The 279,984-nt window shown below is 49.4% G+C and overlaps 18 protein-coding genes across 18 annotated transcripts; all 18 read right to left on the reverse strand.

Moving 5' to 3' along the window:
• Positions 1–15,444: 15,444 nt before the first annotated feature.
• KRTAP29-1 (keratin associated like protein 29-1) lies at positions 15,445–16,503 on the reverse strand. Its single transcript, XM_047093524.1, has one exon. It carries the CDS (start codon positions 16,501–16,503, stop codon positions 15,445–15,447), a length of 1,059 nt encoding a protein of 352 aa, XP_046949480.1.
• Positions 16,504–21,108: 4,605 nt separating this feature from the next.
• LOC124522074 (keratin-associated protein 16-1) lies at positions 21,109–22,758 on the reverse strand. Its single transcript, XM_047093259.1, has one exon. The coding sequence runs from the start codon at positions 22,756–22,758 to the stop codon at positions 21,109–21,111; it is 1,650 nt and encodes a 549-aa protein (XP_046949215.1).
• A 5,914-nt stretch (positions 22,759–28,672) lies between these two features.
• On the reverse strand, positions 28,673–29,002 carry LOC124522130 (keratin-associated protein 17-1). Its single transcript, XM_047093372.1, has one exon. It carries the CDS (start codon positions 29,000–29,002, stop codon positions 28,673–28,675), a length of 330 nt encoding a protein of 109 aa, XP_046949328.1.
• Positions 29,003–57,025: 28,023 nt separating this feature from the next.
• On the reverse strand, positions 57,026–61,648 carry LOC124522158 (keratin, type I cuticular Ha3-I). Its single transcript, XM_047093416.1, has 7 exons — positions 61,301–61,648; positions 60,024–60,106; positions 59,318–59,474; positions 57,915–58,076; positions 57,695–57,820; positions 57,356–57,576; positions 57,026–57,143 (listed from the first exon to the last, which is right to left on the reverse strand). Exons 1-7 carry the CDS (start codon positions 61,646–61,648, stop codon positions 57,026–57,028), a joined length of 1,215 nt encoding a protein of 404 aa, XP_046949372.1.
• Positions 61,649–72,432: 10,784 nt separating this feature from the next.
• Positions 72,433–78,760, reverse strand: LOC124522148 (keratin, type I cuticular Ha3-II). The gene is made up of 7 exons (XM_047093394.1): positions 78,410–78,760; positions 76,381–76,463; positions 75,233–75,389; positions 73,896–74,057; positions 73,676–73,801; positions 73,333–73,553; positions 72,433–72,568 (listed from the first exon to the last, which is right to left on the reverse strand). The coding sequence occupies exons 1-7, from the start codon at positions 78,755–78,757 to the stop codon at positions 72,433–72,435; spliced, it is 1,233 nt and encodes a 410-aa protein (XP_046949350.1). The 5' UTR covers positions 78,758–78,760.
• Positions 78,761–86,237: 7,477 nt separating this feature from the next.
• On the reverse strand, positions 86,238–89,697 carry LOC124522149 (keratin, type I cuticular Ha4). The gene is made up of 7 exons (XM_047093395.1): positions 89,249–89,697; positions 89,065–89,147; positions 88,392–88,548; positions 87,352–87,513; positions 87,132–87,257; positions 86,787–87,007; positions 86,238–86,322 (listed from the first exon to the last, which is right to left on the reverse strand). The coding sequence occupies exons 1-7, from the start codon at positions 89,672–89,674 to the stop codon at positions 86,238–86,240; spliced, it is 1,260 nt and encodes a 419-aa protein (XP_046949351.1). The 5' UTR covers positions 89,675–89,697.
• Positions 89,698–99,028: 9,331 nt separating this feature from the next.
• LOC124522139 (keratin, type I cuticular Ha1) lies at positions 99,029–102,452 on the reverse strand. The gene is made up of 7 exons (XM_047093384.1): positions 102,102–102,452; positions 101,812–101,894; positions 101,306–101,462; positions 100,371–100,532; positions 100,151–100,276; positions 99,806–100,026; positions 99,029–99,161 (listed from the first exon to the last, which is right to left on the reverse strand). Exons 1-7 carry the CDS (start codon positions 102,447–102,449, stop codon positions 99,029–99,031), a joined length of 1,230 nt encoding a protein of 409 aa, XP_046949340.1. The 5' UTR covers positions 102,450–102,452.
• A 7,474-nt stretch (positions 102,453–109,926) lies between these two features.
• Positions 109,927–115,196, reverse strand: LOC124522147 (keratin, type I cuticular Ha8-like). The gene is made up of 7 exons (XM_047093393.1): positions 114,768–115,196; positions 113,257–113,339; positions 112,119–112,275; positions 111,614–111,775; positions 111,399–111,524; positions 110,816–111,036; positions 109,927–110,068 (listed from the first exon to the last, which is right to left on the reverse strand). Exons 1-7 carry the CDS (start codon positions 115,194–115,196, stop codon positions 109,927–109,929), a joined length of 1,320 nt encoding a protein of 439 aa, XP_046949349.1.
• An 8,477-nt stretch (positions 115,197–123,673) lies between these two features.
• On the reverse strand, positions 123,674–127,306 carry LOC124522146 (keratin, type I cuticular Ha8-like). The gene is made up of 7 exons (XM_047093392.1): positions 126,815–127,306; positions 126,540–126,622; positions 125,594–125,750; positions 125,047–125,208; positions 124,832–124,957; positions 124,164–124,384; positions 123,674–123,752 (listed from the first exon to the last, which is right to left on the reverse strand). The coding sequence occupies exons 1-7, from the start codon at positions 127,304–127,306 to the stop codon at positions 123,674–123,676; spliced, it is 1,320 nt and encodes a 439-aa protein (XP_046949348.1).
• A 10,514-nt stretch (positions 127,307–137,820) lies between these two features.
• LOC124522144 (keratin, type I cuticular Ha8-like) lies at positions 137,821–141,657 on the reverse strand. The gene is made up of 7 exons (XM_047093389.1): positions 141,166–141,657; positions 140,891–140,973; positions 139,953–140,109; positions 139,406–139,567; positions 139,191–139,316; positions 138,523–138,743; positions 137,821–137,953 (listed from the first exon to the last, which is right to left on the reverse strand). Exons 1-7 carry the CDS (start codon positions 141,655–141,657, stop codon positions 137,821–137,823), a joined length of 1,374 nt encoding a protein of 457 aa, XP_046949345.1.
• A 12,086-nt stretch (positions 141,658–153,743) lies between these two features.
• Positions 153,744–160,216, reverse strand: KRT32 (keratin 32). The gene is made up of 7 exons (XM_047093391.1): positions 159,749–160,216; positions 158,989–159,071; positions 158,654–158,810; positions 157,206–157,367; positions 156,999–157,124; positions 156,064–156,284; positions 153,744–153,873 (listed from the first exon to the last, which is right to left on the reverse strand). Exons 1-7 carry the CDS (start codon positions 160,214–160,216, stop codon positions 153,744–153,746), a joined length of 1,347 nt encoding a protein of 448 aa, XP_046949347.1.
• Positions 160,217–165,815: 5,599 nt separating this feature from the next.
• On the reverse strand, positions 165,816–169,387 carry KRT35 (keratin 35). The gene is made up of 7 exons (XM_047093383.1): positions 168,917–169,387; positions 167,987–168,069; positions 167,635–167,791; positions 167,339–167,500; positions 166,901–167,026; positions 166,253–166,473; positions 165,816–165,963 (listed from the first exon to the last, which is right to left on the reverse strand). The coding sequence occupies exons 1-7, from the start codon at positions 169,385–169,387 to the stop codon at positions 165,816–165,818; spliced, it is 1,368 nt and encodes a 455-aa protein (XP_046949339.1).
• Positions 169,388–176,009: 6,622 nt separating this feature from the next.
• Positions 176,010–179,583, reverse strand: KRT36 (keratin 36). Its single transcript, XM_047093382.1, has 7 exons — positions 179,125–179,583; positions 178,344–178,426; positions 177,923–178,079; positions 177,227–177,388; positions 176,990–177,115; positions 176,591–176,811; positions 176,010–176,205 (listed from the first exon to the last, which is right to left on the reverse strand). The coding sequence occupies exons 1-7, from the start codon at positions 179,581–179,583 to the stop codon at positions 176,010–176,012; spliced, it is 1,404 nt and encodes a 467-aa protein (XP_046949338.1).
• A 10,019-nt stretch (positions 179,584–189,602) lies between these two features.
• KRT13 (keratin 13) lies at positions 189,603–194,156 on the reverse strand. The gene is made up of 8 exons (XM_047093419.1): positions 193,674–194,156; positions 191,900–191,982; positions 191,569–191,725; positions 191,232–191,393; positions 191,018–191,143; positions 190,702–190,922; positions 190,022–190,047; positions 189,603–189,673 (listed from the first exon to the last, which is right to left on the reverse strand). The coding sequence occupies exons 1-8, from the start codon at positions 194,154–194,156 to the stop codon at positions 189,603–189,605; spliced, it is 1,329 nt and encodes a 442-aa protein (XP_046949375.1).
• Positions 194,157–202,380: 8,224 nt separating this feature from the next.
• Positions 202,381–206,410, reverse strand: KRT15 (keratin 15). The gene is made up of 8 exons (XM_047093425.1): positions 205,868–206,410; positions 204,904–204,986; positions 204,607–204,763; positions 203,964–204,125; positions 203,752–203,877; positions 203,337–203,557; positions 203,003–203,028; positions 202,381–202,472 (listed from the first exon to the last, which is right to left on the reverse strand). The coding sequence occupies exons 1-8, from the start codon at positions 206,408–206,410 to the stop codon at positions 202,381–202,383; spliced, it is 1,410 nt and encodes a 469-aa protein (XP_046949381.1).
• Positions 206,411–211,618: 5,208 nt separating this feature from the next.
• KRT19 (keratin 19) lies at positions 211,619–215,284 on the reverse strand. Its single transcript, XM_047093497.1, has 6 exons — positions 214,868–215,284; positions 213,083–213,165; positions 212,710–212,866; positions 212,244–212,405; positions 212,004–212,129; positions 211,619–211,873 (listed from the first exon to the last, which is right to left on the reverse strand). Exons 1-6 carry the CDS (start codon positions 215,282–215,284, stop codon positions 211,619–211,621), a joined length of 1,200 nt encoding a protein of 399 aa, XP_046949453.1.
• A 30,882-nt stretch (positions 215,285–246,166) lies between these two features.
• KRT9 (keratin 9) lies at positions 246,167–252,421 on the reverse strand. Its single transcript, XM_047093541.1, has 8 exons — positions 251,789–252,421; positions 250,372–250,454; positions 250,097–250,253; positions 249,661–249,822; positions 248,825–248,950; positions 248,476–248,699; positions 247,508–248,097; positions 246,167–246,414 (listed from the first exon to the last, which is right to left on the reverse strand). The coding sequence occupies exons 1-8, from the start codon at positions 252,419–252,421 to the stop codon at positions 246,395–246,397; spliced, it is 1,995 nt and encodes a 664-aa protein (XP_046949497.1). The 3' UTR covers positions 246,167–246,394.
• Positions 252,422–262,506: 10,085 nt separating this feature from the next.
• KRT14 (keratin 14) lies at positions 262,507–266,706 on the reverse strand. Its single transcript, XM_047093417.1, has 8 exons — positions 266,176–266,706; positions 264,890–264,972; positions 264,173–264,329; positions 263,845–264,006; positions 263,617–263,742; positions 263,305–263,525; positions 263,165–263,211; positions 262,507–262,604 (listed from the first exon to the last, which is right to left on the reverse strand). The coding sequence occupies exons 1-8, from the start codon at positions 266,704–266,706 to the stop codon at positions 262,507–262,509; spliced, it is 1,425 nt and encodes a 474-aa protein (XP_046949373.1).
• Between the last annotated feature and the right edge of the window lie 13,278 nt (positions 266,707–279,984).

The following is a 279,984-nucleotide window of genomic DNA, read 5'->3' on the forward strand; positions in this document are numbered from 1 at the left end:
TGGGGCTTAAGGAGTGCACTTGTCCTGATGAACAATAGGTGATGTCTGGAATTGTTGAATTGCTATATTGTATGCTTCAAATTAATATAACGCTGTATGTTAACTATGCTGGAATTATAATTACGTAAGGTTAGGTAAGGTAAGGTAAAGTAAAGTAGAGTAAAGTAAAGTAAAGTAAAGTAAAGTAAGTAAAATCAAGTCAGGAGGCCATAGAGGGGAGTTCTACCACTTTCCATCAATTGCAAACCCCATAAGGGAAGAGACATATCTTGCAAGTACCTTGCAAATCCATACTTTAGCTACTTTACTACCCCAGCAGGAGGAAGAAAGGTTTTCCTACCTCCCACAGCAAGAGTCCAGCCAATGAGAGACCATCACGGTTCAGCCAATGAAAAGCCACTGTACTTAAAGCTCCCAGTTTGCTCTAATGTTTGCCTTTTTGTTTACAACAGCCCTCCCAACTTCCCTCTTTCTTCTCAGGACTTGGCTATGGTTTTGCCCTAGCTTACTTGTCCCAAATTACAATTTTGCTATATCTGAATAGACTCATTTTTGCTGGTAAGATAACTGACAGTATTTTTTTAAGTTTATTTATGTATTTTGAGACAGACAGAGACAGCGCAAGTTGGGGAGGGGAAGAAAGAGGAGATAGAGAATCCCAAGAAGGTCCCACGTTGCTAGCATGGACCCCAACGCAGGGCTCGAACTCACAACCAGGGAGATCATGACCTGAGCCACAACCAAAAGTCAGAAGCTTAACCGACTGAACTTCCTCTGACAGTTTTATTTTTTTTTTAATTTTTTTTTTCAACGTTTATTTATTTTTGGGACAGAGAGAGACAGAGCATGAACAGGGGAGGGGCAGAGAGAGAGGGAGACACAGAATCGGAAACAGGCTCCAGGCTCCGAGCCATCAGCCCAGAGCCTGACGCGGGGCTCGAACTCACGGACCGCGAGATCGTGACCTGGCTGAAGTCGGACGCTTAACCGACTGCGCCACCCAGGCGCCCCTGACAGTTTTATTTTTAAGGTTAACGTGCCAAACTCACTGTGTGCCTATACTCTCTCCCCACCAGGCTGGGGAGAGAACATGGCCTATGAAGCCTTGAACATGAAAACAAATTGCTTGGTACTTTCACACATTGCCATGGAGTTACATCTAGATATTTATTTCAACAAACAAGAGTTACTTAGTATTTACTTTGTGTTAAGTGCTGTGTCAGGTCCTGGAACTACAGAAGTGAACAAGACATTCCAGGTCCTCACCCTCACTGTGCTTCTAATGGAATACAAACAGGAGATGAAATTTATACACCAGAAGTAGGATTGATGAGTCTTTGCCATGAAGGATATAGGAAGAATGGGTTGAGAGGTCTATACGTATGCAGGATTGTGTCTGGCCAACCCAGTCAGGAAGGGAAAGAGAAAAATTCCATATGGAACTCATGAATCAATTTACAATGTAGGACAGAAGGAGTGATATTGAAAGAAGAATTCAGGCACGACAGGAACTCCCCAACAATGTATATGCCAAAGACAATGAAAGATAGTTGGAATATATTAAGTAATTTTCCCAAAAGCCTACAGAACACTAATGATGTGAATACTCATCTACCTGATTTAAATCCTCATGGCTCAGCCTCTCCTGTCTTCTTCTGTAGTGGAGAAACTATGGATGAACATAGGAGAGATGCATAGATGGGTTCTCGTTATGTGGGCATGTGATAGCCTGCCTGGCCAGACACAGAAAATTGATGATGCCTTGAATATTCAGATCACAAAATGGCTAGGAAAAGGGATACAAGGAAAAGGGATGAAGGTACATCCAAATCTCTGGGGATTGCAAGAGGGATCTCAGTGTAACTAAAACAGAATAGAAAATGCTTAAGCATCCAGATAAACCACTCTGAACTTGATTTTTAACAAGAAGGAGGATCTGGTGGGCAAAGTTAATGATGATAAACGTGCTACAGAAGGACTATCTTAAAATATGTGATAACCAGTCAGGGAAATGTGTAGCTGACTGAAACTACATTCTACAGAGCAGAAAGATAATTGCCATGTTTAGAGGAAAAGGAACGTGATTTCCTGGCACAAGGCACTGAAATAGAGAGCAGAGCTAATAAGGGTGGGGAAGTGCTCAGAAATGCTATTCTGATTGTGCAGTCACAGATGCTTCCTATGCGGGAAAAGTGCAGAGAGCCAAAGTGAACATAACGTAAAATGTGGAGACACTCTCTAAAAGAACTTCCCAAGGATGGGATGGACCACCCTGGGTTTATGAATGTTTTATTACCAGACATTCAAGCATGGGAACTGACAACCACTTGGCAGCAAGTTTATCAGGATTCCTCCCATGCCGAAGATTCTTTGAGGTCCCTAAACACTCTCTGCCTTGCCCCATCATTATTTAATTGATTGCTCACTAACATGTTGTCCTTCTCTGAGGTCCACAATGCTTTAAAGAAAACACGCTCTGTGATAATAGGCATTCCTTTGGAGGCTGTTTTCCGAAAGGCATTCAGGGTAGAATTCGTAGCCTTGACAAAGTTAGCTATCAGGGACCTGCCTTGAGCCTTGCAGTCTCTAAGACCTGGACTTGTTTACATCCTATGAGTGAAGCCACCTCTTGGAGCAGACTCATGTTAGCAAAGCCCATAAAGCAAGGACGCCTATTTATGAACTTACAGAGAATTAACTGTAACAGGAATTTCTCAACCACCCCATGAGCAAGGAATCAGTACAGAAATTAAAGGAACTAAATGTCAGATGGCATTCGATGCCTCCATCAAATTTTTATAAAATTTTTACAATTTTTACAAAATTCACAGTCCCAGACGAACTCTCCATCTCCCTTTGAACAGTGCTTGGTGGCACACTGCCAGTGTTTGCTTCAGTGTTTGTCCTAACCCTTGAGTTTCCATGGTTCACCAACACCCTCAGTTAAGCTTCATATTTCTTACATCTTCAGTCAGATCTGAATCAGTTGCCCAGACTTTGAAGATATCCTTCTTTTAAAAAATTTTTTTAATGTTTATTTATTTTTGAGAGAGAGCAAGAGAGAGAGAGAGCACACAAGCAGGGGAGGAGCAGAGAGAGAGGGAGACACAGAATCCAAAGCAGGCTCCAGGCTCCGAGCAGTCAGCACAGAGCACAACACAAGGCTCAAACTCACGAACTGTGAGATCATGACCTGAGCCAAAGTCAGAGGCTTAACCAACTGAGCCACCCAGGTGCCCCAAAGATATCCTTCTTTTTAAGATGACTTCACGGGGCGCCTGGGTGGCGCAGTCGGTTAAGCGTCCGACTTCAGCCAGGTCACGATCTTGCGGTTCGCGAGTTCGAGCCCTGCGTCGGGCTCTGGGCTGATGGCTCGGAGCCTGGAGCCTGTTTCCGATTCTGTGTCTCCCTCTCTCTCTGCCCCTCCCCCGTTCATGCTCTGTCTCTCTCTGTCCCAAAAATAAATTAAAAAAAGTTGAAAAAAAAATTTAAAAAAAGATGACTTCACATAACAATGTAGATTCTGAGGCTCGGTGGTATGGCTTTGTAAGTCCTTGTTCATTCATCTTCATTTATATCACTGTATTGTGAGCATCCAAGATGACATTTCTGTTTTTGTTCACTTCTACCATAATATCTATTGGCTGTTTAAGATATGTCTAATTGTATTTCAGGATGACTTTGGATTTATCTGCCTTTCTCTTCTCTACCAATTGGGAAAAAAAGAATCCTCAGTGATGTACAGTTATCATTAAAATGTTGCATTGACTCTTATTTTTGTGTGTCTTTGTTCATTGGGTTATAATCTAGCATGACCAGCTTGCTATGAATGACACACCCATCGTATTCCTTCCTTCCCTTCTGTGAGTTACACCAGTGCTCACACTGTAGTTCATTTACTCTTCTTGCGATTTAGATAGAACATGAAAGCCAATCCCTAAGTGAGGCACTCTAGTGCAATGTAATACTGTTTAAGAAGGAACAGGGGTTTATTTCAGAAAAACAGTCTCAGTCTTTGCTCCGTTCAAAGGAGGGGAAAGCTTGGCTCTTTCATCACTGAAAACCTTCTCCTTGGGATCTCTCCCTAATGGGATCATGGTTCAGAAATTGTACTTTAGGATTTTTTATGTGTTATGTGCTTGAAATTACAAAGAATGTTAGATCTGAAGCCCAAACTCTGAAATAGGTTTAATTTAAGGAGAACAAGAGAACTTTTAGAAACAACAAGAAAGAAGCGATTTAAAAGCCAAATTTGTCACAAAAGAAATAGGAAATCTTACAGGCTTGGAGGTAACTTACATAGAAAATACAAGATTAAGAATCAGAAATAGGGGTGCCTGGGTGGCTCAGTCAGTTAAGCGTCCAACTTCGTCTCAGGTCGTGATCTCACGTTCTGTGAGTTTGAGCCCCACGTCCGGCTCTGTGCTGACAGCTCAGAGCCTGGAGCCTGCTTCCGATTCTGTGTCTCCCCCTCTCTCTGCCCCTCCCCTGCTCATGCTCTGTCTCTCTCTGTCTCAAAAATAAATAAAAACACTAAAAAAAAACCTTAAAAAAAGAATCAGAAATAAAATTAAATGATTCCCACTTCAATAAATATAAACATTAATCTACGAAAATGAAGGGTATTCTTCAAAGAGAAAATACAGATTATTAAGAATCGTTAGTTGAAATTGATCAGAGAAATATTCACAACATTTTAGGCTTTATGTCGCCCCAGCTCAGGTGGTTAGAATCTTTTGTAAATGATGACAAAATCTACCGTCCCAATGAGATTCCAGCTCAGTATTTTAATATTTCCTTAAAAGCCATTTCTTAGGGTCTCCTGGGTGGCTCAGTCTGTTAAGCATCTGACTCTTGACTTCAGGTCAGATCATTGTCTCGCAGTCGTGAGATTGAGCCCCACATTGGGCACTGGGGATGGAACCTGCTTGAGATTCTCTCTCCCTGTCTCTCTCTGCCCCTCTCCCATTTGAGCTAAATAAATAAATAAATAAATATTATAAGGACATTGACATTTAGAATGGATGAAAACAGTGACCAAAATAATAAAAGTAAATTAAAATAAAAATTAAAAAATAAAAGCCATATCTTCAAGGCTGATTGTTCAGGCCCTAGCAAGTGTAATTGCTCAACATTTCCACAAAACAATGTTTTCCTCAATTGCTTCACTATTCTTATTTCTGTTTTCCTTTCTCTTATCATAACTTTGAGCAGTCTTCCTAGCTATAGTTGGACTTTTCTGATTAATTTCCTAATCATCTCTACTTATCTTAAAAATTCCGACTGATATTAGCCCTGAGTAATTTATTTATTTGTTTATTTAAATTCCAGTGTAGTTAACATACAGTGTTATATTCATTTCAGGTGTACATTATAGTGATTCAACACTTCCATATCTCAGTGCTCATCAAGATAAGTGTACTCTTTTTTTAATTTTTTATGTTTTATTTATTTTCAAACATGAAATTTATTGTCAAATTAGTTTCCATACAACACCCAGTACTCATCCCAACAGGTGCTCTTAATCCCTTTCACCTATTTACCCATTTCCCCACCCACCTACCCTCTAGTAACCATCTGTTTGTTCTGTATAGTTAAGAGACTGTTTTTTGGTCTGTCTCTTTTTGAACTCTGAGTCCTTTATTTTTTATTTATTTAAATTCAAGTTAATTAGCATATGATGTAATGTTGGTTTCAGAAGTAGAACCCAGTGATTCATCACATACATAAAATACCCAGTGCTTATTCCAACAGGTGCCCTTCTTAATGCCCATCACCCATTTAGCTGAACCCCTTATGCACCTCCCCTCCAGCAACCCTCAGTTTGCTTTCTATATTTAAAAGTCTCATATGGTTTGCCTCCCTCTCTGTTTTCACCTTATGTTTCCTTCCCTTCACCTATGTTCATCTGTTGTGTTTCTTAAATTCCACATATGAATGAAATCATATGATATTTGTCTTTCTCTGACTGAATATAAATCTAAAAAGCCTAAATTGTACAGTGAGAACTCAATAGGAAAAGCCTGCAGGCTTCACTTGCCCTTTATTCCCTCTGTGTTAGCAGGGGTCGTGGCTCCTCCCCTGGCCAGAAAACCTTCAGGGCCTCTTTCTAAACCAAAGCATTCTTCATCCAAGATAAGGGCCTAATAAGAACTAAGCAAGTGGTGCTGGGAAAATTGGACAGCAGCATGCAGAAGAATGAACATGGACCACTTTTTTACACCATACACAAAAATAAACTCGAAATGGATGAAAGACCTAAATGTAAGACAGGAAGCCATCAAAATCCTTGAGGAGAAAGCAAGCAAAAACCTCTTTGATCTTGGCTACAGCAACTTCTTACTCAACAATCTCCAGAGGCAAGGGAAACAAAAGCAAAAATGAACTACTGGGACCTCATCAAAATAAGCTTCTGCACAACGAAGGAAACAGTAAGACTAAAAGGCAACCCACAGAATGGGAGAAGATATTTGCAAATGACATATCAGATAAAGGGTTAGTATCCAAAATCTATAAAGAGCTTATCAAACTCAACACCCCCAAAACAAATAATCCAGTGAAGAAATGGACAACAGACATGGATAGACACTTCTCCAAAGAAGACATCCAGTTGGCCAACCAACACATGAAAAAATGCTCAACATCACTCATCATCAGGGAAATACAAATCAAAACCACCATGAGATACCACCTTACACCTGTCAGAATGGCTAACATTAACAACTCAGGCAATGACAGATGTTGACGAGGATGTGGAGAAAGAGGAACTCTTTTGCACTGCTGGTGGGAATGCAAGCTGGTGCAGCCACTCTGGAAAACAGTATAGAGGTTCCTCAACAACTTAAAAATAGAATTACCCTATGACCCAGCAATTGTCCTACTAGGCATTTATCCCAGGGATACAGGTGTGCTATTTCAAAGGGACATATGCATCCCAATGTTTATAGCAGCACTATCAACAATAGCCAAAGTATGGAAAGAGCCCAAACGTCCATCGATGTATGACTGGATAAAGAAGATGTGGTGTATATATATACATATACATATACATGTATATATATATATATATACATGTATATATATATATATATGTATATGTATATGTATATATACACACACACATGTATATATATATGTATATATATACACACACATGTATATATATATGTATATATATACACACACATGTGTGTATATATATATACATATATATATGTATACACACACACACACACACACAATGGAGTATTACTTGGCAATCAAAAAGAATGAAATCTTGCCATTTGCAACTACGTAGATGGAACTGGAGGGTATTATGCTAAGTGAAATTAGTCAGAGAAAGACAAAAATCATATGACTTCACTCATATGAGGACTTTAAGAGACAAAACAGATGAACATAAGGGAAGGGAAACAAAAATAATATAAAAACTGGGAGGGGGACAAAACAGAAGAGACTCATAAATATGGAGAACAGAGGGTTACTGGAGGGGTTGTGGGAGGGGGGATGGGCTAAATGGGTAAAGGTCATTAAGGAGTCTACTCCTGAAATCATTGTTGCACTATATGCTAACTAATTTGGATGTAAATTTAAAAAAAAATTAAATTAAAAAAAAAACCTAAAACTAAACTCTTAAGCTTCATTCAGATTCTTGCTTGGAACAAAGATTAAGATGAAAAGGGATAAATTTCAGAAGATCCTCCACCTTCTTCAGGTTGATTCCAAACAAAGTCAACCCAGTTCTTCCAAAGCACTTCCCTGTAATTGTCCAATGGTGAGAAACATAGCAAAGCATAAATATACTTAATATATAAAATGAACAACTAAGTGAGACTTAAAAAAAGAGTATTTTCCCCCACACAAATAGTTGACTGTAAGAAGAAATAAGACTTCATTTAAGAGTCACTGGTAAAATTATAATTATGACACAGAAAGGAAGTCTTCTCAATATTACTTATGTACGCAAAGGATCACATTTGAACAGAATTGTGCGGAAAGAAAATTGCAAAGAGGAATTGATGGCCCCATATGGATGTAGACTGTATAGAGAAAATTTAGTTTCTTCAAATGAGTTCTAGTTTCTTAACCTTAGGACAATGTTACTTTTCAAATACCAACACAACTTCCAAGTGAGAACACCAAACCCTTATTGGTAATATTTGAAAATTTGAAAAATCACGGGGAATCTAAGGCATAAAGAGACTGGATGGGTATTAACATCAGAGACAATTTTCACCTAGTCTGAGTGCTGGGAATAAGAAACAGTCTCTCTCAGGAAGAATGAGCATTTGCAAAATATATGCCAGGATTTGAATACAAGAACTGTTTTAGCTTGCTGATCATTAAAATAACTTACAATGTCTGTGAAGACTTTAATAAACAATCTATCTCTCTGCTATTGCACAATTAGCTATTATACAGGACATTTATTGTTGGTTGCTGTTGTTTGTTATAGCATTTATAGGGTTTTCTGTATTTCAAATTATTGAGTCTTCATTCTGTTTAGTGCCTGAACTGCTGCTTTCTCTTTTCTTTAATCTGGCAAATATTAACTTCATTTATACAAACTTATTCTAAGAAAGGTATGCCTGGTGCATCCATGATAGTTGGACATCTTTGCATTGAGTGACTTCTTTCCCCCTCTTTTCCTGGTAGTTCAGTTCAATGGAGTTTATTCCTTTTCCCATGGTTTGAAATACTGTAAAAAAAAAAAAAGGCCACTATGTTTATTCCTCTGGTGAAATACATTATGAGGGAAATAACAGGATTTGATTTAAGAAAACACATCCTAGTCTTCCTTGCCCTTGCTGAAAAGTTGGGCTTTATGGTCATTAGTGATAGTTTGGGTTTAGCTAATGAGTGTCATTAGGAATTGTTTATGCATAAAATTCTCCATCCCCATCCTCCACCCCTACTGACTGTCATAATAATTGGTCAATTCTCCATCTCTAATACATCTTCCTTCCACACTTCTTTGTTGTGTTTATAATTTGTTTTCTATCCACTATGGTCATTTGATTTGTTTTCTTTGCAAGTAAGACATTTCCAAGTTTATCACCTAAAACTCTACTCATCTCGCATATCATTTTATGACCTAGATTATGTATAGTATGTCTTTCATAAGCCCTTATATTTAGAGGGTTTTTTACATTTTACAAAATTCTTTCACATCTATTCCCACACTACTCAGGCAAAAGCCCAAATTTTAAGACATTGGGCTAAGATTATGGACCGCATCCAGGGCTGCCTTAGAGTATAAGTAAGTGGCTCATCTAAAGAGCTGTTTGTTCATCTTATTTTGTTTGCAACAACTCTGGACTATTTATCATAAAATCTCTATCATTAAATATTTATCCAGCTCCAGCTAGATTCAAGACATTGCTAAGAGATTCTGAGAAATTGGATTCTTAGAGGAAACCTACTTCCAGATGTCACGGGACTACTGTTATGAGATCAACCCATTTATATGGGCAAACTGGTGAGATTAACAAAAATGGTCTTTTATTTTTCTTCCATCTTTCAAACAGGAAAAACAACCAACCATCTGTAAATGGAAAGAGAAACTCAAGATTAGGGCATAATAAACATAAATCAGTAGTCTGTTTTAGGAAGCAGGATGTGGGTGCGATGGGATATTAGGGGACCAGGGATTTCCATTTTTTGTTCATACATTATTTTCCCCCCAAGCATGAGATATTTTTATAGTAAAAAAAAAAACAATGAAGATTGTAATGTTTCCTTCTGAACCAAATGAGAAAACCTGAAACAATGACAGAGAGGGATTTTAATTCCTTCTCATCTGAATAAGGAGAGCTACAACCACCAAAAGAAGTTTGATTTGAAGTAAACTCCTCAGTGCGATTCTACTAATTTTTTTCCCATAATACATTAGTATCCACCCCTCACTAAATAATGAACTGTCTACATGTTCTTATCTGGCAAGGAAAATCCAGGCTTATAAAAAGGGTCAATTCTCCTTAACTTGTGCTGGGACCTGGGAATGAAATAAGATCTGAGCTCTGCCTCTGGAATGTGGCCCAAAGAATGTGAGATTACACTAGAAAGACTCTTATTTGCTATCTGTCTTTTCAGACAGGGGAATAATCAAATTGGAAAAATGACTAAACATTTATAAGGACAACTAGATTTTACAAGCACCAGCTTCTCTAGATAAATTCATGTCCCTGTGTGCTGTGCATATCATGGCCCAGAGCACTTAGAGACTGGAAGTAAAGCATATATTGGTATTTGAGGAGTCTTAGAGAACCAGCAATGCTGAATGTGTTGAGACAAGCAAATGCCATTCCATTTTCAGATTTCTGCAAATCTAACACCTATAAGTTTGATCTTGCCTCAGAAAAAGATCCTTTGTGAACCCCTAGAAAAAGACAGAACATAAGACCAGTTAAACCAAGTTGTGTCAAAGAGCTAGATTATTGACCAATGAAAATGAATAGAACATGAATCTGGATTTCAGCAGGATAATTGAAAAGGACTCTCAACTTATGAAAAGAGTGCAGAAGCATGGACTGATTTCAATGACAAATGCCAAGATATGCTCATTTCCAATGACAGCTTCTTTCTTCATATATTTATAATAATCACTTGACCTCAGATGCAAGCTGAGACTCTGGATAAGAGATGTACTAGAGAGGAAGTTGAGCAGACAGCTTGGGGCAGATCCACTGGATAGTATTTTCTGCAGATACTCAAAGCATGTGGAGTTTTCTAGGGAGGAGACACTATGGTTAACTCAGACTTAAGTTAAAGAGCCATATATCTGAAGTCAATATCAAATGTGAACCTGAAGAACTCTCTCTTCCATGCAATTGAGGTAAAGACATCAGCATTCCTGGGATAGGAATATGAACTTAGCAACAGGCATGCCAAGGCAAGGAGCAGGGGATATCAATATAGGGACCAAGAAATCATTTGAGGAGTTACAGAAGTATCCCCTACAGGAGGACAGATGCCCCTCACCTCACTTACTCATAAAATCCCAGAAAATTTTCTGGTCAGGGCTGAGATATCTAACTTAGAGAATAGTATTTGATGACCTCATCACACAGACATGATTCAGGGGAAATACAGACTATAGTCAAAAGAGCAGGATGATTTCTCTGGGCAGGTTAGAAAATAACTAGGCCTTGACTTAGGTTCTGATCATGCCCTTTTTAAAGGAATATTGGATAATTGAAAAGTGTTTTGAAGAGAGCAACTATCCTGGGAATGGAACTGGAATTCAAATCACATCATGAAGAATGGAGGTATCTGGTCATAATTATCCCAGAGAAAATATCTTTGGGAGATAGGAATGCCCCAGTGTAACTAATATGGAAATATCTGTCTGCAGAAGACATATCTTCTGTTGGCCTTGTAGAATCAAGGAACAAGACCAATCATGGGAGCTCTAAATATTAATTTAGGCAAAAATAAGTGAAAGCTCACTCTTGGAGCTGCCCAGAGAAGCAGTGTTTCCTTGGGAGATGGTCAAACAAACATAGATTCAAATAAAAGTAATAGGAAGGTCACAGAGTGATTGTGTAAATAAATGGCCAATTTATTGGCAAGATTCCTTAAGGTATAAGGATTTGATGAAGTCAATGATACTCAGGCGTCATTGTCCTGAATTTTGACCAAGGCACCAGTCAGATTAGAAAACCTACTCCTCACAGTGGCTTTGCCTCTAATGTCATTCTTCTCTTTCCTCCTTCAAAAAGTTTAGCTGTGGGGCGCCTGGGTGGCGCAGTCGGTTAAGCGTCCGACTTCAGCCAGGTCACGATCTCGCAGTCCGTGAGTTCGAGCCCCGCGTCAGGCTCTGGGCTGATGGCTCAGAGCCTGGAGCCTGCTTCCGATTCTGTGTCTCCCTCTCTCTCTGCCCCTCCCCCGTTCATGCTCTGTCTCTCTCTGTCCCAAAAATAAATAAACGTTAAAAAAAAAAAAAAAAAAAAAGTTTAGCTGCTTTGAAGTTCACGCCATCAGATTTACCACCATTACCCTACCTTTTGGATAAATTATATCTTTCCCTTTCATGAGGTCTGCAGATCTAGAACTGTACTTTGAAGCTGCACTAAAGGCATCATGCCTAAGGAGATTAGTCCACACTTGCGCCTGATTTCAGTGACGAGATTCTGGACTTTGAGCTTATGGTATAATAATATGAGATCTGGGAGGACCCTAGGAAGGAGTGAATGCATTTAGTACGTGAATCACTTGGGGGCTAAAAAGCAGAGTGCCGTAGGCAACCTTTAAGATGACTTCCAATTATCCCCACCTCCTGGTATTCATGCCTTTGTGTAATCCCTTTCACTTGAGTGTGGGCTGGATTTCCTGACTTGTCTCTAATGAATAGAGTACCATGAATGTGGTGGGATGTCATTTCCAAAATGAGGCTATAAAGGATGTGTGACTTTCGTACCATGTGCTCGTTGTCTCCCTCTTGGACCACTTGCTCTGGGAGACCCAGCTGTTAGGCCATGAGGACTATCAGCCAGTGTATGGAGAAGCCCATGTGGCAAGAAAATGATATCTCTGGCCAACAGCCACGTGAGTGAGCTTGGAAGTGTGTCCTTCCCTAGCCAAGCCCCATAAGGACTGCAGCCCCAGCCAACACCTCAGCAACTGCCTCATAAGAGAATCTGAGCTAGACATGCCTAGCTAAGCCACACCTGGATTTCTAAATCACAGAAGCAGTGAGATAATCAATGTTTGTTGTTCTCTGCCACTAACTTTTGGAGTCATTTGTTATGCAGCAATAACTACTATAATGAAACAGGTCATGTATCAAAATGCAATGAAACATTATTATTCTAAATTCTTAATAATTAGTCAATTTAATTCTTGATAAAAGTCATTCTTAAAAGCAATAGTGAAGGAGAAAAATAAATGGTGTGATTTTACATAGTATATGTAAATTTTTAAATTTGTCTAAACTCTAGGTATTGTCTAAATACTTCATAAATACTAGTCATTGTTTTATCTTTACATAAACAGTAACTCAAAGTGTACACAAGGTTGTATCTGAGTAGGGACAAATGTAAATGTTTTGGAGCTGGAGAAGGGTACAAAAAGGACTTCAACTTTTTCAAAAATGTCTTATTTCAATTGTGGGGTTTTTGGGGGGAAGATCCAAAGTAGATATAAGAAAATGTCTGAGTGGTGGTTGTCTGTAATATTTTTCTCAAGACTTCCCTGTATTTTGCTCCCTTATCTGGGACATAAATGAAAATAAAGATTTAGTTATAAGCATGTTCAGGCTCTGCAGAACATTGTTTATAATAAGAGGTTCAGATGTTTTATGGACAAGTTCTAGCAAACCTAAAAGGATCTAATAAATGCTCAGTTATTTAAACTGTTGCCAAGTATAGGAAGAGATACACCATTTCCCAAGACACCTTTTACACTTGAGGTGTTGAAAACGTGCAGTTTGCCTGTTGGCAGGTGGCCAGTGTAAAACACTTGCCAGTACAACAGAGAAATCCACAATTGGAAAGATAAAGAGAATAACACACATTTAGCTGGGTCAAAAACTATTGCAAAATGGAATTTGAAATTCCAGCTATGTCAAGAATTCTGGTATTAGTAAGCAAATTGTTTAAGGAGATGTAATTTCTTAAACTTACAGTGTAAGAAATATTGTTGACAGTTCTGTCCAGGACTGAGGTAAGATGCATCACGCTTTCCAGAGCCTCCTGCTTCTTCTGGCATCACTGAAATCTCCATGGAAGATGTGGGAGAGAGGATTTAAATGGGCTATCCATTAAAATGTTATTTCTAGAAGACATTCCATCTATGGTAATTCTTTTGCAGTATCAAGGTCCCTCTCTTCTTCCGGTTTTTAATTTCCTTTTTGGACTTCAGTTGCAAATAACTGAGTTAATTATATTCCTTATGGCACATTATCATTTTTTGTCCTTGCAAGGCCTCGGTCCTATTTTTTCTTTACATACTTATATACAAATTAATTTAACTCCTGTTCTCCTTATGCCCCATTATCTTCCTACAGGTAGCTATTTTATTCTGTTTGGAGTATATTCTCCACCAAAAAGCCTTCAAACTTCTTCCCCACTGTTGGCTCTCCTTGATCTCTAGCCTGCAGATCCATACTACAGATTTGGACATACCAGCCTCCAAAATCACGTGAGAAAATTCCTCTTATTACATCTCTTTATATCTATCCTACTGGTTCTGCTTCTCTGGAGAATCAGACCAAGAAATACCTCATGGAAGGAATCACTGCTTGCTGCCTACCCACCCTCCCAGTAGTGGACACAGATTCCTTTAAAATCTTTTAAAATCTGTATGATCACAGAAATGTCACAGTGAGCATCTTCACATGTGTTTCTTCACGGACTTGTGTAGGAATGTTTTGAGTTTCAGACCTAAATCATTTCACAGACCCAGAGCCTTTGATGAAAGGGGAAGCCAGATCCCCTCAGAGAAGGATTTTACATCATTGCCACAGATACACTCTGCAAACCTCCTTGTAATCTTTCTCCAAAAGAAAACCAGTCCAACCATTTTTCAAATGTTTAGATTTGATAATTACATATGAGGAATACTCACTCAGATGTTATCTTAGACTGTTATTAAAACTGTCTCTTAAAATGTCAAAGACATAAGCAAACAAACAACAAAAAATTTCTAATTTTACATTTTATTAAATTGGCCATTAGGTGAACGATCATTAAAACCAGTTTTAAGTGAATTAACCCTTAGCTATTCTCGTTGCCCCAAACCTATGTTTATTTTAGCCCGTGGCTTCCCTGGACCATTTCTGTCTTTGGCTTCCCAAGTCTGTTCACTGTGGGAAAACGAAGGCCACTCAACTCAAAAGAGCTTTTGGTGGTATAAAGGTTGGAAGCCAGGGGATTATTTGCCCTTTCTCCCTTCCAGATTGAGCATCTATAATTGCAGACACCAGCCACCCTTGCAAACCAAGGGGAACCACTAACTTAGAGGACCCAAGGTCATCGTGTTCAAATGTGACCTGAAGGAAATCTATGAAGAGGTGTACTGAAAGGAATGAAAGCATTCTGAGAGTTTTATTCATTATGCTCCACCACTCACATTTTTATTAGCAGTTGGCAGCAAAGGAGTCTTTTTAAAGACCTGGCTACATCAAAACAAAAGAGAGAGAGAGAGAGAGGGAGAGAGAAAAGAAATACTGGAGAGAAGGCTTTGCTGAGGTGAAATGAATTGACAACATGAGGAAATGTGAGCCATAGAGAGGACCATGCCTGCTGAAATGTCCTCCTTGGTAAAGAAGGATCTCTTAGTGGCTGAACAAGTCCCCTCATCAGCGCCTGGAGAGAATGTGGGGCTGGACTCAGAATGAAGTTAGCCCACAGATAGCATTTGTGCTCAGCAGGAAGAGGGCACCATAGGGTGGCTATGCACTTGTAGATAGTGGCAGACCTCAAAGGAGCTGTGAAGGGTGCTCCATCAGCGAGGTGCTGTCTTACAGACGTTGGACTCATGGTTGGGTTGGCAGGAAGTTGGCAAGCAGGTGCTGGCTTTGCAGACACTTGGGGCAGTTGGTTGGAGACCATTGCAGCCACCACCGGATGATTTGCCTAAACCTGTTACACAGCAAGCTGGTTGGCAGGAAGGGGGTGTGCAGCCACCTTGGTTGCAGGAAGTGGATCCATCCCAAGTTGGTTGGCTGGAAAGCACGGTGCCACAGGAAACTGGTTTACAAGGGTTCTTTACAGAACATGGGGGCTGGCAGTTAGCCACTGGCTGGCAGATGAAAGATATGGAAGGAGCTGGTTGGCAGCAAAGCGACCAGCAAGGGGATGATGCGTAGCATGTAGCATTGCAAGAACTGAACACACAAGTTGATGGCTGGCAGGGAACAGGCATGCAGGGAACCGATGGGCAAGTCTTGAAAATGTAGCAGATGGGTTGGTAATAAGTTAATTTGCAGGTCTGATCTTCACCATTGATGTGTTGACATGAACCTGGTTGACAGCAAGTTAGCTGACATGGACTGGCTGTACAGGTGATTGGTGGGCAAGAATTTTCAGCACAGGAATTTACCTCAGAGCAGGATGGCTGTTGGGACCTAGCGTCACAGGAGACCGATTGGCCACAAGCTGATCTGGACACAAGGATAGGTTCTTGGCAGGAGCTTTGCTGGTCGAGGATGGCTTCACAGCAATTTGCCTGACAACTGGTTGGTTCCAAGCAGGAGGGTTCCAAATAAGGAGACTGACCAGTTCCAGATTCATAGCAGGCTGTGCGGGAGCAAATGGGTTGGCAGGCAAAACCAACACAAGAAGTTGCCGGAAGGCAGGTAGGTTGGCAGCAAGCAGGTCCACAGCCACTTGGTGCACTGCTGGATGGCTGACAGTTTCCTTGGCAGGTGACCAGCTGCCAAGTTCTGCTCCGGCAGGAACTAGGCAAACAGATACCGTTTTGGAAACTGCCACCATTTGAGCACGTGAAGGTGGGCACAGCTGGAATGGCCGTGGTGGTTCCGGGGCAGCAGCTGTCCACCATGGTGCTGATGTGAAGCTCACTAGGGAGTTGCAAACTCAGTATACCTGGGTGTGAAAGATATCTCTTATAGGGGCTTTTATAGCTCTTCAGGGGTGTTGGTATGACTTAGAGCATCTTTCCTTGTTATTGTTTCTACTCATTTGTATACAAACATCTGATTAGTAGGCTTCGGGAGCCTGGAAGATATTGTCCCCAGTTTAAAAACTTGTCTGTTGAGTTGAGAGTTTTCTTTGCCGAGTTTGGATTCGTTGATGCTGCTCCTGCTCTGGAATGAGCTGTCTTTTTTACAGGTTGCTCTCCAGCCTCCCTGAAGTGGGCCTTTCCCTGTGCTAACCTCTCATCAGAAGGCCTCAGCCCAGCCAAAGCAACCTGCTCTTCCACCAGGAATGCAGTTCTGCACCATTTAGACAATCAGGAAATGAAGCCTTGACCCAATTGAAAGAGGGCGATGTCTGAGATGGTGAACCAGGCAGTACATCCCAAGGACACTTCAGTGTCTCCACCTCTTTCTAGAACCTTCCCATTTGGCTTTCCTGAAACCCAACTTTATTAGTAATACTAATACTAATACTAATACTAATACTAATGGCTTCCATTCCATTTATAGCATACTTACTATATACCAAGCCCTTGACTGCATTTTTCATTGAATCTTTGCAATGGTCCTCATTAGTAGCTGCAATTCTCACTGCTATCTTAGAGGTAGCAAAACTAACTCAGAGAGTTTAAATCCTATTTCTCCAAATTATACAAGTAATAAGAGGTTGAAACAAGATCCAAACCTAGTTGGGACTGACCCCCAAACCTCGGATTGTAATCACCTATTAGACCTCCTGACTTTGGAGTGGAGGAGAAAGACTGTGATATAGTGATTGAAGACTGACCTTAGTACAACAGTGCACTGGCTAGTGGGCAGGTGGCCAGGCCCCTTGCTGGGGACCATTTGCCCGTTAGTGACTAGAGTCATCAACTAGATTAAACTGGTATGAATACTTACCTCCACTTATCCATACACCCAAAGACATTCTTTTAATTTGGAAATTTTAATAACTGCAAAGTATTTTCCCAAGGATTAAATCAGCCTCTTCCAAGAGGGACTTATGAGGTGCTGGTTGTACTGATTCTTCCCGTCTTTTTCTAGATTTGTCAAGGCTCTGCATTACTGGCCAACTTCAGCAACCCACATCATTCCCTGTCCTGACCTGGTTCACACCAGAAATTCATGACAGAATAGAAAGATCATGGCCTTGGATCCCAATAGGGTAGAGTCTCATTTTTGGGCTCTGCTACTAACGCATTCCACAGGACAAGATGACTCATTACCCAAGGGTGCAAAGTACCAAGAGTTTACCAACTAACTGCATTGCTGTTGCTCAAGTTATTTTTACTCTTTTTTTTAGTCTATTTATTATTTATTTTGAGAGAGCAAGTGGGGGAGGGGAAGAGAGAGAGGGAGAGAGAAAATCCCAAGCAGGCTCCCCGCTATCAGCACAGAGCCTGACACAGGGCTCAAATTCATGAACCATGAGATCATGATCTGGGAAGTCCTCACCTTTGTCATTAAAATGCCTTTTTTTTAACCATTGCTTTTTGTGTTACAGCCCAGATTACTCCTTTTGCCATCCAACTCATCACTAATCATTTAGGCACCTTGCAAACTGCAAAGATCACTGCGCTGTTTTATTCCTGAAGGTCTACATCCCAAAGCTCTCCATCTGTCAGGAGAAATACTTCTGGTCTTACCAAATAGATCAGATAATGGGAACATGAATATATTTGAGAAGCCATGTCAACTTCGCTCTGAAAAAGGTACCAATGTCCTGTGCTCATTCATACCACTTTTATTGTTTTTAAAGTAATCGATTTTAACATCCATCTTTCTCTGATTCTGCTCTTGCCTTTTTTTCTCCTAAAGAAACTTCTCAATAGGTTGGTACAAGGTACAAACTTTCAGCTATAAGATGAATAAGGTCTGAGGATCTAATATATAATATAGTGACTCTAGTTAATAACACTGTATTACATAATCGAAATTTGCTAAGAGAACTTAAATGTTCTCACATCCCCAGAAATATAAGGTGATGGATGTGTTAGTTGATTAGATAGGAGGATTCTTTTCACAATATATGTGTGTATCAAATCATCACAATGTACACTTTAAATATCTTGCAATTTTGTCAGTTATACCTCAATAAAGATGAAAAAAAGGTATCTCTCAATAGGGAGACCTTTCACTTTGCTATGGCAAGGCACTAAAGACATCGAATGTATCACCAAGGGCTGTTGTGATCATAGCAAGAGACATGGTGATGTATAAAAAACACAAACTTTGGACTGAACCGTATGTTCTGTATGTTATTTGTATGTTACATGCATTTACGTTGTATGTTACTCTTGTATGTTACTTTCTAGCTGTGACTGTCCTGAATTTTGTGTTTAGCATTCCCTGTGAATATACATAAGGTATATATATGTGTATATACATATATACATATATGTGTATGTGTGGTGAGGTATACATATATGTGTAAGTGTGTATACATGTGCATATGTATACATGTGTGTATACTCATACATGTGTGTGTGTGTGTTGTTTTTCAGCTTTAAATATATATGTGGTCTGGAGGCTTGTTTGTATCAACTCTACACTGGTCAGGTTCACCCCTGTTTTACATATGGCCATTGTCTAGTTTTCATTGCAGCATAGTATTTATTGAGTGAATACACCACAGTGTTCTTGTCTCTGTTGATGGGCCCTTGGATTGTTTGTCACTCATATTCTTCATCTTGTAAAATAGAGACAAAAGCATCTTATTTCACAGAACTGCTATGATTTGCATGAAACACTGGGTCTGTGCTTGGGACAAAGATTTTAAAGCCCTGGCCAACTCCTCTCTTGACTCTGGAAGGAGGTGGAGATAAATCTCAATAGGCTGACGAGACAGTACCCTTGACAGCAACATGCAGGATAAGTTCCACCTTTGAGATTCTCCCTCTGCTGCTGTCTCACCCAGAAGTTCTCAAACAGGGATGATTTTTGCCCCTCATCCCCAGGGGTGTTTGCCAATGTCTGGAGACATTTTTGGTTGCCACACTCAGGGGATGCTACCAGCATTTAGTTGGTGAAGTCCAGAGATGCTGCTTAATATCTTACAATGTTAAAGAATGATGCCCACAAGGAAGAATTATTTAGCCCAAAATGTCAATAGCACTGAAGTTCAGAAACCCTGCTCTACCCCCTCTTGTGCTTAGGTTAGCCCAAGATGCACCTTGAGGACTAGACATAGCCCCTCATTCTGTGCCCTAAGAGACTACTCCGAAGAGACTCTGTCCTTAGGATTGTAAGAGGCTGTGTATGAAGTTTACACAAGGATTGTGCCTTACAGAGACTAGGAGAATATAAATAAAGCTCTTGCACAAAAGAAATCCAGTTGTCTTTCTTATTGTACATGTGACCTCCCACTTATTTTCATTCCACTGTGAACCCCAAAGTCAACTGGCTTGCTCCCCAGTTTCCCTATATCCAAGTCCATGCTCCTCCATTCATTGCTCTATACCAAGGTCAGAGGGACATTCCAAAACTAAGTGTTCTTCATGTCACTGCTCTATATCTGGCCCCCCCAGTGCCTTCATGTCAACCCTGCACCAAACGAAAATGCCTCTGTATAGATTACAAGGCCCAATGGGTTCAGGTCACTACTGTCTACTTAACTGACCTTAGAACTCACCATGCCTCTAAGCACACCTCTGCCCAAGCCTCAGTAACGAACAGTGTGCTCACAAGCCCCATTCGTGTATATGTTTCCTCTGCCTGGAAAGCTCTTCCTTTCTGATTTTGACCTGGTCCATTCTTATTTGTGCTGAAAGACCCAGCTTCAATTTCACATTCCCCAAGAATTCTTTCCTATCTCTCCCTGTACCCTGCTGAGTTCAGACTGCCCTGTGCTTGCCTCTGTCCCAGTACTTAGCACAACAGAACGTGGCAATTGTCTCTCTGCCTATCTGTCTCTCCCCATCCCCACTCCAACAGTGAGCTCCCTTAGAGCAAAGGCTGACTTCTCAGTCCTACAGCCTACCACAGTCCCCAGCCAACAGCTGTCTAATGAAGCGTGTTGGAAGGATGGATGGATGAGTGGATGAAGTTGCTGTCAAAATAAGTTAGCTGATGAGAATATGAATATTAACAACAGCACAATGAGAATAACATGCCACTTCAACTTAGCCACTTTATTGGACAGTGAAATATCTTTTTCTCATGGAAGATGTCCCCAAGGAACATGAGCACACCCAGCAAGGCAACACAGGCATGAGGACAGAAAAAAACCTAACGCTGGGGAAGAGACTCCAGATGACGTGGCGAAGCAGCTCTTCTCAGCTTGATGGCAGCAGCAGGCAGGAGCTCAGGATGATCCCCCTCTCAGTGCCCAGGGGGCCTGCATTTGGACCATTAGGATACTGAAATTTCTGGTGAGTTTTTTGAAGTGTAAGAAGAAGGTGAGTGATGGTGAAGAAAGATTCTAAGTCGTTGTGAGCTTTGGGGGGGGCAGCCGAGGTTTCTCTCCAGCTGGAGGTTTGCTTTGCAGGAATTGGTGGGCTGAGGCCAGATCAGTGGTCGGCAGGCTTGGTGGCAGTAGGCGGGGTGGCTTCAGCCTCACGGGTGGTTGGGCTGGTGGGTTTGGCCTCAGTGGGCTGGCAGGGACTGGAATCTGAGACCTCAGCCTTGCAGGTCGTTGAGTCAGTGCAATCTGGTTGGCTGGAAGTGGACTTTTTGCAATCTCGTTTACAGGAGTCAGCACAAGGCAGGCGGGAGCAGACCGGACGGTAAGACAGTGAAGTGACACAGGCTGGTCGGCGCAGGATGGAGTGGCATGGGCGGTAGCAGGCAGGGCGATAGGAGATGGATGTCACATATGGCTGCCTGTAAGTAATGTGTCCAGAGCAGATTGGGCGACAGATTGGACGACAGATTGGGCGGTAAGGAACCGAAGGAGAGCAAGGCTGTTTGCAGGAGCTGGGTATGTAGAAAGTCCTAGAGCAAGTTGGCTGGCAGATAGCAGATGCAGAAGACCCTGGGCGGCAGCAGAGAGGTTGGCAGGAGGTAGACGGGCAGGAAACGGGCTCACAGCAGACAGACCGACAGCGCTTGACTACGTAGCAAGTAGGTTGGCATGGACTAGGTGCACAGATACTTGCTGAGCAGGGGTTGGGTTCAGAGCAGATGGGTTGGCAGATGCTGGAGACACAACAAGAGGGCTCTTGGCAAGTGCTTGAGACACAAGGCGGCTCACAAGGGCTTGGGACACAGCAGACAGGGCGAAGGCACACAGGCTCACAGACCAGGGCCACACAGCGAGCTGGCTGGCAGTTGCTGGGCTCTGAGCAAGATGGCTCACAAGGACTGGAGTCACAGCAGATAGCCTGACAGCTATTAGCCACAGAGCAGACAGATGGACAGCAGCTAGGCGTGGGGCACACCGGCTGACAGACAGGCTCACAGACCACTGGTTGGCAGGAACTAGGCACAGTGCAGACAGCTGAACAGCAGCTGGGCTCACAGATGACTGGCTGGCAGCAGCTGGGCTCACAGATGATGGACTGGCAGGGAGTGGGTACACAGAGGACCGGCTGGCAGGAATGGGCCTCACAGCACACAGGCTGGGCACAGCTGCTCACAGGACAGGAAGGCTCACAAATGGTGGCCTCACAGCACACAGGCTGGGCACAGGCGGGCTCACAGATGGTGGCCTCATAGCACACAGGCTGGGCACAGCTACTCACAGAACAGGCGGGCTCACAGATGGTGGCCTCACAGCACACAGGCTGGGCACAGGCGGGCTCACAGATGGTGGCCTCACAGCACACAGGCTGGGCACAGCTACTCACAGAACAGGCGGGCTCACAGACGGTGGCCTCACAGCACACAGGCTGGGCACAGCTGCTCACAGGACAGGAAGGCTCACAAATGGTGGCCTCACAGCACACAGGCTGGGCACAGCTACTCACAACACAGGGGGGCTCACAGATGGTGGCCTCACAGCACACAGGCTGGGCACAGCTGCTCACAGAACAGGCGGGCTGACAGCACTGTGGGCCACAGCTAGATGACCCACAGCTATCTTGGCAGGTCACCAGTTGCCATGTCTGGCTCCGGCAGGAACTGGGCAAGCAGACAGGCCCTCCGCAGCTCACCTCACTGGAGCAGAGAGAGATGCCTGGCACAGATGGGCATTTCCTAGAACAGCAGTTTCCAGACATGGTGGTGGTGGCTCTGCTCCTTGTGAGTGCTGAGAGGGGTGCTGCCTGACTGGGACAGCTCTCCCAAGCCCTCACTTTTATACCAACTCAGTGGCATGTGCTGTTTGGAGACCCTGCGTCTTTTCCTCATTGTTGTTTGGGCCGGTTTTCAGAGGAACATCTTATTATGCCAAGGTTTGTTGATCTGGAAGTTGTTTATCTACCCATAAAGAAGCTGTTTGTTTATTGACTTGCTAAATTTGGAATCTTCGGCGCAACAGATCATCTTGGCATAAGCATCGTGGCCTTCAAACCGAATGATCTGTGTTTCTGAGTGGCAGGAACAGGGGAAGAAGAGAGGAACTTATAATTTATCCATCTTCTAGTCCTCTGTACCAAGCCGTGGGGAGAGGGGGAGCCATTAGGGATGTCCACATGAATAGGACCTACTCACTCCTTCCTACATATCTCATTCTCTGGTGGGCAGACAAGCATGCAGGCAAACTCATTGCAGTGCCATGGTAAGGTCAACAATAGACATACAGGGATTAGTAGAGGAGAGCAGTGGTGAGCTCTGTGGGAGAAGGGATGTCTGGGCTGGATTTTAAATGACTATGCTTTGCAGAAATGGTCTTATTTAAAACCATCAGCAATCCCCCAAGATAAGAACTTGTCTCTTCCCATTATAGGTAAAGAAAAGGAAAGGTGGTTGAAATTGGAAAGCTTAAGTCACTTGCTAAAGATCCCACTCAGCTTGCCCCCTAATCTAGGGATGCTCTCCTTCCTCCTCACCATTCTGTTTGGTCTGACCTTTCTCAAAAGACTGTCAAAGCTGCATGTCATAGGCTCAGCCAACTGTGCTGCCCTCCGTCCTGTTCTATGAACGGTCCTGTCCCAGACCACTGGCTCTACTTGTCCCCAGAAAGTACTTGATCTTGCCTCTATGCTTCTCCTCCCTGTTTTCCCCCCACCCACTTATACCTCAAGCATTCAGTGGCCCTCCAGAATCTCTCTTGCTTTTGGTGATTTAATAGCTCCTAAAAGAAAGACACTTCCAAAACCCAAAGGATAAAGAGGAAAGGCCAGAGATCTTTCGCAAAGACATTGTGAACAAAAGCAAAGAATACAGATGTTTTCTCAAAGTGTGTCAATGCTACTACCTGAGACAGACATGAGATGAGAAACAAACCCTAGGTTTCTTTTTTTAATGTTTATTTATGTATTTTGAGAGAGAGAGAGAACAAGCAGGGGAGGGGCAGACAGAGAGGGAGAGAAAAAGAATCCCAAGTAGGGCTCGATCTCATGAACCGTGAGATCATGACCTGAGCCAAAATCAAGAGTCGTATGCTTAACTGACTAAGCCACCAAGCACCCCAAGAATCCTAGGTTTCTAAACACCAAGGCCTGACATCCTTGTTTCAGTAAAGGCCCAGCTCCACAACGCATTTTCAACATCAATGCAAAACCCAGGCTCTCCTTTAGAAAAGCTGAACCATCATGCCATCCATTCATCATCTCTCCCTTCATTCATTAATTTATGCAATTACTCACTCAATTTCTCTTTTATTCATCCATTCGATTCAACCATCATCAGGCTCTGTGAGAGGGCTACAAAAAGAATGAGTTGCAATTCCTGCCTCAAGGAGTCCGAGTTTAGGAGAGAGACAGATCCATCCATAGCAATTATGGTACAGTAGACGTACAAGTGCTATGACAGATGGCTGCACTGGTCCTATGGGGGCACCCGGGAGAAACACCCACAAGATTTTTGGGAAATTAGACAAGGCTCATCAAAAGCATGATACATTTGGGGAGCAGTAAATTGTTCCACAGCCAGGATGGAAGGTTCAGGGGACAGGAAGGAACAACAATGGTACTAAAAGGGTTACTAGCACTCTACCATGAAAGCCCTTGTGGACCACGACAAGTAGTTGGATTTTATACTGACATGGGGGTATTTTAAACAAGGGAACAACTTGACCAAGTTTGCTCTTTGGAAAGGCATCTCTGGCTATGGCAAAGGTATTGGAGAAGGAGGGCAAGTCTGGAGCCCAGGAGACCATCAGCGTTCTGGAGCAGTTACTCAAAAGTTTCCTGGTGACAACCTGAACTGGGAAGTGCCATGGGACTGGAGCAATATGAGAGGTCTTATGGAGGTAGAATCTATAATAGAATCTAGTGGTTGAAAGTGGAAGATTAGGAACAAGAAGTGTCATCCTTGAGATGTAGCTCTCAGGCAATTGGAAAAGAAGACTTTTTGGACAACAGTCTTGCAGTGGGTAAGGCAGAGAAGGAGCCCCCAAGATCCTGATCTCCACCTTTCCAGTTTGTCTCTATGCATTTCGTCTTCCTCAGCCAAGCCAGCAATGCAATTCACATGGAGGTGGCCTTCCTCCCACAAGTCCCTCATAAACTCTCTCAGGTGAGAAACTTAATGTGGCATCACTTGTTATGCCATAATGTCCTCCCAAAGAATCCTTCCCTGCTAAGTGGAATTAGCAGATCTTTTAACAATCTACACATTTCTACTTTGTTCTTTTTTTTAAGTTTATTTATTTTTCAGAGAGAGAAAAAGAGAGAGCATGCATGAGCGGGGAGAGAGGAGGGGCAGACAGGGGGACAGAGGATCCAAAGCTGACTCTGTGCTGAGAGCAGAGAGCCTGACGCAGGGCTTGAACTCACAAACCATGACATCATGATCTGAGCCAAGTCAGAAGCTCAACTGACTGAGCCACCCAGGTGCCCCTCTACTTTATTCTTATAGCTTTCATCTCCCTTGACATTATATAAGTACCAAAGGGCAAGGATTTTGTGTATTCACTGATATATATCCAGCACCCAGAACAATGTTTGATACATAGGCAGTTTACAATTAATATTTATTGACAAATGAATGAGGACCTCTGCGGGCAGCTAAGAAAGGCAGCGATTTGTCAGTAATTCAAAGAAATCACTACCCTGCTCTCACCCATCCGGGAAGCCATATCAGAAGCAATAGAAGAATCAGATGCTCTGAATCACAGCTGCTCAATGCAGACCTATTGGCCTCTTGGCAATTTTGTACTGTTGGCACACTCATGCTCTGGCTGTGGTTTTGTCCTGGGAGTTAAAGAGTTAGTTCTTAGGAGGCCAATTCCAACCAGAGCAAAGAATGGCCTACATAGTAAGTCTGAAACTGAACCAGGGCAGACTCAAAGTTTGAAGTCTCTCCCAAGTAAGACACTAGTAGTATTGCTGGACTTTTAAACGAAACAAAAAAAATGAAAACACAATGAGCTACCACTCTATAGCTGCTAGAATGGCTAAAAATAAAAAAGATGTACCATATCAAGCGTTACCAAGGACGTGCCGCAACTGGAAATCTCAGACATGGCTGGTGGCAAAACAGTCACAAAACAGTTGGGTAGCTTTTTCATGAGGTTAAACATTGCCACACTATTTATCCAGCGATCCAACACCTAGGTATTTATCTAAAATAAGTGAAAACATATGTCCACAAGAAAATTTATACATGAATGTTCATAGCAGCTTTATTCATAATAGCCCAAAACTGGAGACAAGCCAAATTCCCATCAGTAGATGAATATTTTTTTCATGTCCTTTATTCATACAATGCAATACTATTTAACAAATAGGAATGAACTTTGATATCTGCAACAAGGATAAATATAAATAATGTTATTCTAAGTGGAAGAGGTCACACTGCATGATTTCATTTATATGAGATTCTAGAAGTGGCAAAAGGTTGATGGTTGCCTGAGTCTTGGGTCAGGGGTGGGGAGGATTTCCTGCAAATGAGGCACTGGGGAATTTGAGGGATGATAGAAAGTTCTATACCGTGAGTGCAGTGGTGGTTACTTGAGTATATACGATTGGCAAATCTCATCAAACTGTATACTATAATTAGGTGCACTTTATTATATATAAATTATACCTTTAAAAAGTTGGCTTATAAAAAAAATTAAGGTAAAAAAAGTAAAAATAACATCCCAGTTTTATTTGTAAATATGCTTAAAAGGAGTCTGGAAACATACATGTCAGTGATAAATGCTGAAGTTGAGAATCCAGGTGGCTATTATTGCTTCTTCAGATTTTTCTGCATTTTTTCGTATTTTTAGAGATCATTGCCATGCTTAATGGCATGTATCTTAAATACAGAGAACAAACTGGGGGCTGCTGGAGGGAAGGTGGGCGGGGGATGGGTTAAATGAGTGATGGGCATTAAGGAGGGTACTTTTTGGGATGAGCACTGGTGTTATATGTAAGAGGTGAATCACTGGGTTCCACTCCTGAACCCAAGACTACATTGTATGTTAACTAACTTGAATTTAAAAAAATATTTTTTCTTGTTTGTTGAATGAAACACTGCTTTGCAGGAATAAAAATAAATATTGTTCTTCCAAGGCAAGAACAGAATTAGCTTTATTCCACATGTAGCTTAAGATCACATTCAGCAAGAAGGGTGCCTGGGTGGCTCAGTCGGTTAAGCATTCGGTTAAGACTTCAGCTCAGGTCCATGATCTCACTGCTCGTGAGTTCGAGCCCTGCATCGGGCTCTGTGCTGACAGCTCAGAGCCTGGAGCCTGCTTCAGATCCTGTCTCCGTCTCTCTGCACCTCCCCTACTTGCACTCGCGCACGCTCTCTCTCTCTAAAATATAAAATAAAATGTAAAAATTTTTTAAAAAAGATCATGTTCAGCAAAAAGTTGAATCAACTATTTTTTAAATTTTAACCTTCCGACTGGACCCACACACACCTGGCTCAGGCCCCACCTGGCAGATGTACATTCACCCCTTGCATCCCTGGGACTCAAGCAGAAGAAGTACAGTTGGTCTCAGGACAGGAAAACCTAACCCAGAAGAGGCAGACTTGGCCGAAGCATTTTGGCTAGAAGAAAGAACTGGAATTCCCAGAACATCCATAGGCACCATGTTCACGAAGTTTTGCCACAGGACTCTCTTCCGTTCTGAATCAAGCTTGTTTCACCAAAGCCTCTTCCCCTGACTTTGCGAGAAAGTTCTGACCAAACCTGAAGCCTTCCTGCAGAACCATTCTAGGAGAGCCATAATGCTGAAGGAAGCCATGCCCCTTGCTCAAGAGTAAACCCTGGCCAACCTCAGCATTTACCCATTTACTGCATTTTAAAAATGCAAGTCCTGGCTGGGGCTGCCTCCCTAGAGCTAATGGACAAGTTCTCTAATGGTGAAGCCTAAGAATCTGTATTTTTAAAAGCCCCCCCCCCCAAGTGAAATCTCATGCAGCACATGGAAATTTTATTTTACACCTAGGGTTCTTGTTAAAAACACTGATCGGCAGGCCACTCCCCTGGGGATTCTGACTCTGCCTGTCTGGGGGTGGGGGAGAAGGCGGGGGAGCTCCAGAATCTCCATTTTAACTAGTCCCCAGGTGATTCTGATGCAAGTGGTCCACAAACCACATTTCAAAACCCTGACTGTGGATGCCAGAGTAAATTTTCCTGGCCCGGTGCCCAAGAGGGAGCCAAGGAAGAGGCGGGAGAACTAATTTGGTTACGCCAGCAAGCTCGAATTTATTAAGAAGTTAACAAAGAAATCTTTGCACCAAAAAGCAGCAGAAATCTGAGGAGAAGGGTCAGTCCCAAAGCCACCTTGAGTCAGAGGATGCCTTATAGTGACAAGACATGTGAGTCCACGAAAATAAAGCCATGGGGATTCACCCTGTGAGCTTCGGGATCACTTTGGATGGGAACCAGTTTCCGTCTCTCACCAGCATATGGCTCTTGTGCTCGGGGCCTTGAAACACCAGGGCAGGCGCTGGAGAACAAGCCCTCGTCTACCAATAACACGGAGGCAGGATGCTGTCTTGGATGCGGGGAAGGTCCCGGAGACGAGGGGTCCCCACCTGCAGCAGGTGCAGGCTTTGCTTGGGCCACCTCCGCGGAGAAGACATGGGGCTTCACTTCGTCTCGCAAACGGGCGTGGGCTGGCAGCAGACGGGGCCGCAGCACCCGGACGAGCCGCAGCAGCTGGACCCGCAGCAGCTGGACCCGCAGCCCCCGCAGCCCGAGCCGCAGCCGCTGCCGCAGCAGTCGCTCCCGCAGCAGCCGCTCCCGCAACCTCCGCAGCCCGAGCTCCCGCAGCCCGAGCCCCCGCAGCCGCAGCAGGACCCGCAGCAGCCGCAGCAGGACCCGCAGCAGCCGCAGCAGGCGGGCTGGCAGCAGCACACTTCACAGCAGTCTTGCTCTTGAGGGCAGCAGGTGAAGCAGTCCCCCGGGCAGCACCCCATGGTCCCGGCTGGTCAGGTGGCAGGTCAGGAGCGCGGCCGGAGTTCCCCACGTCTGACGGTGGCCAGCGGCCAGCAGCTTTTATAGCCCCTCACCGGAGGGTGTTGGCACAGGGGACAGGATGTTTCCTTTGTTATTATTTATGCCAGTTTCCATAAGAACGTCTCATTAGCTGCCTGTTTATTTTCCAGCCCTGAGTACCTCAACTCATAAAAAAGCCCCACTCGGGCCAACTGCTATTTGTCCAGAGGGTAAAAATGCCATCTTCGAAAAGACCTGTCATCATGGCCAAACACGGGCCAGCCGTCATTAGCCCAGGTCAGAGGGAGCCGCGGCCTCTGTCTCTGGAATGGGTCCTCCCCTTCCACGTCTCCTCGGGTGGCAAGCTGGCAGCCAACCCCGTTTCATCGTGGGTGCTCGTCCCGGAAAACCAGGCGGGCAAAAGCCGGGGGCCCTGCGCCTCCTGCTGCAGGCAGAGTGGCTGCTCTCGAGGTCCGGTCCTGTGGCTCCTCCCAGGAGGAAATGGTATCCTCGTGCGGGCCCATGTGAGCAAAGCAAACATTTGTGACTGTGTGTGGTATGTGGAGTGTGCCACACATTTGTTTGGGCTTGGTCAGTGAGCATCAGTCATGACTAATAACTGCCTTGTGCGATGGAAAGAGACTCATCATAAAACTGCAAGAGGTGGGAGCCACGTTCTCCCCGGGCCTCCAGGTGAACTGAGCACTCAGCCTCCTCTCTAAGTGGGCTGGAAGAGCAGTGATCAGAACGCTTTCCTTGATGGAAGGAGATGGGACGGGGGAGGGGAAGGAAGGGAAGAAGAAGGACGGAAGATCGTGGAATGTCCAAAACATCTCACTAAAATGGGAATGTTGTGCACTTCTTTTAAGAGCTCCAACTTCGTAGACCACCTGGCGGTGGGCGGGATTAGCATTACAAGACACCCAGAATACCATCGCAGGGCATAAAATGCCTTTGGAAAGACAGAGGATTCAGGTCCGCGTGTAAATTCCACGATGGGTCGAAATTCCTATCTCCGGGTTGGGTTTGGTACCTTGGAATGGTGATGGCAACCCTGGAGACTACAGGCTCGACCTTTGGAAGGCAGCACCCAGAGAAGGGGACTGAGTGGGAGGTGGGGATGAAGGTGGCAGTGGGTGTGGAGATCTGGGTCAAGAGACACAGCCCCTCATTTTAATTTGCCTTTTCTTTTTAGGTGGGCGTGGAGGTAAGGCAGCCTCCAAGACCAGCTAGATGGACTGAGAAGGGTGGAGCTAGATAATGGGTTGCTTGGATCTGATAGGATGCTCAGTACTTCACAGGATGTGGACATTTAGAACTGGGAGGGAGACATCATGTGGTCCAGGGTTTCTAAACCGTGATTTTATGTCAGAATTGCCTAGGGCGGAGGCTTTTGAAAAATGCAGACCTCCAACCTGGACCCCAGTCCTGTTAAATCAGAGTATGTGCTCATGGGAGCTTGAGAAGCTGTATATTTTAAAGCTTCCAGGTGACTCAAATTCTCAAATAGATTAGGAAACACTGACATAATTTAATGTCACCATGACCATCACCCTGAAGCACTTCTTTTCTACAGAAGCTGATACAAAGGCCCAGGAGAGGACACATTAATGATGGAGTGAGGCAGCCCAGATGTTCTGTTTCTTGGTCCAGCGTTCCTTCCAGCACTGCACATCCACAGATGGACACCTCTGGGTAAGTGTAATACAGTGAGGTCCAAGACAGACACGTCCTTTTCGTTCTTTTTTTAAATTTTTTTAATGTTTTTATTTACTTTTGAGACAGAGAAAGACAGAGCATGAGCAGGGGAGGGGCAGAGAGAGAGGGAGACACAGAATCCGAAGCAGGCTCCAGGCTCTGAGCTGTCAGCACAGAGCCCAATGCGGGGCTCGAACTCACAGACTGTGAGATCATGACCCGAGCTGAAGTCGGACGCTCAATCGACTGAGCCACCCAGGCGCCCCTCATTCTTTTTAATAATAGGCAATGCAGTCACACGAGAAGGACACCAAAGGGCAGGCAGTGCAAAGTCTCTCCTCTTTCTGTGTCCACCAGTCAGTTCTCTCGCCTCTCACCTGCCCTCCCCTCTGCTCCCAGCCTCACTTAACCCCTCCGCACCTGAATTTCCTCATCTATAAAATGGAAATTATGATAGTTATAGTGCCAATCTCATAGGCTGTTTTGAAGATTAACTGAGTTATATAAAGCTCTCAGAGCAGTGTATTGGCTACATATTGTTTGATAAACATTAGCTATTGTATTATTTATATACAAGAAAAACAGATGGATAGATATAGATATGTTTTTGTTCGTTATACATGATAGCAGGTGTAATAGTAGCATAGTATACACTCTGGTTTTAACTCTTTTTTTTCCCTCTTAACAAGATATCTTAGAGCTCATTCCATTTCAGTACATAAAAACATTCTTCATAGTGTTCTATTGTACTGATCATTTATTTAACCAATTCTCTATTGAAAGACATTTGTTTCTAATATTTCCAATATCTTGCATTATAAACTTTAATTTTAAATATTTTGCTATTATGTAACTGTGTACTTACGCATATCTTGCTATAGCCCTCCCATAAACTCTTGGAAGAGAAATTGCTGGATCCTTGAGTTTTTTCATTTGTAATTTTGATGGCTATTGCCAAATCACCCTTCATAAAGGTTTTACAACTTACACACCCATCAGTGTGTGAGAGGACCTACACAACGTGTAATCAAAGTTCATGATCTTGCCAATCTGATAGAAGAAAGATAGGCTCTGGCAATTGTAGTAACTTGCTTTTCTATTATCATGAAAGAAATTAAGCAACATTTCATATGCTTAAGTGCTTTGATTGATTGATAGGGCTGCTTTGTGAAACAGAAAACAAAAGCTTGGTCTGTATGATGATTTATAAATATTTTTTCCAGATTGTCATTAGCCTTTGATGCTATAGTTAAATAATAATAAAAACAATAATGTTTGCATTATGAATTTCATACCTGCTTATTGTGGAATTTCTGGAAAATACAAAAAATTAAAGCAAGAAAATCAAAATCATCCATAACCACACAACAAAGATAATCTGCTAATATTCTAGTTTCCCTTTTTAGCACTTTCTCTAAAGACTTGCATATAAATATTGATATGAATACAGGTAGTTATACAGACACATATTTATGTATAAGCATATATATATATCAGGTACAAATTTCTAAATCCATGTTCCAAGGTGTGTTAAGAATACATAACTACCTTTCTCTTAGACTGCTTAAACTATTTTCCAACTTCATTCCAACTGAGGGGGAAGAAGAGTCAGTTTTGTACAAACTCAGAAATCATTCAAAATTTCTGCCTCCCCATCCTTCATCTGGAAATGGCATCTGAGTTTTGTGGGGCTTGGACAGTATTGTAGCATTAAAGAGAGTATCATAGCATTAAAGAGAGTATCGTAGCGTTAAAGGATGCACCGTGGGCATCCACTGAAAAGTACATGGTTCTCTCTTATTCTCGGCCACCATACTTCTTCTGATGGCACAGGTGAGATATCTTCTTCCCTGTTCTCCCCAAATTCTACACCCTTCCACCCTCCATCCAGGAGGCCACAAGGCCCTCTCTGTCTGACCACCCACTATCCTCCAGCACAGAAGTCTACTTTGAATTGCATACGCAGAGCGTTGACTTGGCTCATTTACTCCACATTTCTATAGTAATAACCCTACCCTGGGGGCAGTGATTATAGAAACACCCCACTGATGCCCAAGTCATGAGAAAAGAGTGAAAAAAAAAGAGTGAAAGAAACTCCAGAATAAAGGTAAGACCAATGGATACTCTAGTGTTTCATGCTGACACCTGTTTTTACAAAATTGAAATCATACTGTAAAAACTGATTCGTACACTGACTTCAAGCTGTATTACAAAGCTGTAATCATCAAGACAGTATGGTACTGACACAAAAAACAGACACTCAGATCAATGGAACAGAATAGAGAACCCAGAAATGGACCCACAAACGTATGGCCAACTAATCTTTCACAAAGAAGGAAGGAATAAAGACAGTCTCTTTAGCAAGTGGTGCTGGGAAAACTGGATAGCAACATGCAGAAAAATGAACCTGGACCACTTTCTTACATCGTACACAAAAATAAACTCAAAATGGATGAAAGACCTAAATGTAAGACAAGAAGCCGTCAAAATCCTTGAGGAGAAAGCAGGCAAATACCTCTTTGATCTTGGCTACAGCGACTTCTTACTCAACACATCTCTGGAGGCAAGGGAAACAAAAGCAAAAATGAACTATTGGGACCTCATCAAAATAAAAAGCTTCTGCACAACGAAGAAAACAATAGGAAAAACTAAAAAGTAACTGATGGAATGGGAGAAGATATTTGCAAACGACATATCAGATAAAGGGTTAGTATCCAAAATCTATAAAGAGCTTATCAAACTCAACACCCAAAAAACAAATAATCCAGTGAAGAAATGGACAAAAGACATGAATAGGCACTTCTCCAAAGAAGACATTCAGATGGCCAACTGACACATGAAAAAATGCTCAACATCACTCATCATCAGGGAAATACAAATCAAAACCACCATGAGATACCACCTTACACCTGTCAGAATGGCTAACATTAACAACTCAGGCAACGACAGATGTTGACGAGGATGCGGAGAAAGAGGATCTCTTTTGCATTGTTGGTGGGAATGCAAGCTGGTGCAGCCACTCTGGAAACAGTATGGAGGTTCCGCAAAAAAATTAAAAATAGAACTACCCTACGACCCCACAATTGCACTACTAGGTATTTATCCAAGGGATACGGGTGTGCTGTTTTGAAGGGACATATGCAACCCAATGTTTATAGCAGCACTATCAACAATAGCCAAAGTAAGGAAAGAGCCCAAATGTCCATCAATGGATGAATGGATAAAGAAGATGTGGTGTATACACACACACACACACACACACACACACACACAATGGAGTATTACTTGGCAAGCAAAAAGAATGAAATCTTGCCATTTGCAACTACATGGATGGAACTGGAGGGTATTATGTTAAGCGAAAGTAGTCAGTCAGAGAAAGACAAATATCATGTGACTTCTTCATATGAGGACTTTAAGACACAGAACAGATGAACACAAGGGAAGGGAAGCAAAAATAATATAAAAACAGGGAGGGGGAAAAACATAAGAGAATCTTAAATATGGAGAACAAACAGAGGGTTACTGTAGGGGTTGTGGAGGGGGCATGGACTAAATGGATAAGAGGCATTAAGGAATCTACTCCTGAAATCATTGTTGCACTATACGCTAACTAACTTGGATGTAAATTTTTAAAAACAAAACACACGAAAAAAAACATTCTAAAAAAATTTGATTTATACACAAAATATTGTCCTTCGCCTGAGAAAATGTTCATAAAGATGTTGATTATTAAATAGTATGAAAGTCTGAGAAATTATGTTTCCATATTGCTGGATATCTGTTTCCAATTTTCCAAAGCAAAACACGGAACTGAGCTTCTTTGATGTGAGTCTTTATGCAACTTTCTTATTATCTCCCTAAAGTAAATCCCTAGAAATATAATTACTGAATCTTCAGCATGTTAATTATTTTAAGGCTATAAATAAATATTGAAAAATCATCCTCCAAAAAAATCATTCCCATTTTCATCCATTTCACAGATGCCTTCACCAATACCAATTTTTAAGGTTTTTTTTCAGTTTTATTTTATTTGGGGGAGGAGGGCAGAAAGATTGAGAGACTGAGAAAACCCAAGCTCAGTTTTGGCCTGAGCTGAATCAAGAGTTGGATCCTTAATCGACTGAGCCACCCAAGTGCCCCAATTTGTATTACTCTAAAATCTCTTTGTCAAGAGATTTGTTGTAATTGGTAGTCAGGTCATGGAATCTCATTGTAGTATTTATTTGTAGTGACTTCATTCTTAGTGCATTTGTTAAGATCTCTTTTTCTTCTTTTGGGAATTATATGTTCAAGCTACACATCTTATTTTAGGCTAAGTGCATTAACTTTCCTTTCTCACACTTCCTACAAAATTGTCTCAGGGTATCATTTTTTAATTGTGACTATGGATTTTTTATGCATTTAATTTTCTTTTTATATAGGCACATCTACCTGTATTTTCCTTCCTGCTCCTTTTGTGCTTTGAAACTTCTTCACCACTCCCAAACAAGACAACTATTTTTTTTCTTTTCTTTCTTTCTTTCTTTTTTTTTTAGTTTTTATAGTTGCATTTTTTACACTTACTGCTGTTATCCATCAGGAATTTATTTTGGTGTGTGGCAGATACTACTTTACAATAACGATGTGGTTTTCCTAATTGGGGTACTTGAGTGCCTATTAAACGAATGCTTGGTGTCCAAGAAAAAACAGGATGGGAACATAACAGCAGGTGTGAAAAACTATGGTGTGGTGTCTGTTTTGGCGGCCTCTTGTGTGCATTGGGTGATATTACACATGCAGTTTCTGGTGTTTCTTTTTGAGACAATCACAAGACAAGCTCTGATTCCGGTTTCACCAGAAGCAGCTCGACAAAAACTTGACTTCTGAGAAGCTTATTATATTTGCATGGCATTGATTTTAAATCATGTGTACAATTAACCACCTCTTGGCCAAGGGGGCACATTATCAGCCCCTCCCTTTGTGCCCAGGCACTGCACTAGGTACTTTATATGTGTTTATGTGGTTAATGTTCAAGATAACTACATACAATAAGTGTTATGATCCTTATTTTGTAGATGAGGAAATTAAGGCTCATGAAGATCAATTACTCTAACTAGAAGATGCAGAGCTTGGATTCAAACCCAGATGTGTCTGCTTCTGGAGCCTATTGCCCTTTATGTCAGGCTTTCTGGATGGAACCACAGAAAACGGCTTCTTTGTCTTAAGGTAAGTAAGCCTTATAGTAAGAATATCTTCTATGATTGTATGTTTCACAACCACAGAGGTCATAGCTGTTTTATTCACCAGTTTACCCCCAGTGGGTGCTGTAAGGTGGGCACTCAATAAATATTTGTTAAATAAATGAAAAACTAAAATCATGAATGAATGTGAGATGATCCCCTGTAATGCAGTACATTGAGAGGTGTCCACTATAAAAGAGTGGGGTCTCTGCTGCCATTCCTTACCCATCTTTCATTGTTATCAATCGCTGCTTCACTCAGTCTCAAGTCTGCAAGTATCACTGTCCAATAGAACTTTCTGTGATAACAAGAATGTTCTGTAATTGCTCTGTCCAATATGGAGTCGACTAGACACATATGACTATTAAGCACTTGAAATGTGACTAACGTGAAACTAATTTTTAAATTTTATTTCATGTTACTATCTTTATGTTGAAATAGCCACATATTGTGACTTCTCTATGGGGCAGGATACCTCCAGAGGTTCTGTTTCAGATGGTATGGCAGGCTAGGTTATTTGGGCTAACCTGCATTATGAAAACAACTGAATATGCTGTATTATTTTCTAATTGTTAGTCTTATTTTTTATGTTTATTTATTTTTGAGAGAGACAGACAGAGCGCAAGCGGGGTAGGGCAGAGAGAGAGGGAGACACAGAATCCGAAGCAGGCTCCAGGCTCTGAGCTGTCAGCACAGAGCCCAATGCAGAGCTCAAACTCATAAGCTGAGAGAACATGACAGGAGCAAAGTCAGACTGAGCCACTCAGGCACCCCTTGATCTTCTTAACAGCATCACTGAGCTGACATTACTTCTCTTCTGAGAGCATTTGCTGAATTTGACAAACTTGAATTGTAGTTTTCATGACCTTTCTGGGAGATAGAAACAGAAAATAAAGTCTAGGACCCAGCCAAGGTAGAGGCTCCCTTCCATAAACTGGGACCCTCAAGGGCCACACCTCTTGGTGACCCAGACATAAATTCAGCCTAGTCACCTCCCATCACCATGGCACTGTAAGGAAAGTTACCATTCACAACTGAATTATTCAAAAAAAACTTCTGGCCATGAATTGAAAGAGGCTTCTGACTGGTAGTGCCCCAGTGTACTGGCAGGAACAAATTCAAATCCTGTCTGGAAGAACACACCACTATCCTACCTCCACAAAGTCCCACAGATGATATTCTGAGGAAAGCAAGTGTGGCAATCATTAGTGCTATCACCAAATATTTCTGTCTCTCTCTCTCTCTTTCAGAAACATTGCAGGAATGCACTTCTCTATCCCCTTTGGAGTTAGGCATGGCCACGTGACTTGTTTTGGCTAATAACATATGAATAGAAGTGACACGTATCACACATCATTTCCACACCAAGGCTATATGAGCTGATGTATAATGTGCCACTTTTTCTTCACCCTCCCAAGAAGATTTCTGGAAGTCTGTCTAGAGTTGGAGCAACTGTCAGCCTGGACCCTTAAGTAAGTATGATGATTAGAGACTCCTAATGGCTATGTGGGACATAGAGCATGAGCAAGAAATAAACTCCTATTGTGATAAGATTTGGGAAATTGGGGAGTTGGTTGTTACTGCAGTAACCATAACTTAGCCTACCTTTACTGGTACAGTGAACAATTTGCAGTCGTGCATAACTAGGCACACAGGGAAACAAGACACCATGAGTGAGAATCAGCAGAAACAAGAGAGCATAAACAGACGACAATTCAGATCCTGGAATTATCAAACACAGGTTATAATAAAGTATGTTTCTGTCTTTAATGGAATAAAAGGCAAGCTGGAAAATATCTACAGGTGTGGGTAAATATAGCTGACAAGAGAAAGTCAGCCCTGTTTAACCACCCCCCTCCCTTAGAATTTCATGGATGCAGAAAAGTCAAGATGTAACCATCTGGTGCTTTCTTTTGGTTCCCACCACAAGTGAAGACAAACAAGAGGCCCAGAGAAAGTCTTTGTTTCAATCGCTACTGCTGCATAACAGAAAGCCCAAATCCAGTGAAATAAATCATTTTATATGTGATATAAAGAATGTTATTATGCTCATAGATTCTGTGGGCCAGGAATTCTGAAAAAGCAAAGTAGGATGGCTTGTCTCTGCTCTGTAATGTCTGGAACATCATCTGGAAAGACTCAAAGCCTGCCTGGGCATCCTCAAGGCAGCCCAGAAGAATGAGGTGGAAGTTGCATTGCCTTTTATGACCTATCCTCACAAGTCACTAGTGTCACTTACTCTACAGTCACAAACTTGCCCAGATTTGATGGGAGGGTCTACATCAATGGAAAACTAACACAACCATGATGTAGAAAGAGCGTGGGAATAAGAGATATTATTGCACAATCCTCTTTTCATACAGTCTTCTTCTTATCCTGGGTAATCCTTTCCCAGCATGTGGGATGTATATGGCCTACAGTCTTTGTCCTCTGCCTCTTTCCTCCCCTTTCTCCCCAACAACAAAACCAAGAGGTATCTGGCATCAGCCATTTCTTCAGGTTTACTAATAACCCTTTAATTGAACCATACCCTGCATGCTCACTGTATTTCTTGCCTCTCTCTCTCTCTCTCTTTCTCTCTCTGTCTCATTGCCCATTAACAAGAACCTAGGGGAATTATTTGAAGGAAGCTAGAGTAAGGGGGACAAGCCCTCTCAGTTGGTCATGAAGGCTAATTTAATTCAATATCTCTGATTTCACTGAAGTCAGGGAAGTATGAGGATCAGAAAAGATGATCCACGTTGAATGCACACTTGTCTCCTAGTTGAAGGAAAATCTTCCCAGGCCTGTATTTTATGTTTGGAGCATACATGCCACCACAAACTTTATTACCTGCCATCTTGGAACTCTCCCTCCATATATAGTCAGGGTTGTCCAGAGAAACAGAACCAATAGGATATATGTAGATAAATAAATATAGATATAGATTATAAGAAGAGATTCATTATAGAAATTGGCTCACATGATTATGGAGGATAGGAAGTCCCACTATCTGCCATCTGCAAACCAGAGAACCAGGAAAGCTGGTAGTATGATCCAGTCTGAGTCTAAAGGCCTGAGAACCATGAGCATTAGTATCCAGGGGCAGGACAGGATAGATGTCCCAGCTCAAACAAAAAAGAGCAAATTCACCCTCCGTCTGCTTTTTTTGTTCTCATCAGGGCTTCAATGGATTGGGTGATGCCTGCTCACGTTGGTGAGGGAAATCTTCTTTACTCAGTCTACTGATTCAAATGCTAACCTCTTCCAGAAACATCCTCACAGACACACCCAAAAATAATTTTTACCAGCTATCTGGGCATTCCATAGCCTCATCAAGTTGACACATACAATTAAACATCACACTTCACAATCCCCATTTTTCTTTCTACTTCTATTTTAAAATTTATGACAAAGGATGCCACTGGAAGACATTCTTAATTAAGATCAAGATTTGCATTTGAAAAAGAAAATTCCATTCTGAGCAGGAAAGTTTCCTAATACAATGAATCTGCAAGATAAGATATCTTAGAGAAACTTGCATACCTACATGTGGTCCTTCTTGATAACCATACGCTTATCTTATTGATGCTTTTGTGGTTGAGAGCATTTCCATATTTGTGTTTAGATAGGGTGCTTCCCAGTTCATCCTAGAGAGGGAAATACTCATATATAAATCTCAGCAGTGCTTCCAGGAGAACCCCCACGGAGATGAGTAGGCATTCAACATGGATCATCTTTTCTGATCTTCACACTTCCCTGACTTCAGTCAACTCTGAGGTATTGAGTTAAATACCTCAGATATTGCAGGCAAAGCTAAAGCAGTTAGATCTTTTATAAAAGGCCTTTGACTCACTTGTCCTCCTTTCTCCTTATCATAGGAAGTATGAAAATCACAAATGCCTTTACACAACTACTTTATTGCAAGGATCTGGATGAATGTCATTCCACCATTTGGTGGCTGTGGGTTGCCAGGACCAAACAAGAATGAATATCCTCCTGATTACTCAGCCTATCTTTAGCACCAGACATTTCCATCAGGTCAACAGCACCACCAGTAAGATTCCAGGGTCTAACACCTGGGATTACAACACCCATTGCTGGCTGAAATGAAGAGATTAGCTCGCTTTTCCACTCAGTTCCTTTGTATTTTGTTTTATACTTTGATAGCAACAAAATCCTTTAAGAAAAAAAAAATCTGGGCCAAAAAAAAAAGAGGATCATGGACAAGAAGGGGTCAAGATGGTGGAGCAGCATGGAAGTTCTCTGCTTCTCTCATCTCTGAAATGCAGCTAGATCAGCACCAAACCATTTTGCATACCTAGAAAGTTGATCTGAGGATTAAAACAACAATCTGCATAACTTGAGCCACAGAACTCAGCAGGTACACAGCACAGAGAGGTGAACTGGGGGAGAGAGAAGTCACAGAGGGTAAGGAGCTGTTTTTGAGGAGAGAGGACAGAGAAAGGGGGGAAGAGTACAGGAAAATTGCCCCCCCCCAAAGTAGCTGGAGAGAAAGAGAAAGAGTAAAAACACCCACAAGTGACTGAAGAAGAAAGGAAGAAAGGAGAAGGAAAAAGGTTTCAATACAATTTGGACCCTATAAACAGGGGAGAGCAATCTTGGAAATTCCACAGTTTGATACCTGGCAGTGCAGATTCATTGTATTAGGAAACTTTCCTGCTCAGAATGGAATTTTCTTTTTCAAATGCAAATCTTGATCTTAATTAAGAATGTCTTCCAGTGGCATCCTGGTGGGAAGAGCGAATCCCCAGGAGCAGGCAGCAAGGCCTGAGGAGTCCGTGGACCACACGGGGAGAAGCAGTTCCCCTAGTAGGAGGGCATTTGGTAGAGGCCATAAGGCCTCCCCACAGGCAAAGATCCCAGTGTACCCCAGAGAATAGCCATGTTTGCTGGCATTGGAACAAAGATGCCAGGGTGCAGTGAAACCTGTTGACAGTTGTGTGTTGTGATTTACCATAATCCCTGAACCTCTGTTGCCATGTGATTGCATGAACTTTTTCTGGGGCAAGCTGGCACCTAGCCATTGCTCCTAGACCCTCCTCCAGAGGGTCAGAGAAGGTCCAAGCTGCAGGGCCCTCAAAAGTGAGGAGTTTGGAAACACAGCCCCATGATAAAATTCAGGAGGTAGGTGCCACCCAGCAGGCTGACAGCTTGAACGTGGACAGTATAGAAGCGGGGAATGGACAGAAGCTGGAGACAAAGGAAGAGTACTTGATTGCTGGTTGGTGAGAGTGCAGTGTTCCTGTGCCAGAGACTGGGAAGCTAGGTGAAGCCATTTTCACCTTTCCCACACATGTACATAGATGCACATACACATATACATGCACACACATGTATGGAGCCAAGGAGAATGGAGCCATTACACCAAGCCTCTTTCAACCGCAACAACCAAGCCTTAGATGACTACCACAAGTATCTCCACCTGCTTAGTGTACCAACTATAAAGTCCTTCATAGTTTAACTTCTAGGGGAAATGGGATATAATTTCATTTGGATTTCATTCTGTTCTCTGGTCCATCTATCCAGTTTTTTTTTCTTTTCTTTTTTTATTCTTGGATACAGAAAGAGAAAAAAATTATTTTTATTTTCCATTTTTATAAAAAAATTATTTTTTACCATATTTTTTACTGTTTTTGTAAATATTTTATTCTATTTTACTTTCATCACTTCATTTTATTTTATTTTATTGTATTCATTTGTTTTAAGTTTTGAACAGTTTCTTACTTCTTTTCTTTTCTTTTCTTTCCCTTTTTTTCTCTGTTCTATCAACCTTCTTTCAACAACCAGACCAAAACACACTTAGAACCTAGCTTCCTGGGGCGCCTGGGTGGCGCAGTCGGTTAAGCGTCCGACTTCAGCCAGGTCACGATCTCGCGGTCCGTGAGTTCGAGCCCCGCGTCGGGCTCTGGGCTGATGGCTCAGAGCCTGGAGCCTGTTTCCGATTCTGTGTCTCCCTCTCTCTCTGCCCCTCCCCCGTTCATGCTCTGTCTCTCTCTGTCCCAAAAATAAAATAAAACGTTGAAAAAAAAATTTTAATAAAAAAAAAAAAAAGAACCTAGCTTCCTTTATTTGATTTTTTTTGTGTTGTTTTTAATTTTTTAATTTTAATTTTTAATTTTATTAATTCTTTTTCTTCCTCCAAAATGACAAAATGAAGAAATTCACTCCAAAAGAAAGAACAGGAATAAATGACAGACAGGAAATTAATCAACACAGATATAAGCAAGATGTCTGAAATAGAATTTAGAATCACAATAATAAGAATACTAGCTGGGGTTGAAAAAAGCATAGAATCCTTTTCTACGGAGATAAAAGAAGTAAAATGTAGTCAGGACAAAATTAAAAATGTTATAACTGAGATGCCACTGTAGCAAGGATGGATGAAACAGAGCAGTGAATCCGTGATATAGAAAACAAAATTATAAGGAATAATGAGGCAAAAAAAAAAAAGAGGGAAACTAAGGCACAATAACATGATATAAGAATTAGAGGGGCGCCTAGATGGCTCAGTTGGTTAAGTGTCCAACTTTGGCTCAGGTCATGATCTCACCATTTGTGATTTTGAGCCCCGCATTGGGCTCTGTGTTGATGACTCAGAGCCTGGAGCCTGCTTTGGATTCTGTGTCTCCCTCTCTCTCTACCCCCACCCCTCTCAAGTTCTGGTCTCTCTCAGAAATAAACATTAAAAAAAAGGAATTAGAGAACTCAGTGACTCATTATAAAGAACTAACTTCTTAATCATAGGAGTCCAGGAGATGAATAGAGAGATAAAGGGGCAGAAGGTTTATGAGAGCAAATCATAGCAGAAAACTTTCCTAACCTGGGGAAAGACACAGACATAAAAATCCAAGAAGCACAGAGAACTCCCATTAGATTCAACAAAAACCGACTATCAACAAGGCATATAATAGCCAAATTCACAAAATACACAGACAAGGAAAGAATTATGAGAACAGCAAGAGAAAAAAAAAGTCCTTAATTTATAAGGGAAGACAGATCAGGTTTGCTGCAGACCTGTCCACAGAAACATAGCAGGCCAGAAAGGAGTGCCAGGATATATTCAATGTGCTGAATCAAAAAAATATGCAGCCAAGAATTCTTTATCCAGCAAGGCTGTCATTCAAAATAGAAGACGAGGTATAAAATTTCCCAAACTAAAACTAAAGGAGTTCATGACCACTAAACCAGCCCTATAAGAAATTTTAAGAGGGACTTTCTGAGGGGAGAAAAATGAAACAAAACAAAAAACACCAAAAGCAACAAAGACTAGAAAGGACCAAAGAACACCACCAGAAACTCCAACTCTACAGGCAACACAATGGCAATAAATTCATATCTTTAAGTATTCACTCTAAATGTCAATGGACTAAATGCTCCAATCAAAAGACAGGGTAACAGAATGGATAAGAAAACAAGATCCAACTATATGCTGTTTACAAGAGACCCATTTTAGACCTAAAGACACCTTCAGATTGAAAGTAAGGGGATGGAGAACCATCTATTATGCTAATGGCTGCCAAAAGAAAGCTTATATAAGACAATCTATATTTTAAAATAAAGAATGTAACAAGAGATGAAGAAGGGCATTATATCATAATTAAGGGGTCTATCCACCAAGTAGATCAACAATTGTAAACATTTATGCCCCCAACGTGTAAAACCCAAATATACAAATCAATTAATAACAAACATAAAGAAACTCATTGATAATAATACCATAATAGTAGGAGACTTCAACACCCCACTAAACAGCAATGTACAGATCATCTAAGTAGAAAATCAACAAGGAAACAATGGCTTTGAATGACACACTGGACCAGATGGACTTAACAGATATATTCAGAACATTTCATCCTAAAGCAGCAGAATACACATTCTTCTCAAGTGCACATGGAACATTCTCCAAAATATATCACATACTAGGACACAAATAAGCCCTCAACAAGTACAAAAAGATCGAGATCATACGATGGTATGATGGTCTGTGGTATTTTCAGACCACAACACTATGAAACTTGAAACCAACCACAAGAAAAAATTTGGAAAGCAAATGAATACTTGGAGATTAAAGAACATCCTACTAAAGAATGAATGGGTTAACCAAGAAATTAAAGAGTAAATTAAAAAGTACATGGAAGTCAATGAAAATGATAACACCACAGCGCAAAACCTCTGGGATGCAGCAAGGTGGTCATAAGAAGGAAGTATATAGCAATCCAGGCCTTCCTAAAGAAGGAAGAAAGGTCTCAGATACACAACCTAACCTTACACCTTAAAGAACTGGAAAAAGAACAGCAAATAAAACCCCAAACCAGCAGAAGTTGGGGAATAATAAAGATTAGAGCAGATATCAATGCTATTGAAATGAAACAAAACAAAACAAAACAGTAAGAGTTCAATGAAACCAGGAGCTGATTCTTTGAAAGAATTAACAAAATTGATAAACCCCTAGCCAGTTTGATCAAAACAAAAAGGTAAAGACCCAAATAAATAAAATCAAGAATGAAAGAGGAGATATCACAAACAACACTGCAGAAATACAAACAACAATAAGAGAATATTATGAGCAATTATATGCCAATAAATTGGGCAATCTGGAAGAAATGTACAAATTCCTTGAAACATATAAACTACCAAAACTGAAACAGGAAGAAGTAGAAAATTTACACAAACCCATAACCAGTAAAGATACTGAATTAGTAATCAAAAATCTCCCAAAAAAAACAAGAGTCCAGGGCCAGATGGCTTTCCAGGGAAATTCCCAAACATTTAGACAAAAGTTAACACCTATTCTTTTGAAGCTGTTCCAAAGAATAGAAATGGAAGGAAAACTTCCAGACTCATTCTCTGAGGCTAGAATCACCTTGATTCCAAAACCAGACAAAGACCCCACTAAAAAGGAGAATTACAGACCAATTTCCCTGATGAAAATGGATGCAAAAATTCTCAACAAGACACTAGCAAACTGGATCCAACAATACATTAAAAGAATTATTCACCACGAGCAAGTGGGATTTATACCTGGGATGCAGTCCTGGTTCAATGTCCACAAATCAATCAACATGATACATCACATCAATAAAAGGACAAGAACCACATGATCCTCTCAATAGATGCAAAGAAAAGATTTGACAAAATACAGCATCCTTTCTTGATAAAAACACTCAAGAAATCAGGGATAAAAGAATCATACCTCAAGGTCATAAAAGCCATATACAAAAGATCCACCACTAATATCATCCTCAATGGAGAAAAACAGAGCTTTCCCCCTAAGGTCAAGAACACGACAGGGAAGTCCACTCTCACCACTATTATTCAACATAGTATTGGAAGCCCTAGCCTCAGCAATGGGACAATACAAAGAAATAAAGTCTTCCAAATCGGCAAGGAGGAAGTCAATTTTCACTCTTCACAGACAACATGATACCCTATATGGAAAACCCAAAAGATTCCACCAAAAAAATCGCTAGAACTGATCCATGAATTCAGTAAAGTTGCAAGATATAAAATCAATGCACAGAAATCGGTTGCATTTCTATACACCAATAATGAAGCAGCAGAAAGAGAAATCAAGGAACTGATCCCATTTACAATTGCACCCAAAACCATAAAATACCTAAGAATAAACCTAACCAAAGAGGTGGAAAATCTATACACTGAAAACTATAGAAAGCTTATGAAATAAATTTAAGAAGACAGAAAAAAAATGGAAAAATATTCCATGCTCCTGGATAGGAAGAACAAATATTGTTAAAATGTCAATACTACCCAAAGCAACCTACATATTCAATGCAATCCCTATCAAAATAACACCAGCGTTCTTCACAGAGGTAGAACAAATGATCCTAAAATTTGTATGGAACCAGAAAATATCCCAAATAGCCAAATCAATCCTGAAAAAGAAAACCAAAGCTGGAGGCATCACAATTCTGGACATCAAGCTGTATTACAAAGCTGTAACCATCAAGACAGTATGGTACTGGCACAAAAACAGACACTCAGATCAATGTAACAGAATAGAGAACCCAGAAATGGACCCACAAACGTATGGCCAACTAATCTTTGACAAACCAGAAAGAATACCCAAAGGAATAAAGACAGTCTCTTCAACAAATGGTGTTGGGAAAACTGGACAGCAACCTGCTGTCCAAGAATTAACCTGGGTCACTTTCTTACACCATACACAAAAATAAACTCAAAATGGATGAAAGACCTAAGTGTAAGACAGAAAGCCATCAAAATCCTTGAGGAGAAAGCAGGCAAAAGCCTCTTTGACGTCAGCCACAGCAACTTCTTACTCAACATGTCTTCAGAGGCAAGAGAAACAAAAGCAAAAATGAACTACTAGGACCTCATCAAGATAAAAAGCTTCTGCACAGCAAAGGAAACAATCAGCAAAACTAAAACGCAACTGACAGAATGGGAGAAGATATTTGCAAATGACATATCAGATAAAGGGTTAGTATCCAAAATCTATAAAAAACTTACCAAACTCAACACCCCAAAAACAAATATTCCAGCAAAGAAACGGCAAAAGACATGAATAGACACTTCTCCAAAGAAGATATCCAGATGGCTAACAGACAAATGAAAAAATGCTCAAAATCACTCATCATCAGAGAAATATAAATCAAAACCACCATGAGATACCACCTCACACCTGTCAGAATGGCTAAAATTAACAACTCAGGCAACGACAGATGTTGGTGAGGATGTGGAGAAAGAGGAACTCTTTTGCACTGCTGGTGGGAATGGAAAGTGGTATAGCCACTCTGGAAAACAGTATGGAGGTTCCTCAAAAAACTAAAAATAGAACCACCCTATGACCCAGCAATTGCACTACTAGGTATTTACCCAAAGGACACAGGTGTGCTGTTTCAAAGGGACACGTGCACCCCAATGTTTATAGCAATGCTATAGACAATAGCCAAAGTAAGGAAAGAGCCCAAATGTCCATTGATGGATGAATGGATAAAGAAGATGTGGTATATATATAAACAATGGAGTATTACTCAGCAATCAAATAGAATAAAATCTTGCCATTTGCAACAACATAGATGGAACTAGAGGGTATTATGCTAAGTGAAATTGGCCAGAGAAAGACAAATATATGATTTCAGTCATATGTGGAATTTAAGATAGAAAACAGATGAACATAAGGGAAGGGAAGCAAAAATAACATAAAAACAGGGAGGGGGACAGAACATAAGAGACTCTTAAATATAGAGAACAAACTGAGGGTTGATGGAGGGGTTGTGGGTGGGGGCATGGGCTAAATAGGCAAGGGGCATTAAGGAGGACACTTATTGGAATAAACACTGGGTGTTATATGTAGGGGATGAATCACTGGATTCTACTCCTGAAATCATTGTTGCACTATATGCTAACTAACTTGGATAAATTTTTTAAAAAAAGAATAGAGGGGCGCCTGGGTGGCTCAGTCGGTTAAGCGGCTGACTTCGGCTCAGGTCACGATCTCACGATCCGTGAGTTCGAGCCCCGCGTCGGGCTCTGTACTGACAGCTCAGAGCCTGGAGCACGTTTCAGATTCTGTGTCTCCCTCTCTCTCTGCCCCTCCCCTGTTCATGCTCTGTCTCTCTCTGTCTCAAAAATAATAAATAAACGTTAAAAAAAAAAAAGAATAGAGAAACTATATCGTAAAAGCCTATGCTTCTCTACTGAGGGTGAATAGAAGTTCTTTTTTTTTCCTATTTGCTGTGTTAAAAAATCAAGTAAACATAACATGAAAGATGACATAAAGAATTTGGGCTTTCAAGCCAGTCACATTCAGTCCCCTCTTCCCAGACACAAACACAATCATGAATTTAATAAATACACACTACTAGCATTTTGTGCATACATAAATGTCTATACAAGTCCAAGATTTTTTTAAATATAGGCATAAACATTGACTAGTATTTTTATTCATTCATTCATTCATTCATTCATTTTTACACACACACAGAGAGAGAGAGAGAGAGAGAGAGAGAGAGAGAGAGAGAGAGAGTGTGTGTGTGTGTGTGTGTGTGTGTGTGTGAGACCTGGGAAGGGACAGAGGGAGAGAGAGAGAATCTTAAGCAGGCTCCATGCTCAGCACAGAGCCCAACACGGGTTTGATCCCATGACCCTGGAATCATGACCCGAGCCGAAATCAAGAGTTGGGTGCTCAAACGACTGAGCCACCTAGGCGCCCCTTGACTAGTATTTTTAAATCAACTAATTTAATTGGATATGAGATTAGTATGAGTTTGAAAGAACCCGTTGATTCAACCAAGAGATCCACTTTTTCACCAGCTCTTCATTTATTGTCAGTCACAGCTTAATGAGAGAAAGAAAAAAAAAGATTCTTTAAACACACCCTGATTCTCTCAATTAAAATCTAAAACTTCTAGGATGTCTACCTTACTTTGTCACCTTTGAGCAGCTTTATGTCTAAGCAAGAGATGCCCACACCCTCTGTAGAGAGAAGAGGCACAGGGTCAAGACCAAAGCATTCAAGTCTTGGCTTGGCCACTGATTAGCCCTGTGACATGGGCTTGATGGTCACCTTTGGGGTCTCCGCTTAAGCACCTCCCAAAAGAACTGGTCAAATTCTTGGCACGAAGTCCACCATTGTGTGGTTGAAACACTTTAGCTCTTTACTTAATTTCTGTTTCGTGCTCAACTTAATTCAAAAGTCACACTCCATACCCCTGTTTTGTCACCATGAATTCCATGTCTAATCCTGTGAGTGTCATGGTTGTTTATATAGGGATGACACCCTGCCTTCAAAGCACATAGTGCCAGGGTTAGGAGAAAGGGAATTACTCCCTTCTCATTAGAAAATGGCAATCATGTGTCTCCATGCTTCCTGCTCTTCTCATAGTTACCCAAGGGCTTCTCCTCTCAATGAGCAAAAAGCACTTTTTGCTGTGTGGCATTGCTCAAGCAACCTCTCTGTGCTTCATTCTTTCATCTGCCCTAAATGAGTTATTAATTGCAGGCAGGCCAGTTATTATCTGTTGCACGTTGTCTCTTCCAGCACCTACACAAGCTCCTTCTACGGGGTAGCTGTCTGTGGGTAGTTCTGAGGGGACAAAGGAGTACTGAATCGCTCACTGGAGGAATTATCAAGAGGCCCAAGAAGCATCCTGGAAACATCCGGGAGGACATAACTGATTACGTGCTTCCTACATGTCTGCCATAAAAGGCACACAAGGATCACTTAAGAAATGTGAAAATTCTTTGACATCATTTAAACTATCTGACTTGAGAGCCAATCTAGTAGGGACAGTGACCCGGATGGAGTCTGAGGACCAGGCTCCAGGCAGGCTGTGTGGTTGCCCCCAAGGCTGCCATGTGTAGTCGTAAGAGTGGTGTCAGGTGAAAGAGCACCCAGTGGTGGGATCATATAGAAGCGAAAGAGCAACGTCTATGCCATTTGCCAAACCAGCCACCTGTGGGGTGTGTCCAGCCAGGAAGGAACCTTTCTCTAATTCACCAACAGCCCTTTTATCTTCCTGTTTGAAAACTCTGATTGCTATAATCCATGGAAATGTGAGTAGTTCACATGTCTTAACTACTTGTCTTCCTCCAAAAGAGCCATGTGCCACACACACACACACACACATACACAGATGCACACACAGAGATGCACACACATGCACACACATATGCAAATAAACACAGGCACACACGCACAGATGCATATGCACATGCAAATACACGCACAGATGCACACATGCACACATACTCACACGTGTGCGTGCACACACGTATGCACACACATACACACATGCACATATGCACATACACATACACACACATCTGAATTCATTTAACTCTGATTCTCAGCCCTCAAGCTCAGATTCCTTGGCGTCTTGCTCACATCAGCCAGTTTGCAACAGCCTTTGCCTTGAGGGAACTTGAAACCAGCTGCCTAATCTGGGTGCCAACACACATGCACGCACACACACACACATACACACACACTTCAGTGTGTCACTCTCCAAGCGTTAGCTCATCAGGGCCACCACTAACTTCATTTGTGCCACCATATGAAGCCACGTCATGTAGACACCAACATTTCCCTGCCACACTGAGCACATGTTTTAATTTCTTATAAATCTGTCTTTGCCCCAGAAGTTGTACATTTTCCCTGGTCTTCCTTAAATTTCTGATGCACGCTTGTCCCTATATGTGACAAAGTGAGAAACAAAGAGAATACTACCCGGAATGCCTGCATGGACTCCAATAAGAACCTGGCCAGGCCCGGGCCCACCTGCCTGGCACCTGCTCACTTAAAGGTGTCAGCACAAGTTTTGCGATAACAAGGGACAGGCCACATCACGATCCTATCTTCTTACCATTCTAGCAATTCTTGGAACTTTTGGCACTTCTCGCCTGATTTTCCTGTTTCGATGAGGAATGTGAGCAGTTGTTAGATATCGGTGACTCTTCTTTGAAGCAAAACAAAATGGAACAAAGCATTTGACTGTCACTGTCACCCACCACCCCCAGCTTTGAATGCTGTTTCACACTCAGCTGCCAAAGTGCTCCCGGGTGTTTTTGGGATGCTTCTTGGGCCTCTTGATAATTCCTCCTGTGAGTGACTCAGCACTCCCTTGTCTCTGCAGAGCCACCCACGGAAAGCAACCCTGTAAAAGGAGCGTGTGGAGGTGCTGGAAGAGATGGGGGTTACAATGTACATCCAGGAGGAGAAAGGGGACAGAGAGGCCTTGCAGGCCCACATCCCTTCTCCCACACCCCTCTCATCGCTCCCCCCAAGGCCTTCTATCACATTCCATTCCCTGTGGGTCGTCCTGTCATGTCAGTCCCTGGGGCCTGGCATTCCATGGGTCAACGAGGAAGATGAATACCTGGAATAACATAAGAGATTAATGCCCTTTCCAGAATGGAAAGTGGGTCCCGCTCTACCCCAGGGCCTTTTGGTGGAGCTCCCCAAGCTGGGAAAACAGGAGCCCAGGTTACATCTGTCAACAGCAGCAACAAAAGGGCCATGTAGGATGCTGAGTGGGATGGTTCACTGGGAGCAGACAATCTCAAAATTAGACTCTGAGAACTCAAGAGTCAGTCTTCAAGGTTCAAGGTCAAGGGGTCAATGGCAATAATACTAAGGCTTATGTGTGAACGGTGCTGTGCCATTTACAAAGTGCTTCCACACACAGAGACCATCACAACCCCCATGAGGCTGGCGGCCCAGACGTTCTCTCAAAGGAAAAGTCTAGAAGTTGGAGGAGTTGAAAATTTGTCCAAAGCCAGGACCCAAATATCCTGCCTCCAAAACAACCCATAATTCTTCTACTGTAACTGTCATTCAGCAGGTCACACTGTCATTAGCAGGTGAGACCCATCGCCCAGCCCCGCAGAGGGTGGAGCTGGGCTAGGTGGCGGTCCCCAGGTTTTGATGCTCTTACTTCCTTGCTTTGGGAGTGCTGCTTTCTGGGAAAGCCTGGCTCTGGAACTGTTGACCTCAGCAAAGTTGGACTGGCAACCCACGGGAGGAGAAACTGATCTTAAACCTGGGAGAGTCCACCCAGAATTGACTAGAAGGTAACTCTTAGTAAGAGCTCTCACTCTTTTTCTTTCTCTGCCTCTGTTGCCGCTGAAAGGCAATTTAAAAAGAGAGAGTTCCAGACCCATTTATTTCTTTCGTATCCTAAGCAAGCAGCAGACACCCATTTTTAATAATGCGACTTTCTACATTACTTTAATTGAGACCCGTACTGTACCATGCTAATCATTTTTAAAGTTGATAAGGCCATTATCTACTGATTCTTCTCTGCTGAAGTCAAGTAAAGAATGGGGTCCTCTACTAGAAAGGGGCAGAGGCTCTCAGAGGAGTCTGCTCCCCGGGGACAAGCACAGTAGCATGTGGCCAGAGTCTTTCAGAGGGACTTCTGGCATTTCTCTGCACAGCAGCACTAACGCAGGGGAGAGGCTGGCCCAGAGACACCCAGGTGGGAAGGCTGAGCAAGTGTTGAGGGCCCGTCTCCTCAGCTGCCCTCAGGTATGCACACCCTGAATCAAGGTTTTTGGTATTTTCCCCTGGAACTCACTGCCACACCTAAGTACGTGGTCTCTGAGTTTGGGATAAAAGCTCCAGTCCCACTCTGGCTCTTGCCTTGCCCCATGATTTTCATAGACTGATGTTCTGATCTCTATAACAGTTCTCGTTCCTGATATCTCTTCATTCCAACCACTGATTTACAAAAGTGGGAGGGGCACCTGGGTGGCTCAGTCAGGTAAGCATCTGACTTCGGCTCAAGTCATGGTCTCACGGCTCATGAGTTTGAGGCCTGCACTCCTCTGCCATCAGCACAGAGCCCACTTTGGGTCCTCTGTCCCCTACTCTCTCTCTCTCTGCCCGTCCCCTGCTGGCTCTTCCACACTCTCTCAAAAAAAAACATTAAAAAAAATAGAAAAGTGGAAATCAGGGGTGCCTGGGTGGCCCAGTCAGTTGGATGTCCAACTCTTGATTTCAGCTCAGGTCATGATCTCACAATTTATGAGTTCAAGCCCCGAGTTGGGCTCTGTGCTGACTGACAGTGTGGAGCCTGCTTGGAATTCTCTGCCCCCCTCTGTCTCTGCCCCTGTTCCACTTGTGCTCTCTCTCTCTCTCAAAAACAAATAAATAAACATTAAAAAAAATTTTAAGTAGAAATCTTGTTGGAAAACAAGAGAATACTCTTGACCTGAGCTGGGCCTTGGGTTCCCTCACTTGATTGTTGTTTGTGTTCTTTGCTAACATTGGAAAGTGGAGACACCACTGAATGTGGGACAGAAAGACAATGCCAACTGCATACAAATAAAAATGGATGGAATTGGAGCTCCAGGGCTCACTGAAATACAGCATAAACCAGCCACAATCCTCCACCATCTGAAGCACACTGCCATTTCGGGCGACTGAGCAGGGAAGGCACACTCCAGGGTAGACAGAGCTCCTGCCCACCTCACAAGACAATAGAGTAGTCCCAGGATTCCGGAGTGTGGAGGAGGGGACAGAAAGTGGAAGGTGAATCCCAGGCACTCCCCGCCCATCCAGCCTAGCAGATCTGGCCACTTCTCATGGCCACTGGATCCTCTACCCTCTGCTGTGCTCTCGTATTTTCTACCTACATATTGTGTGTGTATCTAAATATATAATAGGTTAGGGGCGCCTGGGTAGCTCAGTTGGTTAAGCATCCAACTCTTGGTTTCAGCTCAGGTCATGATCTCATGACTTGTAAGTTGGAGCCTTCCATCAGGCTCCACACTATCAGTGTGGGATTCTGCTATCTCTTGGGATTCTCTATCTCTCCCTCTCTCTCTGCCCCTCAGACTCATGCACACTTGCTATCTCTCTCTCTCTCTCTCTCTCTCTCAAAATAAACTTTTTTAAAGCAATTCTAAATAAATAAATATATGTAGAATAGATTAATATATTATTAGTTATATATTTATATTAACTATATTATATGTAATGTACATTAATATGTAATGATATAATATATAATGTATATATACATATATGCATACAGTTTATATATGTGGGTACATATACAGTGTGTATGCATGTATCTGGTATGTGCACATATGTATATAAGATAGATTTATAATACCTTAGTGCAATTTTCTCTTCAATTTTACCCCAGCTATTAGCTGGACTTCCCTTTTCTTCTCAGAGATATAGGCTTGGAACACCCCCAACACTTCCATGGCTTTTGAAAGTCTGAAGACCTCCCAAGAGTTTTTCTAATACTTAGGCACACTTTAAAAAAAAATCTCCCGGGGCGCCTGGGTGGCTCAGTCGGTTAAGCGTCCGACTTCAGCTCAGGTCACGATCTCGCAGTCCGTGAGTTCGAGCCCCGCGTCGGGCTCTGGGCTGATGGCTCAGAGCCTGGAGCCTGCTTCCGATTCTGTGTCTCCCTCTCTCTCTGCCCCTCCCCCGTTCATGCTGTGTCTCTCTCTGTCTCAAAAATAAATAAACGTTAAAAAAATAAAAAAAAAATCTCCTTTGGAATCATAACGTACAAACAAAAACCACAAGTCTCTTCAGCATCCAGCATGATGAATCTTCACCTGCTACTTTCTATGCACTGTGCAGTTTCTGCCTGGGACCAAAAGCATTCCTCGAGCACTACCTGAGATCACCTCTTCCTGTCTGCACCCCAAGAGCAGCCACTCTGTGACTCACAATAGCCCAGATTACTTCTACGAGGCACAGGCCCGTGTGCTTCTGTGTACTCACTCCACCCATCCTCAAGATCATCCTGTGAAAACACACTATTATCGCTGCCCCCTTAAAGATGAGGAAACTGGGGAACTTCGTGTTGATGTTATTTGCAAGGTCAAACTGCTAGTAAAGAGCAGAGCAGGGATCCAACCCACAAACTCTAGTTTCAGAGTCACTTTCTTCAACTTAATATTGTGGCCATTGGATCAACAGTTCAAACCAATGGAGTCAGATGTACCAGAGAATAACCACTTGCCTCTACATAGCACTTTGCAGATGGTTTTGCACTTACTTTGAGTTCACATTTTCTAAATTGCATCTGGGAGTGCTGGGAGGAGGCATGAAGCTTGGAGAAGGGGAGGGACTTGCCCAAGGGCCAGAGCTGGTAAAGAGCAGAGTCAGATTTGAGTACAGTATGGACTAGGAACCATTACTGATTTCTCCTTGTCACAAAGGACAGGAAGAACCTGGGGCCAGAAGAGTCATGGGAGCTACAGTGAGTGGTGCCAAGCTCAGGTGAAGTCTCAGCTTTTCCATGCCTTTCAGGCCCTTTGGGGAAGCCTGGGGTCTTGACTGCAGCCTTACTGAGGGGCAGAACAACTACCTGGGACCCGCAGCCCCCGTAGGGAAAGGAGACAATTAGGGGGAAGAATGAAGCCCAGAGGCTCTCTGTGAATCTGGGACTCCAGTGGGGTGACTTATAGGCACTTGCTGTGTCCTGACAGCCCAGAACAACCTTGGGAGAGGGGGCCATGGTGCTTCAGACCCACGATTTCACACAAGGTGGATATCTTAGGTGAACTGATATGTCAAGAAAGGTATACGTGCGTAAATGTCAGGCTGTTCTCTCACTTCAAAAAGGAAGAGTCTTTTTGATGGAAACAAAATGGTCTTAGTTTCAACTCCTTAGTCACACATGAGGCATCCCAAAGAGTTTCCACCTACAACTTTAGGTGGGGTTGAAGTGACATCTCTGTCTGTACAGAGCACAGGGGGTCTGGGAGGTTCAGGGCTCACTACTTGGTGGGTTTCACAATATTTCATCTTACACTCCTACCAGAAAAATGCTGAGCACACACCTATAATGTGTTTACTTATCCTTATATATTATTTTTATGGATTTTATCATATGTAAATATGCCACAAAATATTATGTGTGTTACAAAACTTACACTGTATGCTACTAATGAAAATTTTTTTCAAGTTTATTTATTTCGGGGGGGAATGAGGGACAGAGAGAGGAAGAGAGACAATCCCAAGCAGGCTCCGCACTGTCAGCACAGAGCCCAATGTGGGGCTCAATCTCATGAACCGTGAAATTATGACCTGAGCTGAAATCAAGAGTTGGATTGAGCCACCCAGGCCCCCCTTAACAAAAACTTTTAAAGGAATATGTAATCTGTGATAAAACTTTTGCAATTATATTTGTTGTGATTATTAAATGGGTATAACATTTGCCCTCTTCCAAAATACCATGATTTAATAATATGAAAAATAATATTAACATTAATAATACTTTGGTGGGGCACCTGGGTGGCTCAGTCGGTTGGGTGTCTGACTTTGGCTCACGTCGTGATCTCACTGTTTGTGAGTTCGAGCCCCATGTCGGGCTCTGTGCTGATAGTTCAGAGCCTGGAGCCTGCTTTGGACTCTGGGTCTCCCTCTCTATCTGCCCTTCCCCACTTAGGCTCTCTCTCTCAAAAATAAATAAACATTAAATAATAATAATAACAATACTTTGGTGAAAGGAATGTAATTAAATAAGTCTTTTTTTTTTTTCAAGTAGGCTTCATGCCCAGTCATGGAGCCCAAAATGGGCTTAACCAACTGAGCCACCAAGTGCCTCTGAAAATAAGTCTTTTTATAACATTGTGGTTTGATAATCTATAATAAGCTGACTTGATATTCTGAACCTAAGTACAATGTATTTCTGCATTTTTTAATAGTTATTATAAAATCTATAGGTACAAAAATCACCATAACTTGATTTGGATGGCTATAAAGAAAACCTCTCTAATACACAAAGATAGAAATCGAGAAGATAATTGTTGGCTGATTATATTTTCTCCAGTCTTTTTCTAGGTTCAGTATTTTCATGTTGCCAAGAGGTATGGGCTTCCTCTCGAGATTCACTTCCTCCTGATGATGTACCATTTCTGTGGTATTCCCTCTGAAGAGCTAGACAGAAAATGTTTGTAGATACCGTCATGTGGATTCGCCAGTTTTTCCCCTATCACCTTCTGCCCATACCCGAAATTCACATCAATAGGTGGGTGATGTCTGGAGACTTTTCCTTTGAAGGAAGTCACATGACCCCTTCATCTGATGAGAGAACACCAGTCACTTTTTATTGATACAAGACACCCAACTGGTGAATGAATGAACAAAAAAGGACAATTATTAGGTTTGTGCCAGAATAAGAGTTTATTAGGAAGTTGATAAGGGACCCGTACTGTAGTATCTCCAAAGACCAAAAGAGTGACAAGGAAGATTTTTTTCCAATTATGTTCAGTTTTGTAGCCTGCCCATCAGCTCCATCATTCTTTCATGTAATTATTTTGAAATCACATTTAGGTAAGTATTTGTTCAAGCATAACTTGTTACACGAGTGCGTCATCGTGATAATAGATATTGCACGATTCTGTTGTAGATTTCTCTATGTGCTCAGAAGACGGAACGAACTGGTACAGACTTTGCCGTCTAAAGGATCAAGCCAGGCAAATCAGTAGAAGGTAGAGTTGACACTTAGAAGCTGGTGCTGGTAGAAATTTTTCCTTTGTCCAAATTGTGGTCACCATAGGAGATGCTTGCATGAAGTAGAGTTGACATGTGACTTTGAAACCCTTCTCCTCCTGCTGGCACCGGGGCTTCTAACGCACAAAGGTGTTGCAAGGCCCGCACCGAGCACGTTGGACACAAGGATTGGTGACGCAAGGCCCAATGGGTTTGTCACATGCATTGGTTGTGGCACATGGGTTGCAGGGGAGCCTGGAGAGAGAAGATCATGGGGGCAAATTAGAGGGAAATGAGCTGAAGACATAGGAAGATATTAAATGCACTCTGTGTAAGAATATAGCACTTCCTCACACTGCCTCCAACCAAAAGCTTGAAATTATAAATTTGTCTCCATCAGGATGATTTCTCATCCCCACGGCAACCTCATGCACCCCCAAGGGAAATAGTACTAGCTTCCCACTCACTTGCAATCCTCGCTCTCCAGCAGGCCCCGGTACGTGTTGATCTCGCACTCCAGCCGGGCCTTGACGTCCAGCAGCACCTGGTATTCCTGGTTCTGCCGCTCCAGGTCACAGCGGATCTCGGCCAGCTGGGACTCCACGTTGGTGATCATGCACTGCACCTGGCCCAGCTGGGAGCTGTAGCGCGCCTCGGTCTCCGTCAGCGTGTTCTCCAGGGAGTCCCTCTGTGAGGGGAACATACGGAATGTCACAGAGCCGCTTCTCAGGGGGCGACTCCGTGGGATTCCAGAGAAGTCACGGGCTTCACCAGGTGAGGAGAGGGTGAACCCGAGCGACACCCACCAGGTTGTGCTGGGCCTGCAGCTCGATCTCCAGGGCGTTGACCGTGCGTCTCAGCTCGATGATCTCCGCCTGGCAGGACTGCAGCTGCTCCGCACTGGACACCACCTGCTTGTTCAGCTCCTCGGTCTGAAACAGCACAGGGGACGAGACAGGGTGAGACCCTGCCTCAAGGGCCGCGAGGGGCCGAGGGGCCCGGGCGGCCGCGTGCTGAGATGCCCACCTGGGTGGTGAACCATTCCTCCACGTCCCTGCGGTTGGTCTCCACCAGGGCCTCATATTGGCTCCTGGTCTCGTTGAGCACGCGGTTCAGGTCCACGGTGGGGGCCGCGTCCACCTCCACGTTGAGGCGGTCTCCGATCTGGCAGCGCAGGGTGTTGACTTCCTAAAAGAGGAAGGGGAAGATGGAAAGAATCACAAAGGGTTCTGGTGCTCTCTTCTAAGAGAGCAGGTCAGCTTGTGATCATTCTTCAGCTTTCAGCAGCTCTGTGCCACCAGATCCTCTCATAACTGGGTTCTGTAATCAGTACCTAATCCGTGTATTCCACTTGGCAAAGTATTTCACCCCTAGGACCACTTTCCACCCCCATATTCGGGCTACGCCTCCTCATTTAGAGCAGCGATTCAGCCTCCAAGCGGAGATATGAGAGACCACCATGTACACTGTGGACCCCAAGCACCCAGTTCAGTGTTTTTGCTCATACACCACACAGCTTCTTAGGTTTGATTCTTAACCATGGCTAATAAAAAGGATAGAGTCCTACTAAAGAGGAAATAAAGAGTGCTTACTTCAAAATCTCCCATCTGGGATGGAATAGACCTAACTGGTGGTTTGGTGATTCTATCAACCTAGATTCTGCTGAAGGAAATAAGTATCCATTCATTTCCCTGCTATCTCTTCATAAAGCCAATATAACTTGGTACTTGGGCTTAGGTGGTTATCAAGCTTGAGTTGAGGGCCATCTCTACCACTTACTATATGGCTTCTAGAAGCTTCTAGGAGTCTCAAGCTCTCCATCTACAAAATGAGAACTACCTCTGGAGTTCTAAAACACTTAGCACAATGTTTGGCACACAATAAGCTCTTGATTACTATTAACCATCGCTATTTACATTGTTCTGGTATTTAAGGTTTGCACGAAATGTCTGTCTCCTTTATCACGCAACTGACCAAGAAGTGACAGTAAGCATTTTGCTCAGCATTTTCTCCAGACAGCACTGACTAGCAGAGAAAGCTGGAGGAGAAGGAGGAGAGGTGGTTTTGTTTCCAGCTGAGCCCTCTCTGCTGGGTGGCCATCCTGGCCTCTGCAGGTGCTTAATGGGGAACTGGGATACAAGATCTCTGCATCCCCGCAGAGCGGAGGAGGCTGGGAGCGGAGGAAGCCGTGGGCACTGCCTGGTTGTTGGTCTTTCCTCATTACTGGGCTTGCCAACTTCCTTCACTCTCACCCCCGCCTCTGGCAGAAACATCCTACTCTCATGTCACAGGTTTTCAATTGCTCATTCTCTACAAATCCTTTTGTTTGGAAGACAGATTCCTCAGCACGTAGAGCCTCTCCCACACCCCACAGCAGTTGGAAACAGGCTTTGGCGAGTTTCAGCCTGTTGCTCTTTGGGGAACCTCACCTGCTCGTGGTTCTGCTTGAGGCTCAGCAGCTCCTCCTTCAGGGACTCCACCCGGGCCTCCAGGTCAGACTTGCACAGGGTCAGCTCGTCCAGGATCCTGCGCAGGCCGTTGATGTCCGACTCCACCAGCTGCCGCAAGCCCAGCTCCGTCTCGTACCTGTGGTACAGGGGCATCAGGGACCCGCCAGACGGGAATAGGCCTGGCCCTGACTCTGGTTTCGTTCAGTCTGTCAGACAACTGGAAGTTTGGGGCTTATGGTTTCTACAGGCTTGTCTCTCATTCAGGTTTTTAACACTGAGCAGTAGCTCCTAGAGGAAAATGCTCTGGGAATCGGTTTTTGGTTTTGTTTTTTGTTTTTTGGGTTTTTTTTGGATAAATAAAGAGCCAGTAGACTTAGGCAATAAAAGTTGATACACTGTGAAATTTCCGAAATTAATTCACCTCTCACATTCTCCTGATTGCATTCTGTGCAGAGCAGAGCAATGGCGGGAGACGGAGGGATGCCTGACTTCTCTCCTAGACTGGAGGGATGTCACCTTACAGAGAAGCTGGAGGAGGGGTCTGCATCTAGAGATGAGAGCTCTGAGCTCTGCTGAGCAGTGGCTCTGTGGATCCTGGGGGAAACGTCTAGGGAAAAGCTTTGTCAGTGTTGAGGACCGGCTAAGGGGCAAGAGGAGAGAGGGGACACCCCACTCGTCCACTCACTTGGTCCTGAAGTCATCTGAGGCCAGCTTGGCATTGTCAATCTGCACCACCAGCCTGGCGTTCTCTGCCTTGCTGCACAAGATCTAGAAGACCCAAAACAATCTAGGATAAGCTTGGTTATTTCTAACCAACAGCAATTCCTGCTGATGCACTTACATGGAAGGGACAGAATGAGAAATCACACTGGATCTTATATAAGATCATTAAATGCTGTCCACGCACAATAGGTGCTCAGTAAATATTTGACAAATCAAATTTGAAAAAAGAATACTGAAATCTGCGAGAAAAGTATCAGTAGCTAAGTAATCTTTTTCTTTCCTAGTAAGCAATACTGAGAGGCTGATAATAATAATAACTAACATTTTTTTGAGATACATATAGAGAGAGAGATAGCATGAGTCGGGGAGGGACAGAGAGAGGGGGACAGAGGATCTGAAGCAGGCTCAGTGCTGACAGCAGAGAGCCCTGTGTGAGGCTTGAACTCACAAGCCATGAGATCATGACCTGAGCCAAAGTCGGACACTCGACTGACTGAGCCACCTAGGTGCCCTTAACATTTACTTTTAAAAACCCATCATAAATCTGGCATTGTTCTAGGAACCGAAGATACAAAAATGAGTCAACACTGGATCCACCCTCAAGAAACGTCCAGTCGGCTGGGGAAAATGAATGCGTAACTGGCCACTGGAGGCACTGGGTCAGGGAAGCAGCCATGCCCTCCCAGCCATCCTGGCTGGCTTTGCACGATTTCCTCCTAGGAGGTTTCTACCCTTTCTGACTTTAGCTAACCATTTTATGCCCTCACTGAACACGGAACACCAGGAGAAGTCCAGAAGCATCCAGGTCAGGAAAATAATTCGGGTAATTAAGTACCCAGAAGAGGACAGGAGCAAGAAGTCAGAGTAGTCAAAAGTCCAGATGAGGGAGAGAGAAAATGGTCCAATTCTTACAAAAGGTTCTGCTTCCTCAGCTTCCTTCTTGGGTTCGGTGCTTTTCTTTTACCTCAGGGTAATAAATCTGGAGCTTGGCAAATGCACAGAAGCATTTGGAGGCGGCTTTAATTACAGCTTATTTATGCAAAGTGCTGCTACCTTCACATAGACTTGCACTATGCAAATATTGAGGCCTAACAGTCCTGAGCCTCGTATAAAATGGGCCCTCAAGAAAACAAAATGGAAAAGCCGGACATAACTGAGAACCTGTATTGTTTCTTAATCAGACCGCAGATTCCCTCCCTACCATTCCGGCTGGAGGCCATGTGGTGCCCACCCCCTCACCTTCTGCTGGAGCTCCTCGATGGTCCGGAAGTAGGACTGGTAGCTGGGGCACACGAAGGGCACCTGCTGCTGGCACCACTCCCGGATCCTGGTCTCCAGCTCCGCGTTCTCCCGCTCCAGCTGGCGCACCTTCTCCAGGTAGCTGGCCAGGCGGTCGTTCAGGAACTGCATGGTCTCCTTCTCGCTGCCATTGAAGGAGCCCTCGCAGAACCAGCCGCAGTTGCCCACGTTGGCGGGGATGTTGCAGGCCCCGGGCAGGGTACAGGTGTGGCAGCTGGGGGGCACGCAGGGCCGGGAGCAGCAGGTGGAGCGGCAGCTCAGGTTGGGAAGGCAGCAGTTGTAAGGCATGGTGCAGGAAGGAGGGAGCGAGATGCCTGGCTGAACACGGAGTTCAAGTTCTCCAAGCCACAGAGCTATGGGTCTCCTGCCCCTGGGGAGCATTTATACCCCTTCCACAGAGGGTGTGGACATGGAAGGCCTCCCTTTTTTTCTTACTCATTTGGTGATTGTCAAAAGCCCTTCCCCCCTGGTTTGTTATGTTTCCTCAGAAGAGTCCCTCACCTCGTAAAAGACTTTACTTGGGCTTCTCGCTAAGTCAGGACTCCTCTGCCATGCTGTGCATCAATGAAGTATGAGCTTCATAGAGTGGCTTCAAAGAGCTGGGCTCATGAATGCCCTGGGCTTCATTAGTGGGGTGGGGCAGGTCCGGGGACACTATTGCTGCTTTGCCTCCTGGCTTGATGGCCCGGACTCCTTGGCGAGCCCCCAGCTCTTCTTGCTAAGATGCGAAAGCACAGTTCTTGCCCGTGTATCTTTTGCCAGGTCAAATTTCCAAATGCCAAATGCCAAATTCATGGTTCTCAGAGAGAGGAATAGATCCCTTCTGGAATACTTAAAATAGCCTGGCTCCCAGGGCTCTGTTTCTTGATATGGCAGAAATGTCCATGATAATATAAATCAACCAAATAACAGATAGTCACCAGGATAACAGTGTGTCCGGGGCACTGTAAGGAATGGAAGGTTGGCCCAGAGCTGACAGAAGGAGCTCACACTTGTTGAGCACCTGTACAGGCTCACCTTGGTGCTAAGCCCTTTTCACAAACATGATCTCATTCATGCCTCACCATGACCCTACAAGGTACATGATATTATTCCCATTTTACAGGTGGGTAAATGGAGGCATAGAGGGTAGGAGGTAATGTGTTGTGAAGCCAGGATTCCAACACAGAGAACAGTGATCTCTGTTCATCACCCCATGCTGCTTAAATACAAATGAACTATCTCCTTCCCTAACTTTTTCAGACAGATAATTTCTTCCTCCTCTGTGAGGTCTCATCTCACTTTAAGCATGGCAGTGCACAACTTCTGTGCTCATCTATCTCTGTATCTGAGTTCCCTGAAGGCAGCAGCAGAGTCTAATTCTCTGAATCCTCAGCTTTAAGTGCGTGGTACTCAGTAGACACTCAATGGATGTGCGTTGAGTGGATGAGGAATGAATGTGGAATCATAATCTAAGGCAGGAGATGGTAAGTGATAAGTGAGAGATTGAGGAAATGGGCAAGAGGGCACTGCCAGGATGGGAAGTTCACAGGAGCATATATGTGCTGGGGCGCAAGGCTTCTGAGACGCAGAGGAGAAATATGGGCCCTGCAGGTGGAAGAATGGCGTGCACACACAGCGGGCAGGTGTGACACACACAGTCAATGAGACTAGTGGCTGGGAGGGAAGAGGTGTGTAGGGAGGTTGTAGAAAATAAAGCTGTATGGGGAGGTCGAGGCCATATGGTAGAAGTTCTCTATGGCAAAGCTAAAGAGCTTAGACTGTCCTGGAGGGAGATGTTTTAGGAAATATTTAGCAAACATTTATCTGTTTTAGCAAAATGAAGGTAAGGCTGGAGGCAGAGGGGCCAGTAAGGAGGCGACCGAGTAATCCAGGCCAGCGGTGAGGTGGGGCTTCATTTAGGTGTCTGCACAGGAAGCATAAAAGAAGAAATGGTGTTAAGGATCATTCTCAAAGAAGACATTTTTTTTTAACCAGCAATCATTTAGAAAGGTGAGATGTGGGAGAGGATAAAGAATGAACCCAAAATTTGGCAAGCGAAATATTTGAGAGGAACACAGACTGTTTTGCTCATCAAGGATGAGCTAGCCCACTTCCTTTAGCAGACATTTAACTGAGCCCTTCATGTGCCAGGAACCGAGCAGGCACGGTGAGCGAGAGAGGCAAGCCTACAGTCTGGTGGAGGATGCACACCAGCTGGGTGCAGGATACATCTGTGACAGGGCAAGCCCCAGCGGCTCTAGGAACGAGCAAGAGGACCTTACCAGACTGAGTGGGGGGTCTAGTAAGGCTTTTTGGTGCAAGTGCACATTGTATTCAGGCATGCTTCCCATTTTTCACACAAAAGCTTATATAGGAAATGATCACACTTTGTGGCTCACTGGGGCAGTGACTGGGCTGCCTTGGCCAGCCACTCCAAGGATTCAGAGCATGAGTACCATGGACCCTCCAATCCATTCACCTCAGTAAGGTTAGGCGGTTCTGCAACAGAGGAACCGAGAGAAGCTCAGTAAGCACCATGTAAGTCAGGGAGTGATAGATGAGGGTGGAGGAGAAGTAAACTCTGTCCATCATCTCATGTTGTTTAGATATAAATGACCTAGCTCTTTCCCTAACTTCTGACAGATTATTTCTTCCTCCTCTGTGAGTTCTCGTCTCACCTTGAGCACATGGCATTGTCATGACCTACATTCTTCCCTCTCTCTCTCTCTCTCTCTACTTGAGTTCCCTGAAGGCATGGAAAGACTTTCATATGAAGGACCTTGTATACCTCCTTGAGGAGCTTAGGCTTCCTCAGGAGGTCAATGGGAAGCCATTGAAGGTTCTAAGGAGAGCAGTGATATAGTTTCATTCTTGATCAGCTATACTGGAAGGAATGGTGGAATCTGTACAGGAAAATGTTCATCAGGTCCTTGGAGTAACAAAGCTAGAATTCATGGCGGGTATGAGCCTAGTGAAGATGTGAAAGCTGGAGAAATGAACCAAGAGAGAATGTACGAAGAGAAGAGCAACAAGGGCTTAAGGACCAAACTTTGGGGATTCCCCAACCTAAGAGCAGGAGAAGGAAAAAGAGTCATAAAGAAATGGAGAAATGGCTAGAGAAAATGAAGAGAGCCAGTTCATGGCATCAGAGAAGGTTAGGGAGGAGAGCTTCAAAGTGGAGGTGAAGGTCAAAAGTGTCAAGTGTGGCAAAGGGACCCTATAAGATCAGAATCATGGAAAGGATCTTGGATACATTGGCCAACAAGTTGCCAGGACCTTTCCATGGTCACATGAGTGTGTTTACTGTAAACAGTACCTGTGTTCTTGAAGTACCTCCACACTGAACTTTAGGCAATCAAGATTTTAAATAACCCAGAGGTGAGATGTCCATTGTTTAAAGAAGTCCTGCCACAGTCCGTTTGTACACCTGATTATAAAGATTGTGAGCTTTGGTCTTACCAATACAAACTTTCTACAATAATTAGAGTGTGCTTTAAGTAGTTTAAAGATGTCAAGCTTGTTTGGATTTGATGATTCATAATAGTTGATGATTTAGGAACATCTACCCAAGAAGCACAAGCAATCAGAAATGCTCATGAATGTAACACAATTTCTGGGGGTTTTTTTCAAGGCATAAGATGAGACTTATTTGGCATCTTAAAGAGAAGCTATGAGGAAAGAATTCAGTTGTGTGCCTCGGTGAAGAGAAAGGCTCCTTACTGCTGTTCTAGCGGAAGACAGCAGAACTCAGGGACATGCTCACAGCAAGAGTCCACGATTCAGCTATAGCTGCAGATCCAAAACCAGGCTGCTTTGCATTTGGCTTTTCTGATCCTCCCTTCCACTTCCTAATGTAAATCCCAAAAGCCAAAATTGTCAGAGAGGGAGAAAATCTTGGAAAAAGAGTGATATCAGAGATCATCATGATCATCTTCTCCAAGCCTCTCATTCTATAAATGAGGAAACTGAGGCTCAGAATGGAGAAATGGCTTACTTAGGATCATATAATTAGAAGCCAAATCTGCTAATCCCCATGGATTCCCAGCCCCCATCAGCAGACTGCAGAAATGTTGAATAATTTCACAACCAATATGATCTGTCAACTACTTAGGGGCAGATATCAAAGACAAGAAAAAAACCCAGAAAAAACACACTTGTTACCCATAGATATGCCATGTTGAAGAAGAATAAAGGGTGAATATGGAAATGATACAATTCAGTGATATTAAGGTTCCTTATTGCCATCCTGATTTCAATCATTATTTCTAAATTGATGATACAATTTTGTTTCAATAGTTTGGAACAACTTAGATATAATTATATCCCATTGGTTGAAACAACTTAGAACCACAAATAGTGACCCTACTCAAGAGCAGTATAGTTACCGAAAATAACACACAGTCATAACAAAATTAATGTACGTGATTTTAACAATGGGGACAACTGAGAGATAAAAAGAACCACACTATAATGATGACACTGGATGCTTTAAATGGTAGGGTTATGAATGCTTCCCCCGCCCTTCTCTGTACTTTTTTGTTCTCTCCAAATTTTTTGAAAACATACCTATTCCTCCTACACAAGCAAAAGGAATAAAATTTACATGAAAAAATCCAAAAGGAAATTCTTGTAAGTGTTCTAAATAAGTAAAGAGTTGTAAAAAAGACCCAAGTAAGTCTCCTATTCCAATATAATCACTCAATTACACTTGAGCTTGTTGTTCCGGAAATAAAAGTTTTGTCAAGATTTTCGCTGTCACCCTTGTGATAACTGCTGACTTTGCCAATTCTGAAGGGGAGCTATTAGGAAGTGAGGAAAGGACACCAAGCTTCCTATGGGATCAAACAATCTGTAGTTCAAAAGTGACTGAGGTGTGGGTATGAGCTTCAGGCAAAGAGAATGCCAAAAGGAACAACCCCTGGAAAAATGTTCTGCCAATTTACTGCCAGTCCATAGTCCAAGATCATGTATTAGAATCACCTCACACTGAGCCACACTCTAAGAATGGACTTCCCACACAAATAAAGGATTGTAAAATTTCTCTTCTGGAAATCATGTCTGAGTCAGATAAAGCCTAGAATCTTAGAATGTTGGAGCCACCAAGGGCTCAAGTGGTCATCTCACCCAACTATGTTACAAATGGGAAAACGTTAACCCCAAAGAGGAAGTGATTTGCTTAAGGTCATACAGAGAGTTTGTGAAGAGGCTAGGTTGAAAAACAGTGAATTAGAAATGAGGGACAGGGGACAAGACCTTCAGTCTATATGAGAGAGTTGGAGCTCAGACAACAGGAAAAACCTGTATCTCTCAAGGGACTGTACCCTTAGTGAAAACGTGATCTAGGAAAAGAAAAAGAAAAAGAAAAAGAAAAAGAGAAAGAAAAAAGTATGCTCATTGTCACAGAAAGATTAAAAAAAAAAAAAGCTGAACTTTTATTTGGTCTCTAAATTTAAAACATTATGTAAAAGAAGCCAGTCCAAAAACACCACAGATTTTACGATTCTATCCACATGCAATGCCTAAGCTAGGTGACCCTATAGACACCATTGTGGTTGCCTAATTTGAGGCAGGGTGTCCTAGGGAATGACTTCTGGGTAGTGGGTACACGGTATCTATTTGAGGTAATGAAATGTTCTAAAATTGTAATAATGGCTATACAACTCTATGACTACAATGAAAAGCACTGAATTGTAAACTTCATACAGGGGAATTTTGTGGCATATGAATTATATTTTACATAATGTGAATTATACTTCAATAAAGCTATCTTTTAAAAAGGAATTCAGACGTGGAAAATCGAATAAGACAGAAGTAATACACAAACAACACAATGGCTGAGAATGTTCCACTGGTTCTGAAAAGCATGAATCAATTCAAGAAGCACATCAATCCTAATTAGGAAAACAAAACCAGACCCACCCCTAGACAAAATATAGTGAAGCCACACAACACTTCAAGACAAAGAAGCAATCTTAGAAACAAACAGAGGGGGAAATAAATAAAAGGATTACCAACATGGAACCACACTTAGATGGGTAATATGCTTTTTAGCATTAGCAACAAAATGCGAAAGACAATGGTATGATAATCTTGAAAAGACCAGAGGAAAATAGCCACCCTTCTGGAACTCTACACTGAACTACACTATTGTTCAGGAGGGACCACTAAGAAGAGACATTTTCAGACAGAAACTGGGAGAACTTATCACAGGTACTGTAGGAACTACCAAAGAATGCATTTCAGAAAACAAGAAATTAAAACCAGAAAGGAGGAAGAAAGTGAAAAAAGGATTGGAAGCAAACAACCCAGTAAACATACAGGAAAATCTAAAAATAATAGTAACAATGACCAAATTTTTGAGTGCAAAAACAAGGCAGAACTAGGGGCATCCGGCTGGCTCAGTCGGTTAAGCGTCCGACTTCAGCTCAGATCATGATCTCACAGTTCATGAGTCCAAGCCCCTCATTGGGCTCTGGGCTGACAGCTCGGAGCCTGGAGCCTGCTTCATATTCTGTGTCTCCCTCTCTCTCTGTCCCTCCCCCGCTCACGCTCTGTCTCTCTCTCTCTGTCTCAAAAATAAATAAACATTAAAAAAATTTTTTTAGGGGCGCCTGGGTGGCGCAGTCGGTTAAACATCCGACTTCAGCCAGGTCACGATCTCACGGTCTGTGAGTTCGAGCCCCGCGTCGGGCTCTGGGCTGATGGCTCAGAGCCTGGAGCCTGTTTCCGATTCTGTGTCTCCCTCTCTCTCTGCCCCTCCCCCGTTCATGCTCTGTCTCTCTCTGTCCCCCAAAAAATAAATAAACATTGGAAAAAAAAATTTTTTTAAAAAGGCAGAACTTAAAAAATAAAGAACATAAATCAAAACTTCTTTGCACCTTGTTTTATATGCAAGAAGAGAGAGATTAGTTAAAATTAGCACTATGTCTACACATTTAAAAATTAATAAGCATCAACAAAGAAAACAAGATCAAGCTGATAGATCTCAGGAAAGGGGAAAACAATAAGCTAAGAAAGAAATCACAATTGATAGCAAGCACAAAATAAGATTTTAAAAATAAATCCAAGTGTGTCAGTAGTAAAATTCAATGCAATAGAATAAACCCTATTTTTCTGTCAGACGTTCAGTGCCCTGACCACCCTACCTGAAAGGCTTCTTCCCCCATCCTTCTCTGTCCCCTTGACACTGTCCCCAGTGTCTTAGTCCATCCAGGCTGCTATTGCAGGTTACCAAAGACTGGGCAGCTTATAAACAATAGAAATCTATCTGTCACAGTCGAGAGTCTGGGAAGCCCAAGATCAAGGCTCCTGCACACTCAGTGTTCAGTGAGGGCCCGCTTCCTGGTTCATAGACAGCAGTATTCTCATAGCAGGAGAGGTGAGGGAGCCCTCTGGGGTCTCTGTTTATAAGGGCTCCAACCCCACTCATGAGGCTCTATCCTCAGGACTAATCAGTTCCTAAAGGCCCCCACTTCCCAATACTGTCACAATGGGAGCTAGGATTTCAACATGAGGATTGGGGGGCACAGTCTACAGCACCCAGCTTTGTTTTGCTTCTTAGCACTTACCACTTGACATAGTCATGTTTGCCTGACTCTTTTTACTGCCTGTCTCCCCACCTGAATGTAAGTTCCTTGAGAGCAGGTCTTAGTTTCTTTCACTCCCCTGTCCTGACACCCAGGACAGTTTTAGGTCATCGTGGGCATTCCATGATTATTGAGTTGAATTTATTGAGTTGATAAGAAACCCAAACGGCCAATCAAAAGATTCTTTAAAGGTTTAATTTCACTAAGAATAAGAAAACTACAAGCTATAACAACACGATGCCATCATACCCACATTTATTGGCAGTATTTGTATCTGTTGGCACTGCACAAATTTGCGAGTGAAAACAGATTGCTGGGTGTACAATTTGATGCTTTTATATACATACACATACATTGTGGAAGGATCACCACAATCCAGCTAAATGACGTATTCATCACCTCTGCTGGGTCACCTTCGGGTGTGTGTGTGTTTGGGGGGTTGCAGGTGCACGCATGCATGCTGGGAAGATTTAATTTAGGATGTTTCTTCTTAGAAAATTCCCAAAAATACAATACAGTATTATTAACTATCCTCACCACACTGTACATTAGAGCTCTAAGACGTACTCATCCCGTATAACTGAAACTTTGTACACTTTGACCAACAGCTCTCCATTTCCATCACACCCCTGGTCCCTGGCAACCACCTTTCTACTCTCTGTTTTTATGAGTTCAGCTTCTTTAGATTTCACATGTAAGAGAGAGAATGCATAAATGAATGCAACATTGTGTGTCAGCTATACTCAAATAGACAAAGGTTTTTTTTTTTTAATTTTTTAAAAAATGTTAACAAAAAATAGGCCAGGCAGTATTTGACTTTCTGTCTGGCTTATTTCACTTAGCATAATGTCCTCCAAGTTTATCCACTTTGTCACAAATGACAAGATTGCCTTCTTTTTTCCCCTTCTATTGTGTGTGTGTGTGTGTGTGTGTGTGTGTGTGTAATCTGTATATATATTACAGTTATCTGTGTCTACAGACATTTGTTTCCACTTATGGCTTTTGTGAGCAATGCTGTATTGAACATGGGGGTGCGGTTATCGCTTTGAGACAGTGATTTCATTTCCTTTGGATGTATACCCAAAACGTTTTTACAAAGTTGTAAAACAAAACAAACAAAGAAAAAATAAACAAAACAAAACAAAACAAAACAGATTGCTGGGCCCTACCCCCGGAGTTTTGGAGTTAGTAAGTCTGGGGTAGGACTGAAGAATTTGCATTTCTGACAGCTTCCCAGGTTCCCAGGACCACACTTTGAGAACCACGGCTCTGGAGAACGACTCACACAGGTACATAGAGAGATGTTGACAAGGATGTTCTTGCAACACTGTTTATAATGATTAAAGAAAGGAAGAAACACCCTAACTGTCCTTTAGCAGTGGAATAAGTAAATAAAAACATGATCTGTTTCATTATGAAATACTACAAAGAAGTTAAATTATAAGAATGTGTATTAACACAGATAAATCTCAGACACGTAATGTTGAATGGAGAAAATTGATGGCAAGCTTTATACCACTTGTATTTTCTAATTTAAACTGCTAATTCATACACACACACACACACACACACACACACTGTACATGGATACCCTATGTATAATTTTTAGAAATGTTTAAATTGGAGAATAATATATCACCAAATTTAGAATGGAATTTACCTTCAGGGGGACAGAGGAAGAGAAGAATGGGTAACGGATCAGTTCGAGGTCGACTTGTAACCTTTTTTTCCCAAAAACTAAACCAAACAAACAAAACACACACATAGCAATGGTGTAAATACAGCACAAGGTTACATCTATCAAATCTTCGTTGTGGATTTATAGGTGTCTTATTGTTTTTTTGTATTTTCAGATGTTTGAAATACTTCATAATTAGCATTTAAAATAAGAAATAGCAGCAGTGCCTTGTTTCACCAGGTGGCAAGTCACAGCTCACCGGCAGGGGACTTCAGCGCATGTGTCTTGCCCCACATATGAGGTGAGTAGCACTGAAACCCACCCAGACAGCTCAGAAATCAATCTGGCTTTGTCCTGGGACAGAGTGATTTCCTTGAACTCCTTTCTCTTCTTCACCAAAGAAATCACTGTGGCAGAGACCAAGATTCAGGACAGCCTCCCCCAGACCTAGTCCTCCCATTGACAGCCTTGACTAACATAGAGACAACGTTTTGTTTGATGCTTTACACACTGAGCGGTAAGAGAAAGTGTATTTACTGTGCTGAAACATTGGAGCTCTCACTCGCAAGGCAGAGGACTGGGTGTCTGGGAGGCACCTGTCCCTGATAAAGGCAGCTGCTGGTACCCATGGGTGAATGGTGGTCCCAGCACGTACGGAGAACTGATTGCATAGAGTGCAGAAGTGTATTCATAGCACACATGCAGGTGGCTTCTGGGAAGGAAGGATGAGAGGCTGAAGTACACCAGCTGGATCTGGGACATTCTGAGCACAGCGTGGAGGGTCACTCTGTCATTGTCCAGGGCCACGCCTGAGGTCTGGATAAGGGAGCTCCAGCAGCACCAGCGAAATCAACGACACCGGAGCAGACACTAAGGAAGCTAAGTGTGTTAAGACAAGAGTTTATGACCAACACTGGAGCAGCCATCATCCTAGCAGCAGGACATAGCGTCAGCTGCATCTCAAAGAGAGATTACATAACTAGCACTTTAGCTCAAGATGGGACAGTTGGCTTGCATGGACTCAGCACGCACAACTGTGGGAACCATCAACCGTGGCCGGACATCAGGAGGCACCAGCAGGAGCAGGGCACCAGCATAACTGTCACTTCTGGGCTCCTTACTGGGTGCAGAAGAAAGAAAATGAGTTGTGTAGTTCCTGGTACTTGCTCAGTGTCCAATAAATGTTAGCTCCTGTCCTTCTTCTTGCAGGCACTTAGAAAAGAAAAAGGGGAACTTGCTAGAAATGTTACCCACTGTGCATTATTGAGTCAGGTCCCATAGTGAATATACACCATATTCAGGTGAATCCTGTTGACTTAGTGGTCCTACTGGTTTCCAGCTGGCCCAAGCGGACGCTGGGCTCACTGCACCTAATGAATGTTAATTAATGGTGATGAAGCCCTTTGGGGAGAGGATTAATGACACAGTCCTCCTGTGCTTTCAAGTGGTTTTATAAGAAGCACGTACACACAGAGTGAACACTTTGGAAAGAATGAATACAAATGAGAACCATCACTGCTTTGCAAGAGGAAAGTTTATTAGATTTACAAAGGGATTCGGGGAACTGCAAGGAAGGTCAAAGCAACAGAGAGAACCACAACACACGTCGTATGACACCTTCACAGCCCAGACCTGGCAGACCATCAGGTCACAGCATAACTTCAAGAGAGCAGCCTTGAATGATGAGGGTCAGGTGGGCTGGGCTCAGTGCCGGGCCACACCTGGGCGCTTGCTCTCCTTCCAGATCGTGATTTATAGGGATGCCTGGGGCTGGCTCCTGATGGCCCCTCTGTCTTCATGCAATCCTCTTGCTGGCCCCTGGATATCTAGCACCCAAAGGTGTTGCAGGGCCCACAGCGGGAGCGTGGGCCACACGGGCCACACGGGGCGCAGGGATTGGTGACGCAGGGCCCGATGGGCTTGTCACACGCATTGGTCGTGGCGCAGGGGTTGCAGGGAAGCCTGGGAGACAGAATTAATAGCTCATCAGCATGAGAGGGATCATTTTTAAAAAGGAGGGAGGTCAACCCAAGGAGACAGAAAAAGCAGAAGCCATTCTCCAACATCTTAGGAAGCCAAGCCTTGTTCAGACTGTTCTTCTACAAAGCTCTGAGACAGTGTCAGAGAAGAGCAAAGAAGACTGAGGGTGGGATTCCAGCCCTCATTCTATAACCCTGGAGCTATGGGGAAGTCCCTTCACCCCTCTGAGCCTCAGTCTCCCTGCCTGTAAGATGGGATTGGTAATACCTACCACACAGAATGTGTTCATGAAAACACTGTGTCATGCTCATATGTGAGTTGGCTATACTGTCCCCACTCCGCCTGCCTCGGATGATTCCAACAAGGATCAATGAAATAGTGGATTTGAAAGTGTGGTTTAAATCTGAAAGCGCTGCTCAAATACATGTGATGGTTGTTGAGTTTTGTTTTCCCTTTTGCTGTGACAGGCCAGCCGTGAAGGTAGAAGGCTTTATTTACCCATCAGCCTCCAAAAGCTCACCAGCTGGAGAAAACAGTCAAGTCTCCTGAGTATCTTTTGGAAAAGAAAATACCTTTCGGCCAGGCAATGACAACAAAAAATTCCCTCTACGGTACACTATTGTAACAGAAACCTCTGATCTCTACAGACATGCTGGCCTCTGAAACTTAACCCGAAAAGTCTCTGTTTTGTCCTTGAGTAGAACTATACATGTGCCTTTCAGGGATGATGTCTGCTGGCCACTCACTTGCAGTCCTCACTCTCCAGCAGGCCCCGGTACGTGTTGATCTCGCACTCCAGCCGGGCCTTGACGTCCAGCAGCACCTGGTACTCCTGGTTCTGCCGCTCCAGGTCACAGCGGATCTCGGCCAGCTGGGACTCCACGTTGGTGATCATGCACTGCACCTGGCCCAGCTGGGAGCTGTAGCGCGCCTCGGTCTCCGTCAGCGTGTTCTCCAGGGAGTCCCTCTGTGTGGGGAACATACGGAATGTCACAGAGCCGCTTCTCGGGGCATTGCCATGGGACTCCAGAGAAGTCACAGGCTTCACCAGGTGAGGAGAGGGTGGGCAGCACCCCGAGCGACACTCACCAGGTTGTGCTGGGCCTGCAGCTCGATCTCCAGGGCGTTGACCGTGCGTCTCAGCTCGATGATCTCCGCCTGGCAGGACTGCAGCTGCTCCGCACTGGACACCACCTGCTTGTTCAGCTCCTCGGTCTGAAACAGCACAGGGGACGAGACAGGGTGAGACTCTGCCTCAAGGGCCATGAGGGGCCGAGGGGCCCGGGCAGCCGCGTGCTGAGATGCCCACCTGGGTGGTGAACCATTCCTCCACGTCCCTGCGGTTGGTCTCCACCAGGGCCTCATATTGGCTCCTGGTCTCGTTGAGCACGCGGTTCAGGTCCACGGTGGGGGCCGCGTCCACCTCCACGTTGAGGCGGTCTCCGATCTGGCAGCGCAGGGTGTTGACTTCCTGAAGGAGAAGGGAGAGGAATGAACTCAGGAAAAAAAGTCTGTCAATAAACTCTCTTTGAGCAAGTTCAATATGATGGGAAGAAGATTGCAATGAATTTAGGAAATATGAGTTGAGGCCCAGTTGATGTAGAACCAGCTGAGTTACTTCTGTGTGATACAGACCTCTTACCTGAGTGTCTTCTCATCTGCATGATGAGGCTGCTTGAAAAAGTGATTGCTAATGCTTCTTCCCAATCCAGGATTCTATCATTTCTTTCTGATTTTCCCTTTGCTCAGTGATAAGCCTGGTATGGTAACTGGTTTATAATTATTGCTACTTCAATAAAGAGAAACCAGGCATAACTCCTCCCATTTATTTCCTGGTCTTCTGCCATTATATATTGTATACAGAGTTTCCTCTTCTACGTTAGCCAACTTGACAATACATTATATTTTTAAAAATCTAATGTTTGATAAATGCATCTGACATCCTCTATTACATTCAACCATGAGGTCTGAATCAACCATTATTTCTGTTCCTTCATCTCTCTCATTTTTCCCATCCATCCACCCACCCACCCACCCATCCATCCATCCACCCCCCCATCCATCCAACCCCCCCATCCATCCACCCCCCCATCCATCCAACCCCCCCATCCATCCACCCACCCATCCATCCATTCATCCACCCACCCATCCATCCATCCACCCACCCACCCATCCATCCACTCCCCCCCATCCATCCACCCATCCATCCATTCATCCACCCACCCACCCATCCATCCACTCCCCCCCATCCATCCACCCATCCATCCATCCATCCACCCACTGGGTTCTAGTATCTAGGTGACATATAACATGAGGGAGTTTGCTGTCTTCTTCCAGTCTTAGTCCTTCATTTGTCACCTTCAAAAGCTAATAGAACTTGTCAAACAGTAGAAAGTACTTTAAATATCTTTGTGTGGACTTTTGGCCGTATATCTGGACCCAAGGGAAAATAAGTCATCTGACCACATTCTTTTAGTAAAAGAGGTAAGCTTATGAGCCAGTCCCTGAAAATTCCCCCAAGAGGGTTTTGAGCAAGCAGCAAACTGTTGTGTTAGTTCTGAGGCGCTTAGTAAAGACCGACCTTGTCCTGCTCGGGGGAGGTATGGAGTGCTCCATTTGGGATGATGGGGGCTGGGACTCCCTCACCTGCTCATGGTTCTGCTTGAGGCTCAGCAGCTCCTCCTTCAGGGACTCCACCTGGGCCTCCAGATCGGACTTGCACAGAGTCAGCTCATCCAGGATCCTGCGCAGGCCGTTGATGTCTGACTCCACCAGCTGCCTCAAGCCCATCTCCGTCTCATACCTGCACACATGCCAAAAGGTCAAAAGGAGTAAAAAAAAAAAAAAAAAAAAAAAAAAAAAAAAAAAAAAAAAAAGACTTTTTTCCAGGGCTTTACTTGGCTGGCCCAGTGGAATTAATTACATTTTGCAAGTTTTTGAATTTCTGAAAAGTTTTTTGGAAGGGAAAAACATGCTACCATGCTGAATGAAAAAAAGACTTATTTCTTCCCTGAGACCCACAGGGAAGGTATTGGTTGGGGGCCTATGTACAGTCTTAACCTGATATTAACTGCATTTGTTCTAAGAACCCCCATGTACAGGCTGCTATGGATTAGGCCTTGTCTTCTTGCCTCTTTCAGTGAGTTGGTGAACTTCATAAGCCTGTTATATAGATTGTCTTACCATCCTTTCCAACCACCTTGAAAGCAAACTGATGTAATGAAAGCATTGAATTAGAAATCAGAACCATGGATAGATTCCTTAACGTCTCTGAGCCTGGACTTCTTCATCTATACAATGGAAACCAAACTAACACTTCACAGGTTGGTCCAAAGATGTAGAAATGGCATAATAATTACAATTACATTGTAAGCTATAAAGTCCCTTAAACATGCAAAGGATTCTTATGATTGTAAAGATCACACCTAGAAAAAAGTCATTCGCTAAAATGGATTTTGCTTCCTATTTTTGTGATTTAGTAACTTTTTTCTGACGGGCTGATAGTGGTGAACCTACACTAAGAAACAGGTGTGAAATTCACTTTTAACCTGGGCCCACATATTAAGTTGAAAAAGAGAATGGGTGGGTGGTTTCTTGCACTCCTTAAAAGGAGGCTTAAAATGCAACATTCTTGCATTCAGTGAGGAAACTGACATTTAACCTGGCTAACCCAATGCAAGAATCCTCCCAGTGTCACCCCAGACATCTGCTTGCTCGCACCCAGGACAGAGTTCATCAGGTCATAAGTCAGCCTGTGTGTTACTAGAGTGCTCTGATCCTCAGAAAAACCTTACTTGGTTCTGAAGTCATCCGCAGCCAGTTTGGCATTATCGATCTGCACCACCAGCCTGGCGTTCTCAGACTTGCTGCACAGGATCTGGGGACAGGATTCATTATGAAATGAGTTATACTGAGAAGGAATGCCTGTGCCTTAAAGTGAAAAGCTTTTTTTTTTTTCCAAGCACACATTCTTTCCAAATAGCTTTGAGTCTTTTCAGATTTTCAGTTTGGGAATAAAAGGAAGATAAACCAATTAATAGCACTGTTCATTTCAAAACTAAAACAGTCAAGGGGAAATGTGCCCTTAGTCATTAATTCTTCCTCTCTTTGGTCTGCCTCTGGCTTCTTGCAGGAATTGAGCAGACTGGGTAATGAGCCTCACTTAGGGTGACCTGTGTCCCAGTTTGCTTAGAAATAGGGGGTTCTTGGGGCGCCTGGGTGGCTCAGTGGGTTAGGTGTCCGACTTCGGGTCAGGTCATGATCTCGCAGTTCGTGAGTTCGAGCCCCACGTCAGGCTCTGCGCTGATGCCTCGGAGCCTGGAGCCTGCTTAGGATTCTGTGTCTCCCTTTCTCTCTGCCCTTCCCCTGCTCATGCTCTGTCTCTGTCTCTAAAAAATAAATAAATGTTAAAAAAAAAAAAGAAAGAAAGAAAGAAATAGGGGGCTCTTGGAAGGCTAAGCCCAGAAGAATCCCAGCCAAACCAGGACAGGGTGGTTTTCCTACCCTTACACCCCTTTACTCCAGCCCTGCTGACCTCTTTCCACTCCCCCTCACATTACCCTTTTCCATGCTTTTGTACAAAGCTCTCTCTATCTGGAATGCCCTGGGATGTCCTTGCCCACCCAGCAAGACCCCTTGAATGACCCACATTCCCCCTCCACCCCGCCCCCAGCTCCCACAGGGGTCACATCCCCCGTGCATGCCCACAGTACTTTGCACGTAGCCAGTTACACTTCTCACCATGTGTTTCCATGTCTGTCTCCCCTATTAGACTGCGAGCTCCTGAAGGAAAGAGACCAGACTATCTTACTCTGAACTTTATCCCCCACTCAAGCACTGTGCCTTGTGTTCAGTAAATATGGGCAAATGAATACATGATCTTCAAATTGCATGGCCCCTTTTCTGGCATTCACTTTGCCAGCACTACTGAGCAGTGACCAGTCAATCTCCTTGGAGAATCAAAGGCTTGTGCCACTGGATATAAACTATTCATCCATCAAAGCCTACTCAGATACTCCTCTTGTGGGAAGCCCTCCCTGACCTACAGCATGTATTGTCTCTCTCTCTCTATGCTGACTCTATACTTATCCCCACTTCTGCTCCTGCATTTCTGACCCTGAATTCTCACATGCATGCTTGCTCTAGTGGATGGTACAGGGCCTGTGTATATTAGTGAGGCTTATGGGGTCAACAGCTCTTTTGCTTTGCCATGGACATAGTCTCTTGCTACAGATTTAAATATTTGAGGATCTACTCAGGAAATTCCTAGCTGAACTAATTCAGGTGCACGCTTTTTTAAGCCTACAGGCTTATAGGCCTAAAAACAAGACCAGGATATCATAACAGAACTAAAAAATCAGATGCTCTGGTTTTAGGTAAGAAACATCTTACCTGTCTGATGCCTTATCCTACCCCAGTCTGCATCCTTCCTATAGAGCTTCCCAAACAGATTTCCTAAGATGTCCTACCTAAGCCAATGAAGTCAATGTCTTTACTGGTGTAGCTTTGAACAGCCTTAGATCCATTAAGAAGTTGGTGCGTTAAATTTAAATAAATAGTTAACCTGGGGCGCCTGGGTGGCTCAGCTGGTTGAGCTTCCGACTTGGGCTCAGGTCATGATCTCACGGCTTGTGAGTTCGAGCCCCGCGTCGGGCTCTGTGCTGACAGCTCAGAGCCTGGAGCCTGCTTCGGATTCTGTGTCTCCCTCTCTCTCTGCCCCTCCCCACTCACACTCTGTATCTCTGTCTCTCTCACACAAATAAAAACACATTCAAAAAAATTAAACAGTTAACTAAGTCGGCAGTGTGGTGTCCACCCCCTCACCTTCTGCTGGAGCTCCTCGATGGTCCGGAAGTAGGACTGGTAGCTGGGGCACACGAAGGGCACCTGCTGCTGGCACCACTCCCGGATCCTGGTCTCCAGCTCCGCGTTCTCCCGCTCCAGCTGGCGCACCTTCTCCAGGTAGCTGGCCAGGCGGTCGTTCAGGAACTGCATGGTCTCCTTCTCGCTGCCATTGAAGGAGCCCTCGCAGAACCAGCCGCAGTTGCCCACGTTGGCGGGGATGTTGCAGGCCCCGGGCAGGGTACAGGTGTGGCAGCTGGGGGGCACGCAGGGCCGGGAGCAGCAGGTGGAGCGGCAGCTCAGGTTGGGAAGGCAGAAGTTGTAAGGCATGGTGCTGGAGGGCTTTTCAGCAGAGCTCTGAAGGTCAGTTCCAAAGGCTGATTCCTCTCTCTGGTGAAAGCCCTGGTCCTATCCAGAGCTTTATATTCTGTCAGCAGTGGGTGTGGTGACCACATGCAGCGTTACCCACCTTTTACCTTATTTACCCATTTTTCCACTTGTTATTTAGCCACCTCACACGAGTCCTTCACCTCATAAAACGTTTTACTCTGGCTTCCTGCTAAGTCAGGACTCCTCGCCAATTATGCTGGTTGGTTAAGTAAGACCTTCAAAGTGACCAACCCATGCCCTTGTCAACAGCAGCGCTTATTCATAGGGTTTTGAGTTAGAGTGACAGCTGTCCCCTGTCCCCCAGAGATGGAGGCACTTCTGTGCCTCTTTCTCCTAAAGGAGGAGACACTTGTGCCTCATTCAGCCCCTATTCAGTGAGGGCTCTGTGAGGAAAGCCACTTAAGGAAGCCTGCCTGGAAACTGGACTGTTCAGTAGGGAATCCTGGAAGCTGAGATCAGAGCAGACCTGTGAGGCCATCCTGTTCAACAGCCCTTTGCCCTTGCATGCGGACCAGTTGGAGGCAACTCTCTGCTCTCCTTAGAGGGGCTGCAGGAAGCCCCTCCACCCACCACCAGACTCCATTTCTACTGTTACTCAGTGGTCAGCAACGTTAAGGAAACAAACAACTTGGGAGTACCCACCCTGCATGAAGAATGTATTGTGTGCTTACACACAACAGGAGTGTTATCAGAATGGCACCGGATTCCTGAGGACCACTGTTCGATGCACCTCATATGCATTATTTCCTTCCGGCCTCACAAAACACTGCAGGGTTTGTAGAGGAGGACCCCAAGCCTCTGAGAGGTTGCCTGTGGTCCCAGGGCTCCCACACTGTGAGCCAGCATTCAACCCCAAACCTCTCTGACTCCAACAGCCACGCTCTCTCCATCACACCAACTGTCTCTTCCAGTCTCCTCACTACTGACTTGCAATAATGCGCAAGTGGATTGAGTTCAGTGAAGCTCAATCACTACCAGGCACTATCCCCTCCTACGTTAGAGTGGGCCAAGAAACAAAAGCCTGTTCTCCATCAAAGAACCAAAGGTCCTTTCCATTCTAATGGAAGGAAGTCTGCTAAATGAGAAAGTGTAATACCTGCTAAAAGCTTGAAAAAAAAAAAAAAAAAAAGAATCCTTTGGTTGATTTGACAGAGAAACATCTGAGCCCAGTTCTCCAAAGGATGTGATCCTGAAAAACCACCACGCCATGACATGCTTAGTAGCATCTTTGACCATCAATATATTTCTGCCCCGGTGCTATTCCAGATGGAGATATGAACTATGAGGATTTTACGTTTCATCTATCAGCACTCAAAATAGGACAGAGACACCTTAAAGCAATTCCTTCTGGAAGCTATGTGCTCATTCCTCCTGTATAGCCACCGCTCACATCACCTCTTCTACAAAGCTGACCTCACACTCTGGGACACTTTCTTTTGGTTAGCCTCATTGAAGACAAATCTTCATCTCCTGAGAGTGTGTCTCTTTTTGAAACTCGCCGGATATCATTTGGAACCAAGCCTAGTAAGTGGGATAAGCAACGGAATTTGGTAGCATCTTTAATGGGTCAGAAACACATTGGGACTGTAAAATAATAATGTACTCTTTCTTGGGTGATTCTGAAAGTCATTGCCAACATGAAGCTTCAGATCTGCTCCCATAAAGGGCAGCGAATTTGGAGTAAGTGTGCAGTCTCCCAGAAGGTAATGCTTTGAAGACACTGACATCCTTACCCACGTTCACAATCCACAACTCTCTGCCTCTCCTGCCTGAATCTCTACATTTAGAGAGAGATCGGACGGGCGTGCTAGTTTAAAATCAGTACCAATAACATAAAGCAAATAGCTTTCATCAGATTCATCAGCTTTTCTGTTTCGCTCCTTCTTCTATTTCCCAACATTCCAAAGAGGAAAACCGAGACAATGGTACTTTTTTAAAGAATAGGAGAGATGCTGTATTCTGGATTGATAAATATGTCCGCAGGGATTCCTAAACCATGATGGCAGCTTCTGCCTCAGAACAAAATGACCCAGAGATAAGTACCCTGTATCTTCAAAAGTGGAGGGCAGAGTTTAGAAAACATGACTACTCCCACCTCTTGAGCAAAAATAACCATGATTGCTGCATAGCTACATGGTAATTAGATTATAATAGTTGAGAGGACTTGGGTTTATTTAGAAAAGAGCCAAGTTTTATTGACAGAGTTTATTTAGAAAAGAGCCAAGTTTTATCTCCCAAGATTTCTGGAAGGCAGTTGTTTTTTATTTATTCCACTTACTGTGTGCTTGAATCCTTCCCTTTACATAAGCAATGTCATTGTCTCTAGTTAATGACCCTTCAATAAACATGATGAGAAGATCAAATCCTAACAAACAAAAAAGTTTTAGACCTGCCTGTGTAATTGTGACAGACGCCACGGTAAGGCTTCTGGTCTCCAGATGTGAGAAAATTGCACTTGAGGTTAAAAGATACTATTTATTATGGAAGCCAAGACTATATCCGTGGGAGAGATCACATGCCAACCCACCCGTGGCACTCAACCACAGAGTGGATTCAGGGCAGATCTACTGAGACCATCCTCCCATGGCAGAACTTTAAAGGTATTAGGAAGCCTCCCTCCTCCTTCCCAAAACCATCTTCTCTGATGGCCAGGTACTGGCACTTGAAATTCTCACCACGAGAAATATAAATTGCATTACTTGGGAAATGCAAAAAACATACTGGGCAACTTACAGATTAATTCTATTTTAATGTAGACAAATGGCAAGAAGAGACCAGGAGTGCCATCGCTGGGCACACATAGACCAAGATACTGATGTTTGCCTAAGAGATGAAGAGTTATTCACTGGAAAATCCGAAAAGCAGAAACACTGTTCATTACCAACCCTAGCCCACCCTGCTGGGCCAGCCCCAGTTAGAGCTGCTTGTAAGAACAAGATATAGGGCTTCCATAGACTATTCCATAAAAGTGTCTATTGCCAGTTTATCGACCACTCAGTCTTACCACATTGAAGGGAGCAATTGTCATGGTGATCCAGGAATTAAACCAACAGGTTTGGCTTTGGGAAGATGTTCAAACAAGATTTGCAATGAGGAACAAGTAGAGGAGGATATGCAGAATGAGCTAGGTCAATGGTAATATGGGCTGATCAAAATGTACCCCGAAATAGGATTCAGAGCCCATCACTCAAATCCTCTCCAGAACTGCTGTTCTGTCCCTTACACTCAGTCTTCGACTCCCAGTGGGAATGGAGTTTGGAGGTCTTTAAGGGACCAAGCCAAATCATAAAAATGCAAAGCTCATCAGTATGTTTTTAACTCTATCCAGTCTAGAATAGAGAAGTCAAGAAGAATGTGAAAAAAAATCCAAGACAATATAACTTAATGGTCCTAATCTGTGAAAGCTGGATTCAGGAACCACTCAGAGAAGGAATGAACACCTGTTTATGTGACTGCTCTGCATACCAAAGGGAAGAGCAGGTGCTAAAACATTTTGAGAGTTCCACAGAGGGGGCACCTGGGTGGCTTATTCAGTTATGCCTCTAACTTCGGCTCAGGTCATGATCATGGGTTTGAGCTCATGTTGTGTCGGGCTCAGCACTGACTGCTCAGAGCCTGGAGCCTGTACAGATTTTGTCTCTCTCCTCCTCCTCCTCCTCCTCCTCCTCCTCCTCCTCCTCCTCCCCCACTTGTTCTCTCTCTCCCCCCCATCTCTTTCTCTCTCTCTCAAAAATAAATAAACACTTAAAAGAGTACACAGAAGATAAAGCAAAATAAGCTTCATGTTTAGTATGAATACATTGTGTTGAACTTTTGTGTTAAGTTCACCATTAAGTTGGTAACTTGAAAAAGATGTGAAAGTCACTGAACTATGACTTCTTTCCTCGGCAACCTATAGACCCTGCTCTCTCTATGGTCACCAGTGATCTCCCTATTACTATGTCCACTGACTTGTCTGAATTCTCCTCTTTCTCTCCCTTCAAGAGAGACAATATCTTCACCTAATTGAAGCCTAGTGTAAACCATAGAATACTGTAAGTGGAATAAATAAGGAACCATAACACTAATGAGGATTCATGAGAAGGATGCCACTGACCATTCCCTCATCAAAACCCCAATTTCTTTTGACTTCTTTTTAAAAATTTTTTTAATGTGTATTTATTTTTTGAAAGAGAGAGATGGAATGTGAGCAGGGGGTGGTGGGGGGCAGAGAGAGAGGGAGACACAGAATCTGAAGCAGGGTCCAGGCTCTGAGCTGTCAGTACAGAGCCCGATGAAGGGCTCAACTCATGAACCGTGAGACCATGACCTGAGCTGAAGTCAGATGCTTAACCAACTGAGCCATCCAGGCACCCCTTTTTTGACTTCTGTGTTGCTTCAGCTTCCCACCCAACTGCTTTTAACCAGATATCACCTCTCTCCTTGGGGACTGGGCCAAATCAAGAAGGAACCTCACGTCAGGGATTTTGGAGAGCCTGAGGCCACTCTGTCATTTCTACCAGTGGTTCCCAAGGTTGTCCATAGTGTAACATCATCCCCTTGACAGTCTTAACAACTCCTATGGTTCTAACTGATCATCTCTGTTTAGGCAACTCTCCAACGTCTCTCCCAAATCCAGTCATTCTCTTCCAGCTTTCTCCACTGGAGCCCCACTGGTGTTTCATTTTCTCAGGCTCAAAAAATGTCTCTCATGTTGACCCAAAGCAGGTATTCAATCAGTAGTAGTTTCCTTCCTTCCCTTTCCATTGTTCCTCTACCCCCAATTTGCTTCCACATCCCAGGCTGTGCCTCTGAAATCCACCCCGCCCTTGGCTCCCCAACCACCACCCCCATCTCAGTCTTGTTGTCTCTCACCAGCCCCTCAATGATTCTTCCTTCTTTTCCACCCAATCTCACCAACTTCTAGGACTCATCACAACCCGCCTTATACATAGCTCTCGATAGATCATATACCAAACTTCCTTACAAATAAATCTCACAGATAACCATGAAAAGCACTGCCAGATATGGTGCTCCATGACTACTTTGCAGTTTCATCATCAGCCACTATATTTATGCTTTGCTCCAGTTAGAAATTGGTCTGCCAAGCTCTAGACACATTTCCTGCTTCCTCTTCTCCTTCCCAGGCAAAGTTCATGTTTGGGAAAACTCTCCCTCTTGTCAGACCTGCATATACTCATATGTCCAAACATACCCCATCAAACTTCGTTTCAGAATTATGCTAATATCATACAGTAATTGTTGACTGAAGTTGGAACAAGGGAAGTATATTAAGTTTTAATAACCTTCTCATGAATCCTCATTATTGTTACTGTTCCTTTATTCCACGTACAGTATTCTGTGGTTTACACTGGGCTATAACTGGGTGATGATACTGTCTCTCTTGAAGGATAGGCAGACAGTATTCATATGAACAGAATATTTGGGTTTTCTTTTTTTTTTTTTTTAATTTTTTTTTTCAACGTTTATTTATTTTTGGGACAGAGAGAGACAGAGCGTGAACGGGGGAGGGGCAGAGAGAGAGGGAGACACAGAATGGGAAACAGGCTCCAGGCTCTGAGCCATCAGCCCAGAGCCTGACGCGGGGCTCGAACTCCCGGACCGCGAGATCGTGACCTGGCTGAAGTCGGACGCTTAACCGACTGCGCCACCCAGGCGCCCCAATATTTGGGTTTTCAAAGCTCTGATTGAGCGCTACCTCCTCTCTCTTTTTACCACTCTCTCACACTTAAACTATAGAAATAATTCCTGAAATCATATAGTTTTTCTCTCCCAGGTCAGAAATGTATCATTCTTTACTTACACCTTTCTTGGGCCACATGGATGTTTGTCTGCATAAGGGTTGTCTCTTTGTCTTGTCCATTCTAGACTGTGAACATGCCGTGGGCCAGGACCAGGGCTCATTTATTTGTGTATTCTCAGTGCTCCACATGGAGCATACACAACAGATGTTTGGTTGCAGTTGTGTAGGTTAGATAGGGTCAAATTGAATGAAGACTTGACACAGTGACCAAGAGAATTGAGTGCTCTAATAATTCAGATATGAATCACGTGGGAGGTAGGGTTCATGTCTGTTGGGGGAGACAATGAGCACTGATCTTTCTTGAAATTATAAGAAATAAAATGATACAGAAGTTACAGAAGAACATTGTAGGTAGGAGAGAAGACCTAGAGGAAAGAGGGAACTTGAAAAGAGGGGGAGGTGGGGAGATGCGCTTACCTGCATTTAAAGGGTCTTTAGATTACGAAGTGTTGGGTGTAACAAGTGGGTAACAAGAGGAACCAGTTTGATGAAGATAAGTTTCAGTCCAATTAAATGTGATGTGGCAGCCTAGTATCAAGTGAAACTGTCCTATGGGCAACTAAAGACCTGGGACTTGAACTAAAATGAGAGCAAGATTCGGAGTTGTCAGCATAGAGGTGCTAGTTCTTCCTGAACAGGGATGGAGGAGAAAAAAACACAGCTGAGGATCTAGGCATTTCCTCCAATTGGGACAGAAAGGAGAAGGCAGGCTAATCAGGAGCTGGAAAATGGGTAGCAGGAGATATAACGAGAGAACCCAGAGTGTGCTGGTTTATGGAAATCATTGAAGGCACGTCTTCAGGGAAAGGCAGGTAATCTACAGTGGGGATGCAGGTACAGTTGACAGGTTGAAAGGAGAGGGTAGCTGCTCTTTGAGCAGTTTCTACAGAAGCTGGTCTTTAGGCAGTTTACAAGAAAGGGGAACAGAAAATCAACTCCTGAATGATGAGGATGACCGTGAGAAATAGCAGTCAGATCTGGGGAGGACTCAGTATTGCCAAGGGCCCTGCAGCCAAAGAAAGAGGGGCATGAGTGTTGGAGGCCAGGTTTCCTTCATGGTCGCCCCTTGGCAGGAGCTTCCCAGGAGAACAGTCCCTCCCCCGTCCAGCAGTATTTACCAGTGGAGCATAATGGCTGGGGTTAGTCATTTAACCCATTTCATCCTAACAAAGGGACGTTTTTATGAAATAGCCACAACAGGTACTTTACAGTGCATAAATATGAATGAGAAACACATTTACTATGCCAGAGAAATGAAGTTTATTGGGAAGTAAATGAAGTAGCTTCCTTGCATTCCAGAGAATACCAAAGAAGCAAGAAAAACAGGAAACACAATACATACAGGAAATGCCCTAAAAGTAATACCTGGAGCTCAGATACCATGGAGCTGGACATCTTCAGAAACAAAGACACTGGAACTTCAACAGAAAAGGATTTCCCAGACATTGGAAGTTAACCATGTGTGCCTTTGCTTGTTGAATCTGGAAGGCATTTTCATGTCTAGAGATATCATATTTGGCATGGCTAGGCTCCAAAGAAGGCAAGACCCGAGGACCTTTCCTTTGCTTGATCAGAGTGGCTTCATTGTTGTCTTCAAAGAGGGTGCAAGTTCTTAAATTAAGAGCAACGCGTTTGAGAGGCACCACAGGACCCGCAGGAATTGCCACAAGCGTTGGTGGTAGCACATGGGTTGCAGGGAAGCCTGGGAGGACACAGAGGTTTAGAGCGGATTGGGGATGGTTGTGGAGAGAGCCCTAAGGTGCCTAATGAGACAACCCATGAATTCTCAGTGGTTGGAGATAGTTGGAATCAAATTTGATTGCCATCGAATCCTTCTCCCCATCCCAGAATGCCATGTGCTGAGGTGGAAATTGGCCTTTTGAAAAATATGTTATGCTCTTGAGCTCTCCTGAAAGCAATACACGCTGTCTTACCCAACAGTTATTGTTGCAACAATCTGTCCACCACCACTTCTCTATCATTAGCTCCCTGATGCAGGGGATGTATGCCCTTCACCTCTGACCTTCCTTTTCTGCTTAACTGTCACATCATGGACTCTATACATGCACGTTGTTCTGTGAGTTGAAAACGTGGCCGCCATGTGTATGCTCACAATATCTCGTAGTCCCACCACATGTCCTCCAGAGTTCTTTGCCTCGCACTCACTTGCAATCCTCGCTCTCCAGCAGGCCCCGGTACGTGTTGATCTCGCACTCCAGCCGGGCCTTGACGTCCAGCAGCACCTGGTACTCCTGGTTCTGCCGCTCCAGGTCACAGCGGATCTCGGCCAGCTGGGACTCCACATTGGTGATCATGCACTGCACCTGGCCCAGCTGGGCACTGTAGCGCGCCTCGGTCTCCGTCAGCGTGTTCTCCAGGGAGTCCCTCTGTGAGGGGAACATACAGAATGTCACAGAGCCGCTTCTCAGGGGGCGACTCCGTGGGATTCCAGTGAAGTCACGGGCTTCACCAGGTGAGGAGAGGGTGGGCAGCACCCCGAGCGACACCCACCAGGTTGTGCTGGGCCTGCAGCTCGATCTCCAGGGCATTGACTGTGCGTCTCAGCTCGATGATCTCCGCCTGGCAGGACTGCAGCTGCTCCGCACTGGACACCACTTGCTTGTTCAGCTCCTCGGTCTGAAACAGCACAGGGGACGAGACAGGGTGAGACTCTGCCTCAAGGGCCACGAGGGGCCGAGGGGCCCGGGCGGCCACGTGCTGAGATGCCCACCTGGGTGGTGAACCATTCCTCCACATCCCTGCGGTTGGTCTCCACCAGGGCCTCATATTGGCTCCTGGTCTCGTTGAGCACGCGGTTCAGGTCCACGGTGGGGGCCGCGTCCACCTCCACGTTGAGGCGGTCTCCGATCTGGCAGCGCAGGGTGTTGACTTCCTGAGGGAAGAAGAGGAAGAAATGAACCACAGAAATGGATCTGCTGTATATCTTCCTACTGTAGGACAGTGAGAACAACCCTGCCAAAAATGTATATCCTGATCATTCCCAAAGACAGACACAGATACAATGTAGGATTAGACCCAAATAGGGATCACATCAATATATTTCCCCAAAAAACTGAAAGAAGCTCACATTTCCAATAAGACTCAAGTCCAAACTCCCTGGCCTGTGCAAATCCTACCTCATTTCCCAACTCACCCCTATAGGTAATGCATGCCCAGCCATATCAATCCATGTGCCAAACTCTAATATACCTGCTCTTCCACTTCTGTGTCTTTGCTCAGTCTCTTCCCCCAGATTGAAACATCCAAGTGTGAAAGCCTCCTCCTTCCCATGACATGTCTCTGAGAACATTCCCTGTCTCCTTCCAGGTAGACTGGACTATTCCCTGCATATGTTGCTCATACTTCTCATATGGTACCACTTTCCTCTGCCCGTATTCTACCATCGTTTGTACATAGCCATCTGCCTAGACCACTGGGAGCCCGTTGAAGAGAGGGAACATGTCTTAGTTCTTTTTTTCCCTCCATCTCTACCACCAAATTTAAAAACTAACAGTGAGCAGCAGCGAGCAGGGCTCAATAAATGGATGCCTTTTCTCAGCATCTCCAACACCTGCCCAACCTCACCCAGTTGCTGGAGAATAAGCAACCCACCTCCCTACATGCTATGGGTATAGTATCATCATTCTCTGAAGAGTCTTGAGTTCTTCAGAGAAGAGTCCCAGCTCAAGAAGCCTGATGGCACTTGCCTCCTGGTTGCTGATGCTAAAGGCTTGGATCTGAAACCTACTTTTTTTTTCCTTTTCCTCTCACCTCCTCGTGGTTCTTCTTCAGGCTCAGCAGCTCCTCCCTCAGGGACTCCACCTGGGCCTCCAGGTCAGACTTGCACAGAGTCAGCTCGTCCAGGATCCTGCGCAGGCCGTTGATGTCCGACTCCACCAGCTGCCTCAAGCCCATCTCCGTCTCATACCTGCACACACAGATCAGAAAGAATGAGGCAGGAAAGAAGCCGGTCCCCTGTTCTGTGTCTTGTGTGCATGGACTGGCCTCCATCTCTTTGAGCTGGTACAGTTTTCTCCCCCTTTTCTTCCATGTTTCCCTCAAGCTCTGCACAAATAGATTGGAGAGGCCCCTGACTCACCCTAACACCAGAAGGTCCCCACAAGAACTCATGAGATGGAGTCTCTCATTTTCCTCTCAATTTTGTTGGTTAATATACCACCACTCCCCATAGAACAGTCTCTGTCAATCTCTGATTTGGGGGATTTAAGAAGGCCTTCCAGAGATAGCAATATAGCCTGAAGTGCACACAGCATATGAGTCTGGATCTCTGTTTGAAACCAGTTTTAGATAAAGCCAGGCTTGAGAAGAGAAATCAAAAGGGAAAAATGGCTGCCTCTCCCCTTCCAGGAAATGTTAGTCCCACGGGGCCATGAGAGAGCCATAAGGACCTTAGGGGTCACCTAGCCTAAAAGTCTCAACCTACTTGGTTCTGAAGTCATCAGAGGCCAACTTGGCGTTGTCGATCTGCACCACCAGCCTGGCATTCTCAGACTTGGCACACAGAATCTGAAAACAAGATTCTACTGTGAGGGCCACTTGAACTTGAGAATGTCTTATTGTTCAAAGACAGTCAGCTGCTGCTGTGCCCCCACATGGCACCCCCTCACCTTCTGCTGGAGCTCCTCGATGGTCCGGAAGTAGGACTGGTAGCTGGGGCACACGAAGGGCACCTGCTGCTGGCACCACTCCCGGATCCTGGTCTCCAGCTCTGCGTTCTCCCGCTCCAGCTGGCGCACCTTCTCCAGGTAGCTGGCCAGGCGGTCGTTCAGGAACTGCATGGTCTCCTTCTCGCTGCCATTGAAGGAGCCCTCGCAGAACCAGCCGCAGTTGCCCACGTTGGCGGGGATGTTGCAGGCCCCGGGCAGGGTACAGGTGTGGCAGCTGGGGGGCACACAGGGCCGGGAGCAGCAGGTGGAGCGGCAGCTCAGGTTGGGAAGGCAGCAGTTGTAAGGCATGGTGCAGGGAGAGGTGATGGAGAGCAAGTAAGCTAATCTAGGTGGATGTGGTGAGGTTTGAGTTTCTCCTTCCTCCATGGTCCTTTTATACCCTTAATGGTGGGTGGGAGTTGGCATACAGCATAATTTCCTTTCCTAATGCTTCAGCTAATTTTTTCTCCAAAATATGCTAGTTAGATGCCTGCAAAGAGTCTCCTCAACCCATAAAATTATTCCATTTAGCTTGTGTCACACCAGGTTCCTCATGGGTGCTAGTGGTTGGTGAAATCAGAATTTCATCAGATGGCTTCAAAGGAGACAGAATCATCACAACCCCAAATGGCTCTCTCCATTACTCAGAGGGTAGGACAGCCAGGGACATGGGGTGGAGTTGTTTGGAACTCCTCACCCATGAGGTTATGCCACTAGATTCCTTGGAAAGAGAGTCTGGAGTGAACAGTCTTCCAAGGGGCTCTCTTTTCCTAGTCCTACCCATGGTTCAGTGTTTGGTTCAACTTGACTTCATAGCAGAAATTTGTCCTGTATTAGTTGCAAGAAACCTGGGCCCTACTTATGAGAGTATTAATTGGGGCTGTGGAAATTTATCAATACATGGAGATTGAAAATAATGGAGTGTTCATGGCTAGGAAGTAAAACTGGCTGGATGGGTGGGAATAGCCCTGAAGCAGATATCAGCAAACTAGGGCCCACAGACCAAGTTCTGCCTCCGGCCTTTCTTTCTAAATATAGTTTTATTGGCACAGCCATGTTCATTTATTTAGGTATTGTCTATGGCTGATTTTGTTCTACAATGGCAGAATTGAATAGTTGTAACAGGGACCATATGGTTTGCAAAGCCTAAAATATTTAGTCTCTGGCCCTTTATAGAAAAAGTTTACCAAACTGTACTGAAGCAACAATCTTCCTAAAGATGAGAAGGAGAAGAAATATCTAGAAGGAAAATTATGCCTGGACTAGTCCATAGAGAGAGTTCAAGTGGCAATGTTGAAGCATAAATTTGAAGCATAATACTTCAGACTCAAGAAGAATGGAAAAACCAGAATGAGGAGCTCAGAGTTATCTTTGTGTGCATGGTGACCTTATCTCAAAGTCTCTGGATATTTCTTTCTCCTCGTTCCTAGACTTAATCCTCTTTGTGAGAGCATCATACGTCCCTAGAGTTGTGACTCTGCCAACCTGAGATGCTCCCAAAATCAGTCACAATGCCCATGAGAACGCACCTTCACTCTGTCGTCCCTAAGAAGTGGACACCATCCCTGATGAGTGGGTGCCTCTCTATCACCTGTGGGGTCAGATACTCTTGGACCCTTCCAAATTCCTGGGAGTGTCCCTATTGCCCAATAAAGAATCTTAACGAAGTAGCCCTCCTCATCTCACCTTCTGTTCCTTGTCACTCTGTCCTTTATTCCACACAGAAACAAAATCACGGTTCAGACAGAAGTCCCAAAAAGTTATTTGTGGAACACAGTATGAGTCATTTATGAAGGATGTGTCCAGATTTCAAAGGCAGTATCAAGGTAACAGAAAAGCACACACTTGGAGCTAAACCACCTGAGTTCACATTCTTACTGATGAGATGAGCTCCAAGAAGTGAGTTCCCCTTTTTCACTTTTCTTCATCACTTAAATTTAAGTAGGAATAATGCTGCCCACCTCATAGTTCTGTTATAAAATTTAAGTAATGTATTGTGTGTGAATATGGTTGGGGGTGAGACCAGTGATTCTTTCTTTGACTTTTATCCTTCCTAGTGTTGGCCAGATGGCCCAGACGTAGAATTTTTTGAAAATTCAATTCTGTTGAGCAGACACATGGGTACATTGCCCAGGCCAATCCAATGGTGATAATACCTCATTCACCTACCTTGCAAACACTAGGGACATAGAACTAAATACATGAATTAATCAACAAAAATACAAATTTTAACATTGACTTGGTAGCCAGAATAGGAAGTTGGCAGAGGGCACACTGTGCCTACATTCTCTGCTAGGTTACTGATCTTGTGGGTTTGGTTATCTTGTCTGGGGTGGTTTTTGAGAAGACAAGTTCTCTACATGGAGACTGTATTTCCACCAAAGCCTCCTTTCTTGTATTGGCATTGAAATGGGCTCTACTCATTTTCTGAGATTTCCCCAGCCTTGCATTTCTGTGCTAGCATCCATAATAATGATGACAGTGGTTTTGGTGATACTGATGATGTTACTTACCACTTCATGAGTACTTATTTTGTGCCAAACAAGCTAGGTGCTAAGTGTTATGGCACATTTCTTATTTGACCCTCTCAACAACACTATAATATCAGTCTAGAAAATTATTCCCATTTTACGGATAAATTAACAGCTTAGGGAAGGCTCGGAATTTTCCCAAGACACAAATAGTAAGTGGCAGAGTTGGGATTTAAACAATTCATTGTCTAACTCTTGAGCCCAAATACCTAAACACAATGCAAACATTTGGCACAGAAATTTCTCTGATTTTTTAAGGGGAAGAAAATCTTAGATTCCTTTCTTCCCATTGCCCCTCTCTTTATCATTTTTGCTTCTGATTCCCTCTGGGACCCTATTCCCAACCCTTTCCCAACCCCATCAGTCCTCCAAAGCCTTGTCTGCCCAAGCAGCCCTTTCCCTCAGCTACTTTTTATGGTACCCTCTTGAACCAAAACCAAGTTACACTTATTACTTTTCTCCATAGGGAAATGGTTGTCCTTTTGCATTACTGATTGACACATCCAGATTGGAGATTACACTGCCTCTTCTTAGCATCTAAACAAATCAAAATGCACAATGGCAGGACCTAAGGTGATTTAGAATCTGAGAGACAGGCTTTTTGCCTCACCCTGAACTTTTAGCCCTGTAAAAGTTCACCTCTCAGAAGTAAGATCTATTTTCTAAGAATCAAAGAATTCTAAAGCTAGAAAGACCTGAATTTATGGAGAAGAAAACTGAGGTCCAAATGGTGAGGCAGGAAAGTAATGAGTATCAATATGTCATTTCCTCATCGGGTAGTCTACTAGAACCCTTCACGTATGGTATTCTACCCTCACCCCAAACTATGAATGTTTCAATGCCATTATTGTCACCATATATCAGAGATAAATAATCTGAAAAGAAGTGAACTTGTTCAAAATGATACAAGTAAGTAGATTTGAGTCTGCTGGGCCCTTACTGTGAGGTAGAGAGATGAGACACTGGCCAGGGTGTGACAAAACACGAGAACTAGAAGAAAACAAGGAGGTGAGCTCATGAATTCCAATGCCAGCTCTGAGCATGGATGGCAAGACACACCTAGGCTTCCTGCATATTGCTTTGCTTCTTAGTAAACTGGAGGTTAAAAAGTGACAAATCCCACAAGCTTGTGATGAGGCGTGCCTCCTGGAAGTAATGAAATGGGCTTTTACAGAGAAAAATGCTATGCGTTCCTGGACCATCCTGCTCTTCCTGCAGACACTGACAGTAGCCTCAGGCCTCAAAGAACTCAGTGAATGACTTTGACCCCAGATATAAGGATGCAAAAAAGTGCCTTAGCTTACCCATAGCAAATACAAAATTTTCAAGGAAACAGGAAAAGAACCAGCAAAAATATTCAGGACACAAGCTTGGAGTTGGGTCAAGTCTCTGAGGATGATATTCCCAGTGGGCTAAGAGTTCAGACCAGGACAGCCAAGAGCCAATAAAACAGGTCACCAAAGAGCACTGGGCATGCCAAATGAGAAGGGCCTTGGGGCCCATCAGAAGATGGGTCTGGAGACAAAGAGCATCAGATAATGCTGAATAGAGCACGTACGCCAGGTGCAGAGCTAGGTGGGGGACTTAAAGAAAGAAACAATGGTGTGAAAGACAATAGGATGGTATACAAATTCTACCGTTGGGCAGGAAACAACAACAACAAAAATGACTAGGTTCTCTATTCTTAAGAAGCTTGTCTAGTGTTAAGTCATCAATAATCAAAATAATAACCCTGATAAAAATGTCTGGCTTGCAAAGTGTTTCCATGAACACAATCTTCCATGATCCTCTTGGCAAGTGTATAAAGCAGGTAGAGAAGAGATTGTTACCTCCACTTTAAGGAAACTGAGGCTCAGAGAAGCTACGTGTCTCGTCCAAGGACACAGAGTAGATGAGAGGATAAGCGAGAACCAAAACCCTGGTTTTGGCAAGTGGGTCACAACCTTGCTCATTAGAACCCCCAGTAGAGATTCTAAAACTCCTAGTGGCCAGGCTGTGTCCCAGACCAATTAAATCAAGCTTTCTAAGGACAAACTCAGTCTTCAGCACTTGTTTAGTACCCCAGGTGATTTCAAAGCACCACCAAGGTTTAGAACCACTGTCCTCATGTGTGATGATGATGACAGAGTACTTGCCAACAATTTAAAAGCCACATGGGAGGTAGAGCACATTTATTTACAAAATTAAGGTTTAACTCTAAGGATTGAGAGTTGTTTTAAAAGAACATGACAGAATTTGCAGATCCAAAAAGCTTTGCCTCTGACCAGAATCTTCCTTTGTTCTAATGATGGCCTCTCTGTTCAAATCATGTTTGGAGCTTTATGTTTTGGCAATGTATGTATCTTTTTAACATCCAGTTTGTTGATAGCAAACCTTTGTCTTTTAAGGATGGATTTGATTTTTTGGAAGCCATTCAACAAGAAACCTTGTGAATAAGATAAACAACCAACTTAGATAATTAAAACAACAATAACAACACCAGGGCACCTAGGTGACCCAGTCCATTAAGTGTCCGACTCTTAATTTCAGTTCAGATCATGATCTTGTGATTCGTGGGATAGAGCCCCATGTAGGGCTCTGCACTGACAGTGCAGAACCTACTTGGGATTCTCTCTCTCTCCCTCTCTTTCTGCCCCTCCCCTGCTTACGCTCTCTATCTCTCTCAAAAATAAATGAATAAAGCTTTAAAAAGGAAAAAACCTCCATATGTGGCTTATAATTGATTCAAAAGCAAACTTTTTGGGTTTTTTTTAGAGAATGCACAAGGTGAGGGAAGGGCAGAGAGAGAGAGAGAGAGAGCATCCCAAGCAGGCTCCATGCTCAGTGCAGAGCCCAACATGGGGCTTGATCTGTGACCCTGGGATCATGACTTAAGCCAAAAGCAAGAGTCGGAGGCTCAACTGACTGAGCCACCCAGCTGTCCTCAAAAGTTAATTCCTAAAGAGACTTGCCAAAATTAAGTTGGAATCTTTATGTAGGGAACGATTTTGAAGAATATCATTGACCTGGATGTATTCATTCTGCTCTGATTTTTAAATCATTCTTCATACTCTATAGTGGTGTTATGTGCACCTGTAAATAGAACCTGGTTCAAATATGATAAATGCTAATAACCAACTGTGATTTGAGCAAGTTTCCAAAGTTCAGTTTCCTCATCTGTTAAAATGGGTTTAATTTGAAGCATTTTATAAAGATTAATATTAGTTCCTAGTGTTTTGCCTAACCCATAGCTGATACTCAAAAGATGTTCGCCATATTAGTTCCTTATTGCTACCATCACAAATCACCACAAATTTACTGGCTTAAACCAATACAAACATATTATCTTAAACTTCTATAGGTCAAAAGCCTAACATAGGTCTAAAATCAAAGTTTTACTCTCACTGGGAGTAAAAAAAAATTTTTTTAATTACAGTAACATCAACAAGAATAAAATACTTAGGAATAAATGTAACCAAGGAGGCAAAAGACTTGTATGCTGAAAACTGCAAAACATTACCAAAAGAAAATCAAGAAGATACAAATAAATGGGAAAACCGACAGTCTTTTCAACAAATGGTGCTGAAAAAACTGGATACTCACAGGCAAAGAATGGAACTAGACCCTTACCTCACACCATATGCAAAAATGAACCCCAAATGGATCATAGACCTGAATGTAAGAGCTAACATTATAAAACTCTTAGAAGAAACCATAGAGGAAAATTGCATGACATTGGGTTTGGCAATGATTTCCTGGCCATGACACCAAAAGCACAGATAACCAAAGAAAAAATAGGTAAAATAAACTCCAGAAAATTTAAAAGCTTTTAAATTTCACTATCAAGAGAATGAAAAGGCAATCCACAGAATGGAAGAAAATACCTGCAAATTATATTCCCAATAAGGAATTAATATCCAGAATGCATAAAAAGCTCCTACAACTCAACAACAACAAAACTAAATGACCCAATTAAAAAAAAAAATGGTCAGAAGACTTGAATAGACATTTTGCCAAAAACATGCAAATGGTCAACAAACACATGAAAAGATGCTTCAGCATCACTAATAATTAGGAAAATGCACATCAAAACCACAGTGAGGTACCACTTCACACCCACTAGGATGGCCATTGGCAAAACCAAAAACAAACAAAAAACCCAGAATTTAAAAAGTGTTGGCAAGGATGTGGAGTAATTGGAACCCTTGCGCATTGCTGGCAGGAATGCTAAATGGCATGGCCTCAAACAATTGAACATAGAATTGCCATATGATCCAGGAATTCCACTTCTAGGTACATACATAAAAGAAACAAAAGCATGGACTTGAATATATATATATATAATGTATATACATATATATTATATATATGACACATTTTTAATATATATAAACATATATAATATATATTATATATAATATATGTGTATAATATATATACATATATATGTATATGTGTGTGTGTGTGTATATATATATATGTATGCATATATATACACCACTGTTCACAGCAGCATTAGTTACAATAGCCAAAATACGCATCCATGGATGAATGGGCAAGCAAAATGTGATACATACAATTGGATATTATCTAACCTTTAAAAAGAACAAAATTCTGATACATGCTACAACATGGATCAGCCTTGAAAACATTATACCAAGTGAAATAAGTCAGACACACACACAAAAAAATGAATGCTGTATGATTCCACTTATATGAGGTACCTAGAATAGTCAGATTCATACAGACAGAAAGGGGAATAGAGGTTACTAGGGGCTTGAGGTGGAGGGGTTAGAGAGTTTGATGGGGACAGAGTTTCAGTCGGGAAGACGAAAAAGTTCTGGAGATGGATAGTGATGATTGATGGACAAAAATGTGAATGTACTTAATGTCCCTGAATTAAATGCTAAAACAGATAGATAAAATGGTCAATTTTATGTTATATATACGTATTTTATCCACAATGAAAAAAAAATCAAGATGTTGGCAGGGCTATGTTCCTTTCCAGAGGCTCCAACCAAGGAAGGATCTTTTCCTTTTCTTTTCCAGCATCTAGGAGCTACCTAATTCCCTTGGCCCATGGTCCCCTTTCTCCATCTTCAGAGCCTGCAGTGAAGGGTCCAGTCCTTGTATCACATGGCTCTGACATGTGTCCTCAGTCATAGCTCCCTCTCCCTCTCCCTGTCTTCTGCCTCCCGATTCTACTTTGAAGGAATTCTGTGGGATTCATTGGGCCCACTGGATAATCCAGCGTAATCTCTCCATTTTAAGGTCAGCTGATTAACAGCTTTAGTTCTATCTGCACCTTTAATCTCCCTCTGGAGGCTACCTAACATACTCCCAGGTTCCAGGAAGCAACATGGGCATCTTTGCAGAGAAAGGGGGCAGTCATTCCTCCCGCAGGAGCTAGTAGCATTACTTTTCCATTATTGTAAAATAATATATGTACACAGGATGCGGAATAAAGGAACAAGCAAAATCAGGGAGGGCCTCTGAACTGAGGTTGACCTTGGATTTGGAGGAAATCCAAGGTAGGGGACCACATCAGGGACGGGATTCCAGGTCAGAGGCTCCTCACAAACCAGAAGCAAGGTGTGCAAGTCTGAATCCACCCTGGAATTTGCGCTTTAAAAATAAGAGTCAAGGGGACAATTGTGGTAGAAACAATAAATAGTTCCTTTGTCAAATATATATGTACTTTCAATCCACTTGGTTATTCCAGTACACAAGATTGTGTTTCACCAAAGTGGGGTCCAATATCTGCCTCAGAAAGCCTGGTGTGATGGGAAGGTTCATGGGAAAAGATAGAAACCTGAGTGGTCTCTGATCCTTTCATGTCAAAATGGTCCTCTGGGGTTTTAGCGAGACAGTGTTTAGCATTTCCATGGCTCTTCTTTCAAGTTAAAGATTCAAGTTCAAGCCTTTCTTGATGAACACTGATGTCACTTCCAGTACTCGGAGTTTTGTTTGCAGCACAAGCCTGCGTGTTCGGTGTTTGGGGATAATGCCTTATAATAGCACTACTTAGGGACTAGTTTTATCCCTTTAAACAAGTTGTTGGGGCGCCTGGGTGGCTCAGTTGGTTAAGCGTCTGACTTCAGCTCAGGTCATGATCTCGTGGTTCGTGAGTTTGAGCCCAAGTCTGCCAAGTCTGGCTCTGTGTTGACAGCTCAGAGCCTGGAGTCTGCTTCAGATTCTGTGTCTCCCTCTCTCTCTCTGCCCCTCTCCTGTTCATGCTCTCTCTCTCTCTCTAAAAATGAATAAATGTTTTTTTAAAAAATGTCTTTCTCCGTATGTCTCTCCCTTCCCCACCATCCAGGGTGTGTACAGGGTAAGTATTCAACAGGTGCTGGATTGAGAAAGGCAGAAGTCTCAGATGAAGAGTGAGGAGGTCTCTAAGCCCCAGAGCTGGGAGGGGAAGTGAGCTGCTGGAGCCCAGGCTGATAATGACCCACCTATGCAGGAGGGGGATGTCCTGAACATGGCAGGCAGGCAGGCCAGAGCATTCCTTTGCTGGGTGTCCCTGAGGCTGCTTCGAACGCTCCAGCCACCAGCCCCCAGATCATACAGCACTGGACCTGAAGCCTCCTGCTGAGAAAAGATGAACTCTCCAGAGCCTCTTTCTAGCCCCCACTCCTGCCTCTGCACTTCGGATTTAGATGCAATCAGCTCTGGGAGACATCCAAGTCTCGAGAGGAGAGTGGGGAACATCCAAGAATGGTCAGGGGGAGGTGGGGGCCACCTCATGGCAGCTGCCCTGCCCTCCCTCCTGCCAGTCTGCCTCACCCGGGCGTCCAGGGCGCCGGGCCAGCCGTCTGCCCGCCAGGCAGAGAACGGCTCTGGTATCCAAGAGTCAGGCCATTATGTATCCTGACTTTCAAGTGGCTTTTTATAGAGTGCTCAAGTGATGGGCGCGGTGAAACAAATGAATACCAATGAGAAAGGTGTCTGCTTTGCCAGGGAAATCAAGTTTATTAGCAGGTTACAAGGGAAGGCCCTGGCACTTGCGAGGATTCTCTGGGCAAGTGAAGGAAGAACACACCTCCATGAAGGAAAGGGTGGGCAAGGAATGGTCTGCAGTAGGTGGGGTGAGTTTCGTGGCTGCCTTACTGGGGCAGCTCCAGCCACGCAAACTGTGTTTTCTGCCCTTTTTTCTCGAATGAACCAGTGCCGGGTCACAGCTCTGGAACCGTGGGCCCGGCCTCCTTGCTCCTCTGGTAGCCCCTGGGCTCTAGCGCATGAAGGAGTTGCAGGGCCCACAGCGTGGGCGGGGGACACAGGGCGTGCAGGGGGCGCAGGAATTAGAGACGCAGGACCCGGCGGATCCGCACGCATTTGTTGTGGCACAAGGGTTGCAGGGCAGCCTGGAGAAAAAGAACCATGTGGAAAGGTGAATTGAGGGGGGCTCGTGGTGCACACAAGAGAGACCCCAAGAGTGGAATTGCCTGTGGGATTTGGCCTGACCTATAACAGAGAAGGCCACAAGCTTCCCTGCTGCAAAGCTCCCTATCAGACCCCTCCTGGTCTTCCCACCATACAGTGCCCAAAGCGCTAGACAGAAACTCCAGAACCTTTGACTCCCCACACTGTCCATTCCTAGCTAGCGATCTTGGGAAAGTCACCTTAGCTTCTCTTCACCTACAGAATGGGGAGAATCCTGATCCAACCTGCTTGGCGGCAACTGCAAGGTCAGATAAGGTAGTGTATGCAAATGCTCCCTCTGCGCAATACGGTCTTGTAACGTGTGAGCAATGGCATAGATCTCGTATCTGTGTGATCACAGAAGAATGCAAAGAATTGGCTGTACAATTTCAGTGTGTGCCTCAAACAGCTAGCGCTTCCCTGTATTTTGAATGATGGCCATGTTGTGTTTGCTGAGTTCTGTTTGGTCATGCCTGGGGTGGAGGCATGATTTCCTTTTGAAAGTGTGTGTTCTTTGCCCGGGGTCAAATGAGAACCATGCTCCTGTGAGCATGGCTTCATCGGATCCCTCCAGCTGGCCACTCACTTGCAGTCCTCGCTCTCCAGCAGGCCCCGGTACGTGTTGATCTCGCACTCCAGCCGGGCCCGCACGTCCAGCAGCACCTGGTACTCCTGGTTCTGCCGCTCCAGGTCACTCCGGATCTCGGCCAACTGGGACTCCACGTTGGTGATCATGCACTGCACCTGGCTCAGCTGGGAGCTGTAGCGCGCCTCGGTCTCCGTCAGCGTGTTCTCCAGGGAGTCCCTCTGTGTGGGGAACATACGGAATGTCACAGAGCCGCTTCTCAGGGGGCGACTCCGTGGGATTCCAGAGAAGTCACGGGCTTCACCAGGTGAGGAGAGGGTGGGCAGCGCCCCGAGCGACACCCACCAGGTTGTGCTGGGCCTGCAGCTCGATCTCCAGGGCGTTGACCGTGCGTCTCAGCTCGATGATCTCCGCCTGATAGGACTGCAGCTGCTCCGAGCTGGACACCACCTGCTTGTTCAGCTCCTCGGTCTGAAACAGCACAGGGGACGAGACAGGGTGAGACCCTGCCTCAAGGGCCGCGAGGGGCCGAGGGGCCCGGGCGGCCGCGTGCTGAGATGCCCACCTGGGTGGTGAACCATTCCTCCACGTCCCTGCGGTTGGTCTCCACCAGGGCCTCATATTGGCTCCTGGTCTCGTTGAGCACGCGGTTCAGGTCCACGGTGGGGGCCGCGTCCACCTCCACGTTGAGGCGGTCTCCGATCTGGCAGCGCAGGGTGTTGACTTCCTGTGGATGCAGAAAAGGCAAGAGTGACTCTCCTCAATGAAGAATGGACTTTGCTTGTTGAAGCCCTGTTAGTCTATTTCCTTGGGAAAGAGACCTTGAGCGGAGCAGTCTGTGACAGCTCAAGGCAAGGTACTCTGTGCTCCATGTGGAACAGCTCCCTCCTCACAGGACTGTGCCCTGTACTTGGATTCAAAAAGAATTCCCAAGGATTTGCTCAGATGCCACCAAAAGATGGACTAATGCCTAACTTTCCCAGTTTCCAGATTGTTTGCATAAGACTTCATAATGCAAAGAATTGGCCATACAATTTCAGATCGTAGAGCAAACAATTCTGGCCAGCAAATAAGATGATGGCGTGACCCCTCCAGGAGAGAAAAGGAGGAGCCTTGGCTCATTTTTCACCAAGACTTTGGAAGAGTGGAGGCTCAGATTCACCGGCTTGACTTGGTGACCTTTGGGGAGAGAAATGACTTTGCACAGCATGAATAAAGCAATGCTGAGACTCTTTCTGCAACTCAGCAACCAATCACAAGCCGATGGGGGAGCACTGGGAAATTCCCATGATGCACCAGTTTTGAGTGAAAGTACATCTTCTCTGGGAACATGGAGAGGTTTCATCTCTCCATTTTTTTCACACATCGTGAAGTTTTGGTGTTTTTAAAGGAAAATTATAAAGTCAACCTCAACCTCGTGTTCTGCATTCTGCCACTCCAAATCACTCAAGTCAACCTGAGGCTGAACCAGGTTTCTTCATTTCTCATTTCCAGTCTCACCTCCTCGTGGTTCTTCTTGAGGCTCAGCAGCTCCTCCTTCAGGGACTCCACCTGGGCCTCCAGGTCAGACTTGCACAGAGTCAGCTCATCCAGGATCCTGCGCAGGCCGTTGATGTCCGACTCCACCAGCTGCCGCAAGCCGAGCTCCGTCTCGTACCTGCACAAGGACAAGGTCAGAGCAGTGACCAGCAAACATTCAAGACTCACAGGAATGATCTTTGATAACCCCATTCGCTTAGTCTTCCCACTTTCTGCAATGAGTAGACCCAGGAGACAGAGGGTTCTGGAGGCTCAGTCCAGAACAAATACTGATCCAAAAATAAACAGATTGATCTGAGTCCTCATCTATTTTTGTGATTCCTTTGCTTGATTCCCCTCAATCTCTATAGAATGTCTCACCACCAATGGATGGGAACTGCTGCTCGGTAAAGCTATGGAAATCCCTTTCCTTTAACCAGAGGTTAAACAAAAGGGGTGGACACCAGTGTGAATTCTGAACAACTTACTTGGTTCTGAAATCATCTGCGGCCAGCTTGGCATTGTCAATCTGCACCACCAACCTTGCGTTCTCAGACTTGGTGCACAGGACCTGGAGAATGAGAGACTGCTTAGTGAGGACTGAAAATAAGTATGAAACCAGCAACGTCTTTAAAATGGCTTCGAAAGCTATTTCAAAGATAAAGGGGGAAGCAAGAATCACAGTCACATAGAAGCAAGAGACAGACACACTGCTCTACTACAGACTGAGAATCACAGCAAACTCCTCTTGCTCAGAGATAACAGCAAAGACCTTCACCTTCTGCTGGAGCTCCTCGATGGTCCGGAAGTAGGACTGGTAGCTGGGGCACACGAAGGGCTCCTGCTGCTGGCACCGTTCCCGGATCCTGGTCTCCAGCTCCGCGTTCTCCCGCTCCAGCTGGCGCACCTTCTCCAGGTAGCTGGCCAGGCGGTCGTTCAGGAACTGCATGGTCTCCTTCTCGTTGCCATTGAAGGAGCCCTCGCAGAACCAGCCGCAGTTGCCCACGTTGGCGGGGATGTTGCAGGCCCCGGGCAGGGTACAGGTGTGGCAGCTGGGGGGCACGCAGGGCCGGGAGGAGCAGGTGGAGCGAAAGCTCAGGTTGGGAAGGCAGCAGTTGTAAGGCATGATGCTGGAGGGAGCAAGACACCTGGCTGAACACAGAGTTCAAGTTCTCCAGGGAGCTTGTGGATTTCCTTCCTCTGGGAAGCACTTATATTCCCTCCGCAGAGGGTGTGGACGTGGTATGTAATGTCTTTTTTCTTTCTATGTCTTCACTGGTTTTCAAATGCCCTTCCCTCAGTCAGTCTGTTATTTGCCTTCCTCAGAAGAGTCCCTTATCCCATAAAATTCTTTACTTGGGCTTCTTGCTAAGTCAGGACTCCTCTTCAGGAGGTATACCCATAAAGTCAGAGTTTTGTGGTAGATCTTGAAAGAGGCCACACAGTCTGGTGCAGGTATCTGCCCTTGTTAATAGGGAGTTGGTCCATCCAATGACATTCCTCTGTCTTGTGTGATCCTGTAAACCCATATTCAGACTCATTTCCTGGCCCACCTGGCATTTCTAGGGAGGGACTGGGATTGAGTCAAAGCAGAAGTTGCAGTGAACTCCCTTTCTATCTGCTTTCAGAGAAGAATTCTTCTATGCTGCAGCATCCCAAGCCTTGGAAGCCTTGGGGTGGATAAGGACTGAGTCCGGTCATGGCTGAAAAGAATGGGCAGCTTTTTGGGGAATGCCACCTATATATCATGTGCAGGGACTGTAGAGGAATTTTTAAAGGAAGAGGCTCTGACAATTAGCTTAAGAACAGGGAAGGCTCTGGAGGAAGAGATCATTTGGAAGGAGGGCTGAGAGACCCATATACGTGTATTTAAACTACCCAGAAAAAGCATCTCAGGCAGATGTGGACAGGAAAAAGGCATTTCTTATGACACCTTACCATCGAAATGTCCATTGTATTAGACTAAGGTGAGCAGATAATCGAGAAAGTCAAGAGAGCACCCGAAGGAGCCTCCTCAAGCATGAAAACTTTGAAGTTCATCTTAAAACCTCATGTGAATAGGCCTTATATTCCATCGTATACCTATGTGGGCTTTAACATTAAAAACAAACAAACAAACAGTTTTACAATTTCCAGTTAAACTTTCTAAGGTTTGGCCCCATCCTCTGAGCAAAATCAACATACACCCATCCTGTCCTGGGCTCCCATCTCCGGCCTTACTGGGTTACACGCAATCTGGTTTGAGAACCAAGCATTAAAAGGTACCAAGGAGGGCTCCGTGGTGGTGTCATTGAGTCCAAAGACTTGGGCACCGAGACAGAAACTGCTCAGGCATAGAAGAAGGAGAAGATTTGGCAAAGCAAGTTTGGAGTCATGCAGGGTTGATTTGGGAGCTGAGGGAAGGCACCAGAAGGTCTGAGGAAGGGGGTGGCCAAAGTTCTGACTATATAAAGGTTGCATAATTATAGGCACCATGGGGGTACCACCCGCATCTCGGGTAGCAGCATCTCAACTTCCACTGTGGCTTTGGCTGCCAGCCAGAGTGGCAGTTTTATTGACAGGTTATTGGAGTCCTTCCCCCCACCAAGCTTTCATGATGAGATTCATGTGGCATGGCGCTTGGGTCTCAGATAAAAGGTCCTTCATCTACCCCCTCCAAGGTCATTATTTCGCCGCTTATTATAATGCTATTCTGACGGAAAGTCCCACCACACTACAAAGAAGCCCCGGACTTATAATAAAACCAAAATTTCTTTGTTTTCCTCCAAGGCAATTAAAGGGGCAGAAATAGGTGGGTCCTGAGGCAGGCATTACAGAGACTTTCCAGAGGCAGGACGCAAGTCTAGGTGTAAGGAGCTCCTTTCTCACTTCGGCTGGGCTTGGGACAGATGGAAACGCCTATCGATCAGACTGATGAACATTTACCCATAGGGCACAGCACAGGCCTCCTGCTTCCTGACTCTTGTCAGCCTGCTCCAGAGCCCTGGCTTTCCAGCCTGAAGCTGTTCCCCAATCCTGCCTCCCTCCCTATCCATGGAGACTTGCGCCTGAGCACAGACCAATGGCAGCACCTCTTCAAGCTTTTTGGTCGCATCCATTGATTGACCAGTGCAGCCTCATGGGAGCTTTGGTCCAAGAAGAGGGTTTAGCTTGTAAGTACGAGAAGATTCAAGAATTGGGTCGACAACAACAACAACAACAAAAACACCAAAACTAGAATTTGCATAGAGTGCCAAGAGATCAGGGGAATGGAAACTGAGAGCACGATGTTGACTAAGAGATAAGAACACACAGAAGAGGCAAGGAGAAAACCAGAAGAATCCTCGGAACCACACGGGCTCATGCTGCTCAGACAAAGCTAGCCCACCTTCCAGTGAGTGATCCCGGAGAATACAAAGCTGAGAAGTAGCCAATGCAACCCAAATCTACAGTCAGAAGACTGGCCCACCCTGCCGAGTGTCCTGCATGATATAAATCGAGATGATTCAGGAAAGATCTACAGACACGGGACCACAGCCTCTGAGGCCTCCAAACGCAGTAACATTTTCCAAGGTGCCCAGACCAGAGCATCACCTCCATGATGCAGTCTGAGATTTGTTTGTGGCTGAGAAATACAGCGTTGCCTATACCAGGCAGCATAAGGTCAAAAGGGGACAACGTTACCTGTTCCTGAATGAGTACGGAGTGTGGACAGGAGAAACGGAGAAAGGAGCAGAGGAGATCATACCTGTACTGGCTTCGGGTCACGGCCAATCAGCAGCCACACAGAGACACAGGAAAGTACAGGTTACAAGCGGAGATTCCTTTTTTCCCCTGCTGGTTGCCCCACAGGTGAAATGGCCGGGGCCACAGATGGAGTGACAGGTGAGTGGACATAATGTTGCCGTCCCTTGTAAATCTAGCCTCTGTCTTGCAGTGTTTTCAAAATATCAGTAGCCTTGGGTGAATTTGCTTTTTGAACTAGTGGGGAAAGGGGACGTGGGCGTTGTAAGGTCTTCAAGACTTCACACAGGTTGGGAGCAGACTTCGTGTACTGTCTTGATTTCCTAATTGAAATATCCGCAAATTGTATTCGTTCAAAGAGAAATTGAGTGGTCAAGGGACTATCAACCCCACTTTCTTTATTTAGATAAATTTTATTCAAAACATTTATCGCGCGGCTTCTCCGTGCTGGGCACGGGGCTACCTTGAAACAGAAGAATCATAGCTCTGGTAAAGGATTGTGTTTTTGTGAGCAATTCAGGCTAATATGGGTCCCCCCAAAATATATCAAAAGCAACAAGAAAGTCAGGAGGTGAGATATTTAAGAGGTGTGAGATGGACGTATCTGGAAATATGTGTGTATTTAACGTAACTAAGAGACTGCATATACGACATCAAGGGCGGCTGTCATTTACTGAACATCTGCCAAGTGCCTGGCACAGCCCCAGAACTGAGGATGGGGACACGGGGACAGTGGGGAGATGACACGGTACCGTCCTCTGTGAGCCCTCGGTCCTGCGGAGCGGACAGGCAGGCCCACAACGAACTTTAATGTAGGAGATATAATTGGGCCCTTCCCTCCAAGAGTTTCTTCCTTCTCCCTCCAGTTCTTCCCATACCTGTTCCTGCCCCAACCTCCGGTTGGGCCATTTGGACCATTTTCTGATTCTCTGCCCCAAGAGGAGGAATGAGGCCATTTCAGGTTATTTATCTGTATCCCGAAGGAGACTTGGTAGTGAGGCGACTCAGAAGTAGAATTCAAACAAGTGGCCTCAATCGAACCCTAATCCCTTTAAGACCCTTTCTTCCACTGGGCCTGGTCATTAGGGTTTTTTTGATATTTGGTTCTTGTTGCTTGGGAGACCACAGTTGAGTGGTGTGCCTGCCCCCACAGAGGCTCCATGATTTTGGGGTGAGTTTCCAAGCAGATGGAAGTGGCTTCCGAGGACACAGAAAGAAGAGAGGCAATGCTAAAGCAAGCAAGTGAAAGAGGAAGTGTCAAAGGGCCTGAGATTCGGGGAGGGAAATGGAGGTGATGTGTGAACCTACTGGTGAGCACAACACAAGTCTGCCACCCAGGGGACGAGAGGCATCTACTGCAGGGCACAGGCATCTCGGCCGGGGGACCTTTGGGGGCCCGTGTGGATGACCGAGGCATGTGTTTGGGATCCGGCAACCAGGCAGGGATAAGGGAGAGGCAAGCAAGAGACTTTCGGTACAAAATCCAGCATAAATGGGAAGCCTGGGCTGGAGAAGGCCAGGGGACAGCCAAAACCCAGAAGCACTCTGTCTGAAATGGGGTTGGGTGAGGACGCTGTAGGATGGGAGTAAACACCAAGAAAATTCTCCCTGGGGAAACTCCCAGGTCCTGTAAGATCCCTGTGACCCACCTCACCCCAACATCAGACAGCGGGTCCGAACGGGCAGTTTTATGCAGATGTACCACTAGCAAAGCCCTTCGCAGTTGGGTGCAGGGCCAGGTGGTGGGCTTGAGTGAGAGACCACCTGTGAGACTCCTTGGCTCATTTCCCTCCCTAACCCCGAACTTCTCTCCCTGCAAAATGGGGACTGTGGAGCCTGCTCTGCATCTCCCAGGAGTTTGGGGGATTTCAAATTGGACAGCCTGGGTGAAAGTGAGCTTTAATGGTGGTAAAGGAACAGACATACAAGCAAGTTTGCCTGTTTCTCTTCTCTTCTTCCCCAGTAGACAGAGTGTTTTTAGCAATGGCAGGGGGTGAGTTGACCTTCTTTAGTGATTCCCAGTCATTACAATTGCCAGGGTTCTCAGGCTATTTTGAAATGCGCTGCCCCTTTTATCTCTTGCACCGCCCTTTGTGGCAGAAATTCTCAACAGTGGCTCCTCTAGCTTAAACACTCTCTCTCGTTTCCCTCAAGGAAAAGCAATCGAGACAATGGGGTGATTATGGTTCTGTCATCCTGCAGACACAACCCAACCAGAAACTTGGCTTCCGTGAAGCACAGGGGTTAGCAGCACAATTGCTGGAGGTAGACTGCTTGGATCTGAATCCTGGCTTCACCACCTACCAGCTGTGTGACCCTGGGCATGTTACTTACCCTCTCTGAGCCATGGTTTGTCACTCCAAAATGGGGATTATATGAGTCTATATGCTTAAATGTATCTGTAACTTAGATCGGTGTGCAGTTCATGGAAAGAGCTGGATGAATGTGAGCTTCAGTGCTGATGGTGGTGGTGATGGTGGTAACGAGGGACTGTTTGGTCTCCAGGGAAGCTCTTCACACTTCCCCAAGCATAGTGATCCCTCCACCCAGTATTTGTTCCCAGGAACCCAAACCACTTCACACACACATACACACCACATACACACACACACCAACAATGTCTCATCAAAGCTCATCTTTTAATTATAAATGACAGGGATGTGAACTTAACAAACACAGGTCAATTACCTGGGGCATCACTGACTCATTTCATGTCACCTGACGAATCCCTCAACCACTCAGTCCCTCAATGACTCACCTCCTCTCCCTCTCCTTAAAAGGGAAGAACAATGCTTACCTACCCTGTCTTGATGCAGGAATAAGTGGATTTATTTTGTTAGACAGCTTTGAACTTATTGGATGAAAGGAGCTATTTAAGTACAAAGGAAGTGGTGAAGGCATTTGGGCCAGGTGCTAAATTAAGACTTATCAAGACTGGTTTTTTTTCTTATTGGGACCTACCCTCAGAGATGTGTCACCTGTATGCTGTACAACTTGGGAGAAAGAGCAGAGGCCCAGTAGAGGGGAAGGGAGGAAAGGGTGTGACCACCTCTGACCCTTCCAGATTCCCTATGATGGAAGTCCTGATGTCTCCCAGGCAAATCAGTCCTGTCCACACAGTGGCCAACAGGTAGGATTCTGGACTTGAGAGCAGTTGGAGGCACACCAACCAGCCCCTGGCTTAAGATCTCTCGGCCCTTGGGGCTTGGGACTGTGGTCCCTTCTGCACTGAGATGGGCTGGACTTTGTAAATTTCTCAACAGGCTACTCTGATGCAAATTGCTCAGGCAGCAGAGGGAAGATAAGAACCAGCTCCACTTTAACATCTATAATCTCACTGATGAATAAGACCTAGACCGCAGGAAGTCATAGAATTTGGGGCTAGAAGACCCTCTGCAACCATCTCATCCAGCCCCATCAGATACCTGAGTAACCTCTCAACGTCCCCACAAGGTGGCTGTGAGGGCCCTGTTTGAATGCCTCCAGTGATGGGGAGCTCACTGCTTACCAACTTTGGCCAGCTCTGACACTGCTTTCTGGAGACACGCTGTTCCCGTCCATGGTTGCCTAAACATGGAGCTTCTGGTTCATGTGTCTACTGCCCAGAAGACCCAAGCCAGGCAGCTGCCCAAGGGCTTTCTGGTGGAAAGCCTGTGGGGGAGCTTGGATGGGTCAGTTTGGCCTTTTCCCAACTGATAGCCTAACAGGCTCAGAAATTGCCATCATTTAACACATTCAGCATTTCACAGCATGGAGGGGAAAGTCACGATCTTGATCGGATGAAGCCTTCCTCACACATGGGCTCAATCAGGAGCCCGTGGCCAACTCCTCCTGGGATATATCTGGCCTGTAAGGGGCTCAGTCCCAAAAAAAACCCCCTAACCCAGTGGTTCTCAAATTTGAGTATACATAGAATCATCTGGAAGGCTCAATAAACCAGACTGCTTATTCAGAAAGTCTGAGGTGGGGTCCAAAAATTTGCCTTTCCTAAAAGTCCCCAAGTAAACTGGGGGACTCCACTCTTAGATCCGCCACCCTAAATGCCCTCGTGTTTAATCTTTTTCCTTTCAAAGCTTTCAGAGTGCAGGGTTTGGGCCTGATTCAAAGAAACCAGAGTTCAAGTCTTGATTCAGCCACCCGCCGCTCCCCTCTTTGCAGGGTTTGTGTGGGACGCTGCATCCCAAGATCCATAAAGCCTCACCAAGGGCATGCTCCCCATGGGCACGTGAGCACAAAAGCTAACTTTAAATGGAGTCTTCTAGGGGGTCTGGGCAGAACCTCCAACCTGAGCTTTTCCTTTGCACAAGGACCAGAGGCTTCATCCTGACAAGAGGTGGAAGGCGAGGGGCGATATCTGTTGTGTGTATTTTAAAGCTCTGTGAATCAGGCTTTAGATACCCAGATACAGCTGGGTGTCTCTCAACTGTGCCATTCTGCCGCAGTCCTGTTTTCAACTGCGGTCCTTGCTGGCTTTGCCATCTCCCAGAAGCCCTCCGGTGAGGGAGCCCCAGCCCCTGCTTCCATCAGCGGGCTCCAGGACACCTCTTGGCACGGCGTGGAGACCTTGGCCACAGGCCCTGGGCTCTTCATGCTGCGGAACTGAAGTTTATTAGCAAAAAGTTTCCCTACCACATCTCAGACTGTGAGGCCACAGAAGAGAGGAGAGAGGAAGCACAAATCCAGGGGCGAGGGCTGAGCCGCCGGACCGGACAGCCCATCGGCAGAGAAGCGCTGCCTGGCGTCGTCAGTCTGCAGCCGGGCCAGGCTGAGGGGGCAAGACCCGGGAGGGTAGGGGCTGGGGGAGGGGGCAGGCCCGCAGAAGGGGGCCGGCGGGGCTGCAGACATTCCCCATCCCCCGATCCCTCAAGCTGAGGGGAACGTCAGCATCGAGACGATGAGCGGGAGGCACAGGAGGCCCGAGGAGGAGGAGGCCCGGAAAGGCAGGGAGAGCAGGGCCCAGAGGCCACAGGGGCCGGGCAGGGCGTCCTGGAGGCCGGGGTTGCACAAGGGTTGCAAGGCAGCCTACGGAGAAAGAAAAGGTGTTTCAAACATTGGCGTGAGACGGGGGCATGAAAGACAAAAAGTATGCGCTTTAGCATCGGAAACGCCAAAGGGGATTTTAGAGCTCAGAGGTCCTGCCGGGCCTAAAGACAGGGTAGTGATGTGGTTGGAGCCCACTGTGGAGCTGGGACGGGAGCTCAGGGGGCCACGTGCAAAACCTGAGCTTCCTGCCACAGGCGAAGGAACACGGCGGAGAAAGGCAGAAAGGCTGGCCGGGCGAGAGCAGGCTGGGCGTCAGCTGCCCTCCAGATTTACACACAGCCCGTAGCCTTGTCCTTTGTTGCTTAAAGGGGAGTGTGTAGCCCCCTTACCTTTCTCACAGTGCAATGGAAGGACAAAATGAGACAATGGCTGCAAGTGCCCTTAGCGATATATTTTAACGTTGAGTATGAAGATTCCCTGTTACCGGAATACTTCCTCCAGGGAGTTTAGCAAAACCTAAATGCACGGAGCTCTCCAGTATGTCAGCACCTCTCCCCCTCCCCCGTGGCAGTGACTGGCATCTGGGAACGTGGTCAGCAAAATGGAAGGCGTGAGCCGAAAAGTTCCCACGGGCCCTCCTCCACATCCAGGCAGCTCACCAGGTTTACCGGGTACCAAGTCTGTCCCCAGAGATGTGGTCGGCAATGCCGCTCCTCCTTTCAAATCACTCCCATGAGAGGTCTCTGCTTTCACACCCGACATTGACACGAACGTCAGGGCACGTACTTGCGATCCTCGCTCTCCAGAAGTTTCCGGTACGTGTTGATCTCGCCCTCCAGCCGGGCCTTGACGTCCAGCAGCACCTGGTACTCCTGGTTCTGCCGCTCCAGGTCAGCCCGGATCTCAGACAGCTGCTCCTCCACGTCGCGGATCAGGATCTGCATCTGGGCCAGCTCGGTGCCGAAGCGTGCATCCGACTCACACAGGGAGTTCTGCAGACAGTCCTTCTGTAACACGAAAGGGGGAAGCAGGTGGGAAGTCACGGAACGCAGCCCTCAGCCTCTTCGGTAAGACCTTGACACCCCAAGGCACTGCCCAGGCCCAGAGAACATTCTGGGTCCCATTAGCAGGCCGTCAGCTGGAAGAACGAACATCATCGTGCTATTGCTCATCACTGGAGACCCTCAGGAGAAGTTTGCAGAGCCTCCCTCCCCTGGGTGAATGTTCATGCCCTCAGCCTCCACATCTATGAGAAAGTCGAGGTTTGAGCCGTGTCCTGGTCTGTATTCAAGGGAGGCACGTCCTGACCCGGAAGTGCCCTTGGGCGTGGGAGCCAAGCCGGGTCTGCCAGGCGTACAGAGGGGCTCACCAGTGTGTGCTGGGCCTGAAGCTCCACCTCCAGGGCGTTCACTGTGCGCCTCAGCTCCAGGATCTCCGACTGGCAGCACTGCAGCTCCTCGGAGCAGGACATGTCCTGCTTGCTGATGCTCTCGCACTGAAGCACAAGGGCACAGAGACATCACATCACCCCCCTGCCCAGGTGGAAGCCGGGGGGCCCTCCCTGCTCCGAGGCGGCGCCCTCACCTGATCTCGGAACCACTGCTCCACGTCGTTGCGGCCGGTCTGCATCATGGCCTCATAGTGGCACCGCATCTCGTCCAGCACCCTGCTCAGGTCCACGGTGGGCTCCGCGTCCAACTTAATCTGGAGCTTGTCCCCCAGCTGGCCCCTCAGGATGTGGACTTCCTGTGGGCACAGGAGGAGGACATCCCATTCGTGGGACCCCCCCACTGCCCTCCACCCAAAGCCTCGTCCCCCACTTCCTGTCCCTCCCCCGCCCCCCAGTGATTTCCCTGTGCCCCTCCGAGGAAGAGTCACCTACGGCACCAGCCCCACAACTCGTAGAGGCTGTGGAGGAAGAGCGGGCCCCCACCAAAGCAGGAGCTCACCTCTGTAGCTCGTGAGGCTTAACCATGAGGCAGAGCCTACAGAACTTCCATCCTGAGCAGGACGAAGAGCTTCATTTCTTCCCCCAAATGAGCGTGAATCCCCCCCCCCCCCAGAAAGTCTCACGCAAAAGGCCATGCACCTGCTCGTGGTTCTTCTTCAGGCAGAGCAGCTCCTCCTTCAGGGACTCCAGCTGCGCCTCCAGGTCACACTTGGCGAGTGTGAGGTCGTCCAGGGCCCTGCGCAGGCCGCAGATGTCGGCCTCCCCCAGCTGGCGGAGGGAGTGCTCCGTCTGGTACCTTTAGCAGGGCATGTACAGAAATCGAGGTTAGAGAGCAGAGGGGCCCCAGGACACTGGCAGTCGGCATTTCCTATGTGGCTACATGCCCAGCCCTGCCAGCAATGGGTGTTCCCCACGCATGTGACCCTGAGCACCTAGGACAAGCCTGGCAGAGTGGCCGGTACTGAGAGTGCCAGGGTGGGCTGGTGGCCAAAGGGGAGGCAGCCGAATCACACCAGACAGTTGCCACGCCAGGTGACCCCTGCAGACCCTCCTCGTTCCCGTCCCCTACTGAGACAGAACCTGGGTTCTCTCTCGGATTAGAAGCCAAATGCCAAAATAGGAGGATGGAAATGGCTTTCTTTAGCTCCAGAGGAGTGAGACTTCTACAGGGCCCTGAAAAAAAAAAAAAAAAAAAAAAAAAAGAGTAAAACACAATGCCCCTTCCTATTCCCAGGTTGGACCTTCTCAGGTGGCATAAACCTTTTGATCTTCACATGCTTCCCATCATAGACTGAAGCATGATTTCTGTCATGAGTTACTAGTGCTTACAAATTGGTCGGGCTGCAGTGTGGAAACATCCTCCCGGAGGCATCAGAATTTGGTAGGAAATGGCCTCGGGGTAGGGAATGCGGGACCAAGCTCCAGTTCTAGCACTCAGGAGCCACGTGACTTCAAGCAGGTCGCTTCAGGGCCCTGTGCTTCTGTATCCTCACAAAGATGAGGCCACCACTGCTCTGCCTGCCTCCCCAGGTTCTTGCAACAGTAGCAGCAAGTGGATGATGCCTTCTCAACAGTTGTGAACTGTAAAAGCGAAACAACTGAGGAGCAGGGTGGGTGTTCTTTCAAAGTCTCAGGCATAAGGCTCTGTGTTTTCTCCTGCTGTAACTGTCGGTCTGGGATCTTGGTCAATTACATCTCTGATGCCGGCTGCATCACAAGACCGAAGAAGTCAGGGAGGCCCCTGGCTCCTCCCTCTGCGTGCCCTACCCCAACTCACTTGGTCCTGAAGTCATCTGCAGCCAGCTTGGCGTTGTCTATTTGCACAACCAGCCTGTTGTTCTCAGATTTGATGCACAGGATCTGGGGAGAGAAAGCAGGCTCAGTAATTCACTACCTCCAGAACCATCAATGGCCTCAGGTCAAAAGACGTTCCATTGGCTAAGATTCACAGCATCACCTTGGGACAGCGCAAACTCCCAACACGTAAGAGATCCTGGTGTGGTGCAGGACGGGGGGTGGTGTGCAAGAAGATGCTTGGCAGAGGCTGAAGGCGTACGGCCAAAGGAACTGGGAGATAGAAAGGAGTAGCAAACCGAACATTTGACAGAGACTCAATTTTATTTCTCCAGCTGTGATGCTTCCCCTGATATAAACAAGATCTGAAATCTAGGCCACAGAACAATGGGCTGGATATGAAAGGTTTACATAAAGGGGGACCTGTTCTTTTTTTCTATACATAATTTTTTAATGTTTATTTATTTTTGAGAGACAGAGAGAGACAGAGCATGAGCAAGGAAGGGGCAGAGAGAGGGAGACACAGAATCCAAAGCAGGCTCCAGGCTCTGAGCTGTCAGCACAGAGCCCAACATGGGGCTCGAACCCACAAACTGCAAGATCGTGACCTGAGCCAACGCCAGACGCTTAACCGACTGAGCCACCCAGGCGCCCCAGGGAACCTGTTCTTAAGAAGTCCCTCATGTTGGTTGGCCAACCTCCCCAAAGGTCTTCTGTGAATCTAGCCAGGTTTTTTGGCCCCTGTTCTGACATTCTTTGTCTCCCCATCTCCAAAACTAAGATGTAGGCTCTTAAGAAGTATTGCATTGACCTACAAAAGGGACAGCAGATATGCAGAAGAGACCAATGCTACTGAATGGCCATATACTGGCTCATGAAGGACATTACAACATTCTACCTTGTGCCATGCCAGAAATTACGTTGCACTGCTTTTGCAACTACAATGTTAGATTTGTAAGGACTGAGACTAAGTAAACATAAATCCTAGAGAGCCAAATCCTACATCTCGTCTTTTACATATTCCCATTCACCTCCACTCAAGAGATTCTCTTCCCACAATCAACAAGAAAGAAAGAAAAAGGAAGAAAGAAAGAAATAAAAAAGAAGAAAGAAAGAAAGAGAGAGAGAAAGAAAGAGATAGAAAAAAGAAGAAAGAAAGAAAGAAAGAAAGAAAGAAAGAAAGAAAGAGAAAGAAAGAAAGAAAAATTTCAGCTATGGCTGTTTCCACTGTCAATCCAGGCCCTCAAAATTCTGTGCAAGTATCAGTAATCTTTTTCTGAAAAGGGCAAAACAGTAAATATTTAAGGCTTTGAAGGCCATGAATCTCTGTCACAACTACTCAACTCTGCCATTATAGCACAAAAGCAGCCATATACAATACATTAATGAATGAGCATGGCTGTGTACCAATAAAACTTTATTTACAAAATCAGTCAGTAGGCCAAATGGGGCCATAGTTTACCAACCCCTGACCTGGAGCACCACAGACCTCACCTTCTGCTGGAGCTCCTCGATGGTCCGGAAGTACGACTGGTAGTCTGGACACACGCTGGACTCGTGGCATTTGCTTGACTCTCGGATCTTGGTCTCCAGCTCCGCGTTCTCCCGCTCCAGCTGACGCACCTTCTCCAGGTAGTTGGCCAGGCGGTCGTTCAGGAACTGCATGGTCACCTTCTCGTGGCCAATCGGGGCGCCTTCCCCATAGTTCTCACACACTCCGATGTTGCCGGGAATGTCGCGGGTCCCTGGCAAGGGGCAAGCGGTTTGGCAGCTGTAGGGCACACAAAGGCTGGGTCGGCCCAGAGGAGTTGTCCCCACACGCACCCGGTTGGCATGTGCCAGGGTGGCGGAGAGGCACAGGGAGGCAGCCGTGGGCTCCGAAACCTGTCCACTGAGGAGAGAATCACAATGAGTAGAAGTCATGGTGTACAGGCCAGGCTCGTGCTTTGCCCGCAGTTGGATTTGCTTGAAGATGAAGCCTTCCTTCTCCTCCAGAACTTATATAGGCTTGTAGTGGGTGTTGGTGCAAGAAAATAGGCATTTTCCTCATTAATATTTATATTGATTCTCATACAATCACTCTATTAGTCAGTGATTTTGTCTCTCATAAAGAGTTAATGAGCTCATGAAAGAGGCCTTCACCCACACAGGAAGCTTCCCCCTCACTGCAGGGTCCTAGAATACAGAGAAAACGAGGTCTTCTCCAAGTGGCCCGCATTCTGTGGTTTATGTCCCTTTCCCCTCAGTCAGCTTATCTCTGTGAGACCATCAAGACCCAGAGACTCCCAATATCCCCCCAAAGTCTCTCCCATTCTATATTCTTTTCCTGCCTCCAAATGTTCCCATCATGGCAAAGTCTAAGATAGTAATCAGGCACATTGAGGAAAGAAAAATCACAATTAGTTTGTTTCAGCGGATGTGTATGGAGTGTCCAATGTGGGACATGGCTTAGCTTGCTTGGAGGGAAGGGGTTAGATTTTTAGTAAGAGGAATAAGAAAGTAAATGACATTAATATTATAAAGGCAATAAGAGAGGGTGTTAAAAAAAAAAAAAAAGTTGCATAGATTTTAGGAAGAGAAAACACTGAGTGACCAGAAAGACTTCATGGAACAGGGAACATTTAAACTGTGTTTCTGATAATGGTTTCCAGGAGGGGTTGAGGGAGACAGCATTTCTCATAGAGACCAAAATGAACAGAATCAAACAAGTCTGGGAAATGGAAAATAGTCTAGCTATGCTGATGCTTATAATGAACACACATTTGCCGGCACTGGAAAGTTGCATTTAGTCCAGGTTGTGGGAAGCCTTGAATGCCAGGACCATCCCATATATAGTCTTCAGGTAAAGGTAAATCAAAGGTAGGAATCTGCCCATGAAAGCTGACTCTCCTCAAATATGAGGGAAAATAAATATCCACGCTCCTTTCGAAGCAAAGTTAACAGAAGAGAGATGAAAGTTTCCTGTATAAACATTGGAGAACAACACCGGGCCAGAACAATGAAAAAGAAACCTAACTTCCAAATTGATTTTGGTGTTTGGAAACTGAATAGACACTTTTTAATTACCCATGGGTCAAGGGAGACATCAAATGAGAAATTAAAGTATTTTAAACTGAATTAAGGGGCGCCTGGGTGGCACAGTCGGTTAAGCGTCCGACTTCAGCCAGGTCACGATCTCGCGGTCCGGGAGTTCGAGCCCCGCGTCAGGCTCTGGGCTGATGGCTCAGAGCCTGGAGCCTGTTTCCGATTCTGTGTCTCCCTCTCTCTCTGCCCCTCCCCCGTTCATGCTCTGTCTCTCTCTGTCCCAAAAATAAATAAACGTTGAAAAAAAAAAATTTTAAACTGAATTAAGACGAAAATACAACCTATCAAACTGATGTGGGAATTAAAACTTTCCCTGTGCAGGCGTGAAACAGATAAGTAGTTTTGGAAGTGGGAAAAAAAATCATGAATGAAACGGGGTAATCTCTGATCCCAAGAAATAAAATTATGTTTTTGCGTATTAGAGTCTATAGACTAATTAAGGCAGGCAGTGATTAGCACTTTATGGTGTCTGTTCTCAGGCACCTCCCCCTCTTTTCTGGCATCTTCCCTTGTAAGACACTGGTCATCCCACCGACAGACTCCCTCTTCACCTTGTTTAAGAAGATACACACTCAAGAACTTTGATCTTTCATCTTTTGAAACTTCGTACATTTCAAAGAAATGCACGTACCTTGATTGTCCATTACTTAGCAGACTCTAGAATAAATTTAAATTTCCTTAATCTTCAGACACACTCAGAGCATCAGAAGGTTTATGGCCTCCTCTATTCCTAAATAAGTCAGTGGCCGGTTGTTCAGTAAGCCCTGGAAAAGGGCAGCCTGCCAGCTTCCAGGCTATGCTAATGAAGACGCTTTGACCCCATTCCGAAGATGAATGCATTCACCAGGACGGCCCTTGAAGCAGCAGTACGTGTTTTAGGTGGCTCTAAAACATGGAATCTGAGCCGAAAGGGATCTCAAAGTCCTCTAGTCTAGGGGCCTTTGGCATTGAATCCCTTCCGATAACCTCCCAACTCAGCATCCAGTCCACCGCTCTCCAGAAGGTCTATCCCATCATTGGCCAACTGGGCCCCTGTGGCCCACAGTTTCCCAGGCTTTGTGCAAGATACTGGGGTCAAGAGATAAATAGCAGCCAGCTTTGTCTTCAGGGGCTTACAATATAGGGGACTATTAGAAAGTCCTTTCTGCAGAAACCTATCTACCTCCATGCTATTTATGTCCATTGCTTTCGTTTCTTCTTCATTCATTCAACAAATATTGAGTGAGTACCCATTCTCTGCCAGACAGGCTCTGATGCTGCATGCTGGTGGTATGTTAGCAAGTAAGTCAAAGAGTCTGTCCTTTAATTTACTTTCTAGCTCTATCCATGGTGTCCCATGCAGGATAAATCCAATCATTCTGCCACAATGGCTGACCTGCAGCTCTTCATGACAAATGGTTCTGATCCCCCTCACCATCCGGAGTACATCCCTCCGAATACTTTCCACGGAGTCTCTACCACTCTTAAGTGAAGGCTCTAGAATGGAATTTTGGATGAGCAGGAATTAAGAGGCTGCCAGCAGATGGCCCAGCAAATCTTCTTGCTCAGGAATCTTGTGTGGAGTGTGCTGGTGCCACCAACTCTTCACCCATGATACCCACCCAGCCACCAGCCGGTCCCATATACGATCAGCGAGACCCATGAGGACACTCCCTCTTAACTACTCCTTGTAGAGATATGGGCAGTATTCACCAAGGCAGGGTTCACCACCATCCGTGAACTTGTCCCAGTGAGCTACTCCGAGGGATCCAGTATTCGTATACTCTCCAATATTCAAAGCCCTCTCAAGGCGCCATGAGGACCTCAGGGCTGAATCAAATTCCCATCGCAAAAATCGCAGAGCAGAAGGAGAAATAGGTCATGTCACTCAGAAGAAAGAGAAGTCACAGAGAGAGCTGGGGTGAGGGGCGGACATCAAAGAGACTTTATCTGGAGCTTCAAAGATAGGTAAGATTTGGACAGGCAGAGGAAGGAGAGAGAGGATTTTCTAGAAAAAAGAGGGAAGCACAGGTACACACTCAGAAGCAGAGACACGTGTGGTGGGCTCTGGAGAAGCAGGGGTGCAAGCTTGGGAATGTAAGTGTGCAGCCAACAGAGGCCCTCCTGGAAAGAAACCACCTTGAATGACACAAAAATGTACACCTTGCAGAGTCAAACCGCATTTTTAAACCCTATGAAACTGAAATGTGTGCTCATTTACGCTAAAAATGTGGTCGCCTTATATCTTCGTAACTTCTACACAGGTGATTCTCAAACTTCAGGCCACATCAGAATCATCCAGCGGGCTTGCAAAAATGCAGATTGCCAGGCTCCGCGCCAGAGTTTCTGATTCAGTAGGTTTGGAGTCAGGCGCGAGAGTCTGCATTGCTAACAAGTTCCCGGGTGATACTGACTCTGGGGATCTGGGGAGCACACTTTGAGAACAGGACTTCTGCTCTCCGGGAAAGAGGAGCCTCATGGTGGTTGTCATCCTATGTAAACGAAGCACAATGTAGCAAAATGGTATTTTTGCGGAACATTTGTGCACCGATGTTGGGGCACATTTCAGATACGTGAGCATATGTTTTCCTCAATATAATAAGCAAGTTCTGTTTGCTTTCTTCCTGGTTTACTCTTCTTCATAGAGGTTTGTTTTGCAAGGACATCTAAGACCGGAGAAGGGAGGGACAAAAGGGGAAACCCATACAGTATTTGTTAAACCAGTGGATAAGCCCACATGAAACAGTGTCTGTAGAGGACAGATGAAGGTCAAGTGAAGTGATACACTTTAACATTACTAGGTGCTGGGATTCTGGCTTGGCACTTACACAGGATTTCATCTCTCTCTCTCTCTCTCTCTCTCTCTCTCTCACACACACACACACACCCCTATATATCCAGAGTTGATACGAACTATCACATTTGACCACCTACTATGTGCTACACCGTATTGTACCTGATGCTTTAATCCTTTCAACCACACTGAAAAGTAGTTACCAATGTACCACTGTAGAATAAGAAAAAGCTCAGAGTGGTTAGGTAACCTGTCTGAGCTCACAAAAGTAGAAGAGGAAGTCCGTGAAACATTAGCTCAGGTCGGCCAGACGCTCAAGCCCAAGCTGCGGCTCCCAGCCAGGAGCCCAGACACCCATTCCATCCACTCCGTTCATGCAACAAACAGGTGCCGTCCTCCTCTGGGCTGCACCCTCGTCCAAAGAGCTAGAAATATATGGGGAGACAGAACAGAGTCCTCTGGAAAGTTTTGGGCAGACAAGAGAGATGACCAAAGTAGCAGTTTAGGAAAAGTAGTACCCAGTAAGCACCCCTGGGATGGGAGCGCTGAATCTCGATTTTGTGGGCTCTCTAGTAAGTACTGCAGCGCCTGATACAAAATGCACACTCCGGAACCATTAAGCAAGCGAGTGAAAGGCTGGTGGTGTGTGTGGCATAAATGTGGCACAGCAGAGACGGGGCAGACAGAAGAGGAGAAGGCCCTTACGAGACCCCGGGCAGCACATGATGGAATCCAAATCCCGCCCCCAGCAGTGCCGACAGGTAGGAAGAGATGGGAGGCAGAGGTGTTATAAGAAGATTCTGACGAAAGAGTCCACAAGGCTGAGTGATTTGCTGTATATGGTGGTCAAAGGAAGGAGGGACACCAAAAGTGCTCTTGCGGTCCCTGGGCTCCTGGAACAATAATGTGCTGGGAAAGGGAGCCAGGAAGTCAAGGCAAAGAGTAGGCTCAAGGGGGAGAGGCTGAATTGAAGTTTGGAGAATCTGAAATATAGCCAAGTGGGACTGTCCACCAGGAGATCCAAGACTTGAATTGCTTGAACTCACTGAGAAACTCTCCTGAGCCGCTAAGTTTTCTTCTTACACCTGGCAAGCAGGTAGGGCTGTTGAGTTAGCCCAGAGGCTCATACCTGAACAGGGCAGCAATTCTCAAAAGGAGGGTTCCCTCCTCCCCCCGCCCCCCACTAGAGGGGAGGTGGCAAGGAAGATAATTTGGCTAGAGGGAGTGTCACTTAAAAACAAATACAACCTGTATTTGAAATGAGCTTTTGGCCATGATTGAGTTCCGTATTTATATTTTTGAAAGCTAAAACAACATTAAGTGACAAGTGAGGGATTTCTTTTTTTAACACTTATCTTTGAAAAAAAATGTTTATTTTTGAGAGAGAGAGAGAGAGAGAGAGAGAGAACACAAGTGGAGGAGGGGCAGGGAGAGAGGGAGAAGAGGACCCAAAGAGGGCTCTGCACTGACAGCAGACAGCCCGATGTCAGGCTCAAACTTGCAAACCACAAGGTCATGACCTGAGCAGAAGTCGGACACTTAAGCACCTGAACCACCCAGGCACCCCAAAGTGAGGGATTTTTTTTTAACATTTATTCATTTTTGAGAGACAGAGAGAGACAGAGCATGAGTGGGGCAGGGGCAGAGAGAGGGGGAGACACAGACTCCAAAGCAGGCTCCAGGCTCCGAGCTGTCAGCACAGAGCTGGATGTGGGGCTCGAACTCATGAACTGCGAGATCATGCCCTGAGCCAAAGTCGGACGCTCAACCGACTGAGCCACCCAGGAGCCCCAGAGGGCTTTTTTTTAATATGTGTCAAATGAGAAGGCATGGATGAGAAAAAAGTTGAGAAACACTAAATTAGGTGGAGAAAGACAAAGACAAGATGAGCTCGTGAAGATTATTATAAGTGGTCCTCAGAAGGGGCGAATTTGATTTCGTTCTTTGTAAGGAGGATGATGCGGGTGTGATGAGGTGGAGCCTTAGGTATCATACATCGTGGACCACAACACACGAAAATTGGTGCCTAAATAAAAAATGCTCCTGTTCCGGAAAGTCCAGAATCCCACCTCGATATTCTTGGCTTCCGGGAGCAGAAGTGTGGGCCCTTCCCCCGAGCTCGCTCAGTGACGGCAGCATCTGCCCCTGAGGACGGCAGCGGGCCACCCTTACTCCTTCCACTTTCCTGGCATTTGGGAGAAATGGCATTTGAGTGAAAAACAAACAAAACAAAACAGGAAATGAGTACAGGGGCCTGCAGAGGCCTGCCTGGTGTCATAGGTGAAGCCTGGAAGGAAATATTACAAACCAGCACACTGGTAGTGCAGGAGTGGTAATCCGAAAACCAATGGGCTCAGTACTTTACTAGGTGGCTCAGAACCGGATCCGGTCCCAAGTCAGAGTCTCAGGGGAAGAAAAATAATCAGTCAACCTGGTTGAAATTATTGTGACCACAGCAAAGCCTAATAGTGCATCTAGGCTGTCGGTCCAATCTGGGAGGATAGCGAGATGTAGGGGCCAGAGCGCCGCCGAGGGGAAGGTGCAGAGATGGGAGTCACTCTGTGAGTGCCCGGGTTTGGGCACCAGAGGGCGCCCTGAGCCCTCAGGCCATAATTACCGATGAGGGTAAAACCTCCCTGTCCAGGTGCCCTGGGCCAGGCTGGATAGACACCTGCCAGCCTCCCTTGCCTGCAGCACCCATCCTGCATCTGAATTGCCTTTCTTGCCACACCCAGGAGCTTCGGGAGTCCCACACTTAGCCTGGTCAGGCTAGCAGGGGGACAAGGCCCGATTTTCATGGCGCTGTTGCATGAAAACCTATGGCTACTCCTTAAAACATACGATTCTTGTGAGGTATTTGTTAGAAGAAAGCCCACAGAGCCCACTGGACATTTGGACATTTTTGTCCTCTGACAGCCCAAAGAATGCTTTTTTTTTAATGTTGGTTAGGACACTTGGAGTGAAAAACTAAGCTCCGATAACAACAGTGATTGATTTTATTATTTATTTATTGCTTATAAGTGGACAAGGAGGGTGGTCAAACTTCTAGGCCACCAACTCAGAAATACATGGCCCCTGATACTGCTAATGGGTTTTGCTACCACCTCCTTAGTCCCTCTTTCCTTCTAAGAGGGAAAGATTATCCCTGCCGGTTCCCAGGGAGCCCCATAAACCAATACCCATCTTCTCTGTGCCAGGAGCATTGTATGGATTATCCCTTAGCAACGGTGAAGGAAAATAGAATCTTTCTAACCTTACAACTGAAGAGTAAGTCTCAAGAGAGTGTCATGGCCCGGCGACTTAACTGGTGTCACAAAGGGTGGCATTTGAGCCCAGATCTGCCCAACTCCAGAGCAAGTGCCCTTCCCACCATACTGTGCTACTAGGCAGAAGATCCGAATTTGCATTGATCTTGGGACCAGGCTCCGCAGGTGAGCCGAAACCTGAGAGCTTCATTCTTCTGGGCATGCTCAGCACATTCCAGAAGCTAAATTGAGTAGCACAGCAAAGAAGGCACATCATCTCTTGGGTGGTCTTCCACCATGTCTGACTGTGACCCACCTGGGCCTGGGTCAGAGCCATGTCCAAGAGGCAGACTCATGCCTACTGTGCTCCTCACCTTCAGCACTCCAAAGGCAACAGCAAATAGACAAGGACACCTCTCTTGGGAGGGAAATATGCCCAGGACCCAGACAACTGTCCTGAGTACCCAAGCTAAGAGAGCAGGTAGTAATTCTGTGCCTCCACACAGGAGCCAGTTTGAATGAGAGAAAAATAAAAAATAAAAACTTGGCAACCTGGCCAGGGCAGTTCTCAGCATGACCTCCCTTTGGCTAGATTGGAACTCTAAGTTGTGTGAGTTTGCTCTTGGACAAAATACCAAGACGCTAAAGATGCCAAAAGCACGGCAGGGACATGTTAGTTCTGAGCTGTTCTGAAGGAATTCAACCTTGGCAACCAACATGTCTTCCTTTCACCAGCCCATAGAGATCGATGGGCAAGGTAAATCGAATGACAGCAAAGGGCCTTCATCCAGAGGCTAAGACCCCAGTGCCCCAGTGGAAGATCCTGGCAGTGACAAGACATGTCGGGGCCAAGGATCACCCAAGGTCTTGAGGGCCAGAGTTGTTTATCACACCGTATACATTGCCAAGCACGAGAAACGTAGCACTTAATACGGGAAGGAGATTTATTGACCGTTTCATACAGGAACCCAATTACATCTTAGGAGACTCTGAAGCATGGGACTAGAAGGCAAATCCCAGAAGAGGTACTGGGATCAAATGATAGCTTAAGTGAAAGACAATGATAGCATTGGATGGGGGCGGGGGGGCGGATGCAGTGTGGGGACACACAGGGAGCCATGGCTTAGAAGTTTCTGTTATGCTCTGATTCAGTGAACATGCCTCCAGTGAGTTCAGTCTTCCTGGAAGGAAGGCTAATGAGCAGGTGAAGGCAATCCTAGCCTGGGTACAACCAGCCTTGACCTCCTGCACCAGCACTCAGACCTTCAGAATCACTTCTCAGCGCCGAGGCCACTTGCTTAGAGAGGGCAGGTGGCTGGGACACAGCTTGGACGAAGGACACAGGCAGCAGCCGTAGAGCAGGGATTGATGGGGAGTCTGCAGGGAGAGAGAGAGAGAGAGAAAGAGTTAGAAACAGGGAGTACAAAGATGTCTCAGTGATGCACGGGAGGCAAGACCAAAATGGACAAAAGACAAGTCTGCCACCAAGTCACAGAATGCAATGAAATCTGTGTGAGTAGTTCCTCTTCCAGTGCCATCTGTGTCTCTCCGTGTCCAAGAGTCCTCTAGGGGGACTTGGCTTAGGAACCAGCTATAGTTTATGTAACAGTCAATCCACAGTGCAATCCACATACACCAGGAGAGTTGAGTGCATCACTAAGCCAGTGTGGACAGGGAGGCTTGCTCTCCGTGCTGAGATCTCCTTCCACAACCATGTCAGTTATCTGTGAGGAACTGCTTTATAGTCAGGTATGTGCCTTGGTGAAAAATTGACTCGATCACACGTACTTGCAATCCTCGCTCTCCAGAAGTTTCCGGTACGTGGCAATCTCACTCTCCAGCCGGGCCTTGACGTCCAGCAGCACCTGGTACTCCTGGTTCTGCCGCTCCAGGTCAGCCCGGATCTCAGACAGCTGCTCCTCCACGTCGCGGATCAGGATCTGCATCTGGGCCAGCTCGGTGCCGAAGCGTGCATCCGACTCACACAGGGAGTTCTGCAGACAGTCCTTCTGTAGTGGCAAATAACCGGGTAAGAGACCGAGGTGTCCCAGAATTCAGCAGTAGGAATCATGGCCAACCTCACCATGTCATAGGACATGCCCAGAACTCTGGAGAAATCGCTGCCCATATCACCACGACTTTTCACAAAATTCTACCTGGAGGAAGTGTTCATCCCTGTATTCCCAGTACCTGACCAAGTAGACACCCAGTGACGTCTTGTAGAATGAGAGCCTGAATCGCCACCCTTTATTGTAAAGGAAGTGGAGTTGGCTTTTTAAAGAACCAGTTTTGGGGGTCAAACCAACCTTGATGGCGAGGCATCTCCCCCAGGGAGAGAGGGACCCAGCCCCTGAGTTCTGATTGTTAGTGGGACTGATGAGTGGGACTTCTAAGACACGCTGCTGCCAGGCCGTGGCCCGTGGCACCAGCAGCACGGTGAGGGCAGAAGACCGTACCAGGCTGTGCTGGGCCTGAAGCTCCACCTCCAGAGCGTTCACCGTGCGCCTCAGCTCCAGGATCTCCGACTGGCAGCACTGCAGCTCCTTGGAGCAGGACATGTCCTGCTTGCTGATGCTCTCGGACTGAAGCACAAGTGCACACAGACATCACATCACCTCCGTGCCCAGGTGGAAGCCGGGGGGCCCTCCCTATTCCGAGGCGGCACCCTCACCTGATCTTGGAACCACTGCTCCACGTCATTGCGGCCGGTCTGCATCATGGCCTCGTAGTGGCACCGCATCTCGTCCAGCACCCTGCTCAGGTCCACGGTGGGCTCCGCGTCCAGCTTAATCTGGAGCTTGTCTCCCAGCTGGCCCCTCAGGATGTGGACTTCCTGTGGGCACAGAAGGACCAACACTCTGAGTGAGGAAAGGGCTTTGGACAGAGCAGATGGCACCTGAACCCCTTCTCTGACGAGCAGCATGAGGGGTGAGCCCACTTGTGCACGATGTGAAAGATCTTGTCCAGAATCCACTGGGAAGAGCCCAGTGGGTCGCCTTCTTAAATTCACAAGGCAAACCTTTAGAGACAAGGAACCCCTCCGCCGGCCCCACCACCTCTGCTACGTCCTACAGAGTCAGCCTGACTCCCACACCCAGATCAACCCCTCATCCTGATGCCAACTGAGCCTGGCTTCTAATCCTACAGCCACAGGGTGGGCGGTGCTCCCTTCTCTGCTCAGTGCCCTCTCCCATGGGTCTGCAGCCCCAAGCCCAGACCTGCTCGTGGTTGCTCTTGAGGCAGAGCATCTCCTCCTTCAGGGACTCCTGCTGGGCCTCCAGGTCAGCCTTGGCCAGGCTCAGGTCATCCAGGAGCTTGTGCATCCCACACATGTCCGCCTCCACCACCTGGCGTAGGGACAGCTCACTCTCGTGCCTTCCAGGACAGGAGATGAAAGGTCAGCAGGATGACAAGGACAACCCCTTTTAGCTGCCCCCAGTTTCCATTTCCTTCACCAACTTGGACCCTCATTCCCTTGGTTAATCAACATTCACTGTGTTGGATCCTGTACCTACAGAACTCATTGTTGGAAGAAATATCATTATGCCCACTGGATGGAACTACATGGGAAACTGGCTCAGAGAGAATAAATGGAGTATCCAGGATTGTATATCTTGGTTAATAGTAGATACATGGATTCACCCTAAGTCGTCAAATTAACGCAGTATTCATTCTGCTATAAAGGAGTCATTTAGCTAGGAAAAAGAGTAGCTTGAAAGTAAGCCTTCTGGACCTACAGTTTTCTAGTTTACCCCTTGGATTAATTATTTCAGATGATTTTTATGCCTTTCTCATTCATTCAATTGCAACTCTTGATACCAAAAAGCTATAGTGACAATTCTTCCCACTCATAAATTTAGCGAAGAGTCAGTGAATCTGTCAATGACCAATGAACTGAAAGTTTATTCTTGCAATGATTTGATTTTGTTTCTGGCTATAACACAAAACCTTCTTATCTTCTAGATGGGGAGAAAATGACATAGGACCTGACCCATCTAGATGATTCTTCCTCATTTTGTTTCAATGCTTTTGTTCACTTTCAACCATTTCTAGGTTCTAGTCAGTAACCACTTTTTAACATCTACTTTGGGCCAGTACCATGATGGGCACCTAGAAATAAAACAGAAGAGGAGTCACTCTGAGCCTTCTTCCAGCCCTACTTACTTGATTCTAAAGTCATCGGCAGCCAGCTTAGCATTGTCAATTTGAGTTACCAGCCTGGTATTCTCAGCCTTGCTGCACAGGATCTGTGGAAAACCAGGAAGACAGTTCATGCACAAAACATCATACTCTGGGCTCCAGCTCTATGGGTGACATCTACGCTCATGCTCAAGAGAACCCAAGAGCACAAACACCCTTGAGTCTTCAATGGCCCTTTGACTGCCATGCCCTTCCACCTTCCTCAGACCCAGCATACCCCAGGCTACTTCAGACCTCACCTTCTGCTGGAGCTCCTCGATGGTCCGGAAGTACGACTGGTAGTCTGGACACACGCTGGACTCGTGGCATTTGCTCGACTCTCGGATCTTGGTCTCCAGCTCCGCGTTCTCCCGCTCCAGCTGACGCACCTTCTCCAGGTAGTTGGCCAGGCGGTCGTTCAGGAACTGCATGGTCACCTTCTCGTGGCCGTTCGGGGCGCCTTCCCCATAGTTCTCACACACTCCGATGTTGCCGGGAATGTCGCGGGTCCCTGGCAAGGGGCAAGCGGTTTGGCAGCTATAGGGCACACAGAGGCTGGGTCGGCCCAGAGGAGTTGTCCCCACAGGCATCCTGTTGGCATGTGCCAGGGTGGCAGACAGGCACAGGGAGGCAGCCTTGGCCTCTGCCCCAGGCTGGCCCCCAACGTCAATGCAGGAACCGCAGACATTTGCAGCTTCGGGCATCTGAGTGCTGCCCAGACAGCGGGATGAGCTGATGTAGCAGGAGGTCATGGTGTGGGCTGAGGTAGCACAGGAGCTTCAGAGCAGCTGTGAAGGCCGAGCCACTGAGTGTGACAACCCCTTTCCCTGCCAGGCCTTTTATACCCCATCCCAGGTGGGTGTTGGCTCAATGCTTTGACCTCAGCGCCTTGATTCTCTACCTACTGTTGTACTGTCATCCTGTTACTCAGCTGTTGGTTTACCATTAAGAGTTCCTCGCCTCATTAATGGAATGTTGATGAATTTGACATGCCCCTTGCTGTTTGATATCAGGTTGTCGGTTGATGAAAGATCAAAGATGTATATTTCTACTCAACAATCACCAGCAGTTAATTCACCTTCCAGATGCCCTCTTGCTGGACTGAGCCAGTCTGTCTGTGGATATAGCCTCACTCAAGCATTGAATCTTTCAGTCAGTGATCTGTATGGCAGGAGGGACAGTGAATCCGTCACCAGCATTTAGACTCACCCAGCGTTTCCTCTGAAGAGAAAACACCACTTTATAAAACTGGGAAGTCTATAGATATTGATTATTGTAAGGTCCCCTTTCTTCTCTCTTCTATCCTTTACACTACATACTCCTCTTGAGAAGCTTTAAAGCATCAATGCATCCCGAAACATTAGTGCTGGCTAAGTTTTGGTTGACTAGTCAGAATCAGCTTTCAGTCATTCACTTGTTGAGCATGTTTCCTGAACATTCCCTTGAACTCAAGCAGTGTGCCAATTCTTGAACATGCAGGGGTCCCTATTCCTCAGGAAAAACCAGTTCCCCAGAAATCTCAGGATATCTTTAACTTGAATGAGAACCATAGATCAATGGGGGTTAGTGAAAGACAGAGGATCCATGGTCCTGATCAAGGATGTATCTAGAGAGAAGCTACTGATAAAAATAAAAAATAAAAAATAAAATAAAATAAAAACTTTATTTGATCCAGAAAAGGGAACTGGGCCCAGAGCTCAAGGGGTATCTCAAAAGTTTAAGAACCGGGGCGCCTGGGTGGCTCAGTCAGTTAAGCAGCCGACTTCGGCTCAGGTCATGATCTCGTGGTCCATGAGTTCTAGCCCCGCGTCAGGCTCTGTGCTGACAGCTCAGAGCCTGAAGCCTGCTTCAGATTCTGTGTCTCCCTCTCTCTGACCCTCCCCTGTTCATGCTCTGTCTCTCCCTGTCTCAAAAATAAATAAATGTTAAAAAAAAAAAGTTTAAGAACCAAAATTTATGGGGACGTAGGTATATATTGCTATTATTAGGTGTTCTTTCCTACTGAATCCTTACTACCTGCGATGTAGCTCTTGGTGGCTTCAGTGTGCAGATGAGGTAACTAAAGTCCATCTTCCGATTCACAGAGAAATAAATTGGCAAGGGCTCGATTTGGTCTCATGTCTGCAAAGCCCATTCATTCTCTTTCCAACCCACCATGACCCCCGGTTAGAACAACCTGTGTACTGCCTGTGTTGTTGCTCAGGGGGACGCAGAAGGCTTAGTAGTTGGGCCAGAAGCTGACGTGAAAAGAAATAAAATATCCGAGGGTCCTTGTGTTCCAGCAAAGGAAGATATTTAGACATAGAGCAGGGAGAACAACAAAATGCACATAGAAAAATTATACTCAAAAATCAAGAGTCTAAAGTAGACCTCAAATCCCAGAGATTTTCGTTAGAGCCAAGGGACCAAGGCAACCAGCTCAGGAGGTGCCCCTGCAGAGTGTTGGGACCGAAAGACTGAGGGAGATCTAATGGAGGAAGACCCCAGAAAAGTATACGTAGGTCTCTTCTCTAAGCAAAACTCAAGAACAAGCAGCCCCGAGAAAACCAAATGGGAGGATGTTGAGTATTGGTGAAACCTGGACTCTTAGAATTCTCTCAAAAAGAAATAAAGGGATCTGGAATTCTTCCCAAAAAGAAAACCCACTCTAGGGTCAGTGCCATTTACCCTGAGGTCACCAATGAATAATCCCCTTACAAACACCATAAATTAGGAGACCTCACGAGGCCAAACCATCCCATCCTTCAGAGGCCTCTGGGTGCAATCTGCATATATTCCATCTTCAAACACCCCTTTAGTTCCCTCTTGCCTCATCACGGCGCATCACTATAATCCAGAGAATTGGACCATTAAAACTATTTCCTTTGATTTGCTAAACAGGCTCCGTGTTTTGACTCTACCCCCTGGCAGGATTTGTTCCATCAACTAAAATTATGGTTCCTCCCATCTCAGAACACCCATGGTTTGTTACTTCTTAGGCTCCACAGCTGAAGTTTTGACGCCCTGACACCTCTCTGTAAAGCCCTGGCTTGGGCTCAGCAAGGTGTTTTGCATAATGACACTGATGCCCGCCTGTGACTCTGTAGAGAAGTGGGTTCTGCCAATTTCTTCCCTATCAAAGAACTGGCAGTAAGTGGAAAGCATGAGGCAGGTGTTTGAGATGCACTCCGCTGTGTCACTGAGGAGGAGCCCATTCTTGACACCCCAGACCACCTCCTTCGCTCTCCGTAAAGAGTCGCTGGCCCCAAAGAACAACGTGAGAGCCAGACTGCATGAAGGGAGGTCCCGGCGCTGAGGGGTGAAGAGGGAGGAAGTCCTGCAGCCCCTCTTTCATTCACAGGGGCCACCTCATCTCTCTTTAGGAGTAAAAGTTTTGGAGTTGAGTCCATCTTCAAGGTGGGGGGTAGGACACTGGGTCTGGAACAGCACCATTCAATGCTATAGTGATGGGACCTACTGAGGCAACTCAGAGTGAAAAAGAAAGCAGTGAACTCAGAGCAGCCCACGGGGTTGGGGTCTGATCTACAGCTACCTTATCTGTTGCAAAAGGGTGACTCTGAAGTTGTCTAAGGAAGCAAGTGCTGTCCCCACGCAGTGTGCACTGTGTGCACCCGGAAGAAGTTGGCAAACCACAACAGGTGGTCCATCCTGGCACAGCTGTGCCTGCGACACCCTCAGACACTCTGGGCCAGGAGACGGGGCTTCCAGGAAGGACACCCTCAGGGAGCTTTGTGATCTCAAATGTCCAGCTCGAGAGACTTTGAAATAGAGGCAACACTGCTGAGGTCTTCTCTATTAAGTGGCATTTAATAATATGATTACTTGGGAATCTTTAGTTTGATTTTAAATGTGTTTATTATTATCAGTCGGCTTTATTTCTGTCCCAGGTCTCCGGGTCATCAGAGACTAGCTGACAAAATAATTGTCTGTCCTTCTCTTCTCCCTCCTGCGTTGATGGCAGGCTTCCCTTATTCACATTCTAGGGCAGCACATTTGCCCTTATTTATGTCCTACCTGGGCCCATGACAAAGCCCTTTAATGCAGCATAGTAGCATGGTCAAGGCCAAGAACTCTGGGGTCAGCCTGCCTGGATTCAGATTCTGGTTCCACCATTTACTAGCTGTGAAAACTTGGCCCGATGACTTGACCTCACTGTGCTGTGGTTTCTGCACACGCAAAACGGAGGCAGTAATAGCACCTAGCCCACAGATTTGTTTTAACCATTAAAGAATTTGATCTCTGTAAATCATTGAAAATAATGGCCAGCACGTGGCACAGTAAACACTAAATAAGTGTTGGCTGTTTTTTTTTCAAGTGGCTTTTAATCACGGGTCTAGATGCTCACACCATTTACAATTCAAAAATGCTTATTAAATTACCATTTTGTACCTATTTAAGTTAAATTAACAAAGATCAAAAAGGCTAGTGGCACAATGTTGGCAAGGTGTAAGGAAACAGGCATCGTCAAACACTGTTGGGGTGAGGGGTGAAACATGCATCCTCTTCAAGCAGTTTAACAATATCTATGCAAATGACAATTGCACCTACCCCGTGACCCGATAATTCCACTTCCAGGAATTTATCCCACAGACGCACTTACACACGTACAAGGATAATAAGAATATTTATGGCAATATCTGGGGAGTCATAGCAGACCGAAGAGAAAATGAAACGCCTACCAAAAGAAGCCTGGTTAAGCGAATTGTAGTGCATGAATATAGTGAAAAGCTTGTAGCCATCACAGATACTAAGGTAGATATAGACACAGATCTAGATCTAGACGTAGTCATAGATATAGACGTAGACATAGACAGACATAGATATAGACATAGACATAGATATATACTAACATAGAAATGACAACTACAATGGAATTTTCAGTGAAGAAAAGGCAAAATGCACAACAAGATACCCAGTATGCTACTTTTTATATTTACCCAAAGGGGGACATATGCGAGCTTACATTTATAGCGAAAATGAATCTCAGACCATAAAGTCAGGTGTGAAAAATATGTACCTTTATTTTCTTATACTTAAACCAAATTGTACTTTTAATCTTCATCCCACACTACACCAGGTAGCAGAACCTTAATCTCAGTCATCTCGAGGACCCCTTTCCAAGAGGTCACCCCAAGTGCCAAAGGCCTTTCCTCCAGGATGTTGGGAGACAGGAGGTGGGCAGGGCTCAGCCCTTGGCATTTGCATCCATCCACACGGCCACAGAGACCCACGTGGGTCCTCCTGCCCAGTTCTCGGCTGCCAGACCTCCCCAGTGTGGCCAAGGTGTCCCCATTCTCACCCATGTGGCTCTTGAGCTGTCAGATTTCCTTTTGCTCTGTTCATGCTACTCTCTGATGCACAGGGTCATCTTTCAGATTCGGTATCACCCCGGGTCTCAGGATAGTCTATGATTTTTTTCTCAGGACCTTCTGTCCAGACTCCCCTGGGGTCTTGGTGCCTCTCCACATTCTACCTGGGAAAGGGAGGACATATGCCCTCTGCTCCTACATCCTGAACCTATTATCCTCCTGCCCTTGACTCTGTATCCCAGCCCAGGAGAAGGGGTACGGCAAGCAGGACCCACCAGCATCTAAATTCTCTTCCCTTCCCCTCCTTTTCATTCCCTGATCCCAGCGTGCCTTCCTCTAACCAGAGGACAGGACATATCCCCTTACTCATCTCATCCAAGTCCATTCTCTGGTCAGCTCAGGGCTTGGACTCGTGAGGCTCAAAACCCTCTTCCCTGCCTTCTACTCTGCCATCCCTCTCCCAAATCACTGAGTGCTGCTTGGGCTATAGCTACTAGAAGGGCCCCGGTGTACAGTGAGAAATACAGTGAGAATCATCTGTTAGAATCTCACAATACCTCCCCCCCCCTTCCCTTGTATACATATGGAAACTAATTTGTGGAGGAGGACTATTGGCTTAGTGTTGCCTTCACTTCTGTTTCAAGTTTTTGCAGGATGTGTGTTCTATGTGTCTAATTTCTGTAAGCTAGGCTTTTTTCAAGAAGACCTTCTACAAACAAAAATAAAAATGCTTGTTTGTGAGAGTTGGGACACACTTGGGCTCCATTTCCCCTTTCAGGGGTCTATGTCTTTTGTGCTGAATCAGTTGGGTTCAGATGTGCCCTGTCCCAGAGTTCAGCTCTCCATAGCCCCACAGCCTCATCTTTGATTCTGGTTGACGAGGTCCCTGAGGCACTGGATTAGGAGCCATCTCCTTTGTTCTGTGCCCCCCAAAATTTGTGGATTTCCCCTCAATGTAGGAGTCCATTCCTCTGAGCTTCTCAGGGGACCACATCTTGTGGATGTGATGCTAATAAATCTCTCCCTGATCTGGCTGGAGACAGTCCTGGGGCAAAGGTGTGCTGAATGAAAAGGAGGAAAATGCAATTGTAGAGACTTGTAGAGTAGATGATTTAGGAAGTCGGGAAAATATGAAATTCTGAGTAAGTCATTATAGAATTACTTACTTGGCCCACTTCACAGATTTTATGCAATAAAAATAGGGAAATATTGACAACTCTGCTTTATTTTGCACATTGACAATCCATTATTAAATACCCTAATTCTGAAACATTCTGAAGGTCAAGTCCATCCCTGGGAGTTCATATTTTTCAGCTCAAGAGCTGCCTTCAAGTGAAAGCTTCCACTCATACTGAATCCTCAGTTTACGTCCTGGTAGTGTGCTTTGTTGTTGGCTTATGCAGAAGACCCTTGCAAGCAAGGATTTTGACTTATTACTTTTGTCTTGTTCATCTCTGGGGGCACCTGGGTGGCTCAGTTGCTTGACTATCTTGTTCATCTCTGTAATTTCCAACACGGCATCTGACACACACAAAATGTAAACATGAAATGTAAATGTAAATGTAAACTCACAGTCAATGTAAACATGAAAGAAAGAACCAAATGAGCTCAGCTATGGAGCAAATCATACCCAGTTTTACCCTCCACAGTGCCTAGTGCATGGTGATGCTCAGCAAGTGTGTGTTGAATGAATGAATGAATGAACGAACAAACGTGACATGAAACCAAACAATAGCTTGTTGTTCCAATGATAGAAAATCCTTGACTTCTAAACCCTGTAGTCCTAAATCAAATCAAAATCAGGTTGACATGTTTTCTTCTAGGAATGTATTTCTATGAAAAGTCCTACAGAGCATTCAAAAGTAGATCACACTGAATTATGTGTTTAACTCATGTCCTTTTGGGAAAAGAATAGAATTATTTAATGACAGCATCAGTCGCTTTGGTTGTGCTGGTATTAGTCCTTCTCTGCTAATGATGTACTCTCCCCTCGAAAGTCATCGTCTGTCCCTTCTCAGATACTGACATTGACCCATGAAATGTTCAACACAGACAAGGCATTCAGGAGGAGTTAGCAGTGAGCTGGGGGCAGACTAGCTGGTTCAGGAACTGGCAATACACTGTCCAGTAAGGTTTGTACTAAACTGGTCAAGCAAATGACATGATTTCAGCGACCCTTTCCAAATTACACTGTCAGTGACCCTGAGTGTGAAAAATAGGGACATCCAAGTCTCACATTGCAGGGTCTTCCTATTTTGTATTTTTATTCAAGTATAGTTAACATACGGTGTAATATTAGTTTCAGGTGTACAATATAGTGATCCAACAATTCTTAGAGTACTCAGTGCTCATCATGATAAGTGTACTCTTAATCGCCTCTATTTCACCACCCCCCCCCATCTATCTCCCTTCTGGCAACCACTGGTTTATTCTCTGTATTTAAGGGTCTGATTTTTTGTCTTTTTTTTCTTTGTTCATCTGTTTTGTTTCTTAAATTCCACATATGACTGAAGTCATACAGTATTTGTCTTTTCTGACTGATTTAGTTCACTTAGCATTATACCCTTTAGGTCCATCCATGTTGTTGCAAATGGCAATAAAAAGATTTCAATCTTTTTATGACTGAACAATATTCCATGGTGTATGGAATATCTCCATCCATTCATCTATCGATGGACATTTAGGCTGCTTCCATGTCTTAGCTATGGTAAATAATGTTGCGATAAACTTAGGGGTGCATATATCTTTTCAAATCAGTGTTTTCATTTTCTTTGGGTGAATACCCAGTAGTGGAATTACTGAATCACATGATAATTCTATTTTTAGTTTTTTGAGGAAGAAGGGTCTCTCTTTAAAAGGCAGCTCAATCACTCAAAGGAACAGAGGATAAATACGTAAGTGATATCATGAGAGTTGCTTTGTAGCCAAGCAATCTAGGTCTGAGTCCTGGCTCAGCCACTTGCCAAATCATATCTTTAGACAAGCTATTTAACCTCTGTGAGCTTTACTACTTCATATTTTAAAAGCAGTTACAATGCCTCCCATGTAAGAATGCTAGAGAGTGGTATTAGCTTCTCAGGAAGAAGCGGCAGCACTTAACATCAGGTAGGAAGGAGCTACCACTATATAAAATTCCATTTGGGGGCACCTGGGTGGATCAGTCGGTTAAGCGTCCAACCTTGGCTCAGGTCATAATCTCACGGTTTGTGAGTTTGAACCCCAAGTCGGGCTCTGTGCTGACAGCTCAGAGCCTGGAACCTGCTTTGGATTCGGTGTCTCCTTCTCTCTCTGCCCTTCTGCTCGTGCTCTCTCTCTCTCTCTCTCTCAAAAATAAACATTTAAAAAAATTTTTTTAAACCTCAATTTAAAAATTGTGCAGTTCTATTCAAATATTTAACCATCAAAGAGGAAGAGAGCAAAGCAGGTTCTGTGTTTGATGTAGATGTTGCTGTTCACAAGAAGCAAAGAAATACACCAGACACAGAGTCAGGGGACTTAAAGTTGGCCAGAAGCAGGAGCCTCGGTCTTTCTAAAAGGCAGTGCTCCAAAGGTGGGCCCCAACACAACAGGCCCCATCTCATTCATTTTGCTTCTCAGAAAAAGCCAAGGTTGCAGAGGAAGCTTTCTAGCTCAAATCATGGACAAAAACCAAGCCAGTTTCTGGAAAGACTCCTGTTCCTGCCCCCAACCCAAGCCAGTCAATCAACATCAGGCAAGATGGGGCCTTGTTATCATGAGAAGTTCTTCCTGCAAGTCACCCCTCACCACCAAGACCACATTCAACACTGGAAGTTGTAGCTCCTAAATGCCAAGAAGCATTTTGTCCCCATGAGGATGAAGCTGCCTTGAGCCATCCCAGTCTTACTCTGACATGGGTGGGTGAAGTGATTTCATTTCCCCATATTGCCCTTTCTCGTATGATGGCACAATATCTGAGAAGGGAGGCTAACAGGAGCTATTTTTTTTCAAGCAGCTATCAACCACATTCAGAAATCAGGACTGCAAACAGGCATAATCTGCACTCCCCCCAAAACGTAGCCTCCAAAATGAAGTTCCACAAGAATCACAGTGGCTCTTAGAATTACTGAGTGCCCAGGGCAGTAAGGTACATTTGCACATCACGTCACCACTGGTGGACCCAAAGGGGGAAAAAGGAAACGAGAGCACCCATACAACTGGGCCCTGTCTTCTTGGATGGATTCAATATAAGGGAGTTGCTAAGAAGGCTCTGCCTCCCACCCCCGAAGCAAAATTTTCTCATTCTTTGAACTAATGCAGATACTCAAATCAAATTTGCTCTGGAAAACAAGTTATTAAGTACACAATTTCATTTCTGATCGCCTATAGCTGCTAAAGGAAACTAATTCTAGCTGCCCAGAGGAAACAGCCTGAGGCCACAGGTGAATTGTGAGCAGTCTGGCTCAGCACCCACACTCCTAATTATATGACACTGGTTCTGCATGAGGTCAATATGGTGCTTTCTCCTTTTCAGACTTTTAAAATTTCTATCATCTCACTTAATCCTAGAATCCATAACAGATCTAGGATGTGAGTGGGAAAGATGACATAACCCTCACTGTATGGCAGGGGAAAACGCTGAGTTAAGTGATGATTCTCAAGCCCCGTAACAAGTCAGAGATAAAGTCAGGAAGACACATTCATTCTTTCAACAGATGTTTATTAAGCATCTACTCTGTACCAAGCAGTGAGCTAGGCTCCAGGGAAGCAGCAGTGCATGAATGCTAATCTCCAGTAAGCATTTCAGTGAGGAAACAATGGAAGAGCTGGCAATTTTAGCTGTTGATGATGACAATAAGCAAGACAGAGAGTGACGAGGCTGTTGAGTATGTGGACTGATGGCCAAGCAAGAGCTCTCATAAGCAGTAACATTTCTGCCGAGGCCTGAATAACAAGAAAGAGAGGGGAAGCATTCCAGGAAGGAGGAAGAGCAGGGTCCGGTCTCAAGGATGTCCAATGGAACATACTGGCCAATGTGGTGGCATTGTGGTCAGGAAGGGGGAGGGTGGGAAGACACGAGGTGGGAGCAGAGAAGGTAAATAAGAATAAAAACTTTGACAATATTGTAATAATACATTTTCCATCACCCTAAATCATCAGGCTTAGCAATGGTTTAATATTTCAGGAGAAACTACTAGAAAAAAATAAAGTCCTTGTCCAAATTTTACTGTAAAGTTAGATGAAGAGAGAAGTATAGCCAGACAATAGTTATGAGAGTCCAGATTTCTAGAGAAGAGAGATTTCTTAATCTGAAAGTTCTCTTTACATAGCAAGAGGCCAGCCTGGTCCTTTGTCAAAGAAAGGAACTCTGAGTGAAGAGAGCTCAGATCTGATACAGGGAACTCCCACCTTACTAGAGAGGAAATGAAGCCACTTCCAAGGCGGGGCGGCAGAAGGACAGGAGGAAGGAAGTGGATGAGGAATTGTTCACATATGTCATATCTAGTTTCATTGCCCTCCTCACTGGGGCCATTATCTGGGGCTGCAGATGTTAGAAACAGAATCAGTACATCGGGGCGGGGGTGGGGGGGGGAGCCCAAACAGTGAAGTTTGTTTCTCACTTTCCTGGCCACAAACTGGAAATTTTTCAAGCTAAAGTTGGTGCTTGAAATGCAAATGCAGTTTCAGGTCCTGCCCCATCCTCACCCCATGATACTTCTTCAATCTGATCCAATGCCTGAGTCTCTCCAATGTAGATAGTCCCACCAGTGGTGGCTGGGATCCGGCCACTGACAGCATGGAGCTAATCTGGGAAAATCTGGAGCTGGGAAAGAAGCCTCCTGACCAAGATTCCACTTCTCCTGATATCTTGTGGCCTTTGGACAGGCTCTGCATGCAGAAAGTCAGCAATAGTTAGAAGCCATATTTTCTGGATGTATAACAAGCATTTCTCTTTAGGCATCCCCTTGCCCTAACCACCCTTGCTGGTACACGGGCACTCAGAATCGGTTCCCGGTGCTGACTCCACAGGTCGACCCAGGCCCACAAGCAGTGCGGGGGGCACAGCTTGGACGAGGCGCACAGGGGGGAGTCACACAGGCAGCAGAGGTGGAGCATGGATTGCAAGGGAGTCTGTGGCGAGAGAGAAAAGGTGAATGAAGTGAGGGATGGGAAATGAATGATGTGTGAGAGAGCACAAGGAAGGAGTCCCCCTCTTTAAAACTACAGGACGGGAACCCAACAGATGCCCTAGCCATTGACCCCCTATTCTGCACCCCTAGTGCTAGACTGAGGGATCTCTATCTACAATGTCATCCAGAGTTAAGGTTTTCTAGACGAGAATCGGGTTCTAGCCTACAAGATAAAAAATACAAACAAAGATTAAAAAGAGAGCAAAAGTGAGTTCAACAAACCTGCTGGGATCTATACTCAAATTGCCTGTTCAAGATACAGCCATGTTTCTACTCTCACCAGTGAATGGCTAGCCAAGCAGCCCCACTGGAGACCTGGCAATGGATCCTAATGGATGGTCACTCCCTTCATATTCCGTCAATGAGGCAGAGTGTGAGAAGAGGAAGGGCAATGGGTCACTCAACAGGAGCACAGACTGCCTTCTGGTTTGTAGACAACACCACTGTTACCGTAAGGAACTCATAAGAATTGGGCAAATGATTGGCCAAGAGTGCCTAGATCACACATACTTGCAATCCTCACTCTCCAGAAGTTTCCGGTACGTGGCAATCTCGCTCTCCAGCCGGGCCTTGACGTCCAGCAGCACCTGGTACTCCTGGTTCTGCCGCTCCAGGTCAGCCCGGATCTCAGACAGCTGCTCCTCCACGTCGCGGATCAGGATCTGCATCTGGGCCAGCTCGGTGCCGAAGCGTGCATCCGACTCACACAGGGAGTTCTGCAGACAGTCCTTCTGTAGTGGCAAATAACCGGGTAAGAGACCGAGGTGTCCCAGAATTCAGCAGTAGGAATCATGGCCAATCTCACCATGTCATAGGACATGCCCAGAACTCTGGAGAAATCGCTGCCCATATCACCACGACTTTTCACAAAATTCTACCTGGAGGAAGTGTTCATCCCTGTATTCCCAGTACCTGACCAAGTAGACACCCAGTGACGTCTTGTAGAATGAGAGCCTGAATCGCCACCCTTTATTGTAAAGGAAGTGGAGTTGGCTTTTTAAAGAACCAGTTTTGGGGGTCAAACCAACCTTGATGGCGAGGCATCTCCCCCAGGGAGAGAGGGACCCAGCCCCTGAGTTCTGATTGTTAGTGGGACTGATGAGTGGGACTTCTAAGACACGCTGCTGCCAGGCCGTGGCCCGTGGCACCAGCAGCACGGTGAGGGCAGAGGACCGTACCAGGCTGTGCTGGGCCTGAAGCTCCACCTCCAGGGCGTTCACCGTGCGCCTCAGCTCCAGGATCTCCGACTGGCAGCACTGCAGCTCCTCGGAGCAGGACATGTCCTGCTTGCTGATGCTCTCGGACTGAAGCACAAGAGCACAGAGATGTCACATCACCCCCCTGCCCAGGTGGAAGCCGGGGGGCCCTCCCTATTCCGAGGCGGCACCCTCACCTGATCTTGGAACCACTGCTCCACGTCGTTGTGGCCGGTCTGCATCATGGCCTCGTAGTGGCACCGCATCTCGTCCAGCACCCTGCTCAGGTCCACGGTGGGCTCCGCGTCCAGCTTAATCTGGAGCTTGTCTCCCAGCTGGCCCCTCAGGATGTGGACTTCCTGTGGGCACAGAAGGACCAACACTCTGAGTGAGGAAAGGGCTTTGGACAGAGCAGATGGCACCTGAACCCCTTCTCTGATGAGCAGCATGAGGGGTGAGCCCACTTGTGCACGATGTGAAAGATCTTGTCCAGAATCCACTGGGAAGAGCCCAGTGGGTCGCCTTCTTAAATTCACAAGGCAAACCTTTAGAGACAAGGAACCCCTCCGCCGGCCCCACCACCTCTGCTACGTCCTACAGAGTCAGCCTGACTCCCACACCCAGATCAACCCCTCATCCTGATGCCAACTGAGCCTGGCTTCTAATCCTACAGCCACAGGGTGGGTGGTGCTCCCTTCTCTGCTCAGTGCCCTCTCCCATGGGTCTGCAGCCCCAAGCCCAGACCTGCTCGTGGTTGCTCTTGAGGCAGAGCATCTCCTCCTTCAGGGACTCCTGCTGGGCCTCCAGGTCGGCCTTGGCCAGGCTCAGGTCATCCAGGAGCTTGTGCATCCCACACATGTCCGCCTCCACCACCTGGCGTAGGGACAGCTCACTCTCGTGCCTTCCAGGACAGGAGATGAAAGGTCAGCAGGATGACAAGGACAGTCCCTTTCAGCTGCCCTCAGTTTCCATTTCCTTCACCAATTATGATCCTCATTTGCTCACTGTGCTCAGCACTGGCTTCAGAGATTAATTAGACTCAACCCCTCTACTCAATCAGCTCATGGTCTAGCAAGGTATTCATAGTAGGTATCATTTTTACCATTGGGCATTGTAGAAACTTTGGTTCCAAAAGATGAATTCGCTTGCATGAGATCATGTATTTCAGGATCCAATACAGGACTCACACCGTTAGGTTAAGCAACATCCAGGTACCTGGTCAATGATTTGCTCCCTTATTCCTTGTGTTGGGCTACTTGTCTATCTCTGACCTTTGTCTGGTAGAAATGCCTGGTATTTGAGGTCCCCATAGATAAATTTGGACCCTGACCTATCTGTAAATGGTTCCTCTAACTTACATGTGAAATTCAGTGACTGTCCTTGCTCAGTTTATTCTTGAAATCACCTTATTCTGCTCCTGATGAGTGAGCTCAAGCAGCCTTACCTTCCATTTTAGAGAAGTAAATGAAGGAGGCATAACTCTAGGCTACACCATACATACTGAATTTGATGTGTTTTTTTTCCTCAGCCACTTTCTATTAGTTTTGTTTGTAATAAAAATTTTTATTTGGAGAATTTAGGAAAGAAGAAACAGGACAGTAACTCAGTCAATTAAGTAGTTGGCCATTGTGACTTAGGGTAGAGGAAGGAGTCACTCTGAGACTTCTTCCAGCCCTACTTACTTGATTCTAAAGTCATCGGCAGCCAGCTTGGCATTGTCAACTTGAATAATGAGCCTGGTATTCTCAGCCTTGCTGCACAGGATCTGTGGAAAACCAGGAAGACAGTTCATGCACAAAACATCATACTCTGGGCTCCAGCTCTATGGGTGACATCTACGCTTATGCTCAAGAGAACCCAAGAACACAAACACCCTTGAGTCTTCAATGGCCCTTTGACTGCCATGCCCTTCCACCTTCCTCAGACCCAGCATACCCCAGGCTACTTCAGACCTCACCTTCTGCTGGAGCTCCTCGATGGTCCGGAAGTACGACTGGTAGTCTGGACACACGCTGGACTCATGGCATTTGCTAGACTCTCGGATCTTGGTCTCCAGCTCCGCGTTCTCCCGCTCCAGCTGACGCACCTTCTCCAGGTAGTTGGCCAGGCGGTCATTCAGGAACTGCATGGTCACCTTCTCGTGGCCGTTCGGGGCGCCTTCCCCATAGTTCCCACACACTCCGATGTTGCCGGGAATGTCGCGGGTCCCTGGCAAGGGGCAAGCGGTTTGGCAGCTGTAGGGCACACAGAGGCTGGGTCGGCCCAGAGGAGTTGTCCCCACACGCACCCGGTTGGCATGTGCCAGGGTGGCAGACAGGCACAGGGAGGCAGCCTTGGCCTCTGCCCCAGGCTGGCCCCCAATGTCAATGCAGGAACCGCAGACATTTGCAGCTTCGGGCATCTGAGTGCTGCCCAGACAGCGGGATGAGCTGATGTAGCAGGAGGTCATGGTGTGGGCTGAGGTAGCACAGGAGCTTCAGAGCAGCTGTGAAGGCCGAGCCACTGAGTGTGACAACCCCTTTCCCTGCCAGGCCTTTTATACCCCATCCCAGGTGGGTGTTGGCTCAATGCTTTGACCTCAGCGCCTTGATTCTCTACCTACTGTTGTACTGTCATCCTGTTACTCAGCTGTTGGTTTACCATTAAGAGTTCCTCGCCTCATTAAAGGAATGTTGATGAATTTGAGGTGCCTCCTGGCTCTTTGATATCAGGTTGTCTGCTGATGGGAAGTAAGAAACTTTTATTATTTTTCAAAGAACAAAATCCTTTTAGCCATCAGATGTTCATACCTTGACTAGAGCTGATGTGCCCACACTGAAGGCATGACTGTTCCTGTTGGTCATAGGATAAACCCTATGAGAACAATGGTGCCCACCTGGGTTAAGAGTAAACCAGCCTTCTCTATCCAGGGAAGAGCCTGGTTTCGGGCTGATAGATGTTATGGGTTTTGGTCATCAAAAACTTCACATTTCTTCTTTCTTCTCTTTGCCTTTCAAACTCACTTTGAGGGGCAATAAGACTTTGGTAAGTCCATTCATTCAACTTGCATCTCGTGGCACATCCCATGTGCCAGGCACTATGCCATGCCCCTGTCATACAACTAGTTAAGCCTGACATAGTGCCGCCATCAGGAAGCAACCCAAACTTAGGTAGCCATGGATGTTTTAAATAGGTTGTCTGCAAAGATCATCAGTACAAGGGTGACCTTGAACCTTGCCTGATCTGGACCAGGAAAGATAAGCTCAATAAGCCAGAAACAAGCAAAAATGAACAATAACCTTTTTACGTTCCAAGGCTGTGAAACTTGATGGACATTGAGTTATCAGAGTCAGTATGGTGGTTTTTCCTGCCCTTCTTCCTTGATTCTAAAATTCTTTACTGAGCACTTAACATATGTGTTAGGGGGCTTATCAACAATATTGTTTAATCCTTCCTACCATCCTGTAAGGTGGATATTCTTACCATAACTTTACAAAAGAAAGAAAAGACATTGAGGACCAGAGACGTGAAGTTGTTTTTCTAAGATCAACCCCCTTATAAAGTGGCAAAGCCTGTTGTTAATATCAGTTTCTTTCAACTCCAGAGCCCATTCTTGTTCTCTTCACCTTGCACACCCCCCAATAAGGGAATAAGTGTGTCATTGCCAGAATTAAGAAGGATTATAAGGTCTAGAAATTGTACAAGAAGTTGAAATTAAGAGATAAAATAAGAATTTAACATTCTATATTATTCTTTGTGTCTCAGAAAATACAAATGTTGAGATACCAGAACAATAGGGCAAGGCTTCTCCAAGGACCATGCAGAAGGATGCCCAGGAGAAATCTCCATCCCCAAAATTATTATACATCTCATACCCCACTAGCTCTTGGCATCAGAGAGCCAAGACTGCTGACTACTAAGGTCCCAAAAGTTCTCTCTTAAAATTTGTGGCAGGAGATAGATTGCCCCCTAGGACTGAGAAAGACCTAATATGGAGTAAAACTAAGTTATCAGAGTCAGTATGGGGGTTATAACTAAATCTTCGTGAAAATGAATATTTTCCAGTGCTCTAAGCATTGAGCAAAAGCGGAATAGACATCTCTATAGGGACCAGATCTGTATATATGAAACAAACTATTGGAGTTCTATCAAGAAGAAATACAGAAGTCTGAGACTTCTGTTCAGAATGGGTTTCCCAGGAAGGGTAACTAGTGGTCAGCTCTGTCCTAAGGGTTACTCAGAGCTCATCAATGAATAACTCTTTATAGACATCATAATTAGAAGACCTCACCAGGCCAGCCCATCTCATCCTTCAGAGGCCTTTGGGTGCGATCTGCATAGGTTACATCTTCAAACACTGCTTTGTTACTCTCCTCTGTCTCATCACATAGCAACAAGCTTCTCTATAAACCAGGGAACTAGACTTATAAAGTCATTTCTTTTGACCCGCTAAATCGAATCTATCTTTTGACTTTATTCTCTGGCAGGATTCATTCCATTAGCTAAAACTCATGATTTCCTCCATCTCAAAATACACAACACTTGTTACTGCATAACATCGCCATTGAGGCTTTCTATGTCGAGGTGATGCTCCTCTGTACTGAAGCTTCATCATGGTCCTGGCTTGGGCTTCAACCGAGTGTGCTGTTTTGCATAATGACACTGATGTTGCGTGTCTCTTTGTAAAGTTGCTTGGTTCCACTGAGTTGCATTTTTCTCAAAGGAGGTGAGTGTGGGGTGAAGATCCTTGCCCTCATATCTAAGACTGCCTTTCTTCCCAACCCTTTAAAAAGAGTCCCTGTGGCCCTTGGTAACCAAACATGAGCCAGAGTCAGTGACAAGAAGTGGCGAAGACGGAGTGTGAGAGACAGAAGCCTGTAGCCCTCCTTCACTCACCTGTGTGCACACAGTTCTCTCACTGAGTCTGACTTCAAAAATACCAGTCTCTAGAAGCAGGAAGCCTACTGCAGATGGAAAGGCAGAGCTGTGGTCTTGGGATGCTGTTTTCAAACATGGTGGTGTTACAGACGGATGCATCTCAACCAGCGGGAGGGAAAGGTGTGGACCTGTAGACTAGCCCCCAGGAATCGTGCCTAGCCCACAGCCTACTTTTTCTATGCTGTGGCTCCTGCTGCAGGAAGATGCATGAGGCATCCAAGGGTTTGTGCCCTGTAAGGGAACCTCGCCCATCACATAATATAGGGGGTGCAAACGTCGAAGACAGCTCCTGTGTGTGGAGCCTCATACTGCCGTGTCCTCTGGGTGTTAGGAAGTGGTGACAGAGAAAACTGTAGGTCAAGAAAATCATGAAGACTCTTAAAAGAAGAGTAATAAATAATAATAATAAGTAATAAATGATCTATTATTCTAGGTATGCAACTCTTGAGGCTTTGATGAATGGAAAAAGCACACTTTTATTCAAATTAGATAGGATTTTACCATCAGGTTTCTTAGATCCAGCTCCATAATCCACAAATTTTATCCACTTAATCAATGTTGTTTTCCTCCTACCATGACATCATCTAGACACTAAGAGCGCGTCTATAAAAGACACAGTCCCTGCCTTAGAGTAGGGGAGACATTTGTGACAAGGCACCACAGTGGCCTGTGGAGGTGGTGCCACACTCACTCTGAGGCCTTCAGACATGTTATCATCTTTCTCCCCGTTACCCATTACCCTGCGGATGGCCCCAGAGCAGAATCCACTTTCCCCTTGCAGCTGTCTATTCCGGATACCAAGTAATTCTCTGTGGCACCAGCTGGGTGTCCTATAGTTCAATTTAATCCCTATGTTACCCACCTGGATTTAGCATCAGATCTCACAAGGTAAAGGCTCAGTCCCACAAGGCTGCCCTTCTTCAGACACCAATCGTAAGTTCCAGGTTGTCACCTGTCCTTCTGAATGACTGGCTATAACTCAGTGTTCCCGTGACCCCTTCCTTGGGTTTGATAATTTGCTGGAATGACTCCCAGAACTCAGGGAAACATTCATGTTTACCAGTTTAGCATCAAGGATATGATAAAGGACACGAAGAATAGCCTGATAAAGAGACACATAGGGCAAGATATGTGGGGAGGGGTGCAGAACTTTCATGCCCTCTCTGAACGAGCCAGGCTCCCTGCACCCCCATGCGTTTGTCTTTGTACAGTGTTTATGTATCCTACTCAGCAGAACTTTCCATACACTTCATGGCAGAATCAGTAAGGAGTTTGTTCACAAGAGCTTCCCCACGGCCATCAGAGGTCTGGGAGAAAGAGCACCCAGCCACCGGGGGGCTGGGGGGAGGTAGGGAGGGGAATTCTGTGAGGAATCCACCTTCTCATATTCTTTGGGTACCTATAAAGGTACTCTTTATACCTTGAGTATATGAGTATAGTATAGTATAGTATAGTATATGAGTATGAGTATAGTCTCATACTCTTTGGGTACCTATATAGGTACTCTTCAGGTACCTATAAAGGGATGGCCAGGGTCATAATGTTGAATCTGGTGTGTGGTTGAAGCCTGTGAGAGTAGAGCCACTCCCCTGGGCAACGTGGACACCCATCCAATATGTCCCTCACCTGCAGAGGAAGGGCATTCACAGAAAGGAAAGAAGCATTCAAGGGCTTAGGTCCTCCTTGGCCTAGCGTCTGGGAAGGAGCTCCTGGGAGCCCAGGGGCTGGGTATGGTATCCAGCAGACAGAAGGAAATGGGAGCTAGAAGGAGAGGGTGTCAGACAAGATCCCTTTCCTCCCAGAGCCATGAGATTGGACAGGTCTGTGTGCCCCACAAGCAGGCTGTGAGTTGGGTCTTCTAGACTCATGTCCCATAGATCCCTTTTGCTATTATCAAGGTACAGCTGAATCCCCTCTCAACCACCCATCCTCCACCCAGCCACAGGGAATCTGGGTCCTTTATGCACTCTTGACCAGTATCAGAGTGCCAGAATGCTCCAAGTCCTGGACATGGAACTTAGTGCCTGAGGACAGGTGACCCAAAAGGCAGGACCTAATTATTTGGCCCCTTCTGCACCCCATGAGAGCCTCCTTCTAGGGCTGACAAGGCAGGATTAGGGCTGTGTTTTCATTTAAGGAGGGGGTATTTCTGGACAGCCTCTGCTCCCAGCGCTGCCCCTCACTAGCCAGGTGGCCCAGAGCAAGTCAGCCAGCTCTTCTGGTCCCTGGTTCCCCACTGAAAATACAAGCTCTGGAACAGACCATGGGCTTGAACTCTTGAGCACAACCCAAGTAAGAATTACACTGCACATTTTGCAACTATACATGTGCAAAACACACATACATATTATTTTCTATTCTGTTCTCTCCTTCTCTCACTCTCTTGCTCTCTCTCTCTCGCCCTCTCTCTAGCTGATCAAAATCCACTAAAATGACTTCACAGACCATCAATGGATCACAGCCATAGTTTAAAATACACCACACAGGTGCCCACTGTAACTCGGTGAAATAACCTGACAACAGTAGACACACACAACAGGCAGCTTCATTTATTAATTTATTCTTTTAACTTATTGGCCAGGAACCAGAAGAGAGATGTAGCTCCCCAAGTGCTGCAGAAGGAAAATGGCCCCGCTGAGAGAACTTGAACGTCAAAACACAGGCAGAAGTCGTGAGAAGCCGCAGAGCCTCAGGGACGCCCCACCCCAGAGATGAGCCGTCTGTAAGGTGGGTGTCAGCCACGGGGGGGTCTCCGGCTTCCCGTGTCTGTCATGTGCGGCGACAGGAAGGTCCCCACTGCCCTGTGTACGGGATCTGCTGCTACCACGGCAGCCTTGGGCTCACAGGGTGGGCTCAAGGAGGAGGTGCCGTGTGGGGCTTGTGGGGTGCAGGTCACGGGACACGCTTGTGGGTCGCCCGAGGGAGCGGCATGTGGATTGAAGGCATTCTGCAACCCAGATGCACAGAGATGTCCATCCTCAAGCCCAGCAGCTAAGAAAAGACAGACTTGGCCTGAGTCCCTGCCCTCCTGCCTTACTAGCTCAGGCCCCGGGGCCAATTGCGTTCTTTGAGCCCCGTATCTTCATCTACAATAACAAGGACGGTAATGTTAACTGCATGGCCTGCTATTAAGTCTTAGGGAAAATAATGCTGAAATCCATAGGAAGAGAGACAACAGGGCTCATCAGAGAGGACTGGGTCTTCTGTTCACACATAGGTGCTCTTCCTACATGCAACACTCCAAATACTTTCCTGCCACATGAGTTCTTTGCTGCCATCATTCTCTGAGCCTCAGTTTCCTCGATTACAAACTGGGGCCCCTCGTACCCTCACATACTCCTTCAGCTGTGGCACAAGCAAAATTGACTAGGCCTGATAGAGATGAGGGGAGTCCAGTCAGATTTTTTTTTTTTAGTTAAAGAAAAGTGGCATGTCTTTATTTTAATTTTTTTTAATGTTTTTATTTATTTTTGAGACAGAGAGAGACAGAGCATAAGCAGGGGAGGGGCAGAGAGCGGGCGAGACACAGAATCCGAAGCAGGCTCCAGGCTCTGAGCTGTCAGCACAGAGCCCGATGCGGGGCTCGAACTCACAAACTGCGAGATCATGACCTGAGCCGAAGTCGAGCGCTTAACCGACTGAGCCACCCAGGTGCCCCTGTTTTTATTTATTTTTGAGACAGAGAGAAACAGAGCATGAGCAGGGGAGGGACAGAGAGAGGGGGAGACACGGAATCAAAGTGGCATATCTTAGAAAGAAAGAAAGAAAGAAAGAAAGAAAAGAAAGAAAAATTTAAGGTAGGCCTTATCATGTTGCATGGATTCAGTGAAGGAAGACAAAATGCCCAGCACATCAGAAACGTTCCGGCCACAGATATTCCTCCTTCTCCCTCACCCTGCTCATGGCCCAAGGCCGCCAGCTAAAAGGAAAGAACCAAAATTAAGGGCCAGGCATGAGAGCAGTTGGGCACCCTGAGGAAGCAGAACCCCAAGTGTCCGCTGGGACAGGGGGGCACCCGTGGCTGAGAAGGAAGGAATTCAAGAGCTCTGGGCAGGTGTGTGATGTAGGATGGTCACAATACACGCATCAGCGTCCTGGAGATGCTACAAACACTGGCCCTCCTCAGCCTCACACGTACCCGCAGTCCTTGCTCTCCAGAAGGTTCCAGCACGTGGTGATCTCGCCCTCCAGCCTGGCCTTGACGTCCAGCAGCACCCGATACTGCCGGTTCAGCTGCTCCTCGGCCAGCTGGGCCTCCGCGCTGCCCATCAGTAGCTGGATCACCGCCGGTTCCGGTGGTAACCGGACCCAGGCCTGTCCTGAGAAATCGCCCTTAGGCAGTGGCCGGCCCCATGAGTAGCTCCCCCACCTCAAATCAGAGAGGGCTAACTGCGCTCCTTGCCAGTGCCCTCTGTTGCTAAAAGGGAGGTTTCATGTCATCTCTTTGGAGAAGCTGAGTTCTGTTCCCCGAGCGACCATCTGGCATCTCCCTGGAGGGGCACGGCCTTGAACATGCAACAGTCACCTGGAAGAGGTAGAGCTCGGTGAGCGCGGGGGCCTCTGGTCTCAGCGCCGGCGCCAAGAGAGACGGGGCAGTAGAACGGAGGGGTGCCGACGTGTTGGAACTAAAGGAAAATTAGAGTGGCTTCGACCCCTTCCTGCCCCAACCAGAGACCAGAGGGGCTGTGCGCTCCCCGGGGACCCAGAGCAAGTCAGCCACAGGGTCCGGACTGCGGCCCGGTGCTCCTGACTCCAGCATGTTCTCTCCCTCTACACCAAACCTGTCCTGTTAAAAGGCCAAGCGGTAAACATTTTGTGCTTCGCAGGCCATACAGGCTGTTTGCGCTAAACTCGTCTCCGCCGTGGCAGCGCGGGGCAGACGCAGACAGTGTGGCTGTGTCCCAGTGAAAGTATATTCACCAACACAGACAGCAGCTGGGTGTGACCTGTGAGCTGCAGCTCGCTAACCCCACTCTACACGACACAACGAATGAGGCCTGAGAATTGGACCCCTCACAGCACGTGGGGAGACCCTTAGCCTGCCCGGGAGCCAGAGCGCTGGGGCAGGGGAAGGGCATTGCCCAGGTGGACTCCAGAAGGGGGCACTGCACCGTCCCCTGCCCCAAGACATTTAGACCGAGACCGGCAGTCGTCCAGATGCTCTTTAACCTCAGAGCAAAGCAAAAGCTGCCCGGGTAGGGGCGGGTGGGGGGGTGGTTGGTGTGGTGGCCTCGTTACTGCTGCTACTTCTGTTCTTTCTGAAACTTGGGTGTCCAAAGGCTCCAGAAAGTAACTCAGCTGCCGAAGTCACTGGGGGGAAAGTCAGAACGGGGAAGTGGGGGGACTTGTGTGCCAGCCAAAGCAGATTTTCTTTAATTGGCATTAATTGAGCACTTATGCTATGCCAGATATCATGATAGTTCAGATGCATTCTGTGCCAGTAACGCGGTGAAGGAGGTAGAATTACCCCCCTTTCCAAAGGGGGAGGAGCTTGCAGTTTACAGAGGTTAGGGGACCCGCAGAAATCACACCACGTGTGGTGGCGGAACTAGGATTCCAGGAGATGTTTTTTGAAGCCGGAGTCACTGATGGTTTCCATTATGGCAAGAGGCTCATCCGGGTATTTGGTTACTTATTTAGGGCTAAGGGGCAGGGACTATTTGGAAATAAATTTGCCTCGACCAGTTGTTCAAAAGGATAGAATGCAAACGATCGTAGGACATTTCTATTTAGCAAAATTGAGATCATCACACTCATGCGCTAAAATTTATGAAACACCCGACGAGACTTGTTTTATTGTTAATGATCTTCCCAGTTACCGCTCAGCATATCCTTTTTTTGATCATACCGGAGAAGTCTTCCCAATATTATAGGGAGGGTGCCAATCAGTGTCATTCAGTCCACGAGCTGTCCTGGTGACTCTGCCAGTCACTGTGTCCGACTGCTGGGCCTTTCTCTCTGGAAGCCGTCACCCTCTGGCCAAGCTTCCCCGAACCCAGCTCTGCCCCGTGGGCCCTCACTCCCACGCCCAGGAGGAGGCCTTGCCCTTGGACAGCGAGAGACAGACCCAAGGCTACGCACCAGTCTCCTTAATGGCCTCAGGGAAAGTCTCATCTTTGAAACACATGTCCTCTTTCTTTTCCAGTCCCCACTCAGGGAGGATCCTGCTACCTGTGGGAGTTTCTCCCAAACATCAAATACGACAGAGGTTTTATTACTTTACCATGGTCCTAAGTTTTCCTGTAAAGTGGAGTTAATGAAATCCAAATGCTTTGATATGAGGACAGACTTCCTCTGAGGATCCCCATATGTGTAACACGAGGTCCACTTTCCAGGCGGTCCCGGTGCTGGTGGGCAGAAATATTCCCATTTCCAGAAATATGCAGCGTCTACATCCGTGGCTTCTGCATCCCTCACAAAGTGGAGATGGACCAGGAGGGAGGATAGCTGTCAACCTCTCTAGCTTGGAAGCATCATCCCAACACAGCGGATGGCGACCATCCATGGCCAGCAGAGGGGGCAGCACTAACTGCGCCTGAGCCTTGGGGCTTGGTATCCTATAAAAAGCTTTAATAGGCATTTGGGTTGTCAGACAGGTCCTGGCAAGTCAGATGACACACAAGGTGGAAAGAGGAACCAGGTTGGATTGGACAGTATGCTCTGAGGGAAAAGGAGCCTGCACAAGTCCCCAAAGGGCCCAGGGGACCTGGACTCCTGGCCTACAACCCCTGTGTCATTGCTCCTGGCCACAGCCTGAGTCTGTCCTCTTATTGAGCCAAAGGCTCCAAGGATAAGGAGATTCTGAATTTGGTGGTTTCCAGATATTTTTTTAATTGGGAACTACAGTCCTGGGAAGGAGTTTCAGCATCTCAGAGAAAATATCTCTGTTCTTGGGGACAGGAAAGAAGGCAAAAGGAAAAGTATTTATTAGCCTGAAATAATAATAAACCTTCCTGCTTGGAGAAAACATCAAGGAGACCCGCTAGGCTTGGCGTGAGAGCACTTACTTTGATTCCCACCTGTTGGCTGGTGAGTGCATCTTTCCAACTCTCTGGGCCTTAGACCCGCCATCCATAAATGGGAGAGGCTGGGCCACATCATCTGGAAGGCTCCTTATGATTCTGATAGCTTAGGATAGTGTTGTTGAATAGAACTTTCTGGAATAACAGAAATATTCTACATCTGCATTCTGGTATGGTACCCCTAGCCACATGTAGGTACTGAGCACTTGAAATGTGGCTCGTGTATTGAGGAACTGAATTTTTCAATTTTATTTCATTAAAAATTCAATAGCCACATGTAGTCTGTGGCTACCATATTGGACAAGACAGAACAGGTCTAGGATTTTAGAACCATAGATCTGGTTCTGTTCAGTCTATTGTGTTTATCAAGCTAAGCACATTCTAGACAAATTTGCACGGGGACTGAAATTAAGAGGGATTGCCAGTTTGTACTCAGTTATGAGAATATCCACATGGCCAGAAGCTCCTCTCTCTTGGCATTCCAGATCACCGAAATGCTACCCTCACCTCCCCACTCAGGAACCACAGCTGGCTAAGCAGTGTGTTTGTGTCTCCCATCAGGCTCACAGCCTCGCCTGCCAAGCCTGCATGCCGGATCCTGTCCCGAGAGCCCCAGGCGGCTCCAGGAGCCAATTCACTTCTCATCATTTCTTGGCAAGTCCAGAGGGCAGATCTTTAATAGAAACATCACCTCAGCTCATTAAGGAAGAACAGTGTGTTTAGAGGTTGAGGTTCAGAAAGGTGTACAAGATTCCTGTTTCTGGCCCTTTCCTCTTAATCCGCCATGGCCAGTCATGCCAAGTCAGGTCCTCTGCTGAGCCTCTCAGATTGAGCCCTGATTTTTTCCTTCCCACTGTCACAGCCTGAGCTGAGGCCCCATTAGCTTCTTCCACATACTAGTTATCAGCTCTGTCCCTGCCCCTCAGCCATCTTTTTTATAGTCCTCGGTGAAACTTTCTAAAAGGCCACTCCGGCCATGCCATCCTTGGGCTCAGAACCTACAGCAGCCCTCCCACAGCTTTCTGGATGGAGTCCAGGCTCCATCAGAGATACCTGGGGCCTCCCCGTGGTCTGACACCTTCCTACCACATGAGATTTATTCCCACCAACCTTCCCACAGGGACCCGCTGCTCCAGCCAGCAAGGCCACTCAAGGCGTCTGGAGCCAGACCTTGGCTTCCACGCAGGCCCCACGCGCCTCTACCTCTTTTTTGCTCAGTAGACATTCAGGCCCATCTCAAATGCCACCAGCTGCAGGAAGCCTTCCCTGCTCTCCCCAGGCTAGTACTTTGTCCCAGCCTTTGTTAGCACGTGCTCTTTCTAGGTAGCAATTTGCCATGTAGTGGAGTGCTTCGAATAAGTGCTTCAGGGCACACAGCTGGACCTGGGTTCGAATCTTGGTCCTTGCATGTAACTTTGGGCAACTGACTAACCCATTCTGCACTCCTCGGTTTTCCATTTCTAAAATGGACATGAGGCCTCCCTTACACGGTGGTTGTGCAAGCCACATAGGCCGGTCTATACAATGTGCTTGGCACGGTACCACATGCACCATATGTGCTCAGGAAGTGGTAGTCATGGTTATTATTATTTACACTGGCCCCAGCTCGGTCACCAATCATAGGTTTCTGGACAGTGGGGATCACTTGCATTTTTTTTTGGTAGCCCCTCCCTGCACAGAGCTGTAGTTTGCAAATACGAGGACTCAGAATACGAATTGCTTGATTTATCCCTGGGGCCTAACAGCCTATACTGAGTCCTGGGTCCACTACATACTAGTTGGATGACCTTTGGGCAAGTTTCTTAACCTCTCTGGCTCTCAGCTTCCTCATTTACAAAGGGGAGAAATAATGGTACCTTTTTTCACAAGTTGTTGCAATGTTTAAATGGGGCACTAAGGAAGTATCTGGGGGATGACCCTGGGGGTATCTACATGTAAGTAGGCCATTAGTGAAGACTTTTTGAATGAATGAATGAATGATCCCATTGTAACAGCTGTAATGAGGTGGGGAGGTGGGGTCATAACAGTATTCTTCTCAATTACAGTAGTTTGGCCTAGGTTTCAGGCATAATTATCTCCCTCTTCTCTTTATTCCCTTATGACTTGGCTCTGGACAGATTGCCTGGCTCTAACTGGCTTATGGCATGCGGGCCTTTCTAGCGAATGCCTCCCAAGCCTCCGTGGAAACAGACGGGGCCCAAAAATAAGTATAGAATTTGGCCACTTTCCTCTTGAGCCCAACTGAGTAGAACTGGCCGGTGGATACAGCAGCAAAGGCGACAAATAGAGAAAGATGCGTTTGCAGGGCCACTGGATGAGGCTTTATTCTCCAGTTTACTAACAGCACGTGCCCTTGAGGCAGCACAGACAACCAGAAACATCAGCCAAGAGAACAGTCTGGCTGTGGAAGTGAGAGGCAGTTTTCCAAGACGTGGGGGCCCGGGGCGCCCCCTGCAGATCCGAGCGTGTAGCACACAGCCCACCTCCCAGCTGGAGGGCTTCCTTGCTGACCACTGAATGGGGGTCAGACTCCGCCTGAGGAGGCTCCAGCCTCCCAGCTCCGGTCTGTCCAGGATCCACCGACCCTGAGGGACTTTCAGTAGTGGACCTGAGGACAGGGCACACAAGGCACGCAGACGGTGCGGGGCACACAGATGGTGCGGGGCACGCTGGGTGAAGGTGCACAAGGGGGACAGGAGGGAGTGGAGCACGGGTTACAGGGCAACCTGCGGAAGACAGGCACAGGGGGCAGGATTAGAGAAAAGCCCAAGGCAGCAACGAGTGCGTGGCTCTGCCCCCAGATGCCTCGCAAACTCACCCGCTGCTCACCTTCTCCACTCGGCTTCCCTAATCCCACCTCCTGTGTAACCCTTAACTGGCCTCCCCAGCCCCACCCCGACCCCTCCTAACCACTGTCAGCTTCGTGGCCAGAGTGATCTTCCACAGACACAAATATAAGTATGCCACTCCCTGCCTAAAACCTTCAGTGGCTCCCATTTGGGCCAGGATGGAGAGCAGCTTCCTTCAACTCAACTGTCACATCCTCCTTGAAGCCCTCCATGATCTCTCTGTGTCAAATCTCCCAACGGTACCGTGTGCCCCCTCCCAGAGTGATGTGTGATTGTCCTGTTACGGTCTGTCTCCCCATTAAACAGTGAGGTCAGCAGCCGTGTATGCATGCACATCCTGCATACCTGCAGGCACTTAATAAGAATGTGTTGGATAAGGTGAACTCAGTAATTAAAACAGAAGGAAGACATGGCAAAAGGAGAAAGGATGATCTCAGAGACCGCCAGGTGTGGGCTCAAAACCAGAAACCACAGCCTGGACAGTAGATGGGAACCAAACAGCCCAGAAATTGGACAGGGAGCCCAGGGACCACATCCAGCCTGAAATATGTTTTGTGTGGCCAGCACCATATTCTTTTCTCATTTGTTGAAAATGTTTAAAAATCAGAAGAATTGAACATTTAAAAGACATCTAGATTCCCAGTTTCTCGTGAGCAATCAGAAAATCCAACCCTACTGGATGTGCCTCTCACACGGTAGAAACGGTCCTCATCGGGGGTGGCGCCCTCGCCGGAGTAGACATCGCTCTTTGGTTCCCCAGAGTCCCACCGTGACCCGCGTCACACATGTGCATCAGCACCCTGTTCCTTGAAAAGCATTTGATTTTGCAACCCTTGCCCCAGAGGGTGAAACTGAATGACAGACAAGCAAAGCTGAACGTGGACTAAGAAACCGCCTACAGGGAGCGCCTGGGTGGCTCAGTCAGTTGAGCATCCGACTTCAGCTCAGGTCATGATCTCACAGTTCATGGGTTCAAGCCCCACGTCGGGCTCTGTGCTGACAGGTCAGAGCCTGGAGCCTGTTTCCAATCCTGTGTCTCCCTCTCTCTCTGCCTCTCCCCTGCTCATGCTCTGTCTCTCTCTGTTTCTCAAAACATAAGATAAAATGTTTAAACAAATTTTTTTAAACAAAAACAAAAAAAAAGAAACTGTCTACAACAGTAATCAGCCCAGCAGGTGTCCACGGGCCCGAGGTATCCTGTGCCCAGGTGACCACCAGGCCTTGCTGAGTGCCTGTCCCACCCGGATTCCGACTCTCCCCGCTGCTCACATGACCAGGACCTCCTGGACAGTTTCCCTGCCTGGACCCTCTTCCCTCTACTTCCTGCAACCACCTGTGCCGTCTTCCTGAAGAACAGCTTTGAGCTTTCACTGACTCACTCAGGAAACATTTACTAAGCATCTACTACATGCCAGGCGCAGGAGATAAAAATAGTTTCTACAATCTCTGAGTTCTAGATGATTACCATCTCACTGGGGAGATAGGCCGTTAAGCAAACTCTATCATTTCCTCCTCAAAACAAAACAAAACAAAACAAAACAAAAATGAGGGCATCCCACTGCCTATTAAATAAGGTCCTCCCTCCCCAGCATGGCCTTTATGGTTCCCCATGAACGGGCCCCACTGACCTCTTGTGTCTTCCTTCCTTCCCGCCATAGCCCAATCACGTTAAGCCACCTATTGGTCCTCTCAAGTGCAGAAAAATCTTTCCCCCAAGTATGATCTCCAGTTGCCCGTCTCCCTAACCAGACGGAAACAACCTGAGAGCAGATGCCTCGTCATCATCTGTCTCCACATCCCTAATGGCACCGGGTACATGGGAAGCCCTTGGAAGGAGTTTGCTGACTTGGGAAGGAGCGCAGTGGCCTCCAGTGGGCCAGGTTTGGGATGGCAGCATGAACACCTGCCTGACTTTCTTTGGATCATACCAGCTTCCTAACTGCTTCTTAATCACGACAGGGCTCTATCTCCTGGGTAAGCCCTTGTAGCCTTCTCCTATAGCCTCCTATAGCCTTCTCCAAACCCATGTTTGCACCCATGTGTACAGCCTCAGCTGGGCCCACTCACTTGCAGTCCTCGCTCTCCAGCAGGCCCCGGTACGTGTTGATCTCGCCCTCCAGCCGGGCCCGCACGTCCAGCAGCACCTGGTACTCCTGGTTCTGCCGCTCCAGGTCACAGCGGATGTCGGCCAGCTGGGCCTCCACGTTGCTGATCAGGCACTGCATCTGGGCCAGCTGGGAGCTGTAGCGCGCCTCGGTCTCCGCCAGGGTGTTTTCGAGAGAGTCCCTCTACGGCAAAAGGAAAGCCACAGTAGCTGAGGAGCAGACCTATTCTCCTGGTTCAGAAAGAACCAAGAAAAGCCAGGTCTCTCTTTGGGGTTGGGAATGACCCCCTCCCTACCTAAGTCACTGTGGAAACTGAGGCCCAGGAAGGTTGAATGACTTGTTCAAGCTTAAGCAGCTGGCAGGTAACAGACTGGGATGTGAACCCAGGTCCCCGTGACCCTAAACCCCTTATTCCTTCTTCAGCCTCGGTCTGGCTTCAGACTTTGGATCTGAGGTTCCCCAGGCTTCTCCCCGACAGCATCGTCAAGATCTGTGGCCTTCAGCCCTGGCTGTGCTTTGAAGTCACATGAGCGCCTTTAAAAGGTCCTTGTGCCCGGCCCCCACCTCCAGAGACTCTGATTTCACTCATCCAGAGAGGAACTAAGCATGGGGAGTTTTTAAAACTCCAGTAGGAAGCCTGCGTTTAGAAGGTTCAGACCAAGCAGAGAACACGCCTTCCTGGGGAGTTGTGTTTGACAGTTGTCCACCTAACCCATGTCAGGGTTGAGACAAGCCCCTTTGATCTCTGGGATGGGTCTTGGGAGCAACCTCAGCCTAGGAGAGGTCAGCTGGGCAAACGTCCGTGGTGGCTGAATCGGGGCCCCCTCCCCCCGCCTGGATGCCGGCACCTAAGCGCATTTGCCGCCTGGGGTCCAGAGACCACCCGGCAGCACCCACCAGGCTGTGCTGGGCCTGCAGCTCGATCTCCAGCGTGTTGACCGTTCGTCTCAGATCGATGATGTCCGACTGGTAGCTCTGAAGCTGCTCGGAGCTCGTGGCCACCTGCTGATTGAGCTCCTCCATCTGCAAAGGGGGAGACAGGAGAAGGTCAGGAGAGCCTTCTCAGGGACCCTAGGGAGGCCGGCCCACCTGCGAGAGGCCCACCTGCATGTTGAACCATTCCTCCACGTCCCTGAGGTTGGTCTCCACCACAGTCTCATACTGACACCGCATCTCCTCCAGCATCCTGTTCAGGTCCACGGGCGGTGCAGCGTCGACCTCGATATTAAGGCGGTCCCCCAGCTGGCACCGGAGGGCACTGACTTCCTGAAAAGGCACGAGTGTGAGGTCACGTGATCCCACTCACCACCCCAGGGAGACACAAAATGGTGGGACGAAAGATGCTAGGATGTCTATGTTAGAGGGGCCCCTTGAGGCTTGCCGTCCACTCTGCGGAAGCTTGTGGTCTTCCAATTCCGACCGGATGTTCCCATGATGGCGGCAGGGCTCCATCACACTTCCTGTCACTTTGGCAGAAGCCAAGAGCAATGCCAGGGTTTGTCTGATCTCCTCGGGCCAGAATGGGAAACCCATGCCCCCGTATTCCCAGCCACCCTCCCGGCCTGTGTTCGTCTGGGAGGGAGGACAGCAGGAGCCTGGCTTCACTTGGTTCAAGGCCTGAGTGAGAGCAGACGCCTCCCCAGGCTTGGCTGCCAAAGAGAGAAAGTTGTCTCAGAGGCTGCCCGAGTGTGCGATAATGCCTCATTAGTGGCCTCTTGGTGCCGTTCCCAGTTCTCTGATTTAAGTAGGATGAGTCAGCCACCTTAGGGCACCCAGTGAGTACATGGTGACTGATTGTTACTTTGCATTTAAGCCTAAGGAAACCCAGCCAGGATTCAGAGGCACTTGCTCTTTCAAATCCCAACTCAAGAGGTTGAGAGTCAACGCAGAGAAGGTGGAGGGTGGGGGGTGTGGCACCAGAGGTCCAGTGGTCTATGCAGCACACAGGTGCCCGGGAGGGAGCGATCTCCGTCCGCGGACATGCCGGAGATGAGGAGGAAAGTCAGAAAATAAAGTGTCGACCGATGGATTTTGGATTAAGTATATTATATGCAAACAGGAGCAAAGAAGAAGGATAGGATGGGGCCAGAAGAAAGAAAACCACTGCAGTTGACTCTCCCTTGGAAGAGCCCCAGCGGCCCAGCCTTCTGGAGAGGGACAGGCCATTCCATGTGAGTTCTGGAACACAACCCCCTCTGGGCCTCAGGCACCACTCTGCCCCCAGAAAGTGATTCTCATGAGAAAAACACAAGCATCTGGCAGTCACACAAGACCAGGAAATGCAGAAGAGAAGGTTGCTTGCATTTCTGAGCAGGGAGCAAGTGACGGGTGTTTCACACCCATGACCTCATGGAATGCTTGCAGTAGACCCGTGTCATCATGCTGCTCCGTTTTACAGGTGAGGAGGCTCAGAAAGGTTCAGTGAGTTGGGCAAGTCACAGAAACAACACACAGCAAGCCTGGGAATTTCAACCCAAGTCTATCCAACCCAAAACCTCACGTGCTTCCCATTCCGCTTCCCGGGGCCACGTCAGCTTGATTTTAGGGCTCACCTCCTCGTGGTTCTTCTTGAGGCACAGCAGCTCCTCCTTCAGGGACTCCACCTGGGCCTCCAGGTCGGCCTTGCACAGGGTCAGCTCGTCCAGGATCCTGCGCAGGCCATTGGTGTCGGCCTCCACCAGCTGCCGCATGGCCAGTTCCGTCTCGTACCTGCACAGGGACAGGGTCAGCAACCGAGGGCTGAAACTGAATACAGCACTCAGGGAAGACCCGCAGCTACTGGCACTTTTCCAACCCTCCCTGAAACTCACGGAGAGCTGCCCCCAAAGATGTGCGGGGAGGTGGGGGGGGGAGGGGGAGTACCCCACCATCCCCGGGCCAGACTCACTTGGTCCTAAAGTCATCGGCGGCCAGCTTGGCGTTATCAATGTGCACGACCATCCTGGCGTTCTCTGCCTTGGTGCACAGAACCTGGGGGCCAAGGCACAAGAGGGGGTGCGTTCAGAATAAGGAGGAAAAAGAGCCCAGAGGAAAGGCTGGCGGCTGAAGGGACTCAGCAGCCTGGTGATCATCCCTGCAGGAGACCCTCTTCTCTGGGACTCTGGGGAATATTTGGTGAACTGCTAGTCCTTGGAGAACTACTAGGATTTATATTTGAAGCACCTAGGTTCTTCATAAATCCAAACGCCCCGCTTTGGTCGCAGTGAACAATGTGGAAGGAAACAACGTCGTTAAGTCCAAAGTCCTTCGTGGGACAGGCAGATCCTTAACAAGCGCTAACATTGACTAAAAACTCACCGTGTGCCAGAGGCTGTGTTAAACACTTCACGTGCATCAACTCATGGAATCCTCTGGACAGACCCCTTAGGTGCGAACCATTACTGCAACCAGTTTACCGATGAGGACACTGGGGCCTAGGGAAGGGAAGGCCCCCCTCCCAAAGCCACAAAGTGGTAGAACTGAGTCTAGATCCCAGACCTCTTTCCATGTTAAGGACTCTAGCTGAACCCTCAAACTGTGAGACAATCCTATGCCCTGGGGAAGTCTCTTTCCCCTGAATGAGGCTTAATAAGCCGATGAGATTCAAATCTGGAGCTCCAGGCCTTCCGGTTGCCTTCCCGGTGAGTCCGTTCACCACTCGCCCTCACCTTCTGCTGGAGCTCCTCGATGGTCCTGAAATAAGACTGGTAGTCAGGACACAGGGTGGGCACTTGAGACTGGCAGGCCTCTTGGATCTTGCTCTCCAGCTCCGCGTTCTCCCGCTCCAGCTGGCGCACCTTCTCCAGGTAGTTGGCCAGGCGGTCGTTCAGGAACTGCATGGTCTCCTTCTCGTTGCCATTGAACGTCCCTTCACAGTGCCAGCTGCAGGTGCCCATGGAACTGGCGATACCACTGGCTGGCCGGCAGCTGCTGGGCCAGCAGGAGCTGGATAGGTAGGCCTTGGAGAGGCAGCTGGCTGGCCGGTAGGTGGTGGGCGTGCAGACAGAAGGCACGTATGTCATGGGCTGGCAGACGTAACCCAGGCACAGCTCGGGCCGGCAGCTCATGCTGCTGGAGCAGACAGAGGGGGGCCGCGGGCAGCTCTTGATGGAAGCTGGTGAGAAGTTGGATACCATGTCAGGGAGGCCCCTTCGCAGCGACAGCTACCTGGATTGTCAGTGTCCACAGACCCCATCCTGCTCGGGCCTTTTTATACCCCTGGAATGAGGGGGCTCACGCTAGAAAGTCACCATGGGGTGGTGTGGATGTTTATACACAGCCCCAGAGGAAGCTGCTAATTAATTCATAATTTGGTTTCCAATAAGGAACTCCTTTCCTTGTAAAAGAGGCTAAGCTAGTCATTTGGCTAAAGCAGGACTCTGGGCTCCTGTCATTGATCACCAGGGGAGAGCTTCAGGACACATCTTCAAAGGATCAGCTTTGGGCTTGGGCCCTCATTACCCGGGCGGGGCCGCCCGGACACCACAGCACCTGGCCCTGTGCCGCCAATGCCCGCTGCGCCCCCGCCCGCTCGGGCCCTGAGAAAGGGCCCCAGTTCCGTGGGGTAGCTCTTCCTTTTAATGAGAGCATTCCCTGTGGGAAGAGGCCTGCCCCTTGAGGAGGAAATGTGTGGGTGCCAGAAGCTTCACCGATACTGGCAGTGCTATAAATCGAAGGAGCTGGGAAACAGAACCTCAGAGCCTTCTAAAGCTGCATCACCGCCCTACCTAGGGGGAGAAGTGATCTCAGGGAGGAGAGATCCAGACAGAACCCGAGACCCAGACAGAAAGCCTAAGAATCAGGTGCATCTTTTCAGCTGGATGCTACTAAGAAAGAGAGACGTGGGGATCCCGCTCTCGGGAAAGTGTCGTGATCATCCCGGTGGGGCAGACGCTCTATCTTGACCATCTCTGGGTCCTCCCTTCGTGAATCACCGCCCCCATAGACAGAGATGTCGAGAGTTCATGACTGTTAAAAGGACAGGGGTGGACAGGCTGGAACAGGCTCTACTTTCGCTTTCTACAGCGCAGGGCTCCCCGCGGGACCTCAGAGATGGGAGGCAGTGTGAATCAGCTCCCTGGAGAAGTGGCACCCTGCAGCCCTGGTGTGAGCTAAGCCAGGGGACTGGAGCAGGCGTCTCCAATTATAGAAGCCTCGGGTATTCCTTAAGAAAGCGACAGGCAAGACCAGTGGCTTCCTGTCCTGCCTGCGATACCCGTGGGCTCAGACACTTCACGTTTAACCTATGGGTGTTACATGGCCACTTTTTATTCATTAATCCTCTCACTATAACACTGGGGTGTGAGTGCTTGTCTTTTTCTTTCATATATTTCTAGAAGTATTGGCGAAAGGGTAGGGAAGGGAAAATGCCACTCAGCCCTGTTCCCTGAAATCTGTTGCTTGAGAGAAGTCAAGATCGAGAATGCTACATAGAGCCAGTGGTCTGGCTGCAATACGCACCGATCAATAGGCAAGAACGGCTTCGGTCTATGGGAGGAAAGCAAGAAACAAGGCTGACAATTCGGTTTTAAAAGGTCTTCAAATAAAAAGAAGAATTCTTGAGTTTTTAAAAAAAAGATAGAGATGTTACCTTCTAATTTACTGTGTGACCTCGGGAAAATTGCTTTACCTCTCTGGGTTTCCATTTCCTCATGCATATCGAAAGGGTTAGACTAAATCATCTCTCAGCTAGAATTCCTGCACCAACCATCAATTCCAGGTCCTTTGTCTGGATGAGCTATTTAGAGAAGACAGTAGCATCAGATGGGAGGAGGTATGATGGCGATACCAACCAAATGGAATGAGGCACATTGGACCAGTCTTCAAAATCATAACTAGCATTTATTGAATCTATGCAAATACCAGGCGCTGTGCTGGGTGCTTGGCATTAATTTGCCCACTTAATCCTCATCCAAAAAAACTGTAAAAAATTATTATTGTAATAAAGTATAGCAGTGGCTCTCAAAATGTGGCCTCCAGACCAGCAGCATCAGCATCGCTCAGGAACATGTTAGAAATGCAATTCCTGGGGGCGCCTGGGTGGTTTAGTCAGTTAAGCGTCTGACTCTTGATTTCAGCTCAGGTCACGATCTCACTGTTTGTAAGATCAAGCCCCGCGTCGGGCTCTGCACTGACAGAGCTCTCCCTCTGTCTCTGCCCCTCCACTGCTCACACTCTCGCTCGCTCTCTCTCAAAAATAAATAAACATTAAAAAAATAAATAAATAAAGGTAGGTGGGATGCATGCAGGGGTCTGGCCCAAGACTGTCTCCGTTCTTTGAAAAACCAGAATGATTCCAGACAAAAGATTATAAAAGCTGAATTTAGGTAGTTCTACCATCCAACAAGCCAGTTTGGGGGCGCCTGGGTGGCTCAGTCGGTTGGACATCTGACTCAGTTTCGGTCATGATCTCACGGTTCATGGGTTCAAGCCCCACATTGGGCTCTCCACTGACTGTGCGGAGCCTGCTTGGGATTCTCTCCCTCCGTCTCCCTCTGCCTCTCTCTCTCTCTCTCTCTTTCTCTGCCTCTCTCTCTCAAAATAAATATATAAACTTAAAAAAAAAAAAAGCCAGTTTGCCAACCCGCCCATACACACAGCACTTTCCATCAGCTTTTTAGTGTCATGTCTTCAAATATAAGCGGAAGGATCACCAGACGTTTGAGAGAAGTTTCCAGCATCGCAAAGAGAGACAAAACAAAACAAGCCGACAAATTGCTGAAGAGGAAACTGGGGGAGACTGAAGCAAGGCAGAATTTAAGACAATCTATTAATACAGGCGTACGTGTGTGTATGTTTTTTAATAACCTCAGGGATAAAAATGGCAGTCTTGAGACAGTGTTATGGAAGAGGAACAGAGAACAGCAAAAACATAACTCTTTGAAATTAAAACTATGGGAACTGAAATTTAAACTTCAGTGCGGGTGTTTGAAATTAAAGGAGAGAGTAAAGCCGGAGCTGAGGAATAGTCAAAAAGTACAGTTCAGGAATCCGCTAGCCCTCAGGGTGACGTCAGAGCTGCCCTGAGCTCCCAACTGCTTTGCCAAAAGGCCCTCCCGTTAATGGAGGAGCCCTCAATCCTGGCTGCACCCCGGAATCACTCGGGGAGCTTTCTAATATCCCAACACCAGGCCATATCCCAGACCAACTAAGTCAGGATAGCTGGGGGTCAGACCACACATCCCATATGCCTCCCAGGTCATTGCAATGTGCGGCCAACGTTGAGAATCTCTGACCTAATGGAATCAGCATTATATTCAAAGTTGAAGTAACTAATAATAAGGAATAAATAAATAATAGTAAGTGGCAAGGCTACGCAGGATCTGGTTCTCTCCATCTGGGGAGGGGAATTCAGATGGGTTTGGAAGGGGTTTGTACCACAAGGAATGTCCTAAAGAGGACGTGTGGCTGATGGTAAACGGAGTTACCTGGAGCCTGTGCGCTCGAGACAGCGCCCACGCATTGCTTGCTAACTGTGGCTCCCCTACGCCCGACTTTCTTCCGAGTCAGAAAAAATAATAAGTCATGGACCTGCCTCTCCACCTCGGCTGCTAGGCGTTGCTGCTTGGAACAAAAGCTCAGAAATGAAACTCCGGGCAGGGAGAATGTAGACGCCCACCCTCACAGCGATCCAGGCCTCCAGCTAGCATAGACAGTCAACAACACGAGCCGTTTTCCAAGGCCCGGCAAAGGCTCGGCAAAGCAGGACGGACCTTATAGTAAGTACAGTAAGTGTCGTGGCCTCTGTTTTACTGATGAGGAAACTGAGGCTCGGCAAGGGGCTGCCCTGTGCCAAAGCTCCCGCTGGCGGTAAGTGGCGGGGTCGGGATATGAACCCCAGGTCAGTCTGACTCCACGTTCAGAGCTCAATTTCATCACACTAACGCCAAGGCCCCTTCGCCGGGCCTCGTCCTGCCACTGAGGCAGGGAGTGGGTGCCCTTGCTTCCCCATCCCAAGGCCTCCCTCTGACGAGGGTCAGTCCTGCTCCTGGCACCTGACACACTGTCCAGCCCAGGGAGGCACCCAGTAAAGACGTGTTGAATAAACTGAATGATCGCGAGACCATCAGCCTCTTCGGGGGGCTGAGCCTCAACAAAAGCAGCCAAGGTGTTCCAAGAAGGCCAACATGGGGGTGGTCAGGATTCCAGGAGTCAGGGGGCTGGGAGACACCAAAGCCCCAGGCCCTCCTTTACAGGGGGTTAGAAAGGGGCGACTCTAGGGGCACCTGGGTGGCTCAGTCAGTTGAGCATCTGACTTCAGCTCAGGCCATGATTTCACAGTTTGTGAGTTCAGGCCCCACATCGGGCTCTGTGCTGACAGCTCAGAGCCTAGAGCCTGCTTCAGATTCTGTGTCTCCCTCTCTCTCTGCCCCTCCCCTGCTCTCTCTCTCTCTCTCTCTGAAACAAATATTTTTTTAAAAATTAAAAAAAAAAGGGGGGGGATAACTCTGAAGTAGAATCAGGGTGAATTATACCAGGCCCTCTTAAGAGGTGGGGGTCTCAGGCCCACCTTCGTCAGCATCTTTCCCCAATCAGTTCTCCACCTCCCGTGCTATTACAACTCTCTAAACGTTGCTAACATTTCATAGTGGTCCCGTTGGCATCTTATGAATAGCACAGGGCTATCTGGAGAAACCGGCCTTCCTTTCTGCCTGAGAAAGTTTTACCTTCGTCTCCATTTCCCATTGGGATCCACGGAGCTTGGAATTTACCTGGTCTGGACATAAATGAGAGCCTTTGGGCCAAGATGCTGGGAGCGCCCACTGCCATGCGGAAATGCTCTGAGGCCCAAAGGTGCTGCGTGTGGTAACAGGTTCCAAAGGCACACAGCACATGATGAGCCTCTTATGGACAAGAATCTCTAAATCGTGGGTGGAAGTCACAAAGGCGGGCTCACTCTCCCATCTCCTGCTTTTGATGGGGTGTGGGTTTTTAGGGTGCTTGCTGGACCGGGGGGCTGTGGGAAAGTTCTGCAGCGGAAGAAAGAAACGAAAGTCCCCTGGGTGTGGGATTTACATGTTGCTGCTCTTATGAGAACCCCAGACATGAAATGAAAAGCAGCCTAAGATGCTTCACACCGCACTGGCCTTGGCTTTATCCTCCCTCCTCTGGGATGTAGTCTCCTGAATAGACTAAGAAGGGTAGTGGGAAGGGGCTGGTAACACGGGTCACCACATCAGAACCTTGGAGAAGCATCTCCTTCATCAGGAAAGCGGAGCAGCTGAGCAAGAAACCCCACTGTACACCCTTATCCACCCCAAACAGGGTCACAGGGGCCCTGTCATCCCCAGGGTCATACATGGTCAAACAGCCCTATTTGTCAGCCCAGGGGTCAGCCCTCTTCACCCAGCAGAGACACAAAACAACGATACCAACGTGGTGCCAGTCAGGCGTCGAGAGCCAAAGCAAATGCACTTTATTATTCTGCCCACACAAGCCCTCTATTGTATTTCAGAACCCACTAAAAGAGCGCCCAGAAGGAAAACCTGACCCAGGAGGCAGCCTGAGAACAGAGAGCCTGGCTGGCACCCATTGAAATGATGAGGAGTTGAGGCTTTCGGGGGTGACCAGCCTTAATGACAGGCTTTGAGAGACTTTGAGGCATGTATTTGCAGTGAGACCGCTCAGGGCCAGGCCCCAGGGCCCTGGGCTCCGCACAGAGAGAGGGGATTGGGCTTTAGGGTTAGGGTTGAATAGAGGCCAAGCCTGAGCCCTGGAGACAATGGCCAGTCACTCTCAGAACCGGCCCCCCGGGCAGGGCACACAGATGGGGCGGGGGCTGCAGGTTGTGTGGACAGCGCCTGGACCACAGGAGGCCGCAGGAAGACAGGGGAGGCAGGCCTTGGAAGGCGAGTGGTCAGGAGCACACGGGTTACAGGGCAGCCTAAGAGGAAGAAAAAGTTCCGATTACTATGATTTCCCAGTTGCTGTTTTCAGTAACTCAGAGCACCTTAAAAATCACCTAGTCCTACTCCCCGGTTTTATCAATGGGGAGACAGAGTCCCAGAGAGAAAAAGGACTTGCCAGGGTCACGTGATGAATTTGTAATAAGACCAGAACTAAAGCCCCAGGGCTCCTGCCTCCAAATACCGGGCCCTTCCCAGGCACCGTGCCGTCTCCCCAGATTTTGCAGACCGCATTCGGAAGACGGGGGAGCCTGCGGCGCCACTCACTTGCAGTCCTCGCTCTCCAGCAGGCCCCGGTACGTGTTGATCTCGCCCTCCAGCCGGGCCCGCACGTCCAGCAGCACCTGGTACTCCTGGTTCTGCCGCTCCAGGTCAGCCCGGATCTCGGCCAACTGGGCCTCCACGTTGCTGATCAGGCACTGCATCTGGGCCAGCTGGGAGCTGTAGCGCGCCTCGGTCTCCGCCAGGGTGGATTCCAAAGCATCTCTCTGTGAGGACAAGGATTGGGGAGGGAAGACAAAGGTGGGAGGTCCGAGAAGGAGCAGGGAATCACTTTGAGCCAGGATGCACCACCACTGGGCATCTCATTTGAGATAGCCAATGAGCCCCCGTAGCCCCCCTGATCTGGAGAGTAGCTCCCCTATTAACAACACCTCCGAGTAACTGACAATTACTCAGAATGAATCTACAAGAGCTGCTGCCAGGACATGTCGGTTGCTATAGGTCTCCTGTGTTTTACCTCTGGGACATTTGTGAATGGGGGCTGGGACCTCATTCCCTCTACACAGAAAGTCCCTGATGCTTAAGACCTTGAACTCCTGGAGCCTGCCTGTGTGTTCAGAGCATGGAAGCCCAGGGGGCTCATGTGCTGCCGGGTTTGGTCCCCCAGCAGCCTTGCTCAAGGCCCGGGCTCACCATGCTCTGCTGGGCCTGCAGCTCGATCTCCAGGGCGTTGACCGTGCGTCTCAGCTCGATGATCTCCGCCTGGCAGGACTGCAGCTGCTCCGAGCTGGACACCACCTGCTGGTTCAGCTCCTCGGTCTGAAACATACACACACAGGACCTGGTCAGGAACGTCGGGACTCAGCTTCCTGAAGAGGTCTACAGAGGCCACACAGAATCATGAGCCAAGAAGGACCTTCCAGAACACCAGTCCATCCCCTTCATTTCATCCCCATTTCAGTAACGTCCCTGAGGACATTATTGCTTAGAGGACAGCAACCTGCCCAACGTGCATAGTGAGGTCGAAACAGAGCTGGGGCTCAGACTCAGCTTCTTGGTTCAGAGCCCCAAGGTCAATTCTGTTTGACCCACCTTGTGTCTCCGTTGCACTGACTGTTTCCAGGCACGTACCTGGGTGTTGAACCATTCTTCAGCATCACGGCGGTTATTCTCCACCAGGGTCTCATACTGGCATCTCATCTCATCCAGAACACGGTTCAGGTCAACAGGCGGGGCAGCGTCCACCTCGACATTGAGCCGGTCACCAAGCTGGCACCGAAGTGAGTTCACTTCCTGTGGCACAGATCAGGGTCGGCACTAACTTTCCCAGCTGGCTGCCTCGCTCACCCTCCTCCCCTGTGCCTACCTGCTCCCGATGTTCACCTTCTTCCCCATGCCCACCTGCCCACCTCCTCCCCTGTGCTCACCTCCTCGTGGTTCTTCTTGAGGCACAGCAGCTCCTCCTTCAGGGACTCCACCTGGGCCTCCAGGTCGGCCTTGCACAGGGTCAGATCGTCCAGGATCCTGCGCAGGCCGTTCATGTCTGACTCCACCAGCTGCCGCATGGACAGCTCCGTCTCGTACCTGGCAGGCGCATAACAGGGTGCCTGAAGCTACGTCTCCTTTTATGTCCAAGTCAGATCCCACCCCAGGCTGGCCTGGTTCTGTGTGTCCCATCTTAATGCCTCAGCGACTTTAGTGCGGCCAAAACCCTGAGTCCTGGCCTCACCCATGTCCATTTCTACCAGCCCCCGGCCGAGGAGCCAGCAGAACACTCACTTGGTTCTGAAGTCGTCTGCGGCCAGCTTGGCGTTGTCGATCTGCACCACGAGCCTGGCGTTCTCTGCCTTGGTGCACAGGGTCTGGGGCAATAGAGAAGTGACATCAGGGCAAGGAAGGACATTCTGTCAGCTGGAGCTCCCCAAAGCTGCCAAGGGCCACCTCCGGAGGGAGTCAGCCATCCCGGGACTCCCGGCAGCTGAGGCTCCTTGAAGGCTTATTACGGGCACGCAGAGGGGGTCAGAGAAGGAAGCCTCGGCAGCCTCTGAGACCCGTAACCTGGCTTGGACAGGGGCAGATGGGGAAAGGCTCCAGCAAAGACTGGCATGGTGGCTGCCTCTTGTCTTCCTGTCTCCAGACCACTGGGGGCTCAGGGTGGGTCATGAACAACAGCGTACTCTGTGATTCCTTGGTCACAAATGGTCCCTCCCAGGAGGCAGCTGGGACTTTCAGGGGATATGGGCTGGACAAGAAGGAAACATCTGACGGGCCCTTTCTTCCCTGAGTTCTTTATAGAAAACCTGATGTGCACCAAACAAATCAAGTCCAAGCCCCTCACCTTAAAAAAAAAAAAAAAGAAGAAGAAATTAAAACTCAAAGAGGTAGGCCATGCTAGCAAAGGTTACACAGTCCGTCAGTTCACGGAGCCTGCGTTCAAACTCTGGCTCCACCAACTGCCAGCTGGACCACCCAGAATAAGTCACTTAACCAGCCTCAGCTTCAGTTGTTCTCTTCTGTAAAATGGGCTAACGATACCTCTCTCATCAGATGACGGGGAGGAGCAAATGAGGCCACAGATGTGAACATGCCCTGCGACCTCTCTCAAGTACCCCGTGGGAGCAGGGCTACCGCCACAGCTGCGCTGGCTTCCCCGTCCAGTGCTGGTGACAGCAGACTCCCGGGCAGCCAAAGCCACTCTGGACGTCTCACCTTCTTCTGGAGCTCCTCGATGGTCCGGAAGTAGGACTGGTAGTCGGGGCACAGGTAGGGCACCTGCTGCTCACACCACTCCCGGATGCGGCTCTCCAGGCTGGCGTTGTCCCGCTCCAGCTGGCGCACCTTCTCCAGGTAGCTGGCCAGGCGGTCGTTCAGGGACTGCATGGTCTCCTTCTCGCTGCCGGCGAGGACGCCTTCCCCGAACCAGCCCCCGCCCACGCTGGAGCTGGTGGCAAAGCCTCCGTACGGGAGGCAGAGAGCGGGCAGGCAGCTGGCCGCCCTGCAGCCGCTCCGGCCCAGCCCCACGGAGCTCGCAGAGAAGCTCCGGGCCCCGAGGGAGAGGCTGGGGAGCTTGCAGGAGCCACTGGAGTACATTGCGGACACGCGAGCGGAGCCCCCGCCGGCCGCTCCCAGGCCCTTGAGAGACCCCGAAGAGAAGCTGGCCTTCAAGCACTTGGAAGCCATTGACCTCAGCCGCCCAGACACGAGCGATCGGTCTTCGAGGCCAGGCGCCCCCCCAGTGTGGACAAGCAGCCCTTCACCCCGCGTTTATATCTCTGCCCCAGTGGGCGTTGGCCTTTACAAAGGGTTTTCTCCTCATTAAAGTTAATACCACTTTCTAGAAGAACCCCTCATTACCCTGTTATTTAGCTTCCCGTGAACGTTTTCCGGCCTCGTAAATCGGGAGCCCCGTTGAACTGGTGGCCACAACGAGACGTCTCCTCCGCCCCGTGTTGCCGGGAAGACCAAGTATCCGTCAGTTCTTCAAAGGGGCCTGTCATCCGAGCCCAGACCTCATCAGCCTCTGCCTTAGGAGGTGTGGGAACCCACAGCCACGATCTTGACTTTCTCCAGCATTATCTCCTTTTATGGGCCCAAGGGAGTAGAGGAGGCCTCTGGGTTGGCCCCTGGGTGTTGGAAAAGCAAGCCCGGCTGTTGCAGGAACAAAGACCTCGTGCCCAAGGAGACACAGAAGGCTCTAGAATGGCCCGGAAACGTGGCAATGGTGACCAACTATCCCAGTTTCCTCAGGACTGTTCTCGATTTAGTGCTAAAAGCCCCATATCTCTGAGAACCCCTCAGTCCCCTGCAAAATGGGAGAGTTGGTCACCCCAGACAGAGCAGAGCCTTGGGGTGAGACCCCCACTCCCTCCCTCACCAGGAAATATGGCCGGTTGTATAGCCCTACCATCAGCCAAAACAACGAGAGGTCAGCCTACTGAGCGCCTGTCCATGGTCACACTTACCATGTGTAGGAAGGTATGTCTTCCCACACCCCGGCCAAAAAGTGGAGAAGCCTTTCTTGCTGGCTGCCTCGGGACTGAGGGGGAGAACGGAGACATGATTCACAGACCTCATCAGAAGACACAGTTGGATCTTCAGAGTTTTATCTCTGCTGCAGGAGCTGTCTGGACTGATGTCCAGAAAGCTTGACTAGGGGTGGAGTGTATTTTTCCAGAACGTCCCATCTGCCAAGCGAGTGAGGCCTGGGAGAGGGTCTGGGAGCCGAGCCAGAGGGCAGGCGGAGCCCTGTGGGATTTGCCTTCCAGTCTGCCCTGCAGTTTCGGGGCCCTGCCGACTCTTCTGGAGACATGTTTCACCTTCCCATCGGGAGAACGGCCGTGAGCTGAGCGCCAGCAGCCTTCCCGGTACATGGTCTCGCTTCACCCCCATGTTGCCCTGTGAGCCCAGGCTTGTCATCCCCACCTCAGAGCTGAGGAACCCAAGACCCAGGGATGATAAGAGCTTGCCAAAGTGCCACCACCTAGTGACCGTCAGAGCCAAGATGCCCTCTCCACCACACCACCCGCCTCCGCCTCTGCTGGGAACCCCTCCCGGGCTGCCAGGTACGGCTGGGCTCTGCAAAGGACAAAAAGAACGAATAGTGTGGGCTCCACAAGGGGATGGCCAATAACCTCTGGTGTCCCAGGAGAAGCAGCTCAGAAGCATGTGAACTCTGCGGGTTCCAATCCCAGTCCCAACGTGTACCAACCGTGTGCTTGAATTTCTCCCCATCTCTCTCTGTTTCCTCCTCTGTAAAGTGGCAAGAAGATAACAACACCTACTTGCTAGGGCTGCTCTGAGGATTAAAAAGCAGAAGCAGCACCTGCTCACGGGAAGTGCTCGGGAACACCAACCGCTGTGAGGGGCGGAGTCTTGCTGTGCTCAGACTGACAACGCTAAGAAGCTGTCACTAGGGAGTGTAGATGGGCTCTGAGCACCTAGGCCACCATCCCATAGGCCAGGTGCGTGCGTTTGGGGGCCCTCAGATATAGAACTCTCGTGAGTCACCATGCCCTTCCCACACCCAGGAGCCTGGTGTGACCAGCACCCGCCCAGCACAGTTCCAGGGCCAGTTGGCTGCCTCACCTTCTCCTCCCTGGAAATCCATGCCTCAGTGCAAAGGACGCGGCTGAGCTAAGAGCCTGGATGAGCCTCCTCTGGTGTTCGGATCTCCCATCCATGTGAGCACAGGGCTCCACCCCAGCCCTGCTAAGCCTCCTGTGCTCTGGGCTCAAGGGCCGCCCTGGATCTACAGGGCCCAGAGAAGCCACAGCAACAAAGGCCTGGGAAGCCCCATGCTGTTTATACCTGTGACCCCTGGGGGGGGGGGGCGGTCACATGGGTTCCTAGAAAGGGCTCCACACCTGTGCTGCCCGGAACGGGTTTGCCTCCCCGACACAGCCCTGTTAAAGGCAAGGCTGATGGCACTTAGTACCTGCCAGGCCCCATGCTGAGCTCTCTCCAAGCATTCTCTCATTCATTGCTCACAACAGTCTCATGAGATTGGCATCGCCAGTATCCCCCATTTAATAGATGAGTAAACTGAGACTTGGAATGTTTCAGAAGCCTACCCCACTCCAGCCCAGCTTTGCCCTCCTGACTCTGAACGCCCATGGCAGTGACTGGTGGTTGATCTGCTGGCCCTCCCTTCACTGATACCCTCCAATTGTCTTGTGTTTGAGCCGTGTCTTCCCAGGGAGACTGTTCTGGGGACAAAGACAGACCTCCTACTTCTTTTGAAATCTCTATAGTTCAAGCATGGAGCTAGGCTCCCAGATGTCTCAGAATGAAAGAATAAATGAAAGGAAGAATGAATGAATGAATGAATGAATGAGTGAATGAATGCTTGGCCCATGGTAAGTTGTGCTAAGTGAGAAAGAAAGGAAAGGATTTTGAGAGAAAAGGAACATTAAAAAAGGGGGCAGGGGGGATAAGGAAGGGAGGGGGAAAAAAGTGGGTAGGGAGCTGGGAGGGGAAAAAACACTTCCAAAGTCAGACTTACTATCCCTGCTGTTATAGATGAGGAAACTGAGGCTCAGAGATTGGGCAGCTCTGTGTAGGGGAGCAGCACTGCCCAGACTAACACTAACAAAGTGTTCTCTGGGCCAAAAGCCATTCTGCCAAAGGGAGACAGGCCCATAAGCCTATTCTGTGGCTAAAAATTCTTGATAAGTTTTTTTAGATACTTTATAAGACATGTAAGTAATATTTTTAAAGCTATGAAGTAGCCTCTAAATCATTCTGCTCTATTTCCATTCTTCCTCAGCATTCTTTTTACTAAAATGAAATAATGACCTAGAACGCCTTATCAGCAAGAACCGATCTTGTTAGTAAGTATCCTAATTACTTTTCCGACAGGACCTGTGCACCCCGCCAAGGTAGGGTCTGTGCTATCCCCAGAACATGCCGTGGGTGCACTTGGCCATACTTTAAAATACCTTTGCCCTCCTCCTTCCTGCTCTGCCCATCCTTCAAAGCTTCCAATAATTCCAAATCTCCCCTAAACCCCCAGCTCTCAATGACCTCTCCCCATCCTGAGAACCCGAGAGCCTGCCCCACACCCACACCCGCCATGCCCGGTGCTGCATGGAGCGCAGGCGGCTGTCTCCCCAGCTGGACCATCAGCTTCTTGAGGACTGGAGGGCCCGTGACCCACCGTTTGATCCAGCGGCTTCCCCCGCACCCCCTCTTCTCCCTGGATGTTCCCCTGCATTAGCACTTTTTTTTTTTTAATTTTTTTTTTCAATGTTTATTTATTTTTGGGACAGAGAGAGACAGAGCATGAACGGGGGAGGGGCAGAGAGAGAGGGAGACACAGAATCGGAAACAGTCTCCAGGCTCTGAGCCATCAGCCCGGAGCCTGACGCGGGGCTTGAACTCACGGACCGCGAGATCGTGACCTGGCTGAAGTCGGACGCTTAACCGACTGCGCCACCCAGGCGCCCCTGCATTAGCACTTTTTTCATGCATGAGGTGTTGGTTGATTAATTGATTGGAGCATGAGAAAGATAGCCAGATAGCAGCTCTGCAAGTATAAACAAGATGAGAACCACCTTGAAATAAAGGATTATGTTCACTCTGGAGGAATTTGATAAAATGTAAATGTGTGATATCATCTCTCCCTTGGTGTCAAAAAAGAGCAATGACATAGGAGTCAAAAGGCCTGCAAGGGTGTCCTGTCTGCCCTTTACTGTGCCAGTGCCGGTCCCCAGCAGTGCTGAGCAAAAGTGCTGAGTTCTGGTTTCCACAGCAGTTAGTGATTTAAACTGGAACCCAGTTAAGTGTGGGTGTGAGGTCGAGGATAGGAGGGGTTCCTTAACCAGTGCAGATATTCCGAAATTTCTTTTTTTTTTTTATTTTTTTAATGTTTATTTATTTTGGAGAGAGAGAGGAAGAGACAGAGCCCAAGCGGGGGAGGAGCAGAGAGAGAGGGAGACACAGAATACGAAGTAGGCTCCAGGCTCTGAGCTGTCAGCACCGAGCCCAACGCAGGGCTTGAACCCATCAACTCGAGATAATGACCTGAGTCGAAGTCCGACGCTTAATGGGTGTTATCAGTCAGGTTTCTCCAGAGAAACAGAACCAATAGGATGGAAAGAAAAAAAAAAAAAAAAAAATATATATATATATATATATATATATATATATATGTGGACTCACGTAGTTGTGGAGAGGCTTGCAAATCTGAGATCCGTAGGACAGGCTGGCAGCTGGAAACTCAGCAGGATCTCTGTGTTACACTCTTGGACTGAGCCACCCAGGCGCCCTGATGCTCTGAAATGTCATAAACAGCTAGACAACGCTACATAAAGAAAGTGCCTACAGGGGCACCTGGGTGGCTCAGTCAGTTAAGCGACTGACTTTTTTTTTTAATGTTTAATTTTGAGAGAGAGAGAGAGAGAGAGAGAGACAGAGCGTGAGCAGGGGAGGGGCAGAGAGAGACAGAGACACAGAATCCGAAGCAGGCCCCAGGCTCTGAGCTGTCAGCACAAAGCCCAACACGGGGCTCGAATTCACCAATCGTGAGATCATGACCTGAGCCAAAGTCGGACGCTTAACCGACTGAGCCCCCCAGGTCCCCCAGTGACTGACTCTTGATTTCCACTCAGGTCATGATCATGTGGTTGTGGGATTGAGCCCGCGTTAGACCCCTCACTGAGGGTGGAGACTGCTTGGGATTCTGTCTCTCCCTCTCTCTCTCTCTCTCTCTCTCTCTCTCTCTCTGTCCCTCACCCACTCGTGTTCTCTCTCTCTCTCTCTCTCAAAATAAACAAACTTTACAAAAAGAAGAAAAGAAAGCACCTACAGCCACACAGGGCAGTCTGAATGCCTGAGACAAGGCTGTGAGTGCACCCCATAAGCTATAGAGGGCGCACATAAAGGGGACACGCTGTACGACAGAGTGAGGCGCTGACAGTGTGATTATTTGCCAGGATACACGACCCGGTGTGGTCTGTCTGCCTGCAATAGCAGGGCAGCTCGAGCGGTGGCCAGAACAGAGGGCTCAGTCCACCTCCTGCTCCCTGGCCGTCTCCACACACCAGCAAGCAGGGCTGAGACGTGCTCTGTGCACACCCTGAGGCCTACCGTCTCCAGAGCCTCAGGCCAGAGCAGGGAGTGGCAGACATCAGCCCCCAGAGCAGGAGCATGGAGTACCGGGGGAAGCGGGGCCTGACCAGTAGGTAGCAATGATTCCGGTTGGGTGGAGGTGGGGAGAGACACTACGCGCTGGGAAGAGGACCAGAGTCAGAATCAGAGTAGCTGGACGATGGCCTCTTCTCTGCCACTCACTGCTGTGTGGCCTAAGGAAAGTCACTGTCCACTCTGGGCCTGTCTTCTCAACTAAAGAATAAATCAGGGGGGCAAAGAAGACATGGGGCCCTCAGACTTCTCACAGGCCATGCGTCTCTGACCAGAGTGGTGTCCAGGGCCCGGCACCGTTAGGCTGGATGCCCAGAAGGGCAGAGCTCAGCCTGTAGACTTTGGGGCACTCTGACCTCTGCCCCACAGAGAGGTTCCCTCCCGCCTGCCCCGTGTTTCATCCCCCACACTTCACTGTCCCTGTTGCCCTTCATTCAGCCCTGTATCCAGGTCTGGGGACAGAGGGTCACCTGGTCCTCCTGCCTTCATCTTCCAGCTCCCCTCCCCGAAGTGGTCTGCCCAGGCTGGCTGCCTGCCGTTTGCCTCTCCCTGGTTGGTCCCTCTCCCAAACTGGCACCAGTGTTAGGCCTGAGGGTGGGCCAAAAGGTCAGTGGAAGCTGGACTAAGGAGGAGAAGCTAAAGGGAAGGACAGGGAGCCACCAGATCCAGGCAGGGTGACCAAGGAGGGCTGGCTTGGGAGCCTTTGCAGGGCCACCAGGTGGGTACCCGTGGGCAGGGCTGAAGCTGTGGGTAATGGCTGTGCCTGTCTGGATTGGGCGGGTGTCTGTTTTCATGAGCCAGGGCATGAGGTGTCCCCGTTATTAAATATCTTTAATCACCCTGTCACTTCCTACCACTCAGACCCAGAGAAGACAGACGTGAAACCAAAGCCCACAACTTTACTGTGACCCTTGACCAAACATCCCCACCAACTAACCTCATAAGAATAGACAGAGTCACGTTTGCAATGCCAAGAGAACACACTTTATTGGGTAGAATTCCAGGGGAACCTAGTTTTGCATAAAAGCAGTTAAGTCCAGAAACACAATATAAGAAGTCATTTTGGTAGAAAAAAAATCTGCTGAGCGGGGAGCCCCTCTAGGGAATGGAGGGGGGGTCATTTAGAGCCAGGAGCCACAGGGGTGTCCCTCCGGGGGGCTGGCTACAGTGGGCAGGGCTGCAGGTGCTCCCTGGAGGAGACGACCTTCCCGTCTCTGATCTCCTCGGTGATGGTGCGGATCTGGGTGCTGACCTGGGGAGCCGGGCCGCAGGGCACAGCCGGAGCACAGGGCACAGTCGAGACGTAAGGTACCCTAACGGAAGGCTTGCATTCCGTGGCACAAGGGTGGGCAGGCAGCCTGAGGAAATGAAATCATATCAGAGTGCATTTGGCATCGGGGCATGGGACTGAGATTCATGTTAAGCGAATTTAGGGGATAGAGTACAGGTTTAGGATGACAACAACCGATGGCTTCGGTGCCTCTGAAACCCCCCAAGGGCTGCAGGGGGGAAGACGAGGAACTCCCAGCTAAGCACCATGGTGGGAAGGCACTGGGGGGGGGGGGGGGGGTGCGGCCTGTGCCCCTGTGATGACCAAGCTGGGACAAGAAGGGATCTCAAGGGAGAGGTTTTGGATCAATCGCTGTCACCCACTGCAGACTGACACCCTCTCTGAGGCACTGAGGGCTGGGCCCCGGGAGCCCTGTCCCCACGCCTGGCTCTCTGGGGCTCACAGCCACTCACTTGCAGTCTTCGCCCTCCAGCAGGCGGCGGTAGGTGGCGATCTCCGACTCCAGCCGGGCCTTGACGTCCAGCAGCACCTGGTACTCCTGGTTCTGCCGCTCCAGGTCACAGCGGATCTCCGCCAACTGGGCCTCCACGTTGCTGATCAGGCACTGCATCTGGGCCAGCTGGGAGCTGTAGCGCGCCTCGGTCTCCGCCAGGGTGGATTCCAGGGAGTTCCTCTGGAAGGGGAAAGAGGAAGAGCCGCCAGTGGAAGGGAGTCCCAACCAGAGACCCCGTAGCCCTGGGTATGTGCATATGCTGTGTGATCACGCCCCATCATAAGCCCGCATGCTGAGGCTGGGGGATCAGGGCTTTGCCAGGAGCTGTGGCCAGTGACTGGGGCACAAAGCCACCCACCATGCTGTGCTGGGCCTGCAGCTCGATCTCCAGGGCATTGACCGTGCGTCTCAGCTCGATGATCTCGGTCTGGCAACACTGCAGCTGCTCCGAGCTGGACATCACCTGCTGGTTCAGCTCCTCGGTCTGAGGGCCCAGAGCATGGTCAGACCAAGTGAAGCTACTTTAAAGGGGAACCCCCTGCCCCGGGAGCTGGTGCCCGCCCCTGCCGCCCCAGCCCAGCGGCCCCAGCCCCACCTGGGTGTTGAACCAGGCCTCCACGTCTCGATGGTTATTCTCCACCAGGGCCTCATACTGGCATCTCATATCATCCAGAATCTTGTTGAGATCCACTGGGGGGGCGGCATCCACCTCCACGTTCAGTCGGTCCCCGAGTTGGCAACGGAGTGTGTTGACTTCCTGCAGAGGGGAGGCAGGATGGCACACGGTTGGGAAAAGGGTGCCGGATTGAGGGTTCCAGTGGCTGGGTTCAAACCCTCCTCCCGCAGGTGCCGGCTGGGTAACGTTAGCATATCAACTTCTCTGAGCCTCGGTCGCCTCACGGGCATACACCTGCCTCCTCTGGGGATTTGGGAGGGTAGGGTGACATGAGGCAAACGTCAGGCAAATAGAATAAATGTTATCAGGCGCTAGCATCCAGAGGGAGATCTCGTGTCATGGGCAGGAGTGTGGGATCTGTGTGACCTTAGGCACGTGACTGAACCCCTCCGTGCCTCGTTTTTCTCATCCGTAAAATGGGATCATTGTGAGGACGAAATGAAGCGAGAACAAAATGCAAAGTGTTTCCAACAGCTCCGGGCACACAGTGTGATGTCAACAAATGTCAGCTGGAGCTCCTGGGGGGGGTAGCTGTCACAGTTGTTAGCCCCAAGGGTCACCGGGGGCTCCCTGCCGGGTGGGAAACTCCGGAAAGTCGCACGACACGAGCCCCACCTCCTCGTGGTTCTTCTTGAGGCACAGCAGCTCCTCCTTCAGGGACTCCACCTGGGCCTCCAGGTCGGCCTTGCACAGGGTCAGCTCGTCCAGGATCCTGCGCAGGCCGTTGGTGTCGGCCTCCACCAGCTGCCGCATGGACAGCTCCGTCTCATACCTGCACACACACACACAACCCTGCTGGGTCTGCAGCGAAGGAGCCACGCACAGGCAGGGTCCCCCGCCCTCCGTCAGCTGCGGTGGCTGATTTGGGGTCAGCAGCACGCTGGGCCTTTCCTTTGACCCGGAAGGGATCCAGGGCCTGTGCCGTATTCCCGCTTACGGTTCGGTCTGGCCTCACTCCCACCTCCCCAGCTCCCAAGGCCCGGGGGGCAGAGGCGAAGGAAGGCACAACGGACCTTCCCCGAAGAGGCCCACTCACTTGGTCCGGAAGTCGTCGGCAGCCAGCTTGGCGTTGTCAATCTGCAGGACTAGCCTGGCGTTCTCAGCCTTGGTCAGCAGGATCTGGGGAACAAGAGGCGTCCCGGGAGCTAGGAAAGGCCCAGCTCACAGAGGGCATGCTTCTAAGTACCACCGGCACCTTCAGCACGCCCAGCCCTGAGTCCTGAGCCCTGAGCCCAGACATGGAAGGAGCATCAGTCCCAGGAAGGGCATCACTAGAAGTAGACCCCAGAATGGCACGGTGGGAGGCCTCAGGCTGAGGTGCAAAGGTCCAAGCCAACCCGGATTCAGATTCTGCATCTCACACTCACAGGCTGTGCGATCTCGGGCAAGTTTGATGAACATCCCGGATACTTAACTTCTGCCTCTGTTAAATGGGCCCAGTAACACCCATCTCTCCAAGGTGAGGAACAAGTAATCTAACAGATGGGAAAGCATCAGGCGCTGTGCCTGCATCTGGTAGAGGCTGGGTACATGTTATTGCCCTTCCTATAGCTAAGACAGCCAGGGGAGGAGAGGGATGGCTGGCATAGATGCACTTAGCAAGAGACTCACAGAGAGGTCTGGGTCCCCCCCGCCCACCCCAGAAAACCAGAAACCCCAGAGAAAATCTTGCCCTGAACAGAGAATTCCCTAAGAGGTCCTAAGAACTCTCATCTGTCTGTAGTCCCTTGGAATGAGACAGGATCCTCCCCCCCCCAACCACCACCCCACTCCCAGCCAGGGCTGGGGATGCTGGGGAGGGGCCAGGTCCCCATTACCTTCTGCTGGAGGTCCTCGATGGTCTTGAAATACGACTGGTAGTCCGGGCAGATGTACGGGATCTGAGACTCATACCACTCCCGGATCCTGGTCTCCAGCTCCGCGTTCTCCCGCTCCAGCTGGCGCACCTTCTCCAGGTAGTTGGCCAGGCGGTCGTTCAGGAACTGCATGGTCTCCTTCTCGTTGCCAGTGAAGGCGCCTTCGCAGAACCAGCCCCCGCTCCCAACAAAGCCAGAGGGGTAGCAGCCAGCGGCCAGGTAGGAGCCGGGCAAGCAGCTCCCGAGGCTGGAGAGGCCCAGTCTGATGGAGGAGGCAGACCCCACAGCACCAGCAAGACTGGGGACCCTGCAGGAGCCCACAGAGCGGACGGAGGACACCCGAGAGATGCCGCCTGCCGTGCCACACAGGCCCTTGACAGACCCAGAGGAGAAGACCGGGGAGCAGACCTGGGTGGCCATGATCCTAGCAGAGGCAGGTCACAGTGAAGCAAGGAGCTCAGGTTCTAGACTCTCAAGGCCTCTCTGGGGTGTTTATATACAGTCTCCATGGGGTGTTGGCGTGTTTCTCTTGGGAAAGCCTATTCCTATTCCAGAAAGCTAATCTCATCAGAATGTGATTTTTTTGCTACCCATCCAGAATTTCTTAGCTTGTAAAAAATTAAAAAAAAAAAAATTGAATTTTGTTTGCTAAGTCAGGACTCTCGTGTGTTGTCATTTCCTGTCAGAATATGAATTTTATTGCATCTTCAAAGTCTTTGCACCAGATCCCATAAATCGGGAGTGGCCTCACAAATGACATTTGGTTCCTGCTGTCTCTGCGTGCCTTCCCCGGAGCAGCCCAGTCTGTCCGCTCGTCACCCCCTGTCCACTTCCCCGGCCTCACAGGTGCTCCCCTGTGCCTGGGCCCCTGGGACGGCTAAAAGGGAAGGACAATTCCCGGAGCTGCTGTGTTCAGGACCCGTAGTCACTTCATTTACACCACACAACAATCCTGGGAGGCGGCCGGTCCTGTCTCCATGGCACCGATGGTGACATGGCAGCGAGTGACAGAGCTTGGAACGGAGACCAGGTCTCCCAGACCCCAAATCCTGTACTCCTGTGTTCCCGCTGCTTCTCTCACGCAACCAAGGTCAAGTGCAGGCACCCAGAATCTGGGACCCAGAGACCTAGGTCCAAATGATGGCTCTGCGGATAATCGGTCCTGCGATGTGAGCACATGACTGTGGTGTACTTCAGTGTCCTCATCAGGACAGTGCAGGTCATCAGCCTGCCCTGCCTGCTTCCCACAGATACGAGAAGAGTCGAGAACAGAGGTAAGGGTATTTTGAAAACCCCTGTGCGCTCTAGAAACACTGCTTACACAGGACAGTCTTTGATGATGGTTTGTGGCTGTGGCCGGCAAAGGATCGCGCGTGTGAGCCCTCCAAGGGGCTGCCCTGGAGGGCAGTGTCCTTTGTGACCCGCAGGTCTCTGAACCTGGGAGAGTAGAGTCAGGGACCCTGGGCAGCCTCCACCGTCCCCCTAGGCCCTGAGAGACGGCTCAGTGCAGATGACAGGAGATGGTCAATGCAGACGCGTTGGACAGGGAAGGAAAAAATGAGAATAAACCAAGCACCGCCAGATAATTAAGCAAGCTGGGAGGAGCACCTGAGAATTTAACCACCAAAAGTAAACTCCGTCTGCCGCCTCACAAAGTGGGATTTCCCAAGGCTCAGGCGACCCGCTCACTCTTCTCCCACACAGACTTGGTTTGCAAGACTGGCGTTTATGGAAGCATTTATGTGATACTGAAGTTGTAATTTAGCAACCTCTTAAAACGCTTTATAAGCTTCTCTCTGAAATTACTCAGGAGGGTTGGCTGTGATGCCCATGCCTCACCCACTTCGGCAGACACCACGACAGGATGCCTGACAGCGCCCCCCCACCCCACCGGGAGCGGAAAGGAGGACATTAGGCCCCCAGAGCTCTGGATGCCACAGAACCAGGTCCTCACAGCGGCCCTGTCTTCCAGCAGAGCCTAGGATGGGGCTGTCCCTGGGGTTTCTCAACCTCAGCACTGACATCGTAGACTACATAATTCCTTATGGGCGGGGAGGCTTCCGGTACATCGTAAAATGTCAGCAGCGTCCCTGGATTCTATCACCAGATGCCAGTAGCAACCCCCTCCCCCAGTTGTGGCAATCCGAGATGTCCCCAGACACTGCCAAATATCCCCTGGGAGGCCAAACCCCCCCCCCCCCCCGTTGACAACCACTGACCATCAGGACAGGGGCTCTGACCAGACCTCCCATAAATGCCCCCCTCTGATTTCTAGGACAACTCACGCAGAGTCTGGCTGTCACTGTGGGGCCCACTCAGGCAAGTCCCTAAAGCACCCACGCTTCAACTTACCTTATGTGGGACACAGCGTGCTCTTCCAAGGGCAGCCCTTCCAAGGCCTGGCACGGCTCTTCTCCGGGGCCTCTGGCTGCCAGGCATCTGAAGTTTCTGGGTTTTTTCACCCCTCCGCTGAACGATCCGTATCTGAAGATGATTCCAGGTCTCCTTCAGGGCAACCGAATGGGCAGGTGTCTGATGCTCTGTTCCCATCGCTCCCAGCCTGCGCATCAGGGTGGCCGCCAAGGGCCAGAGTCCAGGCAGGTGTCTCTCCCAGGCTATGAGGAGAGGCACGTACCTCTCCTGAAGCGGGTGACAAGCAGATCAGAGAAGGGCTTTTGGTCGCGCTTGGTCCTCTGCCTTTCTCCATGTTGCAAACTGCGAGGCCACCCCTCGGAGGGAAGTGCGGAGGGGGCTTCACGGGAGGAATTGCTCTGCTCTCTTCCACCTAGAAGCCGGGGCCATGACACGATGGAAGTGAGGCCCATGCGGAACAGATGCCCTGCCTGCATCAGAGAAGAGAGCCCAGGACTCACAGAGCCACTCGTCTCCCAACACAGCCCCAGGGATCTGCCCACCCCACTCCCCATGGCGCCCCAGCCTTAGAGAAAATCCCCCCTGTTCGGCATCAAGTAAACCAGGAGTGCCCATTCATCAGGTTTTATTTCAAAATAGAGTCCATTTCAAGACCATTCTTTCTAACATTAATCTAAAGGAGCGCCTGGGTGGCTCAGTCGGTTAAGCGTCTGACTCTTGGTTTCAGCTCAGGTCATGATCTCGCGGTTCATGAGCTCAAGCCTTATATTGGGCTCTGCATTGATGGTGTGGAGCCTGCTTGGTATTCTCTCTCTCCTTCTCTCTGCCCTTCCCCTGTTCCTGCTCTCTTGCTTTCTCTCTCTCTCTCTCCTCAAAATAAATAAATAAACTTTACAAAAATAAATAAATAAATACAATACAATACAATACAATACAATACACTGGGCTAAGGGTCAGGGGCCTGGACTCCAAGCCAAGCTCTGCCCCAAACTTCCCAAGTGACCCCCGTCCATTCCAGGCCCCAGAGCCCCAACCTGAACAGGAAGTGCCCAGACAAGGCAAGCTTGAGGCCCTCTTCCATCTCAGACATTATAGGATTTGAGGCCTAGGCATTTCCTGTGGAGGGGGCCAGGAGTCACCTGCACGTGTCCGTGACTCATTCACCACCCCCCAACAGCCACCATCCTGCTTCTTTGCCACTAGCCTGGAGAATAAAAGAATGGAGAGGAGTTACAGAGATTCCAGCTTATGACATGATTGAGTTTTCTTGTTGTTTTTTGTTTTTGTTTTTGCAAACCCTCTTGGACCTCAGGCCACCCTTTGTTTCCACGCCTCCACCAGAGCAAAGGCATGGGCTTCCTCGGGGCCTGCCCTGGTAGGCAGAGGCCACACGAACCCACCTCCTGGGGCTGTTCCCCAGAAGCCCCCATTTGGAGGTACAGAGTCACCGGGATGTTGAGCCGGCACCCCAGCACGTCCAGGCTGAAATGACATCTCTGGCCAACTGAGCCAGGGACACGGCTTTGCCAAAGAAGGGGCTCAGAGGGTCTCATGCTGGCCCATAGGGGCCTGGGGCCTGAACTCAGGCAGACCTGGGTAGTTGAAGCTACTCAGCCACTCTGAGCCTCAGTTTTTCCAGGAGGAACCACAGTCACAGGATTGTGAGAAGTAAACATGCTTGATGAACAGGAACTGGTGTCACAGATTTGAGAGATCAAAACTGTTCTCAGAACCCATATAGCCTAAGCTCCAGCCAAATGCTGTATCCAGGGCCTCAAATCACTCACCCTGGTTTCATGGGATGCAGCCCAGCTGTGCAAGAAAGACAGCTGATCAAAGAGCAGCAGGAGCCCCCTAGACCAGGACCCTCTGGCCTCTGACGAGAAGCTAGCACCTTCCAAAAGCTACCCCCACTTCCTGCCAGCACCGGTGCTGGCTTTAGGGCTACAGAGCTGACAGGATGCTCTCTGCCCACCATGGCCCCAGCTTCAGGGTCAAGGGGAGGAGGGGAGGTGCTGCTGTAGGAACATAAAATGTCCTGGCTTTTCCCAAGCCCACCTTGGAAGGCCACCAAGTTCAAAATCAACCACTGGGTTTGTGGATCCTTTTTTGGTTGAAGAAGAAGAAGAAGAAGAAGAAGAAGAAGAAGAAGGAGAAGGAGGAGGGGTATCTGTTCTCAAATGAGCTTCCATCTGAAAGCCAAGGTTCTCCGTGGGCGAAGACCCAAGAAATCAAGCATGAGTCTGCTGCCCAGCTGATCATTCCCTTCAACATAGAAGGGACTGGGAACGGCCTGTCACAGTGGGCCCGAGGAGGAAAGCAGGGTCCCTCTTTTCCTGCTTCTCGGGGCTGGTGCTATAGTTAGAAGCCAGCCTCCACCATCACATGGAGCCCCAAAGGCATTGGAGGAAGCAGACCATGGACCATGGGGCAGCCAGGTCTCCACAAAAGGGCACAAAAGGAAAAAGGTCACTCAAGAAATATAATCTCTCTCTCTCTCTCTCTCTCTCTCCCGGCTTAGGCTTGAGCTTCCTGGTTTTCCTGGTACCTGTTTGATCTTTGACACCCATACACACGGGTCCTGCAGAACTTCTCACTCTAAGAGGCACCTAGGACATGCTGATCCCAAGTCTTCACCTTTTTAGACCCCACCCAGCACCCACCCACCCAGAAACGGGGACACCCCCACTGACCTCCGTTTCTTCCCCCCCACACAACTGCTTTTTCAATTTACTCAAGCGGCAAAGCACCCGGGATTCCCGGCCCCTCCCAGAAATTTCTGTGCCAAATAACCACATCAAAACCCCAGGCCAACTCTGCTGCCAGCTGTGAGATTCTAGTACAGACGTGCAGTAACAGGTACACGAAGTTGACGGAAGCATTATGGGAGGGGGGGAATCTTTCAATTAAGACATTTTGAGCCACCAATTCGATTTATCCAAAGAATCAGAGAAAGGTCGCGCCTCTTTTAGTCTTGACTGGAAGAGACTCAGAGCTGTTCCCAGACCTGCTAAGGGCAGGACTGCCAGATTTTATTAGCAAACAAAACTGCATACAATATTGGGACATACTTGTACTTGAAATCATTCACTGTCTGTCTGTGGTTCCACATTAACTGGGCAAGGCTGCCATCCGGCCCTAGCCAGGCTCAGGACAGTCTGGACACACACTGATTGAACAAGGGCGGGGGGGTTGTCTCTCCCCACTCCCTGGCTGCCCCTCCATAGGACCGGGAGCCCATGCCTTGGGACCTCAGGAGAGCTGACGAGTAGGCCACGGTTCCGGGAAGTGGCTCCTCCTGAGGACCCAGGCCTCCACCGGGCTCCCGGGGACAGGGCTTCCCAGCATGCTGCTCCTTGTATGGCCCTGAATCCCCACTGGGCCTGAGCCCCACCCAGATCAGGACTTGACACCCCCACCTCACCAGCTCCAGAACTCCCTCAGAACTCTCATTCCCCCCAAAACACAAAGGTACTTTCTCTCCCCCTCGGGTGTCATTCGGCAATCGCCTGGGGCTTCTGGATTCTGCTCCAAACTACCCTTGCGTTGGGGGAGGCCCAGAGAGCCACCCCGACCCCAGTCCGCGGCCATACCTCTCCGGTTCTCTCTCACCAGGCTCTGTTCCTGCATCCCAGGACCCACTTCCCTCACCTACAGCCAGCTCTTCCTTCCTGCACAGCTGCGTCGGCTGACAGCTCCCATCTGGAAGAGTCCAGGGCCTCCTGCTCGGATCCACTCAGCCCCTAACTCCCCCCGCCCAGCTTTTATGGAAAATTCCAGAGCTGTCACTGCTTTCCCTCAAGTGCCTGGAGAACCTGTGGTTTGTGGGAGACGCGGAGCCAGGCCCAGTGGGAGAAAGAAGCGGTACCTCAGCCTCCCGCGTCCACCGGATTCAGGTACCACTTAACTGAACTACAAAGCAAATTTCCCAAACACCCTGTTTAATTGAGTTCCATCGTCCGCATTTACAGGGCCCGGTGTGCACTCGGTCTCAGTACTTCCTACTGACGACGGCGTGTCTGCAAAGCACTGTGGCCTCCAGATTGTAATTAACTCGGCTTTATACTGTGGATTCCGCTTGCAAACTAGGCTGAGATCCTTGGTTGAAAGAAGCCACAGAGTCATCACGGCCGTTCATAAAAATGGGCCAGAAGAGTGAATACCAGCTCTTGGCCAACTCCCCCGCCCCCCTCCCCACCCGGAACCGGAGCCTGTGTGGGTCTGAGGACCCACCCAGCAACCTGATCCTTCCCAAACTCTGCAGAATGGAGTCTGATGTGTGCTCGGCTCGTGCTGGACCCCCCAGAGGAGCTGCTCAAAGGCGTGCCACTCGCATACCCTGCCCCACTCCAGCCACTAAGCCCCAGGAACACCATCCAATAGGAGGCAGGTCCCCAGGCAGCCCCGAGATGCACGCTGACCCAGGCAGGGAGAGAGGAAGGGCCCCAGAGGCTGACGCGGGAAAGCCGGAACAGCGCATCATCACACGCCATTGACCACAGCCTTCGCGTGACATCCCTCCCTTCTCTTCCCTCAAGCTCCCCTTAGGAGGGACCGTGAGCCTCCCCTTCCCAGAAAGCCCCAGGCACCTTCATCTCACACTCTGAGTCTTTTGTGGACCCTCAAAGGTTACCACCCAAAACAGAAAGACAACAGGCACCCGAGGAGTCTCGGGGCTCAGCCGTGCCCCGTTCACCAGGGCGCCCAGCTGCCCAACACGAGGCCGGGGACTGGCCAAGGCCTGGTGTGGACACCGGACCCAGGTAGGATCAGGTCTAGGGCTCTGTCCCTCCGCCCTGGGTCCCAGCAGGTGGCCGAGAGGAACTGATCTGCTTTCTGGGGTGAGCCTGCCCCCTGCAGGGCCCAGACAGGACCCGCACCCCCATCAGGGAGGGCAGAAGTTGACTGCCCCGTCCACGGGGCGGAGCCTGAAAGAGAGGGAGGCACCTTTGCCGAGGGTGAGGAGGAAGAGGGCACAGAGGCAGCACAGAAATTAGCCAACTTTGTGCAGTACCTACCGTATGGAGGTGCTTGCCTCGGGAGCCTGACTAGCTCTGAGGCACGGGACGCCACAGGAGCGTCGCATGGTTGACGCCTCTATCCCCTGAGCATTGGGGCTTAGACGAGAGCCTCGTTTCTTTCCCTAGAGGCCCGGAACCGAACGCTTGACTTTGACAAAAGGCCAACCACAGTCTCGGAAAGCACATTGGAACATGGATGCCAGCTCTCTCGATAGGCAGGTCACTTCAGCAGCCTGGGCCTCAGTCTTTAGACGTGTAAAATGGGCACAATGGTGCCGACGCATGGGATTGTGACAAAAATGAAATAATGCAAAGGAGCTCCGTAAAGAGTCAGGCGCTAGACACACTGTCGCTTTCCCCTTTGTTTTTACCCCGTCTGATTTGGCACCTCTGGAATTCACATGTGATTAGCCACACGCTCGTGACCGAAGACCTGGGAAGCAGGGGTGTGGGTCTGGGGTGGGCGTGCGCACCTAGCGAACTGGGGGAGGGAAATACCAACCCTGCAGGCCTCCCTCAAAGCTGCCCTCCCTCAAATGGCCGCCCCCTACAGATGACAGGGGGAAAAACTGAGTCCTGGACGGAAAGGGCGGATTCCCAGCCCGCACACCACACTACCGAGGTGACCGCCTTCTCCCGGTTCAGGAAGGCTCCGGGGTTGGCTTTGACGGCCCCTCCTGGGCTTCCCTCTCTGGCTTCCCTGGGACTCCCGACAGGGCCACAGAGGCCCTTGTGTGAGTCCGGCTTCGATGGCCTCCCTGACGCCTGGGTGAAAGGGTCCCCGACCAGAGCCCCCACCAGGCCCAGGGTCCAGCTCATTTCGTGGCTCCTGGGCATGTGAGCTAGAATTAAGTCCAGCCCGTTCTGCAGTGGTGGGGGGAGAGGGGAGGAATCTGGAATGCTCTGGCTTAGTCAGCCGGGTGGGCCGCATGTGAGTGATGTTTGTAGGACTAAGCCAGCCACCTGGGCCCACAGCAGTGCCCCAGCGGTAGGTAGGCTGGTCCAGGGAGAGAAAGGCAGCCCCACCCTCCCAAGCACGTGGTCAACACCGGGCTAGGCAGGCGCAGACACACACACACCTGAATGCACCCCACACTGTCCGGGTGCCACAGGGGAGGGGGTGTGCATCTCAGTCTGAACGGTGAATAAAAACCCGGTAGTCTCAGGACACGCGGGTGGCTCAGTTTAGTTAAGTGTCTGACTTCGGCTCAGGTCACGATCTCGCAGTTTGCGGGGTCGAGCCCCACAGAGGGCTCTCTGCTGTCGGCATGGAGCCTGCTTCGGATCGTCTGCCTCCCCCCCTTCCGCTCTCTCTCTGCCCCTCCTCCGCTGCAAAAATAAATAAACGCGGAAAAGAAACACCTGGTAGTTTCCAATAACACAAATGTGGGGGCGCAGAGGGAAAACGAGGAGGAAGGTCACCTCAGACTGAGGTCACTCATTGAACAAGGGCCCAAGGCTCCCGGTCACATGGCTGGGTCACCAAGACGGGTTTGCAATAACAGGACCTCAAGGTGTGAGAGGGGGCGATTGTAGAATTCAGGGCCAGAGACAGGCAGGAAGAGGCCAGACAGTAGCGGCCTCTGCCAGGGAGGAGTCCAGGTTTTCTTCAGTGGCCAGGGGAGCCACGGAAGCATCACTAGGCCAGGAGGAAGACTTCCCATTCCCAGGAATCATCCCCAGTTGAGTGTGGAGCAAGGACGCAGGGGAAGCTCAAACTGGAGGCAGGGAGGCCAGGGAGGCCGGCTGTGAGGACATCACAAGCTACCAGCATCCACAGGATGGACTTGGGAGGGCAGTCAGGGAGAGAGCAGGCCAAGGTGACTCCTGGGCTCCTGACTTGGGCCTCCGGAGCCTCTGGGATGGGGGACCAGGATGGCACAGATCTGGGAGCATGAAGGGTGCTCCTTCGGACAGTGGTTTAGAGGAGGCAGAGGGCATGAGGGTCTGGACTAGAGGAGAGGGGCTTCACTGGAGTGCCATCAGAACGTATTGGCAATCGTGACCATGGACATGTCCCAGATGAGCCAAGGGGAGGGTTGAAAGGATAAAGAGAAGTATGCTCATGCCAGAATCCAGAGGACCAGACTCCACGTAAGGAGCGCGCCCAGCAAGAGGAGGCTGCAAATCAGAGCTGTGACATGGAGAGAGGTGGGGACATGGGTGCAGAGGGGAATTGGGGAGGAAAGTCAGCTCAGATTCAGGTCACCCATTGAGTCATGTGGCCAATTCATTGAGCGGGTTGGCATGGCAGGACCTTGGAGTGGGTAGAGGGGAACTGCAGGTCCGGATGTCCATCATCTTAAAAGGAAGGTACTTGAAGAAAGGGGGGAGGCAGCAGGTTGGGCTTGAGGTAACTGTCCTGGGTCTCCTCCCCAAACCAGCCCCAGTGTCTCCTGCCCCCTCTGTTTCTCTGCAAGGGAACACTGGCCCTCGAAGCCCTCCCCAGAGCCCTCTGGACCTCTTTCCCGAATCTCCCCATCCCCTGACTCTATTAGTGTCCCGTTGCCACCTTCTAGCCTATAGGGTGTTGAACTGGCTCACGTGGCCTCGCGTGTCTCCAGTTTGTTGCATTTGTCTGTGTTTGCTGAGGACCGTGGCCCATGAGCCACCCATTTCCCCCGTGTCTGTGCCCTGATGGTTGGCCCAGGTGCCTCGTGTCCTGCCCAGCTGGGAGCTGCCTGGGCCAGGCCTTGTTGGGGTAAGCCACTTGGCCCAACAGTATGCGCCCACCTGTCACCCCAAATCAGGGCCTCGGCAGGTCCTGCCCTCAGAAATCAGGCCAGAGTCAAAAATACATATGCAGAAAGGCAGGAAACTTTATTGAATCGTCTTTTCTTTTTAGCAGAGAAGCTGAGAAATCAGAGTAACCAGATAAGGGAGAAGGGGAGGTGCCCAAAGAGAGAAGCGCAGAGCGCCTGCCCTCGGGAGAGCCCCGGGGGGCCGGTGTCCTGAGCGTCCTGCGGTCCCTCCCTCTCTCCTGCAGGGACCCGTCATCTCTCTCCTCTGGGTGCTGAAGACAGAGGGAGAGGAGGCCAGGTGGATTTAAGGCTTACGGGTGTCGGAAATGCGGCGACTGGGAGGGGAGGCAGTGGTGCCAGTGACGCTGGTGCTTCCTGAGAAACAGAGGGGGCAAGAGACACTCAGGCTGGAGAAGACCCACCTCAGCAGGTCAGGGCCCCCCAGGAGGGCCCCAAGCCCCCTCACTGGTCAGGCTGGGCGTTAGCTGATAGGGATTCTCATGTTATTGTCCCCCAAGGTGGGGAAGCCTCCAAAGCCTCCCAGTGGCTCCATGGGGCAGAGCCAGCTATTCTGAAAAGAAACAGACGAGCAAATGACCACGTCCACCATAACCCCCTCCCTCCGTCCACTGGGGAGTCTGGCACTGCCTCCACCCACCCACCCCCCCCCCCAGGGCAGCGAGCAGGAGCCGACTCGCCTCTCCCACCGGGTTCTTTCCTTACCTCCTGAGGAGGGTAAGCCAGCCATCCTGGGAGAGAGAAGAGGAGCGGCGTGAGCACAAATCACCCAAGGACAGCTGCTCGCTCATCTGCCCTTGGATCGAGCGACTCAGATCACTGAGAGGCCCCCAAGCTGGGCTTCCTTACCAACTGTGCCCCAGCCCAAGGGCCACCACAGGTAACTGGCAGGCCTATGGGACCTCAGGAGGACATAGTACCGGCCCCAAATCCGGGACATCTGCCAGATCTTTTGTCCTCCCTCTGGTTCCTTCGAAACCTACACCCTACTCCCGCTGAGCCCACAAGGACAGCCTGGTCCCTGCAAGTGGTCTGAAGGCAGTGAAATCGCCATTTTTATCGCTTTGTTTAGCCGACCTGAACCCAAGGCAATATTCTTCCGATATGAGCCGTTCTGTCCATGGCCCCTATTCCTGCCAGTCTAACCCAAAGGCCCAAATTGGAAAGCTTAAAGGTATTGACCCTGCAGGCCACTGAGGAAATCCCCCCGCAGTCTGATTCAAGAAAACAGGAAGCCCTGGTCCTGGATCCCCATCCAGTCAGTTTAAGCTCAGAAGGTCCCCTTCCATATGGAACATGAGGACCTGATCCTTAAAGCCTTGCCTGTTCGAATGTCCAAGGGTCCTGTGGTCACTTTCCCAAGAGAGAGGCTTGAGAGGGCCTACCTGGCGTCCTGGCCCTCCAGAAGGCTGCGGTAGGTGGCGATCTCCTGCTCCAGCCGCGTCTTGATGTCCAGCAGCATCTTGTACTCCTGGTTCTGGCACTCCATCTCGCTGCGGAGCTCGCTCAGCTGGGCCTCGATGCCGCCGATGAGCCCCTGGATCTGCTGCAGCTGCGTGGCATAGCGGCACTCCGTCTCCGCCAGCGAGCTCTCCAGCCCGGCTTTCTGGGGGGGAGGGGGTAACAGAGAAGTGAGAAGGGGAGCCAGGCCAGGCAGAGGCCTAGAGGTGCTGGCTGCTGGGCAGGAGGCAGCAGGTGTACCATGCTGAGCTGGGACTGCAGCTCAATCTCCAGGCCCTGGAGGGTGCGTCTGAGCTCTGTGATCTCTGTCTTGCTGGTCTGGATCATGGCGGTGCTAGAAGACACCTCCTTGTTCAGCTCTGCACTCTGAAATCCGAGCAGGAAGAAGGTTACGGAGGAGCCCAGTGGAAGGCCCTGGAATCCCCGGGCGCCACAGGGTGAGAGGGCCGGGTACCTTGCTGTGGAACCATTCCTCGGCGTCCCGGCGGTTCTTCTCGGCCATGGCCTCGTACTGTTCCCTCATCTCGGCCAGCACGCGGGTCAGGTCCACGCCCGGGGCCGCGTCCATCTCCACGTTGACCTGGCCGGCCAGCTGGCTGCTGAACTCCTTCATCTCCTGTAGGGATGGAAAAGGGAGGTGTGTGAAGCTCCTGACCTCCCTCTCCTCGGCTCTGAGTGCTACCAACGTGTTCTAGGAAACACCTCCAGGTCCCACCACGGAGGGCTAAGTCTGGCTGCTCCCCTTTCTCAGCGGAGGCCACTGAGCCACGGCAGCCCCTGCCGGCCCTCACCTCCTCGTGGTTCTTCTTCAGGAAGGCCAGCTCCTCGTTCAGGCTCTCGATCTGCATCTCCAGGTCGGTCTTGGTCAGGGTCAGCTCGTCCAGCACCCTGCGCAGGCCGTTGATGTCGGCCTCCACGCTCTGGCGCAGGGTCAGCTCGTTCTCATACCTAAACGATTTTTTTTTTTTAATATAAAAAGCAACACAGAAGTTAGACACTCCCCTAATTCTGTACTGGACTCTGCTACTTCTCCAAGAGCTTCACCCCTGGGATGCTCCGATCTCACTGTTCAGATGAGCATTTGTGTCAAATAAAAGACAGTTTGGAAAAGCCAAGACTCACTTGAGCCTAAAGTCGTCCGCAGCCAGCCTGGCATTGTCAATCTCCAGAACGACCCGGTTGTTGTCGATGGTGGCCGCCAGGATCTGCAAAATACAGGAGGTAATCACCGGAGGGTCCACGAGTTTGGGGAGGAGGAAGAGACAGCGTGGGCAGGACTGTCGTCATCATCTGACTGTCTCTGTACTGTCCCCGCGAGCCAGAATAAGGCACTTCTCTCCTCTTCTTGTACAGGGAGGGGTGGGGCAAGTCCTTCCACTTGCCCAGTCACTCTGGCTTTCTACGCCTGGTCATGGTGGGGAAGATAGGGATGCACATTTCAGGGAATGACCCTGCCGAGAACATCTTTGGTTCATCATGTCTCAATGGCCCCAGACTAGCAAGCCCGCCATTGTGAGAGCAGGTGACCTTAAGGTCAGGAGGGGGTCAGCCTGGTTCCAGACAGCTCACAGTAACTTCGTTGGAGCCGGCCTCCGGGCTGAGCAGAGGAGAGATCTAACAAATACTGCCAACCGTTTGAATTTCTTGTCTAAACTTCCATATTCTGAAGCAGGCCGCTAGAGGAGAGGGTGGGGGTGGGTTAAATGGGGGACAGGCATTAAGGAGGGCACTTTTCCAGGTGAGCACTGGGTGTCATATGTAAGAGATGAATCACTGGGTTCTACTCCTGAAGCCAAGACTACACTGTATGTTAACTAACTTGGATTTAAATTAAAAAAGCAAATTCCACCGCACATAGCTGGGACATAGCCCAGGCAGGTGGATTTCTGTTCTAGCAAGCTGGGTCCCAGCGTGATGGACAGTCCTCGATGAAGGAATCTCAGTTTAATGCTGGCTGAGCCTCTTCTCCATCTTTCCCACCTGGCCGTAGCTAATTGAGTGTAACAGTTTATTTTTTTTTTTTTTAATTTTTTTTTTTTTCAACGTTTTATTTATTTTTGGGACAGAGAGAGACAGAGCATGAACGGGGGGAGGGGCAGAGAGAGAGGGAGACACAGAATCGGAAGCAGGCCCCAGGCTCTGAGCCATCAGCCCAGAGCCCGACGCGGGGCTCGAACTCACGGACCGCGAGATCGTGACCTGGCTGAAGTCGGACGCTTAACCGACTGCGCCACCCAGGCGCCCCGAGTGTAACAGTTTAAATGGGGCCCTTACAACATCAACCAGTATTCCAAGACCAGTGAATGAACACGTATCCCTCTCTCTGAGGATTGGAGTCATTCTTAGCGGCTTTTAAAACTGTCATGGTTGGGGCGCCTGGGGGGCTCAGTCTGTTGAGCGTCTGGCTTCGGCTCAGGTCATGAGCTCATGGTTTGTGAGTTCGAGCCCCGCCTCAGGCTCTGTGCTGACAGCTCAGAGCCTGGAGCCTGTTTCGGATTCTGTGTCTCCCTCTCTCTCTGCTCCTCCCCCGCTCTCTCTCTCCCTCGAAAATAAATAAACATAAAAAAAAATTTTTTTTAAAACTGTCATGGTTTCCAAACAACTCAGTGGGTTAGAATTATAGGGATCCAGTCACTAATAACAAAGCAGTAAATGTTGACAGTAAAAAGTGGTAAAAATGTTGACATGAGTGGTAATAACAGTAAAAATGGATAGTAGGAGAAAACGCGTTTGGGGAGCAGTGGCCTAAGGAAGGTTATCAGGAATAGAGACACTTGCTGGTAAAAGACTAGAATTTTCCCCTGCAGGGGGGGTGAGGGTTCTACCATACTGCATTTCCTGGCCTTTGCGGCTCTGGCCTGCACAGAAGAACCCTTGCCAACATCCAAGGACTCACCTTGTCCCGCAGGTCCTCGATGGTCTTGTAGTAGTGGCTGTAGTCCCGCTCCGGGCTGCTGGGGCTCTGCTTCTGGTACCAGTCCCGGATCTTCTGCTCCAGGTCGCCGTTGGCCTCCTCCAGGGCGCGCACCTTGTCCAGGTAGGAGGCCAGCCGGTCGTTGAGGTTCTGCATGGTGAGCTTCTCGTTGCCGGAGAGGAGGCCTCCATCGCCGCCACCGAAGTCACCAAAGCCAGCGCCAAAACCCCCACCAAAGCCACCTCCAAGGCCACCTCCAAAGCCCCCTCCGAAGCCTCCGCCAAAACCACTACCAGCCCCTGCACCGAAGCCGCAGCTCATGCCGCCCCCGTAGCCCCCAGCTGATCCCCCAGAGACAAAGCGTGATGAGCAGGTAGAGATACTGCGGCCTCCTCCCAGCTGGCAAGAGCCACCCCCGAATCCACCTCCATAGCTGGCGGAGGAGCTCTGTATGCGGCAGCTCATGGTGAGAGCAAGATGGGGAGCAGGTGAGGACAGCAGCTGGGCTTGGCCTGGGCCGAAGACGGTGGCTCTTCCCTGGAGTGGGGGCCTTTTATACCGCCTTCTACGAGGTTGGACAATTGCCCCATCTTCTCTCCTCCCTTCCCCACCCTCTGACTGGTGCCAACTGTACTGTTTCCCACAAGCCAGTTACCTCTGCTCTCCAAGGTGGGTTGTGCCTTTGGGGGTGGCTTTAAGCCTTAACAAAAGGGATGATTCAGAGGGAACGGTGTTCTGCCCGAGACTACCCTTTTGACAGCTGAATTCAACTTCACCTCTGTACTGTGGGAGCTCCCTCCACGGGCTCTCAGCTCCACCCAGTACTAGAATGGGGACAGAGCTGCAAGGTGGCCCTGTGCTTCACGAGGTCACAGCAGCCCTCAACTCCCTTCTTTCTGTCTCCAAAACTTCAGACTGGAATGTTCTGCCCCCTGTTTAGCATTTCATCGACTCCAGTGCTCCCAGAGACTCTGATGACAAACTGCTCGGTCTTGTAGAATCGACTACCTTGAAAGTGTTTAAACTGGGGGGAGAAAAATAGTTCCCAAGACCATCAAAACCCAGGGAGACTGAGGTACAGAATGAGGACGGAAGCAACCCTGAACATCATAACAGCTAACACACTCAGACCCCTCACCATGGGTGGGCACGGGACTAAGTACACTCACTTGTCATTCGGTCTTTGCAACAGCCCAATGACATGGGTCCTACTCGTAACCCCATTTTACACATGGGGAAACCGAGGCTTAAGGGTAGTCAGGCCTGGGACCCAAGTCTGGTTCAGTCTGACACTAAAACTCCCTTTTTAGGTATATTATTCATACGGTAAATTGTACAAATCATTTGTGTCCAACTTAATGCATTTTTTAAATGTGTATTTATTTTTGGGAGAGAGCACAAGTCAGGGAGAGGCAGAGAGAAAGGGGGACAGAGAATGCAGAGAATGCAAAGCTGGCCCAATATAGGGCTCGAACTCACGAGCTGTGAGATCACGACCTGAGCCGAAGTCAGATGCTCAACTGACTGAGCCACCCAGGTGCCCCCAGCTTAATGCATTTTTACCTATGTATGAAGTTTACCCATCACCTAGAACATTTCTGGACTCCATAAAGCTCCCCATACCTTTCCCCAGTCAGCTACCCGTGCCCTATATCCCTAGGAAGACCACAATTCCCTCTACTGTCACCCTAGATGAATCCGCAGATCTCAGCCAGGGACTCTTTTGCTCCCTAGAGAACATTTGACAATGTCTGGAGACGTTGGTTGTCACAACAGGGGCTTGCTGCTGCTGTCTAGAGGACAGAGACCAGGGATGCTGCTAAATATCCTACCATGCACGGGACAGCCCACAATAAAGAATTCTCCAGCCCAGAAGGTCGATAGTGTCGAGGTTGAGGAGCCCTGGATCAGCCTGACCCATGTGTTCAATCATGCCATCATCCCAGCTGCCTTAGAGGCACAGTCAAGTCCAGAAAGGGAGTCTTATAATGCCTGACAGGGCTCTCTCTAGCCCCCCGGTCACATGACACCTGTCTCAGCTTGTGAGCATTTGACCAAGAGGCCCCAGAGGAGGATGTAACCCAGGGCCTGGGGCCAGGGTCTCCGCCGAGGAGCCTAGGACGCAGCTAAAATTCAGAGACTGCTTAGTAACCCTGCCTGAGGAACCCTCAGGCTGGAATAGAAGGGCTTAGCAGTGGTCTCTCGGAGCCCAAGGTAGGAGAAGTTTCTAGGGCTAAAATGGAGGACTGTGGGCTCAGGCTCCAACTCCCACTCACCAAGGAGGCCAGGATTGTCATGAATGGCCTCTCAGGGGGAGCCTGCTGGCCCACAGCAGCCAGGAGGTCTGGACTAGACCAAGGGCTCGGGTGGGGTGACACAGGTTTGTGGTTCTCCCCAAAACCCCTTCGCTGATTCAGCAACCCGGACCAGGAAAGAGGACTGTGAGTCAGCGCTTTCCTGCCCTTTGTTTTCTGTGAGTAGGGAAGCTGGGCCTGTGTTTCACCCAGCGAGTGTCAGCACCAGGGAGAGAGCCAGGGCAGGCTTGGGGTCTCCCAGGGGAGACAAAGGCTGGGGCGGGGAGAGTTCAGGCTGACCTCTGACCCTGTCCAGCCCTCCTGCCCCAAACTGATAGCTCAGCGCTCTTGCCCTCTCTCTCTCTGTCTCTCTCTCTCTCTCTCTCTCTCTGAAAAGCTGTGATTCAGCCCAAAGTAGGACCTCTCAGGGCTGTCTCTCTCTTCTCTCTCTCGGGGAGAGGATCAAAACTGACAAAAAGGTGATTAATGGAACCTGCCAGGCCTGGAGTGACGATCCTCCCCCCGGGGCTGACAGCAGATTCAGGCCAACGCCTCTTAGAGGAACAATACCACAGATCCTCCAAAGTCCCAGTAGTACAAACATAGGGTGGCCATGACGTGCCTCCCCTCGCAGGGTCAGGGCACAGCCCCTCCCCACCACTCCCCTCCTGAGCAGGTACTTATGGTGCCTGACGCAGGAATGCCTTCCTCTGACCCATGGTGAACCCCAGGGCCCTCCTGGGAGAAGATGGGCAGAGACCCATCCTGGGGCCCCAGTTTCGCTTCTACTGGCCCTGCTCCAAATGAGGAAGGACAGAGTGTGGGAGCTGAGGCACTGCTCACACATCTTGAGCTTCCCTCTTTGCTTTCTGACAAAATCACACCAAATTCAGTAAGGGCGGGGGGCGGGGGGAACGCTGCATTTACAAGCACCCCCTGCAATCAAGGCTTTGCTTCACACATTGTCACTGAGTCCGCACAACAACGGGGGAGGGTTTTTACTGGCCCCATTTTACGGATGAGGCAAGTGAGGTGAAGGGAGGCCAAGCTACTTGCTCGAGGTCGCTATGAAGTCAAGATTTAAACCTCGTCTCTGGCTCTCTCTCTCTACCCCAAATGATGGTGCCTCTGAGCCTTGCTGTGAACTCAGTGTGTGATCTCTGAGTGTTCCATTCCATACTTACCAAAGATAATAAAATAACACTAGCTAACATTTCGTAAACACTCTCCGTGCATAACTCGCAAACAACTCTACTGTTTTTTTCACACCCTTTTTCTCAGATGAGGAAACTGAGGTCCAGAAAGCTTAAATTCATTGTGAACCTCTGTCTCCAGGGTCTGCACCCTTCACTACTGCCTGCTCAATCCCTTTCAGGCCAGTGTCAACGCCACCCCACCCAAGCACGGGCGTCCTCTGTCGCTCTCTGCATTCCCGGGCTCCCTGTCACCGCAGGCCCAGCTGGTGGATGGTCCTGTTTTCCCACAGTGGCTGGACCTGTGCAGCTGATGGCCTGATGGGTCGGCCTGTCTACTGTCTGTCCTAGCGTGAGCTCTGAAGCTTGGGGGCTTGCGAGGATAGTCAGTGCAGAATGTCAAAGCCGGAATTGTCATAGGAACTTTCCCGCCCAATGCCCTCATTTCTCACGTGTGAGGAAACCAAGACCCAGAATGCCAAGGCCCAAGGCGGTGGGAAGCAAGGAGAAATGCCTGGGTTTCCAGCTCCAGCACCAACTCACTGTAGGCTTTGCATTGAATTGTGTTGCCTTCAGCAACGGCTTTCTGAGTCTCTGGTTCTCAAAGATCTGTCCAGAGGTGCCAGATGGTTCGCCTGCACAGCTGAGGCTTAAATCCTGTCCCCCAGCTCCTAATCCAGCCTTCCTCGCTTGGTTCTTGGATCAGGCTCCTCCCTCCTTCCCTTTTTCCCTGGACCGCAAGGGGCCTGGACCCCAGGATGCCCGACCCACCTCTCACAGTGGAGGAGCCTTTCATGAAAAGCAGACCTTCCCCAGACGGTGGTCATCCGCCTTGCCCTCAGAGACATCTGCTTCACATAGCAGGATTCAGGAGCCTTCTCCGGCCCAGCCTCAATGCACCAGGTCCTTACATGGCTATGGTACCAGGCTCTCTAGAATCCCTCTTCTACCGCCGTGCTTCCCAGGAACCCAGTGAGGTCGGCAAAGCCTTTGAATTAGATGGAACGGAGTTTCAACCTACATCTGCCATCAACTGGCTGTGTGACCTTGGGAAAGTTACTCAACCTGTCAGTGCTTTGGTGGCCACAACTGGAAAACAGGCATTTGATGAGTGAGCGTTTGAGAAGCACCTGACCTAGGGAAGCACTTGGCAGGCAGAGCCCCTCCTTCTTACAAATGAGGAAATTCCAGCTCATCTGTGCATCGTGACCTGTCCTGGGCCTCCATTCTGTGCCAGCTTGCTCTGCCTCCCTCTCTGGTCCCTGCAGCCAGCACGGTGCCCACAACAATCAGACGAGTGACAGCTGGTGGTGTTCCTACTTTATTTCCCCGACTCGGTTTTACATTCCCTGAGGAGAAGTTCTTTTTTTTTCACATTTTATTTTATTTTATTGGAGTTTATTTTTATTTATTTTGAGGGAGAGAGAGAGAGAGCAAGCAGGGGAGGGACAGAGAGAGAGGGAGAGAATCCCAGCAGGCTCCATGCTGTCAGCACAGAGCCCAATGTGGGGCTCGAACTCAGGAACGATGAGATCATGACCTGAGCTGAAGTCAAGAGTTGGACGCTTAACTGCCTGAGCCACCCAGGCACCCTGAGAAGGTCTTTATAAACCTCCAAGGCATTCCCTCCTGGCAGAGAGAAGCTCTCAAACACCCGAGAAGTGGTGTTTTGTTTGTTTGTTTGTTTGTTTGTTTGTTTTGTCTGCTGGCTTTACTTTTTTTTTAATGTTTATTTTTGAGAGATAAAGACAGAGTGTGAGCGGGGCAGGGGCAGAAAGAGAGCAAGAGAGACAGAGTCAGAAACAGGCTCCAGGCTCCGAGCTGTCAGCACAGAGCCTGACATGGGGCTTGAACTCACGACCATGAGATCATGACCTGAGCCGAAGTCGGATGCTTAACCGACTGAGCCAGCCAGACACCCCTGTCTGCTGGCTTTAGATGAGAATGAATGGCAACCAGGAGTATTATCCGATGGGGTCATCCCTGCTACAGATCTCATGGGAGAAGCTGCCAGCTGTCCGTGGAGGGACAGGTGACCACCAGGGACATACTCGCCCAAGATTCTGGTGAATGTCCGAAGCCATGTCTAAAACGGGAAAAAGCAAAGGAGGAGCAAAGTCATGCATTCCTTCAACAAATATTTATGAGGACTCAGCAGTGCAAGGAGGAGACAGCCCCAGTGCCATCGATGTCACAGTCCAGGATCCCCTCCGAGGTCCCAGGACACAGATCAAGGCATAGAGAACCTTGAAATCGTCTGGTCCAGCCAGACTCCTCAATTTAAAGATGAGGATGCTGAGACCCACAGAGGGACAGGGACCAACCAAAGTCCTCAGGGAGATGGGCAGTGCCCCATGCCTACCCTGGGAAGCCCAGCCTGTGCAGAAGACACACCCAAGGCCCTAATCCCTCATCCCATAGCTACCCTCTCCCTAGGGTAGAAGGGAGGCCTGCTGTCTGCCTCCCACACTGGCTGGAAACCAAGCCCGACCTCAGCCCAGGGGCAGGCAGAAGGCGGGCCATCTCTGCCCAGAGACTACTTAAAGGGCTCGGCAGGGCACCAGTTTTCCCTGGGTGTGAGCATCTCACTCCAGGGTCAGGCAGGAAACAGGACTTGGCAGATCCAAGGCCCTCTCTGTCAGCTCCCTCCAACCCCAGGATCCCAGGAGAGTGGAAGGGGCCCTCCAAGGAAACGGAACCAGCCTTCTCTCCCCACCAGCCCAGGGTCTGGCCCCAAGAGAAGGCCTGCTGGATAAGGGTGGAGACCCACCTTTTGCCTCTCTGCACCTTTGCAGGGGGTTGTTATTTTGGCAAAATGTGGGCTGAGAAAACCCTTGCGGGTTGCTCTGAAGGCCTGAGACTTCTTGACAGAGGCCCGGAGGCTGGTGAAGCAGGAGCAGGGGCCTGGATTCAGCAAGGGGCCTGGTTGTTGTCAGGACGTCAGGGAACATGACACCTGATGTTTTGGGCTTCGGTGTGAACTTAAGCCACAGCACAGGAGACCAAAGCTAGATGTGAGAGTAATCTTTCTGACGGTAACGGCTGTATGACATCTGAACTGGCTTCCCACAGACGTTAAGAAAGGGGTTTCATAAATAAAAGAAAAAGAAGGAAGAGACAGGGAAACAAACCACAGGAGACTCTTAAAGATAGAGAACAGCGGGTTGGTGGAGGGAGGTGGGCGGCGATGGGTTGGATGGGGGATGGGTATTAAAGGGCCCTTGTGATGGGCACTGGGTGTTGTACCTAGGTGATGCATCACTGAATTCTGCTCCTGAAAGCAGTGTTGCACTGTGTTAACTAACTAAAAGTTAAATAAAAATTTGAAAAGAAAAAATAAATAATTAGTTAATTAAATCAAATGTTAGGTCTAAAAACCGTCGGAAAAAAACAAAAACAAAAAAACAAAAAAAAAAAGACAGGGCTTCTCTTAAGAAAGGTGTTGCCAGTTTCCATCACCCTCATGACGTCCAGAGAAGAGCAAGGGTCTGAAATCAGAGGGCTCATTCCCAGGCTCAGCCTCCCATTTCCCAGTTTGTGACTTAATTCAAGCTACTTAACTTCCCTGAGCCTCAGTTTCCCCCTCTGAAAACTGAGGATGTAGGGCCCACCCCACCTTCACGAAGCCTCCAGGAGAGTCATTGAGATGCCATCCTCTGAATGCCCTGCCCAGAGCCCTGCAGAATATAGAGGCTTCGTAAATTCTGTTTCCTTCCTCCAGCCCCAGAGAAGTCTGGCCTCCAAGTGTGTACTCAGGAGACACGTTCTAGATTAAATCTCCTCCTGAAGAAACAGACGCCACCCTCTCTCCAACCAGGGTTGCTGGGCAGAGTTTCACCCAGCAAGACTCAGGGCGGCCCGCTCAGAGGGCATAATTCTCCCCCAGATGATCTGATGCTCAGAACAGAGGCACCTCCAACTAAGAAACCGGCTCTCCCTCTCCCCATAGTCCTCACCAGAGCCCAGCCCAGCCACAGCACCCAGAACGCTCTGCTTCCTCATTCCTTGCCCTCTGTCTGGGGCTATGAATCCCAGAGGAACCAGCCTCAGACCAGAGGCAACAAATTCGGTGTGTGTGGTTGTCACTGCTGCTCTAATGAGCCCAAAGACAGAGATGCTGGGGTCGGGGGAGCAGGAGTGAGGTTTGGACTGAGGAGGGCAATAGGGGTTGATGTTGCTTTGGATTTAAGCTTAGAGAAATCAGAGAGGGCTTCCCGGAGTTGGTGTCTTTCCCTCTGAGCACGGTAATTGCCTTATGGGAAGGAGATGGCAGCTTCAGGGGTAAGGGGGTAAATAAGGTCCCTCTTTGCAGGAGGCAGCGATGGTACCTGGCTCAGCCACTCTGGAGGTCAGGTGTGCCTGACTGGAAAAGAGGGGAGGTGCTAGGGACACATGTAGGAGGACCAGAAATAAGGAGGAAGGTTCTGGCAGTGAGCCGTGCAGGACCAGGGCCTGGCATCCCAGAACAAGCGCTGAACTTAAAAGTCATACAGATGTAGGGTCCAGTCCCAGCCCTGTTGCTCACCATCCATCCATGAGGCCCCTGAGGGAGTCACTCACCTCCCTGGCTTCCTCATCTCTAAGGTGGGAATCGTAAATCCTGATGGCCCACAGTTGCCTTAAACAGGACATGTGGGTGGGGTCACGTAGCACAGTGCCAACCACACGGTGGTAACCAGTACGACCTATACAGTCAGTTGCTCGCTAAATAATTGTTCGATGTGACAAGTCCTCTGCCGGGTGCACCCAACTGCTCTGAGGGCAACCCCCGTCTCCTGCTTCCATGATCACTAGATGGAATGAGCCAGAACATCAAGTCACCGGAACAGTCTGAATTGGTCCTGGGTGCAGGGAAGAGGCCAAAGTAGGAGATGTCATCATGTGGGTCCTAGGCCCACAGAGGCCCCCAACAAGAAAAACTGGACATACTACCAAGAGATATTTGCAAAAGGAAAAGCAATTCTTTATTGCATGGGCAGACGTGGTACGATCCAGCTCGTTACACAATACAGCTACTTCTTGCCTGTCCCTGTTCTAGAGCAGGTGGGGAGAGGGAGGGGGAGGATGCCGAGCACCCAACAGGGAGAGCCGGACCCTCTGAAAGCAGGGACTGGGGTTTGCTCTTCTGGCCCCTCTGGGCGGTCCTCCATCCAGCCTGGGGAGGGTGGGGGTGGCCAGGGAGGTCTCTCCTGCGCCAGGCACTCAGACCTCTCTCTTGTGAGAAGAAACCACCTTCCCGTCCACTGTCTCCTCGACATTGATGCGAACTTTGCCGCCACCACCTCCCAGGGAGGCTGTAGAAAGAAGGAGCAAGCTTGAGAGTGGGGGGGGGGGGACCCTCGCTGTTCGCCCTCCCAAGGCAGCCAGGACCTTGGCTGAGCTCGGGGAGAACCAGACAGCACCCCTGAGAATGGCCGCTGGCCAATCCCTCGAGAGTGGCCAGGAGGTCTGGCGGTGAACCACTCATCACGGAGGCAGGCAGCGGCAGTTCGCGCCCCACAGTGAGCAAGAAAGTCAGGGTGAACAAGTAGTAACTGGGGGCTTCTTCCCATAAGTGCAGGAAGGTGGGGCCTGGAGGAAGCTATGCCCTGGACAAAGCCTGCTCAACCCGGAAGGTTCTCAATAAATCTTCAGCCCTGACTCTACTGGGGCTGATGGAGGGTCCCCCGGGGAAGAGGTATCACCTGAAATGGGTGTGTTCCTGCCCCACTGGCATGTTTGGCCTCCTCCTGCTCCCACCCCATGCCAAGGGGAACGGTGGCTTCAACAGCCGCCTTGCCCGCCCCCCCCCCCACCCCATGCGGGAAGAGTTAAGCCTTCTTACCTTCTCTGGTGCCAAAGCCGGCCATCCTGAAAGAGAGGGGAAGCAGATGTAAGGGGAGGGCATGAGCCCAGGTCTCCCTAAGGGAGCCCCGGTGTCTGGCTAAGCAATCCTCTCCAGCGGCCCCCACCCCCACCACCTGCACATCTGACTTCTCTAGAGGTTGGCACGTCCTGAGAACCTGTTCAGACCTGCCACCCCCAAGCAGACAGATTCTGATCTACACTCACACCCCCTCCGTTTCCTTTTCCCTGTCCCACTGCTGTCCCCCGAAGACTCTCCACCCTAACCCCAACCGGCCCCTCCCTCAGGCTTCCCCCTGCACCCTGGCCCCTGCCTGGTGTCCTGGCCTTCCAGCAGGCTGCGGTAGGTGGCGATCTCCTGCTCCAGCCGCGTCTTGATGTCCAGCAGCGTCCTGTACTCCTGGTCCTGGCACTCCATCTCGCTGCGGAGCTCGCTCAGCTGGGCCTCCAGGCCGCCGATGAGCCCCTGGATCTGCTGCAGCTGCGTGGCATAGCGGCACTCCGTCTCCGCCAGCGAGCTCTCCAGCCCGGCTTTCTGGAGGGGGGTGGTCAACGGACCCCACATCAGGCCAGGAAGGAAGATGCCGCGGGCATGCAGACGGGTGTTGAACGGAGTGCAGAGAACCCCCTGGGAGGAGGCTTGGGAACCCCGAGACTTAATGAGCCACGGACGGTGGCAAAGGCCCGGCTGCGCTGGGCTGTGGCCGGGTGGGGGGTCGGAGGCCCTACCATGCTGAGCTGGGACTGCAGCTCGATCTCCAGGCCCTGCAAAGTGCGTCTCAGGTCCGTGATCTCTGTCTTGCTGGTCTGGATCATCTCTGTGTTGGAGGCCACCTCTTTGTTCAGCTCCTCCGTCTGTAGGCCACGCACAAGACCAGTGAGGCCCACAGGAGCCCTGGGAGACGTGGGGAGCTGAGGCGGGGCCGTGAGCTCGGGCCCACCTTGCTGAAGAACCAGGCCTCGGCGTCCCGGCGGTTCTTCTCGGCCATGGCCTCGTACTGTTCCCTCATCTCGGCCAGCACGCGGGTCAGGTCCACGCCCGGGGCCGCGTCCATCTCCACGTTGACCTGGCCGGCCAGCTGGCTGCTGAACTCCTTCATCTCCTGCGGAGTGGGTGGGGCCCGTTTAGGGACGGAGGGCAGAAGAGGGGGCAGAGCGGGCTCCCACATGCCAATCCCGGCTTCGTGCCTGACTCACGACATGCCCTTCACCCTCCTGCATACCCACCCCCCAGCCTCTGTTTCCCAGTGAGCGTGAAGAGGTTTGAGCACATGGGCCTCTTGGCTCTGAGGGTCTCTCTTCCTTGCTAGGTCCTACGGGAGGACTCAAGACAGCAGGGCCCTTGTCTGAGCTCATGAAACAAATCAGGACAGCGGGTCCCACTGACCACCTGGCCTGGCTATGGATCCAAGAAGGAAAGGGATCTGGGTTCCCAAAGGACAGTACCCCTTGCTCTCCGTGGCGACACACCTTGTTTTTGGTGGAGGGGAGCATATCTGAACCACCAAGCCCTTCGGTCAACGATGAGGAGGTGCCCATGGTCCCACTCTGCCCCCGCCACCAGCAGCCCCTGCTGGCCCCCACCTCCTCGTGGTTCTTCTTCAGGAAGGCCAGCTCCTCGTTCAGGCTCTCGATCTGCATCTCCAGGTCGGTCTTGGTCAGGGTCAGCTCGTCCAGCACCCTGCGCAGGCCGTTGGTATCGGCCTCCACGCTCTGGCGCAGGGCCAGCTCGTTCTCATACCTGGGAAGACAGAGGGAGCCCAGAGTAAGGAAGTGGGCTGTGGGCTGTTGGAGTAGGGGTGCAGGCTGTTGGAGCTGGAAGAGGGAGAGAAGGCCAAGAAAGGGGGTGAATCTGGAGGGGAGAGAGAGGCAGGAGCGTACTTGAGTCTGAAGTCATCTGCCGCCAGCCTGGCATTGTCGATCTCCAGGATGACCCGGGAGTTGTCGATCTTGGCCCCCAGGATCTGCAGGAGGCAGGGAGTTGGTATCTGGAGCACCGTTTTCTCTTCCCTACTCCTCTCCCCACCCTGCACCCCAGGTCAGACGCCTTACTGACAGTCTCCCCTCTGACACGAGCAACAGAGGCCTGTAGGCTCCCCGGGGCAGAGTTCAGCCTCACCTCAAGTGCCCATACTTGGTGTGAGCCCACACCACCCTTCCTGCCTCCAGGTCATGACAAACCAAGGAGCCAGGAGTGCCTGGACTCCCCTGTGGGAAGTGCCTGGCCAGGAGTTGGGTGCGGTGGGGTTCAGCAGCCTTCTCGGGAATATTCTGCCAGCCTCCCCTGGTCACTGGCCTCCTGCACACTTGGCACAGCCATGGACCCACAGAACATTCCACAGCCAGTAGGACCCTGGAGGGCAGGGCAGGAAGGCACGCTACAGCTGAGGAAACCAGTCCAGGTAAGTAGAGAGGGTGAGTAAGTAACTGGCAGAGCACATAATGAGTTCCAGGTCTCCTAAGTCCCAATAGAGCTTTTTCGCACCAAAGACCTCCTCAAAGGGTGAGGGAGGTGGTCCTGGCATTCAAGGCTCCTGAAGCTACCCTTAACTGTTCCTGCAAAAGAAGCAAAAGGGGGCTTTATGCAGACCCCTGCTTGGTGTGTGTAACTGCCCCCACCTCGGACCCTCCCCCGACCAGAGTTCCTGAGCAGATTCTCACTGCCAAGTTGAGCGGATGTATGCTGGCCTCCGCACCTGGAAAGCATTCCCTGCTCTCCAAGTTATACACCGACAGTCGTTGCCTGGGCAGGAAAAGGATTTCCTTGAGGCAGCAAGAAAGATGATGGAGATGTATGCAGGGCGCCAGCCACCTGCTCCCCTCTCGCTGATGCTGGAGGACTCACCTTGTCCCGCAGGTCCTCGATGATCTTGTAGAAGTGGCTGTAGTCCCGCTCCGGGCTGCTGGGGCTCTGCTTCTGGTACCAGTCCCGGATCTTCACCTCCAGGTCGGCGTTGGCCTCCTCCAGGGCGCGCACCTTGTCCAGGTAGGAGGCCAGCCGGTCGTTGAGGTTCTGCATGGTGAGCTTCTCGTTGCCGGAGAGGAGGCCGCCGTCGCCGCCACCAAAGTCACCAAAGCCAGCGCCAAAACCCCCACCAAAGCCACCTCCAAGTCCACCTCCTAAGCCTCCTCCGAGGCCACCTCCGAAGCCTCCGCCCAAACCACTACCAGCCCCTGCACCGAAGCCGCAGCTCATGCCGCCGCCGCCATAGCCCCCTCCGGACCCCGAGGAGACAAACCTAGCAGAAGAAGCCGAGATACTGCGGCCTCCACCGCCCCCGTAGAGACTCCCCCCACCAAAACCGCCTCCCCCAGCCCAGAGGGAACCCCCTCTGGTAGAGGCACCCCCAAAGGTGGAGGAAGAAGTCTGCAGAAATGTGGTGCTCATGGCCAGGCAGCGGGTGAGTCCTCAGCAGGCTGGAGAAGTGCTGGTGGAGCCTCAGGCTTGGGCTGGAAGCAGGGCCCCAGGAATGTCTCCCCCCAGCCCGTGGCTCCTTATATACCCCTCCGAGTTGTTGTGGGACCTCGTCTCCTCCCCCAAAAGGAAGCCAACTCCTGTGTTCAAACACAGCCGCCTGCACACCTCTGCCTGGCTGGTGTGGAGTTTCTCCTTTCTTTCTTTCTTTCTTTTTTTTTTTTTAAATGCAACAAAAGAGATGATTCAGAATGAATGGTGTTTTGCCCCGGGGCCATGGTTTTAACACTTCGAAGGCAGGTTCATGTCTGCACTCCCGGGAGAACGTGAAGAGTTGCTGGGGAGAAAACTCCTGTCACTCCACAGCTACCAGGCCTCCGCCTATGGGTAGAGCAGCCCAGGCCAGCTCTGCCCTCCCGGAGTTTTCTCTGCTGCCTCCAGCCCAGGACCCTCACCCCAGGCGGCCAGCTCCATGCTCTCAGTTTGGGAGCCCCCTTCCTATCGCTGCTCTGTTATCCCACTCCCAGACCCCATGTGTGAGCCTGCAGGGCTGGGGGGGTGGGGGGGGGGGGTAGCAGTGGCCTCTGGGGATGGGTGAGCAGAGGCACACCCAGGAATGCAGGGCCCTTGGGCACAGGCTGAGGACAGGAGAGGGGGTCATGAGCGCATTTCCAGCTAAGGTGATCAGAGAAGCTAACATCCATCATTTCCCTGATACAGCAGGACTCTCCTCCTCCATCCCCTCCTCTCCTCCCCACCCCAGGCCCCCACCAGCCCCTTGCCCCACCACCCTGGCACTCTCCCAAAGACCAGGAGCCTCAGGGCTGACAGGGGGCTGATTGATAATCCGCCACCTGCCAATTGCACATGTCACTGAACCTTTGCTTGCTCCTGGGACACGTTGGGGCAAACCTCTGCAGATAAGACTGGAGCCTGGTCCGGGAAGCCCCTGCCTTCTCCAGAGAGAGGCATGTCCCTGCATAGCAAAGCCAGATTAACTCCGTTTGTCCTGTCAAGCGCTGTGGGGCCGGGGAGGGACCGACCCGGAGGGTTCTACGTGCCTGAGTGTTGGGAGGGAGGAGATTGGGAGGCCTGGCAGGCCGACTGGAAGACACCTCTTTACAGAGCAGGATGCTGAGGCCAGAGGCGGGAGCAAAACACTCAGGAAAGCCCTTTTCTCTGCCACCAACCCAGGGGCCGGCTTTCAGGGATACCTGATACATGTGGGTAGTGCCATTTGGAGGCACGGCTTGACCCTCTAGCCCCGGTTCCAGGGCTCTTGGGTTTGGGGAGGTAAGCAAGGCTGATCTGGAGAGTCAGGACGATACCTTTTCCAGGGTTGAAGCACACTGAGGTGGATGGAGCTCCAGAGTCCCTAAGGCCTGGGTTCAATTCCTGGCTCCGTCAATTACTGCTGTGAAACCTTGGACAGGTTCCTGTGGCAAGGGGCACTGTCAGCTTCCACCTGAGACCTGAGAGCCCCCATCCTGCCTCCTCTTGGCTCCCCATCTTCTAAGGAAGCAGATAGTGTGGCTCAGTACCTGGGATTGCCATCTGAGCTAGGGTGGTAAGAGAGACAGGCCTGGGTGGGAGGGGGTGATTGAGCTGGGCCTCTGAGCACTGGGCACAGACAGTGCAGTATTGTCTCCTGGGCGGGAGGACATTGTCTTTCCCTCCGAAAGAAAAATAATCAAAGTCAGATCAGCCACAGCTCATTAAAGCCTCTGCAGACATCACGGCCCCAGCAATTAACACGGGAACAATTACACGCCATCACTCCAGGCTGAGGGAGGGATGGGCACCTGGCCAGCCCCTCATCCGCACCCTGACTCCTCTCCAGCACCCCTCAAAAGGGGGCTTTTACACACCATCAGGCCTCTCCGGGGGCAGGAGCTGTCCCAGTCACGAATCCCTGGTTTCAGTGCAAACAGCTCCTGCAAGATCAAGGTTGAGGCCCCTTGCTTCCTGCTCATTAGCAGTGGGTCGAGAGGCCAGGCAAGGGTGGGGACCCAGCTCTACCTGGTTCCGGCCCAGGCTGCAGCCTGGGGCCCTGCCCCAAGCAGCCCACCCATGTTGTGCTAGTTTCTGTCCTTTGCCCGCTGCAAACAGGCTGTCTCGGGGCCTTCTCTCCTGGACAAGCAGCCCAGTGGAAAAAGCCTTGGGCTGGACTCCACCTCTGGGTGTGACTCAACCTCGCTGAGCCAGGTTCCCGACTTAAAATTGGGCCATTTTTCCACTTATATGAGGTACTCAGAATAGTCAGAATCACACAAGGGGTTACTATTTAACAGACTTAGGGTTTCAGTTTTACAAGACGGACACAGGAGCATACACAATAGTGATGGTTGCATAACAGCGTGAATGTCAGTGCCACAGAACCATAGACTCTTAAATGGTTAAGAGAGTAAATTATATGTGTATTTTACCAGAACAAACAAAAAGAAATCACAGAGCCATTGGAGCCATGAACACGGAGTCCTGCTACAGGGCCACCGTTAACATTCAATGACACGTGAGGGTGTGGTCTCCATAAATCCACCCTCACCTGCCCCCCCTCTTCTCCCCCACCAGGGAGGTGTCAGGACGGAGAGAGCACACGTCCTGGGGCCTGGATAATTCCTCCTCTATTAGGTATGTGGCTGACTTCAGTATGGGACTTTGGGTAATCCAGCCTCCTCTCTGAGCCTCAGTCTACCAATCAGGAAAATGGAAATAACTCCTGCCCAGTCTGACTCACAGGGATGGAGCCACATGACTGACAGGAAATGCTTTGCAAACCCAGTGGTCATAATGCAATGCCCAGCGGGGATGGAAAGACGCACCCTCTAAATCCTCTCCCCTTCTCTCTCCCTCCCCCTCCCTCTCCCCTAGTCCAGACTCTCTGTCAACACAGTACCCCTAGTTTCAGCTCCCAGACCAAGACAGAAAAGTGCCCCTGTCCCCCCCCAACACACACACACACAAAGGAAGGCTTCATTCCCGATACCCAGACCTGCAACCCAGTCACCTGACCCACCTGTGTGAGCCCAGACCCCGCCCCACACCACATTCCAGGGGCCTCTGGGGCATAGGGGAGGGTTTCAGCTGTGACAACAGAGGCTTTCAGGAACAGGGGACAGAAATCTCTGGACAGACCCAGCCTCCAAGTGAGGCCAGGCCCCCAACGTTAAGTGAGGTGGAGGGGGTGGGGGCGTGGGGAGTAGTCATAGATGCTGGAGGCCAGGGCAGAACAGCTAGGGAGGTAGCAGAGGGGCTCCAGACCCCGAGAGAGATCTGAGCTCTGGGGTCCCCATTTCTGACTTATAGCAAGCTAACAAACCCCTCTAAGACCCACAGAAAACTAGAAAGACCACCACCTCAGGATCAACAGCACAGGGTATGCCTGGATCCCAGGCTCCTTAGCACAGTGCGGGACACACACAGCAGACAAGTGTCCAGTTCAGTCCCCTACAGGAGCCCTTCTGGGGGCAGGGGGTAGAGTGCTCCTCACCTGACCCCCTCCTTCGCAGAGCGGACCTGCCATCAGGCAGATCCCTGGGACCTAACAGACCCACTCAGGCTGAACCTCCCAGCCAAGGGGAAGTACTTATTTACCTTTAATTGGCCTCAATTCTTGGCAGCTGAACTGTAAACCACAGTGGCAAGACCACACCCCCACAAGGGCAGAGTTCTACCAGGAAGCTGGGACTTACGTTCTTTTGCTGGCCTGGGACCAGCCTCAGGCAAGCCAGGTTGGGGGTCTGTGCGGGCCAGCCTCAGGCAAGCCAGGTTGGGGGTCTGTGCGGGAGGTCCAGGTCACGGCCGGGTCCCATTCCAGGCTCTGGGCCCAGGTATGAGCTGGTGGGCGTTGGGGGCTTATGTGGGGCTGCCCAGAAATGCATGAATGTGTTAGCGCACGCACGCACACAGATGCACACCAACGGGTACACTCTCTTCAGCCTTCTCAGTGGGATGCCTGCCCCCGTTCCTGGCTTGGTGAAGAAATGTTATCAAAAGGAGCTGCCCCCAAGGGATCCCGGTCCTAGGACTTCACACGGAACAAGACCCGAAGGTACTGAGGACCCAGCACAAGGGAGTGTCAAATCCTAGGAGACTGGGGTACAAGGTGGCCCGGCGAGCTAGTAAGCAGGAAACCTAGACACTCTGTGACCTTGGACAAGTTACCTAACTTCCCCGTTTCCTGCTCTATACAACGCGTACTCCTACTTAACTACCTTTGAGGGTTGTTTGATTAAATGGCACATACTAAGTGCTCAAATAAACATTAATTTCCGACACACAAATACACACACCCACCCATGAGGGAATAAAGTGGAAAGAAAACTAACTCTGGGGGCACATGGGTGGCTCAGTAGGTTATGTGTCCGACTTCGGCTCAGGCCATGATCTCACGGTTCACAAGTTGGAACCCTGAGTCGGGCTCTGTGCTGACGGCTCAGAGCCTGGAGTCTGCTTCGGATTCTGTGTCTCCCTCTCTCTCTACCCCTCCCCCACTCGTACTCTGTCTCTCAAAAATAAACATTTAAAAAAACTAAAAAAAAAAAAAAACAGTTTCAAATCCCACCTTTGCCATGTTGGAACAGTTCCACACACAACAAACCACTTCACCTCTCTGAACCTTAGTTTATCCCTCTATAAAATGAGAGCAATGCTTGCTTCACAAGTTGGTTTTTACATTTTTTTTGAGAGAGGGAGACAGAATACGAGCAGGGGAGGGGCAGAGAGAGAGGGAGACACAGAATCTGAAGCAGGCTGCTCTGAGCTGTCAGCACAGAGCCCGATGTGGGGCTTGAAGCCACGAACCGTGAGATCATGACCGGAGCCGAAGTCGGACGCTCAACCGACTGAGCCCCCATCACAGGCTTGTTTCAAGGAACAGGTTTGATAAATGAAAAGTTCCGCAAACAGGAATTACCACGACCGTAGGAGTTAGCGTGTACCCCACCCCTTCCCTCTCTTAGGACAGGGTGCACTCTGATCCAAATAAAACCTTAACAGGACCAAGTCCTGGCCCATCTCTATGAGCTGAGACAACAAACCCAACATCCTTCCTCCCTTGGGTCATAAAGCTTTATTGGCAGGTCAGGGAAAGAGCTGGGGGTAGGGCCCGTCCCTTCCCACATGCCCCTCCCCAGGGGAACCTCTCTGCGGGACAGCAGGAAGCTCAGGAGGCTGCCGGACTCAGAGAGCCTTATAGGTGGGCAGGTTGTTGTACTGGGCGTCCTGTCCCTCCAGCAGGCTGCGGTAGGTGGCGATCTCCTGCTCCAGCCGTGACTTGATGTCCATGAGCTGCTGGTACTCCTGGTTCTGCCGCTCAGTGTCCGCACGCACGTCGCTCAGCTGGGCTTCCATACTGCTGACCAGAGCCTGGATCTGGGCCAGCTGGGCTCCAAAGCGGGCCTCTGTTTCCGCCAGCGTGCCTTCCAGGGCGGCTTTCTGAGAGCAGGGAGAGGGAACAGACTCAGCGGAGACCAGTTTCCAGAGAGGGCACGGGCACAGCCACGGCCCGGGCTGCGCAAGGCTGCGAGGGCCCCGGCGTGCATCCCACGGGGCAGGGGGCACAAACCATGCTTAGCTGCGACTGCAGCTCAATCTCCAGACCCTGGAGGGTGCGCCGCAGTTCGGTGACCTCCGTCTTGCTCATCTGCAGCTGCTCTGTGTGGCCAGCCACCTCCTGATTCAGCTCCTCCATCTGCAATAAGAGAGGAGGCAGAAGGAGTCAGCACTGAGGCAGACCTCTGTCTGAGAGCACAAAGCCCTCTCTCCCTGCCACCTCCCCAGAGGGCACCCGCTCCCCTCGCCGTACCCGGCTGGTGAACCAGTCTTCAGCATCCTTTCGGTTTTTCTCAGCCATGACCTCATATTGGCTTCTCACGTCACTCAGGATCTTGGCAAGGTCGATGCCCGGAGCGGAATCCACCTCCACGCTGACCTGGCCACCCACCTGGCCCCTCAGGGCACTGACTTCCTGGAAAGACACAGCAGAGATGGGCATGTCGGAGCCCAGAGCCTGCTGGGCCTGAGCCAAGTCACTCCCCCGTCCCCCAGGCGGAAAGGGCTTGATTTTCAGGTGCCGACCAGGAGCCACCACCGCAGGACAGACGAGGTGGCCTCCATCTGCTGCTGGAACCCCCGGAAGCCCTGCTCCACGCCCGGGACCATGCCGAGGGTACAGCAAGTACGGCCATGGTCAAGAGGATATAGGACAAAAAAGTGTCCTCAGTCCTGGAAAGCTGGAGTGGGATGGACAGGAGGCGCAGCCTGACACCCACCTCCTCGTGGTTCTTCTTCAGGAAGGCCAGCTCCTCCTTCAGCCCTTCGATCTGCATCTCCAGGTCGGTCCTGGCCAGGGTCAGCTCGTCCAGCACCCTGCGCAGGCCGTTGATGTCGGCCTCCACGCTCTGGCGCAGGGCTTGCTCCATCTCAAGCCTTTCAGAGGAAACAGGTGCAGTCAGACCAGCGTTTCCTCCGAACCCCTGCAGAGCTCCCATCTCCCCTCATGGTTCAGGAGTCCATGGAGGTGGTGGGGCTTACTCCAGGCCAGCTGGGGTGAGCGAGGACAGAGAGCAGTCCCCCGCTGCACCGAGCCCCCAAAGGGCCTGGCATTGCCCCCTCTGCAGCCCTCCAGGGCAAACACATACTCACTTGGTGCGGAAGTCATCGGCAGCCAGACGGGCATTGTCAATCTGCAGGACGATCTTGGAGTTCTCGATGGTGGCACCGAGAATCTGGAAGACAGAGGCAGGAGGTTGGCACCAGCTCAGCATATTGGCTCTGTCCACCCACTTTCTTCGCAGAAGACAGAGGAAAACAAATGGGTGTGCCCCTACCCCCTAGAGACTCAGCTGACCATTGGCCTGCTCTCTGGGAGGTCTTGAAGTCAGTCCCTGCCCAGGAGCTAGAGCAGGAGAAACCGTGGTCAGGGACTGCTGAGCCAGGGGGTAGGGGACGGGTGTGGGAGGGCAGAGGTGAGTCTGGGAGGAAAGCATCTGAGACCTGTACTCTAAATGGTCGGGAGGCAGACGCTAATGATCTACAAACCAGATGGCGTATTGGGTTACCTTTCTCTGAACCCCCCGTGCAAAGCACAATCTGCTTTAGGAAAGCAGATTCCCGTGTGTTGAGCATCTATTATGTGCCAAGCACTTTGCACTTCATCTTTCATGCCAGGTCAGTGGGTATGCCTATCTTACAGAGGTGGAAATGAACTTCAGGAGTCCTTGTCCAAATTCACCCCCATCTGAGGTCCCTCTGATGTGATGGGCATATTCACATCATTGATTATGGTACTTGGGTTCATGTTTTTCAAAGAGCAGGTCATGGCTCATTAGTCACCCAGTACAGTGAGTGGTGATTTGCATAGTTTTTTAATGAAACTGAGCAGAATATAAAATATGAGAAGAGATGGACCACAGCAGGGTAAGAATTGTTTCAAGAAAGCTTTGCTTCCATTTTGGGTGTGTGCATCACAGAGCGAGAACGCGTGGGGGTACACCCTGAAATGTATTTCTTACGGCAGGTTACAATTTCTAAAGTGTGCAAGCAGTATTCTACTTTGTTGTTTACATCTCTAGCTGTCCCCCCTCATCTAGAAGTCTGGCCTATCTGTTCTATGCCCCTAGCACCCCGCACCATGCTGGGCACAGGGCAGGCGCTGGGCCCGCTTTGGAGACCCAGCACGTGGGACCATTAAATGTCCCACTGGCTTCTGATACATTTCTTCAAGGCAGAGGTCTCAGTTCCGCATGGCCTCGGGGCTCCCTGTAAGACCTGTGGTGCACCCCCCAACCCCAGGACTCTCCACCCACACAGAACTATTGCTGAAAAGGACCCCCGGGGCCTCTGAGTGTGTCCCGCCTTCACCAGGTCTTTAGGCCACAGCATTTGTCCCCTCCCATTCTTCCTAGAAGTTCCTCCTAAATCCGGGTGGCCCTCTTGGGCGGGGCAGGAGGGGCTCCAGCCGGAGCGTGAAGGAAAGCAGACCTGCCCCACCAGAGGAATGCAATGCAGAGGGGCCCACGCCGGGGGCAGCAGCGGATGAGTCCCTCCCAGGCCAAACTCTTGTCTGTGACTGCGGCCTCTGGCCCAGACCTCCGGACAGCCCACAGCCTTGTCCCACCTCCTCCTACTCCTTCGCACCCCCTTTTCCAGACCTCCCCACCCTCCAGCCCCGCCCCCACCGCCGCTGCACACCCCACCCCCTTCCCTCAGCCCCAGCCTCCACTTCCTGTCCCACTGTCCTGCCCCCGCTCACCTGCCCCCAGCTCTCTGCCCCACCCTGCGGCCCTCCCACGTCCTAACGGGCTCGCTACCGCCCTGCCCTGTCGGGTGGTGGCTCCGGTGCCCGCCGTGCCCGCCTCGGGCCTCGCCCGGCCCGCGGGGCTGGGTCTGCGCGACAGGTGCACCTCCCGAAGCTGGGCCGCCGCCCACCTTGTCCCGCAGGTCCTCGATGGTCTTGAAGTAGTGGCTGTAGTCTCGGGAGGGCCCGGGCCCCTGCTTCTGGTACCAGTCGCGGATCTTCTGCTCCAGGTCGCCGTTGGCCTCCTCCAGGGCGCGCACCTTGTCCAGGTAGGAGGCCAGCCGGTCGTTAAGGTTCTGCATGGTGAGCTTCTCGTTGCCGGAGAGGAGGCCGTCGGACCCGGCCAGGCCGCCCGCAAAGCTGCTGCCGTAGCCCCCGGAGGACGAGGACACGAAGCGGGCGGAGGACACGGACACGCCGCGGCCGCCCGAACCCCCATGGATGCTGGGCGCGCGGAAGACATTTCCCGCCGCGAAGCGCAGGGAGCCGCTGCCCGGGCCCCCGAGGGACGAGGTGGTGGCCAACTGGCGGTAAGTGTAGGAAGCCATGGGGACGCAGCAGGAATAGTTCAGTAGCCCGAGGTGTATCGCTTGGCGGGAGGAGTGGCGAGGGCCTCACCTGGCGCCTTTTATGCCCTGGGCGGGCGGGGGCAGGGAGAGGGGGAGGGGGGAGGGCGTCAGGGCGGATATCTGAGCCCCGAGGAATTTGCAAGCTCCTAAGTGCAAATACGGGCACTCTCCCCATTGGTCGATTCCTGGCGGCTCTGCCTCCAGCTCTTCCCTCCCAGGGGCCTGAGACAGTGTTCACCCCCACCCCCACCCTCCCCCCTCGAAGTGCCCCACCCCTGCCCACTCCAGAGCCCCGACGGAGCACCTCCTGTCACACTCCTTCCCTTCTTCACCCCATCACACACAAGGACACCCTCCCAGTCACATTCTGGGCCTCCCCGATTAAGATTTCCCCAGGTTTGACACCCCCTCCAGGAATTAAGTCCTTCCGACTGTAGACTCCTACACCCAGTCCTCCCCCTCCCCCCATCACTCAGAGGCCCCCTCTGGAATTATGTTCTGAAGCCCCTTCCTTGGGGGTCTAAATTAATCCTTCCTTCCAGTACATTCAGGAGATTCCTACACCCCACTTGGAATTACAGCCCCGTGGGGATCACCCACACCCTGACTCCCTCTCTTTCCCAGAGAGGAGGGGACTGTTGCTGCTGGCCTTCTGAGACAAAGCTGCCGGCCCGCTGGAGCCATACAAATCCCGGGGCTGGGGCTGGGGCTGGGGCTGGGGCTGGGGCTGGGGCTGGGGCAGGGGATGGGGCTGGGGCGGGGGATGGGGAGGGCGGAGAGCAGACTCCTGAGAACAGCTGCTGGCTGCTGGGAGGCTTCTGCAGCTGGGCTATATGGGGCTTCTTGGGAACCCCAGGCTCAAGCCTGACCCCACCTGGGGCAGACCCCCTGGGGGCCTCTTACCACCCACCCCCTCCAGGACAGCCCCCACCCTCCGCCCGCAAATCATGCACTCATTCAACACAGATTTCCTGAAATCCATGATGGGGAATCTGAGCCTGAAGGAAGCAAATAACTTGCCCATGAGACATGTAGCACCTGCCACCCAGAGACAGAAACGGGGTGGAATCCCTCCCTCCGTGTGAGCATCTGGAAGGAGGGTATCAGGCTGAATCCCGGAGCCTCAGACATGGACGAATGGCTGAGTGAAGAGCTTGGATCATAGGGGAAGGAACCCTCGTCTCCACACACAGCCCCCAGCCCCGCTCTTCACCCCTCTTCATCCCGCTCAACAATTCCACCTTTTCTTCTTCGCCTGGGAAGGCCGGGCCCCCTGCCAGACACTGCCTGCGCCTCACCCCAGTTCCTGTCCACAAGGACCTCACCCCTCCTCAGAAATGTCTCCATGGTTCCTTAGGTCAGAGCGGTCATTCAGTCACAGGACCGAGGCCCTAAGCCCTTCTGAGATGCTGTTAGGGAGATGGGCCAGTCACTTCCCATCAACGTGCCTCAGTTTCCCCCGTGAAATCTCAGTCCTCCTTTCTACATATCATCACCTGGGTCCCCTGTGGCTAAAGGAAGGCCTCTGAAACCAGTCCCCAACAAACTGCCTTCCAGCCACCAACTTATAGCCAGGAGCAGGGGACAGGAAACCGCCTACACACACCCCTAACCCACCAGCAAGAGCCCTGAGCCACTCAGGAAGGCCAGCCTGAGGCTGTTTAAACTAGTGAATCAGACCTGTAAGTGGGTCTGGGGTGCCCAAAGGTGAAAAGAAGATGGGTGTGACCCAAGGCAGGCCATGAAAGCAGGGTGTGGCGGGGCCTTCACAAAGGTTGTAGCCGCCAGGGCTGGGCTGAGGTGAGTCACTCTTTATTTGACCCAGAGAAGGAGGCCTGCTCTTCATGGGCCAGATGGTTGCTAGGAACACCAAGCCCGAGCTGGAATCTCTGTTCTTCTGGCTTGATAGGAGGCTTTGGGAAGGGGCTTTGTGTTAGGAAACAAAAGAATAGGACCAAAGCCCCCCACCCCCAAATATTAAGGGGTTGTGAGCTCCCAAAACTCCAGAGGAGCTTAGAGTGTCCCGTGCGAGCCCCAGGGCCATAATCATAACTGACTGAGGGGAGTACAGCCTACATCTTTTCAGGTCTGATTGGATCCTCACAGCAGCCCAGCCCATTTTACAGAGGAGAAAACAGAGGCTCCAAGAGGGGCAATGACTTGGCAGGTCCACAGCCAGCTGTGTCAGAGCCTGGCTTCCAGCCTCTCACCCCTCAGCCCGGCGGCCGGGGCTCTGGGGTGGGACAGGGGCTCCGCTCTCCCTTCCAACGAAGCCGCAGCTCCAGAACAACTCCTTTGGGTCCCATTTCCAAAATCGTATACCAACCCCAAGGGCAGTAAACCCCAGGCTGAAATGCAAGGGGGGTCAGGAAGAATCCCCTTCCCCTGCTCCCCAGCCGGAACAGTGCCCAACACCTTCCACCCTGAGCTGTGTGGCCTTGGACCAGTTCTCTGGTACATCAAGAACTCAGGAGCTAACAACCTGCACGGACTGCTGTCCCCAGAGATGTAACTGAGGGGTCAAGCTGCTGTTCCCATTCAGTAACGAACTGCCCATAGCCCTGAGTCTCTGATCGGCCCCTGGCTGTTGGAGGGCAAAACCTGATGGAGGAGCTCCCTTCCCAAGCCCTGGTCCCCACGCCAAGGTTCCCTCGCCTCCAGGGGAGGGGCACACAGCATCAGGAGTGGGAAGGGAATGTTAAAGCATGAAAGAATCCCAGACCGGATCCTGCCCAACCTCCCCCACCTCATGTCTACAGAGCCCCAGCACCATGACATCCCTTTGGGAAAAGGGGATCCACTGACAAACATCAGAAATACTGCTTGTCCCCACTCCCTCTTAGAGAGTGACAATGCGTGGTACCAAAGGCTCTGATGACCTTAGTCCGTCATTTGTAAAATACAGATAATAATAGTAACCTCGTTTATGGGGTTGTTTTGAGGGTTAAATGAGATGGTCCTTGTAAGGGTGTCTGACAAATAGTAAGCACTCAAAAAAATGTTATTATATAATTTAATGATGAAATAGTAATATCACAATATTCAACAATCATTATATAATAAATAGTGTATGTGTTGTTATATTATCATTTACTTGTAACAATATATTGATAGGATTTTATAATGATATATATTATCATGTATTATAAGTATTATTATTTAACTTTGTCCAACCAGAATTTACCAAATATACTGGACCATGGCATCTTTTCTCAGGTGACACCTATGAATTAATAATCCCTATGTCACAAGAAAAGCTGATCTGGCCTGAGGATCAGCTGAGGCTCAAAGAGGTTAAAAACTTGACCAAGGTCCTACAGGTAAGTAGTGGACCTCGGGGGGCATCTGGGTGGTTCAGTCGGTTAAGCGTCTGACTTCGGCTCAGGTCGTGATCTCACGGTTTGGGGTTCGAGCGCCGTGTTGGGCTCTGTGCTAAGAGCTCAGAGCCTGGAGCCTGCTTCCGATTCTGTGTCTCCCTTTCTGTCCCTCCCCCGCTCATGCTCTGTCACTCTCTCTCTCAAAAATAAATAAACATTTTTTTAAAAAGATGGCTATTTCTCCGTATGCATATGAATATGCATGTAAGCACACAGGTGCGGGAGGATGTGCTCCAGACCTAAGACAAGATTTCCTTGGAGAGAAGCTGAGTGAAGGCAACCCATACTTATCTCTGCTGTTGTAATTTTTTTTTAATTTTTAATGTTTATTTATTTTTGAGAGACAGAACACGAGCGGGGGAGGGTCAGAGAAGGAGACACAGAATCCGAAGCAGGCTCCAGGCTCTGAGCTGTCAGCACAGAACCCGACGCAGGGCTCGAACCCATAAGGTGTGAGGTCATGACCTGAGTTGAAGTCGGACGCCCAACTGACTGAGCCACCCAGGCGCCCCATCTGCTGTTCTAATATTTACAAGGATGTATTTACGTGTAACTTGTTTCATGTTATGCATTAATAGGCAATAATTTTTTTTAAGTTTATTTATTTTGAGAGAGAGAGAGAGAGAGAGAGGACAAGTTGGGGAGGCACAGAGGGAGAGAGAGAATCTGAAGCAGGCTCCACAGTGCCAGCACAGAGCCTGATGCAGGGGCTCAAACTCACGAACGATGAGATCATGACCTGAGCCGAAATCAAGAGTTGGACGCTTACTGACTGAGCCACCCAGGCGCCCCAGCAGGCAATAATTTCTTAAGAAACACTACATGATGGACATTTAGAACTGATTTTATTTAATAGAGTAAATACCTCTTCCCCTGCATCCACACACCACTGACGTCTTTGTCTCACTCATACACTAGAGAGGAAGTTTCGGAAAGGGGAGCAGCAGATGTGGGGAAAAGACAGCCCCCCCAAAAAGCTTTCTAAGTCCTGTCCCCACTCCCGGGGTCCCTTGCACGGGTTTTCCCTCTTTATGAAGCCAGAGGGTAGAAGGGAAGATGTGGCAGAAACTTTTCAAGAGGGACTTGGAGAGAGCCTGGGTGCAGGAGGGCTCCTTCGGGCCTGATGAGGTGAAACAGGGAGGGTGGGGGAGACCCCTGCACTAGCTCCCCAAGGACCAGAAGCTTTAGAAGCACCCAGACAAGGCCTGCCAGCATGGACACGGATGTTGACCCCAGGTAGTGCACGTGGACCGGCGGGGCCAGAGCTGGGGAGAAGCAGAGTGTACCCCACATGAGCCTACGGTCAGCAGCCACCTTGTCAGCACATGGGGGCGTCCCTCTCAGGACCTTCTGAAATAACTGGGAGGATTTCTAGAGGTGTGGGAGTGAGTAGCCACTATGTGGGCCATCTTTCTAGAACTGTTGAGCCAGTAGGCGTTTAGGCCTCAAACAGATCAGTATAATCAAATGTGTCAGTGCTGGGAATCGTGTCTGCACAGGAGCAAGTGGGGGCAAAGGGAGAGCATTCATTTCCTCCTGGGAGCATGGAGACAGCTTTCTTAAGGGGGCACGACCCTTGAGCAAGAGGCTAAAAGACTAGTAGGTGTTTATCAGGCAGGGGGCAAGGGAACAGGGGCCTGGAAGAATGGAATCACTTTGGCCAGCTTGGAGAACCACTGGCAATTCGGTCCGGCTGGACTATGTGAGGGAGGACAGGGGTCAGGGCAGGGGTGGGAGGAAGGGGCTGTCGGCTCAGCCAATGAGATGGACTTGATCCTGAAGACAACGGGAGGTTATTTTAATCAGCGATGTGATGTACTCAAATGTATGCTTTAGAAATTGCTGCGGGTTGGGGGGGGGGCGTGGTCTGGGGTGGGGAGACCAGTTTCGGGTCTGCTGAGATCATTACAGATAAAGAGAGCCTGAATGTAGTCCTGGGAGCCTAGGAGCGAGCCTGGGTCGTGAAGGACGAAGACAAAAAATACTGGCCATGCTCTGAAGAGCTTGCTCAGGCCAGGTGGGTGGTGGCAGGGGGACCCAAGGCCAGCAGCCCAGGTCTGGCTGCCTCTGTGACTGCTCATCTCGTCACTTTCCACAAGTGGGAACCCATAAAAGGTGGGGCAGGGCAGGCCGGTCTGGATGGCCCCTGGTGTTCCTCTTCAAGTCCCCAGGGGAGGAAAAACCAGCCTGACAGGAACCAGGGCCAATGGGGGGGGGGGGGGAGGTGCCCCTTGTCCCTGCAGTGGGGGAAGGGAGAGGGCCAGTTTCCCTCCAGGTGCCACATTCCACACTCTGGGAACACCGGGTGCCTCTCCCTCCCACCCCACCCCTCCCAAGGGGCTCGGTGTACGTGACCAGGCTCAGGGTCCTGTGCACACAAGGAGGGGCCAGGCCGGCCCCTCGGCCAGGAGGCCTCTCTCTGCCTTTGCCCTGGCCCTAGACTATTCGGGCCCCGCTTGAAGCCCAGTGCGGAGCCTCAGCCCATCCCACCCGGGCCAGGACACCGGGAGGGCCAGACCCGGGACAGACAGACAGAAAGAAGACTGGTGCCTGCCCTGATTCCACCTGGATGGGCCTCGATCCTCAGCTCCCTTTCCAGTCAGCTGACTTCCTTCCCACCAGGGAAGCAGCGACAAAGACTCTGGAACTTGGGGCCCTTTCCATGTCAAAACTCATCTGATCCTGTGACTCCCTAGGGGAATTCTGCCCAGCCCTTGCCAACCTCACCCCTACCACGCCCCTGCCCCCCACAAGGCTCCTGTTCAGCAGCTGAAATGCCTTCCTCAAAATCAGGTGTGGCTCCAGGACACTGGCTACCTCGGCAGTTTTCATGAACACCTACTGTGTGCCAGAGGCTGACACGTGGCCATGAGGGGCGACATCCCTGCCTCCAGGAGGGACCAGGACCTTCCGCAGACTTGAAGAATCCTCCCTCCCCACCAGCCCCCTCCCTTTCCCTAGACAGGAACTGCAGTTCCTCTTTCAAGCCAAGCCCTCAGCTTGGACATCACCTCCTCTGGGACGTCCTCCCTGATGCACTCAGACTGGGCCAGTTTTTCCCACTACTGCCCCCCACCCCTGACAACCCCCAGGACTCACCACCTTAGATGCACAGCTCTGTCTCCCCAACTAGACTTCCAAGCTTCACCACTGCATCTGGTTCCAGGGTCGACTCCAGCCCCAGTGAATGTTTAATGGGTATTTGCTGGGAAAGAGGAGAAGGAGAAGCCCTTTTTTTTCATTCAACCAATAATTATGAACCACCCTCTATGTGCTAGGTACTTTTTGGACTCTGGGCTTCAGGAACAAAATGTTCAAAAAAACCCCTGCCCTGCTGAGCTTTCAATCTGGGTGGGGCAGGCACAAGGTTAATTCCAGCAATGAGGGGTGCATGGGGAAGAGCTAATCAGGGAAGGGGTGAGGAGCCACCAGCGGAGAGAGGCCGGGAACAGAGGAGGTGGCACATAGAGAGATCTGAATGAAGGCAAAGGAGCCTGCAGACCCCTGGGGGAGCCAGGCGGAGGGAATTCTGCTCCCTGAGGAGGAATGAGCCAGGTGTATTCCGGGATCACCCAGCACCCCCTAGCTGGGAGGGGTGCCCCGGAGGAGGGGTGTGCAGGAGAAGAGGCCCAGAGGAGGCCAGGCGAGAGCAGGAGCACGAGGGGATCCAGTTCTGTTCTCAGGGGCTGGGCTTTTTTTTTTTTTTTTTTTTGCTGGGAGCTTTGATCAGAGCAGCACCAGGAGCCCTGGGACTAGTCCCTGCAGATGGATGGGGAGGGTGGGGAAGGGTGGAAGCTGGAAATCCGATGAGAGGCTCTTACGAAGCCCAGGCAGAGATGCTGAGAGCTTATTCTGGGGTCATGTGGGCCGGCGTGTGGGAAGTGGCCTGGGGACATTCTGAAAGCAAAGCCAACCGGGCCAGCTTTGGGGTCCCGCCCAGTGGGGTCCCCTGAAGCAGCGGGAAGAAGAGGCATCCAGGTGACTCTTAGCTTCAGGCCTGAGCTGGCACTTGCACTGCAGTCGGAGGACTGGTCTGAGGCCATGGCTTATCCCATCCCCCTCCAGACAGACAGTGGTCACCCCAGGGTTGTCCCCAGAACTGGATAATCTGGAAGAATTAGGTTCTTTTTTTTTTTTAATGTTTATTTATTTTTGAGAGGGAGAGAGAAAGAGAGCGCACGCACAAGCGGGGGAGGGGGAGAGAGAGGGAGACACAGAATCTGAAGCAGGCTCCAGGCTCCCAGCAGTCAGCACAGAGCCCAACGCGGGGCTCGAGCCCACGAACCATGAGATCATGACCCGAGCCGAAGTCGGACACCCAACTGACTGAGCCACCCAGGCGCCCCTGGCAGAATTAGGTTCTAATTGAGTTCTACTCTCCAAGTACTCACTGTGCCCCTGTCTGGCTGCACAGACACCCACCACGGGAGGGGGAAGGACAGAGGCTGTGCCCACGCAGGCCCTTCCCTCACAGGCCCACAGATGGGGTTGGGAGTCGGGGGGGGGGTGGTGACCTCTGACCTGTGGTTCTCTAAGTTTTCAACAAAGCAACAATGAACATGTATCACCTCTATTATCGGAGGTGAGGGACGTTTTTATATTTTCAATTCCAACTTGCCCCCAAGCTCTGCTGCCTTCAAGTTGGCAAGTGCGGCCCAGCAGGCTTGGGGTAGGGAAGGTTGGGTTAGCTGAGTTTCTGAAAAAGCTGCCTCTTCCCCAGACAGGAAGACAGGCAGAAAGAAGAAGGACATTCTTGGGAGCAGCTGGAATTGAGAGCTTCTCTAGAGACAGAATGCTGAGCCCTGGCCTCTCCCAGACCCTTCTGGCTCCTCCTGGATCCAGCCGGCTGCAGGGTAAACATTCATTACACAGACACGGCAAAGAACCCATAACAAGATGGGCTGACGGAAGCTAGGGATCACAGGAGTGACTGGGGCTGGGATCTGATTCCGAAGATGCCCTATTCCCAGAGAAAGAACCAGTGAGGCCCACCCTCTACTAGAGGCCTGGTATCTAAGGGGCATTTTGATCACTGGGCAGTTTCTGGGGAGGGAATATACATGCCGCCGAAGATACACACACACACACACACACACACACACACACACACATTAACAGAGGACAAAGTCGTATTGGTTCCCTTGGGCACTGCTATTCCAGGCAGAACCTATCAGATGCCAGCCCCAGCCCTCACCAAGCTGCCCAAGCACCAGCCTGAGGCCTTCTGGCTGGGCCAGTGCCAAAGCGACCCGGGAAGCAGCTCTGGAGCCACTGCCAGGAAGCCTTCCAGTCCCTGCCTGAGACCCAGCCCCCCTCCAGTGGAATGTGCTGGAGTTGGAGAGGGGGGTCCTTCCTCTGCAGGCCTCATGTGGGATTAGGACAGGGGCCTGTGGAGACCAGAACATCCACCAAAGACACCAGTCCTGGCTCAGTAAACACAAGGCAGGGCCCCTGCACACAGAAACCAAACAAACGCCTTGGGACAGAGAGATCTGTATCTGGAGTTTCTGAAGGAAGGGTTTGAGCTCAGGGAGGAGGAGGAGAAGCTTCAGGAACCCATAACTTGCCAGTTTTGCCAGGCCTGTTTTACCTTGTCCTTATCCTCATCCTGACCACTGAGAAAGCATCTACTGTGAGCCCAGAAAGACGCATCAGACGAACGCCTGCACTTTTAAGACCGGAGTGTAGAAACCCCCTCGCCCAGAAGTTTTCCTGCCTGGCCCACAGAGCCCTGGGCATACCCGCCGCTGAGCACCCACACTCACACGTTCATGCACATGCACACGTGCCCCCCCCCACACGCACGCTCACACACTCCGCGCACACGCGCCCACACCCTTGCGCCTTCACACATACACACGTGCACACCCTCACACGGGCACACACGCACACACACCCTTCACACACACACACACACACACACTCTCCTGCTCTCCACACTCCTGGCCATGTGTTCACGTGCTCTCACATACACTCGCACACTTACTCATACACTCACAGGCTCCTACACACGTGCGTGCACACTCACGCACACTCCTTCACCCAGAGCAGCTAGCTCCACCCTCACTGGCTTTACACACAGCTTCCTGTAGGATTTTGCTCAAGCAGAAGGTCTCCCTCTTTTATTTTCATTTTTTTATATTTATTTATTTTTTTTTTAATTTTTTTTTTCAACGTTTATTTATTTTTGGGACAGAGAGAGACAGAGCATGAACGGGGGAGGGGCAGAGAGAGAGGGAGACACAGAATCGGAAACAGGCTCCAGGCTCCGAGCCGTCAGCACAGAGCCCGATGCGGGGCTCGAACTCACGGACCGCAAGATCGTGACCTGGCTGAAGTCGGACGCTTAACCGACTGCGCCACCCAGGCGCCCCTATATTTATTTATTTTTGAGAGAGAGAGGAGAGGGAGGATCCCAAGCAGCCGCGCTGATGGGGGGGGCTCGATCTCAGGACCGTGAGACCATGACCTGTGCAGAAATCAAGAGTCTGACACTTAACCAACTGAGCCACCCAGGCGCCCCAGGTCTCCCTCTTTTAAAGCTCGATAGCCGGTGCTTTAGCAAAACTGGTGGGAGCGGGGACTCTACCTGCCTGAGCCACACAGCTGGTTTCCGGGCAGGCAGGTGTCCTGGATCCAGGCTGTCTGCCCCGAGGGGAAGATCTGAGCTTGCAGAGGAGAAGGAGGTAAACACCACAGGTTCCTGACAAGAGCAGGTGGCAGGCCAGGGCCAGAGGAGGGACGCAGATCGCAGATCGCAGAGGGCTGCTGGAGCTCAGGGAAGGACAGCACCCGGAGTGAGGCAGGGGGGTGAGCAGAGAGGGCCTCCTGGAGGAGGAGGGCTCTGCTCTACCATAAGCAGTGAAGGGAGTGGAGGACACAGAGGTGGCAGATGGGAAGAAAGTTCCAAGAAGAAAGATCCCAGGGGGAAACAAAAAAAAAGCCCAAATCTACTGAGTCCTTACTACAGGCCTGACTGAAAGGCCCGGAATGCACTAACGCATGTAAATCATCAAGACTCCACATTTGTGGCAAAGAGCAACATCCCCCTTTCACTGACTAGGAAACTGAGGGCAACTTGCTTAAGCTTAAAGGTTGGAAAGTGGCAGAGCTGGATTTTAACCCAGGAGGTCTGGCCCCGTGGCATTCGGTCTAACCTCTGTGCCAAAGAGGCTGTGGGGGCTGCAGAGCTGGCCCGACTCAGACAAGGAAGAGCCTTGCAGACCAGGTCACTGGATTTTTTTTTTTTCCTGCAGTAGCAACAATGGCTTTTGAGTCAAGAGGTGACACATGCAAAGTGTGAGATGAGTCAGACTGCCCCAAGGCTGGGAACACAGGGCTGCCGTCCCAGCTGTGTGTCCCAATACCCCCTCTATTCCTTCCCTCTGCCGCCCCCCCAATCCCCGGCCCCCCTAATCCAGGGCACCTCCCTCAGAGCTGGTCGCGGTGCCTCTCCCAGTTCCAGGCTCATCCATCTCCAGACAGCTTCAATCGAGTCACTCTGCCCACGAACCTGCAGTGACAGCCTGTTCACGGCAGTGACTCTCAGCCCGTGGTCCTTAGACACCCCCCGCAGGGAGAGCATCAGCTGAGAGATTTGTTTAAAATGCTGATGCCTAGATCCCACCCCAGGGTTACTGAATCAAATCTCTGTGGGTGAGCCTACACTTTTAATAAATCTGCATTTCCGGGGTGCCCCTCAGGTGCTTCAGGGGCTCACTACAGCTTGAGAACCACTAGTGCGAGAATGAGATGCCTAGAACCCCCGTGTTATAACCATGCAAGAGGTGTGGGAGTGACACAAACATAAATCAGCCTGAGAGCCTAGCTATAGTCAGTCTACCTGCCAGCAGGGGAAGGCTATGCACAGCCAAAACTTCAAGGGTGGGGTACATAAGAGACCCAATTCCAGGCCCAGCTTTGTTACTTTCTATCTGGGTGACCTTGGGCTCAGGTGATCAAAGCCTCACCCTGCCCAGCTGCCAAATTGTCAAGAGCCATAAAGGTCTGAGATTTATTCTTTTGGCAAGCTAACAAGTTAGCCCGCCACAGTTTTATGGACGCTGGCAGAACAGACATTGCTGGGTCAGAGACAAAGGACCTGATTATTCAAGGCACAGCAAGCAAGCCGGAGATGTGTGTTTGTGTTGATTCCTCTTGCCCTATCAAGTACTACGGGGTGATGCAAAGCTTGACCCAGCTGGTGCTCCATGTGCGTTGGGCTTGGAATCACAGCTGAGAAAGCCCAAGTGCTGGGAAACCAAATCTTTTATAACAAGCAGCAAGCAAAGCTGTGTGATCTTTGCTCCAGAGGGAAGTTATCATCATTATTATGCAGAACAAGAAAAAATAGCCTGCCTCTGCTCAAGTGGGAGATGCTATCTCTTCCCTCCAAGGCAGCCGGCTAGTAAAGCATCCTTGAAAAGATAGACCGTAACCAGTCCAACTCAGAGCCTCTGGTTGCAAGATGTGCAGAATCAATGCAATAAATCCAAGGACAATGGTCTCCTAACATGAATGGGAATTCATCTTGCATGGAATTTATATGCTTTAAACCAGACCATGCAAGTGCAAGGCACCAGGCATATGGAGATAATTATAGAGGAGATAAGGCAAATAGACAAGTAACCAGAGTCAAAGGTGGAAAGTGATAAGCAGGAAACTTTCACCAAAGACCTTGTGGGAACAGCCATAGGGAAGATATGTGCAGGGAAGATATATCCTGGGCCAACAGCCAATATCCTTAAGATATATGAAGAGTTCCTACAAATAACTGACTAAGAGACCAATAACCCAGGAGGAAAAAAAAAAAGAGCAAATAATATGAGCCAACAGTTCCCAGAAAAGAATACACAAATTACATTTAGACATAGGAAAATGTTCTGCTTCACGCACGGTAAGAGAAATGCAAAGTTAGACTATCATGAATCTCATTTTTTACGTGTGTCAGACTGGCAAAGATTGAAAAGGGCTGATCTCTTACCCTTTGTTGAGAATATGGGGAATCAGACACCCACACATTGTGGCTGGTGGTAAAATCAGCGCAAACAGTATGAACAGTGATCACCAACACCTATCACAATTCTAAATCTAATTCTTTGACCGACCAACCTCTCTGACAGGTGTTTATCTTGCTGGGGTACTTTTGCACACATGCAAAATGATGTCGTGGATATTCATTGCAGTGACATTTGTAATAGCAAAAGAGTGGAAACACCTAAATATCCATTATGTGATACGTCTATACAATAGGATTACTGTGTAACCATCAGAAAGGATGAAAAATTAAGAGGCACAGTAATGTGTATCATTTGTTACCCTTCATGCGTGTGCTCCAGGAGAGAACACAAACACATATAGGTTTGTAAATGCTGGGATATCATTTTTTTTTAAAGTTTATTTATTTTGAGGGGAGGGAGGCGGGGAACGTCAGAGAGAGAAATCCCAAGCAGGCTCCTTGCGGTCAGTGCAGAGCCCAAGGTGGGGCTTGATTGCACAAACCATGAGATCGTGACCTGAGCCGAGATCAAGTGTCAGTGCTTAACCGACTGAGCCAGGCAGATATCCCACAAGGATATCTTTAGAAAAGCACACCAGAATGTTACAGCACAGGATGCTGCTTGGAGCAGGAGCTGGGACACTGGATTCAAAGGAGGCAGGAAGACTACCATTTCTTTGTACAGTAAAACCTTGGTTTGCGAGCATAATTTGTGCTGGAAACATGCTTGTGAGCCAAGGCACTTGTATATCAAAGCAAATTTCCCCATAAGAAATAATGGAAACTCAGATGATTCATTCTACAACCCAAAAATAGTCATATAAAAATAATCACAATTCTGTAATATAATACAAAATAATAAAGAAAATACAAAATATAAACAAATTCACCTGCACTTACCTTTGAAAACCTTTGTGGCTGGTGTGGGGGAGACAAGAGACAGGAGGGTTATTGTGGAGGACGACTTTCACTATCACTAATGGAATCACTGCTATCTATTGGCTCAGTGGAACCTTTTTCTTTTTGTGCACCTTTAACAAGAAACCCATCCAATGACATCTTTTGCCTCCCTTTGAGGATTTCGTGGAAATGTGACATTGCATTGTCGTTAAACAGACTCATCGCCCGCACTGCTACAGCCTTATTTGGGTGGTGCTTTTCTACAAATTTTGCACCATTTCCCACATTTTACTCATCTCCCTAATCTCATTGGAAGTGAGGGATTCCTCTGCCTTTTTCTCCGCCTCCTCTGCAGACAAGATGCAGACGTAGACTTCTTGTAAAATCTTGCAATTTCGGCCACTTGCATACCTCGTTCGTACTTCTCGATGATTTCCTTCTTAACTTCCGCCATAATCATCTCCTTCTTCTTACCACCTCCCCTTTCAACCTTTTTCTGCATGGGGGCCATTGTATACACTCACACAGCTGTTGACTACAGTACAGTATTAATAAACTCTTGTCAGATACCGTATTTCATGTTACTGGCAATCAGGCAGCAGAGGAAAGGGTCTGTATCTGCAGGCAGCCTGACCTAGGATGAAGCAAAGCATTCCTAAGCTGACTCTCGGATGGAAAAGCAAAGGATTGCCCACAGGTGCTTGGAAGTGACAAAAAATACTCTAGTGCCACCGTGGACACCTTCCAACGTTCTGAAAACTCACTGATCGCCGCCGGATACCGCGGCCTGAGACTGAGCATCTGAGCACGGGAGACGATCACCCATAATCCCACAGCGGGAGAGAGACAGAGACAGAGAGAGAAGAGCCACTGGCTCAATTGTGATCATGTGACATTTGGTGTCACAGACTACTCGAATTGCAAGACATCGCTCGTTTATCAAGTTCAAATTTATTAGAAATGTTTGCTCGTCTTGCGGAACACGTTAATCCCGTCTTGCGGAACAAGTTAATCCCAGTCCAAGGTTTTATTCTATCCCCTTTGTACTTTGACAGTTTCCTACTCTAGGTGTGTATTCCCTCTCCCCCAAACTATACATAAAATACATTTGTGAAACCAACCAACCAACCAACCAACCAACCAACCAACTTGAATGTTCAGATCTGCCAAGAAATTTGGATGGGCTGGAGCCCATCCCGGCCTAGCATGGCCTCAAGCCTGCGGTTCCTCCTGTATCTCAGCGGCTGCAGGTGGCCTCCCTGAGCAGTGTCCCCGCTCTGCCCAGAGCCACGCCCAGGAAGCAACATTCATTCTTTCATTCACTCATCTGGCCAGGCACATGCCCTGAGCTGGACCTCTGCTGGTGCGGGACACAGAGACGACAGACACAGGCCCAGCCCCCGGCTAGACTAAGCGGCATAGTGTGGCAGTTAAGATTAATGAGTGACCACGGAGTGAGACAGTGACAAGCTTGGCCTTAGAAACGAGCCACACCCCGGTTTGGGAACCACTCATTAGCCCGGCCAGTTACTGAACCTCCCCAAGCTTCAGTTTCCTCCTCTATAAAATGACTCCCGGGCTTCATCCATGAATCCACTATTTTTTTTAAAGCTGTGTCGCTCAACGTCAGTTACTTACCTCTCCGAGCTTCAGTTTCCTTGTCTCTGAAACGGAGGAGTGAATGCGATGCGTCCATCATCCCTACACCGGAGGGTCACTCCACAGGCACAGGTTATTACAGAAGATGCTGCAGAAGCTGCTCACTGCTTCCATGCTTGGAGGAGAGGAAGGAAGGGGGAGGCTGGTTTCCCAAGAGCTGAGGCTGAGTAGTGGGGAAGGCAGTGGGGGGCTCCTGGCAATGACCTGGGCCTAATGGGTGAGAGATGGACCAGGGAGCAGTTCAAGGTGGCTGGGGAGTCAAGCTGGAGGAAGGGATCAGAGGTGAAGGCCAGCACAGGCCACGGAGGGGAACAAGCCCAGATCTGCCCTTCGCAGCTGGAGGAGAGGTTGGTGCCGTTTCTGACGATGTCTGCGATTCTGACGATGTCTGCGGTGGGAGTCGCATGGGCGGGAGGGGACAGGGCTCCGGGGAGGACACACTGGGAAACAATCACAAGGGTATTCTGGCCTCTATACCTGAAAAGAACAGAGCGGCGCTAAGTCCTGGAGGAACATCCCACCCCAGCCTCGCTGTCTCTCAGGGGGCAAGTCTGCCTCATGACCTTGGAGGCCAACCTGGTTTACTTAGAAACGGGGCGGGCACAGGCCTTTGAGCTCTCCCAGGTCTGTTCCCCCAAACCACACCTGCCTGCAAGCATACACCGGAGCCCTCAGGCCCTGGCCCTCCACCTGCAGGGTCCTCTTCCTCAGCCCTTACCTGTCGAAGCCCCGCCCCATCTTCAGTGCCACCTGCGGTCGGCAGAATAATGGTCCTCCAAAGATGTGCATGTCCGAATCCCCGGGACACCTGCACATGCACCTTAAGTGGCAAAAAAAAAAGGACTTTGTAGATGTGGTTGAGTTAAGGATCTTGTGATGGAGAGATTTATGCTGGATTATCTGAGCGGGCTTAGCGTAATCACCAGGGTCCTTATAACAGGGGGGCAAAGTGGTCAAAGTCAGAGAGAAGAGATGGGACCATGGAAACAGGGCAGAATGATGCACTTTGTTTAAAGTTTATTTGTTTGCATGGAAGGGGGGCACCTGGGTGGCTCAGTCGGCTGAGCATCCGACTTTGGCTCCAATCATGGTCTCACAGTTCATGAATTCCAGCCCCTGCCGTCTGGCTCTGTGCTGACAGCTCAGAGCCTGAAGCTTGCTTCGGATTCTGTGTCTCCCTCCACCTCCACTTGTGCTCTGTCTCTCTCTTTCTCTTAAAAAGGAATAAACATTTTAAAAAACTGTTTAAAGTTTATTTTTGAGAAAGAGAGAGAGCAGAGGAGAGGCAGAGAGAGGGAGAGAGAGAGAGAGAGAGAGGGAGAGAGAGAGGGAGAGAGAGAGAGAGAGAGAGAGAGAGAGAATGCCAAGCAGGCTCCACACTCAGCACGGAGCCCAACTCGGGGCTCATGAACTGTGAGATCATGACCTGAGCCCAAATCAAAAGTCAGTGGCTCAACCCGGCTGTCCCAGAATGATGCACTCTGAAGGAGGAAGAGGCCCAGAGTCAAGGCAGGCAGCAGCCTCTAAAAGCCGGAAAGGCAAGGAAACAGACTCTCCCCTAGAACGTCCAGAAGGAACACGGTTCTGCTGACACCTTGGCTTTAGCCCGTAAGACCCAGTTCAGACTGCTGAGCTCTAGAACTATTAAGACACCAAGTGGGTGTTTAAGCCACTAAGTTTGTGGCAACTTGGAACAGCAGCAAAAGGAAGCTTCTTCCTTAAAGCCACTGTGCTCCCCGGCCCCGCCTACCCAACTCCCTTGCTCCCCCTGGCCTGTCTGGAGCTTGGCTTCTGCTGCGACTGTCCTCTTCCCACGGTGAGCTCAGCTGGCTCTCTTTACTCGAGGGCAGGAGCTGGCTTATTCATCTTGGGTCCCCGTCATCCTGATCATTCCCCTGGGTCCTTCCAGGTGCACCCCCCACCCGTCTGCACCCTGCTCTGAGGGAGGAAGGCTGATCAGCTACTGGGAGTGGGGGGTGGGGGGCCTCTTAAACACCGTAGCAGCCCTCCCCCCACTGCCGTCACCAGCCCACCATCACACCGCTCTTCCCTCACCCCTTTTCGCCTGTCCCTTCAGCTTTCTGCTGCTCTTCCGACTCCCCTCCCAGCCCCCAGCTCCCATGCCCCGGGTTTGGGCCCATCCCTGCCCTTGTCCACATTTCCAAAACTTGTTTCTCTAAAATCCATCCTGTTGACCCTGAACGTCCCCAGTATCCTGTGGACACCCTGACCCAGGCAGGGGTGGCTACGGTCTGCCGTGGGGCCTGATACACATGTGGACACCTTCTCAGCCTGTCTTAGATGGCGACCCCACGGGGGCTGGGAGAGAGCCCCACAGAGCATTCTTTTCCACCCCCAGCTGCAGGGGCAGGAAGAAAGGCTTTCGCAAGGGCCGAGGGCGGTGGCGGGAGGGGCGGGGGGAGGTGGGCGGCGAGCTGGGGGAGGAAAGCATTCCGGACCTCGCCCCCAGTGAGGGGCCCCACTCCCCGCACAGGCCCACCCTGAGAATTCCCAGACCACATGTCTCCTCTGGCCTACCCCATTCCTGGGGTGCACCAGATAGGACAGGAGCCGGCAGGGTGGGGTGAGCACAGGGCCACAGCCTCGCCTCTGCTTCAGGGCCGCCTCCTTGCCTGGTATCGTGGTGCCTGGTGCCGCCGGGCCTGGCCAACCCCCACACTCCTTCCCCCTTCACTCCACAGCAGCTGGGCTGGAGAATGACTCACCCCACATCCCTCACACCCTGCCCTGCCTCTGACCCCACCAGACCTGGCCCCTCTCAGCTCCCTCTCTGCACTGGCTCCGCCAGGCTGATCGATGCCTGCCCCACACTCTGCGCCCCAGAGTCAAAGGCCGTGCACCGGCCACCCCCGCCTCAGGGAGGCACAGCGGGGCTCTGACGTTCCCAGCCTGGGTCCCTAGGAAGAAGGCTATACAGAGGACCGGGCTGGCACCATCCCGGTGTTCAACACCGGCTACCGCAGACCTGGTGTCCGGCCGTCTCGGTACATCCTTATGTCCGTTTTCTAGAGCAACCTCTGGAGGGAAATGATTACCACCATTTTACAGATGAGAAGAGGAGGGACAAAAAGGTCAGGGAGTCGTGGAGGGGACTCCAAAGCCTCCCCCACAACTGCCTTCCACAGCACCCCTTCCCATTTACCCTGAGCCAAACTCTGGGAACCCCGAGTGTGCCAGAAAGGGGGCTGGAGTTTGAATCTAGAAGCTCTGGATGGAGGCCCGGCTCTGTCTTTTTAGCAGCTGGCTGGCCTTGGCCAATCCCTCGGCCTCTCTGAAACTGTTCACCATCCGAGTCACAGGGACAACGATCCTGCCTGGACATTCGGAAACTCAGTAAGAAGAGGTAGCTTCTGGAAAGTGCAGTTTCGAGGGGGTTGAGAGGGGGATCAGAGGCCTGGCGTCCGAGCCACGGAAAGACGTGGTGGTGTCCCCTTCGGAGCCAGCCACGGCTTCGGAAAAGGCAGGCCGCGGGCCACGGGGGCCCCCCCGTTGCACGCTCCCCGCAAGCCCCCCAGGCTGGCTGGCTGCCCTTTGTCTCCAGTGTGCGGAACTAGCTCCGCCCCTACACCGGGCGCTTGGGACCCGCCAACTCGGTCCCACAGCGCCCCCTGGAGGCCTCGTGGGGACGCGCTGCCCTGCCACCAGGCCGTCTCCTTCTTGCCGCCGGCCCCTTTCTGTACCCCTGCTCAATTCTGAAACGAGGAGAAGGATCAGAGGGGGCCTATGTAGGCAAGGGCGGGCGCTACACTCCAGGCTACTCCCTGGCCTTCCTATGCACAGCAAAAGGGCGCTGAGCTGGAAGTGGTACAGGAGAAAGAGCCCCAGGAGGGCTGGAAGTCCAAGGGGCTGGGTTCTAGCTGTGTGACCCTGGGCATGTGTCTTTCCTTCTCTGAGCAACAAAGGAGTGGAGGAGGCCATCCTTCTAAGGAAAGGTACCTCCCCACCCAGCTCTAAACTTGTAGTGTATCTGACACTCAGTTTCCTTGTGTGTAAGACGGCCACAAGGGGCCACTGCAGCCTCGGCTGTGAAGGAAACTGGCACCCACTTCGGCCCAGCTCAACTACCTGCCCCCACCATGCCCCCACAGCTTCGGCCCAGCCTCCTGCCTCCCAGTACCAGACCTGCTGGAATCAGTGTAACCCGAGTGGTTAAAGATTTCCAGGAATAGAACAATCCTCTTAATTCAGTTCTGTTGGGAGTGGAATTTATTGGGACCCTTGGAGATCAGGGTGTGGAAAGCCAGGCAGAGGGGCACCTGGGTGGCTTAGTTGGTTAAGCATCTGACTCTTGGTTTCGGCTCAGGTCATGATCTCATGGTTCGTGAGTTCAAGCCCCACATCAGGCTCGGCACTGACAGTGCAGAGCCTACTTGGGATTCTCTCTCTCTCCCTCTCTCTCTCTCTCTCTGCCCCGCCCTTGTTCTCTTTCTCTTTCTCTAAAAATAAAATTTAAAATTTTTTTAAAAAGAAAGCTGGGCAGATAGGAGCATATATCCCATGAGACCAAGAAATAGCCCTAAATCCCTTGCAAGGGGCAGAGACAGGATGCTAAAAGAAAACCCGCTGGTCATGGAATCCCAGGCACATGGGCTCAAATCCAGGAGGGCAGTGAGTCTCGCCATAGCTATGGGTCCGAAGACAGTCACTGAACCTCCCAGAACCACCCAGTGGGAGGGGACACTCTGGGGGGTGGGGGTCTGTGTTTGGACTGAGGGGACCCTCCACCAAGTTCCCCTCTCCCCGGCAGTTGCCCCACACAATGGGAGATGTGGGCATAGGAGGAGCCTCCGACATAACTCGAGGAATTTGACACTGGAAGATTGCACAGCCTGAGCACAGAACCCTTCAGTGGGCCCACCTCTCCGGCATGGTTTTCCGTACCTTTCAGGATCCAGCCCAGCGACCTCTCCATCTTCAACCCTCAGCACTTTCTACCCGCCCCCTCCCCCTCCACTCCAGATTTGTTCTGGTTTCTTGAAAGTACCAGGCCAGCTTTTACCTGCAGGCCTCCCCATGTACCCTCCCCACCACCAGCACCTCCACTCTGTCCTGTCCCACCTGCTCCTTAATCCTCTCCCTGGTGCTCCCTCATCTACACTGCATGCCCTGCTCTCAGCTGCCAAGCCTGTGTTCCTCCCTCATCACAGCCCTTGGATCGCTGGACCTGGATTCTATTTACCCAAATATCACGGGATATTTGCCGACTGCATGAACGGCCTGGGAAGGGGACTGAGGGCCTGGTGTGGCTTTACTGGAGACAGCGACTGTGGTCTTCCTTTATCCTTTTTTTTTTTTTTAAGCTTATTTACTTTGAGAGAGAGAGACAGAGCACAAGCAGGGTAAAGGCAGACAGAGAGGGAGCGAGAGAATACCAAACAGGCTCCACTCATCAGAGCAGAGCTCAACTCAGGGCTTGAACTCACAAACCGTGAGATCATGACCTGAGCTGAAATCAAGAATGGGATGTTTAGCCCACTGAGCCACCCAGCCGTCTCTTCCTTTGCCCTTAATCCCGCAAGCGTGACTCCATCTCCTAGGATTACATCCACTCTGAATACTCCTTGTTCATTTCCATTAAGCCTTTCTTAGGTGGCCAAACTTTCCCTCTGAAAATTCCAGAGCATCTCAGACATCAGCAAGAAGAGAAAGGGAGGGAACCAAGAGAAAAGAAAAGAAGATTTGGCTTTCCTGGAGTTCAGACCCAAGAGAAAATGAGAGTAGCTTTCCCCTGGGGCAGAGGGGGAACCATGACATTGGAGAGAGAGAGATAGGAGGCCCCCACAGGGAGCAGAAAGCTTGGGAAATGCAGGTTTTCTTTGAAATTAATGCATTTCAGAATCATTAACCAGTAGAGCCGGGATCCTCTGCCCCAGCCCCATTCTTGCATGTCACACTTGAACACGTGTGAACGTTCTACAAGCTCGCACCTCAACGTCTCCACCAACTCGCCCTCGCCCTCACCTCTCAGCAGCCCCTCATCACACTGCCCCAGGAAGCATGTTCCAGGTCCTCTATTGTGCCACAGCGCCACCTCCAGGCCTTGACCGATGTAGGTCCCCCTGCCCAAAGCACTCACCCCGCCCCAGCAGGCATGCACTCTGGTAACAACACACCTCCATCAACTATAACCTGGATAAACCCAATCATCTCTCGGGTCTCAGCCCAGCGCTTCCTCCATGGAATGTCCCCTGACTCCTAGGACTAGGTCAGGCACCCCCAGTGTGTGCCCAAGCCCCCAGATTCCCCCAGGAGGTACTCAGCACGCTGTGCCGGCACTGTGGTTTCTGGTCCTCATTGGTCTTCTCCACAAGACCCGACGAGGCAGACCCTTCATGGATCACTCTTGTGGTCCCACCAACAAGCAGCCTCCATGAGTACGTGTTGAATGAAGGGGACGATGACTTGATAAAGGGAGACAGGGGCTCCACTTGGGGCTCCCAATGAACAGGGAGCCTGGAGGAGCCAACTTTCTCTCCACCTCCACTCCACCTTTGAGTCTGTCTCAGACTTGACCCATTCTTATGGGTTTTGTGCTCTCTTGATTCACTTCCCTGAGGTTTCCCTGTCCTGACAAAAGTTCCTTCCAACAATCCCCAACATGTGTTAGTCATGCTGAGGGGAAGACAGGAAAAGGATCGTGTTGCACTGGGTCTGGCCTGAGTCCAAGTGAGAATGGCATGTCCCTGAGGCTGAGGGTGCTGGTGGCAAAGGTGGATCGAGAGACTCCTGGGCAAGAGATTCCAGAACTCTCAGGAGGGTCAAAGCCATCTGATGAGGTATGAAGGTCAGAAGCAGATTCTTTGGGGAAGAGGGATCCTTAGGCACAATCTGGTCCAATGCCCTCATCCCCTCCATAGCTGTTCACTCACTCATTCCTTTAACAAGCTCAGAGAGGGTGCTTGTGGGGGTGAAACTGAGGCCAGAGACCGAAGAGCTCGCTCTTGCTTGTTTGCACGGTTGTCTCAAAATAGCTCTGCCCATCGGAAGCCCACCTCTGACCTTAGAAGGTGCTAACAATTGTTAGAGGCCAGTGCTGAGAGGGCAAAATTCGGAGCCAGGCCAACCTTGGTATGTGTGACTTGAGCAAGTGACTTCCCTTCCTGAGCCTCAGTTTCCTCATTTGCAAACGGAAGCAACGGCATCTACCTCTCATGGTTGTGTCTTGAGAAAGAGTGGCACGCGGAACATCCCTGAACACGCCTGTCATAGGAACCTCCCAGGCCACCAGGGCCGGGTCAGGAGACCATGCTTTCAAAGCCCTGGGCTCCTCCCGGCACGGACCTTGCTCACCGCACCAGACCGCGATTACCAACCTGCCTGTCTGCCTCCCGCACCTGGCCGTGAGCCCCCTGGGCAGAGACACTCCATCTGTTTTCCTCACAGTTTTATTTCCTTCCAGCCCAAATACAGAATTTGTTGAATACAGATTTGTTGAATGAATGAACCATTGAATGAAACGGTCTCAGGAGGAGATGAAAATAGTTGGAGGCCCATAAGGAGGCAGCTTCGAGATTCCCACCCTCACCTCGCCTCTCCTCACTAACTCCTAACCTCAGGCCGGACCGTCTCTCCTGCCTCCTACCTGGCGCCGGTGTTCATCGTGAGAGTCCCCAGACAGTCCCAATGGTTCCCAGTCTAGTAAGGGAACAGAGAAGGGAACGTTGTTCCTGTCCAGGCCTGAGGTGGGGGGACAGCACCCGGGCCCTGGGCCAGGAAGGCCAGCGGCCCCCACACATAGGACAGCCTTGGGGCGGGGGGCCTCGTGAGGTCAGGGAGCGGGCGAGTCATGAGCGTTGGAGTCACAAAGGTTTTCCAAGACCATCCAGCTATCACTCTTCATTCCTTCGCTCTCTTCTCGCGTTTACCCACTCCTCCTTGCGGCAAGCACAGACCCAGGGCCTTCTCGGGGGGGGTGGGGGGGATCTGAGGTCCCAGGAAAGAATCTCCATGTGTGAGGTTGCCCATCTTCTCTGCGCTTTATGCCAGCATCGCTGCCCACACGGGGCATTTGCGACAAGCCTTACAGGCAAGCTTCTGCTTCTGCTTGTCTCTGAATTCAGTGGGAGCTCAATCATCGTGTGAGGCCAGACAGGGCAGGAAGAGCACCAGCTTCGGAGCCAGGCCAAACTGGATTTGAGTCCTAGCTCAGTCACTTACAAGCTGTGTCACCTCAGACAAGTTGCTTAACCTCTCTGAGCTGGAGTTTCTTCTTCTGTAAAATGGGCATGGTAACCTCCGCTTTGCTGGAAGTGACTTCTAGGTTCACATCCTGGCTCTGCCGCTTAGAAGCTACGTGATCTTTTTGGCAAGCGATTTAACCCGACGGAACGGAACGTGTTCTGTCATGAGGAAATGAAAAAATAAACAGCATCAGGAGGTTGCAACGAGGACTAACAAAGGTCATATATATGGGAAGTGTTTGACACAGCGTCTTGTCCACTGTAAGTGCTTGATAATTGTTTGTCCCTGCCCCTTTCTCTTGTTCTTGGTCATCCGGCTCCTTTGCAAAGGAATTCTCCGTATGGTGGCTGTGCTCCCCCACCCCCCTCTCCACCCGCCCACCCGTATAGCCTTCCAGGCTCCCTTGCAGTAGGAACACAGCCGCATGACCAGAACCTTTCCAAACAAACCCATGGCATAAGCCCGCGGGCCGAGAGCTAATGATCTAAAGAGGGATGTGCCCCGTGGGATCCACTCTGGCAGGAGCGGCCACAGAGACACCCAGCTTCTAGCAGCAGCCATGCCAGGGCCTTAGCGGCAGCTTCGAGTGCGACATGCCGCTGAATCGGTGCCCGCAGATGGTGCAAGAGGGAGGCTTCCTCCGGCTGCACAGCCTGCAGTCCTTGTTCCCTGGGAGTTCTTCCCAGGGACTCTGTGACCCACCTTAACAAACTGGCTTCCGAGTGTGGCTTCTGATCCGTGCAGGTAAAAACCCTGCTTGATGGGGCGCCTGGGTGGCTCAGTCGGTCCGAAGCGTCCGACTTCGGCTCAGGTCACGATCTCACGGTTCGTGGGTTTGAGCCCCACGTCGGGCTCTGTGCTGACAGCTCAGAGCCTGGAGCCTGCTTCGGATTCTGTGTCTGCCTCCCTCTCTCTCTCTCTCTCTCTCTCTCTGCTCTTCCCCTGCTTGTGCTCCCTCTCTTTCTCTCAAAAATAAGTAAATAAACTTATAAATAAACTTATAAATAAATAAATAAAACCTAATCATATGCCAAATATGTTCCCTTCCCACCTTAGGGCCTTCACACCCTCATGCACTGTGCCCAGATTGATCTCCTGCCACACACCTGACTGTCTATCTCCCTTGCTCTGTCAGGTCATTGCTTATATTTCACCCTGTTGACTAACCCGACCTTGGCTACCCTGTTTACCCTTGCCATCCTTCCCTCCCTACCACGCATTCCAACGCCCCCCTCACCATTCCCTGCTTCTCTTTGCATTTTCCACCTCAAAATATATGATAATAATTTATTGATGTGTTACATTTATTGTGTTCCCCTCCCCCTACCTATAATGTAAGCTCCAGGTAGGCAAGAATGTTTGCCTCATTGGTTCAATGAACAGTGCCTGGCAGAGAAGCAACTTAATTACATTTTTACCCCATAAAGATTGTTGAAGGAGTAACATGAGATTCAAAATAGTTATCTGACCTAGATGGGTCTGAAGGCAATGAACATCCAACTGTTATTAAAATATGGGGCTTTGGAAGCCCAAGGCATGTAGTGATGAGATAGGGGTTGTCTAGTTTTCTTCTAACTGTACCGGAGAGCTTAGAGAAGTACCTTAGGGTAGTTTTCTCAAATTCCCAGGTCCTGGACTTTATGGGCAATCAGAACACCAGGGACTTTCCATGGTTACGCTAAAAAGGTCTCTTATTTCCTGTACTTTCCAGGCTGAAGGAGTGAAGATTTCATCTCAAAGTTGAATTCCCCAAATTGCCACGTTACAGCATCGGTTGAAATCACAGCCTTGCTAAGTCTCTTATGTAAAAGTTAGGCCATTGATCGGGAAACAGGAGCACTCACGGAATTGGAATGGAAATATAAGAGGATTTTGTTGGCTTAAAGTACCCCAAACTCCAAATTATCTTTACACTCCACCCTACCACCCTTTACAGCCTTTATAGCCTCCAAAGTTATAAGTAAGTCAGATCTCTGGAAGAGAAGGTCAGTTATCAAGTCAAAGCTTGGAGAAAAAGGCTCACCCAAAAGCTTACCCACTGTATCAGCAGCAATGTAAACACTGGGTTTGAGAATTAATTCTAATTTTTGATCAGGCTGAATTAATCAATATGGAGGCATTCACCGGAGAGTCACCGTTCAGCTATTAGCTTGAATATCTGGGAGTGGGTCTAAATACCTGCTCAGTTGAGTGGCAGACACTGAACTCAGTGGTGGCCCATACGAAATAAAGCTGAGCTTCCAGAAAACCCCTGTTGTAATAAGGAAAAAGGAATACAACCAGTTAGGGAAACAGAAATGTTGGAGTGGAGTTATCTCGTGGAATGTATCCAACAACTCTCCAACTATGAGAGCCCAGAAGACACTGTATAGACTCTGGAAATTAAGAAATACCTAGGCAAGGGGTACCTGGGTGGCTCACTCAGTTGACTGTCCAACTTTTGATTTCAGCTCCGGTCATGATCCCAGGGTTGTGGGTTTGAGTCCCGCATTGGGCTCTGCGATAAGCATGGAACCTGCTTAAGATTCTCTCTCCCTCTGCCCCTCTCCCTTGCTTGCTCTCTCTCTCTCCAAAATAATAATAATAATAATAATAATACCTAGACAAGAGGGAACCCAGCATCTTTGAAAAGCGCAGCAGCAGTATTCTCTGAGGACGCAAGTAAGAGATGATACAGCTGAATGAGGATTTCTACTTCAATAACAATGGGATTCTATGTGGCAGAGGACAAGTAGGGGCATTTCAATGCTAGCAGGCTAGAACAGAAGGTAGAATGATAAAATCTCTAGGGATCCCTGATTATGGTCAGTTGTTCATGGGTTTCTAGGACCAAAATATATGCACCGCCCACCAAGGTCTTGATTCAGTCAGGATTCAGTATTAAGTAACAGAAACAAATCTCACTTTTCTCCTAACCAAAAGGAATTTAATACAGAGCATTAGGTGCTTACAAAATCATAAGAAGCTTGGAGGAACAGACTCTGGATTGGGCCCCTGGGAATAGCTCCCAGATTAACACCACAGAACCAGACTGAAAGGGAGCTCCTGGTTGCCACAATCAGAAACCTCGGGAACCTGTAAGCCAGAAATAGTTCTGTTGACTCCGGGACCATGTCATACCCGGTAGATCTATACCAGCAAAAACACTCTCCACTCCAGACCTCTCCCCACTCGATTCATGTCCCACAGAAGTGTATGTGTTGGGAAAAACCTAAATTTCTCCTACAGCCAGAGCTGTAAGGGAGTCTGGGAAAGATAGTTCTAAGATTATCGGCCTTTAGAGTACAGGAATGCTTACTAGAAGGATGTGGGACTGATATCAGCAAGTGGGTCTTCCATACCTGCCCCACTTCCCTACCCCACACTCCAAAAAGAAACCTTTAGGTCAAGAATAGGCCTGTCTTAAGCCCCATAATGGAGAATGACAGACTCATTGAATTCCTAAATCAGAACTATCTCATAGATGCAGAGAACTCTGAATAAAAGGAAGTCTGGGTACCCTTGAGGAAGGACTCTGCCATAAATTATAAGCACATACTGTATGTCTACCTCCTAAGCTTCCCCATAGGAACCTGTGGGCATTTACAAGAGTAGCTATGTCCTGGGGGGAGAAAAGTACCCAGACTTTCATGGATTATTGGACGCTGGCTCCACACTAACTCTAATCCCTGAAAATTGGAGGTTAGCAGCACAACACTGTGGTTCAAGACTGGAAGTTTATGCGTGTTTATGTTATATCTGTCATTTTGATCACTATTCTTTCCCAGGTACATCCAAAAACTACATTTCCCAGCCTCCTTTGCCATTGAAATGAGGTTCTGCACCATGTGATCCTTAACTTAGAAGGGAGGTATATGAAGAAATGGGCTCCACTTGGGACATCCAGTTTGCTGGCTCGATGGCAGAGACAGCCTGGTTCTGAAGCTCTAGCTGTGGATGCTGTTTCTTAATTCAGCAGGCCACATCCTGACTTGGAAACTCCCTACTCATGCCAGAGGCAACAATGCCCTTGGCAGACCCATTCTGCTGTGTCATTTTGGGAGGCATTAGAAACTCAGCCCAATTTTGTTTCCTAATTGTCTCCTGATGATTCTTCGAAGTATCAGGAGCTCTTTTAAATCCCTTACTTGTTAAAATAGGCAAAGTTGCTTTTGTTGGTTGCATCTGAGAACCTGACCAATACAGAGGATCAGATAGCAAGTTAAGGGGTTTTTTTAGGTTTATTTATTTATTTTGAGAGAAAAGGAGAGAGGGGGTGGTGCACGAGCAGGGGAGGGGCAGAGAGAGAGGGAGAGAGAGAATCCCAAGCAGGCTCTGCACTGTCAGCATGGAGCCTGACGCAGGGCTCAAACCCACAAACTGTGAGATCACTATCTGAGCCAAAATCAAGATCAGATGCTTAACCAACTGAGCCACACAGGTGCCCCACAAATGGAGTTTTGATTTAAGTCTGCTTCTCGTGAGCTCAGTAGTACCCTAGACCCATCTTGTGGTTATTTCCTAGTGTCTGCAATGGAATCTATATAGTCAAAAAATGGCTCCCTGATCCATGGAGTATAGATTAGTGTGGAAAGAAGAGCCAATAACACGACATTTCTAAGAGAATGACAGAGATTAGCACCTCAGAAAAGATTTGATAAATTCAGAGTTGATGCCTCTGATCACTTCCCAATTAACTTGCCATTTTCCCTGTGTAGAATACAAACAGATGTGAGGGGATGGTTATTTTACAATTTATCACATGGCTATTCCAATAGCAATCATTGACCCACATTTGGTCTACGTACTAGAACAGATCACCATAGTCTCTGGCCCCTGATGTGGAAAACTCTTCTTTCCTTATCCCAATGAGCAAAGAATAACAGAATGTGTTTGCTTTCATCTACAGAGAAAGAAGTACATCTTTCCCAGGATATGCAGAGAATCAGACTTGGAGTATATGCAACCAGAAACAATGCTCAAATCGTTCTAAAGGATTTTGCCAGGAAGACACCACGGCTGTTGCTGCTGGACAGACATTGCAGCTTAAACTGTTCATGTTGAGCACTGCATATCCCTGCAGGGCCACCACTACTGTGGCCTCAGTAAACATCCCCTGTGTGTCTCTGCCCCAGCTCTGTTCCTGCCATATTAGATTCCTTCACGTTCAAATCAAAGTCTTGTGTGGGAGCACCTGATTGGCAGAGCTGGGTCACATGCACGTGCCCTAGCTGCAAGGGAGGTTGGGAAAGCAAGGTTCTGGCTTCTCCCTTGGGAAGCCTCAGACTCAAGATGGACAATCTTGAGGTAGAAAGGTAGAGAGAAGATTAAAGTGGTAGGAGAGGAAGACAGCTGGAAGCAGGAAGAGAACCAGAGACGAGAGTAACCAGTGGCACAGTAAGGGTGGAGCACTAGCGAAATGATCACAAATTCTCACTGCTCCAGCAACTTGCTAGAGCCATCTTGGACCCAGAGACACTATCCAGCTTCCGTCTTCATAAACCCCAGGGTCTTGGGTTTTCCTGAGCTTCCGTGTCACTTGTTGTCCTAATTTTACCTTTATGCAACCTCTCCCCCAATAATTTGGCCAATCTATGGCATATTTTGCTTTCCCAGGGCGCCTGGGTGGCTCAGTCGGTTAGGCATCCAACTCTTGATTTCGGCTCAAGTCATGATCTCATGATTCGTGAAATCGAGCCCCACATCGGGCTCTGGGCAGACAGCATGGAGCCTGCTTGGGATTTTCTCTCTCCTTCTCTCTCTCTGCCCCTCTCCCCACCTCCAAACAAATAAATAAAGTGTGGTTTTTTTAAATGTGTTTTTTAAAAGTGTATTTTCCAAAGATCACTATATCCCATTCCACATGCTGATCTTCAATGTGACATTGACACTCCTCCATCTTGATACGGGATCTGTACTTGTTTTCTATTCCTGCTTTAAAAATTGCTGCAAATGTAGAAGCTTAAAACAGCACCCATTTATTAGCTCACAGCTCTGCAGGTGTTTTCTGCGAAGGGTGTTACAAGGCTGAAATCAAGATGTTGGCCAGTCTGAGTCCTCATCTGGAGACTCTGGTGGAAAATCTGCTTCCAAACTCTTTCTTGTTTTTGGAAAAAAATCCGTTCTTTGCAGCTGGAGGACCGAGGTCCCCTTTTTCTGGGTGGCTCTCAGCTTCTAGAGGCCACCCACATTTCTTGCCATATGCCCCTTTTCATCTTCAAGCCAGCAATGGCAAATCAAAATCTTGCACTTCACATCTCTGACTTCCTCTTCTATGATCATCCAGAGAAAACTCTCTCCTTTTAAAGAGCTTATATGATTATGTCAGGCCCACTGGATAATCTCCCTATCTTAAGGTCAACACAGTAGAGACCTTAATTATTTCTCCAAAATCCCTTCACAGCAATACCTAGGTTCATGTTTGATTGAATAACTGGGGTCATCTTAGAATCCTGCCCCCTGCAAGGTCTATGCTTCCTCCCTTGGATCTAAGCAGGCCTGAGCACTACAACAGAGGGGAACCCTGCATGACTTCCAAGTCTAGATAATAAAGCAAAACAACTTTTTCCAGCATGTAAGAATTCTGGCTACCCTGAAGCTACCCTGCTGGAAGGGTCACACTGAGAATCTCCATACAAAGCTACTGAGGAGCCCCTGCAGGGCCAGCCCCCACATTTGAGTCTTTCCAGTCCAGGTGCCAGACAGGTAAGACTTCAAATGACTCCAGCCTGTGAGGCACAATGACACCAAGTGGAACAGAGGTGAGCTGTCCCCACCAAGCCCCCAAATCAATGTTATTGTTTTAAGCTTCCAAGCTTTGGGGGGTTTAACATCAGCTGTGATAATGTCCGGAACACAGGCTGAGGGGCTGTCCATCCCTTGTCAGGAAAAGTAATTTTATATCAGGCTCATCAGAATCTTTGGAGAACATTGTTGGCTGCTGTCAACATTGTTGACAGGGATATATGTCAAGGGATATACAATATCCCTTACTTTGCCTTGGAGCTCTTTTATTTGGGCTATATTTTTTGCCATCTGTGAAATCTTCCAAAGCAAAAACCACACGGTGTTTGCCTTCTTTCTCTCTGTACCAGACATAGGACCTGCTAATAGGCTATGGCAGATTGTTTGCAAAAACTGGCCTCAGTCATTGCCCTCCCTATATCCATGTCCTTGCCCTGTGATTTTGTAGCTCCTCCCATCGAGAAGAGTCTATTTCCCCTGCTTTTGAATCTGGCCAAGGCTGGGAGTTGTTCTGGGCAGTAAGATAGAGCCAAAGTGACTACTCTGAGCCCAAGCCCCAAGAGGCCTTGCACACTACCACTCACTCTCCTGAGACACTTGCTTGAGGTAGCCAACTGGAGGATGAGAAGTATGTGTGTCATTCACCCCCAGCACCCCCAGGCAGCATGTAGCCAAGCCCCAGAGGCAGAGCAGCTAGCCAAATTGCAGTTGGCCACAGATGCTTGAAGGAAAATGGAACTGCCCAGTCTAAACTACCAACTGCAAAATCATGAGCTAAATAAATGATTATTATTTTAAGCCACTAAATCGTGGGTTGCTTTGTTACAAGCAAAAGTCAACTGATGGAAAACCTGACCAACACTTTGCAAAGTGGATTCAGTTGATTCTCCCTTCACCTCCTTTCTGTCCCTTCTTAATCCCAAAGAACAAATGGGTCAAAGTCCAAGTTTGATTTGCAGTAGGAAAGCTTTATTGGGAAATTGAGATCAGGCAGGAAGTGGGATCACCCCCAGACCAGACAGTTGGAAGACAGGTCTCCCCAACCCTCCTAGGGGAGGGAGCCAGTGAGCAGCCAGAGGCACACATGCCCATTCAGCCCAGTCCCAAATGAGCCCTGGGACTCGTTGCCAGCCATCCTTGATGTCAGAAGGCAATAAGCAGGCTTTGTCGGGGGGCTGCCCGTCTGGGGGACACTCAGCTGAGGCGGAGCCAAAAACACTTACAGGAGCTCTAGTATCGAATCTGATAGCCTGTAGAGAGATGGAAGAGAGGTAAGGGTGAGAAGGGAGGACTTAGAACACGAGACAGAGAAGCCAAGACTTAGAGAAAGATAGGCAAACTGAGAGCGAGGAGACTGGAGCTCAAAGAGCTGGAAGGACCTTGGGGTCCTAGTGGCCCCCATCCAATTCCTAAAGCTCTCCTGCAGCAGCCCTGACTGATACTCTCCCATTTCTGAAGATGAAGTTTCGTGAGCCTGGTCCCTCTTCCATTCAATAGCCTTATTAGTACATTTCTTGGATATTGAGGTAAGGATGGCCCAGCCTCTGCCCATACATGCACATCCATGGCCCTGTGGTTCCTCTTGTTGCACAAAACCACACCAGACACCCTAGACAAGGACAGCTTCCATGCACCTCAAGGTTTCTCTGAGCTAAACATCCCCGGTCATGTTACCCAGACTTTTTACTACAATTTCATATAATTCATAAAATTCAACATGCACAAGGGGAAACTTTCTCTGACCTAGAGACCACTTCACGGTGTGACTCTTACATTAGACTTTTCTGTTCAGTGTATGCCCCTTTAGATAGTTGCACCATATAACTGACTTGTATGAGCCAACCACTGACTACAGTACCTGAACCTCTTTTCTACCTGAAATGTTGCCAATCCAGGTCTTCCCATCCTCGTGATGATGGAAAGTATTGGCTGTGGAGACCCACAGAGCTGAGTTCCTCATTTATTGATTGTATGGCCTTGAATAAGCTACTTCTCTTCTCTGAACCTCATTTCCCTTATCTCTAAAATGGGAATAATAATACCACCTCATAGGATGTGATGGGAAATATATAAGATAATGCACAATTTCCAACCAAACTCCTAAGCTATGGAGACTCAGGCCATGTAGATTTGGTCCTAGCCTCACCCAAAGGTTTGTCAAAATTAATGATAATTAATAAATAAGGGCAAGTCTATAACACCTTACTAGAGACCTCCCTAAAATCTAGCTCTGTTCAGAGTATGTATCCCCTAGAGAAGCTCAAAGATACTCAAAAAGGGGTGGTACCATGACAGCTTAACACCCGTGCCTCCCTGACCCCATGAGCTAGAGTTGTCCCTTACCTTGTGTATCATCACATTCACCAGATTTTGAGGAAGAGGACTGGGACTGAGATGGTCTTCCACTTCCTCCTCCATAGCTGCCGCCACTTCCTCCTCCAGATCCACTTCCTCCTCCGTAGCTGCCACCACTTCCTCCTCCAGATCCACTTCCTCCTCCGTAGCTGCCGCCACTTCCTCCTCCAGATCCACTTCCTCCTCCGTAGCTGCCGCCACTTCCTCCTCCAGATCCACTTCCTCCTCCGTAGCTGCCGCCACTTCCTCCTCCAGATCCACTTCCTCCTCCGTAGCTGCCACCACTTCCTCCTCCAGATCCACTTCCTTCTTCACAGCTGCCACCACTTCCTCCCCTGCCTCCACTTCCTCCTCCAGAACTACTTCCTCCACCATAGCTGCCACCACTTCCTCCTCCGTGGCTACCTCCACTTCCTCCTCCAGAACTACCTCTTCCTCCATAGCTGCCTCCACTTCCTCTTCCATGGCTACCTCCACTTCCTCCCCAGGATCCTCTTCCATGACTGCCTCCACTTCCACCGTGATATCCACTTCCTCTGCCACCTCCAGAGCGCCTTTGTCCAGATTCATGAGATTCACTGAGAATGAAAGATAACACAGAGAGAAAATGAGAGACCCCACTACATATACAAGGATGGACCTGGACAGAGACAAGACCCAAATGTGAATCTTCCTGAGTTTTCCTTCTGCAAGCTAGAGGACAGACTAGGCTGGCACCACAGCTGGAAAGGAGAGCCTCCCTCTCCCTGGAACAAGGAGTAGTCCCTTTTCTCATTGTTACCAACCTCCTTTCCCAAAGCCCAGATGCCCTGAGACTCCCCCACCGAATGAAGAAGTCCTCAACCCATAAGACCCTGTGTACAGGAACTTTCCCAACTGCCTGTGTCCAGGAAGACAGATGCAATGTCAGGGACTTATAAATTCCTAGGGATTCCACAGAATCCTGGGGCACCTACAAGTCCTCCTGGCCACCCTCAAGGAGGCTGCGGTAAGTCGCAATTTCCTGCTCCAGCCGTGTCTTGATGTTGAGCAGAACGCTGTATTCCTGATTCTGGCACTCAATCTCTCCCCGGATCTCAGTGAGCTGAGCCTCCAGGTTACTGATCTGCTCCTGCAACTGCTGCAGCTGGCCACAGTAGCGGTTCTTGGTGTCTTCCAAGGACTTCTCCAGGGCCGATTTCTAGGGGGCATGAGGAGGCTATAAGAGGGATGCTACATCATAGCTCCTCCCCTTCCCACTCCTGGGGATTATGTCAAGCCTCCTGTGCCTCACGTTGGCAGAGGGTCTAGAGCAGAACGGCCAACCTTGCTGAGCTGAGACTGCAGCTCAATCTCCATCTCCTGGACGCTGTGCCGGAGCTGGGTCACCTCCTTGTTGCTGGACTCCATCTCCCGGCCACTATTCGTCACTTCCTGCTCCATCTGGCTCATCTGAAAACCCAAGAACTCAGTGAGAACCAGGCTGGACCAGAAGCTGCAATGGAGAAGGTTCTGCCCCACTCACCCGGACCTTTGCCTCCAGGACCAAGAGTGAGCCAAAACCAAAGACAAGTTATCCTGAGTCCTGGGTCTGCTAGCCAGCCAGAGTAATCCAATTCTCTCAACTTAACATTCCCTCTCAGCAAGGCTCTAAGATTCTTCACACTTGTCCCCAAACCACCTTTCTAACCTCATTTCAAACCGACCCCCAAACACACACACACAAGCACACACACACACACTAGAGACCATGCCCTCATATGCCAGGGTCGTGTGGTAGGCTCTGGAGGCTCAAGGAGAAAGGAAGACATCAGAGAGCTCAGTGGGGTATAAGAGGCACACCACGCACCTCTACTGGGGGGTCTGATAGCACGTAGACTTACATGAGTTGTTCATGCTCTGCCTTTGTTCACACATGTAATAAATTGTGAGCTTCTTGAGAGCAGCAATCTTATTGGCTCATGTCTGAGACATTAGGACTTCACATAAAGCTGTCACTGACAAGCCACTCAGTAATCATGTTTGTGGGCAATGACTGAAGCTGGATGGAGGACAGCTGAACCGAGAGATGGAGGGGTGGGAGGAGAGAGGGATGGGGTGGAGGAATGGAGGGATGCATGGAAGAAGGAGAGAAGGTTGAATGGGCAGCCCGCTCTGCTCACCTGAGTCTCATATTGCTCTTCAATGTCCCTACGGTTCTTAGCACTGATCCTCTCATACTGCTCGCGCATGTCATTGAGGATCTTGGTGAGATCTTTGCCAGGAGCAGCATTCATCTCCACGTTGACATCCCCAGAGTTCTGCCCAGTCAGCTGATTCATCTCCTGCCAGGGATGATGGGTCTATGAGGTCAAGGGGTAGGATCCTCTCCACCACATTTTAGCCCTCCCTGCTTTCCCAGAGGTACAAAAAAGGGGCACAGTTGGGAAGGCAAAGCCCAACCACCACCATAGGCACTGCTAAGGAGGCACTGGGAGAGTGTCCTCAAAAGTCACAGAGAGGGTGTCTCCCAGGCAATGCCCCATAGCTGTCCCCCCATTGTCTCTGCACTTCCATTCCTCCCACTCCTCAATAAGCCATAAGTAGCCAGTATCATACATCCTCATGATTCTTCTTGAGGAAAATCAGTTCCTCCTGCAGAGACTCATACTGCATTTCCAGGTCAGACTTTTGCATGGTCAGATCATCCAGCACCTTCCGCAAGCCATTGATGTCAGCCTCCACTCCTTGTCGCAGGGTGCTTTCCATCTCATACCTGCAGACCAGCCATGGGTAGGAATGAGCAAGAGGGCACAAGTCCCTACTGGGACATTTAGAGCACTAGGGGGTGGAGAAAGATTGTTGACAGCAGAGGGAGTGGCAGCCAGACTCACTTCATCCTGAAGTCATCCAATGTCATGCGAATGTTGTCAAGATCCAGGAGAGTCTTATGGTTGCCCACCGTGGTGTCCAGAATCTAAAAACAGAGGAGATGGCATGGAGCCCATGCTCCTCTGCTATGACCCACTGCTGGGAAGGCAAGAGGCCAGGCAAAGCCATAAGAGATGATGGCCCCATCCGGGAAGATTCTTAAAACGTAGGAGAAGCTTCCAACAGCTGGTACCTGGCACATACCCCTCACAGACTTCAGCAAGGATGTTCAGTGTGACATTCATTCATTCATTCATTCATTTGGCAAATTAGCTAAACTGAGAGCTCCTCAAGGACAGAGACCAAGTCTGGTACATCACTTTGTCTGCCGGAGGCAACACTGAGGGTGGTCATTCACTAGATTGAGTGGATGAATAAGTGGATAGATAGAAACACGGCTGGATGGATGAGTGGGTATATAGATGAATGGGTGGTAGGAGGATGAGTAGATAAGGGCAGGTAGGGGGTATGGAAAAGTAGATTACTTCCATCCCCGGAGTTCTAGATCCTCTTCATCCCCTTAAACAACCAGCATGTGTGTCTGCGTCCAACTGGAAAGACCAGGACAGGCCCCTCTAGGAGCCCAAGAGAAGTAGGAAGGAAGAGATACAACTTCTAAGTTTCCCAAACTAGAAAGTTCGAAATTCTTTTTTTTTTAATTTTTTTTCAACGTTTATTTATTTTTGGGACAGAGAGAGACAGAGCATGAACGGGGGAGGGGCAGAGAGAGAGGGAGACACAGAATCCGAAACAGGCTCCAGGCTCTGAGCTGTCAGCCCAGAGCCTGACGCGGGGCTTGAACTCACGGACCGCGAGATCGTGACCTGGCTGAAGTCGGACGCTTAACCGACTGCGCCACCCAGGCGCCCCGAAAGTTCGAAATTCTTAAAGAATGAGAGGAGAGACACGCACAGATTACCTCCTCTCTTGAGCCACACGATCTGCTCCAAACAGGATTTTTTTTTCATATCATTACAGAAGTTTCGAACCAACAGGGACAAGAGCTGGTCTGCCCATCCCATGCATTAAATGTGTAGGAGAACAGATCCAGAGAGGGCATCAGGTTTCCCAGAGAGGGCATAGTGAATTGATGGCAGACCCAGGACTGCATCACTGGCTCCCAGGGCAGTGCCTCCATCACTGTGCTCCCTCCACACTGCCTCTCCATTCCCAACTTAGGGTCAGGCCAAGAGGAGACCCCCCACAACCAGTCCCAGGCTCCCCCATGCTAATCTAAGCCTGTCCTCTCTTCTTCCCAGACTCTGAAAGTTGATGAAGCGTGTGTGTGTGTGTGTGTGTGTGTGTGTGTGTATGAGAGAGAAAGAGAGAGAGACAGAGACACAGACACCAGGAGAGAAAGATCAGAGTTTCCCCACCTACCTGGTTCTTGAGGTCTTCGATGGTGTCATAGTAGGGGGAGTAATCCTTTTGGAAGGCCATGGGTCCCTGCTTGTTATACCACTCCCGGATCTTACCCTCCAGTTTATTGTTGTCTTCCTCTAGTGCCTGCACCTTATCCAAGTAGGAGGCCAGCCGGAAATTGAGGTTCTGCATGGTGGTCTTCTCATCAGCGCCCAGAATACCACCAGCACCACCATCAAAGTCACCGCCAAAGCCCCCAGATCCCCCAAAGCCTCCTGCAGAACCGCCACCAAAACCAAAGCCTCCTCCAGATCCACCCCCAAAGCCCCCAGAGCCTCCAAAGCCTCCTCCAGATCCACCCCCAAAGCCCCCTCCAGACACACCACCGAAGCGCCTGGAACCTCCACCGAAGCTACCAGCACTAAAACCACCCCCAGATCCTCCACCGTAGCTGGAGCCAAAACTGCCACCACCTCCCCTCCCACAGACCCCGGAGCGCCCCCCTCCATAGCTACTGGAAGAGCTGAATCGGCCCCCTCCTCCAGAGGCCCCTGAGGAGCTGACGCGACCGAACGAGGACATCATGCTGCCCCCGCCACCCCTGGAGCTGCCTTGGCTCCGGTAAGAAGAGGAGAATTGTCTGCAACTCATGGCTGGCCCTGCTGCAGCTCGTGGGATAGGAGGCAGTCGTCAGAGCGCTGCTAGTTCCCGAGTGCAGGGTAAAGGGCTGTCCCCAAGGCTTCTTACTTATACCCCCAGCTGAAGGTGGCATGCCTGGGTGTGCCCTCTGTCGGCACCAGCCTCCCCCCACAGACCTGAAGGAGGTCTGCGATCGGGAGGCGGCAGTGCCGCCCAGGCTCAGCGTCCTTCTCTGACTCCCCGAGGCAGCCCAGCCTCTCTCCATTGTGTGGGGTAATTTGGTGATATTAGGCTGTCAGGGGGACCATAAATCAGCTCTGCCGCCAAGGGGGTGACCTAGATCCTGGAGTTTGGTCTCCAGCCGGCCCGGCAGCAGGTCTGAGACTTAGCCCCTCTGGGATAGGAACTCCTAGGAGTAGAGTCTTCTCCCCCACTGATGGTTATCACTGTGTGCACCCCTCCCTGCTCCCACCTTGTGCCCACTGTGGGTGGGCTAGGACTGGGGGACCACGGGGTCATCCCCGAGGATGGAGGAGGCACAGTCCCAGCCCACAGAGAGCTGCCAGTGATGGTGGGAAGCCCAGCCCCTGCCCTCACGGAGCCCCAGACTGATGGGGAACCCGGTCCTTGCTCTCAGAAACCCCAGTGTGACGAAGGAAACAAATGACATGGCAGAAAGACCACAACACAGCCACATGCCCACCAGCGCTCGGAAATAGCAAGCGGTGTTCACACAAAGGACGCGGGGAGAAAGACTGAATAAAGACAGTGGTACTGAGGCTGGCTGACCTTGGAGCAGGAAGGCAAGGGGCTCCACTGTCCTGATCCTTCAGCAGGGCCCAGCAGCGGGTATGGAATTGACCTTGGTTGCCTGCCTAGTCCGTACTGAGCCCTGAGGGATACAGAGATGTGCGATTTCCCAGCCCTCCTGGAATGCGCAAGCCCCCTGCTCCTGGCAGAAGGTCCAAAGCGTGTTCTGGTGAGCAGGGCCAGGAGACAGCGGTAAGAAAGGCAGGGGACTCTGGTGCCAGACTACCCGAGGCAACCCCCGCTGCCCGCTCACGAGCTGTGTGACATGTGACTCTGCCACGTTATGTAATTACTCGGTGCCTCCGTTCTCGCCTCTGTGAAAGGATGATGTTAATGGTGTGCCCATCTCCTAGGAAGAGACGCTTGAGAAGGGCTCCAGAAACGGTTTCACCACCTCTGATCCTTCAGCCCCAGAGGCCCTCTGGACTCTGCCCCCTCCTGGATCTTTACCATCAGCTCGCAGCGGCTCTCCCTGCCTGGCTCAGTCCGGACTCCTCCCCTGGGGAAAGTGGTCTTTCCCGACCTGGGTGTGACCACAGTTCTCCACTGACTTCCCTTCACCCCCAAGAGAAGGTCCACACTCTTGACACTCAAGGCCCAGGCCAATCTTTCCATTCCAGCCTGACCTGCTGCCGTTCCCCAGACCCCCTAACCAAATCACGCAACGCTCCCAAACACCCTTCAAACCTCAGATGATGCTCGGGGCTTCCAGTTTGCTCCAGTCCAAATATCCCTCCGTCTTTTCTACCCAGAGACTCCTACTCATCTCTAGCGAACCATCTGTGTGCCCCCTCCTCCGGGAAGCCCTCCTGCGTTCTCTCCCTCTGGCTTTGCCCTTCGCTCCATTGCAGTTTCCCGTGCTTATGCATCTTGTACTTGTCCTGGTGCCCAGCACCGTGTCTCGTCCAAGTAGGATCCCAACACACATGGAATAAAGGAACGACGACCAGTCATTCCAGTTAGGAGGTGCTAAGAGCTGAAAGAGAAATAAAGGTGAAAAGAGAGAGGCCAGGGTGTTCAGCAACAGCTTCTGGAAAAGGCAATGACCTCTGTGCTGTAGCTAAAGGATGCTTAGGCTTCACAAAGGACCAGTGTTTCTTGAGATGCTTTTAGGCAATGCACAGAGACCCTGCTAAATAATAGAGTCACATGGTAAGAAAACATTCCCTTTTTCCATTTTTCAATTTTCTGATCAGTCAAGGAGAAAATCTCAACTGGACTCTACAGCCCCTTCAACACCCGTCTGTAACTGCCAATCGTTGTCTCACAGACCAAAGCTGGCCTTGGGCTCAGAACCTTCAGGAAGCAACAGTGTCTAGTTAAGTTAAGTATTTATTTCCTTCCATTTCTGGCAAGTGATTCTGGTTTTCATTTTTTGCTAGTAATAGAGTAATAAAGGATTTCCTTCATAAACATGCATTTGTTGAAATGGGTTGGTTGAGTGCCCAACTCTTGATTTCAGCTCAGGTCATGATCCAAGGGTTGTGGGTTCGAGCCCCAAGTCAGGCTCCACACTGAGCATGGAGCTGCTTGGGATTCTCTCTCTCTCTCTCTCTCTCTCTCTCTCTCTCCCTCTGCCTCTCTCCCTTGCTCGCTCTCTCTTTCTCTCTCTAAAATTAAAAAATAAGGGACGCCTGGGTGACTCAGTCGCTTCAGCCTCCAACTTTGGCTCAGGTCATGATTTCACAGTTCATGGGTTCGAGCCCCACATTGGGCTCTGTGCTGACAGCTCACAACCTGGAGCCTGCCTCAGATTCTGTGTCTCCCTCTCTCTCTGCCTCTCCCCCGCTAGAGCTCTGTCTCTCTCTCTCTTTCAAAAATAAATAAATGTTAAAAAAAATTTAAATAAATAAAATTTAGGGGTGCCTAGGTGGCTCAGTCAATTAAACGTCCGACTTCGGCTCAGGTCATGATCTCGCGGTCTGTGAGTTCGAGCCCCGCGTCGGGCTCTGCGCTGACATCTCAGAGCCTGGAGCCAGCTTCAGATTCTGCGTCTCCCTCTCTCTCTGCCCCTCCCCCACTCGTGCTCTGTCTGTCTCTCTCTCTCTCCCCATCAAAAATAAATAAACATTAAAAAAATTTTTTTAATAAATAAAATTTTTAAAAAAACATGACAGGTGAACAGATGTACCAAAATGCATTAACTATTTAAATGGGCAGTACGAAATATCAATATTAAATATTAAATAAAACATTAAACAGGTGATACATAAAATATTGAAGGCATTTCGTGAATGCCTAACACACAGGAAACTCTTAGACTGAAGTCAGTGCAAGTGTGTTCTTTGTAAACCTTTCCCTGGTTCCCGTCAAGCTCTGCTGGTGACCCCAGCACCTGCCATGTGATTGGAGCCCTGGGAAGGCCCCTTCCTTTTTACCTCCTCCCCTGATCCCCATGAGCTGCTGCCACTCTGGGATGCAAAGCCCAGGTCTCGGTGCCCGAGCTGGATGGAGGAGGGGTCAGGGCAGCCGGGGTGAACAGGGGAGGCAAGAGCTAGCTGAGCAGCACCTCTGGGGCCCTGCGCGTGCGTCCTCTGCAAATGCATTCGTGCTGGGGGCTCCCGAACGTCCGTGCCTGACTGTGTCGAGGCAGTTGAGACCTGCCTGCCTGACCAGAAGGTCCCAGCGGGGGCACCTCTGCCCAGATGGCTCTAGTGACAGACGACACTTACCCAGCCGTGTTCCCGAGCCCTCCAAACCCTGCCCCCAGCCACCTCCTCAGCTCCCCCAGCTCCGGGCTGGCCCTATCCCTCCCTCAGCTCAGAGCTGCAGGCTGTAATCCTCAGACTTCCATTGTGGCTACACAGGAAGGCCAGGTTGCCCGTGGGGACACCCAACTCCCAGGGGACCAGCAAGGCAAGGACTTAACAGGCCATGTGCTCCAGGTTGACTGTCACCTCTGGCTGTCCCCTGAATTTTGGACTTATCTGGCCAATTTTCTGCCTGCACTGAAGGAACCCTGGCCACTGCCAGCTCCCCTCCCTTCCCTGGGTGCTAAGAGGTCCAGGCCTTTCTGCCACATCTGGGCCACCCCTGCACATCTCCAGTGCCTGCCACCCTCTCCTGAGCCCTTGCTCTCTCTCTGCTCTCTCCATCTGGCACTCCTCACTGGGGCTCAGGGAAGCAGTGGTGTGGAGAGAGAAGGGGCTGCCTCCTGGCCGCACTCTCCCTACCCTGGGGCCTTGGCCTGTTTCTTCATGAGAAGCCCGTCCATACACAGCTGTCGGGGCCATAAAGACAGTGCATGCGTCAGGCCCGTGTGGAGGGGTCCCTGGATGAATGTTCAGCTACTCCCCATGTGCAGCCCTGCCCCCCACCCCTACCTGTCCTCTCCGCATCGGGCTCTACTTCCAATGCCAAGAGCAGCTTGCTGTACTGGACCACCCTACGGCCCGGAAATGAGGCCCTCCTCCAGGAGCCCCTGGGTGCCGTCCCTTCCCTCCCCCAAGTTCTCTGTCTGGCACAAGGACCCAGGCCGCGCGAGATCGGTTCAGGGACGGGGGAGGCTGACAGATCCCTGGCCTTAGTGAGCGATTTCTTCTGGGCCATGTGACATGGCTCACTCTCCCACCCTCTCAGGGCCCAGGGGCTGCCCTCTGAGTCCCACCTCGACCACCTCCTGCAGGAAACCTCCAGAAGGTGAGTGAGAAATGGCGCACACACAGCCCGGGGCCCCGAGGAGGAGCGGCCCTGCCTCTGCCGCCCCACACGCAAGACTGCCACCTGCACCCGCGGTTCCAGCCCGCGCGGTGCAAGCCCTGCCTGCAGAGGGGGAGTGGGAGGGAAGGGGCTGCTGGGACTCAGGCAGGCAGAGGGACAGACAGGGAACCAGATCCCACCTGCGAGGTGTCCCCATAGGGCAGGTGTTAAGGGGACTGGGGGGATGAGGGGACAAGGACAGGCTTCCACTGGCCACAAGAGCCCTGCTGCTTGCCTGCCACCAGCCGCTCACACCCCAGACTTGCTGTGTCATTGAGCCCCAGGTGGGGCCCAGGGAAGGCCCTTAGTCATCCTGCGTGGCTGCCTGGGCGTGGCGCAGGGGCCCGCCCCTCCATTACCTATCTAGGCAGGGACTGCCCGCTGGCTCAGCGCCAGGCGCCTGCACCTGTTCTCATTCTTTCCTCACACGTTAAGTGCCTGCCATCACCCCCACTTAACCAGACCCCATGACACCAGGGGTCATGGGCAAGGGTGCGAGGGCATACCTGGCAAAGAGGTTCAGGGCACTAGCTTTTGGAGCCGGACAGGTCTGAGTCTGAAGCCAAGTTCTCCCACTCAATTTGGGAAGAGTCGCTTCCCCTCGCTGAATCTCAACTTCCTCACTGTAAGTTTGGATTCATCGTTTCTTGAATATTTACTGTGTTCCAGGCATTGTCTTGAGTGCTGGGGATAAAGTGGTGAGCAAGCCAGACATAAGCCCTACCTACCTTCTTGGACAGTTATGGGATAAAACAGACCCTCAAGAATAAAGGTATATAGGGGCACCTGGTGGCTCAGTTGGTTAAGCACCTGACTTTGGTTCAGGTCATGATCTCATGGTTCGTGGATTCGAGCCCCGTGTTGGGCTCTGTGCTGACAGCTCAGGGCCTGGAGCCTGCTTTGGATTCTGTGTCTCCCTCTTTCTTTGCCCCTCCCTTGCTCTCTGTCTGTCTGTCTGTCTCTCTCTCTCAAAAATAAATATTCAAAGAAAATTTTTTAAAAAAGAATAAAGGTATATAATTCAAAACTGGGGTGAGTACTATTGGTAGGAAAATGGGGAGCACATGACAAAGGTGTGACCCCATCTGGGAGATCGGGGAAGGTCTCTCTGAGAAAAAGACACTTCAGTGAAGGTGAGTAGAAGTGTCCTCAGGAAGATATAGATAGCATGTGCAAATGTCCTGAGGTGGGAAGAAGCAACGTGACTGCAAAGGCAGAAGGCCAGTGCGGCCAAAGTGCAAGGTTTAAAAGAGCTAATGTAAAGCTGCTGGTGTAGGACCAGCACCTAATGGGACATTTTCCTGTCAGTGGCATTGTGCCTGCCCCCTACCTTCCCCCGGAACCTGGTGGACAACTTGGGTTCTCAGTCCTCTCTCTTATTATCAGTCTACCCCTCTGGTCTGCTGAGCCCCTAGTAAGACCGAGGACCTATGCTCAGTGGGACCGGGAAGGAGAGGACACAAAGGTTGGAGGATCATGATTTCTTCCATCAGGAACTTCCACGGCTCCAGGCAAGACCCCCATTGCTTTGCCTGCCCTATGGTAATCTTCACAATTAATCCTCACAATGGTTGAATGAGGTAGATACTAACTTTTAAATCATTTTACAGGTGTCTAAATTGAGGCTCAGAGAGGCTGAGTGTCTTGGCCACAGTCACAGAGCTAAACAAACAGAAGGCGGAACACGGTTTGTCCTGCCGTGAGTGGGAGCTAAGATGAACACGGGCTCAGGGCTCCCTCTCCCAACCTCACACGCCTTCTGGGTCTCTCTCTGCTTTCCCCCACTTTGTCTCTCTCCTTGTTTCCGTCTGTCTCAATTCACCCCCAAGTTCCTCCACATGTAAATTTCAACAACTATGTATGAGGGAGGGAAGGAAGGAGGGAAGGAAGGGGGGAGGGAGGGGGGGAGGATCCTCACTGCTTAATCCCAGCCCAAGGCCTTCATTGTCTTCTCTCTCTCTCTGACTCTGTATGCATTTGTTTCTATCTCTCTTGTCTTTTTCCCCTTTCTCCCATGCCAAAATGCCCCCAAAGTTCGTCAGAATACCTCAAAGGAAAAGGCTTCCTTTCCCCGGTCTGGCCCTACAGCTAATAGTGCCTCACAAGAAGGCCCCGGCAGGAAAGTGCTGGCCCAGCAAAGGACAAAGGAGGAGCTGCTCGTGTTTGTCCTATCTGCCTGAAGCCAGGCCATTGCCCTGGAGTCCCTAGCGTCCTCTTGTCCCCTCTGTGGCAACATCTAAGCTCAGTGAGGTGGGCCAGGCCAGGACATCAGGACGTCCAGCCCCCGGGGCCTCAGGCTTCCTTGGGGCTGCCCCCTCTGACGCTAGCCTATAGGACTAGTTGGCTACGTTGCCCAAACCAGGTCATCTGTGGCCTCGGGGAGGGGCCTTTCACCAGATCCGATAACCATAGGGAGATGTGCCAGTTGGGCCTGTAGAGTTCCCAGGGCACAGTTAAGTTCCTGTCACAATAAAAAGTCAAGTTTCTCCCACAAACTAACGAGGACCCAGAGTTTCAAGGTGGGCCTATCCCATAAGACGGAAACCTCGGAGTGAGTTGGGAAAAAAATTCATGCTCGTCCCCTGGGGCTCTCAGCTCCATCCCCTGCCTGAGAGACAACACACAGGAATGGAGTGCAAACCTGGTCAGGGACCAGAGGCCTGAGCACCGGGTCCACTTTCAGTCTGTATGACCTAGAGCAGGCCGCTGTGGCCCTAAATTGAGGAGGTTGGAAGAGCCGTCTCCCTGACTCTCCCAGCACTGCCCTTCTGCGCTGTGCGCTGTGCGAGGGCGGAAGTGGAGCCAGAGGGTCACGTGACCTGCCCCAGGCCTCTAAGAGGCCATTCCTCCTACCTCCACTAGACTGTGCTGTGGAGTCACTTTCTCGGTTTCCTGTCATTCAGATCTGGGGTGGTGGGAGGGGAGGCAGTCTCGCCATTGTCAGAGTGGCTGACCCAGGTCTTCAGGTGTGTTCTTGTGGTGCCAGGCTTTGTGGGCAAGAGCACTGGTCAGCAGCAGGGCCCAAAGTGTTGACTCTGCTCTTCCCAGTGGGGTATGATGGCAGGGGACCCCAAGGAGGGGTGGCCTCCATGAGGGACTCTGGTACGGCAGCTCCACCTGCTCTTTATCTCTGGGGCCCAGATAGGGTGGAAGTCCCTCGAGGCCCATGTTTGAGTTCCTCGCTTCCCACTTCTGACCCTGCTGTCAGCCAGGTGGCCTCCAGCCGCCATCTTTACTGTCAAGCAAGCCCACACCCCCTATATTCCCTCCAAATGTCAATGGCAACCAGTCAAGACAGGAGGAAGCTCACCCCACCACCTTCAAGTCTAAGAAATCTCACATTCTATATTCCTCTAAGGCAAATCTCTTTCGGGGGTGGAGAAGCTTTAATCTGCCACCACCTCCAAGACAGAGTGATGTCTGGGGATTCTTATGCAATCTGGAACATTCTAGGCTTCAGTCTTCGTTGGCAACCGCTGAAAGGTTTTGCTCTTCGTCCAGGTCCATGTGGCCTCCCAAATGTGAACTTTTCCCCGGGTTTCTGCCACATGTGAGCTCATCGTCCAGCTGGGAACACTAGACCCTACAGTCCACCATCCTCAGGGGTAACGTGTGGCCCTCTGCACCAGGGCACTATCATTCTTAGGACCACCAAACTACCCCTTCCCAGGATCCAAGGAAACTTTTCCAAACACCCTCCTCCCTGAGTGGCCTATCCTCACATACCTCCAAAACTAAGCATCCGTCCCCAAAATGACACACCCTCCCCCAGAGATCACCCCAGGTAAACTCTTCCTAATGACAAAACTCAGGTAAAAAGACATCCCAGAGTTTCAGGAGCACAAAGCAGGCCTCTCTTCCCTGGGGTGAAGATGAGGTGAGGAGAAATCAACATCACTTCATTCCAATTCCTAACAACTCACCCTTTTACTGTACCATTTATAGAGCACTATGTGCCAACCACAAAGCTAAACTCATTGCCTGCATGAGATCATTCTATCTACCATTGGCCTTATGTGGTAAGGATTTTCATTCCCCATTTTGTAAAAGACGATCTTGTCCAAACTCTTCCATGCTAGTCAGTGTGGGAGCTGGGACTCCAACTCAGGGTGTCTAATTCCAAAACCTAGGCTTTTAGGTTCCTTGCTCTCAAGGACTAAGTCTTTCTTTAACCCATGCCCCATCCTTGGCTCCCCCGAGAAGTTTCATTCACACAAATGAATGAGCCAAATGAATGAGCTCTTGAAACTGACACAGTGACTAGTCAACTCTTTCCTAGCTCCGGGCAATGAGCCCTACCCACCTCTGGAATTTTCACTAGCACTCAGATGATCTTCCCCTTCCTCCTCCTTTTCCAGCTCCCTACAGAAAAGAAAAAAAGTCACTTCCACCAGAGAAGTCTCCTGCAACCTACAGCCCAGGTTCTAACTGTGCATTTACTTGCTGGATTCTCATATTAACTGCAAGAAACAGAGTTCCCCACGCTTACTATATAAGTGGGGAAACAGACTCTCCGAGATCACAGAGATAATACAGAACAGAGTCAGGGTTGGAATCCAGTCTGTCTGTTCCCAAAGCCTCTAAAAATGCCCTCATCGTGGATGGCAAATCACCACACACGAGAGGTAGCTCCCCCAATATTACTCACAGCTGTGCCTGAGTCTGCACTGTGCCAGGTTCTGTGCTGGTGGCCTTACGTGCATTCTTCCAGAAAATCCTCACAAAAAGCCCATGAGGTAGGTACCGTCATTGTGCCCACTTTATGGATGTGAAAACTGAGGCATGGAGATGGTAACCAACCTGCCCTACGTCAACTGAAAGCAGGCAGTTTCTATCCCAGCTCTAGAGACAAGAGCAGGTGGGATGGAAGGAGACAACGTCTCAGTAAAGCGTGAGTTCTTACTGGGTTTGTGGACCTCCACTGATGAGCCTTAGGGGACCCAGGAACCTCATGAATTATGTGCAAGTGTGTGTGTGCTTATCGGGCTGGGGGAGGAAAGAATATCTATAGCTTGCAGTATATTCTCAAAGAAATCCCTGATGACAAAACTGTTAAAAAAAATCTTTAACCTGCTGCAGTGCCTGGCACACAAAAGGCACTCGATGATATTGGTGAATAAACAAACTAATAAATAAATGAGTAAACAAATAAGTGAGTGAGTGAATGAATGAATGTGCCTCCATGACCTTGGAGACACCACAAACGACCTAGTACACACATCCATCTCTATCTTTTGAGATGGTGAAAGCCATTCCAGGACCTGAGCCCAGTCCGCCCCCAAGCCCTTTTTCCCAGTCCCAGAGGCCACAGCCAGGTGTTAATGACAGGCTTCAAAGAGAGGCTTCCCCCGCTTTCTCCCCACCTCCACTCCTGACAATGACCAGGTAGAGGCGGGAGCTGTGCAACTCAGATAATGAAGCTTTATTGAATGCCAGGAGAGGGCAAGGGTGAGGCAGGACTCAAGTGTGAAGTTCTTGGGGGGCAAGAAAGGGGATTCCCTAGTGTGGTCTGTATCCACACGGCGGGGGAGCAGCGGGGGGGGGGGGGGGGCGGGGTTGCTCCTAGGCCTGAGCAATGCTGAGCAGCCTTAGTTCTTGGTGCGAAGAACCTGCTCGTGGGTGGACACCACCTTGCCATCGTGCACATCCATGACCTTGGTGCGGATCTGGCGACTGGAGGAGGTCACTGGGGAAGGGGGGAGAGAAGGTGTTACCAGCAGAGGACAGGCAATGGAGAAATCAGGAGTGGGGAGACCAGGGAGTTGGGAAGACTTAAGCAGACTATCTCCCTGTTGCCCTCTCCCCTGATTATCTCTTCACTCACTGCTCTTATCCCAGCACTGATCCCATCTGCACGGTTTTTTCAGCCTAGAGCTCCCGAAGGTAGGACAGAGTCTGTGTCCTCAAACTGGAGGCTCCTAAGAACTCAGATCAGCTTGGTTCAGTCCAGATCAACCCAAGTGGACTGGTCTTGAAGGGAAGACCCATGTGGTGTCCTGTCCGTGGTGCTGACCATCAGAACATTGGAGTCTGCCACAGACACCAGGTGACAGAAGTAAAAAGTGGAGGCCACTAACTCCTAGCCCTAAGGAAGGTTTATAAAATGGCTTCTTCTACCCAAGTAGGTTTATAAGGGATCTTGGGTGAGAAAACTCTAACTCAACCCCTCAAAAAGCCAATTCTCTAGACCTGCTGGGAGACAGGAAGTGGTCACGAGTCCAGTCTTGATGAGAAGGAAAGTCTTACCGTCTCTGGACGACTGAGAGCCAGAGGAGAACTGGGAAGAAGAGAGGCTATGAAGACAGAAAAGGGCAAGGTCATTAGACACATGGGATACAGCAGGTGAATAGTGGGGGCAGGACTGGGAAGGAAGGCAGCGCACTCACTGGGCATCCTCGCCCTCCAGCAGGCGGCGGTAGGTGGCAATCTCCTGCTCCAGCCGCGTCTTCACGTCCAGCAGGATCTTGTACTCCTGGTTCTGCTGCTCCATCTCGCAGCGCAGCTGGGCCAGCTGCTCCTCCACGTTGCCGATCAGGTCCTGGATCTGGGCCAACTGCATGCAGTAGCGGCCTTTGGTCTCCTCCAGGCTGTTCTCCAGGGATGCTTTCTGTGACAGAGGGAAAGATCAAAGATCAGTGAGGGTAGTCACTCCCTCCCTCCCAGTCCTGGATCAGATCCAAGCCTGCCAGCTCCCCTACCATGCTGAGCTGGGACTGCAGCTCGATCTCCAGGTTCTGCACGGTGCGCCGGAGCTCGGAGATCTCGCTCTTGCCGCTCTGCACCAGCTCGCTGTTGGTGGCCACCTCGCGGTTCAGCTCCTCGGTCTGCAGAAGAGAAAAAAAAGTCATTCACACTAGAAGTTCCTGGAAGGCGGGTCTCCTGGGTCCCTTCCCCACCCCTCCCCCTGCCCCTGGGATGACACCCACCTTGCTGAAGAACCAGTCCTCAGCGTCCTTGCGGTTCTTCTCTGCCATCTTCTCGTACTGGTCGCGCATCTCGTTCAGGATGCGGCTCAGGTCCACGCCGGGGGCGGCGTCCATCTCCACGTTGACATCTCCGCCCACCTGGCCTCTCAGGGCGTTCATTTCCTGCACAACCAAAGAACGGTCCACAGTCAGGAGCCATGGCGACATGGCAACCAGTTGGGGTTCCCTCCTCTCCGGTGATCCTGGCCTGAGCATTGCCCACACCACCGCCACCCCATCTCAATCCCATCCTTTCCCTCCCAGCTTCATCTTCTAAGCTGGTTCTCACCTCCTCGTGGTTCTTCTTCAGGTAGGCCAGCTCCTCCTTCAGGCTCTCGATCTGCATCTCCAGGTCGGCCCTGGCCAGGGTCAACTCGTCCAGCACCCTGCGCAGGCCGTTGGTGTCGGCCTCCACGGTCATCCGCAGGTTCAGCTCAGTCTCGTACCTGGAATGATCCAAGACAAGAAGAATGGGACGTCCATCCTGGCCACACTGAAGGCTTTGTTCTCTGCCCCCTGCAGCTTCTTCCCATAGCTGGCACCCTGTGGGTGGTTTAGGGAGTCAGTTTTGAAAATGGCGAGGTTGGACACAGCACCCATTGAGGACTCAGATCTGAACACTCCTGGGGGCAGGGAATAAGGCAGTTCATTAGGCTGCAGAATTCAGGGAGGGGAGACGCTTCTGGCCTCACAACCAATAGCACACGGGCCTCCAAATGTGACTGCCTCCTACGCTTCAGGGGCAGGTGGAGGAGTGGGGAAACCCTCTCCCTTAAAGCAATGGCACCCAAACCTGGCCATGGATCAGAATCACTCAGGTAGCCTGTTAAGAATAACTGAATCAGAACTCCAGGTTGGGGCCCAGGAGTTTTGTATTTTTACAAGCACCCCAAGGGGTTTTCATGTGGCCATCCTGGCAACCGGTCAGCCCTGTTTAGGGGACGCTGCCCCAAAAATACCCCACCCTGGGGAGATTGGACATCCTGAGTCACTGCTGCGAACTCACTTGGTGCGGAAGTCATCAGCAGCAAGGCGGGCATTGTCAATCTGCAGGACGACATTGGCATTGTCCACGGTGGCCGTGAGGATCTGCAGGTAGAGAGGGCACAGGTCGTCAGCCAAATGGACGTCACTAGCCAGACCTCACTGCAGCCTGCATACATCAGGCCTTTGCTTTCCTGCTCTCACCTGAGTCTCCCCTCCTCCCAAAAACCTTTGCCACAGCAACCTAAAGGGTAACCCCTGATGGCCCAGCTTCGACCCACGACTTTGCTGACTCCGGGTCAGAAAAAAATGGATAGAAAGAGCCCTGGCCTTGGAACCAAAAGCCCTTGAGTTATAGTCCTGGTTCTACCACTGATGAGTCTCAGGGTCTCAGTTCCCCTACCCACACAGTGGAGGAGTGACCTAAGGTCCCCAAGTCTCCCTTCCTGGTCTGAATTCTCTTTCTGTACAGGCCAATCTGCCCATCTTCACACCTTCCTTTTAAGCACGCAGAACATGGGACCTCAGGTGTGGCTTTCCCAAAAGAGGAGACCCCACTAGCCCAAGGGATGAGAAAAGAAGAAGCAGAAGAAATACTGAACCCCGGATTGGCTGCAGTCCTCTCCCTCACCATCTAATTTACCTAATCCATGTGAGGCATCAGAACCAGGCATGAAAGGAAGCAGGATCAGCGGGGAGGGCTCCCAGGGTGAGGTTGGAGCAGGGGGTTGGGGCTGGAGTCAGGTGATACAAGTCCCCCAGGCTCCCTCCTGTGCAGGACACGTAAGGCGGGGCTCCGCTGATCGCCTCTCTGGGGTTTTTGTGCCCGCCTGCTGGTGGGGAGGGGCGCCGGTGCCAGGGCTCACGGGCGGCAGCCGCCACAGCCCAGACTAATGAGCTAATGAGTGGTTTGGGTGTCTAGCCTGGTCCCGTTACAGCCTCGCTCCTCCCCTGTGCTGGGGAACAGGTAGCTGCCTCCTGTATTAGCAAGTGGGCACACGGGTTCTGGCCTCAGCTCTGCCATTGATTCGCAGGCCACAGCACCTCTCAAAGCTCTGACTCCTTCCCCTGTAAAATGTAAGGCTAGGAATCCCCAGCCTCTCACGGTCTACGGTCTGGAGCCCCGAAGGGCATGAGCAAAGCGGGGAGACACTGACCGGCTCCGCGGGGGGCGTCCAGAGCCAGAAGAAGGGATGCGGGGTTGGCGTCTGCCCGGTCTAGTAATCTAAAGATGCCAGTGGCCTGAGGCATCTATCGCTCCAGAGCGAGGGAGCTAGAATGGCAAGTCCTGCCGCCCGGTCCACACACCTTGTTCCTCAGGTCCTCGATGGTCTTGAAGTAGGGGCTGTAGTCCTTGGTCTCAGCGGGCCGCTGCCTCTGGTACCAGTCGCGGATCTTCACCTCCAGGTCGGCGTTGGCCTCCTCCAGGGCGCGCACCTTGTCCAGGTAGGAGGCCAGCCGGTCGTTGAGGTTCTGCATGGTCACCTTCTCGCTGCCCACCAGGAGCCCGTCACCACCACCGAAGCCACCACCGAAGCCAGCACCAAGGCCACCTCCAAAGCCAGCACCAAGGCCACCACCATATCCTCCACCGAAGGCGCTACCCAGGGCCCCACCAAAGCTGCTGCTGCTGCTGAAGCCGCCGCCGTAGCCGCCCCCCAGGCCGTAGGCCCCCCCGGAGGAGTAGCGGGAGGAGGAGACCGACAGGCCCCCATAGGCGCTGGGGGCCCGGCAGGACCCTCCGGCCAGCACAGAGGACATGCGGCTGGAGCCGCCCCCGATGCCGCAGGAGCCCTTCATGGAGCTGGAGGAGGTGAACTGGCGGCTGCAGGTGGTCATGATGCCAGGAGGGAGGTGAGTGAGCGAGCGAGCGAGCGAGGCGGCAGAGAGGAGAGAGAGGTGCTCAGGTAAGTTGGAATAGGAGGTGGGTGCTTTATACTCCTGAGTAGGGGGCGGGCCTGGCATTTTCCATTCCCCTTGGCTTTCACCACCCACAGGCCAGTGCCAACTCCTAGTCAGATCCCTCCTCTCCCCCGCCTCATCACGTCTGTCATATTTTACTGGAAACTCATTGTTTAGGGTGTTTTTGGTTTCTTGTCCCGCCAGGTGTGATTCACATAAGGAGGTGTGGGCCTGCAGGCTATACTTTCCCATCTGGCCCTGGGAGCTGCGGCCCTCAGGAGCCCGCGTGTTGGGCTCGGCCAGGCGGCGGGGAGCAGGACGTCTGCCCCAGAAACCTGGTGACCTATTCTCCCATTAATGAGGTGGGCCTTTGACATCCATCCAGACATCACTCCAGGTGGCTCCTGGCTGGAGAAATGCCAGCATGGCAAGGCTACGTTAGCCACAGTGATCCCCCCTCAGCATTACCATCTATAAAAAGAGAGAAGTTCTCGGGGGGTCCTCCCAGATGCGACCCGCTAGGCTGTGCCGAGAAGCCCGTCACATCCCCGGAACACGCCCAGCCAATCAGTTGGCTCGGGCTTCCACCCTGACACCCCCATTAAAGGGAAATCTAGGCAGCTTTTCCCCAACCCTGAGCACAGACTCTAAGATCCTCCACGCACCTGTGGATGGGCCCATGGCACTGGCTGGCCAAGAGCAGGTGGCCAAGGGTGGGGGGGGGGCCTCACAGGCACAGCCAGAGACGTGCTAAAAGAGCATGGAGTCAGACTGAGTCTGGGCTCTGCTGTGTGCCCCTGTGTGACCTGACATTTCTCCGAGCCTCAGTTTCCTCACCGTAAAGTGGGAGTAAACATCATCCACCCTGCCTACTGCAGAGTCAGCTCCGAGACTCCAAGTGGCAGTGTATATGTGAGGGTTTTATAAGCCAAGTACGGCCCGAAGTCTGGTTAGCATTGTTGTAGCCTCGTCTGGCCACGAAGAGGGTGCGCAACAGCCCTGGAACAGGACAGGAGAGCCTTTTTGCTTCTAGCCCCAGGTGTCTCCAGGCCCCCAGGGCAGCGGCAGTGGGAGAGGCTGGCTCGGGCACCCTGGTCTGAGCCCCTTGCGTTGCTGGCCCAAGAGATTTGGGGGTGGAGAGGCAGTGCAGGCACTTGGGAGTGTACTCGAGGGTCCCTGACTCCTGAGACCCTGAGGCTCAGGGGGACATTTCCAGGGGTCCCTTTGGTTCTGCCTCGGAGGCTTGCATATTGGGACCTCAGCTGCCCCCACGTCTCCCGGGCAGCCTCCAGAGGCACCCCCTCCAGCCACACCCGCCTTCCCGCCAGCCCCTCAGCCCCACGGACCCCAGCAGGCATGTTGGGAGGAATGCAGTCGTGTCTGGGGCTGCCTGACGCGTCCCATCTCCCCAGACAGGCCCCAACAGACCCCGCTGCAGGCTCCAGCGCTCTTCCTGGGATCAACAGCTCCCAGGAGGGAAGCAAAGCCTCCCTCTCCCCGCCACTCTGGCTGCCACCAAAGCACATGCCAAGGGAGCACCCCCTCTCCGGGGCTTAGGAGCTCAGAAGACAATGCTGAGACAGACACTTGAGGCTGTGGGCTCCCCAAATCTGCCGCCCAAGGACTTGCAAGGATGAGTAAGCAAGGGCCCCGCCTTGCCCCACCCACCCCTGACGGACACTCTAATCTCCTTCCAGGGAATGGTCCCCCACCCGGCCCAGCCCTACAACTACCCCAGTGAGAGGCAGCAGGGATTTTGGCTGAGGGACAGATGCATTTGTTAGGAGGCATACTGCCCTTGGGTGGGGCAGGGGGGTACCTACCAGAGAAAAATGCAGCCTCCACAGAGACCTGCGGGACAGGAGTGGGTGCAGAGCCCAACACCAGCTTTCTCTGTGCTGCCCACCACCCTGTCTCCCTCCACGGCAGGAAGCCACGAATAAAATCCCTAGAGCGCAGGACGTGGGCAAAGCTCTCCTCCCCCAACCTTCCACCTGATTCGGTGGAACCCAAAAGAGGCTCCTTCCTTGTCCACCTCCAAGGGAAATCCAAAAGTAAAGAGCACAGGGAACCAGTGACATGTACACTCACGCACACAATCTAGGAAGAGACTTTTGCCAGCCCTCCTTGCCCCTCCGGACCCCAGAACCCCAGCCTGGAACACAAGTCTGAGGTCCCCCACCCCTTTCCGGCCAGCGCCCAGGATCAGACCCCTGGCCTCGATCCTGGGACTGATCTCTGCAGACGTGGAACTAGGCACAAATGGTCCAGTCTGGTGCTCATGACATTGGAGGAGAGACAGCTTTGTGGACAACAGGGATTAAAGGGATGAGGGCTTGTCCGCTGGGCCCCAGACTCCTAAACAAGCTTTAAGTGGGCACCATGACCTGGCCCTCACTCCACCTACCCCAAAGAGGAGGGGGCCAAAATGAGCCTAGGGTGGTGTCTCTTGTGGTTGGTGAGTCTTCCTGCCAGCCTATGGAGGGGAGGATCAATGCCAACCCAAACAGGTGAGGCGGCAGGGCCAAGCAGCCCCCCACAGAGCCTGCATTGTGTGCTGAGGATGGGCTGGGCACCAGGGGATGGGTTCCTAAGGAAGGAGGGGACCTAGTGACAGCCCAGTCTGAGGAGAGAGGCACAGCCCCAGTCTTCAGAGCCCTGTCTAATGGAAGAGACTGCCCCTGCCCTTAAGAAGCCCCCAGCCTGAAAGGGAAGAGAAGTACGCATCAAAAGTACTTAAGACATGGACAAGCATAAGAAAAGCACAATTCGTATGTATTCATTTCCTGGGACCGCCGTGATAAATTACCCCAAGCTTTGTGGGTTAAAACAACAGAAGTGTATTCTCTCACTGTTCTGGAAGTCCAAAATCAAGTTGTCGGCAGGGTCACACTCCGTCTGAAGGCTCCAGGGGAGAACCCTTTCTTACCTCTTCCAGCTCCCGGTGGCTCCTTGCAATCCTTGGTTTGTGGTGACACAACTCCAATCTCCGCCTCCGGCTTCACATGGCTCTTTGTGTCTGTGTCTCTCTCTGTGTCCTTTTCTGTCTCTTCTAAGGACACGCATTGGGTTTGGTGCTCACCCTAACCCAGTGTGATCTCATCTCAATTCTTACCATAATGGCATCTGCAAAGACCCTGTTTCCCAATCAGGTCACATTCTGAGGTTCCAGTGGATGTGAATTGGCGGGGTGGGGGGGGGGCCACTGTCCAACCCACTACATGTGTAACGGACCAGGAACTGTCCACATCGCAGCAGGAGTGGTGAAAACGTGGTGGATGAATGACTGTGATAAGATGCGGGCAGGGCCAATCTGGAAGGCTTCTGGGGGCAGCTGTTAGCTCAACATAGAAGGGTGCTGGGGAGTGGGCAGCAGAGAGACAGAATTCTCAGGTGTCCGGGCCATGGTTCCCACCACCTAGTTTCTCTGGGTCCTTCACATATAGACAGCTGCTCTGGAGGAGAGCTTTTTTTATTTTTGTTTTAAAATTTTTATTTTGAGATAATAAAAAGTTGTGAAAGTAATACAGAGAGTTCATATGCGCCCTTCACCCAACTTCCCCAATACAATCATGTTACATAAATATTGTACCATGATTCAAACAAGTAAATTAACATTGACCCAATGCTATTAATTAACTACAGAGTTTACTTGAATTTCACCAGTTTTTCTACTAATATCCTTTCTCTGTTGCAAGATCCCACCCAGGACCCCACATTCCATTGGTTGTCACGTCTCCTTGGTCTCTCCCAATCTATGACAGCTCCTCAGTCCGTCCTTATCTTTCATGACCTTGACAGTTTGGAAGGCGACTAGTAGAATATCCCCCAGGTTGGGTTCTCCTGATATTTCCTCATGATCAGATTGAGGTTATGCATTTTGGCAAGACAACCACAGACATGGTGTGTCCTTCTCAGTGCCTCAGCTCAGGTATGGAAGACATTAATTGAATAGGTCTTACTGCTGTCCATTGGCTAAGGTAGTGTTTGCTGGATTTCTCCATTGTAGCGTTACTGTTTTTCCCATTGAAATTAATAAATACCTTCAAGAAGATACTTTGAGACTATTCAACCATACTGTTTCTCCTTCAACTCCTTTTTTTTTTTTTTTGGACTAATTCTGCATCCATTTGTGGTGGGAAAGAGCTCTTGATACCCAAGAGCTCTTCATCTTAAACTTAAGTGAGCTTAAGACCCTCATTCGCCCTAGACTCCTTGAAGGAATGTGGCTTTTAAGAAACACATTGGAGAAGGAAATCCAGGCCCAAGAAAGAACTCTTTCTTCCTTTCTAATCCAGTCCCCAAAGCTAGACTCTGTACCCTAAGACGCTCCCAGGCTACTTCCCTGGAAGACCTACCAATTATTTCTGTAGTCGTTAATGTCTAGAGTCGTTCCTTAGGCCCCCACCAGCCTGGAGGAAAAAGTAGGACAGTCAGGGTCCTCCCCATGTCACAGGTAGGAAGTCTGAGGTCCATAGAGGCTCATAGTCAAGTGACTGATTAGAACCCCCCCTCCTTGGTATTCTCAGACCTCTGCCAGAGGCTGGGCTCCTCCTCTCCTCCCAGCAGAGTCCTATATCCCCTGCCCTTCCTTCCCTGTCCCTCCACACCATTCCCTGCCCACCCTTCTCACTTTTGCCCATCCTTTTCTCCACCAAGTCCCAGCCAGCTGCTTGACTGTAGCATGGGTAAAAGTCTCCTAGAGCTGAGGGCTGTCACTTCTAGAAGTGACAGACTGAGGCCTGAGCCGACCTAGAGCTCGATTTCTGCCTCCAGGAATGCTGGGCTAACATGGGGGCAGGGAGCAGGCTGGCAGGCAGGATTGCAGACACAAGAGGCAATCGGGAGCCTAGAGTACCTCCTCGAGGCCCTGAGTCCTCTTTCCTCTAGAAAGGTCTGCCACCCACGGGTTTCCCAGGCCAGCCTGCCCATCTGGGCCTTGTCCTTGTGAGAGCCTTCACTGACACAACAGATGGGCTCAGCCAAGTGTTTCAGGGTCCATGGCCTTGTCTGTACCTGCTAACTGCTAAGGATGACAGGACAGAAATCGACTGTCCCACATTATAGATGCAAAAGGCTCAGAGGTTGAGGAAATTTGCAAGGTCCACAGTGAGGAAGCCACTCAGCCAGGATTCATTTCCAGCTCTTCCTGGCTGTGAGCCTCGCTTTTCAAACACAGAGAACGGTCCTTGAAAGTCAGAGCCAAAAAGGGGATCACGGGTCATCTAAACCAACCTCTTAACTTTGCAGATGGGAAAACTAAGGCCCTGAGATGGAAAAGGTCATGTCCAAAGTCACTCATCAGAGCTTGCTTTGCAGAAATGGCAGAGGTCTGAGAATCCCAAGGGGGGACTCTAACTAGTCACCTGACTATGAAATGTGTGACAAGCGCCTCCCAGAAATCTGAGCTAGGCAGGCTGAGAATGTGTGGGTTGAAAAGAGCTGTGCCTGCACCCCAGAATCACATTTAGGTTGTTAAGAACATGAAGAGTTAAGTAGCCAAAGCCCAGCAACACATGGGTTCACTAACCATCTATGAGCTACCTACTCAGGGAAAGTAAGGCTTATGTTCTCTAGCCAGTTACCCATAATGCTCACTGAAAACTGAACTCCACCCCCAACAGCCCAGTCCCCTCACTGACCCTTACATCACCTTCCATCTTCCAGCCTCTGCCTGAATTTCCGCTTCTGTCCTCTCTTCCTGCCCAAATTTTCCATGTTCCTTAAGGCCAAGCTTCAGTTCAACACACAGATTTAATATACGATCTTCTGCAGACTGTGTGGCATAAAGTAGATGGAAAATGAACAAAAGGGAAGGAGGTGTGGGAGGAAGGGAGGAATGGGAAGATGATAAGGGAATGTGAAAGGATACTTGGGATGGATGAATGGATGGATGGATCGATGGATGGGCAGGTGGATGGACGGATGAACGAAAGGAAGGATAATGGATGGAAATAGAAGAATGGAAGGTGGATAGATGGTGGGCAGGAAGCTGGGAAAGGATGGATGGAAGACAGAGAAAGGGCGGTCATCACACCTGTCCCAGGGTGGACAAGCATCCACCTTGACTGGGGAAGGACCAGGGCCACAGGAGTTCTCAACTTAGTTGAACCTTGACAGTGAATAGATGCTGAGCAACAAAGGAAGCGAAGAGGGACATCCCGTTTGCTCACCTGAGCAAAGACTCAGTGGCATGCAACCCTGGTCTGAGGACAATGCAGCACCTAAGCGTCGCTAGAACACAGAGCTGAACTGCCTGGCAGAACTGAGAACAGAGGCCGGATCATACACGTGGAGCTAAGGAGCCCAGACTTTATCCTAACAACACGGGGAGGACCGAAGGTTCTACACGCGGGAGTTACGCTGTCAGCTGTGTTTCACAAAGGCCACTCTGGCATCCACGTGGAACGTACTTCGGGAGAAGGGACAAGAAAGGCAAAGCCAGGAAGATGTTGCCTTGCCACTACCCAGGCAAGAGATGGGGTTGGCTCAGACCTCTCCTCTGCCGGGAAGCCTCCACCCCAACACCTTGGATCACCTGACCTTCCCCTTCTCAGCCTTCCTACTGCCTCTGTGATACATGCCACCCCCCAGGAGAGCTTACCACAGTGCCTGAGAGGGCCACAAAGTGTCTCTCACATAGTAGGTGGTCAGCACATTAAGTTGGTATAATTACCCCAGCCTGTTTGGGGAGACACAGTCCCTGTCCTTGGGGATGCCCAGTCTGATGGGGGAGGGCAAAAATGAGGGTAGAGCCTACTCTGCTCTCTGAGGGGAGCCTGGAGCCAAGAAGCCACCAGGTGGGTGGGTAGTACACAGAACGCTTCTTGGAAATGGTGCATTTGACTCAGGTTTTGAAAGAAGGAAGAGCCCTCCATGGGTGGAGTGGGGAGAGGGCATTCCCAGGCAGGGGCGTGGCTGTGGGAACTGCAGCACCAGCGGTGAGTCGAGAGGAAAGTCAGCGCCTGAGTTGGAATGGCTGTGTCAGGAGTCCCAAGCTCTGGGCCCGCAGGACAAAGGGCAGGGGCAAGAAGGGAAAGAGGTCCCCGGGTGTCTCCAGCCTCACGGGCGGAAAGGAAAGGACCCCCACCAGCCAGAGGTTAGGAAGTGGTCTCAGTGCTGTGCTGCCCCAGACTGAGCCATCACGTTGGACTGGGGAAGGACCAGGGCTTCCCAAGTCAGTCAGGCCAGGGCTCCAGGCCAGGCACCCCTCAATGACAAGCCATGTGACCTTGGACAAGTCACTGCGGCCCTCCCAGCCCCGTTTCCTATCAAATGGGCATCATAACAGTTCCTACCTTGCAGGATTATCGAAAGGACTAGATAATTCATGGCAAGCGGCCAACAGGGTGCTCGGCACAGAGTCGACATGTGGCAAAAAGTTCTCTTAAAGGAAGCCCCAGAGTTTGACCAATGGGGGGACAGTGGGTGAGCTCAAATGGAGACCAAGCGTCGCAATTCAGGCAAAGACAGAGACAAAGAACAAAGAGGGTCCAGGATAGTGGTGGGCAGTGGTGGAAGGAATGGGGAGGTCTTGGGAGGGCTGCTGAGGCCAGCAGGCCGAGGTGATGAACTGCTGAGTCTGAGGGCCCGGCCAGGGCGGAGTCTATGGGAATGGGCAGGCCCGGAAGCCCCGCTGGGGAAGAGTCAGCAGGACGGTTTGGGTGTGAGGAGAGAGGGCCTGGGAGCTGGCGTGGGGCCCACATTCTGCGGATGGAGGCCCAGCACTGCCTCCCCTGTCTGGGAGTGAAGGGGACGAGGAAGCAGCCAGTGCAGGTGTCCCCATGAGGCCCTGAGACCCGGGGAAGCCCCACCAGCCACTCGACATCCAGGGCCTGGTTCTTCTCCTCCCTGCCCTGGCTATCGGTGCAGCGGGGGCGACATCTGCACACACACACACATACACACACCGATTCTAGGGCACTCACCTGCAAAAGAGGGGGAGCTGGGTCAGCTTATGATAAAAGACATGTGTATAATAAAACTGAAAATATCCAAAAAGGGTTGAAGACAAATCAAAAATTAGGTACTAGGGTATACTGATAAACATGTTTTTTTGATTGCAGGGACCCCAGATGCCTCAGTCAGTTAAGCGTCCGGCTCTTGATTTCAGCTCAGGTCATGATCTCATGGTTCGTGAGTTCGAGCCCCACGTTGGGTGCTGTGCTGACAGCTCCTGCTTGGGATTCTCTGTCTCCCTCTCTCTCTGCCCCTCCCCTGCTCTGCTCATTCTCTCTCTCTCTTCCTCTGTCTCCTTCTTTCTCCTCTCTCTCTCTGTCTCTCTGTCTCTGCCCCTCCTGTGCACTATCTGTCTCAAAATAAATAAATAAACTTCAAAAAAAATACATGTTTTGGTTGCAAGCAATGGAATGGCAACACTTCACAAAGAGGCAATTCATTGACTCATTGTTCTCTCCCTCTCTCCCCCTCCTGCCCCAACACAGGCATGCAAACACCCACATGCACACACACACCCCTCAGCCTTGATCTGCCTCCTGGCTTCACCTGCACAGGCCAGACACCCTCACGAGTCTGGAACCATAACTGAGGGAGCCCTGAACTCACCCTTCAGCCTCATGGCCAGAGAAGATCAGCTCAAATTTGACAAACCCCAGGGAAGGCTGGTATGGCCAGTGGCCAAAATCTTATATGACCAACCCAACAGGCACACATGCCCCATGTCCGTGACCAAGGAAGAGGGATCTGGGTATCGGAAGAAGGAGAGCACAGATTTGGCCCCAACCTTTATGAGCTAAGCCCCAGTGTGTGTCTATCGCAAAACTGTACAGAAGAGGTTTCTATACCTGATCTACCTCTGGGTAGATCTACCTCTGGGCTTCCTGGCAGTCAAGGCAAAAAGGAAAACATGATGGAATATGAAACGTCACTAAGAAGGAGGCATATCTGACTGTCCAGAGACACAAACATCTTCTAAGTTCTGAGGTCTGAGAAGAATCTCTTCTTCAGAGATTCTGAAGGTCACCGAGAGGTTCTACTCACTGAGCCCTGCCTCTATCAGACACCATGCTAGACATTTCCACCGATACTCTCATTTAATCTTATAAACCTCCTTGGGGAGGGCATTACTGGGTCCACGTTATAGACACAGAGAGGTAAAAGCAAGGAAGTTCCACTGGACCTCAGTCTCCAAGGGCCAAGCACCTCCCAGCTGCCACTGAACGGGGAGATGTCCCAACAGTGCCAAGGTGCTCCATAAAGCCAGATCCCCTAACCCTGGCAGCATCATGGCCTGCCTCCTATGAGCACCAAGCTCCAACCACTTCTCCTGGGCACTTACTGGCCAGACTTCAATTGTCAGCACCAGAGACCTCTGCCTGAGGGTCTTCTCTGGCCATCAGAGCCCATTCTGCCTGTGCACAGGACAGGCTGTGGTGCTGGAGAATTAACACCACTCCCCTGACTAAAAGCATCCTCAGCCTATCAGGTTAGGAGGATAAATACCCCAGCTCCCTCATCCCTTGGGAGGAACTCCGAGGTGCTTGTTCTTCACTGTCCCTAAGGATTACGCTACAGCTGTCCACAGCATTCACTTGCTTGGTCACGCACCCCTTGTTAGCTTCCTCCCCTTCCCCGTCCCAACTACCCACCCCCTAATGGGGTTTCGTGAACTCCACCCAAAAATACTTCTTGCACTCAAGTTTTTGTTGAAGGCTCTGCTTCTGGAACCCAAACCAAAGCACCTGAGAGGGGAAATAGATATATATAATAAATAAGGTATTTTACTAATATATAAAATATTATATACAGATTATAATAATATAATAATATATAATCTAATAATAATATAAGTGTTATAAATGTTACTACTATAAGGGCTATGCAGCACTTAACTCACAAATAATAAGAAGTGCTCTTTGAATTTTTTTTTTTCAACGTTTATTTATTTTTGGGACAGAGAGAGACAGAGCATGAATGGGGGAGGGGCAGAGAGAGAGGGAGACACAGAATCGGAAACAGGCTCCAGGCTCTGAGCCATCAGCCCAGAGCCCGACGCGGGGCTCGAACTCACGGACCGCGAGATCGTGACCTGGCTGAAGTCGGACGCTTAACCGACTGCGCCACCCAGGCGCCCCAAGAAGTGCTCTTTGTAATAAATGCCACAGAGTCCATCGATCTTCATAGGATGCTTTTGTTGGTTTTTGCCAAGCTCTTGCAACCTGCTTCTGGTGGCAACTGACAAGCAAGTATGGTTCTGACATGAAGGCTAGTTGAAATTTTTGTTTGTGTTGAGGAGGAAGATCAATGGGAAACAGCACAGACATATGCCCTAACTCGAGCCATTCATCAATGACACAAGTGACTTCTTTGCCGAACCAGATTGTAGATTTCAAATCCAGAAAGCATCTTTTCTTGCAGGTTTTGCTATTAACAATGCAATGGCTAGAGACATGACACATTTTTTTTGAAAAAAATTTTTAATGTTTTATTTATTTTTGAGAGACAGAGACAGAGACAGAGTATGAGTGGGGGAGGGGCAGAGAAAGAGGGAGACAGAGAATCCAAAGCAGCTCCAGGCTCTGAGCGGTCAGCACAGAGCCTGATGTGGAGCTCAAACCCACGAACTGTGAGATCATGACCTGAGCTGAACATTTTTAACATGTTTCCTTAAAATATTCAAGTCTGGGTTTTCTTAAGTCTAGACAATCAATAAAACACAACAAATCTAGCCCTGATTTGTAGCATTTACCATTTCCATGGTGTAAATGCCCTACCAAATTACCACCTGGGGGAGAAAGGGGGGGGGCGGCATCGGCCAAGACAGGGCTGAGGAAGAAGAGCTTGGCCACCATAGCACCACCCCCCTGAGCCCAGCACAACTCCTGGCCCAGAGTAGCCCCTTAGTGGATCCAGAGCTGAGTTCACTCCCCTCCTGCGAGAACTCGCCCTTTCTGCAAACTTGACCAAGTCCAGCAAAGCCAGGATTCTGCTCATCTGGAAGATCGACACGCAGGTAGCATGAGAGGGCCCTGTTCTGATAGCTTACCTACCAGTCATGCATCCTTAAGTAGGTCGCTCAGCCTCCCTGAGCTTCGGTTTCTGCACCTGTAAGATGGACTGAGTACAGTGCAGGGACATAGCGAGGAGTCTTGGCAGAGGGCAGGCTGGGAGGAGACATTTGCTCAAACTCAACCTTAGGAAGCAGAATGCAACTGCCTTTCCCCAGCTTTGGTGTGAGAATCAAATGTAATAATGGGTCCTCTTCAGGTAAGTACTAATACCCTAAATTCGCAGAAGAAGGAACCAAAATTCAGAGATGAAGGGATCAGCCAAGGTTATGCTCCAAGTTTAACCACAGGTTGGCCTCTTGCCTCCTTCCACTATTCCACACTACCTTCTACAAGGGACTACAGTCTTGCTTTATGGTTTTTCCCTCCTTTTGGTTATCACTTTTGATTTCTGTAGTCATATTATTATCTAAATACAAAGTTAAGTTAAAATCTATTATATGGTATCACAGGCTACAACGCAGATGAACCCTAAGGACATTGTGCTACATGAAATAAGCCCATCACAAAAAGGACTAATACAAAGTATCTAAAGTAGCCAAAGTCGGGGCGCCTGGGTGGCGCAGTCGGTTAAGCGTCCGACTTCAGCCAGGTCACGATCTCGCAGTCCGTGAGTTCGAGCCCCGCGTCAGGCTCTGGGCTGATGGCTTGGAGCCTGGAGTCTGTTTCCGATTCTGTGTCTCCCTCTCTCTCTGCCCCTCCCCTGTTCATGCTCTGTCTCTCTCTGTCCCAAAAATAAATAAACGTTGAAAAAAAAAAATTTAAAGTAGCCAAAGTCATAGAAACAGAAAGTAGAAAGTTTGTTACCAGGAGAAAACGGAATGTGGGGTTTAGTGAGTATAGAGCTTCCATGTTGCAAGATGAAAAAAATTCTAGAGATCTGTTGAACAACATTGTGAATATATTTAACACTACTGAACTGTACACTTAAAAATTCTTAAAATGGTAAAAAAAAAAATCTATTACAAGGTAATATAAAATTGACAGACCAGGATATTGGTGTGTGCAATCTGTTTTTAACTAGGAAGTTGATGTGGTATTCAAGATGAACGAATTTTATGGTTTTTAAATTTTCTATTTGAAAAATTTCTTTGTTCTGGGGCGCCTAGGTGGCTCAGTCAGTTGAGCGTCCAACTTCAGCTCAGGTCATGATCTCACAATTGACGAGTTCAAGCCCCGCGTCGGGCTCTGTGCTGACAGCTCAGAGCCTGGAGCCTGCTTCTGATTGTGTGTCTCCCTCTCTCTCTGCCCCTCCCCTGCTCATGCTCTGTCTTTCTCTGCCTCAAAAATAAAGATAAACATTAAAAAATATTTTTTAAATAAAAAATGTCTTTGTTCATACACACATATACACAATTTTGTGTATAAAAGCAGGTGCACTCTTTTTTTTTTCTTTCCTGTTTTCTTGGATCTCTTCTTTCCCTCTACTATCCCCTACACCCACCTCAGACTCCCACCCTACCCCCAAGGTAACCCATGTTAATAACATATGTCCCTTTCATATTTCAGGTGTGCGTGTAATTATACACACACATATGCCGTTATTTAGACAAGGGGCTGGGTTTGTTTATACACACAAGTGATATCGGTACACCGCCTGTGTTTTTCTGCAGCGTGCATTTATTTCCCTTTCCCCGATGCCTCCAAGAGTCCTCTTGCCATCTGACATAGTTCCAATTTGTTGATTGTAGTGGCTGCTCAATATCGCCTAGTATGAGTGGACCACAATTTACCCAGCTCTATAAGACCGACCAAGGGGTAGTCACTTTGTTTTCCTTTTTCGGTCACTATAAATAATGCACCCTCCTATGTGTAAGGTCTCTTATTTCTATTAATTTATTCTATTCTATTAATATTGAAACCCCTTAGTCATTTGAAAATCATCACTGATGTGTACTCACACATAATGAAGCCAGAAAGGAGCCCAAGAGACTAAAGACTCTGGGGACAGAAGGATGGATGAATGTTTTTGGGTTTTATGTTCCTTTTCTTTTTTAATGTTTATTTTTTAATATTTATTTATTTTTGAGAGAGAGAGAGACAGTGAGAACCAGGGAGGAGCGGGGTGGGTGGGGGGCAGGGAGACACAGAATCCAAAGCAGGCTCCAGGCTCTGAGCTGTCAGCACAGAGCCCGACGCGGGCCTTGAACTCACGAACCTTGAGATCATGACCTGAGCCGAAGTCGGA

The sequence above is a fragment of the Lynx rufus genome, unplaced genomic scaffold (genome assembly GCF_022079265.1).
Source record: "Lynx rufus isolate CCGP_SWC_20201006 ecotype Redwood Valley unplaced genomic scaffold, mLynRuf1.p SCAF_34, whole genome shotgun sequence".
Classification (NCBI taxonomy): Eukaryota; Metazoa; Chordata; class Mammalia; order Carnivora; family Felidae; genus Lynx; species Lynx rufus.

Excerpts from the sequence above, each read along its gene's own strand:
- KRTAP29-1 (XM_047093524.1), bottom strand. The coding sequence starts at position 16,503 with ATGGTGGACAGCTGCTGCCCCGGAACCACCACGGCCATTCCAGCTGTG.
- LOC124522074 (XM_047093259.1), bottom strand. The coding sequence starts at position 22,758 with ATGTCTGGAAACTGCTGTTCTAGGAAATGCCCATCTGTGCCAGGCATC.
- LOC124522130 (XM_047093372.1), bottom strand. The coding sequence starts at position 29,002 with ATGGGGTGCTGCCCGGGGGACTGCTTCACCTGCTGCCCTCAAGAGCAA.
- LOC124522158 (XM_047093416.1), bottom strand. The coding sequence starts at position 61,648 with ATGCCTTACAACTGCTGCCTTCCCAACCTGAGCTGCCGCTCCACCTGC. Across the intron at positions 58,077-59,317 it reads TCAAGCAGAACCACGAGCAG|GAAGTCAACACCCTGCGCTG; the intron begins GTGAGGTTCCCC and ends TTCCTCTTTTAG. Across the intron at positions 57,144-57,355 it reads CTGGAGAGCGAGGATTGCAA|GCTCCCCTGCAACCCATGTG; the intron begins GTGAGTGGGAAG and ends TTCTCTCTCCAG.
- LOC124522148 (XM_047093394.1), bottom strand. The coding sequence starts at position 78,757 with ATGCCTTACAACTTCTGCCTTCCCAACCTGAGCTGCCGCTCCACCTGC. Across the intron at positions 74,058-75,232 it reads TCAAGCAGAACCATGAGCAG|GAAGTCAACACCCTGCGCTG; the intron begins GTGAGGGAGTCC and ends CTTCTCCTTCAG. Across the intron at positions 73,802-73,895 it reads AGGAATGGTTCACCACCCAG|ACCGAGGAGCTGAACAAGCA; the intron begins GTGGGCATCTCA and ends GTGCTGTTTCAG.
- LOC124522149 (XM_047093395.1), bottom strand. The coding sequence starts at position 89,674 with ATGGAGGAAGGAGAAACTCAAACCTCACCACATCCACCTAGATTAGCT. Across the intron at positions 89,148-89,248 it reads TCGAGGAGCTCCAGCAGAAG|ATTCTGTGTGCCAAGTCTGA; the intron begins GTGAGGGGGTGC and ends TCTTGTTTTCAG. Across the intron at positions 87,008-87,131 it reads TGCAGGCCCAGCACAACCTG|AGGGACTCCCTGGAGAACAC; the intron begins GTGGGTGTCGCT and ends TTCCCCTCACAG.
- LOC124522139 (XM_047093384.1), bottom strand. The coding sequence starts at position 102,449 with ATGCCTTACAACTGCTGCCTTCCCAACCTGAGCTTTCGCTCCACCTGC. Across the intron at positions 101,463-101,811 it reads GCAGATGATTTCAGAACCAA|GTACGAGACGGAGCTCGGCT; the intron begins GTAAGTTGTTCA and ends GTCCTTGTGCAG. Across the intron at positions 100,277-100,370 it reads AGGAATGGTTCACCACCCAG|ACCGAGGAGCTGAACAAGCA; the intron begins GTGGGCATCTCA and ends GTGCTGTTTCAG.
- LOC124522147 (XM_047093393.1), bottom strand. The coding sequence starts at position 115,196 with ATGACTTCTACTCATTGTGATTCTCTCCTCAGTGGACAGGTTTCGGAG. Across the intron at positions 111,776-112,118 it reads TGAAGAAGAACCACGAGCAG|GAAGTCCACATCCTGAGGGG; the intron begins GTGCATGGCCTT and ends CTGTGCCCACAG. Across the intron at positions 110,069-110,815 it reads CTGGAGAGCGAGGATCGCAA|GCTGCCTTGCAACCCTTGTG; the intron begins GTACGTGCCCTG and ends CTTTCTCCGTAG.
- LOC124522146 (XM_047093392.1), bottom strand. The coding sequence starts at position 127,306 with ATGACCTCCTGCTACATCAGCTCATCCCGCTGTCTGGGCAGCACTCAG. Across the intron at positions 124,958-125,046 it reads AGCAGTGGTTCCAAGATCAG|TCCGAGAGCATCAGCAAGCA; the intron begins GTGAGGGTGCCG and ends CTTGTGCTTCAG. Across the intron at positions 124,385-124,831 it reads TTCAGGCCCAGCACAGCCTG|AAGGACTGTCTGCAGAACTC; the intron begins GTACGGTCTTCT and ends TTGCCACTACAG.
- LOC124522144 (XM_047093389.1), bottom strand. The coding sequence starts at position 141,657 with ATGACCTCCTGCTACATCAGCTCATCCCGCTGTCTGGGCAGCACTCAG. Across the intron at positions 140,110-140,890 it reads GCCGATGACTTTAGAATCAA|GCACGAGAGTGAGCTGTCCC; the intron begins GTAAGTAGGGCT and ends CTGTCCTGGAAG. Across the intron at positions 137,954-138,522 it reads CTGGAGAGTGAGGATTGCAA|ACTCCCTTGCAATCCATGCT; the intron begins GTATGTGTGATC and ends CTCTCGCCACAG.
- KRT32 (XM_047093391.1), bottom strand. The coding sequence starts at position 160,216 with ATGGTATCCAACTTCTCACCAGCTTCCATCAAGAGCTGCCCGCGGCCC. Across the intron at positions 159,072-159,748 it reads TCGAGGAGCTCCAGCAGAAG|GTTCTGTGCACCAAGGCAGA; the intron begins GTGAGGGCGAGT and ends CTTGGCCCCCAG. Across the intron at positions 153,874-156,063 it reads CTGGAGAGCGAGGACTGCAA|GTTGCCCTGTAACCCGTGCT; the intron begins GTGAGTGGGCCC and ends TGTCTTCCGCAG.
- KRT35 (XM_047093383.1), bottom strand. The coding sequence starts at position 169,387 with ATGGCTTCCAAGTGCTTGAAGGCCAGCTTCTCTTCGGGGTCTCTCAAG. Across the intron at positions 167,792-167,986 it reads GCAGACGACTTCAGAACCAA|GTACGAGACGGAGCTGTCCA; the intron begins GTGAGTGTTCTG and ends TGCGCCTGCCAG. Across the intron at positions 166,474-166,900 it reads TGCAGGCCCAGCAGAGCATG|AGAGATGCTTTGGAATCCAC; the intron begins GTGAGCCCGGGC and ends TTGTCCTCACAG.
- KRT36 (XM_047093382.1), bottom strand. The coding sequence starts at position 179,583 with ATGGCCACCCAGGTCTGCTCCCCGGTCTTCTCCTCTGGGTCTGTCAAG. Across the intron at positions 177,389-177,922 it reads TCAAGAAGAACCACGAGGAG|GAAGTCAACACACTCCGTTG; the intron begins GTGGGGCTCGTG and ends TCCCCTCTGCAG. Across the intron at positions 176,206-176,590 it reads CTGGAGGGCGAAGACTGCAA|GCTGCCTGCCCACCCTTGTG; the intron begins GTGAGTGGCTGT and ends TCATTTCCTCAG.
- KRT13 (XM_047093419.1), bottom strand. The coding sequence starts at position 194,156 with ATGAGCTGCCGCATACAGAGCTCCTCCGCCAGCTATGGAGGTGGATTC. Across the intron at positions 191,144-191,231 it reads AGGAATGGTTCCACAGCAAG|AGTGCAGAGCTGAACAAGGA; the intron begins GTACCCGGCCCT and ends CTCGGATTTCAG. Across the intron at positions 190,923-191,017 it reads TGCAGTCCCAGCTCAGCATG|AAAGCCGGGCTGGAGAGCTC; the intron begins GTACACCTGCTG and ends CCTCCCCCCCAG.
- KRT15 (XM_047093425.1), bottom strand. The coding sequence starts at position 206,410 with ATGAGCACCACATTTCTGCAGACTTCTTCCTCCACCTTTGGGGGTGCC. Across the intron at positions 204,764-204,903 it reads GCAGATGACTTCAGACTCAA|GTATGAGAACGAGCTGGCCC; the intron begins GTACGCTCCTGC and ends CTGTCTTCCCAG. Across the intron at positions 203,878-203,963 it reads AGGCCTGGTTCTTCAGCAAG|ACGGAGGAGCTGAACAAAGA; the intron begins GTGGGCCCGAGC and ends CGTGGCCTACAG.
- KRT19 (XM_047093497.1), bottom strand. The coding sequence starts at position 215,284 with ATGGCTTCCTACACTTACCGCCAGTTGGCCACCACCTCGTCCCTCGGG. Across the intron at positions 213,166-214,867 it reads TCGAGGACCTGCGGGACAAG|ATTCTCGGTGCCACCATCGA; the intron begins GTGGGCGGCGGC and ends TCTGTCTTCCAG. Across the intron at positions 212,406-212,709 it reads TGAAGAAGAACCACGAGGAG|GAAGTCAGTGCCCTGAGGGG; the intron begins GTGGGTGTCAGG and ends GTGTCTTTCCAG.
- KRT9 (XM_047093541.1), bottom strand. The coding sequence starts at position 252,421 with ATGAGTTGCAGACAATTCTCCTCTTCTTACCGGAGCCAAGGCAGCTCC. Across the intron at positions 250,455-251,788 it reads TCGAAGACCTCAAGAACCAG|ATTCTGGACACCACGGTGGG; the intron begins GTAGGTGGGGAA and ends CTCTGTTTTTAG. Across the intron at positions 248,098-248,475 it reads GAGGGTGGCCAGGAGGACTT|TGAATCTCATGAATCTGGAC; the intron begins GTAGGTGCCCCA and ends TTTCATTCTCAG.
- KRT14 (XM_047093417.1), bottom strand. The coding sequence starts at position 266,706 with ATGACCACCTGCAGCCGCCAGTTCACCTCCTCCAGCTCCATGAAGGGC. Across the intron at positions 264,973-266,175 it reads TCGAGGACCTGAGGAACAAG|ATCCTCACGGCCACCGTGGA; the intron begins GTGTGTGGACCG and ends CTCTACCTGCAG. Across the intron at positions 264,007-264,172 it reads TGAAGAAGAACCACGAGGAG|GAAATGAACGCCCTGAGAGG; the intron begins GTGAGAACCAGC and ends TTGGTTGTGCAG.